General features: G+C 46.9%; 5 protein-coding genes, 2 long non-coding RNA genes and 2 pseudogenes across 9 annotated transcripts; 4 read left to right on the top strand and 5 right to left on the bottom strand.

Moving 5' to 3' along the window:
* The first annotated feature begins 13987 nt into the window (after positions 1-13987).
* KLHL7 (kelch like family member 7) lies at positions 13988-72996 on the top strand. 2 transcript variants are annotated; one of them, XM_004582448.4, is made up of 11 exons: positions 13988-14409; positions 30635-30737; positions 32291-32384; positions 32653-32777; positions 40026-40201; positions 43788-43962; positions 52002-52144; positions 64084-64324; positions 67052-67253; positions 69486-69583; positions 71607-72996. In XM_004582448.4, exons 1-11 carry the CDS (start codon positions 14290-14292, stop codon positions 71888-71890), a joined length of 1761 nt encoding a protein of 586 aa, XP_004582505.2. In that variant the 5' UTR covers positions 13988-14289; the 3' UTR covers positions 71891-72996. The 2 variants fall into 2 exon arrangements, with proteins under 2 accessions (XP_004582505.2, XP_058533956.1); XM_058677973.1 differs by lacking the exon at positions 13988-14409 and adding an exon at positions 14475-14695.
* LOC131482724 (uncharacterized) lies at positions 49812-55306 on the bottom strand. Its single transcript, XR_009247244.1, has 2 exons — positions 55258-55306; positions 49812-50073 (listed from the first exon to the last, which is right to left on the bottom strand). It is a non-coding gene; the product is annotated as an uncharacterized LOC131482724 (long non-coding RNA).
* Positions 60485-61431, bottom strand: LOC118758163 (poly(rC)-binding protein 2-like; annotated as a pseudogene).
* Positions 72997-76131: 3135 nt separating the features above from the next.
* NUP42 (nucleoporin 42) lies at positions 76132-92725 on the top strand. The gene is made up of 7 exons (XM_004582447.4): positions 76132-76358; positions 78866-79094; positions 81772-81866; positions 86183-86259; positions 87674-87760; positions 91385-91469; positions 92040-92725. The coding sequence occupies exons 1-7, from the start codon at positions 76142-76144 to the stop codon at positions 92603-92605; spliced, it is 1356 nt and encodes a 451-aa protein (XP_004582504.2). The 5' UTR covers positions 76132-76141; the 3' UTR covers positions 92606-92725.
* A 13836-nt stretch (positions 92726-106561) lies between these two features.
* On the bottom strand, positions 106562-107847 carry LOC131482801 (uncharacterized). The gene is made up of 2 exons (XR_009247304.1): positions 107679-107847; positions 106562-106920 (listed from the first exon to the last, which is right to left on the bottom strand). It is a non-coding gene; the product is annotated as an uncharacterized LOC131482801 (long non-coding RNA).
* Positions 107848-108622: 775 nt separating this feature from the next.
* Positions 108623-109285, bottom strand: LOC101531082 (FGFR1 oncogene partner 2 homolog; annotated as a pseudogene).
* A 23301-nt stretch (positions 109286-132586) lies between these two features.
* On the top strand, positions 132587-156559 carry GPNMB (glycoprotein nmb). Its single transcript, XM_004582560.4, has 11 exons — positions 132587-132716; positions 137529-137681; positions 138350-138493; positions 140731-140904; positions 144393-144551; positions 144878-145201; positions 150273-150371; positions 151374-151470; positions 152730-152944; positions 155853-155946; positions 156397-156559. Exons 1-11 carry the CDS (start codon positions 132647-132649, stop codon positions 156548-156550), a joined length of 1683 nt encoding a protein of 560 aa, XP_004582617.2. The 5' UTR covers positions 132587-132646; the 3' UTR covers positions 156551-156559.
* Positions 156560-163781: 7222 nt separating this feature from the next.
* MALSU1 (mitochondrial assembly of ribosomal large subunit 1) lies at positions 163782-173017 on the top strand. Its single transcript, XM_004582559.3, has 5 exons — positions 163782-164007; positions 164540-164718; positions 169305-169386; positions 170372-170551; positions 172941-173017. The coding sequence occupies exons 1-5, from the start codon at positions 163791-163793 to the stop codon at positions 173000-173002; spliced, it is 720 nt and encodes a 239-aa protein (XP_004582616.2). The 5' UTR covers positions 163782-163790; the 3' UTR covers positions 173003-173017.
* Positions 173018-173924: 907 nt separating this feature from the next.
* On the bottom strand, positions 173925-281208 carry IGF2BP3 (insulin like growth factor 2 mRNA binding protein 3). 2 transcript variants are annotated; one of them, XM_004582444.2, is made up of 15 exons: positions 280770-281208; positions 279959-280019; positions 230490-230538; positions 208823-208874; positions 208668-208731; positions 199207-199488; positions 194471-194605; positions 193205-193327; positions 189773-189908; positions 188460-188585; positions 178279-178395; positions 177673-177747; positions 175002-175133; positions 174402-174515; positions 173925-174061 (listed from the first exon to the last, which is right to left on the bottom strand). In XM_004582444.2, the coding sequence occupies exons 1-15, from the start codon at positions 280942-280944 to the stop codon at positions 173963-173965; spliced, it is 1740 nt and encodes a 579-aa protein (XP_004582501.1). In that variant the 5' UTR covers positions 280945-281208; the 3' UTR covers positions 173925-173962. The 2 variants fall into 2 exon arrangements, with proteins under 2 accessions (XP_004582501.1, XP_058534181.1); XM_058678198.1 differs by having other exon boundaries at positions 178279-178392.
* Positions 281209-286906: the final 5698 nt, after the last annotated feature.

Below are 286906 nucleotides of genomic sequence, written 5' to 3'. Positions count from 1 at the left end.
GGGCTTGGGCTTCTGCCACCCATGTGGGGCAGACCCAGAGAGAGTTAATGACTTCCAGCTTCATCCTGGCCCAACTCTGCTATTGTGGGCACGTGGGGAGTGAACCAGTAAATCAAAGATCTTTCTTACCCTCTTTGTCTCCTTTTATGAACTTCTGTGGTTTAGAACTATATGATGTTAGAAGAATAAGTATGCTTGGCATTTTAGTTGGAAAACAAAGAACCGCCGCCCTCCCGGGCATGACTGTGTGCCTTTACTTTATCAGCATGTGGGCTGAAGGTTATCAGTCTGTCATTTTGTAATCACACTTGAAAAAAAAGTTGACCCCTTGCATGATACTTTCAATGTCAAATGTATGAGTTACATCACAAGTCCCTCGTTGTGACAAATATTTTTTAGTCTTTTTTCCTAATTGTAATTTTTTAAATAAATAAATACAATATATAAATAATTGCAATATTCAGAGGAAAAAATTAGCTCTGGGGAGAACTGAACTGCTCAGTCTGGAATCTCCAGCCAGGTCCAATTCTTCCGGCTTCTTCATGTTTCATAAAGTTCTCATCAGATCTAGATAAGAGGTAAGAATAAACAGACACATAGGAATTCTAGGCACAATGAGTTTCCACCCCTCCCATTAATACTCGCAGTAACGCACGGCAGATCTTTTACCGACTTCCTTGGTTCTAGGTTCTCACAACAATACCTCAAGACAAGCATTCTATCTCTGTTTTCCAGTTTGGGACATGTCAGATGCAGAGAGGTCTGGCAGCTACGCCTTGGGTTACACAGCCAGCAAGAGGCGGCAGCCAGGATGGAACTGTTCTGGGTCTATGTGTCTTACCTTTGATTCCAGGTTCTTGTCCCCACAGATATGAATACAAAGCAGAGGAGCGATCACTACAGTGCACCCCAGTGGGAACAGGATGTATTTAAAAGACAGTAAATCTACATATATACACTCACACGTGAATGTGTGTGGGCTGCATCCCAGGGAGAGATACTCAATCGTGAATGGGCCAGGGAGTTGTTTTTAAGAACAGATCAGAAGGAGACCTGAAAAGAATCTGCAGGCACGATCAAGAGCTAAAGAAAGGGTCCTCCCATGTACGGGTCTTGTTTATGAGATGGGGTGGAGCCTTAATTGAATATGCAAAGAGGGTGGAGTTTAGCATGCATGAAGGTCTTATGGGGATTTCACAGCACCTACAAGTGGAGTTTAGTTTCCACATGGCCATCATGGCATCTCCTCTTTGCTGGTCCTAGATGAGACACAGGTGCATCATGAGAAAGTGGGTGCTTTAAATTGACAAGTAAAGGGACAGAATTACAATGCAGGGCTGGCAAAAACCCCAACTCATGATCTCATATCTGACTCTCTACCCGTTTCTTTTATATCAGAATCAGCTCATTTTCATCCTGGACTACACAACTTTGTGCCTTCACAAATAAAATTTTTTAGAAAGTTTATCAAGTACTGCCTAGAATCAGGGATGGATTCAAATTTTATAAAGCCTCAAGGGCTACTTGGACTTTTCTAAGAAAACAAGACTATTATTATTATTATTATTTTTATTATTTTTATTTACAAACTTCGTAAAAGCAGATAGACCCAGCAGCATTCTGAGGGTGTTCGCTCTGAGTTGGAAGAAACGGCAAGGGACACTCCAGCTTTATCAACATCATTGAGTCTGTTCTGCTGGAGATTCGAGGTCTAATCATTTTTGCCAGCTAAGACAGCGAGAGAAGACGCTGTTGGGATGTTACAGGATACCTCCTCTGCTACAGGAATCTTAGCTGGGCTAACCAGGGCTTTCAATACATGAGGGTTCCCTTGCTGGGGAGTTGAACTGGCCTCTCTCCAGTTCAAATTCAAATTAATTACAATTGTCTGATGGACTTGGGTGGTGGTCTAACCACCAATTTTGTAAGGCAACAAAAATGAAGTACCAAGACCCCCTACATAAGATCATTTACCATGAAGATGGGGAAAGAAAGCTAAGAGATCAGCCAGTGAAAGTGAACCTTGAATCTGGATGCAATAATGAGTCTTCCCTAACTGCTAACACCCCAATCAAAGGTAAGCTCAGGGCCCAGGGACTTGCCTACTCAATGTGGTAGGGCTGGGCCATTTGTGGTATTGATATCATTTGACTACAAATTACACATCCTGCAGTCTTGGGTGAGAGCAGTAATACACTTTAGTGGTGATAATTAGGGCAGGTGACTCACCTTGAGCCCCAGCTGTTTGCCCTCTTGGACAATCCCAAGTTTCAGCCTGGCCTGGTCAGGGCACCTCTTCCAGCTGCTCAGGTTTCCAATGGCTGCATCCCAGGTGACTTAGCACTGAAATAAGAGCACATTCTGGAATTATGGGCTCAGGGCAGTCCGTGGAGGTCTCTGGTCTCAAGGGAGCACACTGAGCCTGGGCTTTGCTAAGACACACGTGACAGCTGGAAGGACAGACTCTTGGACAGCACTCAAAAGCCCCAGGTTAGGGAAGGGCATCTCCAAAGGTAGAACTTGGTACAGTCACACCAGCCCTGGTAACTCAGATGGTGAACAGAAGTGTGACTGGGGAGGGTCTTATGAGGACAAGTTTTCCGGGTTCCTGGATACATTTCTGTATCACCTGGTTCCTTTTCCTCCCTGAGCTGCAATTCAGGGTCTGCTTTTTCTTGTCTGTTTCCCTTCCCGCGGGACCTCATCCTGTATTTTCAATGATGATGCACTGGATGGTTTTAAGTACATAATCTTGAACTCGGTATGTTCTAATTCTGCCTCGGCTATATATGCTGACAAATCAATATGGAGAAAAAAAAATCCAAAAGAAAATTGAACAAAGATGAGCAGGAAATTCACACAAGAATAAAAATAGAAATGGTCAATGAACAAATATTAAAAACAAGATCTAATGAAGAATATATATTTTTTAAAGATTTATTTCTTTTTATTGGAAAGGCAGATATACAGGGAGGAGGAGAGACAGAGAGGAAGATCTTCCAACCAATGATTCAGTCCCCAAGTGACACAATGGCTGGAGCTGAGCCAATCGGAAGCCAAGAGCTTCTTCCAGATCTTCCACGAGGGTGCAGGATCCCAAGCCTTTGGACTGTCCTCAACTGCTTTCCCAGGCCACAGGCAGGGAGCTGGATGGGAAGCAGGGCTGCCAGGATTAGAACCGGCACCCATATGGGATCTTGGTGCATTCAAGGCAAGGACTTTAACCGCTATGCTATCACACCGGGCCCAAGAATATTTTATTTTTATTTTTATTTTTTTTAAAGATTTATTTTATTTTTATTACAAAGTCAGATATACTGAGAGGAGGAGAGATAGAGAGGAAGTGGAGCTGCCGGGATTAGAACCAGCGGCCATATGGGATCAAGGTGAGGACCTTAGCCACTAGGCCATGCTGCCGAGCCCCCAAGAATATTTTAAACAACACTGAAAATGTATTTTTTTTAAACTGTTGTGATTAAGATTTCCAAAACCCAGAGTTCCACTGCCAACATCCAGTTGTGAAATTCTTTCTTAAAAGATGATTCTTTTGGTGTTTTCAAGCTTATCACCAGCTTAAATCTGTTATATTTCTAGATGCCTTTAAAAAGTCCTGGGGAAAGGAGCGTAGTTGGCCTAGCATTTAAGGAGTGCCGGGCCTGGCAGCATGGCCTAGCGGCTAAAGTCCTCGCCTTGAATACCCCGGGATCCCATAGGGGCGCCGGTTCTAATCCCGGCTGCTCCACTTCCCATCCAGCTCCCTGCTTGTGGCCTGGGAAGGCAGTCCAGGACGGCCCAAAGCTTTGGGACCCTGCACCCGCGTGGGAGACCCGGAAGAGGTTCCTAGTTCCCGGCATCGGATCGGCGCGCACCGGCCCGTTGCGGCTCACTTGGGGAGTGAAACATCGGATGGAAGATCTTCCTCTCTGTCTCTCCTCCTCTCCGTATATCTGGCTTTCCAATAATAATAAAAATCCTAAAAAAAAAAAAAAAAAAGGAGTGCCTAGGTTTCAAACAGATCCCTAAAGGGTTTGGAGATGACAGGTGACAGGATCCCTGCCACCCATGTGGGAGACCCAGACTGACCCAGCACCCAGCTTCAGCCTGGCCCAGTCCTGGCATTTGAGACCCAAAAGATTATACCAAAGCCGAAAAGTTTCTGTCACCTAATGATGTTGTAGCCCTTGTAGCACAACACATTGCATACTTGGGATGATGACCCAAGCTTTGGGTCAATCCTCCACAGCCTCCCAAGTCATAAGCAGGGAGCTGGATTGGAAGTGAAGCAGCCAGGACATGAACCAGCACCCATGTGGGATCCTGGCATGTGCAAGGTGAGGATTTAGCCACTGAGCCATCATGCCAGGCCCTAGCATGTACTGTTTTTACTTCTTAAAAAAGCAATTACTGTAAAACAGTATCCTGCAAGATGACAGCAGTGGCTGCAAACATCTCGTGTTTTCTGTGCCTGCTGACTCCCTCATAAGGTCACATGAAGCAGTGGACCTACATGCCCGGAAGGCTTGTATAAGTGTACTCTGTGATGAATGTATGTATACTCAGTAATTCTTGCACGATGCCAGGATCGCTGAGGAACTCATTTCTCTAAGTGCAGCCTGCTGTTTAGCGACATGTGACTAAACATGATCGTGAGCCATGTGGACAAAAATTGCAGATCAGGGCCATTACATGGGCTTCTTTTAGTGCTTGAACACTCATGGACAATTTGTTAACAACGATTAAGAATTCGGCTTTGTCAAATTCAGCATGGTTGGGAAATTTCCAAGCATTTTATTTTGAGATAACCTAATAGAAACCTTGACACTACTTACTATTTGTCTTAATGATACTGAGATAGAAAAAGCAGACCAGCCTTCTGTTTGCCACTAACAGATGCCACACTGAGTGTGAATGATTTATTGTTGGGAGGGAAACCAGATTACATTTTGCAAGAAGCATTCATTCTTATCCAAGGTATTCTTCTGAATCACATTAGCCTTCTTTTGTCTTTTCTCAGAGTCATTTTTGGGACATTACATGTAACAGACGTGTGGAAGCAGGTGAAATAGGCTAAATGGAAAACATAGTCTCATGGATATGGTAGAAAACATTATGCATTATCCTTGGGTTTCTGCAGAATAAAGAGAACATTCACTTTCTGTCACCCCAGCGGAAGAAGGAATAATGATCATTTGTTTTCACCCAGAAGGGAAACATTGTCAAATGGTATGTATTGATTTTGGTGTCACATAATGTTAAGGGATTCAGCACAAAGTTCTGGAAACCGTGTATGTGAACCACCTCACTGCCAAGGTCACCAGCTATCAGAGCTTACACACATGGGGAACAAGAGTACAAGCGGGAAGAAAGTGTCATTATGTGAGCAGCGGGGAGGGCACTCCCCATCACTCACACAGGGCCCTGGTAGACAAGAATGGAAAAACCCTTCCCCTGCCAGCCTTCCCCAAACCAGGAATGGCTGCAGTCAACATCAGAAGTCAGAACTTCGCCTGACTCACAGATCCCATTACAGGGCTGGAGGAGGCTCCAGACCCTGCCAGGGCAACCAACAATTCCACAGCATGGGAAAGGAAACAGAGTGGCCCAGGCCCCACCCACTGACAACAAATGTCATCAATAATGAAATAATGTAAGATATGTATGTATGTATGTATGTATGTATGTATATACATACTATTCTTGAGAAAGTAAGGAAAAGGTTGATTCTTGATCAGAGGGAAGAAAGAGAAGAGAAGGTTAGTAAGTACTGGATCACGCAGGTGGGGATTGATGAAACCATGATAGACATAAATGCAAACCAAAACTAATGAGGAAAAAAAACCTTACAGGAGATAGATCCCACATGCTAGTTCATTTCCCAAATGCCTACAACAGCTGGGGCTGGGCTGAGCTGGGCCAAAATTAAGAGCCCAGAACTCAAATTCAGTTCTCCTCTGTGGGTTGCCGGGGCTTGACTGCCCGAACCACCATCCCCCACCTCCCAGGATACGCAGTGGCAGGAGGCAGGAATTGCAAGCCAAGCTAGAACTCTGACACAGGATGTGTGCATCCTACACAATGTCTTAATCGCTGCACCAAGTGCCTGTCCCTTTTCTGTTTTTAAATGTAGGTGTTTGAGCTGAGAAGGTCCCAAGACACTTAATTGCACCTAGTGAAATGGTGCACATGTGTGTATGTGTGTGTGTCCTGGTTCTCTGGAGGACCCTAATACATCCTAGGTGTCTTTCTAAGTGTTTAGGTCGGCCTTTTGCTAACCCCATCTGATAATGCTGCCTCTGTCAGCTATAATATTAAGCTGTCACTTAACTGTAGTTGTCAAATTCCCTGCTGGCAGGAATGTCTGCACAAAGTAAGCTCAGAATCGGGTCAAGTCATGACAAGCCCTGAAGATGAATCTTTTTTTTTTTTTTAAGATTTATTCATTTTTTTTTTTTTTTTATTACAGACAGATATACACAAAGGAGGAGAGACAGAGAGGAAGATCTTCCATCCAATGATTCACTCCCCAAGTGAGCCACAACGGGCAGGTGCGCCGATCCGAAGCCGGGAACCTGGAACCTCTTCCAGGTCTCCCACGCGGGTGCAGGGTCCCAGTGCATTGGGCCGTCCTCGACTGCTTTCCCAGGCCACAAGCAGGGAGCTGGATGGGAAGTAGAGCCGCCAGGATTAGAACTGGCGCCCATATGGGACCCTGGGGCTTTCAAGGCGAGGACTTTAGCCGCTAGGCCACGCTGCCAGGCCCGAAGATGAATCTTTTAAACACATTTTCAAACAATTCAAATACTGACAGTTCTTTGAGGTGCTCTTAACCCTTAGTCCCCACCCTCCAAATGGCTGCTAGGCTGGTCTCCACAGTCACAATAGTTGCGATGCTGTTGACTTTCAAGGTTATCGTAATCTGGGAAGGGAGAGAAGATATCAAGAAAAGTAAAACATCATAACCCTCAGTGTTCTTACAGACACTAAGCCACTTTCTTAAGACTCCTCAAATCATCTCCCTGTTATGGTCTGGGAAAGCAGTAGAGGATTTAGCTCAAGTCCGTGGGTCCCTGCACCCATGGGGAAGACCTGGAAGCAGCTCCTGGCTCCTGCCTTTGTATCAGCTCAGCTCCAGCCATGTGGTCACTTGGGGAGTGAATCAGCAGATGGAAGATCTCTCTCTTTTTCTCTCAATATATCTGCCTTTCCAATAAAAATAAATTTACAAATTAAAAAAATAGACTTCTTAGGTTTTTGCAAGACTTTTTGTTAATTGCCAGCATTCTGAAAAGGCTGATCTTGATAATTCCTCATGTTCTTGTTGGCAAGAGTGCCATTCTGGAAGTTAAGGTCACATTTGTAACCCAGGAACTACAATATTAAATATCTACATATCAACACAGTTTTTCATTTTTGACTAGAGGTCTCTGAGAACCAAATCTTCTGCTTACATTTTTACATATGCAATGACTAAATGAATTCTCCACAGACCAACATCTGACTTGGTCAGGCAAACTTCTTTCTCCTCCATGTTTCCATACTTTCCAGTGCTGGACACTGTAAGATATACTGTAATAAAGTCTTTGGTCCCGTATCTTTGCATTATAAGACAGGTGTAATGCAGTGGGCCTGGAGACCATTCCCACATTAGGAGGGATGAAAACAGCTTAACTGTATGGAAGCAACTGTGATCTACAAAAATACATCCCACTAAACACCAATAAAGTACATTCTCAACTAAGTTTGTCCTTCATTTCAAAAACTACCCATGGTCATTCAATATCACGTGATATATCCCACTAAACACCAACAAAGTATATTCCCAATCAGGTTCCTAATTTCAAAAAATACCCATGGCCATTCTGTATCACCTGATGGTAGAAGAAGTATGATGGAGAGGCAATCACTGTAGAATGAGGTAACAGACTAACCTATTGTAGCTAAAATATCTTACATTTGTTATTTTTACAAATCCAGACAACCATGTGAATGCATTAAAGCTCATGTGAATGATTAAACTATAAACTTAGATTTTTTTTTAAAAATGTGTTTTTTTTAAGAGAGTGTATGCTAATTGGTCAACTACTCCAGCCAAGCATTGATAGCAAATATCTGGGCAAATGAAGATTCTAGGGTGGACTGTGTCAGCAAATCAACCTTGTAAGGATTTCCTCATCCTTGGATTGGCGAGATTGACAGCATTTCAAAAGTACTGAAACCACCTAAGCAGAGCTCTTGGAGCATGCTCCACACCAGGGGCCCTGGGATGACACTGGGTGGCTGTTCCCCATTCCCTGGTACTGAAGTAATTGGAAGGCTGGGTGTGGCTTCTCCTGTTATCTCCCTCCTTTCCCCAGGATACAGAAAGAAGAAATAGAAACACAAGTTATGGTATTCATTCTGTGTGTGGACAGAAGTGTGACTAATTCCTGGCAAATGGCACGGGTTGAGTTGACACTTCAAAAGACCATAGCAGCAATCTGTGCAGTGATGAACCACACTAAGCCTCCATATGCAGTGTTGTACCAGCAACCCAAAAGAGAGTTGATTCTAATCCTGGCTGCTCCACTTCCCATCCAGCTCTCTGCTTGTGGCCTGGGAAAGCAGGAGAGGATGGCCTAAGGCCTTGGGACCCTGTACCCACATGGGAGACCCAGAAGCAGCTCCTGGCTCCCAGCTTCAGATCAGCTCAGTTCTGGCCATTGCAGCCATTCAGGATGTGAAAAAGCAGACAGAAGATCTCTCTCTCTCTCTCTCTTTTTTTTTTTTTGCTGACTCCCCAAGAGGCTGCAATGGCCGGAGCTGCTCCGATCTGAATGAAGCCAGAAGCTAGGAGCCTCCTCCAGGTCTCCACTTATTTCTCTCTTTTCCTGTAACTCTTTCAAGTTAAATAAATAAATCTTTAAACACACACACACACACAACAAATTTGCATAGGTTCAAGGAATAGGTACAGCAAATCTTCAAAACACTTAATATGCAAATATATTTTGGACTTTCTCCTAGAAGGGCACATTTTATATATTTTTTGAGGGTGCTGCCAAGGTTTTCTCTCACCAGTGTGAGTCTGGTGAGAGTGTGTACTCACACGAGACAGGCAAAGTGGATCCATTAACACCCAAGTGCCCGAGTCAACAGAAAGCTGGGCCCCACGGAAAGCTTGTCCTTCAGGGTCCAGGGAAGCTCCCCCGGCTTATGGAGTTTTGTTCGCACTTGCTTCTTCTCCCATGGCAGCTGAGGGACTGTTTGGGGTTTTATACCTGGGTACCCCTGGGATTGCTGAGACTAAGCACCACAGTGCATCCTGTTTGGGAAGAATGAGGTCATAACCTAGATTTGCCTAAGCATCATCGCTTCCCTATGTCAGGATGTTTCATTTGGCAGCAATTCTTAGAACTACAAAATGGAGGAGGTAAAGTTAGTTTGGCCAAGTCCACCCAGCAATCCACCCTTCTACAGGTGTGTTCCCAGAGAACCAGTTCAAGCAGAGAGGAGGGGAAGCGACAAGGATTGAGTCACAGACCAGTATTCCAAGGTGGGAATATTTGGCAATGCTGGATTAAATAATAGCTACTACGAACTCAGCAATATCATACTTTTTACTGTGAGCTTTTCAAGAGACAGATTTTCACTTTTTTGTTGGTGTTATTTATGCATTCATTTATTTGAAAGACAAAATGAGAGAAAGAGAAGGGGAGAGAGGGAGGGAGGGAGAGAGAGAGAATCATTCATCCATTGGTTCATTCCCCAATGACTACAACAGCCAAGGCTGGATTAGGCTGAAGCCAGAAGCCAAGAACTCCTCCAGGTTTCCCACATGGGTAGCAGGGATGCAAGTATTTGAAGCATCCTCTGCTGACTTCGCAGGTACCTTAGCAGAAAGCTTCATTGAAACAGAGCAATGAGAACTCGAACCAGTGTTATGATACGGGACACCAGCATCACTAGCAGCAGCTTAGTTTGCCGTACCAGCCCTAACACTGAAGGCTTTGTGCTGGAGCTACCATAAATGTTGTAAGCCTGAACCCGGCAGCACGCGGAAAGTTCTGTTTTTATAGACAAGAGAATTACAGAATTAGAGAAATTAAGGAATTTTTGTTCAAGATTTTTTTGAACATTTATTTTATTTTTATTGGAAAGGCAGATATGCAGAGACAAGGAGACACAGAAAGATCTTCCATCTGCTAGTTCACTCCCCAAGTGGCTGCAATGGCCGTAACTGAGCCGATCTGAAGCCAGGAGCCAGGAGCTTCTTTCGGGTCTCCCATGTGGGTGCAGAGACCCAAGGCCTTGGACCATCCTCGACTGCTTTCCCAAGCCACAAGCAGGGAGCTGGAAGGAAAGTGGAGCAGCCAGGACACGAACTGGTACCCATATGGGATCCTGGCAGATGCAAGCTGAGGATTTAGCCACTAGGCTATTACACTGGGCTTGAAATTAAGGAATCTGCTCCAAGTGGCACAACAGTAGTTAGGTCATTAGACTATGCATCCAGGCAAAACCTTCTATTTTCTCTGTGCTATATAACCTTTGTGCTCTATCATTTTTAATTTGATTTATTTTATTTGAAAGGTACAGAGATAGAGGCAAAGAGGAGAGGGAGAGAGGAAAAGAGAGAGACAAAGATTCTCCATCTGCTGGTTTACTCCCCATATGACTGCAACAACCAAGGCTGGAGACAGGCCCAAGCCAGGAGCCTGGAACTTAATCCAGCCTCCGACATGGATATCCGAGAGCCAAGTATTTGAACAACCATCTACTGTCTCTCAGGAGTTAGCAGAAAATTGGATCAAGAGTAGAGCAGCTGGCACGAAGGTATTCCATGCCTTCTCTTAACCACTACCCCAGGCCCCTCCATGGTCTCCTGAGCTTTGCACTCTGTGGCTCTTCCACGAACTTCAATGTTTCATATTCTGCAAGGACTTCAAGGGACTTATTATGAAATTACTGTTCCAATGCCAAGGTACTTCTGTAGGATGCTATGGTTTCTTTTTGTCTTGGTACAGACCAGCCCTCCATCCCATTACTTATATTTTTTTACCATTGAATCATGGATTCATTAGCAGGGGTACAGGCTTAAATACAGGTCCTTGTTTTCTGGAAGAGGAAGAATTTCAAACATGAGACAGAGCAGAAGGAACCTAGTTAACAGAGTTCAATTTAGGGATATGCCCATCAGAATGGACTGAGAGAGAGCGTACCCAGTTTTCATTCAGACTGGCGTCTGTACAGATACAAACTACCTCCGTTTCTCCTTCTTCTTGCTCCCAGCTACTCCCGGACCAAGGGCTACATGGGGATGAAATGGGTGAAAATCCTCCCAAGGTTCTTCTGCTCAGACTGGGTAGCTTGCCTTGCATAGACAGAGGGTGAGGGGGGAGGAAGCCAAGGGCTAACTGGGGAAGCTGAGACAAGCAATGAGAAAACTCTTCTCCTGGTCCAGTGTCTTGCTTTTGTCTTTGCCTCCTTTATCCTCACCCTAGAGGAGTGGAGACAGAGAAGGTTAGAGACAAGAGACAGAGGTCAATGGGAGAAATGGAGGCAAAAGACAGGCAAGGATTGACTGGCGAAACTGAGAAAAAGAAATTTCAGTTTTAACAGATCAGATGGTACATAAGCCCACCCCCCTGCCAAAATCTGAAAGCCTAATTGTTAAACTGATAAATTACCTGTCAAGTAATTTTAACTTTGGGGCCAGTTTGGTGGAGCAGTGTATTTAAGCTGCTGCTTGCAATGCCAGCATCCCGTACAAGCATTGGTTCAGACTCAAGTTCTGGTTGCTCCACTTCTCATCTAGATCCCTGACACCCATGTGGAGACCCTGAAGAAGCTCCAGGCCCTTGGGACTGAACCAGTGAAAGCAAGCTATCTCTCTCTCCCTCCCTCTGTGTGTCTCTTCAAAATAGATAAATCTTTCACATGATAGTCCATGGCAAAATCTTCACTTGCATGTGCTGAGATCCTATATGGGTGCCAGTTCTAATCCCGGCTGCTCCACTTCCCAACCAGCTCCCTGCTGGTGGCCTGGGAAAGCAGTCGAGGACGGCCCAAGGCCTTGGGATCCTGTACCCACCTGAGAAACCTAGAGAGTTTCCTGGCTCCTGGCTTTGGATCGGCTTAGCTCCAGCCATTGCAGCCACTAGGGGGAGTGAACCAGGAGATGGAAGATCTTTGTTCCTCTTTGTTTCACTGCATCTGCCTTTCCAACAAAAATAAATACATAAATACATAAATAAGTAAATAAATAAATCTGAAGTAAAAAGAAAATCCAATCCTTTAATAGTGTAAATTGCTTTGCATGAAATACGCCTCCATATAGTTCTAATAGGTCTGGGTATAAAACAAAGGAGATATGTAGAAAGCTTTCAGAATGCAAAGTAACAGTTTCAAATAATCCTATGTAAGTATACTGCAGCAGTGTTAGGAAGACAGAAGCTGGCCTGTGTGTGCTAAAGGGGCCTTGGAAAACAACAGACCTGCAGAAAGAACTTCAGCAGCCTGGGATACGTGACTCAGAAACAATCTGAATGTTTTACACTACAAAGCCCTGCTCATACCCAGTAACTTCCTAGGCAGTCCCTGCCTTACCCTCCCCCCGCCCCACCCCCGCCAAAGCCCCCCAGGAGAATGCTCTCTGCCTAACCTAAAGGAGCTATCCGGTCTGATAATACTGGGTAACAAAATCATGGGAGACAATTCACCAATTTCACACCCAAGGAAAACCCTTTGTCTGGGGGAAGTGGGGCGGGGAGGGGCGGAGAAATGGCAGGCAGGCAGGCAGGGACTTTATCCCTTTATAAGCCACAGTCTAAGTGCCGACAGGGCCCTCAGCTCTCAGTTCTTTCCCAAGATGCCAGTCTGGCCTGTCAGGTGTTACCAAAGGTTGTAACCTTGCATCTCCCAGTCTGAATAACTGGGTATGCTCTCTCAGATCCATCTGTTCTCACAGAAGCCCTACACCATTAAGTCTGGAACTCTTCTGTTACTGGAAGAGAACACTCTATCCCAAGCCTGTCCATTAGAAATAGGGTCAAAGTGGCCTACTGTGCACCTGTTTTTGTGCTCACCCATATGCTGATGGCTGTTGGAAGAGTGCTGGGTGAGAGCCCATATGAATGTGAAGCCGGTACTTGCTAGACACCAGGGCTTTTGTTTCCAGGAAGCTGGCGGTCACACACTCATGGGTCCACGTGATGGTCCAGCTATCTCCCCTAACAAAGAATGTTACAAAATTCGTTTCCATGACTGAGTCCCATGCTTTGCAGAAGCCAGAATGGAAAATTTCTGGACCTGACGAGGATTGCAGCTGATTGGTTGGTTCTGTGTTATTCAAAGGCAAAGTAACACAGAGGTCTTCCATCGCTTGTTCACTGACCCAATGGCCACAACAACCAGGGATGGGCCAGGCCAAAGCCAGGGGCTTCATTCAGGAAGTCCAAGCATGTGGGCCATCCTCCTGTGCTTTCTCGGGTACATTAGAAGGGAACCGAATCGGAAGTGAAGCAGCCGGGACTCGAACGGGCACCCATCTGGCAACTTAACTAGCGGCACAACAATACTGGCCCTGGATCTCAGTTTTGGATGGAGGACGCCAGCCTGATAGAATCTACTAGAACCTGTAGGCTCCTGCTTCATCAACACAAAGCGACACAGCCCGTGCTTGGTGTAGCAAGTCTTCAGCTCGCAGGAAGTGACCTCGTTGCACCGTTTAACCACCACTAACTGAGCCTTGCTCGGATACTGCAGTTCCCACACAGCTGGGAGACGCTGCCGTGTGACAACCACCTCTTCTACATCCGCGAGACCGTTCGGTCTCAGACAGACCGGAGAGCGGGCATCATTTGACTCAGTTCCATCGAAGCTTCCACCCAGCGAGCCGGTAGGCCTTACACAGCTGCCCCGAGACCTCAGGCTGCCCCTGCGCGCGTCGCGCGGCTGTGACGCACTAGGCCCCGCCCGTCCCCAGCCCCGCCCCCACACCTACCCCCGGTGCCCGAGCGCAGTGCGCAGGCTCCTCAGGCGGGTTAGTGGGGGCTCCGGCTGGTGGGTTGCAGCGGAGAGGCCACCGAGCGGGCCGGCGCTCCTCCTTCACAGAGCGCTGGAGAAGCGGGGAGCTGAGCGGGCCTTGTCATTCTAACAGAGGCTGAACCGGCATCGCCTGCTCGCGAGCTGGGTGCAGCCGCGGCCGCAGGGCTGCCCTCTGGGGGAGTGTTGACCCTACTCGCCCGGCGAGGCCAGCCAGCCAGCCAGCCTGGGCCCTGACCCTCTCCACCCTCAGCGCTCTGAGGGACCATGGCAACCTCGGGAGTGGAGAAGAGCAGCAAGAAAAAGACGGAGAAAAAACTGGCGGCTCGGGAAGAAGCCAAATTGTTGGCGGGCTTCATGGGCGTCATGAACAACATGAGAAAACAGGTGCCGCCCCCGTGGGAGGAGGGGAGGGTCCTGGTGCGCTGGGAGGCGGCCTGGGCGCAGGGCTGGTGGCGTCACGGCGCGCCCTCCGTTCTCCGGTGTGGGGGTCCGGCAGTGGTAGGTGTCTCGCAGCCCCAAGCCCACCCCGCATCCCTATCGCACGCGAGGTCTCCTGCAGGGCAGCGCATGGGGAGGAGGACAGCACCCCCACACACGCACGCACACCGCATCCCTGCGACGTGGCCCAGGTGGGGCTCGTGGAAAGCCGGTGCTCCCGTGTTGATTTAGGGTAAGTTCACGGTCCTGGGTGAGCCCTCCGCGCTCCCCGTCCCCTTGGCTCGGAGCGGCGCTTTGTTGTGTCTCGGGTGTGCGGTGCACGCGTGGAGGTCGGCGGAAGGTGGTGAGCCCAGGGAGGGGGAGGTGGGCTTTGCTTAGTCCTAGGCGAGGCACCTGGCTCCTGTTGGGTCTTAAAGACAGAATGTGTGACTTGGAAAGGAGGAGGTTGGTCGGCACGTTTCGGGATTTTTTGTTCTTGTGTTTTGCTGGAGAGGACAAAGCACACGCGTGAGCGGCTAGGAAACATAGGAAACCTTGCTTGGCTGAGCGAAGGAGTTCGGTTGACGGGAGGCATGCTGGGATTGGAATTAGAAGCTTTCAACACGTTGACTGCAGCAGCGATCTGGTCTTTGTTCATGGGCTCCGGGACCAGGGCAGTAGACCCCAGTGGAAATATCTTCCTGGTCTTTGCGGTCAAGTTGTCCCAAAGGCTGATTCCATTGTTTTGTGGTCCTGAATTTGTGGTCCCGGCCGTGCTCTTTCGCGTTCCATCTAATTGCGTTTGCGATTCAGCTAGCTTCTAATTTTGCCCGTGTAGTTTGACAGCGTGGGCTTGTAATGGTATAGTCCGATGCAGCTGACCCTGCTAGAACCTGTTTGAGGGCTTCTGACGGTCCCCTCCACTCCGCCCACGCATCTGTGTTTTCATTCCTGGATTAGGTTTTTGTAAAGCCTTATCTCAACCTTTAATTGGAAAGTTGCAGAATCAAATGTTTACCGAAGGAGGAAGAAACGGGCGCTGCGCGTTTAACTCTGCACGTGGATTTGTTTGACTGCCTTTTATGTTGACATCTGTGTGCGGAGTTAGTTACTGGAAGACCAGCGTTGTGTTACTTAGTAGCAAGGGGAACATGGATACATGAAAAGCCACCAGGGAGCTTCCCCACAACGCTGACTGACCTTAAGTGCTGCGTTTTTCTTTTGTGATTGGCTTTGCATGTGGCTCCAACCGTTCTCCCCTAGACCTTTAGCCGCTTTGTAGAAACCTGCATCTTTTTTTTGTTTAATCACAAGCGTAGTTTCACTTTGCTGTGCATTCACGTTGTACTTATGCTGTCTCTGTGCTGGGTCACATCTCAACACAAGGGAAGACTTCCCCCAGAACCACTGACAGGCGCAGTTAGTGAAAACTTGGGGAAGCAAAAGCTGGTCTGAGCTGCAGGAGGGATGATGGAGTGAGGACCCATTTTATCGGTGTTCTTGTCCTTTAGTAAATAGTTTTGTGAGATGACCAGTTGGTTCCCTGTATGACTTCACTACTCTTGGGATCAGGAGGAGTGTTTAGATGAGAGACCGTGTCCATCCCTGCAAAAATTTGAGAACACTCTGAAATTAACACACCTCAGTTTCAGTCCCTGTTCTACCATGAATTTGTTTTGTGGTCTTAGAGAACGTAATTTAGGTCACTTTCTCTCTGTATAGCCATATTTTCTGTTTACTGGCGCTGCAACAAAATCTCTGAGGTTTAGCAATTTCTAAATAAATGATCTTTATTTAGCTAACAGCTGTGGGGTTGGGTGTGTTTCACAGGGAAGAGAGGAAGGCAAGAAGCTCCCCTTCCCAAGGAGGAGACTTGCTTCAGGCCCCTGCCTCACAGCGTGAAAGAATTCCTGAAGGAGATGAGGACAAAAGACTTATTTGAAGAAAGGAAAGTGCACCTTCAGGTGGGCATGTAGGCAGCCATCTGCTAGTTTGCTTCTGAAGAGGCTACGGTGGCTGGGGCTGAACCTGTACAATCCCAAGAGCCCAGAGCGTCTTCCAGGTCTCTCACATAGGTGCCCGGTCCTCCACTGCTTTCCCAGGCCACAATCAGGGAACTGGATGGGAAGCCGGGTGGCCAGGACACAAACTGGCACCATATGGGATCCCAGTACTTGCAGGGTGAGGGTTTAGCCATTGAGCCATTGTGCCCCGTGCCCTTTTATAGGATGGGTGATGCCCAAGGTAGCACCTGAGAGAGTATTTTAAATAAAGGAGGCAGAGTTTGGAGTGTATCTTCTTTTTTTTTTTTTTATCAAGATTTATTCATTTTATTACAGCCAGATATACGCAGAGGAGGAGAGACAGAGAGGAAGATCTTCCGTCCGATGATTCACTCCCCAAGTGAGCCGCAACGGGCCGGTGCGCGCCGATCCGAAGCCGGGAACCTGGAACCTGGAACCTCTTCCGGGTCTCCCACGCGGGTGCAGAGTCCCAAGGCTTTGGGCCGTCCTCAGCTGCTTTCCCAGGCCACAAGCAGGGAGCTGGATGGGAAGTGGAGCTGCCAGGATTAGAACCGGCGCCCATATGGGCTTTCAAGGCGAGGACTTTAGCCGCTAGGCCACACTGCCAGGCCCAGGAGTGTATCTTCTTCCCTCCCCTCCTTGTGGGATACTGCTGGACAAAGGGCTTTCTAGGTATGAAATTCCTCCTGAGACTTTATTACAGTGTCACACCAAATAGCCTTCCTGGCATCAGGGCTGGGGTAGTCTCCAGCTTGGGAACAGCCCACCACCACCACCCTTCAAAGTTACCAAAGGTCGAACTTTTGGAGTGTAAATACCAAGCAACATAATTCCATGTGTGTAAGGCAGCTGCTTTCCTTCCTGCAGGAAAGTTTCCCTAAGGAAGCAGTAGTTGAGAAATAAGTAAAGAGTAGGTGTTAACTAGGCAAAGAAAAGAGAGAGGAAAGGGCCTGTCAGGTAGAGGGACCAACACATACCAAGGCTCTGAGTGGAGACCTGTGCTGTAGAATGGTGACTACAAGGGAGTGATTGAAGGCCAGTGTAAGGAAGAGCACAGAAGAAGGGGAGCTGGTGAGAGATGACATTGGTGAAGAGGCTGGGGACTTGCCCATGCATTGCGTAATGAGTCAAGTTTGGCTGGGGTGAGTGAACAAACAAATGCAAGATCTCTCCCTCTCTGACACTCTACCTTTTGAATGAACTCCCCCAATTGTTCACATTAGCCAGGTCTGGACCAGGTCAAAATCAGGATCTAGGACCTCCATCCCCATTTCCTATGTGGGTGGCAGGAGTCCAAGTAATTGGGCCATCTTTCTCCGTCTTCCCAGGCACATCAGCAGGAAGCTGAATTAGAAGCAGAGCAGCAGAAGAGGTGCTCCAATATGGGATGTCCCAAGTGGTGGCTTGGCTTGCTATACCACAACACAAGCCCTTGCCCCAAAATGTTGTTTAGTGTTCTTGCACACATACATGTTGGGGTGGGGTCCAGATGGTGGTTACTTTCTTTTTCTGTTTTTTGTTTGTTTGTTTGCTTATTTATTTTTTTCTTTTGAAAAGGATGCATTTTTTTTCTCTTTTAACAGACTTAAGAACTCAGAGTGGTTGCTTGGCAGACCAATCAGGAAGTTATTGTGGTGCAGCAAGACATGAAGGTCTTGCACGGAGATGGTGACTGTGATGAACAGTGATAATAGTGAAGAAAAGATGATAGATTTAGAACATTTAGGAGGCAAAAGCAACAGGACATGATGGTGACAACTACCTCCATGGCTGTGATGAGTAATCTAGATGGCCCACTAAGGCAATTTAAAAGAGGACCTCAACTAATGTTGTCTGGTTTTGTTGCTGTGGTGATGCTGGCAGTTGCTTGGGTGTTGAAGGACCCAATACAGCATGTAGCTAATGGCCTCTAGGTTTATAGAATGCAGAACTAAATGGATTATGGCACTGTTCATGTACAGAGGGAGTTCTGGAAAAGGAGCAAGACATGGAGGAGAAGTTTGTAATTGGACTTTTAGCTATGTGCACTTTATGATGCCAGTGGGAAAATATGTGATTAATTAGCAGATCAGCAAGAGTTGTGGGATGAAATAGGAAATTTGTGAATTACCTGCCTAAAGAAGATAACTAAGCTGAAAACATGGAGAATCAGGCAGGCATTGTGGCATAGTGAGTTAAGTTGCTGCCTACAGTGTTAGCATCTCATGTGTGCTGGTTCAACTCCTGGCTACTCCATTTATAATCCAGCTCATTCCTAATGTGCCTGGGAAAGCAGTGGGGATGGGCTCAGTGCTTTGGCTCTGCATCCCTGTAGGAAACCAGAAGAAACACCTGGCTTCCACCTGGCCCAGCCCCCTGCGCTTGTGGCCATTTGGGAAGTAAACCAGCAGATGGCAGTTCTCTTTCAATCTGTTACTCTACCTTTCAAATTTAAAAGTAAATAATTAAGAAATGCACATATACACAGAGAATCAAGAGTCTAGAATAAAGGCCAGGAAAGGAATCTGCAAATGAGATGAAAAGAAGAAAAGGAGACATATTTTGAAAATCAGAGAATTTATTTCAGTAGGAGGATCACAGATCTTGAAGATGATGAGAATTCAATGAAGGATCAGAAAAGAATTCTAAAAAGATTTAGCAACACAAGGTTGTGTTGCTGTAGTGAGTTATTTTGATGGAGAAGCAGATGGGAGTTGACAGGAGAGAATAAGAAAGTCAAATGAAGGTTGCTTGGGTTTATTTGTTTAAGTGGGAGAGATACATGTTTAACAACTATTGGGGTGAATTTCACTTACAGAGGTTAACTCTTTAAGAAACACAATGAGTAATTCCTGAGTTGACACCCTAAGTATCTTAGGTAGAGGAAGGGGAGATAAGATCGGTAATTAGCATGACTGGAATTAGAGTAAAGTTTCTGCCCAGAATCCTCCATTTTCTCCGAAAGAATAAGAGATGGCATCATTCAGTGAAATGGAAGAAGGTTAAATTGGAGGTTGAGTAAAGTGATCTTTGTGAAGAAGAGACATGGTATGATGGCTAACTGTGCTTCTGGAAACTGTTTTGTGGTTGTCATGAATTTATAATGAATACTTATCTTTCTCCTGGCCGTCAAACCCCTGCCTGATCTGACCCCAGCCTACTTCTCCAATCAGATTCCATACTACTCTTCTCTCAAGCATTTCACTCCAGACATCTGTCTTCCTTTCAGAACCTAAAATATCATAGCAATGCTGGAAGTATTCTCTCCTTCCTCCTAATGCTTACATGTCGCCTCGTCCATGAGTGTCTTGGAGTATAGAAGGCCCTCCATTTAATGCTCTTGGGCATTCTGTTCATTTCCCTCATGCACTTATCTCTCTGTAAATGTTGAAATCACTTTTTAGTTTAATGATTTAATGATTGTCTAAGTTCCATGGTGGCAAGAACTGTGTATTAGTGCTATGTTGCCAACATTTACTATATAGGTACTCAATTATTTGGTTTTTTTTTTTTTTAAGATTTATTTTTATTGGAAAAGCATGTCAGATTTTTGAAGGAGAGAAGGAACAGAGAAAAAGATCTTCTATTCATTGGTTCACTCCCCAAATGGTCACCACGGCCAGAGCTGAGCTGACCCAAAGCAAACAGCCAGGAGCCTCCTCCAGATCTCCTACAGGTGCAGGGTCCCAAGGCTTTGGGTCATCCTTCACTGCTTTCCCAGGCCACAAGCAGGGAGCTGGATGGAAAGTGGAGCAGCTGGGACATGAACTAGCACCTGAATGGGATGCTGGTGTTTGCAGGGTGAGGATTTAGCCACTGAGCCAACGCACCAGGCCCTCAATTATTTGTTAAATAGATAGTTGTGGGATCAGTACTCAGTGCTGAAGATGCCAGTTAAGACACCATGTCCCCTATCAGAGGTCCTGGGTTTGAGACCCGGCTGCCACTCCCAACCCCAGCTTTCTTCTAATGTGTGCTATGGTGGCTGCAGTAACTGGGTTGCTGCCATCCCCATGGCAGTCCTGGATTGAGTTAGCTCCTGCCTTTGTACCAGCTTAGAGGAGCCCCAACTGTTGGCATTTGGAGACTGAATTGGTGGTTAGGAACTTGATTGCTCTTTCTCTTTTTCCAAGTCGTTCAAATACATAAAACTTTAAATAAATAATTAGATAGGTGGATATGTAGGTAGAACAAAGAAAAAAGTGCACAGTGGGTGCAGCTCCAAGCAACAGCAAACATTTTGAAGCATAGGACATATGCACTGGAGAATAAGGAGTAAAAAGAAGACAGCCAGAAATATCATCATTGAGACCAAGATGTCAGTTACCAAGAGGAGGAGACAGTAGGAGTACCAAATATAGGGAGGCCAAAAAAGATTATGTACCAGCTAGATTTGAAAACTTATGATGTCGGGATGGGGAGGGAGACAGATTTTAAGAGGATGAAGGAAGGACCAAGTGCAAAGAGAGGGACCTACCTCCTGTGCTCCTGCTGTTTTGCAGACAGGGTTAATGTTCTTCCTCTTAAAATACAACAATGTCGGGCCCGGCGGTGTGGCCTAGCGGCTAAAGTCCTCGCCTTGAAAGCCCCGGGATCCCATATGGACGCCGGTTCTAATCCTGGCAGCTCCACTTCCCATCCAGCTCCCTGCTTGTGGCCTGGGAAAGCAGCTGAGGACGGCCCAATGCATTGGGACCCTGCACCCGTGTGGGAGACCTGGAAGAGGTTCCAGGTTCCCGGCTTCGGATCGGCGCGCACCGGCCCGTTGCGGCTCACTTGGGGAGTGAATCATTGGATGGAAGATCTTCCTCTCTGTCTCTCCTCCTCTCTGTATATCCGGCTGTAATAAAATGAATAAATCTTTAAAAAAAAAATACAACAATGTCCAGGGCATGAAGCTGTGGTGGCACTTATCACTTGTTGACTGAGCGAATACAGTGGCACTTCAGCATTTGCAGGGGAGACATGATTACATCATAACTGCCTCTAAGAAGAAGAGACACAGTCAAGATGTGGGAATTGCAAGAATCAGGGCAGTTCCAAAGGCATCACTGGCGTTTTTCTAGGACACTACCTTCATTGCAGCTCATTTGTGACCGCTCCAAGTGTGCTTCTCTGTCCGAGTTCCAAATGCTGGGGAGAAAGGATCTGATACACCTAATAATGATGAAATATCACTCCTTGGGATCAGTTCTCTGTGGGCCATTGCATGTCAGGATCATGAAGGATTCGTGTGTGGAGGCCATTTGTTGAGCAAGGAGAAATTGTTAACAAGCAGCTGCTCCAATTAGTGTGTGCTGTGGAGATTCTTATCATTGAAATAACTGAGACATTGGCTATTTTAATACATAATATAATTTAGTTACATCCTCATTGAACGGCAGTTGATTTAGCTAATATTTAAGAGAGATACTCCTAAGAATATACCATCTAGGGCCCAGAGGCATGGCCTAGCGGCTAAAGTCCTCGCCTTGAATGCCCCGGGATCCCATATGGACGCCGGTTCTAATCCTGGCAGCTCCACTTCCCATCCAGCTCCCTGCTTGTGGCCTGGGAAAGCAGTCGAGGACAGCCCAAAGCTTTGGGACCCTGCACCTGCGTGGGAGACCTGGAAGAGGTTCCTGGTTCCCGGCATCGGATTGGCGCGCACCGCCGGCCCGTTGCGGCTCACTTGGGGAGTGAGTCATCGGACGGAAGATCTTCCTCTCTGTCTCTCCTCCTCTCTGTATATCTGACTTTGCAATAAAATAAATAAATCTTTAAAAAAAAAAAAAGAATATACCATCTATACTAAATACCACAAATTCTGCACATGAGGATAATGTCCCGAAAAGTGGTCAGAATTGGATTAGTTTTCCTCACATCTTTGTAAAGTTGTAATTAAATTTAATCACATGTTAGTGTTATACTGTATTAATATGAAAAAATGTTTAAAATGATTCTGTGTCTTTTCAGCTTCTTTTAGTGTTGTTGTTTGGGGCACTCATTACCTTGAAAGTCAACATGCTAGAGTGGACGTAACATGGACCTTGAAATCAAATAGACCTGGGTTTCAATCCTGGCTTTGTCTTCTCACTAATTGAGTGACAGTGGACCATGTCACACCTTCCTCAGCCTTATGTGTTCTTGGCAGCCCAACAGTAATCATAACACGATACCTGCCTTCCTTACTGAGTTAGAATAAGCGAGATAAAGGATGTGCAAAATCTTGATAAACTGTTCAGCCCATACAACTGTGGACTGGGTTTCTGGTTACAAGCAGTAGAAACCTACTCTGTCTTAAATAAAAATGATTTGATAATAAGGTATCTAGAGCTTATAGCGTTGGCCACAGGCTGAGGGATGAGCAGTCATGGCAAGATGAGGGGTCCTGCAAAAGCTGGACAACGAGAACCATGAGATCAAGGTTCAGTGCAGGAGTAGTCTTCACCACCTTCCGTCAGTCAGGATTCAAAATTGTGGAAGTAGGTTTCTGACTGACCGGCATGTAGACCTCTTTATGGATCTTGCTTTTGGCAGGAATGAATAGAAGAAATAAATAGAAGAAGTAACCAAATCTTTGTTTCCCTCATATTGAAAATCGGGCTTTCCACTGCATGAGGCAGTGTTTGCAGAAATGGAAACTGTGAGTTCCAGGTTCATGCTGGTTAGTTGTATACCATTTGCATATAGCATATATCATGCTGTCCAGTACAAATGTGTGTGCTCTTACTCCTGTGTGTCTTTTCAAGTCATCATCATTAAGTGTCCCTGCCCCCCCCCCCCCCCCCCCGCCGTCTTTTTACTCACTGTATCTAAATACAAGTTCAGGACCATTTGCTGATATCCAGTCCTCCTTTCTGTAGTCACTTCCAGATCCTTGGGGACTAAATAAAAGTAGATTCTTGATATGAGTGTGGATGGGAAATAAAAAGAGGGAAAACCAGTTAAAATTTAGCCAAGTAAAACTACCTTGATTTTTCAAATCTGTTCCTTGGTGTTATTTATCATGTGGTATTTATGACTTCTTCCTTCAGCTCCAACCTTTGCAGCCACCTGGGGAGTGAACCAGCGGATGCAAGATGTTTGTCTCTCCTTCTCTCTGTATATCTGCCTTTCAAAGAAAAATGAAATAAATAAAATGTTTAAAAAAATGAGACTAAAATGTCTGGTCACACAACCTTCTTTTTCAGTTCTATGGAAATATATTTTGTACCATTTGGTCAAATGGTTCATCTTTCTGGTCCCTGAAATCTAAACTGGCAGAACCGCTTGCAAAAAGACTAATTGCTGAGATCAGAAACAATATTTTTAAGTGAGTTTGTGGGTGGCGTGGGGGAGATTTATTTTTTTGAAAGGCAGAGAGAGGGAGGGAACTCCATCTTCCATGTACTGGTTCATTCCCCAAATGGCTGCTATGCCAGGCCAAAACTAGAAGCCTGGAATTCCGTCTGTGTCTTGCATGTGGATGGCAGGCCCTTGCCACTTTCCCAGGCACAGTAGCAGGGAGAAGGTGTGACCTGAGCAGGTGCTCACATGGGATAACAGTGTTGCAAGCTGTGGCTTAAACCACCACGCCACAATGCTAGCTCCTGTAAGTGAATTATTAGACGTAATTAGTGAAGGGAGCCTCTTCCTCCTCTTGGTTGATAAGACAACTAATCCTACTTACAGAGAAATTATGTTTATGAGTTATATGAGATTATATGGTTTAAGAACAGATCTTACTGCTTAAAGAAGTTTGAAAAAAAAAATGTAATATCAGTGGCCTTTCCCGAGAAAAATAGCAAGTATGTAAGCAGGGAGGGGTGCTTGTTTGTGTTTCCATGTGGCTTTAAGCCTGAGGGAATTAGACAAAGAAGAATTTGTGACCATCATTCTAAAGGAAAATGAAGTACTTTGAGCTGTTCTCCGCTCCCTCATGCAGGTGTCATTCTGCCGCTGGTGAAGTTACTCTTTGGAAAGCAAGGACTCGGTCTGCTAAAGCAGGACGGGCAAGGTGTGCCTAGTGGTGAACTCCATAAGCTAGATTCGGGCTCAGTGCCCCCTCCCCGCCCCTGAGGACATATGCATATGCATATTCTGAGATTTAGATGATCAGGATGTGCAGAGGTGTTGAAAAGGCCTGCCTGAATTCTCAAGCAGAGTTTCATTTTCCACCTTGGTTTTGCTAGAGAAAGACTGCACGTGGGTGTGTGTTATGGTCCTCTGGCTGTTGATCCCTACAGAAACTCTCCAAGATGAGAATTGCAGAGCTCTGGATGGTTGCATCCCAAGCCCCCAGCTGGAGCTAGCTGGGCTAAGCAGCTTTGTGATTTCCAAGTGAGCCTTGTCTTGGGTTTTCTGTTTGCTTAGCAGCACAGGGAATGCCTTGTTCTCTCTTCACTGCTGATGCGGCTGCGCTCCTGTATCAATAACTACTCTGTGTCTCCTGCACGGAGCCGCCACTACTCAGGAGGTTATTTAGATTTTTATGCCACAAGGCTTTGAAATGAGTAGATACTGCATTAATGCCAGCCGTAACATGATGGACTAGAAGTTCACTTCCATTTCCTGCCTTGAATTTTCCTAAGCCAAGTTGTTGTTTGAAGCTCTCCAGACATCTGCTTACAACACCCATCTAATTCTATACTGTTGACATGACATCCCCTAAATGTGACTCTTATGAACTCTTTTATTACTAACTTCCCACATCTGTGTTCTCTCTGAATTAAGATGAAAAGCAATTGAATTCCAAAATCTGCTCTGCCTGGTGTGTTACACTGCGCAAAGTCATCATCCAGAAAACATCTGCTGATGTCTTTGGGTACAGTTAGGTTGGCATAGATACCGTCTGGGCTGTCTTCTCTCAAATCTTCTTCCAACATGGAGTCAGTAATTTTAGCACCTCCAAAGCAGAATTTCTCCCCTTTCTGGTTGCACATCTTTTCAGTACGTCAGTGTTTCTAAGACTCTTGAAAATAGTGCAACCTCATCTCCAATCCTGATGCTTGTTTTGCTAACACACATCCTCCTCTTACGCCTTCCTTACAGGATTTCCCATGCTGGGAGATAAGAGGCTCCTGTGTTCAGGACTGATGCAGTTATTGCCAGTTTTCACCGGGGAATTTCGGTTAAAGGGCAGTTCATCATCTCACTCAGGCCGGGGACTGTGAGTGGATCATTTGGCTTCCCTCTAGTGTGATCTTTAGATCTTAGGTCCCCTTTAGAATTGTGTTCCATCATAGCATGTACCACTCTTTTTTTTTTTTAAAGATTTATTCATTTTATTACAGCCAGATATACACAGAGGAGGAGAGACAGAGAGGAAGATCTTCCATCCGATGATTCACTCCCCAAGTGAGCCGCAACGGGCCGGTGCGCGCCGATCCGAAGCCGGGAACCTGGAACCTGGAACCTCTTTCGGGTCTCCCACACGGGTGCAGGGTCCCAATGCATTGGGCCGTCCTCAACTGCTTTCCCAGGCCACAAGCAGGGAGCTGGATGGGAAGTGGAGCTGCCAGGATTAGAACCGGCGCCCATATGGGATCCCGGGGCTTTCAAGGCGAGGACTTTAGCCGCTAGGCCACGCCGCCAGGCCCAGCATGTACCACTCTTGTCTCACCATCACCTAAAATTGCAAGCAATGCTAGTCTTATTACTTTTCCCTTCTCCATTTTACCTGAACATACTGTAATCTATTATTTTTGCCTCTGCTTTTAAGCTTTTAGATTTTTTTAAGAAGTTTTCTTTAGCTTTAAGAGGAATCCTACAAAATTCTTACTAGAATAGATTCTTTCTTAGAAAATTGCCTCAGTCTATTCCTGAATTCTTACTACCCTTCCCTCACTCCTTTGATGCGTATAAGGCTTTTGGTGAATAAATAAGGGGGAGGAACCCCTCTTATTTTCTTAAAGGAAAGTTGTGCCAAAGGGGTTTGACTTGTCATGGTCCTTTTAAGAAAAGAAATGCTCCATTTTCTGTAGCTTAATTTTAATTTCTTCCTTTGTTTCTCTTTGACTTTCCTGGTTATCTTATTGTATATGTTGAAGTCTGTCTGTTCTTGTTTTCCTTTGCTTTTCTAAACAAATACAATTCCTAGAGAGACATTTTTAATTTTTCTTAAGCCTTTGGATTTATTATTGACTTTTTGATAGCATTATTTGAAAGGCAAAGTTAAAAAGAGGGAATGACGGATCTTTCATCCACTGGTTTATTCCTCAGATGTCCTCAGTGGCCAGAGCTGGGACAGCCAAAGCCAGGAGGCAAGAACTTCATCCGGCTCTCCCATGTGGTGCTGGGCCATCTGCTGCAGCACTCCCAGGATTACCAGCAGAGAGCTGGATCGGAAGTTGAACAACCAGGACTCAAATCAGTGCCCATGTAGGATGCAGGCATTGCCTCAGCAGCTGAATGTGCTGCCTCACAATGCCAGCTCCTTATTGACTGTGATCGAGGCCTTTCTAGAGACACAACCCAGGATGATTCGTCCCTGTATAATAAGGGCTCCATGTCTGTGTATCTTTTCAGTGATTTACATCCACCACCCAAATAGAGATAAACTTCAGCTTGCTGTGGGATTTACAGCCAGGGCCAACTTGAAATCTCACTGAGAGTGACTGACTGCAAAACATTTTGCACAAGCCACATAAATCCAAAGGTTAATCATTCCTTCATCCCCTCATTGGATAAAACAGATTTTGGGCAGTTAAACGCATGCATCCTATTACTGGAAGCACATGTTGTTAAAAGGCAAAACCTTAGGGCTGTAGTAGGCTAAGCTTCCCATATGGGTGCCAGTTCATGTCCCAGCCGTTTCATTTCTGGTATAACTCCCTGCTAATGCGCCTGGGAAAGTATCACAGGATGGCCCAGTTCCTTGGGCCCCTGCAGCCACGTGGGAATGCTGGAAGAAGCTCCTAGCTTTGGATTGACCCAATTCTGGCCATTGTGGCCATTTGGGAAGTAAATCAGCAGATTTAAGGGGTGTGTGTGTGTGTGTGTGTGTGTGTGTCTTCCTTGAGTCAGCAGATGGAAGATATGTGTTTGTGTGTGTGTGTGTGTGTGTGTGTCTGTCTGCCTCTCCTTGAGACAACAAATAAATAAACTGTTCTTAAAAAAGAAAAAAAAAGTAAAAGATCCTTGCAGAGCAGATGCCTGAAATGTCTACCTGTTTTGAGATGAGCCTTTCCTGGGCTTGCCAGTCCTACAGCTGCCTTTGTCTGTCTTCCTGTGTAATGGCCAACAGTGGCAGCACATATAGATTTGAGGGTTTTTTCTTCACTACTAATTCTGACGAGTTGAGAAGTAAACACTCAAGCAGGTGAGTTAGTGGTGAAGACAAACTAGACAAAGCTGTTACTTTGGCCTAAGTGTAAAGCTAGGCTTCCTGTCTCTCTCCATTAAACTGAGTTTAGCAGCACTCCCTCTGCGCCTTTCTTTTCCACCTTTCTGTAGGTTGGGGCTGAGCAGCTGAGGGACAGGAAGTGTCCTACCCTGCCAGAGGGCAAGGTTCTACCTGGGGCTGACTTAGGGAAGAAGAAGGCTCGGTATGGCTGATGGCCCCTGCTGCGCTGTTGTCAGATGGACAAAGAACGGAAACTTCCTCCCCAGAGGGAGAGGAATCTAATGCTTTCCCTAAATTATAACCTTATCCCAATAACTTTTTTTTTTCAAATATACCATCTTTTGCCACATTTTTGAAGCTAGTATGATCTCTCTCTTGATCTCTCGCGCTCTCTTTGAAGCGCTTTTGGGTTTAGAGTACAGAATTTCCATTTGTCTCCTCACCCCTGGTACTGTTTACCCTTTTGCAGTAGTGTGGTACATTTGGTACACTTGATGAGAGTGCTGTTACATTGTTACTACCTGAAGGCCATCATTTACATTACAGTTCTTCCATTGCCATGTGCATTCTGTGAGTTTTGACAGATGTGTGAAATGTAGCCTTAGTTACAAGGTCATACAGAATTGCCTCACAGCCCTAATAGGGTCTACCCTGTCACCTCATTTTTGTCTTAATGCTTATTATTTTATGTATTGATATAAATGTCTTAATGCTTAATTATTTTACTACTATGATTTGAGATGTTTTTTCCTCATGTTTATTTCTGAATTATTATTTACACTCAGCCAAGCTATTTGATTTGTTCATGCTTGTGTCTGGCCACCTTACTGATTTTTCTTGTTAGTTTTACAAGTGTTAAATTGATTTCTCTTATATTTTCTTACTGGTTTGACCAACATTTCTGAAACAGTGTTGGATAACAGTAGTGATGAGGACATGTATGTCTAATTTCAGACTTGAAGAAGCGCGCTTCCCCTGTGTCTCCATCACCTGCATTTGCGGTCGACTTCTGACAAATGACCTTCAGTATACGTAGACACATCCTCTGGATTTATTGCAGTTTTGGGAATTTCTGTGAAAGTTTTCTTTTTTAGCCTGTCAGTAAGATGAGTTAACACTAGTAAAATCGTTGTTCTTAAATCCTCCTTGCATCCCTAGCCTACTATTTAATTAATACCCTTCTGGATTCAAATAGAAAATATTTGACAAATGTTTTGTTAACATCATTTAAAATGACACAAAAAGTGACCAAAATAACAGTCAGCATTTAAACTAGTGGTTAAAAAGAGGGGAAAAAATAGAAGCATAGTAAGTAATATAATAGAAGATGGTATATATCAAATAAAACATGTTTTGCTAATAAATATGAAGGATTTCACTAACTCCTACTAAAAACTGTCTTTGGTATAGAGCACCTCAGAATAAATCATCCAAAACAGTGCTGTTTATAAGAGACTAAAGTTAGCTGTCAGTTGTTGTTACTCTTTTAGCTTTCTCACTTAGGACACACTAGCTCTTAAGTTCTCTCATTTTACCCAAGTCTCTCTTTTCCCTTTCCCGTCTCTGATGTACCTCTTCCTCAGCTAGCTGGTAGCAGACAAGATCCCTATCAGCTTGTTGCAGTACAGTCAAATAAATGTGTTTGCATATAAAGAACTCTTCCATCATTCCCAACATTAATATCCAGCTGCTCTAGAAACTCGGTTGTCACACAAAGATCTTTCTGTCTGTAACTTCTTTCAGTGCCTGGAAATCCACTCTGCATGTAAATGCCCTGTTCCTAGAACTTTTTTTTTTTTTTTTTAAGCCACATTTCAGTTTAGCCCTACATTTTCTAGAAGGTCCCATTTGTAGCCAAAGATTGCATCCCTGTGAGAACTTGGCAATCAAATGTAACCTGGTTTGCTTGCTACTCTGTCTTTTTCTCAATCTTTGCTGTTTCTCTTTTTCCCTTCCTCCCTTAGCTAAGTGAAACTTTAAAAACAGTTTTATTTGGTAAAGAGATGATTTTTTTTTCCCTTTGAACTTCATCTATTAGGGATTGCAGTAAAACTTATGATATTTCTTTAATATTCCATTCCCCCCACACGCATGTGTAATTACTGGGCCTTCCATTCTGGCCTTGGTCAGAAATCACACTTTGAAGCTGGCAACCTTTCAGCTCCTGTCAGAAGTGCATTTAGGAGAAGTTGTGCTTAGGGAATCTTTGCTGAAGGGAGTACATTCAGTTCATCTGCTCTGTTTATCCTGCATTGCTTCTGTGTCAGGTTAGATCTAACGCTGCTTTCTTTACTTTCTTGGACAATGGGGTGTGTGCACTGGATTTTGTCAAGGATGGGTGACTGGGGGACCTTAATGTAAAAATGGATTGCTGAGTTTGAAAACACTGCCCAGGACATTGGCATAATGTTATTTAATCTCCCCAGGAAAGCACACTATGGGAAGTATCTTTGACTTTATGTCAGGAAAAAAAGGAAGAAATAAAAGAAGAAATGATTTCCAAAAAGATTTGTAGATATCTTCATTTTTGATTATCAGAAACTTTATCTTTTGACTTTGGGAAACTCAGTGCCAAACTTTGGTGTTGTGTGGAAGCATCTGTCAAAGTCCCTGCTAATTACGTGGGGTCTCTAAAAAAGTTGACAGAAAGTGGCTATTATGAAACAACCGTGCATTAATTTTTTTCAAAATATCTCTTTTAATTGCCCTTGTCCACAGACATTTCAAAATACCTTCCTGTGTTGTATCAACTGTGCTAAAAATTTTTTTTAAAAAAGGAGCAGGGGCTGGGTTTAAATGGAAAATGGAAAGAAAGCCTATTTCACGCATTGGTCTTGTTAAGCTGGTCCCAGTGAGCCCCTTATAACTGTTTCTCTTCTGATAGAAAACTCTGTGTGATGTGATCCTCATGGTCCAGGAGAGGAAGATTCCTGCCCATCGTGTTGTCCTGGCCGCAGCCAGCCACTTCTTTAACTTAATGTTCACAAGTGAGTGTCTCAAGGCAAAATGGGCCTTTATTTTTTCTGTCAGAATGAGGTGCAGTTAGATTTAAAGCCCTTCAGGACTGAAGGCCAATAGGACAGCAATGAGCTTGAAAAGTGGTCCCATGGTGATTGACCAAAGGAAAAGAGAGCTCGGGGGTGGAGACCCAGCCTGTGCTTGAACACCCGGTGTCCTTGCCTCTTCCTCTTCTTCCTCCTCTTCCTCCTCCCTCCCACTCCTCCCTTCCCCCCCCTCCTCCCTTTTCCTGTTTTCTTTTTTTTTTGTTTTTTTGAGATTGATTTATTTATTTGAAAGGCAGAGTTACAGAGCAAGGAGGAGAGGCAGAGAGAAATCTTCTGTCTACTGGTTCACTGCCCAAATGACTGCAACAGCCAGTACTGGGCAAGCCAGGAGCTTCATCTAGGTCTCCCACTTGGGACCCAGGTACTTGCTTGGGCCGTCTTCTGCTGCTTTTCCAGACTCATAACAGGAAGCTGGATGGGAAGTGGAATAGCCAGGACTTGAACCTGCACCTGTATGGGGTGTTGATGCAGCAGGCAGCACCCTAACTTGCTGCATCAATATCCCCAACGGTTTTCGTCTCGAACTCAGATAGAAATATAAGAAGCAGGGGGCCCAGTGCGGTAGCCTAATGGCTAAAGTCCTTGCCTTGCATGGGCCAGGATCCCATATGGGCCCCGGTTTGTGTCCCAGCTGTTCCAGTTTCCATCCAGTTCCCTGCTTGTGACTTGGGATAGCAGTGGAGGATGGCCCAAAGCCTTGGGACTCTGTACCAACACAGGAGACCTTGAAGAAGCTCCTGGCTCCTGGCTTTGGATTGGCTCAGCTCTGGCTGTTGTGACCACCTGGGCAGTGAACCAGCAGATAGAGGATCTTTCATATCTGTCTTTCCTTCTCTGTGTAAATCTGACTTTCCAATAAAAATAAATAAACATCTAGAAAAAATAGAAGAAGCAGATAAATCACATGACATTTTGCCTAGCAAGTCAAATTTTAAACAGTTGAAAAATCAGATACAGAATATTGGATTCAAAGTCTAAGTCTGAAATCCAGGGTTTTGTAGTTGATGCTGCTTTGTGAGCTTAACATGGTCGTGTGATATTTCTGCCTCAAGTGTTCTCTCTGGTAATCTAGCTACCTGCAAGGGCTTTTAGGAAGAACTATATGGGGTTTCCAAGTTAAACATAAGATGTATGTAAATGGAAATGTCCTTAAATTCCTGTTACATTGTAGGCGTTTGCTTATGGCAGTATGAAAAGAGTGCTGGTAAAATATTTTAGGAATTGGGCAAAACTGAGTGTAGTTTTGGGTCTTTGCTTTACTTGGGCTTCTCTAAAGAACACTAATTCATTAATTTCTTGAATTTAATGTGCACCTCTAGTTTAGAGAGTTAGTTTGCATTGATTACAGAAATGGTGGGCTGGCTGGTGTACTGTCATATCGCGAGAGCTGGGGCACTGTCATACCCTGTCGTCCTCGGTTGTAGTACTGTCAGCGACAGCACTGACACTGTTCATGTCTCTTGTGTTCATTTTAGCGAACATGCTTGAATCTAAGTCCTTTGAAGTGGAACTCAAAGACGCTGAACCAGACATTATTGAACAACTCGTGGAGTTTGCTTATACTGCTAGGTGAGTGAAGAAGGGTCCTTCATGTTTCTGAGGAGCAGTGCTGGGATCTACCACAGCGAAGCCTTGCTGTGACAAATTGGCTCACTCCAAATTCCTCCAAATGGGAAGCTGCAAGGATAAAGGAGTTGGAATCACCTACCAAATTCAAGTACCAGAACACTTCTTTTTTTTTTTTTTTTTTGCTTAACTTCGGTAGTAGGATACGTTCTGCATACCATTATTTAGATGATAAGAAATTGTGAGGCAGTAACACCTGTTTTGTTTGCAGAATTTCTGTGAATAGCAACAATGTTCAGTCCTTGCTAGATGCGGCAAACCAGTACCAGATTGAACCTGTGAAGAAAATGTGTGTTGATTTTTTGAAGGAACAAGTTGATGCTTCAAATTGTCTTGGTAAGAAAAATCCACAATTTGTATTTTAATAAAAGAAAAAAATTGTGAATAATATCTGTTCATTTTAAAGGCACTGCCTGGTAGAATGTTTCCTAGTAATAGAATTTAAGAGGAACTTGGGGAAATACATATTTATCTGACAACCACAAGCTCATGAAATATTATAGCAACACTTTCCAATGCACAAAATGTCTTTTATAATGCGCTTTCATGTATCCAGAATGAGGAATGAGAATTACATCTGGTGGTATCTGATAAGATAAATGTGAATGAGTTTACTTAAACATTTATGATGTGCTAAGTCTGTCAGTTTGCCTGAGGTCACCCAGCTAGTAAGGGAAGAATCTGAGACTTAAATTCAAGTATTCTTTTTTTTTTTTTAAGATTTATTTATTTTTATTGGAAAGTCAGATTTACACAGAGAAGGAGAGACAAAATGATCTTTGTGTGCTGGTTCACTCTCCCAGGTGACCACAGCAGCCATAGCAGAACCGATCTGAGCCAGGAGCCTCCTCTGGGTCTCCCACATAGGTGCAGGGTCCCAAAGCTTTGAGCCATCCTCTGCTGCTTTCCCAAGTCACAAGCAGGGAGCTGGATGGGAAGTAGAGCAGCTGGAATATGAACGAGCACCCATATGAGCATGCAAGGCGAGGACTTTAGCTACTAGGCTACTGTGCCTGGCCCAAATTCAAGTATTGTAATCCTTAACTACTGTACCAGACTGCCTTGCCACACTGATAAATTTGCTAACTTTTATATACTAGAAAACGTGAACAGCATAGATCATAAAATGTTAATTGAGCAACTCTGCCACATTATTTTAAGCTGTAAATGAAGTATTCGGAGGAGGGCATTGTGGTACAACAGGTTAAACTGTCACTTGATACTTCCTATTTCAGCATGCTGAGTCGAGTCCCAGATGTTCTGTGCCCAACTGTAGGATACTGGATCAGAAGCAGAGGAGTTAGGGACGCAACCTCGCACCCATATGGGATGCTGACATTGTAGAAAGAGGCTTTTAACTCACTATGCCCAGCACTGGACCCATAAATAAATCTGTTTTAGCATAAATATTTTGTGGAGCCCAGTGCAGTAACCTAGTGAACCAGCAGACAGAAGATCTTTCTGTCTCTCCTTATCTTTGTAAATCTGACTTTCCAATAAAAATAAATAAATCTTCAATATCTTTTAAAAAAAGATAAATATTTTGTATTTGACAGAGAAGCAGAGAAAATCAGAAATTTTCAAAATCTGGAATGCTTTTCACTGAGAGAGAATCCTGAGTGATACATGAATGCACAAATCTTTGTGTGAAAAAAAAAATGTTTTTTTTGAAAGGTGGAGTGACAGAAATAGAAGGAGGGCTCTTCAATCTGCTGGTTCACTCCCAAATGCCTTCAATAGCCAGGGCTGGGCCAGACCAAAGCCAGGAGCCTGGAGCTCCGTTTGGGTCTCCCTCGTGCTTTCAGGACCCCAAGTACTTGAGCTATCACCTACTGCCAGTGTATCAACAGAGAGCTGGCTCGGATGCAGAGAGGCAGAGGTTCCATCCTAGGCACCCCAGTACACGATGCACATTTCCCAGGCTACAGCTTAACCTGCCGTGCTACAACGCCCAGCCCCAGGTCTTAGAAAGCAATTTTACCTACCCTTGGCATGAGTCCTCCGAAAGAAAGTAAACAGGGTGTGATTGTAAGAAAAGCAGGAAGGAAAGAGAAGTGGAATTGCCCAGGGTAGAGGCCTCGTGTTCCTGTGTATGCTAAGATTTCACCTGGCAGAGGGGGGAGGGAACAGTGTGGATAGCAAGAAAGGAGATGCTGGGCTGAAAGGCTCCCAGAGGTGGTTGGGACCTTTCCTAAGACCCTCTCTCTCTTCTTCTAGGCCACCCTTTTTCTGGATCCTTCAGCATTCCTTCCAGCACATTCCCCCCACTATGCACAGGCAGATCTTGGAAGGTGAAGGGAAAGAAAGCAGAATAGATCTCAAGGGAGGATCAAGTCCAGGTGAAGGGGCTAAAAATAAGGCTTGGCCTACTACCCAGAAAAGGAATTAAACTAGAGGGAGACTGGTATGCCAGTGAACACACTGATGAAAGCTTTAAGCCATAACTCAAGAGAGGGAGATCCCTATATTAGGAAATGAACAACCAGCCTTTAGCCCCATTGATGTAATAGAGACACTCCAGCATTAATCCCTCTAACTCTCTAGGCCATAGTTTGAGATTCCATTTATCCATACAATTCATATTGCTAAAACTTCAGTTTATTTCCCTGTAATATAAGTATAAACTCACACAATGTGTTTTTTAGAAGGGAACGGTGCAAAGTTCACAATTGGTAATGTGAAGGAAAAAAAGAATTGTATTCCAAGGCATTACTCGTTTAGGGTGTTGCAAGGAAATAATGTATCATCACCTGCATTCCTTCTGAGAAAAACCTCGGAGGAAGTTCCAGCCAGGAAGAGGTGAGGAGCTCAAGTTATACATGCACTGGCTAGATTTCTTAGCTATAATGAAACTAAGATGACTTCTGTTAATTTCAACAAAATTAGATTTTTTTTTTATTGATTTGAGAAGCAGAGAAAAGATAATCAGAACCTATCCTTCTTCTGGTTCCTCCCCAAATGTCGACAACAGTTAAGGCTGGGTGAGCTCACGGCAAGGAGCTGGGAATGCAATCCTAGTCGGCCTTGTGCATGTCAGGGACCAGCTTGAGCTAGGACCTACCAGCTCCCAGTGCCGCGTGAACAGAAAGCTGCAGACAGGTGCCAAAGCTAGGAGTCAAACCCAGGTGCCTTAGAAATAAGGTTGAAGACTGATGTGCCCAGGATTATATATTAAAAAAAAAAAAAAAATCAGACCTAAAAAAAAAGTTTCAGGGTTTAAACCACACAAATTTCTTTAGATAAGTATCACAGAGTGCTTTGCCCAGTGATCAGAGAACACAGTTGTTTGCAGACACTTGTGCAGCATTCACAAACGCTGCTTGTCAGTTGCAGACACTAAGGAGCTTCTGCAAGAGACACAGGCTCACCCCGCAATCCACGCTCCATGCAGCAATTAGACCAACCGCAGAGGGAGGGACACGCCTTCTCCCACAGCATTGCGGACACTTGGAAATCCAACCAAAGAATTATTTCGGAAAACACTTTTTTTTTTTTTTTTAAAGATTTTTATTCATTTTATTACAGCCAGATATACAGAGAGGAGGAGAGACAGAGAGGAAGATCTTCCGTCCGAGGATTCACTCCCCAAGTGAGCCGCAACAGCCGGTGCGCGCAGATCCGATGCCGGGAACCAGGAACCTCTTCCAGGTCTCCCACATGGGTGCAGGGTCCCAAAGCTTTGGGCCGTTCTCGACTGCTTTCCCAGGCCACAAGCAGGGAGCTGGATGGGAAGTGGAGCTGCCGGGATTAGAACCGGCGCCCATATGGGATCCCGGGGCTTTCAAGGCGAGGACTTTAGCTGCTAGGCCACGCCGCCTGGCCCCGGAAAACACTTTTAAAGAGATAGTAAAAGGAACCCAAAGTTCAGATTCCCACATCCCATGTTGGAGTGCTTGGGTTTGGTGTCCAGCTCTTGACCTTGGCTTCCTGCTAGTGTGGACCCTGGGCTGGCAACAAGTGTGGACTCAAGCAGTGGACTTCTGCCAGCCACGTGCGATTTGTAGGTTGCATTGCCAATTCCCAAGCTTTGACTTAGCACCATCTTGACTGTTACAGGAATTTAGGGGCTGAACTGGTGGATGAGCAGTCTCTGTCTCTTTAATAAATAAATTGTTTTTAAAAGAACTAATAGATTATAACAAAAGTACATGTCAAAATGAGGAGTTTTCAGGAAATTCCTGGAAAATGCTTATTTATAAAAAAAATAAGTTCAGGTATCATTTCTCTTGCAGAAAATTAAGCCTAGAGTTTCATTTTTTCTCCAGATTTTTTTGAAGTGCCCTTGGAAGCATGCACTAAGTCAAAACCTTTGAAATGTAGCAAAAGTATTTCTTAGGAGAAAATTGGTAGTCTTTAAAATGCTTTTAAGTTAACTGATTTCACTTTTTCTTTTCTTGGCTTAAATATTCTACTCAGAGAAGCAGGGGAAAAGTTTCAATACCTAATCAGAGTAGAAGAAAATCTTTTCTTGAAGAATTAATTAATGAAGTAGGAAGATAGCTAATAACTTGGCCAATAAAGCAGAACATATTATTTCAAAGTGTAGTATAACGTAGCAAAAAATCTGACCAAAAAGTCAAAAAGCATCTAGCATTAAAACTATCATGATAAAACCAAAGTTGTCTTAAAAGCAGAAAAATCTGAAACCAAGAGCTTTGAGCAACTGAAAAGGCAGAGATCTGTTTCCTGTTAATCCTCTGTCTGATGGCCTGATGGGCTGAGACTCAGGCTTCCAGTGCCCAGGTTAGTGCCTGTGTGCCTTAAGTTGTTGTAAATCAACAGAGTGCTGTCAACATAATGTCGACACTAGACGAGGGGCCTGTGTGTTCATGTACTGTGCAAAGCTTTGGTTTTACATAGAAACGTTGAGATCGTTTTTGAAAGCTCTGGGTAGCCAGGGGTTAAAGTACACTGTATTTTCACTGAAAGCATTTGCTGCCCTGGTGCAGGGGGTGACAGCGTAGGAGCTTGACCTGAGGTGTACAGGGAGGCTGTGCTCCCTAAAAGTGTTCTCCGAAATAAAGTTCCTGGACCCAACACAGGAGCCTAGTGGCTGAAGTCCTCGCCTTGCACACACCGAGATCCGTTATGGGCACCAGTTCCTGTCCCACTTTCCGTCCAACTCCCTGCTTGTGGCCTTGGAGGGCAGTAGAGGATGGCTCAAGGCCATGGGACCCTGCACCCACGTGGGAGACCTGGAAGAAGCTCTTGGCTCCTGGATTCAAAAGGGTTAGGCTTGGGCCATTAAAGCCACTTGATGAGTGAGTCATCAGATGAAAGATTTTCCTCTCTCTTCTCTGTATATCTGACTTTCCAATAAAAAAAAAATCTTGGGCCCGGCGGCGTGGCCTAGCGGCTAAAGTCCTCTCCTTGAAAGCCCCAGGATCCCATATGGGCGCCAGTTCTAATCCCGGCAGCTCCACTTCCCATCCAGCTCCCTGCTTGTGGCCTGGGAAAGCAGTCGAGAACGGCCCAAAGCTTTGGGACCCTGCACCCGTGTGGGAGACCCAGAAGAGGTTCCAGGTTCCCGGCATCGGATCGACGCGCACCAGCCGTTGCAGCTCACTTGGGGAGTGAATCATCGGACGGAAGATCTTCCTCTCTGTCTCTCCTCCTCTCTGTATATCTGACTGTAATAAAATAAATAAATCTTTAAAAAAAAAAATCTTAAAAAAAAAGAAAATTAATTAGTTAAGTAATAATAGCGGTAATACTTTGTGACCATGTGGGATTTAATTCAGAAATGCCACAATGTTTCAGTGATTTTAGTGTCAAAAAATCCAGAAAGCATAATTTGCTGTCAGGCTATAGGAGAAAAATATAGTTAAAACCATGGCAACAAATAGCACTGTTTGTGATCTGTGTTGATATATATATTTTTAAATTTATTGGAAAGGCAAATTTACAGAGAAAAAGAGATCTTCGATTTGCTGGTTCACTCCCCAGTGGTCTCAACAGCCAATCTGAAGCCAGGAGTCGGGAGTTTTTCCTGGATCTTTCACATGGGTGTAGGAATGTAGCTGGATGTGAAGTGGGGTCTCCAGGATACGAATTTGCACCTGTATGGGAGCCTGGCACATTCAAGGTGAGGATTTAGACACTGAGCTATTGTGCTGAACCCTATGGCTTATATTTTTAAAAAGTTAAGCAAAGTAGAGGGCCCAGCACAGTAGCATAGCAGCTAAAGTCCTAACCTTGAGCACGCCGGGATCCCATATTAGCACCGGTTCTAATTTCAGCAGCTCCACTTCCCATCCGGCTCCCTGCTTGTATCCTGGGAAAGCAGTCAAGGATGGCTCAAAGCCTTGGGATCCTGCACCCATGTGGGAGACCTGGAGGAAGCTCCTTGCTCCTGGCTTTGGATTGGCTCAGCTTCGACCATTGCGGCCGCTTGGATAGTGAACTGTTGGACAGAAGATCTTCCTCTCTGTCTCTCTTCTTCTCTGTATGTCTGCCTTTGCAACAAAAATAAATCCTTAAAAGAAAAACTTTTAAGCAATATAGAAATATTTTTGTTGAAGAGCTGATGTCCGTAGCCGTAGCACAAGTGCCCACAGGTGACAAGCTCTTCACTTAGAGCACCCAGCGTTCTGCAGTGCTGGCAGCACGTGTTGTAAAGGGCAGAAGGCTGCACAGGCTGGCCAGTTTGGATAGCAGGCACCAGTCAGGAGGACCTTTGTGGTAGAAATATGAGAGCATCAAATCCTACTACCTGAAGACAACGTGAACTTGAAACATGAGAAGTCAAGCAGGATTCAATGGAGGAAGCTCAGCTTAAGACTGAGAAAGGCCTGCTGCTGCATGCATGGTCACATGCAGAAACAATCAGTAGTTAGATGTAGCAAAGGTTGCAAACTTTTTCTGTACCAGGACAAACAGTAATGTTTCAGTCTTTGTGGGCCACATGTAGTACAAGTATCTCCTTAACCTCCCCTGTCCTTTCTCTACTCCCATTCCTTTTTTCCCCCTCCCTCCTTTACTCCTTTTTCCCCTACAAACCTTTAAAAGTGTAAAACCATTGCTAACTGCTGACCTACAAGAGAGGCTGGAGTTAGCCCATGAACGCAGGCTTGTGATAAAGGGTAGAAATGACCAGTGGAGTCAAACTTCCTCCAAAGCAAAATAAAATAAAATAAAATAAATCTGGGAAATGCATGGGACTTATGTGAGAGAATTGTATATTCAAATTGAAGATCATAGAAAATCCAAAAACTATCATAAATAAACATTTCTGCATAAGTGCTGCAAAGATCAACCATCCCCTGAGTTTAGTACAGTCCTAGTTAAAATTCATATCAGAATTGTTTAAGTAAAAAAGCTTAAACTTATCTTTAAATGTATTTGCAAGAGAAAAACATCTAATAGTGAACATCAGAGCAAAACATTGAAGAGGGCCTGTTCTACAAAAATCAAAATCCACCAAACGTAAAACATGCATACAAAGGTAGCTCAGTGGAACTGCACGGGACCCAGATTTGTGGAACTCATTCAGTCTTACCTTGCTCAAGTCATGCTGCTTTGTCTTCAGTGTGTGTGTGGTTTTGCTGCAAGTGATTCTTTCTGCTGTTCTCTTCTTGTGTGCAGGTATAAGCGTGCTAGCAGAGTGTCTGGACTGTCCGGAGTTGAAAGCCACCGCAGATGACTTTATCCATCAGCACTTTACTGAAGTTTACAAAACTGATGAATTTCTCCAACTTGATGTCAAGCGTGTAACCCATCTTCTGAACCAGGACACTCTGACTGTGAGGGCAGAGGATCAGGTGACCAGCTGTCTCCTCACGTTTTTCTCAGTGAAACACACCTTTGGTTTCTTATACCTCTTCTAGAGATACATGTCCAGGAAAAAATCAAGTCAGGAGGGGGTGTGTTCTTTTCATTATACCTTGTCAATAAGATCTGCTTTTTAAGAAAAGTCAGTCTTGGCTGCTTGTAAAGACTGGCTGTCAAGAGACAGGCCTGGTAGAGAGAATAGTATCATGTATCACAGTGGGCAAGAATCACACTCCCTCTCCTCCTTCCAAAGATGTCCACATCCTAACCCCTGGAACCTGAAAATAGGTCACCATAAGTGACAGGTGGGGCTTGACAGGTGTGATTTAAGCTAAGGATCTTGAGACGAGGAGGCTTTCTACATGAGTACCATGTGGTGATGAAGTTCCTTGAATGTGGAGGAATGGTGCTGTGTATGAAGAGCCCGAAGACATACAGTGTAGGCAGGTGCTCAGCCTCAGAAAAGGCAAGGAAACAGCTTCTTCTAGGCCGCCCTGCCAATGTCTTGGTTTAACCCAGTGTGACCCAGTATGTACTCAACCCCCAAAACTGTCAGGTAAGCCACTAAAGGTTGGAGGGGTTAGCAGAGAAAGTCTTGGGGGCTGATCACAGTGGGGATTGTTGACAGGGAGGCTTGTCTTGTGTTTTTAGTTTCACATCTGTCTCTGTTAAGTCACTAGCTTTTGTTGTTTTTGTTTTATGTGTGTGTGTATAAAGATTTATTTTATTTTTTAATTGGAAAGTTAGATATACAGAGAGGAAGATCTTCCGTCCACTGGTTCATTTCCCAAGTGGCTGCACTGGCTGGAACTGAGCTAATCAGAAGCCAGCAGTCAGGAACGTCTTTGGTGTCTCACACGTGTGTGCAGGGTCCCAAGGCTTTGGGCTGTCCTCCACTGCTTTCCCAGGCTACAAGCAGGGAGCTGGATGAGAAGTGGAGCAGCCAGGACGTGAACTGGCACTCATATGAGATGCTGGCACTTGCAGGTGGAGGATTAGCCATTTGAGCCATGCACTGTTCCCTAGCCACTGTTTTTGTGTAATTTGTTAGAGCAGGAATAGGACAAGTAAATAGGCAATATATGATCACATGCTTTCAGTAATTTTTGTTGTAAAGATGAAAGGTTTGCACTAAATCATATTCTTTTACCATTTAGAATGACCCACACCCTGGAGAGTCTTACTAGGCAAAAAATCTAGAACAGTCAAAACCCAGCCCAATAATGAAAATTAGCTGACTTATATTCAGTTTGAAAAGCAAAGAAAAAATAACTTCAGCCTGGATACAGCTGGCATATACTATGCTGGATCATCAAGGTTAACCTCTTCAGTGCTGAGTGATGCTGATGGCAGGTACACTTGACATAAAATGACAGGATGTCTCTGTGGTTGTCTTTTTTTTTTTTTTTTTTTTTTTTTTTTTACAATTTATTTCTATTGGAAACATGTACAGAGAGGAGGAGAGATAGAGAGGAGGATTTTCTATCCGATGGATCTTCTGCCTGATGATTCACTCCCCAAATGGCCGCAATAGCCGGAATTGAGCAGATCAAAAGCCAGGAGCCAGGAGCCTGTTCCGGGTCTCCCATGCGGGTGCAGGTTCCCAAACTTTGGACCATTATCGACTGCTTTCCCAGGCCACAGGCAGGGAGCTGGATGGGAAGTGGGGAGGCCAGGGCATGAACTGGCGCCCCAATGGGATCCTGGGAATATGCAAAGTGAAGAGTTTAACCACTAAGCTACCATGCTGGGCCCTGTGGTTGTCCTTTTAAGAAACCATAATTCTAGCCTAATGAGTAAAATGTCAGGCCAGCTCAACTTCTGTAAAATGTCTGGCCAGAACTCAGAACTTGTTAGGTCATCAAAAATGAAGAGAAGGTGAGCCTGGCATAATGATTAGATGTCTTGCACACTCCTGGTTTTCTATGGAAGCTAATTCATATCCTGGCTGCTCCACTTCCCATCCAGCTCCCTGCTTGTGGCCTGGGAAAGCAGTCAAGGACGGCCTAAAACCTTGGTACCTTGCACCCACGTGGGAGACCCAAAAGCAGCTCCTGCCATTAGGCTTCTGGCTCCAGGCTTTAGATCGGCTCAGCTTTGACCGTTGCAGCCAGTTAAGCTGTGAACCAGCGGAAAGAAGATCTTTCTATCTCCTTTTCTCCATAACTTTGCCTTTCCAATAAAACTAAATAAATCTTAAAAAAAAGGGGGGAGAAGGTTAAGAAACTGTCACTGTCTAACAAAACTTAATGTGATTCAGTATCTACATGTAAGGTGGAATATACTTTATGAGGTCATGAGTCAGAAAAATAACCATAGGTTGTAAAGTAAAAAAACATTAACTTTACTGCCTGGTGCCATGGCCTAGGGGCTGAAGTTCTTGCCTTGCATGTGCCAGGATCCCATATGGGCCCCGTTCATGTTCCAGCTGCTCTACTTCCCATCCAACTCCCTGATTGTGGTCTGGGAAAGCAAAAGAGGATGACCCAAAGCCTTGGGATCCTGCACATGCTTGGGAGACCTGGAGGGAGTTCCTGGCGCCTCGCTCTGGATCGGCTCAGCTCCAGCCATTGTGGCCACTTGGGGAGTAGACCATTAGACAGAAGATCTTTGTCTGTCTCTGCTTCTCTCTGTAAATCTGACTTTCCAATAAAAAGAAAATGAATGAATTGAAGAAAAATACAGATAAAAAAGAAATATTAACTTTAGTTAATGTGTGTTATTGGTTTAATATTTGTGGAAAACAGTTCGTGCTAATGTAACTTCTTCGCAGCTGATTGCAAAGTATGTTAGAATTTGGAGTGCCACCTTGAACTTTATCTTTTGAGAAAAGAACGACTTCCACAAAAACTCATCGGGAATTCAGAAATTGGGCCTCGTTAACACCACCACTGAATTAGCCATATGTGTATGTGACAGAGAAATAGTACTTATTTTCAATGTTTAATTATTTGTAAATTAATTATGCTAAGAAACTTCAGCTTGTTCAATGCAGTTAAATTAAAACTGGTATTCTGGGGAGAAAAACTGAGGTAATGTGACTATCCTATTGTTTAAGTTTAGAATTTTTACATTAAAGTTTCTGGAAAGTAGGTAAGTCTGTTCACAATCAGCCATATAATATTGAAATAAAATCATAGGTGAACCTTCCCCTCTTGATATGGAAGGCCCTTTGGAAAACTATCCTGTTTCCGGATCTAAGCAAGCACGTGCTGAAACTAATTGACCAAGAGATTTTTTGCCCCACTACTCTGTATGTCATGTCTCTTTCTAGAAAAACAGGTATATTTTGCTTTAACTAATCTTGAATTCAGTATCCACCCTATTGTTACATTATGTAGTTAGTAGTAGTACTAGTTAGTTCCTAAAAACTTATCACCTAGAGCAGTGTATAAATTGTTGTGAAGTATAAGGATATAAAAGCAAAGTATAAGGAATAAAAGCAAACATCTGAATATAATACTGGACCTATGTGGCTGTCTCCTGCAACTCTTCCTCCTCCTCTGAGTGCAGACAGAAGTCGCTGGGAATGTTGCTTCCATCTGAAATCCCCATTGTGCTGTTTTTCCCCCTTAGGTGTACGATGCTGCAGTCAGGTGGCTGAAATACGACGAACCCAACCGCCAGCCTTTCATGGTGGATATCCTTGCTAAAGTCAGGTTCCCTCTTATATCCAAGAATTTCTTAAGTAAAACAGTACAAGCTGAACCACTGATTCAAGACAATCCCGAATGCCTTAAGATGGTGATAAGTAAGTTGCCTTCATACCTGTTTATGACCTGATCACATAACCAGTTTTTCATGCGCTTGTAATGCATTACAATGGATGAAACTGAGTACCTGGAGCAAAATATTGGAGACTTGGCTCTTGCAGTTCTTGGAGTTCTCAGCTGTGCCCATGGAGGAGCCTTAGCCTCAGAGCTTCTTTTATGTAGCCCTGAGAGAAAGCAACAATTCCATAAGCTTTTCCCCTTTTGTATGTGGAAGCTTTCATACATTTTATTCCCACTGTGTCCTTTCCATGTATACTTGGCCACATAGTATAATTTGGACAAGTCAGCTGTTTTTGTTTCTGTGTGTTTTTAATTTCATGCTTTATGTTTCAGTATCATCACTTTAAAGCAGTCATGATACTGTCTTGGAGTTTTGGAAGTTGTCTTAAGTTGTCTGTATTTTCTGTATTTGGATTTTCATTTTTTTTTTCCTTCAATGTCTCATTTCCTCTCTTAATCATGTGAGAGTTATCTCCAGACTCAAATTATGTTCCGTGTGTGACTGGACTTGATATTGGGCTGACCTATAGGGTAATCAGAGTAGCTAGCTGTTTTTTCATTGAGGTCTCCCAAATGCCAGTATCTGTAGATGTTTCTTAGTGAAGAATAAGCTAGGTACAGGTGTTTGGGAGTGGGGTAAGGGATATTTTGCAGCTCAATGCCAGTTATTCTGTCCCATGCCCTTCTCTGTGGTTGTCTAACTCTGGGTCAGTTTCTGCAAAGACCAGTCAGTCCTCCGGTGTCCTACAGTTCTGAACGTGCCATGGGTATCTGACTGCAGCAGGTGGAGGCCGCCTGGGATTTCACCTGTTGTTGACTCAGAATTTAGAGCTCTCTTGTTTTCCTCCCCAACTCCACCTCCTGGGACACTTGCTGTCTCCAGCCGTGAGCCTCTCCAAGGATTGTAGGGCAATCTTACTTTTGATTGTTTGCATAATAAACACATTAATCAGAACTTCCATCTGCTACCTGTTTTTGGTAATTGGACTTTGGGGTTACAGTTCTTTACAGTTTTCAAAGCTATACTTTGTGTTCATTTCTTATTTCTTTGGGGTGGTTTTCAAGAGAAAAGAAAGTTCTTTCAATGCTTTGTCCAACTTCATGTTATTTTTTTTTTTAAGATTTTTATTATTATTGGAAAGCTGGATATACAGAGAGGAGGAGAGACAGAGAGGAAGGTCTTCCGTCCGGTGTTTCACTCCCCAAGTGAGCCACAACAGGCCGGCGGTGCGCGCCAATCAGATGCCGGGAACCAGGAACCTCTTCTGGGTCTCCCACGCGGGAGCAGGGTCCCAAAGCTTTGGGCTGTCCTCGACTGCTTTCCCAGGCCACAAGCAGGGAGCTGGATGGGAAGTGGAGCTGCCGAGATTAGAACCGGCACCCATATGGGATCCTGGGGCTTTCAAGGTGAGGACTTTAGCCGCTAGGCCATGCCACCGGGCCCTTCATGTTATTTTTATATCATATATAGAAACCAGTCTTTCCATTTATGTCTGGCCGGAAACGTCTTCCTTAGGTCAAGATAATTTTAATGACCTAAAGCTTCCGCATGTACATTTTGGATCTTTTTCTTTTCTTCTTGACCGTTGAGCATTATTTCCTCCTGAAACATATTTTGTGTGAAACTAAATTTCCATTATGTATATGTACGCACAATTAGTTTGTCTTCTTTTTCATTCTAATATCTTTTAGCCATTGTAATATTTCATTTGATTGCTGTGTGTCTCTGGCAATGTGTAACTACTTCTTACAAATTCTGCATTGGTAAATTTTAGTTGCTTTTATTGTTGCTTGACCATACCAGTACCAGAAGTCTCTGGTGGCCAAATGTTTGCTGTTTGTTTGTCTTGTTGTCTTATTCTGGGTGACTTAATCCCTTTTGTGTACTGTAATTTTGAATTATGTGCTTTTTTTTGCTTGGTGTTAATCCAGAAGAATGTGAGGAGCTTTGGCTGTGTTTCTGTGGATCTTCTCTGTTCTGGTTAAGAGAATAATGTTTTCTTTTGCCGTGTTCTCTAGGGTATAACAATGTTCTTGCCTTGTGGTTTCCAAGAGTTACCGGAAGTCTAAAATCAGTTCTGAGACCTGTATGAGGGCAGGACCCTCAGTGTTGGAAGACTTTACCTTTACCTGAAGTTGAAACAGTGATGTCACTGTTTTTCCGTTTACTAAGCAGTTGCTATTCTTAGCCTGTCCTTTAACTAAGAATCTAGCCACCAGTCCAAACCATCCAGTTTCTGGCAGAGATCTCTGCTCCCACGCATGTCTTGAACAGGTCCAAGACCTCATCTTCTCTGCCTCTCCCAACACTTGTCACAAGGTCTAAAAGGCCTTGAGAAAACAGCAATAGGGTCTCTTGATGGACACATCTGGTGTCCACTCCCTGTTCATTGTTGCACCTCTGATCTCTTGGAGTCTTAGCTATGCATTGAAAGGGGTATTTGTTTTATTCTTTCCAGCATTTATAGTAATTTTGTAGCACCAAGATGATAGCAGTAGCAGTAATCTGATATTTTCTATAAGTTTAGATTGCTATTTGCATGCACTATATTATAATGACTTTGGTACCCTGAGCTAAGTGTGTTCCAGCTAGCCCTCACAGGCTCATAAACACCCATTCACCTTAATTAAACCAAAAAGCACTGGACGGTTATCCGTAAGTGAGGTAGCATTGCAGACTTCAGTTTATATGTGATGAGCAGGCAGGTCTCAGAGAGCGTGGAACCTGCTTTGAATCCTTCAGTCGTTTCTGACACAGCATTTCAATGATTTATTTAAGAGGGACCTAGTTTCAGGTAAAAGTTACGGAAATAAAAAAGTGAATATCCAAGCTCACGCCTAGGACATCCATCTGAAGAGCAGCGAGTGTTCTCATTGTTAGACCACTCACTTGCTCCTTGGCTTGGAAGTCACACTGCTGCTGCTGCCTAGTAACTGTGTGGCTCTAGGTAAGCTGACCCAGTGTTGTCCCCATTTTGGAAAAATAATTATGACACAGGGATACTTCAAAAGGGTAGCTTAAGAAAACAACTGAATTAAGAGAGAATTTGTTTTGGCAACGAAATGAATTGAAGTAATACCAATTTCCATGGAGTGTTTAGAAAACTTCTCAGATTGCTTTACAATGAAATGCTTTATGGTTACCTAAAATTATTTTACATGAACATGTAAAATTATTTTTCGTAAGTTTCAAAAGCATAGAAGAGTATATGTTGTATCTATTGTTGAATGAAAAGGAAATTTTAGAGAAGAAAAGACTTCTTAGAAGCGTTTGAACCCAATTGAGGTTGTGAAGGGAAAAAGAAATCAAGAGCCTGTGGGAGAAGCAGGCAGATAGTGAAGTAATTGTACTAGAAAGGGTGTCGGTCACGGACACATCGTTATACACACTTGAATTTAAAGGATGGAAGAGGAAAACAGGACGACTCTCTTGAAACAAAGGCCTGAAAACCAGTGTGTGATTAGTGCTAAGGTGTACAGCAGAGGGCAGGCATTTATCCTGCTGGTGAAGATGCCAGTTAGGACACCAGCATCCCTTATCAAAGTACCACTGTTAACCCTGTTCCTGATGCCAGCTTCCTGCTAGGGCAGCTCCTGGGGGTGCAGTGGTAATGGCTCATGGAATCGGGTTTCTACCGCCCACCCATGTCAGACGCTTCAATTTTGTTCATGGCTCCCAAGGCTGGCCCTGACCAGTCCCAGTTGGAGGTGGACATTTGAATAGGTACTTGCTCTCTTTCTCTCTCAAAAAGAAAAAAATTAAATTTTTAAAGAACTAGAAAAAAGTGGACATGTGGCACAGCAGGTTGAGCCACCACTTGGGATACCTGTATCCCAGATCACAGTGCCTAGTTTCATATCATGCCTCTGCCTCCCATCCAGCTTCCTGGATAGTGCATTTGGGAGCCTGTCCAAGTCCTTGGGGCCTGCCGCCCATGTGAGAGATCCCGTGGGAGTCCCTGGCTGTTAGTTTCAGCCTGGCCCAATCCTAGCTATTGCAGGCCTTTAGGGAATAAACCTGTCTGTCGCTCTTCCTTTCATAAACAGCACTATTTAAGAAGTTTTTGAGAAATCTAAAAAGAAGTACTAGAGCATAAATGGTCAATAGAGTATCTTTAAAACCAGAGGGATGGAAGGGAAAAACAATACAAAACTCAGGACCCAAACAGAAAGTGTTGTGTTGTTAGATTTGGACCTTTTATTATTATTATTATTTCCATCCATATTAACGCAAGGTTTTTGGTACGCCTCCATTCCCATGCTGTGTGTTGTTTGCCTTAGAGTTTCAGTAGGGAGAGAACTCCATTTCTTCACATGGGATGCCAAGCTCTTGGAGGCAACTAGCCAGTCTCAGAGACTGGTGTTTAGTTTTCATGTGGATTCTGAATTTCAGAAATAGGAAGCAGGATTATTGCAGATTCTCAACCAAGTATAGGGTTTAGGCTCTGAAGTTTTGTCATTTAAAGTTTGATTTATAAGGCTTGTTTCATCTTTTCCCCCTCTTTTTTTTTCCTTCTTCACATAAAGAACAGTGAATGGCTCTAACTCCCTGACTAAGCCCAAGCAGCTGAGACTTGCAAGCGTTGAGGCCCTGGCAATACTAAATGGGGGAAAGAAGGCCACCAGCACCCCTGCTTCAGATCTTCAGCTGTCTTCTGCCACCCGCCTTACATTGCCTTTTCAGAGCAGAAGAAAAACGGAAAAGATGATTGAAAAATAGAATAAAACTAAGCTAAAGAATTGACATCTCAAGAACGAGTCACAAAAGTGAGAAGTACACACTCAGTCAAAGCCACCACAAGGGGCTACACCAAATTCTTACTCAGAATCTACCAGTGAAAACATCCAACTCTACCGTGACTAGCTAGCTGCCAATGGCCTGGGGAACGATGAGCTCCTCAGGAAAGGTGGCAGATTGTCCCCAGTGCACTCCTTGGAGAGAAAAAAAATAACCCATCAGCAAAGGCAGCCGTGCACTGCTGTTGCTTCCTGCAAGGGCAGCTCTGGTGGCTCGTCAGGCTGTCCCTCCAGTTCCCTCCCAGCTCTCCTGCCTCTTCTCCTGCTAGGAGCCTACACAGCCCACCTTCTGCCTGTGGGGAACCCTTCTGGAGCAGGGGCTGTCCAACCTTACAGCTTCTGATTCAGGAGGTCTGGGGCTCCTGTCCAACATTATCCATCCCCCCCCCACACACATTTCCAACGCAGTTTGATGCTACTGATAGTGGGATCTAAATCCAGCCTTGAGATAACTGTAAAGGATTGCAAAAGACGATGTAGAAACCACAGGCATCCCTGAAACCTGAAGTACTTCCTGTCGGTCCTTCGCAGAAGTTGGCGAACCCCTGACCTAGAGCGTGTGCCACAGCCTGGAACCCAATGCTGATAGGGAAGGGGATGCTAAACATTGTTAGTGGTTCATGCAAGCTAGTCTCTAAACATGGTTTCTCTCTGTATCCCTTTTATCAAGGTCCAACGTAGCCCATATTCAAAAGTGCTTTCTTTAGCTGTGCTAATGGTCTTTTGGGGGGGTCAGGCATACTGTGCATCATGCACAGGTCAAAAAAGTTGAAAAAAATGCATAGTGAAAAGTGTGTCTGTGGCCCAGCGCCCTTGTGCCACAGGCACTGTCATTGTCCTATATGTGCTTCTGCGGGTGTGCTTCGGACTTCATGCAGTCATGTGCTCCCGTACACATGTATGAATTGTATATGGAAAATGGACACATGCACAGAAATACACATTTTAACACACTGATATTACACTCTGTGTGTTTAATAGCTCACCTTTTTTCGTGCCACATTATTTCTGGGAGTCCATTACACGTGTATGTATATATTGTTCTTTTCATTCTTCTTCGCAGCCACATGTCCTGCTCTGTTTTATACATATGCCGCAGTTTTCAAGCCACTTCCCCAACAGTAAATGTAGGTTGGTAACCTCTAGAAAAAGGGAATTCCTGCATGCAAGAATGTGTACATTTGAGATTTTTGTGGCTCGCTCTGTGTTGCCCTCCAGGTGAGCTCATCCACATCTCCTCTACACACAGCCTGGGTACACCCTGTGTTTCAGTCAGTTTGATTTTGGCCATTCTGAGAAGAGGAAAAAAAAAAAAAAAAAGATGGTTTTAATCGATGTTTCTAACCAGAGCATTTTAACATCTCTTTATGTTTCAAGTGGTTTGTAGTTCTGCAAACTCGGACACACCTCAACTAATTTTCTGATAAGTTGCTGTTTTTAATCTTATTTGATTGAGCACATTTTTACAGTCTCATAAATGTTTCCCAAGTTTGTCATTGACTTTTTTTTCTTTGCCATGCAACAATTAGATTGAAACCGATTTTTATACAGTTAGGCCTGAGCATTATTTTAAGGTTATTTATTTGAAAGACTTAGAGAGGAGAAAGATGTTTCAGCCATTGGTTCACTTCCCATATGGCTGCAATGACTGGAGTTAGGTTAAGCTGAAGCCAGGAGCCTGGAATTATTCAAGTTTCCCACGTGGTACAAGGCCCCAATCACTTGGGCCATGTTCCACTGTTTTCCCAGGTTCATCAACAGGGAACTGAGCAGAAATGGATGAGCTGGGATGTGAACCCTTCCCACTAGGGGGTACTGGCATTGTAAGCGGCATTCTGTGCCATAACAGAAGCCCTTTCCTAAACATTTTTTATGATTGTATTTTAAGCCATTTATGAGATTTTTTGTATATTAAATTTTTACTGATTTAGAACTGATGTGTTGGTTCAATTGGTAATCCTCCATCTCCAAGCTCTGGCATCCCATGTGGGCGCCAGTTTGTGTCTTAAAGCTCCACTTCCCATCCAGCTCCCTGCTTGTAGCCTAAGAAAGCAGCAGAGGATGGCCCAGGTCCAGGGACCCTACACCTGCCTGGGGGACCCAGAAGAAGCTCCTGGCTCCTGGATTTGGATTGACTCTACTCATTGCAACCATTTGTGGAATGAATCAAGAAATGGAAGATCTTTGTCTCGCCTCTCTGTAAATCTGCTTTCCTAATAAAAAGAAATAAAGTGGTCCGGTTTGGTTTTTTACTGATTTAAAATTTAGAGTAAAATGAGATGGGATACAGAGCTTTTCCCCCCAGACCTGGCATGGTAGCCTAAAGGCTAAAGTCCTCACCTTGCATGCCCTGCTTTCTATATAGGCATCAGTTTATATCCCAGCTGCTCCACTTCCCATCCAACTCCGTGCATGTGGACTGGGAAGGCAGTTGAGGGCGGCCCAAAACCCCCAAAGCCTTAGGACCCTGCACCCACATGGAACACCTAGAAGAAGCTCCTGGCTCCTGGCTTCAGATCAGCTCAGCTCAGGCCATTGCGGCCACTTGGGGAGTGAGCCAGTGGACGGAAGATCTTTCTGTCTCTCTCCTCTCTAATTCTAACTTTCTGATAAAAAATAAATTGTTTTTTTTTTTTAAAAAAAAAAGCTTTTCCTCCATCTCATCTTAAATCATTAGAAGATAGATCTTTCCATTGATTTGAAATAACATATTTAAACAGTTTTCAATTAAGTAAGCTGTGACAAAATTAAGGAATTCCTGAAAGAAAAGGGTCATGCTGAATCACAGCTCTCAACTCTTACAGTACCAGCGCAGGGCAACCTGTAGCGGTGAGTCTCAATTCTGATGTAATGGATCTGTGGCAGGGCCCCAGATAGCAGGAAGTAGTTCCAGAATTTCCCTGGGGATTCCTAAAGTGTATTAAGATTGAGATCTGGGGCTCAGGGTTCCTCTTGTTTCAGCTGCTGCTGTGAGAGCTGGGTGATGGCCTGGTATTTAGCAAGGAGAAGGGGCCATCTTGGAGTGATGGTGATTGTGGAGTGATGAGGATAATGAATCGGTTGTGACTCAGCATTCCACATCTCTCCTGCTCTGCCCCCTCATCTTCCTTGTGTGTTGTAGAAGGAACAACATCACTATTGCTGTGTCTGGGTATTTCCTTTTCAGAGCCTGCCTGGAAGTGCCTGCCTTTCTTGAAGAGTTACCCTGTATCTTTTCCAGGTGGAATGAGGTACCACCTCCTGTCTCCAGAGGATCGAGAGGAACTGGTGGACGGAACAAGGCCAAGGAGAAAGAAACACGACTACCGCATAGCCCTCTTTGGAGGTTCCCAACCACAGTCTTGTAGATATTTTAATCCAAAGGTAACTCCTCCTCCTCCTCCTTCGGTTTTGAAAGCACTAAGGAGACACATGCCTACCCTAAGTAGCAGCAACTCATGTCTTTACAGTTGCTGGTTTATTATGTTCTTTCACATGCCCGTGGTTATCATCTTCATTTACAGAAAAGGAAATTGAGGCTCAGATTTCAGATGTTTCCATCATTTCCCTGGAGCATAACCATAGTTACACAGTAGCCATATCAAAGACAAGGGAAAGCTAGTTCTTATCATCTCTGTTAGCAACTTACATTCATTACAAATCCTTTATCATGAGCCATTTTCAGTGAAAAAAATCTGCTTCCAGTGCTAATGTGTTTTCTTTAGTTAATAATCATATTTTAATGTAAAATAATATTTAGGCATTGTAGAAAATTTAGAAAACCTAGGAAATCACAAAGGAAAAATAGTTACTTCTGATCCAACCATCTAGCGACAGTGGCCAGCGCTGGCATGCTTCCCTACAGTATGTGTGTTGCCAGTTGGATCTGCAGAAGCTGCATAAAGTTCCACTCACATTCCCACTCCTTGTTTGTTAGACCTGTGTGGTTTGACAGTGGAAGAACTAGTCTGTTGTTATTACTGTCCTACATGTATTGCTGGGACAGAACAAGTACCACAGTACTGAAAGGTGACCCCCTCCCGGACTCAGCTGTCCATAACTGATGCCCAATCCAAGCACATAAAATGAGCCCTTTCCTAGTTTTGTAAATGAGCACATGTCTGGTTGCTGCCCATGAGACCAGAGGATTCTGTTGACGTCAGAGTTCTTATCTGATACTGTCTCTCTCTGAAGTGGGTCCTTGGATGCATTCCAACTAATGTGTCATGAGACGGTGGTGTCAAAGACGGCAGAAGTCAGAAAGTGCTAAATATCAATTCCTGTGAGGGCAGAGCAGTGTCAACAGTGGACAGCTCCAATTGTAATTATTGTGAGGTAACTGTTTCCTTCAAAGCATGATGACAAACCAAGGACTTAGGATGGGTCAGTATTGCTATCGAAGCGGTCAGTGCTCAGTAGTCAGCAGCCACCTTGGCCAGAAGGAGGAAAGGTTCACTAGTTTCTGTAGCTGCCAGAGCAGGTGGCCTCTGGCAGGGCCACCGTGGTCACTCATAAAGCCCTTTGAGCCAGGATCACACTCGCTAGGAAGGGAAGATACAGACCCAGGCCTGTCCACGGACACTGTTGAAGTGATGAGCATTCTGAGAATTCCTGCAGGAGGTGGATGCGGTGACTCAGTGGATGAAGCTGCCATTTTGGATGCCTACATTCCAAATCACAGTTCCAATTGGAGTACCAGCTACTCTGCTTCTGATGATGCGTCCTGGGAGCAGTAAACTATGGCTCAAGTCCCTGGACTTGTGCCACTCACATGGGAGATATGGATGGAGTCCTTGGTTCCTGGCTCAGCTCAACCCAGCCTTAGCTGCCTTGGGCAAATGGGGAGTGACCCAGCAGATGGAGGTTCTCTTGCTCTCTCTCTCTCTGCCTTTCATATAGACGAAAAGAAATAAGCAAACTTTTTTTTTAAAAGAGTTCACATGAGACACAAATTTGTCCTTTCTGGAGCTTCGCCTAATTGTCTTTTCTCAAACCCTGTCAGCGGTCTTCCAGTCTTGCTCATTTCGGATCAGCATCCATCAGGGAAGTCCTTAGTGACACCCAGGAACTGACCAGATCTGATCTTACTAAGACCTTCCCTCCTGAGGATACGAAAGGCAGGAGAATGAACTGCCTGAAATTCCGCCAAATCAGAACCTGTTGCTTCCTATTATCTTTTTTTTTTTTTTTTTTTTTTTTTTTAAGATTTATTTTATTTTTATTTCAAAGTCAGATATACTGAGAGGAGAGATAGAGAGGAAGTGGAGCTGCCGGGATTAGAACCAGCGGCCATATGGGATCAAGGCGAGCACCTTAGCCACTAGGCCACGCTGCCAAGCCCTGCTTCCTATTATCTTTGAGTACAGTTCCCGAAAGGGTTTTAATGCTTTAGCAGGTCATCGGGGTGTGTATGATCAAAACTGAAGCAAGCTCAGGTCTCTCAGGTCCACCAACTGATGCATGAGGAGCAGCCCAATGAAAGCACATCCCTGGCTGATGGAGAAGGGCTGCTGGCTAAGAGGGATCAGCTTCTCTGGGCGTTCTGTGCCTTTGAAACTTCCATAAGTGCAGTTTTAGAAGTTGAAGGCAGGCTGTGTTTGTAATCAGGTAGGTTAGCTCAAGCTGTTCCAGAGAGGTTAGTGACATGATTACCTGGTTCCTCTTGGTGTCAGACACTGGCTGTACATAGAACTTGCAGCCAGCCACAAACCATCTACCCAACGAAAGGAGATCAGCCTTGCTCCAGAATCTCAGGGGGTATACCCTGTGATCATCGTAGGGAACCCCAGGATCACAAGATAGCCTGAACGTCCAAGCAGTACTCTTAGAGTATAAAAAGCCGTCTCCTACCATAGATTTTACTTGCAATTAATGGCATTTTGGTTTACCCCGTAGAGGTACAGGATATGTCCCCTGTCTAGTATGTAGGCAACGACTCCCAGGGGTTAAGTAACATGTTGTAGATTAGGACTTGGCTAACTGCCTTTATGAAGGGCCAGAGTAAGTATTTTCAGCTTTGCAGGCCATGTGTTCTTTGCTGTGACGATTGAGCTTGAAACAGCCATCCAAAACCAAATGCTTGTGCCTCTGTTCCCATAAAACTTTATATACAAAACAGGTGGTGGGCTGGTTTTGACCTTTAGACTATAGACTCTGGATCTCTGTGAGCTTTGCAGTGATCAACACTGTATTCTAGTCTCACAAATCTGCCATCGTAACCACATGCCTAGCATAGCTCCTTCCCATTTCCTGTTCTCCAGAGCTGGTCAGCCGTGTAGGCATCCACCAGGGATTTAGATGATTGGGAAGGACTCATCGTCCAGGACACCTGCACCTTACAAAATGGAAAAGAGTCAAGAGGTCATTACATTCAGACCAGCTGACAAGAATTCTGTCTGATGGTCTGGATAGACAGTAATAGAATAGACATTAGCCCAAGGGTTAGCCATCCACCAAGTTAGTGATTGTATTGATCTGGTCCAGTGAGAAGACCATACCTGGCTCTGCTGATTAAAGACCATCGGGATCACCTGTCTCGGCAGTTGTTTTAATGGAGAAGACCCAGTTGCCCACACGCAAAACACTTCCCCAAGATGAAGGATCAGTTCTCTTCATTAACTGCCATCATATCTGGATAGTCCTTATTAGACTGCTCTCGGCTCTGACATCCACTTCTAAGCCATTCTGCCGTCTCTGTAATACATGCTGATTTTTTTTCTTTTTAGACTAACGATACATGGCTTCATTTCTCAGTAGAAAGCTTGGTCACAGATACTACAAGAAAGCATCTATGAGCATATTGCCCTCAGAATGCTTGAATGGTTGGTACACATGTTTCGCATCAGGTGAGGGTAAACATCTTGAAATTTAGTGGCTATTTGTGTTTTCTAATTTTTCAGGATCCTTTCATATCAAAAATTGAAAAATTAGAAACTTCTAAGCAGCAATAAATCAGAGCATTTTAAATTGCAATTCTACAAACAGCAACTTTCAGATTTTTTTGATATTGTTCTTACACTTATTTAACTTGAAAGTCAGAGGTATAGGACAGGGGTGGACACATGGGTGACGGAGAGAGATCTTCTATCCACTGGTTCACTTCTCAAATGGCCAGAACTGGGCCGATCTGAAGCCAGGAGCCAGGAACATCTTCTCAGTCTCCCACGTGGGTTCAGGGGCCCAAGGACTTGAGCCATCCTTTCCTGCTTTCCCAGTCCACAAGCAGGGAACTGGATGAGGAAGTGGAGTAAACCAGCACCATTATGGGATGCTGACACTACAGGTAGAGGATTAACAAGTATGCCATCACACCAGCCCCTGCTTTTCAGGTTTTAATAATAGTTGTATCCTATTTCCCACAGCCTGTGGTGTTGATTTTGACAGTTAAGCAATTTCTACTAAGTTTTTGTAGAAAAGATTTTATTATTGATAATTTAAGATAAAGGAGATTGCTATTTTGGAGTACAGTTGGGCAAAAAGAATTCTGTTTTCATTTAAGAAGCAGAGTATTTCTAGAACGTGGGATGGCTCCTAGCACTTTATTTTTAGCCTATAATTCTAACACTTTGATTTATTTTTTTTTATTGGACAGTTTAAAAGAGCTGAATATTCTACACAAGCCTGGAAGTGAGACTGTAACTCCAGAATTCCTATATGACGCTTTGCTTTGCTCATATGAATGTCCCATTTTTAACTGCTCTCAACCACATGTTTTCAGATATCCCAAATAATTGAGGGATTAATTTCTGGCAAAAAATCCTCATTCTATCAGTGTTTCTTACTCTTTGAAGTTAATGCTGCTACAACCCAATTACAGTATGTGCATAGTGAGTGTTTCCCTATACCAGCTCTTGCCCTCCTGTTTACTATAAAAATTTACTATTCCTTGTACATTATACTTTATTGTAAGTTGGGCGGTTCTTTTATCTGTTAAAATCACTGGGAAGCTGATTTTATCCTGAATATCTTAGATCTCCCATCATGAATGTTTTATAATTCAAGATCATTTATAAGTACCCTATTGAAGTTGTTTTATTTTATAGTTCTTGAATTTAATATGTTTGGGAATGTTAAAATGGGTTTCATTATCATCAAATAGTAGGTTCTACACTAAGCAAAACTGTTGAGCATTTTCAGTGAATGGATCCCCTTCAAAGAGCATTTAATCATTACTATCAAACTGAATTAAGTCAATATCCCTATAAGCTATTTATTGTCCTTAGATATTCTTTGGATATCATTATTGGCAGGAGACAAATATTTTTATTAATTGATAACTAAAAAACTCTAGTAAAGAAGAATCTTAACCCTTAGGAACATTAATAGGAAAGGAAGGGCTGAGGGCTATATTAAGTTGAAATGTATTTATATATATATGTGTGCGTGTATGTGTACATATAGATATATATATATATATAGCCTGTGGAGCCTCCCTTACCCCATTCTGAACCTATTTTTAAACCTTCAAGTGCCTAATGATTACTGAGAGTTCTCTATATTCATTGATGTGCTTCTCACAGCATTGGTATTCTCATATTGTAGCATGGTGATGTCTTATGATGTTGATGCCTAATAAAAGTTGACTCAGTTGACCAGTGCTATTTGGAGTCCTCTGGCTGTCAAAATGACAGGCTGAGAGTTTACAGCTTTGTCAGGCTTCTGACCCATTCTTTCCTAGAGAAACCAGAGACTGCAGTAAAGGGAAGGCCCTGACAAAAGCAAGCGAGTACTCCGGCTGCCAAGATGGAGGCCCAAGCCTACACATGACCAGGGTGGAAGGCGATGTCCTGCTGTCTGTCACAGGCCATCGGGATGAGGAGGGCTAGCTGGAGAGCATGTTCACACGTGGCACTCTGAAGTACTGCCTGGCCCATGAGACTGCTCAGCTTCAGAGTTGACAAATGAAGATAATTGAGCCAGTATAACTTTATAAAGCATTTCTCAGGATGTTTTGCTGGTTTTACAGGACCAGGCCTAAATATATAAGGGTCCTAGAAGTGTTGTCTTTAATTTGGAACACATTTGCCTTTTGGAAATATTTGTCTATTGAAAGAATCACAAAAATTTAATCTCAAAGTAGCATAGCCATATTCCCTTTCTTTAAAAGATTATTTACTTGAAAGGAAGAGTGAGAGAAAAGGTGTCAAGGTCTTCCATCTGCTGATTCCTTCCCCAGACAGCCACAACAGCCAAGGCTGGTCCAGAACAAACCAGGACATAAGAACCTCATCTGGGTCTCCCAAGTGGGTGGCAGGGACCCAAGTTCTTGAGTTTTCCTCTACTGCTTTCCCACACACGTTAGCAGGGCACTGAATCAGAAGCTGAGGCCCTGAGAGTCCAAAATAGAATGCTGGCATTGGAAGTGGCCTAACCCATTGTGCGACAACACCAGCCCCTACCACCTCCCTCTTCAGTGGGTGCTTGTTAAGCAGGAGATTATTCCTTAAAAAATGGAAAATTTTTAGAAAATATTTATTTTTATTGCAAAGTCAGAGAGGAAGAGGGATAGAGAGAAGAGGGACAGAGAGGAAAATCTTCGGTCAATTGATTCACTCCTCAAGTGACTGCAATGCCAATGCTGCGCCAATCCAAAGCCAGGAGCCAGGAGCTTCCTCCAGGTCTCCCACACGGGTGCAGGATACCAAGGCTTTGGACTGTTTTTGACTGCTTTCCCAGACCACAAGCAGGGACCTGGATGGGAAGCAGGGCCGCTGGGATTAGAACCAGTGCCTAAATAGGATCCCAGCGCATTCAAGGCGAGGACTTTAGATGCTAGGTCACCGCACCGGGCCCGGGAAGTTTTTTAATTGGTGTATTTGGTTAATCTTAAAATTTTGCCAGTTGGTAAACTTTTAAATTTTTAGAGTAAAAGTTGGTAGTAATTCATTTTGTGTGTGTGTGTGTTTGAAAGTAGAGCAACAGAGGAAAGAGAGCTCTTCTGTGTGCTGTTTGCTATGTGTGCAGAAGCAAGAGCAGGCTGAGGCCAGAATCTAGGAACTCCTTCTGCATATGCCACATGGTAGGCAGAAGCCCAAGCAGTGTCTTTGCCAACTGTGCCACAACACCCACCCCCACTGCGTGATGATTTCAAAGGACTATAGAAGGGAAAATGATGTTTAAAGTGTAAGACTTCTAAGAGTATGTCAGGTGCTGTTTACCATCAGCACAGGATGTTTGTGCCTTCATGTAAAAGCATGGGGTCTGTCACAATGATCAGAAGCGTCCATACCACAGGAATAAAATACCTGAAACAGCAGTCAACCAGTGTGGGGCGGGGTAGAGGGGCGGGGCGCCCGAGGGGCTCAGGCCTCACCCCTGACTGGGAGCCCCAGTGACTGACAAGGCTTGTTCCAAAATCAACCTCACTGCCTCTATGGCCTCTCCCTGGTACAGCACCCCAAAATTCTCTCGGCCTCAGAGATGGTTTTTCTTTGTGCTGTCACTGCATCTGAAGTAAACTCTCAGTGAAAACATGAGCACCCCTGCAGGGATGGTATCAGATACCTTCCCCTTGGGCCACAGCCAACTCTAATTATTGCGGATCAGTTCCCTGTGCTAGGTTTGGAGAGTGTGCAAACAGCTGCAGGTGTTTGATTAAGGGCAGTAACTGGGAGATGAGGAAACAGGAATGGAAACCAGTGTTGGTGTTTGCAAGGCCTCCAGCTCTTGAGCATTGCCAGGGGTGGGTGGGTGAGGCTGTGGCTGAGGGCACTGTGTCCTGTCACCTCACACGTACAGGCTGCCTTTGGTGTGGGCTCCTAGGCTGAGCCATCGTCTCAGGAGGCTCTGTGGGCTCGGAAGTCCTGAGTCAAACTCACTGCATTCCTGATTGCCAGGAAGCTGGAAATGGGACTGCAGCCAGCACTTGAACTCGGACACTCTGGACATCCAGGCGGCACCGTGGCCACTTCTGCAAGCACCCTTCTAGAGAAGGGCAGTTTAATTGAATGCAACCTAATTCAGCTTTACACTTCTTAAATCAGATGTATGCAGAAGAACCAAAGGTGTAGGACTTGGTGGAGGGAGGGTTTTTGTTTGTTTCTTTTTGGTTTTCTTTAAAAGAAAGCAGCTGTAGAAAAAGCATTTCAAGCATTGGTGTTTGACATGAAGCAAGTTAGTTAGCCTCTCTAAAACTTACCACCAGAATGGAACTAGTTCTGTCCTCAGGGTTAGGCCCAATTCTCATACTCCCTGGAGCTGACAGCCCTGATTTGTGGTCCTGTCCATTTTCCCCAGCTCTCCTTGCTTCCTCATTTATACACACTATCTCCTCGGTAGTGTAACCAGTTACAGGGAACAGGCATCCCGTAATCTCCATTCGGTTTTGGACTGGTGAAGTGAGGCTTATCAGGATGTCTGCCTTATGGGGAGTCGGGGGAGAGAGAGAGAGAGAGAGACCCTTATCCTAGAATTAATTTAAAATTAAATAGGAAAATAATGTCCTTGAGAATATCTGCAAAATTTATGAAAAGCTCCTGATGTTACAGAACTGTGATTATTAATTACTTTTAACATTTCTGTGACAAGCAAAATATTTCATAAGCCAAAAAAAAAGCATAGGGAGAAATTTATGAAACTAAATACGGATCTCAGAATCAACAGCTGAGCTGGAAAGGAATTATAATTTAAAAAGTCAAGAGTAAATGACAGAGTATTGTAGAAATTAAAAATTTATGAACTGATTAAATTCTGGAAGCGCTGCATGTTAGAAACTAAACAGATGGATCATGGGTGGTGAGCAGCAGAGGGATTCTGGGTGAACGTAGCTGTCCCCAGGCCGCCCATCTCTGAAGAAAGCCCGACGTTGACTAGGTATTGAGCCGGGCCAGTGCTGACTGCACATCCAATGATGATGGCCTGGCTATCAGCAGGTGCTTCTGTCGGGTTTGTAGTTTTGATCTGCTGTCCAGACATCACACAGATCCCATAGACCTTGGCATCCTTACTCTCGATCATGCAGCCAATCAAACTGTTTGGAATGGTGAGTTCATGAGAAGTCGTCTGAGCAGATGGCACCCAGTGCTGCCTAGTAGTCCTTCATCTCGAAACAGCTGGGTTCCACACCACTGAATCCGGTGTTGCCATACGACATGGGGAAATGATCCCGTTGCATTGTCAGCTGTTACAACATGGCCAAGTCTGGCTGTTTAATATAGTGCACCATCTGGCAGTGGCATGGACCTGACCACCTACAAAGATGACCAGAGAAATGCATGGTTTGGATCTGCTTGGATCGATTCGCACTGTTGTGGGGTGCCAGCAGTAGTGATGGCCTGCTCCATCGAGTTGGAATGCATATCTCCTCCTCCTTGCACCTGAGCCCCTGCCTATTCTCATATTTCCTTGATCTCATAACCACCTTTTCCAGTGAGGGAACCACACTGGCTGGTAGGAACCACCAATCTCAGGGTCACCTGAGGCCTGCTGGACACTGTGCTTTTGGTCCTAGAGCTGCTAATATCCTCTTTTGGTTTGCTGGTGATCATAGCAAAGGCTTTGAAGATGAGATCGGTGGGTCCAGCCCAAGTGATCACTTAGAACAGTTCCCTCTGAGATGTTGGCTAGTAGCACCGTGACTAACAGATTCTCCTTCCTTTCTGATGGTTCTGTGCACTTCCTTGCCAAAAGGTGCGAGTGACATTTAATCCGCCTTTGATCACACTAATGCCCATGTCGAGCAGTGTTCTTGGAAGCTGGACTTTGAGTGGTCAGTCTGTGGTCGCTGGTGTGCGTGAAAGGCAAAATTTACTGACACAAGGCCACTGAGGAGTGAAGCAACAGGCAGCAAAGGAAAGGGCAGGAAGGCAGGGGCTGAGGAGTGCGGAACATCAGGGGCAGTTAAGGGAGGAGGAGGATGGTGGACAGAGACCTCTGTGGCAGGGATGGAGCTCTGGCTGCTGGCTCTGCTGGCATGACCCAACTGATTTTCTAATCATGAATATCAAAAAATTGGGTTGTGCACATGGTAAGATTTGAATTTGCAGGCTTAACGTTGTTTACTAACAAAATGGCATTAATAATCCTGGCAGATAGGAATTGTTAAGCAGATTGAAAGTATGTAAGCAAACCATGTGACTTTACCTCTGATATAAGCCTCATTTCCTGCCGGAGACCAGCTCCGGCTGACTTGAGAGCTTGCAAAGGATGCGTGGTTCAGTGAGAAAGACAAGGAGATGTGGACCACTATGGCATGATGCTCACAATGGACAACTCAGAAAAGTTGCCTTCTTTATCTATACAGAAAATCATCACAAGCTTTTGCACAACATCCACTTGTTTCATTTTTACTTCATTTTTAAATGATTACAAAAACAATCCTAAAAAAACATTATTGTTATTTTACCTTAGAGAAAATATTTTTAGCAAGCTATCGCTCATTCAAACCTGCAGTGACCTGACTGAAGCCAGAACTCCATGGTTGGCAGCACATGCAGTTATATAGTAACAGGTGGTTTACTTATATACAAAATCAGTTTTCACTAAATCTAAACTAAAATACCAAGAATACCAGATTAAAAGGAAAGCCTATGAATGAGAGAAATTTATAAAGGTATATATCATATTCTTTACTAAATCTTATAATCAGTCATGCTAATTACCATCACCTTCACCTAGTATTGATTCAATTGTTTTTTGTTTTCTTGTTAAAGGGCAGTGAAAAGGATCAAGGTAACTCAGCCTCTCTACAGAGAGCCTTTACAAGAAACTTCTTTTTAAACTGTTTTCTTTCCCTAAATATAAGTGCCAATATAAGGTAGAAGTTTTAAGCCATTTTTCTCTGGTGGGGGGGTGTTCAGATTTGTCTCCCTTTAGAAGATGTCCCATTTACTCTGCTTTCTGTGGTGAGAAACCAAAATGTGTCATTTCATGTATTGTAACAGTTCGAGGCTGCTCGGTAAACAAACTCTTTGTACCTCCATGATTGCCATTTGTTCCAAGATATTATCAAGCCATTTCTTAAGGAAAATATTACTTATATTAAGGCAAGCTCCAGGACAAAGGTGGACACGTAACAGGATGTTTGAGGACAATGTGGGCTCCATTGTACTATTGAATGCTTCAGCTGTGTGTCATTGCCTTACATTGCTGAAGATGCTTTTACCATAACATGATTGATCAGTTTGAGGTGTTATATCAGATATAGGAATCATTTCACATTTGCAGAAAAGCAACACCCTCAGGGGAATTCTGTGAATCATCAGAGAGGTGATTGAGTGTCCGTACAATGGGGTGAGGCAGCAATGAGGTGATTAGAGACGTTCTGCCGGGCCTTGCCATGCAGCTAGAAAACTCACAGCCTTGCTAACCGAGGAGCTGTGCTCATCACACCCTCGCTCCATCTGTCCCAACTGCATGGCTTCCTGCAATTTTCTGTCTTTCATTTGAGGTGCACAGTTTCTCTTACATTCTGTGACATGCTCACCTAGTCTAGCAAACATGGGAAACACAGGTACCAGCCCGGTTTTCCCATAGGGAACTCAACATTAGAATCATATCCTGCTTGTTCTTTGCTTGGTGACATTGGGATTTCCTGAATCCCTGTGTCAGCCTGATTGTTTTCAGAGAGCAGCAGAAATGCTACAGCTTCCTTTGTCAAAAAAAAAAAAAAAAAAAAAGGCAGGAGTTCGGCATGCCATGTGATGGGAGCCTTCCCCTACATACACCCATGCTGGCAAACCTTGTGTGTAAGCAGTGGTGCTGGGGACAGCCCTTGGCACGAGCTACACAACAGGTGCTCCTTGCTGATTATTGAGAAAGGTGAGCATCCAGACCACACAGAACAGACTTGGTGAGTGTTTCATAATATCAATCACAGGGTTTAAGAGTCTGACTTACTACTTTGGCTCAACTGAATGATCATAAGAAAGTAATCTGTCACAGAGACAGACAACATACCTTCTGCCTTCAGATGGCGACAGGATGCTGGCAGCTTGAGCTAGTTATCTATTGATTAAAAAAAAATACATAAATATATCTGGCAGAGAAAGCCTAGCAATATATTTGAAAAAAGGCTTTTATAAAGGGACAAAGTGATTTGCTTTAGAAATTTCTTGTATATTTTCTTCAACAGCAAAAGGAAGATAGCAATGGTGATCTGTTGAAATGAATTTGAGGAAAAAAGCCCAAAGCAGTCAGCTTCCTCTTGCCCTCAGCCCCAACTGGCGTACCTTTTAGGGGGATGAACTTGGGATCTTAATCTCAAACCAAACATGTAACTGTGTCAAGCCAAGATCATTGTATCTTCTGTTGGCTTGACTATTTCTTTGTTCCTTTTGTTTGTGTTTTTTCCCTTACCAAGAGCTTCCCAACCTTTCCTGTTACAGGACTATAGCTGGACGGACATCCGCTGCCCCTTTGAAAAACGGAGAGACGCAGCGTGCGTGTTTTGGGACAATGTGGTGTACATTCTGGGAGGCTCTCAGCTTTTCCCCATAAAGCGAATGGACTGCTACAACGTGGTCAAGGACAGCTGGTATTCCAAACTTGGACCTCCGACCCCGCGAGACAGCCTGGCTGCCTGTGCCGCAGAAGGCAAGATTTACACGTCAGGAGGTTCTGAAGTAGGTAAGGACTTCCCAAGTTAGTTCAGTTCATGCAAAATATTTAAAAGAGAAACACTGTGGATGACATATTTAAATAAGCATCGGCGTTGTTTGTAAGGATACTTTCATGTCTGTCACGTTTCGGAGCCTAAATATTTACCTTATTCCTTTATAAATCGTTAATTAACAAAGATTTCAGCTCCCTAGATTACACTCACTGTTAGTTTTGTTCAGTACGATGAAGTTGACACCATCTGAATTTTATCTCTTGGTTACTTTTTTGGATATGTGACATCCATAAAAATGATCTTGAGTTGCTTTGAAGTTTTTGAAAAAAATGAATATTTCTAATAGGTTACCTCAACATTTCTATTTATTTGTTTGAGAGGCCAACGGACTGTTAAAAAACATTCCCTTCCACTGATTCATTCCCCAAACACCCACAGGGGCTGCCACCTGAGGGGGAGGTGGGAAACTGGAGCCAGGAAATCTTTCCTGGTCTCCCTTGTGGATGACAGGGACCCAGTCACTTGTGCCATCACCCCTGCCTCCAACATCTGCATTAGAAGGAAGCCAAGTCAAGAGCCAGAGCCTCAAAGTATCCCAGACCCTTCAGGGTGATGGGTGTCCAAACCACCAGGCCACATGCCCCCACACCTAGGGGTTTGATCTAATCACTGACCAGGTCAGAGTGTGGGTATAAAAACTTTTCTCACTGGTTAATAGTTTGTTAGTGTCTACTACTGATTTTTTTCCTGAATAAAATAATTTTCTAAATGAATATCCTTATACATATTGTGTGTATGTGTGTGTCTTAGTCTTAGAAGAGGATCCAAGTTATTCAGTTCTCTGGTCATTTTTATAGGTGGTTATTGTCAAAAAAATTTTTATTTATTTTACTTGAAAGTTACAATGACAGAAAGAGGAAGAGAGAGATCTTCCATCTGCTGGCTCACTACCCGAATGGCCACCATTGCCAGATCTGAGCTGGACTAAAGCCAGGAGCCAAGAGCTTCTTTGGGGTCTTCCACATGAGTGCAGGGTCCCATGGCGGCTTTCCCAGGCCACCAGCAGGTAACTAAATATAAATTTGGCACATGTATGGTATGCTGACACCATAGTCTGAGGATTAGCTCACTGTGCCACCATGCTGGTCCCTGATGCCATTGTTTTAATTATGTTAAATTAGACTAGAAAGGAGAGAAAAAAGTTCTAATGTCTTTGCTCAGGAAGGAGGAAACACTCTGAATCTTTAGTAATATAATTTCTAAAAACATGATGAAACATAAAAACATGATGAACATAAAAGTTACATCCTTATCCTCAAAACACACGACCAGAATACAACAGAAACCTTGGCCGGTATTGAATCACAGCACTGCCTGTGATGCCTGTGGCCGAAGGACTTGGGCTCCTGCCACCCACATAGGAGATGAGGATAGAGCTCCGGCTCCTGGCTTTAGCCTGACCTAGAACCTGGCTGCTATGGCCTTTTAGGGAGTGGACCAGCTGATAAGAGATCCATTCTCATCCTCCCCCTTCCCCATTTCTATGTCATTCTGTCTTTATTCGTCTTAGATAAATGCACACACACACTTCAGTGATGTCTTTTCCATGTAGACAGAATGGACCAAGAAGCAGGCATTGTGGTGTGGTAGCTTAAGCTTCCCCTTGGGATGCCCACATCCTGTACTGGGGCGCCTGGGACCTCTGCTTCCGTTCCAGCTTTCTGCTATTGCAGACCCTGCAGTTCATCCAGTGACAGCTCGAGAACATGATTGCTTGTCACACAAGGCAGAGTCACAGATGGAGTCTCTGGTGCCTGGAGAGTAAACTAGTGGATGGAAAATCTATCTGTCCTTCTGACTCCCTCCCTCCCTCTCCCTGTCCTTCTCTTCCTCCTCCTCTCCCTCCTCTACTTTCAACTAAACCCTAGACAAATAAATAAGCTTTGAAAAATAAGCTTCCAGGCTTACTGTCACAATCACTAAGAGTAGTCATAGAGTCAAGTCTTGTCAGGGGTGCCATGGTATTATGAAATAAGAAATAAAGCTTAGAATACTCTCAGATTGTGGTTTTCCTATTTTAAGGTAGGAATTTACCATCTGTGTTTTTCTATTCTATTCACATTTGTAGTGTTGGGCTTGACAAATCGTGATGCTTCTTAATGTTTCTGTTTGAAATCACGGCAATTTCTTTTTCTAACGTTTAATGACCCATAAATAAGTCTTTTCAACAGAACCTTTTCTTTATGTTTTCCAAGATGTATACAAAGCTTACTAGTTTTGTCTGTTCCTGCCTATATGTGGATAGTGGTGTTGGTAGAGTAGAAACACGACCCTAACTTTCTCCTTCCCCTAAAAGGATTTGAGGGGCCGGCATGTAGTACAGAAGATAACTCCTTCACCCGCAGTGCTGGCATCCTCTCTGGGCACTGGTTCAAGTCTGGGATACTCCACTTCTGACCCAGCTTCCTGCTGGTGCACTGGGAAAAGCAGCAGAGGATGGTCCAAGTCCTTGGCCCCTGCACTCACATGGAAGACCAGGAGGAAACTCCTGGCTCCTGTCTTTGGCCAGGCTATTAGCGCCATTTGGGGAGTAAACCAATGGGTGTTAGATCTCTCTTCTTCTCTCTCTGTAGCTCTTTAAATAAATATAATTTTTATAATAGCACTCAAGTATACAATCAGTTCGCTCCAAACCTGCACATACCCAACACTAAGTGTGATGAGACTTCTTTCCTTTATAGGAAACTCAGCTCTGTACCTGTTTGAGTGCTATGATACACGAACAGAAAGCTGGCATACCAAGCCCAGCATGCTGACCCAGCGCTGCAGCCATGGGATGGTGGAAGCCAACGGCCTCATCTATGTGTGTGGAGGCAGCTTAGGGAACAACGTCTCTGGGCGAGTTCTGAATTCCTGCGAAGTCTATGACCCTGCCACCGAAACGTGCGTGTTCATTCAGACCTCTTATTTCAGTTATTCTGTATGACATATGATGGAAAGAACTCAGCAGAATGAGATGGCTTTTATATAACAATGTTGTTATTATCATTAATTATTATTATTAAATCAACTGGGAAGCAAATAACTTATTAAAAAGGCAAAATGCTAGGCCTGGCATGATAGCCTTATAGCTAAATCCTTGCCTTGCATGTGCCAATATCCTATATGGGTGCCAGTTCGTGTCCAGGCTGCTCCACTTCCCTTCCAGCTCCCTGCTTGTGACCTGGGAAAACAGTCAAGAATGGCCCACCCATGTGGGAGATCCAGAAGAAGCTCCTGGCTCCTGGCTGCTGGTTTCAATTAACTCAGCTCTGGCCATTATGGACATTTGAAGGGTGAACCAATAGAAGATCTTTCTCTCCTCTGTAGATCTGCCTTTCCAATAAAAATAAATAGTAAAAACAAATAGGCAAAATGCTGGATGAGCATTTGTCATGGTATTAGGATGCAGCTTGGAATCCATGTATGGGAATTCCACATGCCCTGTTGGAGTACCTGGTGTGTCCTGCCTCCTCCATTTCTAACACACCGCCCTGCTAATGCACACCACACCACATTGATTTCCCCTCTAGAACACCCCTTGAGGCAGCAGATGGTGGGTTCCCATGGGAGACCCTGATGGATGTCCAGGCTCTGGGCTTCGGCCTAACCCAGGCTTGGCTGCTGCAGGCATTTAAAGACTGAATAGAAGATGGAAGATACCTTCTACTGGCCTCTCCCAGTGAAAGATGTAAAAAGGCAAAATGCCTGAAGAAAGATATGACTAGCCAGTTTTCAGATCTTGTACTTCGTGATGGAACCTATCCACTGTGTCCAAAGGAAGTGAGCTAACCATTGAATAACAGGGATGGTAGTAAGCACAGTTACATTCAAGCTGTTTAGTAAATACAACGGGTAATGCCCTAATGTTTCCTTTTGCTCCTATGTCTGGACTGTTCATTGTTCCTCCTGTCCCAGAACAAGTCATTAGATAAATATGTTCAATTTGAGTGTTATGCCAGCATTGCTCTAAGACTCTTCAAGGTTTATATTATTTAAGAAATATGATGCCATCTGTTGCTGCTTTGTTAATTAAGAGACGGAAGTTTATGAACTCTGACTACTTATGTACATTTTCCTGTTTGTACTTCCTCTTTCTCTTTAAAACACTAAAGATTCCTTTCTTAAATAACAGTGTACATTACGCCATGCGGAGGCTGGACTTGAGAAAGGATTCCTGCCTGGCTTTGGCCTGGCGCAGGCAGCCCTGACAATTGCGGGCATTTGAGGAATGAACTAATAGAAGATCTCTGTCTTTCTGCCTTTCAAATAAAATGGGGAGAAAATTCTTTTTCAAGTTTTTAGTGAATTAGTCTGTTTCTCAGAAGTAAAATTTTTAAAAGTACTTGGTGTCTGGGTCCGGCGCAGTGGCCTAGTGGCTAAAGTCTTCACCTTGCACGTGCCGGGAACCCATATGAGCACCGGTTCTAATCCCAGAAGCCCCACTTCCCATCCAGCTCCCTGCTTTTGGCCTGGGGAGGCAGTAAAGGACGGCCCAAAGCTTTGGGACCCCGCACCCACGTGGGAGACCTGGAAGAGGCTCCAGGCTCCAGACTCCTGGCTTCGGATTGGTGCAACTCTGGTTGTTGCAGCCACTTAGGGAGTGAATCAGCAGATGGAGGATCTTCCTCTCTTTCTTTCCTCCTCTCTGTATATCTCACTTTCCAATTGAAAAAAAATAGTGTCCATTTTTAAATGGACATGAGAATGTCAAGTGCTACTGATTTGCTAATAGCCTGAACTCCATTCTGTTTGTGTTTTTCTTACACTTAAACATAAATACTGCATGTGACAAATTTATATTCTCTGTCTTCCCCTTCTTTTTTGTCGCCATCTTAAAGCTTATTTTAAGCAAAAGTAAATTATTTTCTCCCAAACACAGGTTAATAGTAGTTACTATTTATTTTCTCCCATTGATGTTGAAAATAATAAAATCCCTACTTACTGACTCCACGAATAAATCACCCATATAATCACTGTTAGTGTTCTAGCCTTGAAGACATTTTGTGTGGCCAGATGGATGTGCACCTGTGGGAGCCGCATTTAGGTGCAGTTGGGAGAGGAGACCTTGCCTGTAGGTGCACAAGTTCTTTCCCTGCCTGGGAGCGCTACACTAATAAGAGCTTGTTTTTTCAGATGGACAGAGCTGTGTCCAATGATTGAGGCCAGGAAGAACCACGGGCTGGTTTTTGTCAAAGACAAGATATTTGCTGTGGGCGGTCAGAACGGCTTAGGTATGTGATGCTAATTCACTGTTCCACTCTTTGGTGCATTCACTGGCCCCTCCTAAAGTTACTGAAATAGCTATTAAAAGCTGGATACAGGCACATGCTATTGCACACATATGTATGCTTTTCTCACCTCCAAGAACTAGCATGTCAGCATTTCATGAAATATAGCAGGGGGTTAAACTTGCCCCGTCTATAAGTGCCACCAGATGCCCTGGGGATGGCTTCATACCAGCCTCCCAACTATCGAGCAATACACATCTGGACTATAAAAACTTTTTTTTTTTTAACATTTTATTTTGTTTTATGGTATAGTTCCATAGGCTCTGGAGTTGGCTGTGCCCTTCCCCAAGGTCCCTCCCCTCGTCCTTCATTAATTTCCTCTCTAGTTTTAAAATTGATGGCCTTCATGAAGTCGTGTTGTTCAAGTGTTTCCCGACAATGTAGGCATGGACGCTGTCAAGGAGTCCATCATCTTACTGTTAGGATGTGTTCAGTTCTTTCACTGGGAGTCCATCTCTGGTCTGTGTGCATAGAGACATACAGCACTTTGTCTCCATATCTGAACGTCTCAGTCCCCACTACACTTCCATTCTGTATCCCCTAACTTACAGAACCAGTGAGCACAGTCCATAACAGGGTGAAAATAAATTTTCATCAACATGAAGTTAACAACCATGCTGCAAAAACAAAAATGCATCACAAGAGAGGTGAAAATGGGAACCGAAAACCTTCTTGTAGGAATAGATGCCAATGCATGATCCTTGTGGGGCTGGAGGAATTAAAATTTGGAACTAGACCTTCATTACTCATGAGATGTGGCAATACAGTGTTAAAATGGACATTTACAGTCTCAAGTGTTTATAAGCAATTCATCTCTTATGGATGATCAATTAATGAATCACAAGGACTTATTGGGAGAGATACAGATAACTAGAAGTGCAAAAAGGAAAGATTCACCGCAAGAATAATTAGATTTAACTCTACAAAACTGCACATTGAAGCAAACAAGAGCCATTGCAAAAGATGAGCAAAACCACCCCTAGCCATATTAAAAAAAAAACTTCTTAAACTTGTTATCAGCACCACGCTCTAACCAACTGAGCTAACCAGCCACAATCAAACTTGCTAGGTAGAAACTTTAAAGATTCACGTCCAAGTCTCAAATGACAAAGCATTTAATTATTTTTTGAGCAGAGAATGAAAATTTAAAAATACTAATTTTTAATGACAAAATTGGACCTTTTTTATTTTTTGAATAATGATGGGCTACAGAACCTGCTTGTTTTAAATTCTTGGGGATCTGAACTGAACCTAGAGATATTCACAAATTGCATTTTAATCAGTAGGTTTAAGCTCTTCTGAAGTGTTAAAAAAAAATGTACCTTCCTTCTATATTCCTAGCTAAAGCTATTTTTCCATGAACCGCTAAAATATAGAAAGGAAAAGGACCTTTATATAATAAGCATTGAATGCTTTGCTTTTTGATTTTTTTCCAGGATAGGACATCTTTGTCAGAGGAAAAGGGCAATTTATAATTCTAAAAAACTAAAGTTAGATTTCTGTTATCGAGTATGACGGGGTTGGGTGGTACAGCAAGGTGGCATAGTAAGTAAAGCCTCAGCCTGTAGTGCCAGCATCCCATATGAGCACCAGAGGGTGTCCTGGCTGCTCCACTTCTCATCCAGCTCCCTGCTTGTAGCCTGGGAAAGAAGTCGAGAATGGCCCAAAGCCTTGGGACCCTACACCCATGTTCCTGACTCCTGCCTTAAGATCAGCCTAGCTCTGGCTGTTGCAAGCATTTGGGGAGTAAACCAGCAGATGGAAGATCTCTCTTTCCCTCTCTAACTCTGACTTTCAAATAAAAATAAAATCTTTAAAAAATTGAAATGGTGTATATGTACACATATATTGTAAAATTATTCCAAAATATTCATGTTAAAGAAGTCACAACTCTGAAGAGCTCTCCAAGACTTGCATAGATTTTCATGCTCATCTTGCTGTTTTTTGCTATCTTACTCTTTTCAAGGTGGTCTCGACAACGTGGAATACTACGATATTAAATTGAACGAGTGGAAGATGGTCTCCCCCATGCCCTGGAAGGGCGTGACGGTGAAGTGTGCAGCTGTCGGCTCTGTAGTTTACGTCTTGGCCGGTTTTCAAGGTGTTGGCCGGTTAGGACACATCCTTGAATACAACACCGAAACAGACAAATGGGTCGCCAACTCCAAAGTGCGTGCTTTTCCAGTCACAAGTTGCTTAATTTGTGTCGTTGATACCTGTGGCGCAAATGAAGAGACCCTTGAAACATGACAGCTGAGTGGGCCCCAAGAGTCTGCAAACACTGAGAACACAGGGTTAACCCATGCTCTGTCCCTAGGGTTTGGTTGCAAAGTTGTGGCTTGATATTTAGTTTAAAGTGAAAGCCCTATAAAATTGATTATTCTTTTACACGGATCTCCTCACCGAATTCAAAGACCATGTTTTAGCTGACCAAATAGCTAAGAACATATCTAGCAAGAAAACTTGAAAAGCTACATTAATTTGGTGGAAATACCAAATTTCTCGAATGAATTTCACATTTGTGACTACGATGACGCCAGAGTGAGGACGTGGCACACTGGCAAAGTAGTCTCGCATTGACTGCAATTCTGTTTTCATACATGATGCAAGTGCTCTGTAGTTAGATCTGTCTCTTTGTGTTTAGTCAAGATCTGAGAGTATGAAATTTCATCCGAGTTGGGCAACCCTGATGGAGCCACTTAGTCTCATGTATCTTCACTCAGTTGTCTTCATTTGTTTCTTTTAGTGCCAAATGTATTCCATCTTGCAAGGAAGTCTTACAAGAATAAGTCATACATTTGCACAGAAGTTCATGAACAATGTTTTTGGGAGTTTAACTGTGTGCCCAACCCCTTGTCAAATATATTTAATCCCATTAAATATATTCCATCTTTTTACCTTGATGGTTAGCCTAGCACCGTCATTATTTATGTCACTGTTTTCATGCAGTGGTTCACAAAAATTCCTGCCTCTTGAGTTCTCACTGTTAAATGCCATCATAGTATGATCAACTAAGATAAGACTATTTATAGCAATTGTGTAGATCATTAGGAAAGCCTCGTACCACATCGTTGACTTTAAACTATGAATTGCAAAGATACATGGTCTTTCTTTTTTCCTTAGCCAGACACATCTGCTATTTGACCCAGTTGTCTGGGAAAGCTTCATAATAATTTAAAATTTGCATATTCAATTCATTACTTCTTTACGGTCAGTAGAGCCTTTACTGCCTCAGTTACACATTTCTTTGCTTGCAACGTTTTGCCCTTCTCACTATGGAATGAGCCATGTAAAGCTGTTACCCTCTATGTTTTTATCTGATAATATTAAATATTTTTTAACTTAAAATAGGTGGCTCAGTGTTACTCATTTTAACCTTTAGATATGTTAAGTGATGTTTTTTTTTTTTTTTAATCATAAAACAGCATTTCTATTTTACTTTGCATGATTTTCTTTTTTTTTTTTTATGATACTGTTCCATAGGCTCTGGGATTTCTATCCACCTTCTTAGTCTACTCCCCCAGCATTGATTTACCTTCTAGTATTTCAGTGGGTATCCCTCATGAACAGTCATAAGCGCATCATTCTGCTATTGAAATGTTTCCCAACATTGTAGGCATAGACAGTGGCAGAGTCCAGCAGCCTACTGTCAGAATATATTTAGCAGTTTCACTAGGAGTGCATCTTTGGATGCAGAGACTTACTGCACTGTGTCTCCACATCTGGACAAGTCAGTCTCCACTACACTTCTATTACACATCCCCTTAAATACAGAGCCAGAAAACACAGGGAGAAAAACAGGAAATTTACATCAACATGAAGTTAAACAACATGCTACAGAATGATCAATGCATCGCCAAAGTGATGAAAAAGAAAATCAAAGCCATGTACAAACTGATGCTACTGTATGACTAGGTGGGAGTTTAATATTCAACCCTCTATGGCCCACAAACACTTCGACAACCACTAATCAACTTTCTGCCTCTACATTTGCTGTTCTGAACAGCTTAATTTTGACACTTGATCATTGCATTCTACTGAAAAATTGTCAATAAATATTTTTGGTGGGTAGAGTATCAGTTCATTATAATATGATCACTGCATAATATGATAATCTCATATCATGGAATGATATGGAATCTGCAACAACACTTTATGTTTTCTACACTAACCTGTCTTTTTAGGCTGTATCAACTGACTAGAAAACACAGTAGTAAATACAGGTTTTATATGGGCTATAATTAAGGGTTTATTTTTTTTTCTTTAGTAATTAGTATCATAATTCCTAACTAGTGGGGGTTCTTCTTCTGCTGGGAAGATAATGAGCACACTAAATTGACAGGCACACATTTTCTATTATGTTTTCTCCAAAAACTTCCTATCCTGTAAAATGACCCTTTACATGAGATGTTTGAATATGTTAATTTGATGATACAGAGATTCAGTTTATATTTTTTGAAAACTACACTTCCAATAAGAGTTTATCATCTTTTAAAAAAATCATTGCTGTAACAAACCAATCAGATTGTGACATGGTGCGAGTTGGGACCAACACAGTGGTATACCAAGGTAAGGCAAATTGGCTTCAAAAGCAAATTTATTCAAGCATCTAAGGTGTTCTCCTGACTGTATCTTCCCATTCCTCTGTTTAGCTTATTCCCACCAACCATACTGAATTGCCATGAGCACCTGCTGACTATTGTTTTGCATAGCCTGCTGTCTGTTTCCCATGATATCTTCTCCAAACACATTCTAGTCTCTAACATGCACTGTACTCCGTGTGTGTCTATCCTCTAGTTTTTTTGTTCACTTTGCTTTTTCCTGTTTGAGGCATCTATCCTCAAATACCCAGTCCTTAGTCATGTATTTAAATTCAAAATGGACATTAAAAATTGGCAACAAGAGTGAACTGAGGGTTCAGTGCAGTGGCCTAGCAGCTAAAGTCATTACCTTGCACGTGCCAGGATCCCATATGGGCGCCGGTTCTAATCCCGGCCACCCCGCTTCCCATCCAGCTCCCTGCTTGTGGCCTGGGAAAGCAGTCGAAGACAGCCCAAAGCCTTGGGATCCTGCATCTGCATGGAAGACCTAGAAAAGGCTCTAGGCTCCTGGCTTTGGATTGGCTCAGCTCTGGCCACTGTGGCCACTTAGGGAGTGACTCATTGGATGGAAGATCTTCCTGTCTCTACCGCTCTCTGTATATCTGTCTTTCCAATATTAAAAAAAAAATCTTTACAAATAAAAGAATGAACTGAGTAATCATAGGATGACAGCTATTTAGGTGTTTTTTCTGGACTGTTTCATAATCCCCTTCACACCCCCCCAAATCTTCAACCTCCCACCCCTTGGGGGTATAGGGAGGGCAAGTTGGGAAGAAGGGGGCTGTAAGCCTGGCTGCAGGGTCTCTGGGGCTCAGGCTGAAGAGATGTAATTCACAATCCTTGAGCCTGGGGTCGTGGCACAGCCAGTTAAGCTGTCTCGTGATGTCGGCATCCCATATGAGCGTGTCAGAGTCCAGGATGCTGTGCTTCTGCCCCAGCTCCCTCTAATGTCCCTGGGAAGACACTAGAGGATGACTCAGTACTTGGCCCCTGCCATCCATGTGGGAGACAAATGGGCTTCCTGGCTCCTGATTTCAACCCGACCTAGACCAAGCTTTTTGCAGCTTTTTGGGGACTGGACCAGCTGACAGATTTATTTTCTGTTTTGATAGAATATTTCTGCCTCTCCCAATCTGTCACTCTGCCTTTTGAGACAGAGAGGAAGATCTTCCATCCGATGATTCACTCCCCAAGTGAGCCGCAACGGGCTGGTGCGCGCCGATCCGAAGCCAGGAACCAGGAACCTCTTCCGTGTCTCCCACGCGGGTGCAGGGTCCCAAAGCATTGGGCTGTCCTCAACTGCTTTCCCAGGCCACAAGCAGGGAGCTGGATGGGAAGTGGAGCTGCCGGGATTAGAACCGGCGCCCATATGGGATCCCGGGGCGTTCAAGGCGAGGACTTTAGCCGCTAGGCCACGCCGCCGGGCCCTAAATAAATCTTTAAACATATAACCAGAGAGCTGGATGGGGAGTGAGAAGCTGGAACATGAACCGGCATCCAAATAGGATCCCGGCGCTTGGAGGGGGAGGATTAGTCGATTGCGCCATTGTACCGCCTCCCCTCCATCTTTTTTTTTTTTTTTTAAACTTTCATAGCCAGTTACAAAGGAAGAGAACGACCTGGTCCCTCCAGCTGCCACTAACGTTCCTCTAGAGAATTTGCTGAAGCTATGCACTCGGCTGCCTTGCTCCCGTCTCGTTTGGGGCCTACACCTCCGCGGGAGTCAGAGGTCCTACCCGTAGCACCAAACGCACCACCTGCTCTCCCTGGTAAAGATGTTCAATCAAGCTTCTCGCCTCCGCAGGCCACACCCAGCACGACGGGCCCATTCTTACACCCGATTGGCTAGTCTCCACGCCTTTCATCGCGTGCCCCTCCGCGCTCCGCCGGGCGCGAGCCGATGACGACACAGTGGCAGGGCGCCTGTGGCTGCTCGTGGGCCGCGGTGGTGAGCGGCTCACCTTGGTGGACCCTGCTCGGCCATGCCGTCGCGATGACCGTCTGTCAGTTCTTCCTTCAGGGCCGGTGCCGCTTTGGAGAACGGTGCTGGAATGAACACCCCGGGGCCCGGGGGGCGGGGGGCGGAGGACGGCAGCAACTCCAGCAGCCGCCTTCAGGTAAGGCACCTTCTCGGCCTCCTCCTGGTCCTCCTCCCCGTCCTCCCTCCAGACTGCACCCCGAGGGCCTGTGGGGAACGCGGGCGTCCATCCTGGGGATGGGAGGGAACAGTCCGAGGGGCTCCTGACCCGCGCGTGTCGGGATCGGGACCTGGCCACGCCATGGTGTCCGCTGGGAGACTTTGGCCCTGGAAACCCGGTGAGTGTTTAGTGTCAGGACTGCCTGGTGGGTGTGCGTGGATGGGGTGGGGGTTGACTCCGTCGCTGCCCTGGCTTAGTTAACCCTTAAGTGTAGCCCCCCTTGTCATATGTGTGTGTGTGTGTGTGTGTGTGTGTGTGTGTATTTATTTATTTAACTGATTTTCTCGTTTGTAAACAGAGCCTAGGAGAAGTCGTCTTTGCTTATCTAATTAGCCATAGACGTGTTAGCTGCAGGAAAAGGCGCTTGCTCATAAAATTTGGCGTTCAGTTGGGAAGCTGAGAAGGGAAGGTTACTCCAGAGGACAGGATGGGATGGGGAGGAGGGAGCGCACTAACCTGCACCTTCCCCGGGTGAGCTTTAGTCGACGGCCATGTGTGTGTGTGTGTGTGTGCGCGCGCGCCAACACACACACACACACACACACACACACACACGTTGTCTCCTCTGCTGTGAAAACTTTAACGGTGGTGGTCTTACGGGATGACCTCCTGCCTGATCTCCCAGAAACCACCAGTCCCCATACATCCTCCACAGAGGGGGTCTGGTTGAACTATTCCACATCAGACACTTAGGGAGTGTTGCTTGCAGGGACAGTGGAACAGGGTACCTGATGTTGCGATGATCCTTGTCCTGACCCCACCCCCACCCCACCGTGGAGGCATGAGGAAAGTGTCAAGGCACTGTCAGGTCAGTGTTATCTATCGCCAGGGACAGACCAGTGTGTGTTTGGGATTTACACAGTGAAGGGTGCAAGCAAGCTGCAGGTGAGCATGTGGGTGCTTTGAGGGGTATCATCCCGCAAGGGATTTGGAAACTGTTAACCACTATTAGAGGGCTTTGGTCCCGCAGGCGCCAGTCTCTGCCTACTTACATCATTATTAGCTAGTTTGGACTTGGGTGGTGAGCTTGTGCAACTGGTCAAACCTCCCGTCTCCCATGTTATGTTTAATGGTGTGTTTCCTAACTGTCAGATACGAGGGAAATGACATCTCTTGTGAAGAAATAGAATTGAAGGCATAGGATCTGTGACAGTGTCAGCACAGAAAGTCCTGTTGGCTAATTTTGAAGTTTTTAAAAAAGACTTATTGGAGATCACAGCACAATAAAAAAAAAAAGAGTTATTTGAAAGGTGGAGTTTTATAGAGGGAAGCAGAGGCACAGAGAGATCCTCTATCCACTGGTTCACTCCCCAAATGGCCACAATGGCCATAAGTGAGCTGATCAGAAGCCAGGAGCTGCTACTGTGTCTACTATATGGGTGCAAGGACCCAAACACTTGGGCCATCCTTCCCAGGCCATAACCAGAGAGCTAGATGGGAACTAGAATAGCTGGGACTCGAACCAGTGCCCCAGGTGGAGGATTAGCATACTTACACCATGGTGTCAGCACCATATTTTGAAATTTGTAAGCATCAGTATTAATTCAAAGAACCTCAGTGCATTGGGCTCCTGTATAAATTACCTCTGTAATCTCTCTGAAATTGATTTCTGGTGCTTTTCCAAGAAGCAAGACCAAGACATATGTTTTTTAAAATATGATGATATAATGTTTTTTCGGTTTTTTTTAAAGATTTGTTTTTATTGGAAAGGCCAGTTTACAGAGAGGAGGAGAGACAGAGGGAAAGATCTTGCATCTTCTGATTCTCTCCCCAAGTGACCGCAACAGCTAGAGCTGAAGGCAGGAGCCAGGAGCCAGGAGCTTCTGGGTCTCCCACGCAGGTGCAGGGCCCCAAACTTTGGGCCATCCTGCACTGCTTTCCCAGACCACAAGCAGGGAGCTGGATGGGAAGTGGAGCAGCTGGGATACAAATTGGTAGACTTATGGGATCCTAGTGCAGGCAAGGTGAGGACTTTAACCACTAGGCTATGGCGTGCCAGGCCCAATGGTAGAATCTTAATTGTTTTTTTTTTTTTTTTTTTCCTAATTTTTTGCTCTTTTTCCAGCATTTTATCAGGCCTTATGGGAGCAAAGGGTGATAAAAACAGTTTTTTATCCATAAAAAGTTTGTAATGTAGATTGTAAACGCTATGTGTACTCTGCGGTCAAGCATTTGCTTATTTAATAGATTTATGTCGACTAAACTTAATCTTGTAACTGCTTTTCTGTGGATTTTCAGTCTTCTTATCAAATAAAACTTACAAAAGATACTTTGTGATTTGTTGCTACTGTACCTTGCCTTATAAATTGGCCATGAAGTAATCGTGACTTACAGTGAGTGGAACCAAATCTTTGCCATAGTGCAAATTGTAGAGGTTTGAAAAGAGGAGTAGCCGGTACGGTTGTTAATCGCATTGTCTGCTATAGGCGGCAACAGACGCGGGTGGAATCCGCCAAGCCAGAGGTACTCCAGTGTCATCCAGCCATCCAGCTTTTCCAGGTCGGCGCCCTGGGGAGGCAGCAGAGACCAGGAGCGAGCCGCCTTTGGTTCCTTCGATTCTGGCACTGCCACGGTCAGGGACAGGGGCTTTGGGCTGTCTCAGAACTCCTTTGCTTCGCTTGACACCCACGGACAGGAAGATGAAAAGAAACTTCTGTAAGTGAGACCCCTGGGCAAAGTTAGTGCTCACTTGCTCATTGATTTCCAACGTACCTACAGTGCTTTCTTGAAAAAGGAAATAATCCACTGTTTAACAGTGAACAGGATGGGAGGTTCTGGGTCACGTGGCAGCACAGTGCCCTCGTGGGGCTGCACGTGCTTGTCCCACTTCCTGCTGATCACACTAGATTGTGAATATTTCTTCACCGTTAGTCCTGTTGAAGTTCATGGTGAAGAATGAGTTCTGTGTAAAATAGTGGTAGTTCAGAACAACTTGTGGCCTTGGTGGTCTCTGAGTTGTTGAAATACGCATCATGACCAGGTTGTACATGAGTTTCAAAATGTTTTGTATTAAAATAAGTATCTTCCCAGTATATTTTTTTTAAAGATTTATTTATTTTTACTGAAAAGTCAGGTATATAGAAAAAGAAGGAGAGGCAGAGAGAAATATCTTCTTCCGATGATTCACTCCCCAAGTGAGCGCAATGGCCAGAGCTGAGCCAATCTAAAGCCAGGAGCCAGGAACTCTTCTGGGTCTCCCATGCGGGTACAGGGTCCCAAGGCTTTGGTCCTTCCTTGGCTGCTTTCCCAGGCCACAAGCAGGGACCTGGATTCAGGAAGCGGGACTGCTGGGATAGGAACCGGTGCCCATATGGGATCCTGGTGCGTGCAAGGCGAGGACTTCAGTTGCTCGGCTACTGCACTGCGCCTGCTTCATAAACTTTTTGAACTATCCTCCTGTATCCCATTGTTGTAAAATTTTGGCTTTGATTATACTGTTCAAGCCAATTTCATTTGATTGCCTTCGTGACATTTCTTAGCTGCAGTGTATAAGGTTTGGTTGGAACCACACAGTGCTTGGCTTTTTGTAACATTTCCTAGCTCCCAGGAAATGTAACTGAAATCTGTTGGCTAGTGTTTTAACTTCCTGTAACTGGACTAGTTTGGCAGTAAACCTTTTGAACCAATGAGTAAAAGCAGGGCAAAAGAACAAGCTAGTCCTTGCTTCCTATATTTGTTGCAGTCCTAAATTTAATAGTTTTCTGTGAGTTCTGATTTTGTTAGTTGCCACATTCTGGGTGAGGGGAGAGAGACTTTTAATTTAAAAGCTCTCTGTGGCTTTTCCTCAGAATGACTTCTGACGTAGATCTATTGCCATTTTGCACAATGAAAAGATTAAACAAAGTGATGTCTGAAGAGCTGTATTCACTTTGAAAATTTACTGATTCTGGGCACGGAGCAGTGGCTCAATGACTAAATCCTTACCTTGCATGTGCTGGGATCCCAAATGGCTGCCTGTTCATGTCCCGGCTACTCACTTCACATTTAGCTTCCCACTTTCGGCTTAGGGAAGCAGTAGAGGACGGCCCAAAGCCTTGGGACCCTGCATCCACATGGGAGACCCAGAAGAAGTTCCTGGCTCCTGGCTTTGGATCAGTTCAACTCCAGCTATTGGGGCCACTTGGGGAGTGAACCAACAGATGCAAGATCTTTCTCTCCTTCTCTCCATAAACTCTGATCTGTCTTTCTCAATAAAAATAAATCTTTGTCAAAAAAATTTATGATTTCATATTTCTTCTTTTGTTTCTAATTAGATACTAATTGATGATGATAAGTAACAAAGAAAGACAAATTAATGTTATGTATTTTATTATTTTTAGCACTTTAAAAGGTGTTGTCTGTGATAGTTAAATATATTTCTTAATAGTGCAGTGTTTTTCCCATAATACAATGTAATTAATGAATTAAAAATAATAAATAAATTTTTAAAAATAGTGCAGTGTTTTGGAAAAACCAAAGTACTAACATCTTGGGCTGGTGTTGTGGGACTACATGTTAAAGCCTCTGGTTATGACACCAGCATCCCATATGGGCACTGGCTTATGTTTGAGCTGCTTCACTTTAATTCAGCTCCCTGCCAATGTGCCTGGGAAAGCAACAGGAGATGGCCAAAGTGCTTGGGTTCCGGCACCTCGTGGGAGACGGGCTCCTGTTTTCAGCCTAGCTCAGCCCCGGCTGTTGCACCCATTTGGGCAATGAACCAGCAAATGGAAGATCTTTCTATTTCTCTCTCTGCAACTCTGCTTTCATACAAATAAAAATAAATCTTTTTTAAAAAGTACAAGCTACTGACATTATAAACAATTTAGCTACAAAATATGGTTTTTATTTTTTTTTCATTTGTATATATTTTTATTGTATTTGAAAGGCAGAGAGAGACAGAGGTTTCTGTCAGCCTGTCCATTCCCCAGGTGCAGCAGCGGGGGCTAGACTAGACCAAACGTAGGAGCTCAGAATCGACTCAGAGTCTCAGTGGATTAGGTGGGCGGGACCTAAGGACAGGAGTCACCATGTGCTACCTCCCACTGTGCGCATCAGCAGGAAGCTGGATTGGAAGTAGGTACAGCTCAGGCCAGGCCCTCCTCTGTGGGATGTGGCCAAGCCACCAGAACAAGCCTTTAACTACTGTGCCACATGCTCCGCCCCTGGAGATCCTGGATCTATACAAACTGCTTGAAAGAACATTCTTCAGAAAATACAGTGCAATAAATCTAAAATTGTGTGCTTAGTAAGACTTAACATTTCAGTCACTGGAAATTGTGCATGTGGGAATGTTGGCAAGCTATGAAAAAGATCTTGTACTCTTTTATTTTTTTTTTTTTCTTTTTTCCAGGGAAGGAATTATAAAAGATATGATGGTTTGGAAGTCGTCAGGACAGTGGATGTTTTCTGTTTATTCACCAGTAAAAAGGAAATCCAATATTTCAGGTAACTGAGAAATTAGATATTATAAAAATATGTTGTAAAACTGTTACTTTCTGAAATTAAGACTATGCCCAAAAAAAGAAATCAATCACAAGCTTAGCTGCCATTAGCAGACTTTGGATATATAGCCTTCCTTTCAAATATGTCCTTCCTCTTTTGTCCATGCTCCCTAAGCCCCTATGCCCTTCAGATTTTTCCAGGCCCACTCAGTTCACTGAAGAAGCAACAGGTGCACGGCTGATGACGACTCATAATCAGTGCCCAGTGGACTGGACTGCCACTGGGTCTCGGCCCTGCGTGCCTAATCACTGTGCATTCGTGTCACAACACTCCTTCACCTAACAAACATGTACTGAATTTCTTTTTTGCTAGGGCATAAAGATGTGCAAGCTCCCTCCCTTGCCAAGCTTCTGTTCTTGAGGGAGAAATTCAAGAGGTAATTTCACATAGTGCTATTTCTATAAGGAAAGTAACATGTTAAGACTGTAACCCATTGAAGTATTAGTACTTAATTAGTACTAAAACATTCGGTCTTTATCAGTTTAGCTTTAAGCTTACCTACCAGCCCAAAGTAGTGATTCTCAAATACAGCATCTGGATTGTCAGGGAAAATATAGGACGTCCTGTTACATTTAAACTTCCCCTACACAGAATAATATGTATATGTACGCTCCAGAATGTTTGGGACATACATAGACTAAAAAAGTATTTGCTGTATGTGTGAAACTCAAATTTAACTGGGTATCCTTTTAGAGGGTAGATTATGGGGAGTGTTTGTTTCTGAATCTGGCGACCCTACCCTGAGAACCCTTGAGGGGCTAGATGAGTTCAGAACAGTTTTCACTATTGTGTTCAGTATTGTTGACCAAAGCACTGGTAGATAGAAACCTGTCAGATTTCATCATGAACCAAGGGAGAAACATCAGACTACATGCGGTGTATATTTTTTAGTAGTCAGAGCAAAACATGTTAAGTGCTTTTTGAACTCCATGATGTCCTTGAGGAAGGCTAATAAGTGATTGATGGTAAATCTGGACCCAGGACTGTGGAACTTTAAAAACAATTCTCTGTGTCACCAGAGGGAGGCACACTGTGTCCAGTGTGCAAGTGTCAAGGCGGTTCTCAGGTAGACACCAGTGACTGTTAGCTGAGCTAGCAGCTTTCCTTTCCTGATGCTTGTTTGTAACGATGACAGCTGTGGTAATTCAGACTTGGCTAGTTGGCAAGCATGTGCTTAGAAAATGAAGTGAGCCAGTGCCTTCAGAGAAACAACTGACAGTGGCTAATGCCAGAAACATAATGCAAGCTTTTCAAGCAAAACTGGATCCATCAAGAACTCTTCTATCACTCTGAGCATGAGAATTCCTCAGTTCTTGAATGAGGTGAGCAGATGTGACTCTTTGGGTACTAACGACATGCGCCAACATTCCTAAGTTCTGCTTAGCTCAATGCATTTCCCCAGTGACCCCTGCGAGATGTTTCAGACTTCGGCCAGGCTGAAAATCCACTCTATTTACAAGATAAACAGTGAATTTTATTTTTTATTTGAAAAGCAGAATTACAGAGAGATGTAATGAATGTGGGGGCCCAAGGACTAGGACCATTCTTCATTGCTTTCTCAGACCATAAGCAGGGAGCTGGATCAGAAGTGGAGCAGCCAAGACACAAACTATAGGATAGGACTGGCACTGCAGATGGAAGCTTAAGATGCTACACCACAGCCCCAGCCCCAAACCAGTGGATTTTAATATAAGAGTATTAAGAGTCTTAATATGGTTTGAGTCCATGTAGGGGGACAATGTGACCCTAGAAGGTCAGTGAGCACAGGATTACAGTTGATTGGATAATATTTGCATGAAAACAATCAAATGGCTACCTTTTGTATACTTGATTGGATATCATTTGTATGAGAACAGTTGAGTGGACAGCATGTGAAGAACACTTGGTGGGATATACAAAACAAAGGAGTTCCAAACAAAAGTATAGAAACAGTTCATGGGTTTTGTTGATGAGCTCAATACTTCCTCCCTTATCCCACATGACCTCAGTGTATAAAGTCTGATGCCACTAATCAACTTTGGCTTTGACCATCAGTCAGGGTCCATGCGTGTTATTATCGGCTCCGTGCACCAAGTCCATCACTGCGGGACAGCGACAAGTCCATTTTATAGCTAACCCTTAAAAAACTATCACTTGTCGAGTTTTGCTGTAGTGTCGGAGAATACCCATAGTTATCCAGGAAGGTACTCTATGGCTTCCTTCTCCAGCTGCATGTCTGAGTCCAGATTTTCTTCATACACTCCAGCCAAAACAGCACCTGGCAACAGTGAAAGCAGAGGCGTGTTTAGGATTCCAGCTGTCCTCTGTTAGCCGAACAGTGCCATTCATCTCACCAAATATTTTTGTTTTGGAAAATGGGTTTTTCATTTAGGTGGATGTGAATTGATTTCTTTTAAATGAATTAGCAAATATTTTCCAGATTCCTCAGTTTATCTAATGAAAACCTAGAGCTTTGGGGTCTTTGTGGATTTTCTTCTTGGTGGTTTTTAAGAATATGATGGATCTTGAGGCCAAAGTCTTGAGTGCCATTGTCCTTGGGCATCTGTTGTTTAGAGTAAGCTGGTTTGCTGTGCAGGTGGAGTGATGCCGTGTTTGTACTACCCTTGCAAGTTGGGGAAATAGATTGTTTCTCAGCCTTTTGACTAATATTGAGTGAAGAATCGAGAAAGTGGAACCAAACTACTGATCGTGTTCTATGCTTCAGAGGCAGAACCCTGGCCGAGCGTGGCTGGGAGCTATGGAAAGTGCCATGGGAGGCAGTGTGCGTTTAGATGCAGTGGTCAGCCGTTCCTGCAAGGTGGTCTTGGGGCTGAGTCCTGCACTGGGACGGTAGTGGCTGTAGGAAGATTTGGAGAGGACATCCCAGTGCAGTCGGGGAGGAGGCCCTGGGCAGGAACCAAAGTGGCCATGTTTGAGGACTGCTGAGGCCTGGGTCACTGAAGGAGGAGTCAGCAAGGCAGGTGGGAACAGGGCCTGGGGTACCGGAGGAAGCCAGGGACCAGACCTCAATGGGCCTCGTGGTACTGGCAGGCAGCCGTGCAGTACCTTAGGCAGCAGAGAGGTAAGGTGTTAGAGAAACCCTGTCCAGACTTTGTGTAAACAAAAATGATACTCTGGCAGCATACATACACAAATATGTAAATATAAATTCAGGACCATAATCTAGCTTTTTATCTCTGAAATGAACATCCTTATACATAACACTCTATGTATATAATTATTTTCAGAGGCTAAGTCCTAGAATTAAAGTGACAAGTCAGAGAATGTGAACAGTTTAAGAAGGTTTAGCTTTTTTCCCCCTTGGAAATCAAAGTTGCAAAGAGAGGGGTGGGGAGTGAGAGGTCTTCCATGTGCTGGTTTCACTCCCCACATGGCCACAACTGCCAGTGCTGAGCCAGTGTAAAGGCAGGAGCTTCTTCCAGGTCTTCCACGTGGATGCAGGATCTCAAGGACTTGAGCCATCCTCTGCTGCTTTCCCAGGCGGTTAACAGGGAGCTGCATCAGAAGTAGAGCAGCCTGAACTTGAACTTCTGTCACCACAGGTGGAAGATGCACCTGCTAGGCCACCATGCTAGTCCCTAGAGAGTATGCGCTTATTGAGACTGGTGAAGTTCATTGACAGCTTTCCCCCAGAAAAACTGTTCCATTCCCTCAACGGCAATTTAAGAAACTATTTATTCCCCATATTTCTGAATAACAATAAATATGTGTTTTTTCATTTTTGCTAGTCTGATAAACAGTGCATTTGATTTCTCTTTTAAGTTGCATTTTGAATTTGACTATTTCGCTTATTTACTCTGTTTATTTTGGCAAATTGCCTGTTCATTCTTGTCCACTATCATTTGCTTTTCTTACTGATTGTTGAGAGCTGTTTACACATTGACCCTGGCTCTTAGGTTACAAGTATGGTTTTCTGAGTTTACTGTTTGTCATTTCATTTTGCTAATTGTGGATTCTGACGCTGTTTCTAGACAGAAGTGTGAATGTATATGTTTCCAAATATTTTTCCTTATTATTTCTGCTTCATTTATCTTGAGAAAATTCTCCCTCACTCAAAAGATCAAATAACCCAGTTTGTTTTGTTTTAATTCTATAATTGACTAATCCTTAGGTAGATGATAGGCTTTGAGATTTTTCTTATGCTTAATGAAAATTTTCTAATAATCAGCATTAGCATATTTTCTTGTCTAATGCCTCTAGCTTTACTATCCAAATTATTAAAATTGATCTTAAAGATTCCAATTGGTTCCTCACTTCAGGTTTTACAGACATATCACCAGAGGAGTTGAGGCTTGAATACCATAACTTCTTAACCAGCAATAACTTACAGAGTTATGTAAGTCTGTTTCTTCTTCATCATCTCCCTCAACAGCAGATGAGCTGTGAGTTACTTTGTCTGTAGTGGCTTGCTTGTGTTTTGGCAGAGTTGCTGAGGTGTAGATTTTTGCTTTTGTTTTTCTTAGAACAAGGCTAAGTTAATTCCTTTGAAAACTGTTAATTATGTAGAATGATGTTATATTTTGTCTGTAGTGACTAGGAATATCATTTTCAAATCCTTTCATCATTTGACAGACATGATTAAGGATTCTGTTATGAGCAGCTCCCCTGATGAATCAAAAAAAAAATGCTAACTAAGATGCAGTCTATCATGTACAGATAAACATCATCACATCAGATATTGAAAAATAAATAAATAAAAACATAGTCTTGAGCAAGTTGGATTTCCTAAAGGACACAGTATGAGTTTGTGCTTTTTTATTGTCTGGCCATGGTCATGCATTCAGCTAGTACTCATGTTGGACTCCCGTCCGAGGATAGCCCATTCTGCTGCCGAGAACTTAGGTGCGTGGCCAGGTGCTGTGAGGGGTGGACGGACAGGGCAGGGGAGCAGCCTTAGGCAGGTGCTGTGAGGGGTGGACAGACAGGGCAGGGGAGCAGCCTTAGGCAGGTGCTGTGAGGGGTGGACAGATAGGGCAGGGGAGCAGCCTTAGGCAGGTGCTATGAGGGGTGGACGGACAGGGGCAGGGGAGCAGCCTTAGGCAGGTACCATGAGGGGTGGACGGACAGGGCAGGGGAGCAGCCTTAGGCAGGTGCTGTGAGGGGTGGACAGACAGGGCAGGGGAGCAGCCTTAGGCAGGTGCTGTGAGGGGTGGACGGACAGGGCAGGGGAGCAGCCTTAGGCAGGTACTATGAGGGGTGGACGGACAGGGCAGGGGGGCAGCCTTAGGCAGGTGCTGTGAGGGGTGGACGGACAGGGCAGGGGAGCAGCCTTAGGCAGGTACTATGAGGGGTGGACGGACAGGGCAGGGGAGCAGCCTTAGGCAGGTGCTGTGAGGGGTGGACGGACAGGGCAGGGGAGCAGCCTTAGGCAGGTGCTGTGAGGGGTGGACGGACAGGGCAGGGGAGCAGCCTTAGGCAGGTACTATGAGGGGTGGACGGACAGGGCAGGGGAGCAGCCTTAGGCAGGTGCTGTGAGGGGTGGACGGACAGGGCAGGGGAGCAGCCTTAGGCAGGTGCTGTGAGGGGTGGACGGACAGGGCAGCGGAGCAGCCTTAGGCAGGTACCATGAGGGGTGGACGGACAGGGCAGCGGAGCACACTGGAATAGCTGCGGCAGGGCAGGCCAGTGCAGGTTGTGCAAGTTACCCACCTGAGAACTGTTAGAGAAACTTGCCCAGATTTTGATGTTATTGAAGAAATGAACCGATACACCAAGTACTGAATCATTATTTTTCTGTCTTCTCTCTTCAGCTAAATTCTGTGCAACAATTAGTTAATCAGTGGAGCAAGAGGGTAGAAGAACTGAAAACTATCAATGCCTCGACCAAAGCAGCCCTGGTGAGTAGTGGGCGTTTCTGCAGGGATGGGGCTTGCCTGTTGGCTTTGGGGCAGAGGATACTTGTTGGGTTTGGGGAGCAAATCAGACGTTGTATGTCAAGAATTATAACACACACATTCCCAAGATCGTGCCCTTGAGCATCAGGGGCGTGGAGTTTGCTCTCAGAGAGGAAGCAGAGATGATCGTGCTTCTTCAAAACAATTTTTAGGGTCGGATTTCAAATTCTATTAGTACTAGTCTTAAAAATTGGAAACTGTTTCATAGATTCAAGTGTTTAAGGTTATCTGTGTTTTGAAGACAAGTTATTATTGAAAAGGAACAGCAATGCACATTCAGATTAGGGTGTCTGTGTGACTGAAGGATGCTCCGTGTAGTAGGTTCCTTGGGGCCCGCTGAAATGCCATTAGAGGATTACAGAGTCTTCAGAAAATTCATGCAAATAGGAATTTTGAGAAAAAAAACCACAACTGTGCATGCACCAAAACCACTGTTTCTGTTACTGCCGTTTTCCACAGCCTTCTAAGGCTCCCTGCGTTCTCACTGGTCTCCACAGGGCCATGGCCCGGACTGGAGCATGTTGCCTCTTCTGTTTAACAACTTTACATTTCTAATTTTAGTCATTCCAATTCCTCCGACAGTTTCATGATTCTGCTCTAAAAGACCCAGGAGTAGCTTCTGCCTCCCGTAGCGGCTGGCAGATGGGCCCAGCGTCCTGCAGCTTCCAGAAACAAGTGCTTCCTGACCAACTCTGGTGCTCCTTTCTGTCACCTTCAGTTGTAGCTGTGCCATGGGGCTCTAGTGAGGCGTCTGGAAGTAGTCTGTCCCCAGATGAGAGGTGGCCGTGGCCAAGCACAGATGGGGCTGCTGCAGAGGGAACAACTGACTCCCCAGGGCATCTGCTCCTAGCTCATGTCCTGGGGTCCCTCCATAGGTGAGGAGCTGGGACAGCCCACCCACAGTGGGCATGACACGTACGCTGACCCATGCCTTCCTCACCTGAGTGTGGACTGCTGTGTGGATAGCCTGTCTGCCTGGTCCTGAAGGGTCAACAAGGAGAAAAACCAAACCAAAAAGAAAGTGTACAACGGCGTGCTTCCGTTTCTGTGGAACTCCAGAAAAGACAAATGTCAGCTGTGATGACAACAGGAGAGTGCTGGCTGGAGCTAAGGTAGTTGGCTGGGAGGGGACAGTTTTAGGAGTCTTTAGGGGTGACAGAAATATTCTCATGTTGATTGTGGTAGTTTGTTAAAACTCACTGAAATAGATCCATAAAAAGGGTACATTGTGCTGTGTTTATACCTCATAAGTAGAGTTAATTTTACTGTTGCTCTTGGGGCTTCCAAATGAGAGGTGCAGTGTCTGTTTAGTGTGACCAGGGCAGGCTTCCTGGAGGAAGGAGTCAGGAAGAAGCTCCTAGAGAGGGGACTGGGGTTTCAGCGATGCAAAACATCCTTAAAGCAGGGAATGGCGAGACCAAGGGAAAAAGAAATATGCAATGAACTTTTCTGGTAACTTTTTGATAATATTGATGTAGTCAAGCATTAAATTTCATCCCCTAGAGGTCTCTCTCTTGTCTAGATTTCTTAGTAAATTTAATTCTTCCCTTAAACATAGATACCAACATAGACTATTAATGATCTTTTCCTGAGGGCTGGTGGTATAGTGCAGCGGGTTAAGCCATCACATGCAAACCAGAGTGCCAGTTTGAGGCCCAGCTGCTCTGCTTCCCACCCATCTGCTGCTGATGCGCCTGGGAAGGCAGCACAGACAGTGCAGTTCCTTGGGCTGCCAGTGGGATACCAGGTGAAAGGCTGGCCCAGCCATTGTTCTTGCCACCATTTGTTTGGGGAGTGTGAGTAGTCAACAGTGGAAGATCTATCTCTTCCAGCCTCCCGTCTTTCTGTTTTTCTGTCTTCAAATAAGTAAATAATATGTGTGTGTGTGTGTGTGTCTGTCTGTCCCTCCCCATCCTTCAGGGGAGCAGGAGTCTAACCTAGCAGCTAAATTGCCTGACTGGGCCCCGCCTCCCAGCCCTGCCTTTGATTCCAGCTCTGACTCTGGATTCCAGCTTCCTGCCTGTGCAAACCCGGGGAGGCAACAATTATAGCTCAGGTAATCAGTCGGCCTCCTGTTACCCAGAGAGACCTGGGTTGCATTTTCTGCACCTTGTCTCAGCTCTAGACCAACCCAGGCATTGCAGGCTTTTGAGGACTGAACCGATGAATGTGAGCTCCCACTGTCTCCCAGATAAACTTAAAATAAATCAGTAAGTAAATAAGAATAAGATAGTTTCGTGATTATATGTGCTCATTGTAAAAAATTAGAAAATATTTTTTTAAGCATAGCTAAGAACCTGGTGTGATAGCGTAGTGGCTTAAGTCTTTGCCTTGCACATGCCGGGATCCCATATGGGTGCCAGTTTGTTTCCTGGCTGCTCCACTTCCCATCCAGCTCCCTGCTTGTGGCCTGGGAAAGCAGTCGAGGACGGCCCAAAGCCTTGGGACCCTGCAGCACCCGTGTGGGCAATCCAGAGGAAGCTCCAAGCTCCTGGCTTCAGATCGGCTCAGCTCCGGCTGTTGCGGTCACTTGGAGAGTGAATCAGCAGACAGGAGATCTTCCTTTCTGTTCCTCCTCTTTGCATATCTGACTTTCCAGTTAGGATAAATAAATCTTTAAAAAAAAAAAAGCATGCCAAAAATCATTCAGGGATCAGCACTGTGGTATAGTATGTTAAGCTGCCAGCTGCTGGGCCTTCCATTCAGCTTCCTGTTAATGTTTAGCCTGGGAAAGCAGGGGAAGGTGACTAGTCACTGAGCCCCTACCACCATGTAGAAGGCCTAGATGGAGTTCCAGATTCCTGGTTTCGGCCTTGCCGGCCTGGCGTTCTGGGAGTGACTGGCCGATGGAAGGTAGATCTCTTTCTCTCTGTCTCACTCCCTCGCCATCGCCCTTATGTTTCTCTCCATGTGTGTGTGTCTGTCTCTCCCTCTCTGTCTTTCAAATAAATAATTCTTAGAAATGAATCATTTATCAGAAGAGCACCATTAACTTATTGATTTGCATTTTTCTAAGCATATTTATATCATTAGTAGCTAAAATTACACTATTTATTCAGTTGTAGCTGCCCTTTTCAACTTCACATTATGGGCATTTAACTTCACACTAACCCATCTGGTCATCTCCACACGTTTTTCTGAGAGAGCCGGAGACAGACCAACAGGCTCCTGTCTGCTGATTGACTCCCCACACCCCTGCAGTGGGCCAGGCTGAGCCAGACTGCAGCTGGGAGCTGGGAACTCCATCCAGGTCTCCCGCATGGCTGGCACCTGTCACCTCCCAGGGTTCAGGAAGCTGGAATCTACTAGCAGGGTGGGTGTCAGACCCAGGCATTTCCACATGGGATTAAGGCACCCCAGCCAGCAAGCTAACCACTAGGCTGAACATCTAGCCCATAACTTCAAGTGTTCTTTATTAAAGATTTATCTGTAAACTCTGAAAGGCAGAGGTACAGAGGGGAGGAGAGACACTTTCATGCAGTGAATCACTGAGCTGAGCTGCTCAGTGTGGAGGAAGGTACTGGAGTTCCTCCGCAAGCCCTTTCTGCCTTGTGTGCTTTTTCACAGCTCTCTGATGCGAAGGATAGAATGAGTGAAGCAGCACCGGCACTGGGCTTTGGCAGGAGCCAGACAGCGACTTTCGGGGCACCTGGTAAGTGACAAGATGCACAGCTTCACTGATTTAGAAAAGCAGCCTCGAGGGCTTCCAGTTCCAAAGCCTGGATGACGTCTGGGAAGCCAGCATGTTGAAGAGCTGGCTGCTTCATCCAGCAGCTGTGAGGGAGGCCCACAATGGACAGGGGTCTGAGAGATCCTGCGGCCCACGCTTTAGATACAGTGCAGGAATGATCTCAGAGTTTCACGGGAGTCCATAGCTATGGTAGTGGCACTATGGTGGTGGGAGCTTTCTCATTGCTGGGTACACTGGCATGGCACTGTCGTATGACAGCTCCTGTGAGATGGGGTGGCATCTTCCTCTTTAGGGTGACAAGCTGCAAATGGAAACCCCATGGCTAGTCCCTGAGCTTTTCCCTGGGGTTGGGGTCAGTCTTGGTGGGCATGAGACAGTGTAGCAAAAGACACAGGGCTGAGGAGTGTGGTGGGGTCACTTTCCAGTCAGCTGCTCCGCCTGCAAGCACCAAGCATGGCAGAAATGAAGCCGGAAGGAAGTGGTGTCTCCATGTTTTCCAACTGTAATAAGTGTTTCCCCTGTGTTTTGTAGGTTTCCCCGTGAAAAGCAGCAGTGATAATGCTCAGGTCTTTAACTTTAAGCTCAGCTCTGGATTTGGCACCACCCCCTCGGGAGGCCCTGCAGTGTTTGGGGGTCCTCCAGCCTTTGGGGTGGGCCCTGCCGCCGGCGCTGCTTCCACACCCTCCTTTGGGTTTGGGAAGCCTGAAGTCACATCCGCTGCTGCCTTCTCTTTTAAAAGCCCTGCAACTTCCAACTTGCAGTCACCAGGTTTTTCGGGATTTGCAGCGTCCTCAGCGGCAGGCCCTGGCGGAGTCCCCGGAGCCCCAGCCTTTGGTAGCGGCGTGTCTGCGGCTGGTTTCGGTCAGGTGGGCTCGCAGTCGCACGCTGCCTTTTCCAAGCCATCCAGCAACAGCTTTGGAAGCAGCAGCACCTCCTTCTCGCTCCCAGTCTCAAATGCCACTGTGGCCACAGACAATGCGCTGTTCACACCCAAGGACCAACTCACCGCAGAAGAACTGGAGCAGTTCCAGTCTAGGAAGTTTACTTTGGGAAAAATCCCGCTGAAGCCGCCACCCCTGGAGCTTCTAAATATTTAAAAGGTGCAATTGCATACAGACAAGAATGTCTTCAGTTATTTTGAGTGGTTCACATAAACACACATACATGTATGTTAGACATACGCATATGAACAGGGAATAGATAAACTCACCGATAACTTCAGGAGAGTTGAATTTTAACTTTTCTAAAAGTATTTAAGTAAATCAACAAACATACTTGGCAAGGAAGGGAATTTTTGTACTATAATTATGAATAAAACTGAAAAACTATGAAATGAATAAAGTACTTGTCTGCTGTATACCATGTGGCAGTCTCACCCTTTCAAATGTGTTTTTGTTTCTCAGGGAAGGTGATGATTGTTAGGGAAACACTCAGATGTTTAGCTCACTTGTAGACTGTGCATCAGTAGCAGGACTTCATGTGAAGCAGTCAGACAGCAGTAGCCGTTTTTAATCTCAGGAGTGATGACAGCAGGCATTTTTCAGACCTAGGGAGAATTCACCCTTCATTATTTCATTCCCCTCTCAAGGACCGCCATTCACATGAGCTTTCTTCCATAGCTTTGGGCTGACTTTGAACTTGGCTTAGTTCTCACGCTATTGCTCACAGTAGTCACCAGATGGCAGGCTTGTGAGAGGAACAGAATGAATGAGCAGTATGTGTGTGGTGGGGTCCGCTCTCCGGCTGCTGTGCCCGGGGTTTCTGCTAGGATTCCGAGACAGGTTTAGGTCTCCCTGCGTGCTCAAGCCAGGCCTGGATGCCGAGTCGAGGCTCGGGTGCCACAGTTCCTGTGCTTGCCAGGGCAGTTACCTGCCATGGGTCTGGTATTGTGCTGGTTTATTGAAGCAAAACGTCATACCCAGTAGGGGATAGCCCATCCAGCCTCAGCAGATCCAAGTCCCCCCGGCACACTTCTTGAAGAACTGTCCAGGAACTCCCGTGTGTGGGATAGGACCCACAGCTGGGATATTTTTGCTTTTTGTTGCTGTGGTTTCTTTTTAATAAATGCTTAATAATGGCAAACAACCCATTGTCTGTCAGTGTGAACAGATATATTGTGGTATGTCCCTAAAATAAAAGAGGGATTAGAGATAAAGCAGTGTGGATCAGTATTAATCATGTTGAGTGGAAGGAGTCAGACCTCCTCACCAAAAAGAAATGTAACACATAATCTGTAGAAAGTTACTTGGTGATTTCCTGGAAGACTGGGGTGGGGAGGACCTGGGGCTTCCTAAAGAAATCAGAGGGAACTGTGGGCATGATGGTCAGGTTCACCGTCTTCATTGCAAATGACTTCATGAATAGATACATATGTCAAAACTCATTAAATTGTATGCTTTAAATATATTGTGCCTAAAGCCTACCTCAATAAAACTATATAACAATGAACTAAATTTAAATAGTGTGTGGAAAAGGGTGAAGAGTTCCTTAACACATAGTCTAGTAATTCCACTTGTGGGTTAAACCAAAGGAACGGAAAGCAAGGAAAGATGTGTGTTGCCGCCCTGCAGCGACACTAAAATGAATTTCAAGGGCCTGGGAAAACAGGAACCGCCACCGCAACCGGCACACACACACACCGAACAACACACACACAAACGAACGAACGAATACGAGAAGGCAAACGAAAGCACAGGCGAACCAAAAGACTTATTGCCGAAAGCGGGCTGCTTATATATCGTTCTCCACCAATCACTTCTGCCCGTGGGTCACGGGGTGCTATCTGATAGGTCAGCAATCGCAGCGAGGGGGCATTAGCCTATCCTTGTGACTTCCTGCCTGCCTACTGGCAGGACAAATCCCGCCTCCTGGCACTCAGCCAGCCGCCATCTTGCGGCCCCAAACATACATGTGAGGTCGGCTGCTCCCCACAGATATGCACGCCCGTGTCTTCGAAACAGCCGAGTAGAGTCAGGTGAGCTGAGCCGGGAAATACTGCGAGCATCCGCTGACTTCATCCTGGGCTAGCATCACAGATCTAGAGGAGGGTGCGAAATTGAGAGAAGCTGTAGCTGGTAGGCAGCCAAGAGACCTTGGCCATGGCCTTGACAGGGTTTTAAGACTTGCTTATGCCCTAGATTTTTGGAACTGTTGCTGGACTGTTGGGTTCTGAAACAAAAAGTGCATTCCTGATGATTTAGGGTTGGCTTCCAAAGCAAGTTTTCATTGGGCATTGTGACCTGAGCAGGGTTTTGGAAGATGTGGGTGTTGAGACTTTCCCATTGTTCTTGTGTGAAGCTGGTTCTACTGTAGCTTGCATTTGGTTGGTGCATTTGTGTGTGAAGAGTTCACTGGGGCCTTGGTCCTTTAACAGAACAGCACTAAAGCAGCCTTGGGTCATCCTCTACCACTTTCTCAGGCCATAAGCAGGGAGCTGGGCCGCTGGGATTGAACCGGTGCCCATATGGGATCCTGACCACATGCTAGGTGAGGATTTCAGCCACTAGGCTACTGTCCCGGGCCCTATTAATTAATTAGTTTGAAAGGCAAGAAAAAGAGGAAAGGGACAAAGATCTTCTACTTGCTGGTTCACTCCCCAGGGGGCCACAGTAGCCACAGCTGGACTAAACTGAATCCAGGAGCTAGAAGCTTCTTGCAAATCTCCCATAGCGGTTGGCAAAGGCACAAACACTTGGCACCATCCTCCACTGCTTTCCCCAGGCCATTAGCAGGAAACTGGATCAGAAGCAGAGCAGCTGGGACACGATCTGGAGCCCAGATGGGGTCCCTGAATCGTGGGTGGCAGCTTTACCCACTATGCCACAATGCTGGCCCTGTGTTTCTAGCACTTCTTACATTCTAAAGCTGTTCCCCTACCTGCTGTTCAGTTCCTGCTAGGATTTCTACCCAGCTAGCTGGGCCCAGCACAGTGGCCTAGCAGCTAAAGTTCTCACTTTTAATGCGCCGGAATTCCATATGGGTGCCGGTTCTAATCCCGGCAGCCCTACTTACCATCCAGCTCTCTGCTTGTGGCCTGGGAAAGCAGTCGAGGATGGCCCAGGTCCTTGGGACCCTGCACCTGAGTGGAAGACCTGGAAGAAGTTCCTGGCTCCTGGCTTTGGATTGGCACAGCACCGCCCGTTGCGGTCACTTGGGGAGTGAATCATCGGATGGAAGAGCTTCCTCTCTGTTGCTTCTCCTCTCTGTATATCTGACTTTGTAATAAAAATAAAATAAATCTTAAAAAAAAAAGACTTCTACCCAGCTAGGCCTGTTCCTTCCTTCTTGGACAGCAATTTTCTTCCAGTGTGCATCTTCTGGCTTCTCCCACATCACCTCTTGCCTGCCATCAAGAACCTCATTCCCCACTAGATGACAAAGCAACTGGGTAGGCAGATCTAGGCCTATCCAACCAGAAAACCCAACATCCTACAAGGTCAATTCCAATCCCTCAGAGTTTTTCTATTTTTACTTTTTTTTTTTTGAGTTGGAGGGTCTCTTGTGGGCTAAGGAATTAATTAGTGCTGGTTGGAATGGTCAGGAACAGGAACTGGGCCTGTGGCTAAAAACACCTAGACTAATTGGACTCAGCTGTATCCAATATCCTGCTAAATGAGGATGGCGGGGTGGGGGGGAGTATATAAGGAGAGGTGAAGGGGCAATAAAGGGAGACTTCGCAGAGACTTCGACCATCAGTGGTCTCCTGTGGTTGCTTCATCCCCAGACCCTCTCCCTGTCCACGTTACTGGCTCTGCTGCCAGAGCAGTCTCTCCCATCCAGAAAGTCCAAGGGTGAAAGATCTAGAACTGGAAGGATAGTGGCCTCACAGCCATAGAGACCCTCTCTGACTTCCGCTTGGCCACCTTACCACAAGACATCCTTCCCGAAAGATGCCTCATGACCCAAAAATGGTGGCAGAAGTTCCAAACCATTTTGCATATTCACCTTCCGGCCAAATGGAAAGAGAACATCTCTGAGCGGCCTCAAGGCCACTTGCTGCCTTCTCTGCTGGTCCCACTGACAGTGCTACAGCTGCTGCAGAGCAGGCAGAAGAGAGCCAGGGAAAGGCAATCCCTAAGCGGTGGGTGTGGCTGCTGAGGGTTTTTGTAGGACCTCAGGGTTGAATGACAGCAAGTCACAGACTGACCCATCCCAAAAGAAGGTAGGGACTGGAAAAGTAGGGTCTGCTCTGAAAGGAGCAGAGCTGAGTGACTGGAGAGAGAGACTGCTCCATAGCACAGAAAGACGAGGAGGCCTTCTAGAGTCTTCTGATGCGACACTGTGTCGGATTCCCCGTGACTTTTGTTTGTTTACTTGGGTAATCACTGTTGAATGTTTCACCCCCTCCCCACTAGTCAGCACTTAGTCCCATGAGTTTCCTGTAAATCTGACCACAGTTTGGCCCAAAGCCCAGCTCAGACCTCAGATATTATTCATTACCTCTTGAATGCAGGGGGATTCCTCAAGGACCAAGGGGAGGCTTCCATTGTTGATGGGGTCAGCTAGCTTTGGTGGGGTTCAGGCTACAAAACTATCAACTCTGATTCCGCAAGAGTCCATGACAATTAACACATTGACACATTCTGGGTCAATGTACCCTGTGAAGCTCATGTCTGCCACCAGCATACTGCTTTTGCAATTCATGTGTGTCATTATAAGATCAAGAGTTTGTGCTGAGTTTGATCAAGACTTTGGCCACCAGAGTTGGTTGATCTGTTCACTTGTCAACAGGCTCTTCTGATTATTATCAGTAACATTGCTGTGAAGATCCATGAGCGTGTTTGGTGTGGGCCCAGCTTTCTATCTCTATCCTGTAGACTCGCAGAAGTGGGACAGATCATATAACTAGTGCATGCCTTTTAAAAACAGGTTTTTTTATATTTTTTGAAAGGTAGATTGACAGAGAGAGACACAGGTTTTCCATCTGCTGATTGACTCCCCAGATAGCTGCAACAGCCAAGGATGGGCCATGCTGAGGCTGGGACCAGGAATGCCAGCAGATCTCACAGGTGGGTGGCAGGCGTCCAAGCATTTGGGCTAACTCCTGCTGCCTCTGCATTAGCAAGGAGCTGGATCAGGAATAGCGAGGACTCTGTCCAAGTCAATCCAGTCAAGTATGCCCTTGACCCCAAGGTTTAAACCATTCCACCAAAATGCTTGCTTCTGGTTAGCGTGTGCTCAACAATGAAGTGTCCAGATACAGCAAAAAAAAAAACAAAAAAAAACAAAAAAAAAACCCTGTGACATTCAGTTAAATGTGAGTTTCAGATAAGCAGTGGAAAGCTTTCAAGTAGTATTTTGGATGTACAAATACTAGAAAATTATTTGTGGTTTATCTGAAATTTACATTTAGCTGGACGTCTTGTATTTTTTTTAATCTGACAACCATGCTGTATTATCTTCAGAAAAATTTTAAATCTCCAAATTTGATGACACCTGGTCCCATCAAATTTTACTTGATAATCACTCTAGCTTGTATGAAGAAGTTTCAACAAATAGAGAAACTACATCTTTGAAGGTGAACGCCCCCGGGCGGCGCAGGTGAGCCGCTGGAACTCCACTTCCTGGCATGCCGCCCACCACCGCAGAGCAACTGTGGAGCCCCAAGACAGTGAACAGGTGGGAGAGCGCCCCCCACAAGCTTGCAGGAACCCCTCGCGCTGCGCCCCGGCTCACCCCCTGGCCGCACACACGTGGTCGTCTGGGCGGTTTTCCCACGCCTGCGGAGCAGACGCCTTCCTGCCTGCCCTCCATGTCCGCGCTCCCGCAGCTCTTTCTTCATCGGCTTTGTTGGGCGCGTGACTGCTGAGTTGTGCTTTTTCTGATTTTAAGGAAATTTTGGTCCCACCACCACGGGGTCACATCGTGCTGTCGGTCTGGAGAGACAACCGTGGAGACTTCGGGGCTCAGCCGCATCTGGATCCGCCTCTCAAACACAAAACCCTTCAATTTTATTATTACGATTATTATTTTAAAGCTAAGTCAGCCCCTTGAGGATTAGTCTTAAAAAAAAAAAAAAGATTTAGGGGCCCTGAGCAATAGCGTAGTGGCTAAATTCTCACCTTTCATGCTCCAGAACCCCATAAGGGCACCCATTGGAAGGCAATAGAAGATGGCCCAAAGCCTTGGGACCCTGCACCCATATGGAAGACCCGGAGGAGGCACCTTTAAAAATACAAAAAAAAAAAAAAAAAAAAAAAAAAAAGATTTATTTATTGGAAAGGCAGGGTTACAGAGAGAAGGAGAGAGACAGAGAAAAAACAGAGTGAAACAGAGAGAAAGATCTTCCATCTGCTTTCCCAAGTGCCCACAATAGTTGGAGCTGAGCTGATTTTTAAGCCAGAAACCTCCTCTGGGTCTCCCACATGGGTGCAGGGTCCCAAGGCTTTGGGTTGCCCTCTACTGCTTTCCCAGGCCACAAGCAGGGAGCCTCATGGGAAGTGGAGCTGCCGGGAATCCAACAGGTCTCAGATGAGACACTTCATCCCAGTTAGCAGCTTAACCCACTGGGCCCACAGTGCTGCCAGAAGCTTCAGTTAATACAGCCCTTGTGTGGGCAGTGCCCCAATCCTGGCACATGTGGCACCTCCCAGAAGGCTGTTCTGTCTGCTCGTGCCATCTAATTAAGCCATGGTCATTTTGGTTATGGTCATCATACCCCTCGGGTCAAGCCTCAGTTTTGAAGCTCTGGAACGTAGCTTTGCCACCACCCACATGACCAGCTAGTCCTGCTCTACATTCCCTGCCTCATTTTGTTGCTGATAAAACAGCTTTTTCTTGACCTTGCAGAACATTTATTTCTGCATCTTTTTTCTCTTGATTTCTCTCCCTGGTTACACCACGCCCCCCAAACGCCAGCAACTCACTTTCCAGCTGCCAGACACACTATCCTCTGCGTCCACATCAAGCATGGTGTAAAAACCAGCATGGTGTAAAAACCGCTCGGAAACCTCCCTGTCCCTTGTGATAAGTCCCTTCTTCATCCCATCAGGATGCTCAGATGCATGGGAGTCCCGAGTGTAAAACCTGCAGCCCACTTAGGGATCCCGCTTTCCTCTGGCCTCAGCATTTGTTGATGTTTTTCCTGGCCCCTGGGGAAACACAGAGGCCAGGTACTATTCCTGAGATACAGAACACGAAACCACTTGCCGACATTGTTTCCAGAGGACTGCATGAGCTCTGCCCTGTTCACGCGAGGATGTATGTGTTTTAAAGGATTCATTTCATTAGAAGAAACCAAGAAACCCAGGGGTAGTTTGAAGGGTATAGGCTCTACCTTGTGATTATTGGGTTTTTCAAAACCTCGTATTTTTTTTTCCAGGTTTGTCTACATTAGCTCAGTATAGTCACCCATGTATATATTACATTTAAGAAGGAGGGCCTGATGTTGTGGCATGGGTGGAGCTGCTGCTAAAGTTACTGCTCCACTTCCAGCCTAGCTTCCTAATCCAGCTCCCTGCTGATGTTCCTGGGAAAGCAACAGCAGATATCCCCAGTACTTGGGTTCCGGCACCCCCTGGGAAATCCGGAGGAAGCTCCAAACTTGTGGCTTTTGTCTGGCCTAGCCTCAGCCATCAAGACCATGTGGGAGTGAACCAGTAGATGGAAGACCTTTCTCTCTCTCTGTACTCTGACTTTCAAATAAATAAATGAATCTTAAAAAAAAAAAAAAGGAAATGAAAAGGAAAGTTATTCAACATGGAATAAAATTTCAAAGTAAATTACTTATGCTTGAAACAGGAGAAAACCCAGCTGGTCTACTTTGATTAATGAAGGTGGAATCCATGTACAAGGGCAAGCTGGATTGAAGAACTGGTTTTGGTCACTTCCAGTTTTTATTATTATTGTTATTATTATTATTTATTTTTGACAATCTTTACATGGTTAATTAGGGCACAAAGGTTCAAGGGCTACAGGAAAGTGGATAAGGCTATTATTTCCACATTCTCTTTTTGTCTGTATCTGGGGTAAAGGGGGAGATAAAAGGAAAAGCCCCACCCAGACTCCCACCTATCCCACCCAGGTCCCTGATGTGGGGCATGCTCCGAGGGTCTTGCTCAAGTGGTTTTGATAGTTCAGCAGTTATGAATTGCTGCCAATCTCACCAGGTCACTTCCGTTTATGGTATTCAGTGAAGTCCCAGTCTATAGTAATGTGTGGATATTCCAAGGCTCACCACAGCCAACAACCTGATCCAGGATCAGGGTTCCCTTTCAGTGTGTTCCAGAGGGTGGTACACCTGCTACCGGGGTGACACATGGTAACTCCAGCCACTGTTCTCTCATTTTAGTAGGTAAATATGTCTTTCTCTCTCTCTCTCTCTCTCTCTCTCTCTCTCTCTCTCTCTCTCTCTCTCTCTCTCTCATTTCTTCCTTCTCTCCTTGCTCTGTCTTTCCTGAAAGCATCGTGGCACCTTGGAGTCGAGGAATGCAATACCTGTGCCTCATCCCTCTTTCTTCCCGCTGTATATCAGAGCCAGCTCACTTTCAGGCTGGCTTCCTGGGGAGCTGGGGCAGCAAAGCCAAGCAGCTGCAGTTAGACATTGGGAAGGACACTGGGCACTTATCCAGAGGCCAGCAGCTGGCCTGGCATTGTCTTACTTTGAGAAAGAGGAAGAGAGGTGCCATGATCTCCTATCCAGGGCCCTGAGCAGCTGACTTGATGTCACAGGGCTCCTCAGCCTGGCGGTGTTTCAACACTGGGCTCAGGCCCCTGCGGCACATATCCCGTGACTCCTTGGGACTTGCCCCAGTGCCTCTCCTGCCAGAATTCTCTTGTGAGCGATACTGTGTGTGTGTGTCTGAGCAGTCCCTGAAATATATTTAATTTTTAATTGAGATTTTACAGGAAGAACATGCTTAATCTTACAGGTTTTGATTAATTTTTACTAATTGATGATATTGTACACTAGTGGATAAAAAAAGAAAAGAAAAGCAGGAGCAATAAGACGGAGAGGGGAGCTGAAGCTGAGGGCATAACTCAAATGTGTACTGTGCGGGCTCCAGGCTGGCTGCTGGTGGCAGAATCAGCCCTCGGCTGTTTAACAGCCAGATAACAAAGGCAACAGGGAACTGTAAGGCTCACAGGCTCCCTGGCATCTTTTCTTTTTCTTTTAATCTGAAAGGGAAAGCCAACCCAGTGCCAAGGCTAACCAATTAACTGCAACTGCTGAGGTCAGAGGGAAGCTTCTGGCATCGTGTAAGGTCCTTGGCAGTGACCCTGGAGCAGACAGCAGTGGCTTCCCAGGGCTGTTGCCTATGGTGTCTGCCCTCCCTTGAGGGCTTTAGGCCACCATGGGCATTGCAGGTTTGTTCTATGGGGAACCTTTTAGGGGATGCATCTCAGCTGATCGCATATGGGTCCTGCAGGGTGTGCAGGAGGGAGTGCAGAGCCATCTCGAAGCATATCCTTGTCTGTCAGTGAGTTGAGGAAACAGCTGTTTTAGGCTGCCCCTTTCAGAAGCAGGATTGCAGCTGGCCGAACATACAATGCACAGTCCAGGAGAGGGCCCAGTGTACAATGAAAATGCAGGATCTGTTTTTCAGAACACAAGAATTTCAAGATGGTGGCACGTCTCAGGTCCTCTCCAAGGCTGGGGTTCTGTGGGACTGCACATAGCACCCATCGCTGAAAGCATCCCTGTTGCCTGGACAGAACTGTTATCCTCATGGGAAATGAAGACCTTGGAGAGGACTGGGCTGAAAGTGAAGGTCAACTCCAACAGCACACGCTGCAGGAGTATGGAAATACAGTTCCCCCAAGATCTGAAGACAAATCCCAAACCACGAGCTCTGGCGTGGAAGAACTATTAGTTTCTTTTTAATTTTTCATGACAAGTTGCTTTTTGAATCCATGCCTCATGTTTCACAGCTAACAGTTGGGCACAGTTCATTAAATCACTGCTTGTGGTACTGATATTCTGTATCAGACTTCTGGTTTGAACCCCAGCTGCTCCGCTTCTGACCTAACCCCCTGCTAATGCAACTGGGAAAGCAGCAGGTGCCCCTGCCACCTGAGTTGGAGATCAGGATGGAGTTCCTCGCTCAGCTTTGGCCTACCGGAGACCTGACTGCTGTAGTTATTTAGGGGAGTAAGGCAGCAGATAGAGGAGGGGGTCTCTCTCATTTTCTCATCTGTCTCTGATATTCTGCCTTTTAAATAATCCTTTTTTTAAATAAAGACCTAAAGCAATCAATAAACAAATGCCCACCATAAAGAATAACCTCAAAGTCCAGTCATGACTCTAGTGTTTTGGAAAGAAAAACTTTTTCAGGTGATTTCTACAGGAAGGATTGGAGGCAGGGGACATGGCATGCTTTCCACATTCTCTGGAGTGCGCTCATTGTGTGTAAAAAGCAGGAGAAGGTGGGTTTCTGAGTGGCGAGAGGGCTGTGATGGGAGGATCCTATAGCATCCAATGCTGCTCTGTGTCCTCAGACCTGGTAGACCCCCTGGGCCAGGCCACAGATCCAGCTGTACAGCCTGAGCCCCAAGTCACCAGGCCCACAGCTCAGAAAGCTTATGTTTGGGGGCACCAAAGAAGAAATTGACTTGTTTATTAAATATATATATATATATGAAAGATTTATTTATTTTTATTGCAAAATCAGATATACAGAGAGGAGAGACACAGAGGAAGATGTTCTGTCCAATGATTCACTCCCCAAGTGAGCCGCAACGGCTGATGCTGAGCCAATCTGAATCCGGGAACCTGGAACCTCTTCCAGGTCTCCCACGTGGGTGCAGGGTCCCAATGCTTTGGGCTGTTTTTGACTGCTTTCCCAGGCCACAAGCAGGGAGCTGGATGGGAAGCTGGGCTGCCGGGATTAGAACCGGCACCCACATGGGATCCTGGCATGTGCAAGGCGAGGACTTTAGCCGGTAGGCTAAATATTTTTAAAACTCATTCACCTATTTTCATTTTATTTGGTTAAGCGGAGTGACAGAAATCTTCCATCTGCTGCTTGACTCCCTGAATGCCTACAACATCCAATGCTAAGGCACGCTAAAGCGGGGAGCCCAGAAGTCAATTCAAGGCTCCCATGCTGGTGACAGGGGGCCCAACTACTGAGCCATCCTCTGCTACCTTCCAGGGTGTGCAGTAACAGGAAGCTGAATTGGAAGCAGAAAAGCTTCAATTGGTTTTCAAATTGAGTTCTCTGAAATGGAATATGGGCATCTCAAGTGGTGTCTTACCTTCTGTCCCAAACAGCCACCCTATTAAAAGTTTTTTTGGGGGGCCCAGCAGTGTGGCCTAGTGGCTAAAGTCCTCGCTTTGAAAGCCCTGGGATCCCATATGGGCGCCGGTTCTAATCCCGGCAGCCCAGCTTCCCATCCAGCTCCCTGCTTGTGGCTTGGGAAAGCAGTCGAGGACGGCCCAATGCCTTGGGACCCTGCACCCGTGTGGGAGACCTGGAAGAGGTTCCAGGTTCCCGGCTTCGGATTGGCACAGCACCGGTCCGTTGCGGCTCACTTGGGGAGTGAATCATTGGACGGAAGATCTTCCTCTCTGTCTCTCCTCTCTGTATATCTGACTTTGTAATAAAAATAAATAAATCTTTAAAAAAAAGTTATTTGTTTTAAATATTTATTTTCAATAGAAAGGCATATTTAAAGAGAGAAGGAGAGACAAAGATTTTCCATCTGCTGGTTCACTCCCCAAGTGGCTACAATGGACGGAGCAGAGCTGATCCAAATCCAGGAGCCTCCTCCAGGTCTCCTGCCTGGGTGCAGAGTCCATGGGTGCTTTGGGCCATCCTGGACTGCTTTTCCAGGCCACAAGCAGGGAGCTGGATGGGAAGTGGAGCAACCAGGTCACAAACCAATGCCTATATGGGATGCTGGCACTTGGGAGGTGGAGGATTAGCCAGTTGAACCATTGTGCCAGTCCCCAAAAATATAGATACATGTTAAGTCAAGGACTACTCTTGGAGTTTGGAATAAAACCAACAGAAAACCAGATACTAATCCCTGATCTTGTGGAATTTACATACTGCTTGTGAAAGAATTTTCAAGATTATTAGATTTGATTCATTTATTTTTTTATTATATTTTTGACAATCTTTACATAGTTAATTAGGGTAAAAAAGGTTCAAGGGCTATAGGAAAGTGGGTAAGACTATTATTCCCATATTGTTTCCTTCATGTTTAAAGGGGGGTATTAAGGGAGAAGGCCCACCCAATTTCCCACCCTCCCAAGGTCCCGGATGCAGGGCATGCTCCAAGGTTCTTACTCAAGTGGTTTTGATAGTTCACCAGTTATGAATCACTGCCAATCTTGCCACTCCAAGCATGATGAGGTCTTTGAGGAATCCACTGATTGACATAGTCCATCATAGAGTCTCCGTTTGCCCCGTATTTCGCAGCCAACATATATCTGAGATGGTTGATTGACCTGTTCTGTCCTCTGTCTTTTCTTTTTTTTTTTTAAAAGATTTATTCATTTTATTACTGCCAGATATACACAGAGGAGGAGAGACAGAGAGGGAAGATCTTCCGTCCGATGATTCACTCCCCATGTGAGCCGCAACGGGCCCGATGCGCGCCGATCCGAAGCCGGGAACCTGGAACCTCTTCCAGGTCTCCCACACGCGGGTGCAGGGTCCCAATGCATTGGGCCATCCTCGTCTGCTTTCCCAGGCCACAAGCAGGGAGCTGGATGGGAAGCTGGGCTGCCAGGATTAGAACCGGCGCCCATATGGGATCCCGGGGCTTTCAAAGCGAGGACTTTAGCCGCTAGGCCACGCCGCCGGGCCCTCTGTCTTTTCTTGGTTAGGGTTCTGAGTCCAGCATTTCGACTGGGTGATCTCCAAAGAAACTTTGTCTGAGGTGTTCTCAGACCAGATTCTTGTATGTACTAGCAAGCACAGGGCCCGGCACAGTCCATCACCCTGATCAACTGGTGGTTGCGATTGCTAGGTTGGTTCTGTTTTCAGCCCCGACTTCCACTGGAACCAATGGGTGTTGCAGTCCAGCCTGGTTCTGCCTAGCACATACTTGGCCCTCACATAAACCGGTAAGAGCTGCAGCCTAGTTGGAGCAACCCACAATAACCCCCACCAGGCCCGTCCCTGTCCTAGTTCCCGTGCTCGCCAGTATGTACAGCAGACTAATCCAGTCTGTTCCACATCCCATTCAGCTCTCATACATGTCAATGGACATTGAATTCTAGTTCAACCCAACTAGCACCACTATCCAGCCCACACACATGCTGGTGTGTGCCACTCTGTCTAGCCATCCCTGCCCCAGTCCTGGTTTGCCTGCTCTCCAGTGGGAGTGGTGACCCAAGAGGGAGGTGCCCACTATTTCCCTCCTAGGCCACTCCCACTCCCGGATCATGCACTTTCCAGATGGTTCTGTACTTTAACTTGACAGATCAGCCACCGGTACTAGCATCTGCTATCTGATGCTGCAGCAAAGCCCAACCAACCCTCACCCATTCTGCTTTATGTTTGCACCAGTAGGGACAGTCAACCAAGCCTGGCTCTTCCCTGATCTGGCTTGCATGAGGCCCTCAGGTGTTTTAGCCCTGCCCGGTCTGGTCTGCCCCCATCCCAACTCATGCTCTCCAGTGGGCGAGGTGTTCCAGTAGGGTGGCCCTCCACATTCTCCCTACCAGCTTTACCCCCTCCATCCCTGGTCCCTACTAGCACTGCGTCCCAGTCTGGCATGGCCCGCCTCACCTTGGCGTTTGCTAGTGGGTGCTGTAGCCTGGCCCAGCCCGGCCCACCCCCAATAACAGCTGACCTTGGCTGTACTGTTTTACATGGTGATTTTGATAGTTCAGTTGCCTTAAAGTCCTCTGGTGTAAGAATACAAGTCAGTTGTTTTGGTTTCACTCACAAAATCAGACAACTTTCATCACTGGCAGTTTTAGAATGTTCTTATTTACCTCCCAAAATAACCTCATCCATTAGCAATTTCTCTGCGATTATCCCACCCAAGGCACTCACTGATCTATTTTTTTTTTTATCTATAAGGGTTTGTCTATTCTGAACTTTTCATATAAATTGAATCATAAAATTGTGGTCATTTATGTTTCACTCAGCACAATATTTTTATGATTATTTATTTATTTGAAACAGTTACAAAAAGAGGGAAACACACAGAGAGATCTTTCACCCACTGGATCACTTCCCCAGATGTCCACAATGGCCAGGACTGGGCCAGGCCAAAGGCAGGAGCCAGGAGATTCATTCAGGTGTCACACGTGGGTGGCAGGGGTCCAAGCACTTGGGCCATCTTCTGCTGCTTTTCCAGGTCATTAGCAGGAAGGTGGATTGGAAGAGGAGCAGCCAGGATGCTGTTTATGTCACTTTGCAACAACACCAGCCCCAGCATCATATTCTCCAGGCTCAACTAAATTGTAGTATAGCTCAATTGAGATGCATTTTGAAGGAAAATATAACAGGACCTGTTAAAAAATTATGTGGATTATTAGAGTCAGAAAAGAATAAAAACTAGTGTTTAATTTCAAAATGCATATCATACTTAAGTAACATAGTAATCGGTTATCCAAATGGGGGAAAAATAGGCATCAAACATGACTTTACACAGAAGTTAGCTTTACATGAGCCAAATACTTGCATGAGACCAAATATGAAAGCTAAAATCATTATGAAAATTCCTGGGTGGAATTCCTAATGTATTAAGTGTATTAAGGGTACAATAGGTCCTGGCAAAATATAGAATAGGGGTCCCAGTGTAGCTTTTCTGCCTGTGGGAGCGAAAAGAAGGAAGATTGGATATTCCATCATCACAACATTGAAAGAAAAAGATAAAATGCCAAGGCCGTTGCATGTGGACAATAAAAACAGCTAAGCCTGTAAATTACTGAAACAAACACAGCAAGTTTATTACAGGGTTTTAGTAATTCACATTTCTGAATCCATATTTCCTCCACTTTCAACTGAAATATTTTAAGAAAACTCTTGAAGATCCTAAGATCAGATGGAGCTTAAAAATTGATACAGAATTTTGACTTTCTATATCTCAAGAATAATTACTGTTGAAATAAGGGTGCTATGAGTCAGAGGAATTTTCAGTTAACTGAAATTACTGTATTTGTCTGCTTATCATACAACTCTGTTGGCTAAGTGAATTATATAATATTCTCTGAAATCAACCAGAGAAAAATCTCATCTTTGTTACATACTTAGAACCAAAACTTACTCTTTCCAAGGAGTCGTTTAGCCTACTAAATGTTTATTACACGATCTTCTTTCTTAGAAAGTAGTATTTCTTCTCTTTCATTCCTGAAATGATATTTCATATACTTAAGTAAATGTGGGACAACAGGTGAATATCAGGACAAATTAAATCGCCTCTTAAGGTGCATGTAAGACATTCCTAAATCCTTTAAACTGGGCTTTTCTTTGATAAAATTAAAATTTTTTTAAGATTTATTTTATTTTTATTGGAAAGTCAGGCATACAGAGAGGAGGAGGAGAGACAGAGAGGAAGATCTTCCATCCGATGATTCACTCTCCAAGTGAGCCGCAATGGCCGGTGCTGTGCCAATCCGAAGCCGGGAACCAGGAACTTCTTCCAGGTCTCCCACACGGGTGCAGTGTCCCAAAGCTTTGGGCCATCCTCGACTGCTTTCCCAAGCTACAAGCAGGGAGCTGGATGGGAAGTAGGGCTGCTGGGATTAGAACTGGCGCCCATATGGGATCCTGGCACGTTAAAGGCGAGGACTTTAACTGCTAGGCCACAGTGCAGAGCCCGATAAAATTAAAATTAATGGGAGAAATAGACAATAATTAAAGCTGAAGTCTTGTGGTTGATAAGCTATTTAACTTTTGACACCAAACAGGAAGATAAACTTTAGAAAGAGGTCTTACACTTCTAGAACTATGGCAGAAGTATATCTATTTTCCATGGGGAGAATTCTGTGGATTCCCACTTCCGGAGAATATTCCGGTTTATCAAAGTGCATCCAGAAAGCAATGTGGAAAGGTCCTGATACACTCAGCACGCGGGGAAACTGCCTCCTTGCAGGTCACAGGCTCAGTTCTTACTCTCCATTTGGTTTCTGGATGAGGTCATGGCCATAACTGCATGTGTTGGTTGCTCTCAGGCGGTTAACTGAACATGTTGTAGACAAAGGGCTCTGCTCAGTGGTTCACGGGTGCATAGGCAGGTCCTGGCAAACAGGGGTCACTGTTGGTCACCAGCGCTGAGAGCGATGTACTTTTCTGATGCGTCGTCTTTCCTCGGGTTCAAAAACAATTCTCGAATTATTTGAAGGATAAGGCCTTTGCTTTCTTGTTCCAAGTTAAAGTATTCGTTCCTGTTCTTTGCAGCCCTGTTGTTCATCAGTCTCAGTAATTTTCCTCCTCACCGCGGCCATTTCAGTTATCTGGTCCACACGTGCTTGTAACTGCTAGGAGTGTTGTTCTTTTAATTTCGTTATTATTCCGGATCATCTTTTTTGGTAGCCTTTAGCAACCTAAACATTTGTTCTCGATACTAGCTCACGAGAAGAAGTTCCAAGGAGGCTGTTCTTCCAGAGATGTTCGCGATTCTTTGTTCTCTTGATGCAGTTCTCTGATTGGTCTGTTTCTCCGCTGCATTCCCATTACTAATGCGGAGCGGGGCGATGCCTTGCAACTTCATTAAGTTCATGAACTTCTTCCTGATACTGCTTCATTGCTTCCACTGACTTGTTGAGGGCCGTGGTCTGCTCGATGAATGACTCTGCTGTGTCATCGTGATCTCTCAACCTTTCAACAAGAGCTTTTAGCATCAGTAAGCACCTTCTCAACTGTGCAACTCATCTCTACAGGGAGACTCGGCTCTCAACTCCTCGCAGCCGTCTGCCGTGGAGACTGGGACTCAAAGTCACGGCCAACCCAGGACCTATCATACACCCTCCTCAAGGGCCAAGACTCCACGCCTGGGGTCGGTCTCTTTGCCGAGGGAGCCGGGCAGGACCACCCACGGAGATGACGTCGGGCAGCCACAGCGACTCGCCCGATCACTGGCCAGAGCAAACCTTCACCTACGGCCAGGTCATAACATTCTTGATCACAGTCATCTAACTCAAAATTGAGAATTTACAGTGAGTGCTACAACATTTGGGCACTTTACTCCTCAAATCATGAGTGACACCTAATTAGACCTTTTTTTTTTAATATATAAAATCAGGTACATGTCAGAAAAGTCATTTGTATTGGATATCATGTCACTCAACAACCCCATTTTTTCCCATGAGTAAAAAGCTCATGTCCGCAGACCCCTCCCCCCGACCCCGTCCTTCTTCACGGTCTTGCTATTTCCCAGTCCCTGCCCACCCCCGCCCCACCCCCACGTGCGCCTGCTCAGAACATTCGTGGCACCTACCTCCCCGGGCCGGAGGGGACGCCCATCTCTGAGGAGAAAGCTCAGAGAACCGCCCGCCTTCCACACGTTCCGTGGCCGGAAGTGGCGGTGGCTCCCGACGTCGTCTTCCCCACGCTCATGGCAGTCATGTGATCCGACGCCCAACGGCTCCGGCTTCCCGCCTTGCCGTCTTGGTCGTCTTGGTCGTCTCAGAGATGCCGCCACCGTGCACGTGCAGGTGACGACGATGCCGGTCGGTTCCGTGTCCCTGGAGGACCGGCAGGGGTGGCCCGCGAGGACCTGGGCCTCCCGCCAGAGAATCCCATCTGGGCAGCCCCCGCCGTCCACGGCAGAGTTCTCATTTGTCCAGTGGACGTAGCCAGACGAGGGAACAGCACGGGCAGTAGCTGCCGCCTTGCTGCTCTTTGCCGTGGTGGTCGCAGGTCCAGACCACAAGCTGGTGTTTGGTTTTCTGGATGGGCAGTGACACCATGCCGTTGGCACGTTGCTGGCATGGGCCCGATGAGGAGGAGGAAGATAATGATGATCGTCGCTGTTCATCTCTACAAAGATCAGGACGATCCGATGGTTGGAAAAGCTGGTCAGAGCCAATCCCCGCAGCAGGCAGTCCAAGGCCATTTTGGTCAGGTCCAGGACCTGGAGGGTGGTGCCCAGGACCGACCTGAGTCGGTTCCTGGCCTTGCTGGTCGAGTTGAAGCTGAGGTAACATTTTCCGTTCTCCCGAGGACATTCTTTTTCGGACGAGTTACTGTTTTCCAAGGGCGAGTTCACTGCATCCATATAAATCTCTGGCTGGTTTGGGGTGGCGGGTCACAGGACCCGGCAGGTCTTCGGAGAAACCGTCGGGTGGAATTTCCTCGGCAGCTCGGATTCTCACAGCATTCTGTGAGATTCCCGCTTCTTCTCCCCACCTATTTATGTACTCTTCCACCGAGTCCACGCCCACTGCAGTTCTGGTTGGCTCTTTCCCAGAAGATAGACAGGTCCCTAGACCGCCTCTTGCATCCGATTGGCTCCTTGTGGACTTGAAATTTTAATATTGGCTGCCCCACCTGGAGTTCTGGACTCTGCGCGTTCTGGGTTTGCTCCAGAGTTTGTGTCACAGCATGGACACGTGAAAATCAACAGTGTCAGTACAAGGGTGTGAAGCTGAAAAAAAAATTCTGTTCTTTTTTTTTCAAATCATTTATAAAACATTTCAGATTGGGTTTTGTTAATCCATCTCCATTCCTTCAAGAAATTCCCTTTGAAAATGATTGGTGTTGATCAGCTTGAGGCTGTTCAATTCGACCCTCAATTCCAGTCGCTGCTCTCAGACGGATTCTATTGTTTGTAAGCAATAAGGTTGACAGGTGTTTAACTCCAGGATAATGCTGAAAATGCGGGACAGTCACTTCCCAGAAGCGGGCTGTGGTAACGCCTTCTCCAGAGAAAATGGCACCGTTTAGCCCACCAAGTCTTTTATATGCATTTTGCTCCCCAATGGTGATGTTCCATTTGCGGGGGGGGGGGGGGGGAGGGAGGGGATCTAATTTGCTTTCATTTTGACTTAGTGTTTCTCTTGCTTTAATTTCCTGATGATGGAATATCCAATCTTCCTCCTCATCCCATAATAATATGCCTATTCAAGTCCTGGCTCTACTTCCAATTGCAGCTTCCTGCTAACGTACACCTGGGAAGGTGTGGCTCAGTGGTTGGATCCCTGCCACCGTATAGGAGGATTGGATGGAGTTCCTGACTCTGGTGCCTTCAGCCTGCTCCAGCCCTGGCTGTTGTGCAATTTGGGGAGTGAACCAACTGAAGATAGTGCTCTCTTTCTCTCTCTCTCTCTCTCTCTCTCTCTCTCTCTTTCTCTTTCTCTTTCTCTCTTTCTGTGTCCCAACCCTTTTAAATAAAATGCACATTTTAAAAGGCCCTTTAAATGTACCATTGACTCTACAAGAATGTGAAGAAAAACTTTACAAGCTCAAAACAAGACAGGTAGAAATATATGCATGCCTGTGAGTGCTGGATATGGTGGCTGTCCAGGGAATATTTGCTTATCAAAGGAGACCTCACCAAATTCAAATATCCTGTAACTTCAGTTTTCATAAACAAGTCCCAGGGAGCCCGGCGGCATGGCCTAGCGGCTAAAGTCCTCACCTTCAACCCGCCGGGATCCCATATGGGAGCCGGTTCTAATCCCGGCAGCTCCACTTCCCATCCAGCTCCCTGCTTGTGGCCTGGGAAAGCAGTCGAGGATGACCCAATGCATTGGGACCCTGCACCCGCGTGGGAGACCCGGAAGAGGTTCCTGGATCCTGGTTCCTGGCTTCGGATCAGCGCAGCACCGGCCGTTGCCGCTCACTTGGAGAGTGAATCATTGGATGGAAGATCTTCCTCTCTGTCTCTCCTCTCTGTATATCTGACTTTGTGATAAAAAATAAATAAATCTTTGAAAAAAAAAAGAATCTTGACTGAATTTTTAACTGTATTACTGCAACAAGGTGGAGGAATCCACCATGGGGGGAGGGCATGGGGATGGGTTGGGGGAATCCCAGAGCCTATGAGACCATGCAATGTAATAAATAATAAATAAATAAATAAAAATATGCCACAATAGTTTCCCATGAGGAAGCAGGTAGTTAGCTTAAATGGCCAAGACAGCCATGTCCCATTAGCCGTACCCAGACTCAATTCCTGACTCTGACTGCAGCTTCCTGCCAGTGCGGATCCTGGGATACAGGGTGGATCAAGTAATTGGGTTCCTGTCAACTATGTGGGAGACCTAGATTATGATCCTGGTTTCCAGCTTTGGCCCCGACTAGAGTGATCGTCTGGGGAGTGAACAATCACATGGAATAAATGGATCTTTCTCTAGCTTTCAAAAACAAAACTTGGCTTTAAAAAAAATCTGTTCTTAAATAAGAATTGATATGTGAGATGAAGGGTGAGCAAAGAATATAGTATAGGAAAATCTAGGGGAATGTAAAGGGAAAAATGTGTGTGTGTGTGTGTGTGTGTGTGTGTTTTTAAGATTTGCTTTATTAGTTTAAAGAACTAAGTTACAGAGACAGAAAGAGGTCTTCCATTCACAAATGACCACAACAGGCAGAGCTGAGCTGACCCCAAGCCAGAAGCCGGGAGCTTTTACCAGGTGTCCCAGGTGGGCGCAGGTGCCCAAGCACTTGGGCCATCTTCTGCTGCATCCCCAGGCACGTTAGCTGGGAGCTGGATCAGAAGTGCAACATCCAGTATTTGAACCAGCACTCATAGGGGATGCTGGTGCAGTGGTTTAATCAGGTGTGCCATAACACAAGCTCCAAAATGATTCTTTTAAGAAAGAGGAGGAAAAGAAAGAGAAGAAGGTAGAGGAAAACAGTAGAAAAAGAGATGAAGAGAGGAAGGGAATCTTTGCTACTGGGTGTGACGCAAGAATTACCCAGATAGAATAACAGCATCCAAAAGGCACACCATTTTTTTTCCAAGTATAAAGTCCAGCTGTTTATTGTCCAGATGGGTTGAACAGTCTCTTGGGGAGACCATTTCTGGTCCGTTATTAGAGCTGGCAGAATATCATCCCATTCAACCAAGAGTCCCGACATAACATCAACAGCAATTTGCAACATTATGGAATTGACATGGTTGTGAGTAACCAGTGAGGCACACCATTTTTTAAATGAATAAATTGGTAAATTGGACTTTCTCAATATTTCAAACATTTTGCTTTTGAGATATTCAATCAAGCAAACAAAAAGGCAAACCACAAAAGGATAAAAATACTTAGAACACATTTGGTATAAAAACTTTACAACAAGATGAACAAGCAGTTTCATGAAAGGATTTTTTTTAATGACCAGGGGTGGGTGTTGGACACATCCCCTTATCAGTGTACCCAGGTTTGAGTTCTAGCTCAGTTCTCTGTTCCACCTTTCTGCGAATGCTCACTCGGAGAAAACATGGTTAGAATCTCTGTCATCACCCTGAGAGACTTCTGCCTGGCCCGGCCCTGGCTGACATTGGGAAGTGAGCCAGTGATTGGGAGACTTCCCTTTACTTACATGCCTGTCTGCCTTTGTCTCTCTGCCTTTCAAATAAATGTTTAAAATAATAGAGGTAACCAATTAATATAAGAGAAGATTCCAATACTGTCTATCATCAGGGAAATTAACTTTTTAAAATTTGTTTTTGATATTGTTTATGTAGTTGAGAGGGATGCATGCCTATGTGGACCTCTGATTATTGTGGGGAGGGTCAGGCATGGAGCAACAAGCGTGGAACATGTTTCAGTCTTTTTTTTTTCTCCTGAGTTCACGGGGAAGATGGAGAGAGGGCCACTCCTTGCCATCAAACATCAGCACCCAGTGATGGAGATGGTCCTTGGTGATGCCCTAGAGGCCCCAATGTGGGGCGGAGTGTTCCAAGGATGTTGCTTGAGTAGTTTTGATAACCCTGAAACGTCAGTTTAATTACTGCAGGACTGAGAAAATCTTTCAAAGGTCTACTGATGGACAAAGTCCACCTTAGTGCATCCACAGACTTAGGAACATGCTGCAAAGCTTGGCCAGGAGAATTGTCCAAACTGTTCTGCTTTCCATCCTCTGATAAGGAACTTAACGTCCTGGATGAACTGGCTATCATGTCCCCCATGTGCATTGAGACATACTGTCCATTGCACAGTCATCAGCAACTGAGATGGCTCAGTCCCAATACATGCACTCCCCTACATGCCCACAGTAGCCATATCTAGGCTGGTCCAAAGCCAGGAACCAGGAGCTTCTTCCAAGTCTCCCATGTGGGTGCAGGGGCCCAAGCAGTTGAGTCATCTGCTGCTGCTTTCCCAGGCCATTAGCAGGGAGCTTTGGTTGGAAGTGGAGCACCTATTAATGCTTCAGGTAGTGGCTTAATGTACCGCACCAAATTGCTGGCCCAAAAGAAATGCATCTTTTAAAATTATTATTAAAGATTTATTTGTTTTTATTGGAAAGGCAGATAAACAGAGAGGAGGAGAGACAGAGAGGAAGATCTTCCATCCTATGATTCACTCCCCAAGCTGCTACAATGGCTGGAGCTGAGCCAATCCATAGCCAGGAGCCAGGAGCTTCTTCCAGGTCTCCCACATGGGTGCAGGGTCCCAAAACTTTGGGCCATCCTTGACTGCATTCCCAGGCCACAGGCAGGGAGCTGGATGGGAAGCGGGGCTGCCAGGATTAGAGCCAGAGCCCATATGGGATCCCGGCGTGTCAAGATGAGGACTTTAACAACTATGCTATCATGCTGGGCCCTAGAAATGCATCTTTTAAAAGAAAGCATACTTTGATGCAAAAAAAAAAAATGGAAATCCATATATGTAAGAGATCTTCAGCAAGTTTGTGGAAGGTACATATTGTGAAAAAAAACCTTGCAAGCATTTCAAAAATTTGCACTTTATAAAAAAAAAGAAACAAAAGGATATCTGGGCCAGCATTGCTGTATAGTTGGTGAAACTGCCATCTACAATGCTGGCATTCAATTTGGATTGCCATTCCCTGGCTGCTCCACTTTTGATCCAGCTCCCTGCTAATGACCTGGGAAAGCAGCAGAGGACGGCCCAGGAGTTTGAACCCCTACACCCATATAGGAGATCTGGAAGAAGTTCCTGGCAATCCGAAGTGATTTGGATGGTGTAACTGGAGAAGAAACTATTTTTAATGTTTATTTACTTATTTTATCCCCTTGCAAGATGGAGAAAGGTCTTCTATCTACTGGTTCACTCCCCAAAAGTTCACAGCAGGCAGGGCTGGGCCAGGTCAAAGCCAGAACTCCATTCAGTTCTCCCGCCTGGGTGACAGAGCCATCATCAGGATGCATTAGTAGGAAGCTGGATTGGAAACGGAAGAACCAGGACTCAGAGGAGCATTCTTTGATAAATAGAGAGCGGAAACCCAGGTACTTAAGCCATCGTCACTGCCTCCAGCGGTCTATATTAGCAGGAGGACCTAGGAGCGGAAGGGGGTATCCCAAGCACCTTGACAGATACCCACCTCTGAGTTGTTTTGTTTTATTTTTTAAGTTTAATTTATTTGCAGCCAACACAATGGCTCAACTGGCTAATCCTCTGCCTTCAAACACCAGTATGGGCACCAGTTCATGTCCCAGCTGCTCCACTTCTGATCTAGCTTCCTGCTTGTGGCTTGGGAAAGCAGTAGAGGATGGCCCAAAGCCTTGGGACCCTGCTCCTGTGTGCGAAACCCAGAAGAAGCTCCTGGCTCTTGACTATGGATCAACTTAGCTCTGGCCATTGACACCAGTTAGGGAATGATCTAGCAGGTGAAAAATCTTTTTCTCTGTCTCTCCTTTTTCTGCAAATTGGCCTTTCCAATGAAAATAAATCTTTAAAAATTTGTTTATTCAGAAGGCAGAGTTACAGAGAGAATGTGATAGATTTTGCACCCACTGGGTCACTCCCCAAGTGGCTGCAATGGCCAGGGCTGGGCCAAGGAGGTTGAAGCTACCTCTAGGTCTCCCACATGGGTACAGGAGCCTAAGGACTTGAGTCTTTCTGCTGCTTTCCTAAAACGCATTTGCAGGAAGTTGGATCAGTTGGATTCATTTCTTGAGAAATAAAAAACACTGGAAAAAAAATTCCCAGAGTATGTAAGACTTGAAAAAACACTATGTATTATCTGCTCTAGAACTGAATGTTTCATGTCTTTCAGAAGCACTAGCTCTCTGCTGCCCTTTGAAACACCCAGAGCATACATTACGGGGTGCAGAGGCTAAGGCTGCCCTTGATCCTGCTGACAACTTTAGAGGCAAAGCCTAGAACTGGGCGGTGGGGGCTCAAACTCCAGCTCCCGTGCTCATGAGCTGTGTGATCTAGAGTGAACTACTTCATCACTCTGTGCTCCAGTCCTGTTGGCCATAAAAATCCAACTGCCCTCATGGTGGGAGGGTGAGGGTGAGGATGAACGTGTGTTCAATTCTTGTTTCACTTTAAAGAATTTCCATGGGGGACCAGGACAATAAACAAAGCAAGATATACTGAAAGTGAAAAACCTCCTGGCTTCCAGGGAAGAGTTGTCTGTCCTTTATAGAAATCAAGTGGTTCTCTCTGATTGGTGCCTTTCTGAGAAATCAAACCTAGATTTAACTAATCAAGGCAGGAGCAGAATAACAGCCAATCAAAAGGCAGGGATTAGATGGAGAATCAAGATGGCAGAATAGGGTAAGGACATGTTTAAATGGATGGATAAACATTTAATCAGGATGAAGCAGAGAAGACATAATCCAGGAAATAGGAAAGGACAGAGCAACAGCAGAGGGGTACCTGGAGACTGACAGACACAGGAAAGCAGTGAAAATAATGGTGTGGTTGCAGCGGCATTCAACTAACGAGCGATATGAACTCCACCAGCAGCCAGAACTACACCAGCAACCAGGTGCGAAGGGACTTTCACTGGGAGCTTGGGAGGTGAACCCAGACAAAGAACTGTCCGTCTTGCTGGTCCGTTTGATTTGACCAAGAGCAGAGACAGAGTAGCAGATCCCAGACGGGCAGTGCAAGAACAGAGTGGATTTCACAGTCTGGTCATCCTCCTAGAGCTGAATTGGGCGCCATTTTGCATAAGGAGGCAAAGGCAAGGGAAAGGACTGAGCATTCACTGAGCTGGGAGTGAACTCATTTCTGACTCAGTGAACTGCAGCAACGTGGCATTCTACAGGTTCCACCCAAGACAGATCTGGGTAGCCCTCAGACCTGACAGCCAGCAGATCAAGAACTGTAGTAGGGGTATGCCAGGCGCCATTTTGCACACTGTGGCAATAGCTTTAGGACTGCAGGGGACAACAATGAACTGCGCATGTGCTGAGCTCACGAGAACTCACTGAGCTCATTGCATTGCACTGGTCCCGCAGGAAAATAATGGCGACTGTGGCGTCGTATGGGTCAAAATAGGTCCGTGTGGCACCCAGACCTAACATCCAACAGGTTCGGACAAGATTAGTGCCACCAACAACCTAATTATATAGGATACCTGTGTCTCTCTAATCCTGGGACCTGCTCCAACCACAAGTGGGAGAAAGATTGCAGAGACAACAGTGCAGCCTCAGCACGATATCACAGGAGGTGGAGAGTGGTGAGACAAGAGCTGGGGCTGTGGAGACCACAGTGGAAATCTGACATAAGAACCCAGACCTGGAACTCGCTGGAGGTTGTGGCACAAGTGGCTGCAAGCTAAAAGTTGTGTACCAACTGCAATAAGTAAAATCGCATTGTAGACCTGTGGGTGACACAGCTTAGAAACCTACCCCAAGGAGACGACTCTGATAACCAGAAGTACAATGATCAAGAGCAAAAGAAGAGACAAAGGCACAATGAATATTACTGAAGACTCCCCTGCAAAGGAGCAAAACCCTATGCGAACTCAGAGTTAACTGAGGAAGACATAGAGAAAATGGGGGACACAGAATCCACAAGACTCATTTTAAAGATTCTGATCAAAAATGAGAAGCTCATGCAAGAGTTCAAAGAATTTAAAGAAGCAATAAAGCAAATCAAGGCTGGTATATCAGAAATTAAGAACACAGTAGAGCAAATTAAAAAGTACAGTGGAGAGTCTCCAAAATAGAATGAAGTAAGCAGAAGAAAGAATCTCAGAATTGGAAGATATTTCCTGTCATCAGGGCTGGATCAGGCCAAAAAAAGTATTCAAGAATTGAAAGACACTATTTAGAGGCCAAATATAAGAGTTATGGGAGTCCCAGAAGGTGCAGAAAGAGAAGCTGAGTTTGCAAATGTATTTAATGAAATATTAAAGGAAAATTATCGCTTCTCGGCCTTTTGGCTAAGATCAAGTGAAATATTAAAGGAAAATTTCCCTAATCTGGAGAAAGAATTGGGAAACAAGATCCAAGAGGGGCACAGAACTCCCAACAGGCTTGATCAAAAGCGATCTTCACCAAGACACATGATTATCAAGCTCTCTTCAATTGAACATAAGGAACAGATCCTTAAATGTGTACGTGAAAAAAAATCAATTGACATATAAAGGAATGCCTATTAAGCTTTCAGGAGACCTCTTACAGGAAACTCTACAGGCAAGAAGAGAATGGAGTGACATATTCCAGATTCTAAAAGAAAAAAATTGTCGGCCTAGGATAACATATCCAGCAAAGCTTTCTTTTGTCTTTGAAAATGAAATAAAATTCTTCCACAGTAAAGAAAAGCTAAAAGAATTTGCCTCTTCCAAACCTGCCCTACAAAGGATACTTCAAGATGTTCTCTTAACAGAGAAGAGGAACAGCACCTACCAAAACCAAAGGCAAATGGGAAGAACATGCCAGTAAAATGACAACAGAAGACTAAACCAATGAACAACCCATTCCTAAAATGACAGGACCAAAGTACCACCCATACATGTTAAACTCTGAATGTAAATGGCTTAAGCTCAATCAAACGTCATAGATTAGTAGACTGGAGTAAAAAACAAAACCCATCTGCTTATTGTCTGGACGAGACACGCTTCACCAACAAAGATCAGTGGAAACTATATCGCATGGGTTTTGTTGTTTTCTGTTGGTTTCATCTCTTCAAAACACTTTCTTCTGACTAAATCATTCAATGACTCGTAGATCATGCAGTAGCATCATTTTCTTCAAGAAGGTTCTTGATTTTCATTTCTTCAGCTACACGTTAGTCATTTAATAGCATGTTATTTAACTTCTTGGTGTTGTTAATTTCTTTTTTCTCCCTGATGTTGGTTTTGCTTTGTGGCTCTTCATTTAAGGGGATGTATAGTAGCTGTGTAATGGAGACTGTCATATCTAGTAACATGTCATTTAACTTCATGGCATTGTAAATTTCTATTTTTCTTTCTGTTGTTGATTTTGTATTATGACTTTTTATTTAAGGGGATATATAGTAGCTGTGAAATGGAGACTAACATCCAGATGTGAAGATGCAGTGTAGTATGCATTTCTGCTTCCAGACAAAGATGGACTTAGAATGAAACTGTTTACTGTATCTTGACAGTGGATGCTGGACTCTGCCATTTTCCATGCCCGCAATGATGGACATATGACTGTTTTTGAAGAACTGTATGTTAGTAATGATATAGAGGAACTAGGTGGGGGGGCAGGAAATTGGGGCGGGGATAAGGGAATATGGAACTGTATCATAAAATGATAATAATAATAATAAAATGTAAAAAAAAAAGACAGGGATTACAATTCTTACTTTAAGAAAAACTAAGTGCAGTTAACTGTCCCAACTGACCCTTAGCCTGTCTCATGTTGCCGTTTTCCATCTCTTTCCCTGTGAGCGTTTAAAACACAGTGATTGCCACCCAGCGTGTGCACAGTTCCTTTCCTTGTCACGGTCTTGGTTGTCATCCTGTGGGATGACAGTTCACACTTTCTGGCTGGCCTTTACAGCCTTGCCAAAAGTGTGTCCCTCCACGTGCTGCCTCTGGAGTAGGCAATTAGCCCTGGGAGTGGGAATGTTAAGCTGCCACCTTAGACAGCCACCATCCATTTTGGGGTGCCTGGGTTCAAGTTCTGGTTCTGTACCTGCTTGGCTGCACCCTGGGGGGCAAGAGTGATGGCTCTAGGAGTTGATTCCCTCCCTGCCACCTACCAATTGAGTTCTTAGTTCCTGGCATCAGAGACCAACCCACTGCCAGTCATTGCAGGCATTTGGGTATGTGTGTGGAGGGGGTGAGCCAGCAGATGAAAGCCTTCTCTCTGCCTCTCAAATCTTCTTGCGCTCATGTCCCTGACTCCTGCCCTCACATGGCAGAGAACTGGAGCATTTTTCACTAACCTAGTGGTCCACTACTCCTGGCTCACATCTCTTCTCTCCACTCTCCTGATTTCAAGGTGGACAAATCAACCATTGGGTGGTTTCCTAAGAGGAAGTGACGTTGCTGTGGGTGATCAGCCTGAGTGAAGACTGTTGAGTTCACTTTATTTGGCCATTGTTCACTTTCCGAAGCCTTCCAACCCTTCGTTCTGTTTCCCCACAGCTGCTAAAGGGGGTGATGGGGTTGGGGGAGCATGAGTCTGACAGCCCTCAGCACCTGCTACTCTGAGCAGAAACAGTTTGCTCTCCTGTCTACTGCTCAGGGTCCCAGGATATGCGTGTTTGCATTCAGATACCTAGGTTGCCTCCAACTGTCCTCTACAACAAAGACAAGGTTTCTCCAATAAAAAAGGGATGGGGATGTTATAGGGGTATGGTTTAGCATTTAGGACATCCTATCAGAGTGTCTGAGTTCGATTCTCAGCTCTAGCTCTTGAGTTCCTTCTTATTCAGATCATGGGAGGCAGTGGTGATGGTTAAAGTGATTGGCTCTTTGCCATACATGCAAGAGAGCTGGACTAGGTTCTCATTTACCTCCTTGAGCCTGGCCCAGTCTCAGCTGTTTTGGGTAGGAGTAACTAGAGGCTGGCGGTTCTCCCTCTCACCCCTGCACCGCAAGCCTATGTGTGTGTGTGAGATAGATCTTACAAAAAGAAAAAAGGTAAACTTTGGAATATCTTGCTACTACATGGATCAACATCAAACTTCATTGCCACAAAACATGACATACATAAAGAACTCTAGGCTGATTAAATATCAAATCATGAAAAATAAAACAAGGATTTTTGAGAGTGTCCTATATTCATAGCTTATAATGGAAGCCTTCCTTTTCAGGCTCCTCCCGTGCCTGGAACAGGAAATTGGCAAAAACTGTAACTGCAAGCCACACCCAGCCTGCTAAGAAAAGTCTTCATATTTTTAGTTGATTGAGAAACAAGTGAAAGAAGAAGTTTTGTAACACGTGAATATCATAGGAAATACAACTTTCAGTGTCCATTGGTGAAGTCTTATGAGAACACGGCCATATTCATTCATTTGTAAATGACTGCATTGCTAATCATTGTGGCTGAGTTCGATGTGGGGATAGGCAAGCAGTTAGGTTAGGGTCATGAGCTGGAAGCCACACCTCCCCGTTTCATGTGACACTCTGTCAGTGAATGACCCCTTCCCAGGAGGTACTTCCCTATACCTGGGATCTAGGGGGAAGCGGGTGGTGGCAGGGCAGTCTCAGGTTGCCACACAGCTTTCTAAGCTCATAAAAAGCCTGGCAACTGGGAGATCTATCTGTCCCCTGTTTTGTCTTTCTCATGCTTCCCTCCAGGCCCACACTAACCCTACTCATGGCCCACTGTGTCTATGATTTCCTCATGTTTTATTGAAACCTCATCCCCTTGTCAGCCCTATCTGAACATGTACTTAAAATGCTCTTGAAGTCAGAGCCAAGAACCTAGAAAAGAGATATGAGACCCTACCGTGCCCACAAGAAGTTCACATGGCTGGAAATATTTATTTATTCTTTGGCTTCTTCCAGAAAAGAGAGAGAGAGAGAGAGAGAATGAAAGAAAGGAAGAGAGAGAAAGAAAGAAACAGAAACAGGATAAGGTGAGATGAGATGAGATGAGATGAGATGAGATGAGATGAGATAAGAAAAGAAAAGAAACTTGCTGAGCTGGGCTGTGTGCCCCTTGGGGACAGTCATCACATCCGTTGGGTGTTTTATTTCTAGGACTGCTTAGCACAGGGCTCTGCTGGCAGCTGTCAAACTCAGCCATGTCACATCAGAGTCCTGGCCCACATCTCTTCTCTCCACCCTCTTGGTTTCAAGGTGGCCAAATCAACCCTTGGATGGTTTCCTGAAGTGACTCTGTCCAACGTCAGAGGGTCTGCAGGACCCCTTGACACCCCTCTGGCTATCACAATGAGGGGGCATCCGCTAGGAGGCTCATTGGGGGCTGTCTTGCTTGGAAGAAGGAGCTGTATCCGCTCAAGTTCTTTGCACTTGAGAAAACCAATCAAGGGTTGCTTTGTTCTTCTCTAGCCATCCCTGAAGTGGGTAATACTCTTTTTTTTTTAAAGATTTTTTTTTTTTTTTATTACAAAGTCAGATATACAGAGAGGAGGAGAGACAGAGAGGAAGATCTTCCATCCGATGACTCACTCCCCAAGTGAGCACAATGGCCGGTGCTGCGTCGATCCAATGCTGGGAACCAGAAGCATCTTCCGGGTCTCCCACGTGGGTGCAGGGTCCCAAAGCTTTGGGCCGTCCTCGACTGCTTTCCCAGGCCACAAGCAGAGAGCTGGGTGGGAAGTGGAGCGGCCTGGATTAGAACCGGCGCCCATATGGGATCCCAGCACATTCAAGGCGAGGACTTTAGCTGCTAGGCCACACCGCCAGACCCATGGGTAATACTCTTAAAAGGCTATTTTCTTTGGGACTGATGCAATGACTCTAGTGGTTAATCCTGCAAGCGGTGGCATCATATATGGCACCAGTCCCTGTCCTAACTTCTCCACTTGCTATCTGGCTCCCTGCTTGTGCTCTGGCAAAGCAGCAGAGGATGGCTGAAGTCCCGCATGAGATACCCAGAGAAAGCTCCCAGCTTTGGAGCAACTCAGCTCTGGCTGTTACAGCTATTTGGGGGAGTGAACCAATGGACAGAAGATCTTTCTGTCTGTGTCTTTCCTTTTTTTTTTTTTTTTTTTTTTTTTTGTAAATCTGTTTTTCCAATAAAAATGAATAAATCTTTTTTAAAAAATAGACAGTTTTCCAGATAGCTTTGATGGTTTTCAAACTGTAGAAAACATACAACTTAATGGAGTGCCTTTTTCAAGTTCTGCTTGGCCTTTCTAAATTGTTATTTCCTTATGTATTTATTTTTCTTTGAAAGTCAAAGAGCGAGCAAGCAAGAGAGAGAAAGAAAATCTCCCATCAGCTGGTTCGATCCCCGAGTGCCCACTGAAACCAGCAGCTGGGAACTCAATCCAGGTCTCGTAGGTGGATGGCAGGGCTTCCAGAGTCTGTATTATTAGCACGGGGCTGGAATGGGGGCATGGGGTAAGGGGAGGGCTAGAACTCCAATCCCAAAGCTCCATTTTGAGGTGCAGGCATCCCAAGCAACACCTTACCCCCTGTGTCATAGGTCTTCCCCACTTGGCCTTTGTTAATGAAACTGAATATCCTGCAGTCAGGGTCCTTCTGCTGCTTGGCAGAGTTAAGGAGGCACCACAGGCAAGAGACTGAACAGTGACTTGGGAAGTCAGAGATCTTTGATTTATAATTAACAATTCATTAGGACCTGCCAAAGCAATGTGTGGCAATGGGGACATGAGACCTCAAACAGTACTATCATATGGTTTAATAGCCCAAGTGAGCACTGAGTACAGAACAGAAGATGGGGAACATGAACACACAGGCCCAGGGGACCTAGGAGGGGGTGCAGCATGTAACACCGCCGCCAGCGGGGAGTCAGGCTGGGGCTGGCATGCCCAGACACTTGGCCCCTGTCACTCCCATGCTCAGCCGTCACGTGCACGCTCGGGAACCTGGCAGGCTGCCCATAGCAGCTGAGCACAGGAAAGTGCAAGCAAGAACGTGAATATGAGCTCTGAAAGTAAAAATTCAAAATGCCTGCTGGTGACCAAGCACCCCGTTGGATACTTTTTTGCACATTTTTTTTCACCATGTTAGCTGCTCTCCTCGCGTGGTACCTGAGTTCCTTAGCCATGGTGTGCTGCTAAGGGGAAACAAAGGCTATCTCAGTTCTTATCTCACACAACAAAAGAAGGCCCATGCAAACAAATCGGGGGGGACAAGGCAAGATTTATTAAAGACAGAGACTTCCTGCTGTAGGCAGCAGGAGGGGGCTCTAAGAGAATTAAGTCTTATTCCAGTTCTTACCAGACTTAAATGATGCGCTTACAGTTTATATAATTGGATACCCTAAAACTGGTATTTGTCATCTCTACAGAAAGTGAGTGTGTTTTTTTAAAAGTGTATTTGCAAATAAAGGTAGAAAATTTTGTTTGTTTGTTTCTTAAGTTCCATTTTTTGGGTTTGGCATTGTGGCATAGCAACTAAAATATGGCCTGCAATACTAGCATCATGCATGATGTAGGTTCATGTCCCTGCTGCTCCAGTTCTAATCCAACTCCCTGCTAATGCACCTGGGAAGACAGTGGAGGATGGTCCCAGGTCTTGGGCTCCGGCACCCATGTGAAAGACCCAGATAAAGTTCCTGGCTCCTGGTTTCTGGCTTTGGCCTGGCCCAGCACCTCTTTTCCTCTTTGCGCCCATCTAAGAAGTAAACCAGCTAATGGAACATCTGTATCTCTCCCTCTCTGTGAAATTCTGACTTTCAAACAATTTTTTAAGGCTACTACCTTGAACCACAATCCAAACACACTCCTCCCAGAAATTCAGATGTAGCCAAAGGGGCTTCAGACACGGCACTGTTGCCTTTGCAACATCTCTCTCTTTTTCTTTCTCTTTCTTTCTTTCTTTCTTTCTTTCTTTCTTTCTTTCTTTCTTTCTTTCTTTCTTTCTTTCTTTCTTTCTCTCTCTCTCTCTCTCTTTCTTTCTTTCTTTCTTTCTTTCTTCTTTCCTTCCTTTTTTTCTTTCTTTCCTTCTTTCTTTCTTTCTCTCTCTCTCTCTTTCTTTCTTTCTTTCTTTCTCCTGGCTTTGGCCTGGCCCAGCTCTACCTGTTGGGGCCATTTTGGGAGTGAACCAGTGAGTACACCATCTCTCTGTCTCTCCCCTTCTGTAACTACCTTTCAAACACATTAAAAACAATTTTTTTTTAATTTTCTGAGACTTTTTAAAAAGGCTTTATTTTTTTATTAGAAAGTCACATTTACAGAAATGAGAGATAGAAAGAAAGATCTATCCACCTGGTTCATTCCCCAAATAGTTGCAGTGGCTGGAGCTGAGCCTATCCGAAGCTAGGAGCCAGGAGCCAGGAACTTCTAGGTTTCCCACACAGGCGCAGAGTTCCAGGGCTTTGGGCCCATCCTCTACTGCTTTCCCAGGCCACAAGCAGGGAGCTGGAAGGGAAGTGGAGCAGCTGGGACACAAACTGACACCCATATGGAATGCTGGCACATGCAAAGCAAGGACTTTAGCTACTAAGCTACTGTACCAGGCCCAAGATTCATTTATTTTTTATTGGAAAGACAGATTTACAGAGAAGAGACACAGAAAAGTATTCCATCTGCTGGTTCACTCCCCAAGTGGCCGCAACAGCCAGAGCCGAGCCAACCCAATGCTAAGGTGTCTCACACAGGTGCAGGGCCATCTTCCATTGCTGTCTCAGGCTATAAGCAGGGAGCTGGATGGGAAGTGGAGCAGCTGGGACATGAACTGGCGCCCATATGGGATGCCAGTGCATGCAAGGTGAGGATTTAACCATGAGTCATTGCACCAGACCCCTTTCAAATCATTTTTACGTCTTTAATTTTTTTTTTTTAAAGACAAAATAGAGAATGTGATCTGGACTGAATCCTGAAATAGAGAGAAAATTATTATAAAGCATGTTATTAGGATAATTGGCAAAATTTGCGTATAAGCCAGGAATTAGATTTTTTGAGAATTACACTGTATAGATGGTCTGCAATTCACAATGCTTTCCTTTAGAATAGTTTGATTTTTTGCGTGTGTGCTGAAGTATTAGCACTGGGCAGAAACATGACCTTGAACTGCACATCCTGCTCTCTTCCCAGTCAAGTGCTGTACAGTCTGATCCCCTCCAGCAGCACTGTGTGCTGCCCAGCTCGGGAGCCAGTGCCTTCTCCAACTAGAATGCTTTCCATTTTCAATGGAGTTACTAAGATGCTACTCCATTGCAGTTAGAGGAATATCTGTATTTATGTGAAGCAAATGTCCTTGAAAATACCATCCAAGGCTAGCCAGGAAGAACCTCCTCCTGTGATGCCAGCATCTTGTATAAGCCATTGTTCCAGTCCAGGTTGTTCCACTTTTGATGCAACTTGCTGCTAATATACCTTGAAAAGCAGCAAATGTCCTTGGGTCCCTGTATACACGTGACAGACTCAGAGGAAGCTTTGGACCGGCTTTCTGTAAATCTCTGCCTTTCAAATAAATAACTAAATCTTAAAAAAGAAAATAGCAGGGCCCAGTGCAGTAGCCTAGTGGTTAAAGTCCTTGCCTTGCACATGCCGGGATCCCATAGGGTACGGGTGCCGGTTCCTATCCCGGTTGCTACACTTCCCATCCAGCTTCCTGCTTGTGGCCTGGGAAAGCAGTCAAAAACAGCCCAAAGCATTGGGACCCTGAACCCAAATGGGAGACCTAGAAGAAGCTCCTGGCTCCTGGCTTCTAATCGGTGCAGCTTTGGCCATTGCAGTTGCTTAGGGAATGAATCATCAGATGGAAGATCTTCCTCCATGTCTGCTTCTCTCTGTATATCTGACTTTCTGATAAAAATAAAATAAGGAAACTTTTTTAAAGATAACAGCTGAAGAGATAAGAGTAAAGAAGCATGATGTCTAACATAAACAGATCCTTAAAAAGCACAGAAAAGGGGCTGATATTGCATCAGTTACAATGCTGGCATCGCACATGAAAGCACCAGTTTGAGTGCCAGGTGTTTTGCGTCTGATCTAGCTCCCTGCTAATGCACGTGGCAAGGCAGTAGAAGACGGCCCACATACATGGGTCCCTGTCACTCGCATGGGAAAACAGAATACAGTCCCTATTTCCTGGCTTCAACCTATCCCAGACCTGGCTAGAGTGGCCATTTAGGGGGTGAACCAGTGGGTGGAAGGTCTCTATTTCCGTCTCCCTGCCACTATATTCTACTACTGTTTGTTTCAAATAGACAAAAATTTTAAAGATTTATTTATCTAAAAGAGAGACAGAGAGAGAGGAGAGAGAGGGAGGGGCAGCTTTCATTTGCTAATGGCCACAGTAGCCAGATCTGGGCTAGGCCAAAGTCAAGAGCTTCTTCCAGGTCTCCCACTTGGGTGCAGGGGCCTGAGGACTCAGGCCGTCCTCCACTGACTTCCTAGGTACATTAGCATGTAGCCGCACAGGAGGTGGAGCAGCCAGGACTCAAATCAGTGCCCACAGGGAATGCTACAACATTATTCCTCTTAGACAAATTAAAAAAGAAAAAAAACCACTAAGGAATGGCCTATGGGTGTACCTATGCACACACCACACCTGGATGTTCAAGTTATATATTGTGCAAAATGTTCTAATTTTTAAATCTGAGTCAGAATCTGTGAGAGTGCTGAGAGCTCTGTACTAGTTTCCTTGTGAATGTTCAGTAGGATTTCAAAACCAAATGTAGGTTTTTAAAAAGTTCCAAGTCTGTCATGTCCACTTCTGCAACCAGCAGCCTTGAGAAATGTCCGCCTTGGCAAATCCTTGAAGCTCCTTCTTGAGCAAGGCACTGATGAGTCAGCGGAGATCAAAACGTTTTACAGCCAAGTTTTACACGAACCATTCGTCCTTTGAAAACCGTGCTGGAGACGAACAGGCGGTGTGGGGAGCAATCATAAACTGGATTATGGCTCCGCGTTCCCTCCCCTCGCTCTTCGCACCTGGGAAACTGGCCAGAGGGGAGCTACTGGATGCGCCTGAAAAGGTTCTCCACCTTCTACTCCCTTTCTGTAAAAGCCAGGCAGGGCCATCCTGCCCTGTGCATAGCTCCCACACCTGCTCCTCCTCCCACCCCCATCCATCCTCTGTGTTCTCTGCGCTGTGGCTTCCAGAACTTGCTTTGCTTCTGGCAGCCTAAGATGCAACCCCTCGGAATGGTTTCCATGTCCCTTGGGGGGAAGTGCACTGTCCAACAGTGTAGCCACTGCTGCCTGTGACCAGAGAACACCTGGAATGTGCTGGTGTAAACCAATAGGCACTGTATGTGCAAAACTCCCACAGCGTTTCAGACTGTGAGCAAAACGGAGTGTGAAGCGTCTCAGAGATATCGGTTACCCAGTGAACCAGTAATGCATTGGGTTGCACCAAGCACAGTGTTAGAGTCACCTCAGCTGTATCTTGTTGCTGCTTAGCATGTGGCCACCAGGAAGTTTTGTATGACACGTGGGACTTCAAGCACCATCCACCTGCACCTGAACAGCCGCTCCCTTTGGGTCCTGGATGTGCACTTGACAGGGTTCTGTCTGGGTGTCTGTTTGCACTTCCTCACCTGCCCAGGAACTCCTGCTGGCCTGTGGTTCCACCGAGCTGGGGCCATGCTCTCTTTTGCATCCTCTCCTCCTAGGTTGGTACCCGGTGAAGGATGTTTCAAGCTTGTCATTGGCTACAATGAATGAGACTGGGACAAGAAGCCAGGGGCTTTACCTAGGTCTCCCACACGGGTTGCAGGGATATATGTACTTGGGCTATGCTCTCTCTGCTGCTTTCCTGGTCATATTTGGGAGCTGGATTGGAAGTGGAGCAGCCCCAAACCTCACTCACATGGGATGCCAGTTTAACCTGCTGTACCACAAGGCCAGACCTCCCAAGGGGCAACTTAACCACTGTGCCAACCCCTTGCTTCTCACTCCTTTATTCCACCATTCCTTCTTTGTTCATTTCATCCCCTCATCTGGAACACTCTCCCAAGGGCTCTTTCTGGCTTCCCCAGGGTCACCCACAGTTTAAGACCTAAATCAAGCCGTGCTTCTACAGACCCCTCTTCCCAGCACTCCTACCTACTTAATGCTGCACACTGGCAATGTTAGGAGCTAGTTGGCCTTGAAACATCCATTATGTGTCTATTTGACAGGGTGAGAAGACCAGTTATAAAAAATTCAGCAGGTAATAGGGTGAGGAGGGAGACCAGCCCTCTCGTGTATAACAAGAGCAGCCATTCTGGAAACACATGGAGGCAGGTGATGGGCACATAGGACTTCACCCTGTTATCCTTGGGGTTTGATGCTTGGAAGTTCCCATGGCATCAGAAACTGAATGTGTCTCACACTGCTCCTGCCCAGCTCTCCTAAGAGCAGCCTCATCCACTTGTGGGACTTTTGCCATTCAAGTCTTGGTGGGTAGTAGTCACCATAGCAACACCCACCTCCACTAGGACATGCTGACTTAAATTCTACCCAGAGAGGTTGTTGTTGTTTTTAATTCAATTGGCAAAACAAACCTGATTTAGATGTGAGGATCCATGGTGCAGTTTTTAGTCTCCCAGCCTTTCTTCCACAGGTGTCATCCCTCTCTCTCTCTCCCGGGCTTATCCCTGAAGGCCAGTGAATGAGCACAACGAATGGCTTGCTCCAGTGTTCTGGATAATCCATAGCTACAAACCTAGTAGCCAGGGCTGGAGCTGTGATGTAGCATGTTAAACCACTACCTGCAACAGCAGCATCCTATATGGGGTCACAGTTTGAGTCCCAGTAGCTCCGCTTCTAATCCAGCTCCCTGCTAATACACCTGGGAAAGCATCTGAGGATGGTATATGTCCTTGGGCTCCTGTACCCTTTCAAATAAAAGTTTTAAAAATAAAGGAAACTGAGTGTGCATGGGATGCCTCCTGAGTGGCTCCCTCCCCTCCCCACACGAGAGAGATGCTGCCTGCTTCCGGCTCTGCGGCACCAAAGGCAGCGAGCAAGCAAACACCTTCCCCATTGCTCTGCACCTGCACAGATGCCACAACTTGCCCTCTGACTGCTCTAAGTCACAGAAAATGTCCTAAAAACAAAGCTAGGGAATTGAGACAGGCTTCTGGAGAAGCAGGCAAGGCACTACTTGGGAAAGGTGTAACCCACGTCTGCTTCTGGTTCCAGCTTCCCGCTAAAGTGCACCGGGAGGCGGACAATGGCGGCTGAAGTCCTGGGGTCCCTGCCACCCATGTGGAGGACCCAGATGGAGCAGCTCTGGAGCTCAGCCTGGCTTAGCCCAGCAGTTGTGGGCATCTGGGGAGTGAACAGAGGGTACAAGAGGTCTCTCCTTTCTGTCTCAGACTCCATCTCGACTATTTCTCTACCTTTCAAATAAAGTAAGTGCATAAAGGTATTTAAATACCAACTGAGGATTAAAGATTATGAAACACCTACATTTTTCTAGACCCAATGACCTTTCTTTTTAAACTTTTTTTTGTTGTTTATTTAAGGGCCGGCACAATACCTTAGTGGCTAAATCCTTGCCTTATACACCTGGGATCCCACATCAGCACTGGTTTGTGTCCTGGCTGCTCCACTTCCCATCCAGCTCCCTGCCTGCGGCCTGGGAAAGCAGTAGTGGACGGCCAAAGCCTTGGGACCTTGTACCCGTGTGGGAGACCTGGAGGAAGTTCCTGGCTCCTGATTCGGATCAGCCCAGCTCTGGCCGTTGCAGCCACTTGAGGAGTGGACAAGCAGTTAGATCATTGTCTCTCCTTCTTTCTGTATATCTGCTTTACCAATTAAAAAAAATAGATCTGGGCCCGGCAGCGTGGCCTAGCGGCTAAAGTCCTCGCCTTGAACGCCCCGGGATCCCATATGGGCGCCGGTTCTAATCCCTGCAGCTCCACTTCCCATCCAGCTCCCTGCTTGTGGCCTGGGAAAGCAGTCGAGGATGGCCCAATGCTTTGGGACCCTGCACCCTCGTGGGAGACCCAGAAGAGGTTCCAGGTTCCTGGCTTCGGATCGGCGTGCACCGGCCGTTGTGGCTCACTTGGGGAGTGAATCATTGGATGGAAGATCTTCCTCTCTGTCTCTCCTCCTCTCTGTATATCTGACTTTGTAATAAAAATAAATCTTCAAAAAAAATGCATGTTGTAAGAAAACTGCATGAATTTAATGCTTTCCCATCACAATAAACTTAGTGATCTTGATGCCATTTTCCCAGACATACTCTACCGTGCGCTTGTATTTCCATTGTCTATTTCTTCATCTGCACCGGCATACCGCCTCGTCTCAATTGTGGATCATGTGTTCCATTTCCTGTTTTTCATTATTTGTTTGCAAGGCTGTGAAAGGGAACCCCCAAGAGCTGTGAGAAGCCAGAGGCTGGGAAGTGGGTCACTTCTGCTCTGGGGTTGCAGTGTCACAGGCGACTGTGTCCTCCCTAGAATCAACACTCCCAGCTAGGAAGCCCGATGTCCTGACAACAGCCAGTGGCTCTGCCATGGAGAAAACCGCCTCGCATTGTCCCATTCCCTGCATAGCCCATAACCAGGAGCGGTTTGACTGCATGAAACCTGTGTTCTGTGCAAGCCTGTCTTCACACGTCCCATTTGCTTGTCACAGCAAGAAGTCAACCCACAGCATGTTGTCGGCAATGGGTGTGATGTGCCACGGCACAAAAATAGTTGGCCATCAGTGACCAAAAGATTATGCAGATCATTCTGCAAGTTAAACATCATGACATAAATATGCATCCATCCCCTCCCCACCAAAAAAGTGCTTTTGAGTAAACATCTCCCCTAACAGAGACCCATAGGGCTATTTCTAGCACAATCTGACCCGGGTGTGTGTGTGTTTATCACCTTTGAAGGTAGCCCATGATTCCAGCTTATTAGAGACACCTTTGCCTCCTCTTGGGCTTCAGGCTGGGAGGAAACAAGGCTTTTGCCAGTCCTGAGGGAATGGGATATCCAACTGATAGAAAAAGAGACACCACTGTGACAACTCTACATCTGTAAGTCACACACCAATGTGCCTTGGGGGCTAGAAATGTGATTAGTTGCTGAATGTCCCCTGGAAGAGGAGTCCCCTGAATAGGAGTAAAGGCAGGCTCACCCCCTTGGAAGAGTACGTATCAGTCAGTGGATCCAGAGGCCAAGAGCTAGTGAGTCATAAGCACATGAGTTGTAAGAGGTTGAACTCCAGAGAACAGATCAGGCAGTGCAGCTTAATCCCATCACATGATCCGCCCCCAGGCCCTGGGCTCACCCAGAATAAAGAGTGGGTGCAGCGGGGCTGGGGAAGACGCTGCTGCTGCCTGCATGCACACACACATACACACAGGTGCAAGAGTGGGGCCACAGCAGTTCGGGGTGGAGACTGGCTTGCCTGGGAGTTCAATATGGAATCGCTCTACTACTTCCTGGGCTTTCTGCTGCTGGCTGCCGGATCACCACTCACCACAGCCACCCGTGAGTAACATCAGCTTCTCTGCGTTTAACCCATTCCCTCTGGCCATTGGCCCAACGGAGAGCTGCAGCTCCCATGGCCTGGCTCCTGTCCTCTTCAGCCAGCCCAGGGAATGCTGAAACTGCAGCAAAATGCACTCCCTGCCCCTCCACCCTCTATCCCTTCTTTGCAAAGTAAAACTATTCAGCTTTGCCAGTGGAGTTCAGTCACCACCCACTTAGTTGGCTTATTGCATTCAAGTTGTAGAGCACTTTTTGGCCTGTTTGTTCTCCAAATGCCAACCAAAGCCAGGAGCCAGGAACCCATGGCAGCATCCTAACCTCTTAAATGGCCACCTGTTGCCTTCCAGGCTGCGCACTAACAGGAAGCTGGAGTGAGGAGGTGAAGCCAAGACTAGAACCCAAACACTCCATGGTGGGATGAGGGTACCCCAACAGGCGCCTTAACCATTCAGGCCAAATCTGAGCCGGCCTAACCCAGCCTCTGTCCTGCATCCCACCTTGAGAAATCCTAGTTGTCAGAGAAGGAGACAGCCAGCCTCTGGCCAGAGAACAGAGCACCTCCACCGATTCATCTTTGGCGGCTATCCAACAGGTTTGGCATTGCATGAAACAGACTCCCAGCTGGTGGGTGGGCTAGCTCCTAAGCCCAACCCAGAAACTCCACCAGTCCTGGGAGGGGGAGGGGTGGATGCTGCCTCTGGGCCACCTGAGTGCCCGACCTGGGTTGCACACCAGGGAGCTGGGGGAGGCTTCTTGTCCCCTGCCAGAGGGTGGACGACAACCCCCTGCAGGTGGGATGCGAGTGCAGGTGGAGAAGAGGCAAGCCAACAGCAGGCACCCCTCCCCTGGCTCAGATGCTCTGGGGGGTCTCGACTTGCAGACAGCTCCAGGGACGGAGCCTGATTCTCTCGTCACACCAAGTGGGTGCTGAGTATTAAGGGCTGAGTACCCACCCTAGCTACCATGAGTACTGAGAGCCACAACCTCGCTCGCACCAGCTCACGCATCCCCACCCTGCAGGAACAGGGATCCGTGCAGGTTTGTTGGGGCATGTGGAGGAGACAAGCCTGCAAGCCCAGGCCCCTCTGGGCCGGAAGAACTCACCTCAAGCTGACAACTCCTTTGCCTGCCTGCTGGCCCAAACACATGTGTTCTGCCACCTGGCAGTGGCTAAAGGAGGCTAAATCCCCCTGGGACTGAATCTGTCCCAGGTTCCACATTCACACAGAGAGGGCAAGGAACTCTGCCCTGCCACACAGCCCTTAGAGATGAGGAGGCTGCCTATGGCACCAGCGTCCTTCCTAGTCTGTGGTGGAACTATCACCCCTACCCCGCTGGCTTGCCTTGGGTCTCTGGGTTTTCGTTGCCCCATTTACAAAACCGGGTAAAAGCGTTCTTAGAAAGTCAGCTTAGAAGAAGGTCCCGGGCCTGGGAGTGTTTCTGGAAAGGTGGGCCTGCACCCCCTCCCCCAGGATCGTGACCCACCCCTGGGAGGCTGCTCCCTAGGAAGGTGGGATGGGCAGGGTGGGATGAGCTTCTCTCACCGGGTCAGCCTGATAGGAGGGGTGTCCAGCACCCCAGGACAGGCACTGACATCAGCACTCTACTGGAGGGTTAGACAGAAGTCAGACCAAAGTCTCCAGCTTCCTCAAACTTAGCATGTCATGACAGCAAGCAGACCCGTGAGGGCTCCGCTGTGCCCCTTCAAGGCCACCAAACCGTGCTCCTTTGTCACAGTCCCATCACTCCCGGAATGCTGTAAAAATGCCATCAGACAGTGTGTTGCCTTCTAGGATTGGCATAAATCACTGGGAGAGTCCGGGAAGCTATTTTGTCTGCAGTTTATTTATCACTGGGTAGGGTTGCGCGGGATGGGTGTAACTAACCATGGCTTGGCTAACCATTCACCTGCTGAAGGATGTGGGGCTTATGCCCATTTAGGCTGTTGTGGATAAAGTTGCCAGGAACACTCCCATAAACATTTATGTGTGTGCACAAGTTCCCAGAATACATGGGAAAGGATACCATGGCTTAGGTGAAGGACCAATGTGTGTGTATTGTTTTCTATGACAACTAGCCAGAGTGGTTGCACTGTGTCGTTCCCTTCAGCCAGGGACAACTGATTCTAGTTCCTCTGAACCTTTGCCTGTGTTCTGCATGGTCATCACTTTTTACTGTAATCGTACCGACAGGAGCATGCTGCTACTTCTTCGGCTTTTAATGTGCATCCCCCTGTTGTCTACTGATGTTCTACATCTTCTCATGGGCTGATTTCTGTCATTCGTACATCATCTCTGGGGACATGCCTGCTCCTGCCTAGAACCCAGTTTCTAATTGAGTTGCCTTTTTTTTTTTTTAACATTAAGTTTTGAAAATGCTGTATTGATTCTGCATCTTGATCCTTTGTTGGAAATGTGGCTTGCGAATCATTCCTCCCAGTCTGAGCTGGACTTCTCAGCCTCTCCACATGGAATTTCTCAGAGCGGAGGTGTTTTTATGCTTCAGGGGCTGGGTGTGCAGCACAGTGGTTAGGATGCCGTTTGGGAGGTCTGTGTTCCACACTGGAGTTCAGTGTGATTTCAGTCCCAACTCTACTACTGACTCCAGTTTCTTGTGGGCACTGTGGGAGGTGGTGGCCCAAGCACCTGGGTCCCTGCTAACCAGACGGGAAGCCAAGACAGAGTTCTAGGCTGCTGGCTTCAGCCTGGCCCAGCCCCAGCTGTTGTGGGCATTTGGAGTGTGACCCACTGCATGGGAGATGTTCTCTCTCTCTCTTTCCCTCTCTCTCCTTCTCTCTCTGTGTGTTTGCCTTCCAAAATAAATGCATTGTTAAGAACCTGTACATTTGCATAAGGTACAACTTTCATTTTTTCCTTGGATGAATGTTTTTAGTGTCAAGTCTAAAAATTGCTGCCCAGCCCTCCAACTGAAGATTTCACCCCGGGTTTTTCTTTCTCTGTCTCTCCTCCAGGGCTTGCCATTTCCCCTGCACTGTTCTGCCTGTGTTGGATTGGGTTTGCAACATTGTTAACAAGCCAGGAGGGTGGACTTGGCCAGTTTCTTTCTGGCTTCCTCTTTGTCTTCCTTTGCCCCATGGCAATTCTCCTTTGGCTTTTGCATTTCCCCTTGACTTATGACATTTAAAATCCGAGGAGACATCTGTGTTTTGGTTACAGTTCTGGAAACACTTACTTTCAGGATCTGAGACAGAGAAGGATGCTGTGCAACAGTAGAAATAATTAGTCTGGGAAGTCCAAACAGTGGCTCTTCTCTTTCCACTCAGTGAGAGATGAGCCTGGTGGGGAGGAGTTGGGACTAAGCATGCAGTTTTTTCATGTAACTCAAGTGTATTCCCGGTTACAAACATATTGATAAACTCAAGCTTCCTGGCCTCAGTCTTTGGCCCCAAACAGGAACAATCCCACAAACTCACAGGACAGTTCGTTCTTGTCTGATATGAGGGCCTGAGCCTAGCCAGCCTGGTTAGTGGCAGAGCCACAGCTCGGAAGCAGGTGTTCTGAGTCCTGGTGCAATGCTCTGTCCCAGTTCAGTTGTTTTCCAGTAGGGAGGAAACCTCAAGCAGCATCTTCCTCCTCATGCAGTTAAGAGGAATAGAAGAGGGACTGGTACGGTGGCTAAACAAGCTAATCCTCCACCTGCAAGTGCCAGTAATTCATAGGGGCACCAGTTTGTGTCAAAGCTGGTCTACTTCACACCCAGCTTGCTGCCTGTGGCTTGGTAAAACAGCAAAGGATAGCCCAAGTACACCCATGTGGGTGATCCAGAAGAAGCTCCTGGCTCTTGGCTTCAGATCAGCTCAGCTCCGCTGTTGTAGCCATCTGGGAAGTGGACCAACAGATGAAGATCTTTCTCTATATGTCTCTCCTTCTCTCTGTATATCTGCCTTTCCAATAAAAATAAAATAAATCTGGCCTGGCGCGGCAGCCTAGCGGCTAAAGTCCTCACCTTGAATGCACCAGGATCCCATATGGGCTCTGGTCCTAATCCTAGTGGCCCTGCTTCCCATCCAGCTTCTTGCTTGTGTCCTGGGAAAGCAGTCGAAGATGGCCCAAAGCTTTGGGACCATGCATCTGTGTGGGAGATCTGGGAAAAGCTCCTGGCTCCTGGCTTCAGAATGACTTAGCTCTGGCCATTGCGGCCACTTGGAGAGTAAACAATTGGACAGAAGGTCTTCCTCTCTGTCTCTCCTCCTCTCTGTATATCTGCCTTTCCAATAAAAATAAGTAAATCTTTAAAACATAAAATGCATCATAAAAATAGAATAAAAGGAATTCATGAAGCAAAGCATCCATATGGCTTCTCTGAGCACTCGTCAAAACCATCCAGGAATGAAGAGCAGAAGATGGGATTTTCTGTCCTCTAAGAGTTAATGGTTGGACCAAGACACAAGGCCGTATAAACTGATGAGAGTACACGTCAGCGGAGTGGGAGATTAAAGGCTGCCACCACGTAGGAGATTCAGCTGGAGTTCCTGGGCCTGACTTCATTCAGCTGGGCCCAGTCCTAATGATTGTGAATCAGAACATACAAGGTTTTTGTCTGTCTCTCCTCTCCCAGTCACCTCTGCTTTCGCCTCTAGCTCTTCCTCTGTCACTCTTCCTTTCATACAATTAAATAAAACTAATCTTTAAAAAAAGTTTAAAACCCTCTATATCCAATATTGGCATATTAGATGTATTACATATGTACTTTCCAACCATATGAAATGAAATTTTCTTTAACTATGGTTGAACAAGTACTAAGTGAGAAATGAAATCAACGAAATGATGTGTTTGTCAAATATTGATGTAGGATTTCGTGATGTACTGAGCAGTGACAAACCCCGTGGCATTCTGAGCAAGCGCACCCCATTACATGGCTGGTCGTCCGACGAAAACAGCTGGAACGCAAAGCTCTACCCAGTGTGGAAGAGAGGGGACCTGAGGTGGAGGAACTCCTGGAAGGGTGAGCTCAAAGACTGCACTGCCACGACCCTCTTTTCCTGTCTCACTGAACCCTGTGGACTCTAGAACCTTCCAGATCAAGGGCTCAGGTTGTGATCAGGAGGGTCAAGGCTGTCGTAAGGAAGTTGGTTGGCCCCTGTGGCTGGCCGTGTGTGCTTCATCCCAACTGATACGTGTCTAAACTGCAAAAAGCACAATTTATTCTTTTAGGAATTTCCAAGTTGGTAGCTCTTGGGGAAATTTTGGAGGGAAAGAAGGTGTAGCCTTCTATGTGGTTAAGCACAGCAAGTGGAAGTGGTCACGGTCAGAAGACCTGTGACCCCGAAGACATTTATGAGCATATCCAAGGTGTGGTTTATCAGGAGAAAATAAAATGCTGAGCTTCCCGTTGTGACACATGGACGAGTTCCCCAGCCAGTCCAATTTAGAAGACATTTTTTTAGTGATCTTAAGTAAATGTTTTTTCTGTGAATATAGAATTCATCCTCTGATTCAAGATTTTTTTTTAATTCATCTTCTCTGAAAGCTGAAGTTAGGAATCCAGCAAATCAAAGACATTAATCAGGTTCTCTGGTCTCATAGATTTCCCTGGCCTCTCTGTGTGTGAGCGTGTGGGTAAAGGTGAGCAAAGATGTTGGTCACCGAGTGTCCCCTTCTCCTCTGCCCTAGGCGGCCACCTGCAGGCGGCCCTGACCAGCGACTCCCCGGCGCTGGTGGGCTCCACGCTGACGTTTGTGGTGAACCTGGTTTTCCCCAGATGCCAAAAGGAAGACGCCAACGGTGACATCGTCTATGAGAAGAACTGCAGGAATGGTGAGAAGACAGCAGTTCCCTTAACCTCGGGCCTCCCAGCTGCTTTTCAGAGGCCACCTTGCCACCCCCAGCTTTCCCTGAGCATCTGGTGATGGGCAGGCCGTGCTTCCGTGGCTCTCAACTGGGGGTTCTATGACCTGGATGCTGTTTTGGCTACTCGAAGAACAGCCAGTTGGGAAGATGTCCGCTGGTCAATTCAATATCTGCTGACAACTATTTTTTTCTAAGCAAAGGCTACCTGACTAGCGCCAATGCTAAGATGGCATGTTCAGGTTCTGCTTTGCCTGTGATCAGAGATAAGCTCTGTGTGTCTGTGTCAACGGGCACAGCTGAACACAAACCTATAAAAGCTACCTTGTTAGAATTGTTCATCCTCAAAAGAATGGAGCTTGTTCCTTAGACTGTTCGGTCAATGGAAAAGCTGTTTCATAATCCTTTTGTTACTCAAAGCTGACTTTTTCAGAACTTTAATGAAACTGTCAATATGCTCATTTCTTATTAATGTTCATCTTCCTAGAAGAGAATGTTCAGTTCTGTATGGGAAGGGGAAGAGTTAACTGTTTAACACATGTTGAGTGTTTAAGATTTTTTTTTCCTCCTCTTCTTTTCTTTAATTGATTTCCAGGGGTTGGAAGTTCAAATCAGTTCCATTCATGGTTGCTCTGTTTCCCATCCAGTTCCCTGCTCGTGGCCTTGAACGCAGCTGAGGAAAGCCCAAGTCCTTGGAACCCTACACCCATGTGGGAGACCCGGGGGAAGTCCCTGGCTCCTGGTTTTGGTAGGCTCAGCTCTGGCTGTTGCACCATTTGGGGAATGAACCAGCAGATACAAGATCTTTCTCCCTGTCTCTCTTTGTAACTCTGACTTTCAGATAAAATAAATCTTTTCTAAAATGATTTTTTTAAGATGCAGAGTTATACAGAGAGAAGGATGTGTGTGTGTGTGTGTGTGTGTGTGTGTGTGTGTGCTGAGTTGGTCCAAAGTCAGGAGCTAGAAGTTTTCTCTGGTTCTCCCATGAGTATACAAGAGTCCAAGAACTTGAGCCATGCTTTGCTGCTTTCCCAGGCCATTATCAGGCAGCTGGATCAGAAATGAGGTAGCTGGGATCCATACTCGTGCCCATACAGGATGTCAGCACCACAGGCAGAGCTTAGCTTACTACAACATGGAGTCAGCCCCCAAAACTGTTTTTTATGATAGTCTCAAGTGACAAGTATTCTGAGCACTTTGATATGCAAAAACACCATATGTATATGTATATGTGTGTGTGTGTGTGTGTGTGTGTATATATATATATAAATTTATAAAAGCAATAGAGATATTTGAGGATAGAAAGGATCCAGCCTAGGACAGCAAGACCCCAGGTAAGTCTGAAATGTGTGCCTGTACCAGAAAGCAAGGAGGGACTCAAAGTCAGTGTCAGCTTCAAGGAGCAAGTGTTGGCCACACTGGGGGACTGTTCAATCAGGAAATGGATTAGCATCTGTCACGTACTGATGAGTAGAAAGGCCTCCTCAAACATGTTGGTGACCCAAAGAAGTAAAACATGGAGGAACAATTCCAGATGGAAGGATACTGACCATGGACTATTGAACATAGATGACATGTCACATAAATGTTAAAGCAAAGATGCATGAAACACCCAAATATGTTCCACCTGGATTCAACCACTACAGCACTTCACCATACTTTCATATTGATAGATGATGGATAGATGCTGTTTAGCGGAACATGCCAAGAAAGAAGTGGCCACATGGAATACATCAACCTGGACTAGCCTGTGGGAGGACTGCAAGGGGGGTGTGTAGGGAAATACCTTCATCCTACCGAACTGACAACCATGTCTTTGGGAATAGAGTCTTGAGGTTAAATAAGTGTAGGGGGAAAAAAGTAATCATCTACAGATATAGTATGTTGAAATGGAAAGATAAAGCCTGCTGTCTGGTCTGAACAAGGTGATGATTCAGAAGGCCTGTGGGAAAGCAGACCAGGCATGGGTGTTCGGGCACTGCAGGTGAAGCATCCCTCAGGACCCTGGCACCCCATTTCCAAGTGCCAAGGGTGGAAGTCTCAGCTCCACCTCCTGCTCACACACACACAGGTGGGACCCCGTCACCCATCTGCATGCTGACTTGTTGGAGTTCTGCTCACCCAGCAACTCTGCAGCAGGAGAAGGAGCAAATGTGGCGTTCCAAGCCCAGGTGACAACACTAGTTTGTTTCTCTCCCTCTCTTTAGACACCGGCTCATCCACTGACCAGTATGTCTACAGCTGGACGGCCTGGTCAGAGGACAGCGACACGGGCAACAGCAGCGGCCACAGCCACCACAATGTGTTCCCCGACGGGAAACCCTTCCCTCACCCCCACGGCCGGAAGAGGGGAAACTTCGTCTACGTCTTCCACACGCTAGGTGGGCCATCTTCCCCACCCTGTAAATCTCTCTCCTTCTCTTTCCTTCTCATGGAGGTGAGCATCATCAACATGGAGCGCTCAACATGGACAGAAGGAGGGAGAGAAAAGTAAAACTCTGGGCCAGGGTGTGTGGTCCAGCTGTGAGATGTTGCTTGGGGTACCCACACCTTATATCAGAGTGCTCAGGGTTCAAATCTGGGCCCCATTGCCTGTCCCAGCTTCCTGCTTCCCTGGGAGGAAGCAGTGATGGTGACCCCGCCATCCATGGCTTTGGCCTGGCCCAACCCTGGCTATTGCAGTATTTGGGGTGTGAACCAGTAGATGGAAGATCTTTGTCTCTCTTAAGTAAATAAACACAAATGAAGTGTGATTGACACTTCAGAGGTGCGCATTCATCTTTAGGTGTTTTCTGTACTGACATCTCTCAAGCTCTGCGTGCACATTCATTTGTGCTTGCTATCAGGAGTGTCTGCCTGACCGCAGCATAAAGAGATTAAAAGGTGCTCCCACACATTATTTCAGTGGTTGCACTGTATTCCACTGTGTAGACATAGAATGATCTAACTGCCACTCTTCCCTGACATAGCCTTCCTTCTTTTTTTGAAAAGCATTTATTTATTTTTATTGGAAAGGCAGATTTACAAAGAGAAGGAGACACACAGAGAGAAGATCTTCCATCCACAGGTTCAATCACCAAATGGCTGCAATGGCTGGAGCTGAGCTGATCTGAAGCCAGGATCCAGGAACTTCCTCCAGCTCTCCCACATGGGTCCAGGGTCCCAAGGCTTTGGGCCATCCTGTACTGCTTTCCCAGGCCACCATCAGGGAGCTGGATGGGAAGCAGCCAAGACACGAGCTGGTGCCCATTTGGGATGCCAGTGCTTGAGGTGGAGGATTAGCTAATTGAGCCACCACACCACCCTCCGTCCCCACTGCTTTTACTTTTTTAACCGTGATATTCACGTTACTTTGTGATTGGTCAAAAGGTTATTTTGAGGAGCAGCAGTTTGAGGGTATTAGCCAAGCTGCTTCATTCTTCTTATAAGCGTTACCAGGTGCTACTTGGAACTGAGGCTGTAAGGAACTGCTACCAGTCAAACCACCTCCAGAGTGTGAGAAAGCTCTGGCTGCTTCAGGTGGCTTCCTCACAGCTCTGAAAAAGGCAGTAATGATGTGCCTGTGGCACAAAGTACAACACACAGCAGGTATTCTGACATCGCCTTTAGTCCTTGGAAGCTGCTGTTGCGCTCAGTTACCACGTGGTCCCTTGGATCCTTTCCTGGAGCAGCTCATGTCTGCCAGCACTCCAGATTCACTTAGTCCAGTTCAGTTCGCACTAGCTTCACCAGGTCAGGACCCCAGCCTGGGGCTCTGCTGGCTTCTCCCCAAGACTGCCACCTGCAGCTGAGCACTCACAGGTGTTCCAGCAGTCGGGCGTGTTCTTGTCTCTCTGTACTGAGACTACTGAGTTCCTCAGAGCATCACTTGGGCCCTGCAAGATCCCTGCTCTGCCTCACCCATGCCCCTCGGGGAAAGCAGAGCCACGGTCACACCTCCCCAACTCTGGGCAAACCTCATGGGTGTGGCCATGTGACATGCCACCCCACATGATCAGCACCCTGCTAGGGTCCTTGGTTTTTGCCAGATCATGCCAGCCTCCACCATTAGATTAGGCAAGGCTGTGAGCCCTGCAGAAGTGCTCACATGGGTCAGCCCCAGGCAGCTAGAGCCAGGAGGGCTGGAACAAGCAAACTGGTGACTCCAAGGTATCCTACAAATGTGTTTGTGGAGTCTGCTGTTCCCTTTTGCTTCTAGCTTATTCTATGTCCCTTTTATCATCAATCGTATTTTTACAGGCAAGGTTTCTAGAAAATGGAGGATTCTAGTCCCCCTTTTTTAAGATTTATTTATTTTTTATTACGAAGTCAGATATGCAGAGAGGAGAGACAGAGAGGAAGATCTTCCATCCAGTGATTCACTCCCCAAGTGAGTGCAATGGCCGGTGCTGTGCCGATCCGAAGCCGGGAACCTGGAACCTCTTCCAGGTCTCCCACGCGGGTGCAGGGTCCCAAAGCATTGGGCCGTCCTCAACTGCTTTCCCAGGCCACAAGCAGGGAGCTGGATGGGAAGTGGAGCTGCCGGGATTAGAACCGGCGCCCATATAGGATCCCGGCATGTTCAAGGCGAGGACTTTAGCCGCTAGGCCATGGCGCCTGGCCCAGATTCTAGTCCCTTTATAAAAACTGCTTAATGGTATAGTTTGAAATCATACTATTATAAAAACAAGAAATCATACTATTAGAAAAATGAAGTCGATTTTTGGATAAATAATTGTTCCCTTGGATACCTCACCATTGTATCAAATGTGTCTTCTGTGGAGCTGGTGTTGTGGTGTAGTGGGTTAGGCCAACTTCTGCAAAGCCAGCACCCTAACTACTCCAGTTCTGTTCCATCTCCTTGCCAGTGTACCTGGAAAGTCAGCAGAAGATGGCCTAGGTGCGTGGGCCCCTCACCAACATGGGAGAAGCTCCTGGCTCCAGGCTCTGGGCTAGCCCAACCTCAGCCATTGCAGCCAGTGTTGCAGGCATCCGGAAAGTGAATGAGCAGATGGAAGATCTCTCTCTCTCTCTCTGTCTGCCACTCTGCTTTTCAAATAAATTAGTAAATTTTTAAAATGTACTCCACCCTAATTGGAGGTTTACGTGAGCGTGCTTCCCTGTCAACTATGTAAATCATATTAAAAATAAAATTTTTTAAATTTTAAAAATTAATTATCTAGGGGCCATGAATGTATACTTCAGTGTCAAACCACTCAACTTACAGAAGGAGCTTTATGTGTAGTAGACGAAAGGCCAACCTCCCTGGAGCTCTCCCTTGTCACACCTGCCATGTCCTTACTGTCACTTTTTATGCTTTTAGTCATTAACAGTCAACTGTAGCCCCCAAATTGCTAACATTTATCTGTACCTTTGAGAGAGAGAGAGAGTGCATTCACATTACTTTGTTCTGTAGCAACAAGGACAGTCCCTCAATAGTTAAAAAAGAAAAAACAGATGTAAAAGATCAGCTTGTTTTCCTGCTAAAACTTTTGCGATCCAGGCATGGTTTTTGCATCATGTGCATTTTTTCATGAACTTTTGTATATTGTTATGATTTTTTTTGTACATTTGTTATGTTATTGTAATTTGACGTTAATGTCTTGCTGTGCCTCATTTGTAAGTTAAATTGTGTCCTGGGTGTGTCTGAACTAGGAAAAACCATAGCACACACCCACTACGGCATCTGACTCCAGGCATCGGCCAGAGCTCTTGGCCAGGAAGGCCTCCTGTGCCGGACTGGAACCCTGGTTCTGCTGTATGTGCAACTGGCCCCGTCTCCCCTGCCGAAGCAGCACTTTATGCCCAGTTCCAGCCCAACGCCCCAGTCCTATACAGACCACAGACCGTTGGGTGCAGCCAATTACCCAATGTTGCCTTTCTCTCCAAGGTCAATATTTCCAGAAGCTGGGCCGCTGTTCTGTGAGACTCTCGCTGAACACAACCAACGTGACCCTCGGCTCTCAGCTCATGGCAGTGACTGTCTACCGGAGACATGGCCGAGCGTTCTTCCCTGTCGCCCAGGTTAAAGACGTGTATGTGGTGACAGGTGGGTGCTCTGGCTCCTGGGTCCCCAAGGATGAGCCGCTTGGTCCTGTTGACATCGGAGGGTTCAGGAAGCGCCAGCTCCCAGCATCCTGCACCCCCGCTGGAGCCTCAGTGTTGAACCATATTCCCCTCCAGCTGTGCTTTCCGGAGTAGCTTGAGAAAAACATGCCGGTGGGAAGGGAAAATAATAGTAATAATAACAATGAGTTATCCCCTAACTTTAGATTATTTTTTTTTTAACTCTAAGAGCACCATTGAAATTTTCCACTTCAGATCAAGCAATCACAGACCGTTTCTTTCTTCCCTTGGGTTGGTGGTTCAATTTAGATCACATTCCAGTCCTTGTGACCATGTCCCAGAAAAACGACCGAAACGTGTCCGACCACACCTTCCTCAAGGACGTCCCCATCACATTCGACGTCTTCCTTCATGACCCCAGCCACTTCCTCAATGAGTCCAGCGTCAGCTACAAGTGGAGCTTCGGGGATAACACCGGCTTGGTCCTCTCCAGCAACCATAGCTTGAACCACACGTACATGCTCAACGGCACATTCAGCCTCAACCTCACCGTGGAGGCCACAGCGCCTGGCCCTTGCCCTCCGTTCGTGCCCACACCTCCAGCCACGTCCCCAGTGCCCTGCCCTTCTCCAGGTAGGTCCTTCTGCAGGGGGATCCTCGAGGGGATGCTTTAACTGCTGCCCAAACACCATGCAGGTGGTGCGGCTAACTTCCAACTTCAAACGAGTGTGCCAAGTCTCCGTAAGAAGACTTAATTGTTTTTTGGAAAGACTGAATTAGAGACAAAGAGAGACCTTCCATCAACTGGTTCACTCCCCAAATGACCACAATGGTTGCAGCTGGGCTGGTCCGAAGCCAGGAGCCTTTTCTGGGTTTCCCACATGGGTGCAGGGACCCAAGAACTTGGGACCATCCTCTACTGCTTTCCCAGGCTGCAAGCAGGGAGCTGGATGGGAAGTGGAGCAACCAGGACATGAACCAGTGCCCATATGGCATCTCAGCACCCCACTGAGTAGATTTCAAAAGCCATTGGAAGCTTTTAGAACAAAGAAGAAAGGAGAATATATTTACAGTCACTTTGCAAACAGAGTTTGAGGGATGATTCATAGAAAGTTTTTCTTTTTAGAAATTTTTATTTTCATTGTCTCTGCAAGGCAGAAGAACAGGCAGGCAGAGGCAGATCCTCCATCTGCTGGGTCACTGCCCCAAAGGCCCACAGCAGGCAGGATAGGCCAAACCAAAGCCCCAAGCTTGGTCAGTCAAGGTTGGCCAGTCCAGGTTGGCCACCCCTGCTGCCTGCCGGGGTGTGCAATTGAAACCTAAGGTCCAAAGCAGAGCCAGGGTTGAAGCAGGCATTGCAAAAGTGGGAAGCAAGCATCCCCCGCACTGAATGTCCCTCTGTGGGGAGCTCTGTGAGCCTGCTGACTGGCACCAGCTCTCACCATGCCCACAGACACTGCCTGCCCACACCCACCCCCGTCTGTTCTGTGTATTTTCCATGCTTCAGCGCTGCGAGAAGGCACACTAGCCCCTGGAATGGGCCAGGACCCCTCCCTCATCCTTACTCCACCCTTTCTCGCACCACACCCTTGTTAGTCCCGGCCATGCCCACGCCCATCGCATCCTCAACCCAGTGCCCCACATGACCCTAGTCAATTCCAAAGCCGCAACCCCAACAGAATCTCAGAGCTGGACTGTCTGTCTTTTTAAATTGCTCTGGATGCCAAACCTGATTAATGAAATACCTCCCTCCCAGCAGTGGTCTACCTGCCACCCCACCCTTCCCCAGCAGGCCAGGCGGGCCTGTCTTGGCATCCCCAGGATGCACCCATGCAGCTATGGGCTGACATTCTCTCCTTGGTCACAAGAGGGAGCCAAACTCCAGCCCTCGGGAGGACACCATTGGGCTCCTAGGAATTCTTGCAGTTATTTTTCAGTAATTACTGAAACTTGTTAGCTGTAAATAACACTGTTCCCATAAAGAATGTGTTAGTGATAAAGTAGTTAAGGATGATCTCTCCTTGAATCCAGAAATGTCTAAATTAAGACAACGTGTGCCATTATGGCTGATTTTGATAAACTCTTTTCTGAAATGTCTTGGATGAAAAATAATGCATGCTCCAAGCAATAGAGATGTCTGGAGTGAGTTTCCTGTTCAGAACGAAGCTGTATCAGTTACTGGCAGTGTGTCTGTGCTTTTACATTCTATATAAGTACCTTGGCCCTGTTGTTTTGGGGATTTTGGTGCGTGCGTTCATACTGCACTTGTTACTCTACAGCTTGCCTCCCCCACCACAGACACACTTAGCAAACATCATATGTATCTCTCATCCTATACCATGGCCCCAGAGTGTCCCACAAATGGATATACTTCCATGTGTTTCCCCATTCTCTGATTGATGGATGAATAGATTCCTCCTAATCCCAACCCCAGGTCCAAGAGTATGAGACCATTTTCACTTTTTTTTCCCCTCGGGCTGTTCCATCATAGAACTTTATTTCAGTATTTCTTTATCTACAAGTGTAGATGATTGTCTTACTACGCACACAATAATCTACAAATGTCTTCAGCATTGAGAAATTTTTCAACGGGGGCAGGCCTTTGGCCTCGTAGCTAGGATATCCAAGTCCTGTATCTGGAGCCCCGGGTTCAATTCCTGACTCTGACTTGTGACCCTAGGAGAGGCTGTGGATGGTTCGAGTAGCTGGGTTCCTACCACCCACAGGGAAGGCTGGGACTCCCACCTTGTGGCCTTCACCTGGCCCAACCCTGGCTGCTACAGATCTTCCTCTCTTCATCTATTCCCTCTGTTTTCTCTGCCTTTCAAATACATAAAATAAGGTGGGGGTTTTTTTAAGAGTTTTTTTTTTTTTCTAGAGAGCTTGCCTGGCTACCCAGACCAGATTACCAGACTTGAGTTAGTGAGCATGACATTACTATTAATTTTTTTTTAACCAAAGTCCTGTTCTCTCTGCTTTGGTCAGTGGCTTCACAATTAAGCACAGATGAAAACAGAGACCAAGTGCAGCTGCAAGGGTGAGACAGAAGCAGGCGGCGGGGGCAGCCAGGTGCCTGTGTGCTATTTGTAAGTCACAGACGTCTCCTTCCTCAGCTGGCGGTGCTGGTGTAAGTCCGGTATCCAGTTACTGATTGTATACATGACACACGCTTGAGGAGACCACAGATGGTTCATGGAAGGGCCAGCGTCATGGTGTAAAACTCCAACTGCCATGTGGAGGGCTGGCATCTCCTGTCCCAGCACTGGTTGGAGTCCTGGCTGTTGCACATTTCTGATCTAGCTTCTTGCTCATGTGGACCTGGGATGCACTATCAGATGACCTGAGGCCCTGCCACCCTCAGGGGAGATCTGGACGGAGTGCCAGGCTCCCGGCTTCAGCTAAGCCCAGCCCTGGATGTTGTGGCCACTGGAGAGAGAATTAGCAGGTGGAAGATCTCTCTCTCTCTCTTTGTCTCTCTCTTTGCCACTGTGCCTTTCAAAGGAATACATAAATCTCTTTTTAAAAATTCATGGAAAACTCTCTCTTAAACCATGGACCAAATGGAAATAAAAGGTGTTTTTTGTTTTTTGTTTTTTTTTTTTTTGCTGCAATAAATAAATAAAGTTCATGGACAGAGGAATTAAAAGTATGGAAAGATTTGGGTGCAGAAATGTTTACTCATAACACATGGGAAAAGCCTGGTGCATACATTTCATGTTTAATTTTACACCCAGATTAACTCGTACTTCTAACCTCACTGCCCCATGAACCTTTAGTAGTACCCTTCCTTGTCATGTCACAACACATGCAGAACTTCTGAATTCTCCTAGAGACTCCAGCCTGCCTACATCCTTCTGTGGGTGCCTGGGACAGCAATGTGCAAGTCAGGATGCTCGGTCCTTTCCCCATCTGTCTTTTAAAGGGTTCATCCTCCCCCACCCCCCAGGGGCCTTTTAACCAGTCAACCAGTCAACCATTCACAATGCCTGAAAGACTCCTTATGCGACTTGTAGGCATTCTACTCAAGGCAGAATCAGTGATTTTGATTATCTGATAAGTCTTTTTCTTTGTTTTTTTGTTTGTTTAAAGATTTACTTGATTCATTTGAAAGAGTTCCAGGGAGTGAAAGGGATGAACAGAAAGAGAAACAGAGAGAGAGAGAGAGAGAGAGAGAGAGAGAGAGAGAGAGAGCTCTGTCTGCTGGCTTCATGGGCCAATGCTGGTGCCCATGTGGAATGCCAGTGTCACAGCTGGCAGCTTTACCCACTATGCCATGACGCTAGCCCCAACATTTTTTTTTTCCAGAAAAGGGTTATGAGTTCCTGCTCTAAATGGACTGCTCAGATCTGTCAGCCGAGAATTTCACAAGAATGAACTTGGTCATTTTCTGGAGAGGAAACAGTGACCTTAACTGCCTCCCTCCCCTGCCCCCCTACACTTTTGCTGTGGAGCACACCAGTTAATCTTGGAATAGCCTGAGCCAGTGTTCTTCCATCACAGCCAAAGATTCCCAGTGACACTCAGGGACATTCCCAAGAGCCTGCCCAGCCACATTTCCCACGTGTGTTGTGTGGTGTGTTTAGTCTAGGAAAGGCCTGAGAAACCCCCTCTGGGCACTGCAGTCACATGGCAGGTTCAGCCTGGCTGCCTGCTGTTAATTTGGTGCAGAAGTCTGAGCCAAGCATGTAGAGATTCATACAGATGGACCCACATGAAAAGTTGAAGCTCTATCAAAACACATGACGTAGGCAGCATTGCAGCACAATAGAGTAAGCCACCACCTCAATGTAGGCTTCCCATACAAGCACGGGCTCAAGTCCCAGCTGCTCCACTTCTTTCTTTTTTTAAGATTTATTTATTTTACTGAAAAGGCAGATATACAGAGAGGAGGGGCAGAGAGAAAGATCTTCCATCTGATGATTCACCCCCTAAGTGGTCACAATGGCTGGAGCTACGCCAATCCAAAGCCAGGAGCCAGGGACCTCCTTTAGGTCTCCCACGTGGGTGCAGGGTCCTAAGGCTTTGGGCTGTCCTCCACTGCTTTCCCAAGCCACAAGCAGGGAGCTGGATGGGAAGTGGAGCTGCCAGGATTAGAACTGGTGCCCATATGGGATCCTGGGGCCTGCAAGGTGAGGACTTTAATCACTACGCTATCGCGCTGGGCCCTAGCTGCTCCACTTCTAATGCAACTCCCTGTTAATGCATCTAGGAAAGCAGCAGAAGATGGGCCCTGCCACCCGCAGGGAGGCCGGGTGGAGTTCCAGGCTCCTGTCTTTAGCTTGACACAACCCAGGCTGTTGCAACCATTTGGGGAGTGAACCAACTAATAAATGATTCTTTCTTGTTTTGTCTCTGGCTTTCAAATAAACAAAACAAATCCCTTTTTAAAATATGCCTGGTACAACAATCATGATGAAATCAGGCAGGCCAGAGGAAATGAAACCATGTGAGGGTAGTTCACAAAGTTCATGAAAGTGTGTACCATGCAAAAATGATGCATAGATTTCATAGATTTTTTTTTGGCACCAAGATAACTTTATCTTTTAATTCTATTTCCATAAAGTTTTAAAAAGTCTATTCATACTTTAATTTGCACAGCAAGCACTCTAGGCTCACATTCTCATGTGTAGAGTTTGGATCACAACCTGTACACCTGTTGCAAGCTCACCAGCTACTCTCAGATCTAATTATTCATTCTCTCCAGGACCTGCTAATGCCAACTGCTTGGAGCTGAGTGAGAATCCTGTTGGAAGCTGCCAGATTAACAGATATGGCTACTTTAGAGCTACCCTCACAATTGTGGGTAAGGCTGAGGGCCAGGGTATTGGGGGGTGGATGTTCACTCAGGTCCACCTGTGCGTGAGTTGGGACCCTCATAGCTTCCCAGCTGCCCACCCTGGACGTCCTTAGAGAGCCTGACGGAAAGAAGCCCCTCTGGGAAGCCTGCCCTGGACTACCACTGTCCCAGCAAGCTGCATGACTAGGAGGTGAAGGACAGCTAGCCATGAGTTCCCCCAAGTTCACACTCTTCCACCATGTCATACCTCTAGTGTGTAAAAGGCAGTGAGCAGATGCCCACACATGCACAGCTGGGCATTCTGGGCAGGGCCAGCTGAGAAGGCAGCTGTATGCCTGGGCTGAGGCCCCTCGCTCTGGAGAAGCTGACCAAGCCCTCAGGAGCATGGGTTGATGGGGGTGGCTGCACCTGCCCTTGGGGTGAGGGATGCAGGGAAGGTTCCTCTTTTCCTCAACACCTGCCAGAGAGGGTGTAGCTTTCTAACAGAGACACAGACTCTGTAGATGAAAATCCAGATTGGACTTGACAGCAGCCCAGTCTGACTTTGAGAATGTCGCATGGATGCATGGGTGTGTATCCCAGCTGCTGGAACTGATGCCTGGGTCCCATGCCTTCTGTGCAGCCAGAAGGCGCTGGGCTCTGACTGGGTTAGGAGGGCGTCTGAGTCCCCTGCAGCTTTGGTGACGGAGTGCTCCAGCTTGGGAGGCATCTAAACAGTTCATGCATGCTTCTCACAGCTCTGCAGGCGAAGTTCAAAACCAAGGCTCTGGTAGACATGGTGTAGGCCAAGAGCCTGCCTCCCTGGAGTGGGAGAGGCAAGGGCATTGATCCCAGCACCTAGCACAGGCCCTGTTCCCTCCCTCCCCATAATGCTATCTCCTGGGAATGAGGGTGGGGTGTTCAGATTTCAGCTTACAAATTTCGGATGTCGGGGGACCCAAACATTGCTCCCATGTCATCACTGTGGTCACATCCTCTGTGTTTTTCTCTGCTGCTTGTTCTGTTAAGAGGGAATCCTGGAGGTGAACATTGTCCGGATCGAGGAGGTCCCTGCTCCCCAGCCCGGCAGCTCGCTGGTGGATTTGGTTGTGAGCTGCCAGGGAACGTGAGTATAGCCACCCTGCAAGCTGATTGCAGGAACCCCGGACCGAAGAGGGAGGACCCAGGACTCTGGGAGGCACAGCCCAGCACACACTTCCTCACTAGAGCTGGAAACTGGTCAGGACTTCAGCTGTGGGTTAAGGAGGATGTGTGTGACAAGTGGGTACAGGCCAGGAGGCTGGCTCAGGCTGTCTGGAGCTCAGGCCAGGACACTGGCTCAGGGCTGACCTGGTCTCCCTGGCACTCCTGGTGGACAGGAAGCCTGTGTGGGACTGTCATGCACACGTGAATAGTAATGCCTTATTTGCTTCTCTTTCTATGACTTGCAAAGCTGTTTCTAATAAGTTATATGATTTATTATAATTTGGTCACAACTCTTTATAACAAGCTGAATAAAAATAAATATATGGATATGTATCAAATAGCTGCTTGAATAGACATTAACTAATAGTTCCAATTAACTATACACTAAAAATCAGTTATACATAGATACAAATTCATAAAATATATGTCTACCTGTGGGGTGAGGGGAGCAGCAGCCCCGAGGCCGGGTAGGACCCTGCCTCCTCCTGCTGCATGTAGATGGAGCTCAGAACCCAACCTGTCGAAGAGCTGACATCATGTGGCAGGTCAGGGCGAGGTGGTCTGAAGAAGGAGGGGACTGTACTCAGTTTTGTGAAGAAATGTCATGATTTCTCGTGTTTAAAGTTCTTGTTAAGTATGAGCATCCTGGGCTGGCATAATGGTTCAATTGGCTAATCCTCTGCCTGCAAGCACCGGGATCCCACATGGGCACCAGTTTGTGTCCCAGTTGCTCTACTTCCCATCCAGCTCCCTGCTTGTGGCTTGGGAAAGCAGTAGAGGACGGCCCAGAGCCTTGGGACCCTGAATCCATGTGGGAGATCTAGAAGAAGCTCCTGACTTCAGATTGGCTCAGCTCCAGCCATATGGCCCTTTAGGAAGTAAACCAGTGGATGGAAAAACTTTCTCTCTGCTTCTCCTTCCCTCTGTAAATCTGCATTTTTAAAACCAGTGTCAATGCTGCAGGCTGGATTCCCAGCTCCAGCTCCTGACTCCAGCTTCCTGCCAGTGCAGACCCCGGAGGCTCAAGCAGCGGGGCTCCTCCACCCTCACGGGAGATGTGGATTGAGTTACGGCTGGTTGTGTGTATTTGCAGGGGAGTGAATCAGTGGATAGAAGCTAACCTTACCTTTCTTTCCCACCCTCGTTTGTGTCTTCTCGCCCACCGTCTCCCCACCACAGCTTCCCCACTGAGGTCTGCACCATCATTTCTGACCCCACCTGCCAGAGTGCTGGGAGCTCTTGGTGTGACACCGTGGACATCAACGAGGGTGAGGGGTGCCTGCTGACCGTGAGGAGGAACTTCAGCGGTTCAGGGAGGTACTGTGTGAACCTCACCCTGGGCGATGACACCAGCTTGGCCCTCACCAGTACCTTCCTCTCTGTCTCCAGGAGAGGTGAGGCTTCTTTTGTGGTTCTACAAACATTGCCGGTTGCAGGTGCGCGTCCCATGCTTAAATTTATGGAAGACTTCACAGTCAGTGTCTGACTTTATTTCTGTGTAGAATGCACTAAATTCCTGTCCATGAGGATTTGAGAACTGCCGCTAAAATCCGGCAAGAAATCTCCTGAGGGGGATGCTGATCAAAGAGGGACTCAGGAAAATAGTGGCCAGAGAAAAGGCTTTGGGTGGGAAAAGTCAACCTTGACCATGGGCTGGCAGGAAGGGATCTGACCACTGCGTGCTCCAACGGGCTAGTATTTCAGCAGAAAAGTGTAAAACCTAATACCAAAAAAACAGCAGAGTAGAGACTCCTCAGGGATCCTGGGCGTCCACCTGGACACGGACATGAAGCAGGATGAGACGCTGCTAGCGAGAGCCCTCTTTCCCTCCAGAATTCGATCCAGCACCTCTCCTCCCTGATATATATATATATTTTTAAAGGTTTGTTTATTTGGAAGCGGAATGACAGAGACATACAGTGAGAGAGAGATCGCCCCTTGGCAGGTTCACTCCCCACTGGCCATAACAGCCAGGGCTGAGCCAGGCTGCAGCCATGAGCTCCGTGGGGGTGTCACAGGTAGATGGCAGGGGTCCACGACACGGGTCAGCACTCCCACATGGTATGGGGTGTCCCAAGCAGGGAGTTAGCCCATTGTACTCGCCCCTACTCCCCTCCTCAGCATCCTTATTTAGATCTTCACTTTAAAAAAAATCCAGCTGCTAGCCCTCCTGCTGCTTGGAGCGGTAAAATCTGAACAAAGTGACTAAAGGATTTCATTTAGAAATTTGCATATACTGGTGGCATTGGATTTCCCTGAATCCAAAATTAGGACTCTTCCTAATTACTCCAACTGGATTTTTGTCCTGACTGATCCTTTGGTAAGATCCTCCACATCTTCCTTCCAAGATGGGCTGCCCGGTTGGGATGGGGAAGCCAGGTTACATGGTGTGCACCCCACAGGGGGCGTCCTGCCCCTGACACGGCATGCTGCCAGCTACAACCCCATAACTAACTCATCGCAATCATTTGGACCTGGAGCCCCTCTTGTGCAGAAAAATATACTGAAACATTTGCTGATCCATGAATCATAGTCAAGAGAATCCTGCTTCTTGCAGGGTTAGGGGTCAGCTGGTGACAGCAGGGGAGAGGAAGAAGGCAGCCAGGAGGTACCTCTGTGTCCTGCGCATCTGAGCTGCTTCCCGACCGTTCCCGGCACTGCTGGGATCACTTCCCTATGTGGCCACCGCCCCAAGGTTTTCTTTTTTTTTTTTTTTAAAGATTTATTCATTTTATTACAGCCAGATATACACAGAGGAGGAGAGACAGAGAGGGAAGATCTTCCGTCCGATGATTCACTCCCCATGTGAGCCGCAACGGGCCCGATGCGCGCCGATCCGATGCCGGGAACCTGGAACCTCTTTCGGGTCCTCCCACGCGGGTGCAGGGTCCCAAAGCTTTGGGCCGTCCTCAACTGCTTTCCCAGGCCACAAGCAGGGAGCTGGATGGGAAGTGGAGCTGCCGGGATTAGAACCAGCGCCCATATGGGATCCCGGGGCTTTCAAGGCGAGGACTTTAGCGGCTAGGCCACGCCAGGCCCACCCCAAGGTTTTCGAAAATCACTCACAGAATCGTAACTCATGCCATCAACTCTTGCTCCTCAGAGTTTGCAAACTGCTGATCTCTGGAAACTGATGTTTTGCTTTTCTTTATAAAGTGAGAAATCAATTTAGGTGTCACCCAAGTCATTCTCAAAAACCACAATCAAGCTGGAGGGGTGGCGCAGGTGCCACCATGAAGGACCCCCCCACACACACACACCCAGGTGCCTGGTTCTAGCCCCATCAGCTCCCAGGTGGGAGGCCTGGATGGAGTTGGCAGTGCGTGGATCTGGCTGGGTGCAGCCTCAGCAGCTGCCAGTATTTAGGTCGTTGTCTCTCTCCTTCTGTCTGCCTTTCAAATAAATGAATCATTTCTTCTTTTTTAATGGAGAAGATGACACACACACACACACACACACACGCACACACACAGAAAAAGCAGAGGAAGGAATCTTTTTAATCCAGTGAGAACTGCCCTTGGATAGCTGGGATTTCAAAGGGAGAATTTCAGACTTGTTGATTAATTAAAGGCAAACCCTTAAGCTTTATTGAATTCACTGGTTGATCCCATTGGTTGTCCACGAAGGACTCAGTCAGGCAATTCTCTCGGTGCTTAATACTTGCGGTGTCTACCCGGAGCCCAAAACAGTTCTGAGCCTCGAGTGTAGTGCAGACAACTCCAGCGCAGAGCGGCTGGGCTTTTCCTGGCTGAACAGCAAAGCAGGGGCACCTGACTGGCTGAACAGCAAACCAAGGAGCTGCAGCTGAGCAGTTGGCCCAGTCTGGGGGCTGCCTGTTAAACGTGGCTCCTCTGTTGGCTTTCAGTTTGCTAGTGGGCTAAGGTTGAGGATGGTTGTTTTAGCACGAGCAATAATGGAGAACATGAACTGGGGCCAAATGGGTTCTGTAGTGCGGAGGGTGCTTGGGAAGGCGCCTGGCCTGAGCCACCGCACGTAGACCCCTGCGGGAAGCCGTGGACACCCGGGCTTGCAGCCCACCGAGCAGGGCGCCGCGCCATTGGCGCAGACGGTGCGTGATTGGAAGGTGAGGATGGATGGACGCCAGCAGGCCACTGAGGGGTCCTTGCAGGGGACACAGGGCTGCGGGCTGGGCCTGAGGGTTGATGGAAGAGAGGGTTTCGGTACTGGCCCAGTTGCAGGCATTAGGGACAAGCTGGGGTGTGGTCGGGTGTCCACGGCGCACTCACGGGGCCTGAGGATGGAAGCTGCAGCTGACCGGCACTTCCCTCTGTGCTTGTGCAGACTCAGCGTGGCCCCTGCAAGCAGTGGACGGCATCCTGATCGCCGCTGGCTGCCTGGTCCTGTGCCTGGCTGCTTTCTCCGTGCACCTGTACAGGTAAGGCCCTGCTTCTAATTCCGTGTCCTTAGTTAAGTAGCTTGTTCAGGCACCTGATAATGGTGGTGATGTTGAGTTTGCCTTTAAACCTTGTTTTGTGTGTGTGTATGTTGGCTGGGGGTGGGGAGGGTCGTTTTTGAATGATGAATTCCAAACGGCCCGTTATTTTTGCTGCAGTTTTTTTTTAATCTCCCCAATGCTACCTGCTGTCAGCCATAGAGTTGTGCCTACCTAATCTTCCAACGGAAGTAAGCATGAAGAAGGGAAATGTTGCAGGGGTTTGTTGTTTATTTGTTTTTTGCTAACAGAGCTGTCTTACAAGCCACAGCTTAGGTTATATGGAATTTAACCATTTGCACCTGGCTTGAAACATTATGGAAAGTAATGTATTTCAGCTGAATCTTTCACTTTTTTTAAAAAAAAAATAACTGTCTCGCACACTGTTTTCAGAAAACACAAGGAATACAAACCAATAGGAAGTCACGCCGGGGGCACGGAGGAGGGCAAGGGCCTGAATGCCTTCCTCGGCCACGCCAAGGCCGTGTCACTCCCAGGAAACCAGGAGAAGGATCCACTGCTCCAAACCCTTCCACAAGCTCTCTAAGTCGGCCCCTCACTCTCTCCCGCCACTTGTACAAAGAGTGTAGCTCCACTTTTTTTTTAAACTAAATATTCTTGTAAAATACAGAGGGTGGTGTGTGGAGGGGAGATGGGGTTTGTTGTATGGGGGGAACACCATGGTGTGTGAACTGGGGCTTGCGTCTTGGTAGTGAAACGGCTTAGCAGCCCTCTATATCTCACACCTGTCTTCCTTGCAAGATCTTGGGCCGTGAGTAGGATAGCTATACTGGAGGGCTACTCCTTGCAGTCTGACCCGGGGAGGAAGAAGGGCAGGCTGGACACTGCTAGCCTTCTGGGGAACAAGGCCTACCCTGGAGTCCTGTTTTGGGGACCCTGCTCTGTCCACACTGAGCGCTGTTGGGGGTGGAACGTGCTTGGGTTCCTGACAGCCACATCAGGGCCAGGCCTCAATGCCATGTACATGCTTGCTGTCCTCAGTGGAAGGGAGGGACCACTAATGGGATAAAGAGATGTCAGCCCTGTGTTGGGTAGCAACTGGCACCGCCCAGCTGAGCGAAGGGAGAGTTTTCATGCCTTCGTTTTCCCCCAGGGACTTCTGGTTAGCACTTTCTGGGCCTCAGAGCTGACACTCTTGTGTGTACATATCTAGATTTCTGCACATTGAAATCACGTATTAGGATTTCCTAAGAGGGAAGACCCTGGGTTTCCTGCCTGTTTCTCTTACTTAAACGATGTAAGGATTGCACCTCCACTTGTCACTAAAACCACTTGCCCTATGTCACACTTAGCATTCTTTTCCTCTCCTTTCTGAAAAATAAAGTGTGAGAAGAGGCAAGACGTTGGTACTATGTTAATTTTTCCAACTTACAATTTACGATTTGTGGTGAGTAAACACCTGTTTAAGGCCACCCTGTGGAGCCTTGATCATCTCAGGAATTTTCTATTTGAAAATACATTGAAGACTTTGATGTATGTAGTGAAGCCATTCCAAAGAAAAGATTCTCTGTAAGCAATTTACCCTGGCCCCTCTGAATAGTACCTTGTCAGCGAGCAAGACATGGGAAGGAGTGAGGAGAATTCCCGGCTTAGGTTAGTCGACTGTGTCAAGCCTGGAGGTGAATGTGTTAGGCTTTGAGGACCATACCATCTATCACAGATGCTCAGCCCTGCCATTGCAGTCAGAAAACAACCAAACATGTTACATCAGAGCCAGGTCACATACCAGTCAAAATGTATTTGTAAAAATACATGTGTTGGGGGAGGTGTGGCATAGCAAGCTGATTCTCTGCCCCATGGCGCCAACATCTGAAATGAGTGCCAGTTCGTGTCCAGGCTGCTCTACTTCCAATTCAGCTCCCTGCTTACGAACTGGGAAGCAGAGGAGGATGGCCCAAGTCCATGGAACCATGCACCCATATGGAAGACCTGGAAGAGGCTCCTGGCTCCTGGCTTTGAATAGGTTCAGTTCTGGCTGTTGTGACCACTTGGGGAGTGAACCAGTGATGGAAGACCTCAACACCCCTTTTCTCTCTGTAAACATCAACCTTTCAAATAAAAAATAAATTTAAAAAATGGGGGGTAGATGTTTGGCTTACAGTTAATACCCTGGATTAGATGCCTGTGCCCTGAATTGGAGTGCAGGTGTCTAATTGGAGTTCAAGTCCCACCTTCCACTCCTGCCTCCAGCACCAATGGTTCAAGGAATTGGTTTCCTGCCTTCCACATGCCACACCTGCTCGAGCCTGTGGCTTCTGCCTACAACTTTGACCCAGCCCTGGCAGGCCACAGGCAAATGTGGGTGTGAACCAGCAGAGTGTAACTCGGTCTCTCTGCTTTTCAATAAAATAGAGAAAAACTCAAAAGAGTTGCTTGGTTCAGGTTACAGAGTTTGCGTGTTCTGCAAGAATAGAGACTAAATAGTCATGGAAACCAAGTACAGATTTGAGGATGCACACCAGATCCTGGCTCGGAAAGGGGCTACGAAAAATATTTTTGGAATGACAGAGGGAATATGAACACAAGTGTAATCCCACATGGTTCACTCCCCCAAGTGGCCGCAATAGCCAGAGCTGAGCAAATCTGAAGCCAGGAGCCAAGACCCTCCTCTGGATCTCCCACATGGGTACGGGGTCCCAAAGCTTTGGGTCATATTCTACTGCTTTCACAGGCCACAAGCAGGGAGCTGGAATGGAAGTGGAGCAGTTGGGGTACAAACTGGCACCCATATAAGATGCAAGGCAACGACTTTAGTCACTAGACTATTGTGCGGAGCCCAGCTGCTCCACTTTTGATCCTGCTCCTTGCTAATACAGCTGAGAGGGCAACAGGATGGCCCAAGTGCATGGTCTCCTGGCACCCATGTAGGAGACTTGGAAGAAGCACCTGGCTTCAGGTGGCCGAACCCTAGTTATTGCGGCCACTGGATGAATGAACCAGCAAATGGAAGAACCTCTCTTTTTCTATATCTCAGCCTTTCAAAAAATAAGTGTTTTTTAAAAATAAAGCATGGGGCCCAGCGCGATAGCGTAGTGGTTAAGGTCCTCGCCTTGCATGCCTAGGATCCCATATGGGAGCCGGTTCTCACCCCGGCAGCTCCACTTCCCATCCAGCTCCCTGCTTGTGGCCTGGGGAAGCAGTGGAGGACAGCCCAAAGCCTTGGGACCCTGCAGCAGTGTGGGAGACCCAGAAGAAGCTCCTGGCTCCTGGGTTCGGATTGGCTCATCTCCAGCCATTGCGGCCGCTTGGGGAGTGACTCATCGGATGGAAGATCTTCCTCTCTGTCTCTCCTCCTCTCTGTATATCTGACTTTCCAATAAAAATAAATAAATCTTTAAAAAAATAAAGTATGAAGCACAGGAAGCCCTTTTGCACACAGCCTCATGATGCACACTTATGTGAGTCCCAAGATCAGAAGCAGCAGGGAGAGCCCGTCTCGTGGGTGTTACTACCAGGATGCCAGAAGGGCAGCACCTAAAGCAGAGAAGCAATTGGGAGTCGCTACAGAAATCACCTGGAGGTTCGTTCAAACACAGTGGCTGAGCCTCACCCCAGGGTTCTAATGCACGCAGTGTCCGGGGGTCAAGTTCTGAGTTGGCTGGTGATCCTGTTACTGCTGGTTGTTGGACCCAGGTTTGAGGATTGGGCTGGAGAGCAGCTCTTCCCATCTGCTACCCACAGAGGGCAGCAGAGAGCAGCAACCACGGAGCTTGGTCCAAAATTCAATTTCAGTGGAACAGAAGAACTGAGAGCTGAAGTGGTGAATTAATTTGAATTATGTACTGCACATGATCCTGGCAACAAGATGTTCCACTTCCGTTGAGCCACAGACTATGACATGGGGGAAATAACCTAAAAGATGGAGGGTTGTCATGATGAAGTCTTGCTGAGAAGCAAAATTTCCCCCAAAAGCCTATGATGTGTAGATGATAAATCACTCTGGGAATTTCTTTTTTTTTTTTTTAGATTTATTCATTTTTTTAAAAGATTTTATTATTATTGGAAAGCCGGATATACAGAGAGGAGGAGAGACAGAGAGGAAGATCTTCAATCCGATGGTTCACTCCCCAAGTGAGCCGCAACAGGCCGGTACGCGCCAATCCGATGCCGGGAACCAGGAGCTTCTTCTGGGTCTCCCACGCGGGTGCAGGGTCCCAAAGCTTTGGGCCGTCCTTGACTGCTTTCCCAGGCCACAAGCAGGGAGCTGGATGGGAAGTGGAGCTGCTGGGATTAGAACCGGCGCCCATGTGGGATCCTGGGGCGTTCAAGGCGAAGACTTTAGCCGCTAGGCCACGCCGCTGGGCCCGATTTATTCATTTCTATTACAGCCAGATATACACAGAGGAGGAGAGACAGAGAGGAAGATCCTCCGTCCAATGATTCACTCTCCAAGTGAGCCGCAACGGGCCGATGCTGCGCCGATCCGAAGCCGGGAACCTGGAACCTCCTCCGGGTCTCCCACGCAGGTGCAGTGTCCCAATGCATTGGACCGTCCTCAACTGCTTTCCCAGGCCACAAGCAGGGAGCTGGATGGGAAGTGGAGCTGCCGGGATTAGAACCGGCGTCCATATGGGATCCCAGGGCTTTCAAGGCGAGGACTTTAGCCGCTGGGCCCGGGAATTTCTTTTTAGAACTTGTTGTAAATGAATTTTAAGCACTCGTGACTCGTTCATAAATGTGGGTGGCCTTTTGCTGAACCTTCAGTTTCACAGCTAAGAAGATGGAGCATTCAGTCCATTAAATACATCCAGAACACACAGTAAGAAATTAGTCTCCCAGGGACTGAAACTGACCCCTTTCTAATGGGGTCCGTGGCAGAGAACCGTCCCATAAGGGTTTTTCTTTTAAAGCATGTTCCCAGTGTATCTGAAATAGATACCCTGTCTATGCAAGGATCACCCCGGACTCTCGGTCAACTGCTCCTGATCACTCAGCCATTTACCAAGCACCAAGAAGTCCTCTGCTCTGGTCTAAAAGCACAGTGTGACAAAACAGATGGGGACCGTGCTTTTGTGGAGCTTGAATTCCAACACATTGCCCCGTGTCACTGCCCGTGTTCACTGTCATGATGGTGCCAACCCCTGACCCAGAGGCCAGCACGGCAAGCCTCCGTGGAGTCCACAAGGGTGACTCCTCATCTACTTAAACACGAACAGCCATTCCTTTTAAAATGATTTGTGTATTTGAGAGACAGAAACCTCTGATCCACTGGTTCACTCTCCAAAGGCCTGCAGCCACTGGGCTTGGGCCAGGCAGAAGTTAAGGACCAGAAACTCCGTCCCAGCTTCCTGTGTGGGTGACTGGGATTCCAGCCTTTGGCTGCCACCTGCTGCGTCTCAGGTGTTCATCAGCAGGAAGCTGGGGTGGAGAGCAGAGCGGGAGGCCGAGTCCAGGCCCCTGGGGCAGAATGTAGTCTTCTAGGTGGCACCTCAACCACCAGACCCAACACTGCCCCCTGCTGTTCCTTTTGTCCTCAACATTCTGAAATGTAGGGCCCAGCGTAGTAGCCTAGTGGGTAAGGGGAGAGGAGTGAATCCCAGGTCTTCAGTGACCACTACATGCAGGCTGTGTATGAACAGAACCTGCTACCCCAGACTCAGGAGAGGGATACGCCCCTGGGTCTGCGGCTATGGAGGCGACAAACGCCTGCTGGGGTCAGAGCTACTGCCTGTGATGCTGATTTGAGTCCTGGCTGCTCCGCTTCTAACCCAGCTCTCCACTAACCTGTCTAGTAAAGCAGCAGAGAGCAGTCTAATTCTTTAGCCCCCGCACCCACATGGGAGACCCGAAAGAGGCTCCTGGCTCCTAGCTTTGGACCAGCGCAACTCTGGTAGTTGCAGCCACTTGGGAAGTGAGCCAGAGGATGAAAGATCCCTCTCTCTGTGTAACTAATTGAAATTAATTAATTTAAATATTTAAAAAATTTATTTTTGCCTGAAAGTCAGATTTTACAGAAAGAGGAAGAGAGACATAGAGAAGTGATCTTCCACATTCGGGTTCACTCTCCCAAATGGCCTCAATGACCAAAGCTGAGCTAATGTGAAGCTGAGAGCCAGGAGCTTCTTCCTGATCTCCCACGTGGGTGCAGAGGTCCAAGGCTTTGAGCCATCCTCCACTGCTTTTCCAGATCATAAACAGAGTTGGAGTGGAAGTGAAGTAGCCAGCTGGGAACTGACAGCCACAGGGAATCCAGCACCACAGGTGGAGGATTAGTTTGCACCACACCAGCCCCTAAATGAATACATTTTTAAAAGAGCCTACCTGGATGGTAGGCCTAAGCAATCCCATGGGACCACGTGGGCGTTCAGAGACCGAGCTTCCAAGTAGCATGGCTGGAGGCTGCCCCATCCTGCAGATAGGACCTGCATGCCAGTCCCATAGGCCCGCTGCCGAAACAGGGGCGACACCGCTGCCTGGACCAGCAGCTCTTGGACGCCCTCCAGCGGCCGCTTCCCGAAGAAACCCACCTGCAGCCATCCCCACACAAAGGAACTTGCTGGCAGCAGGTAAGGAGACCACAGGGAGTCAGTCCTTTCCAACGCCCACTTCTGGGAGCTGGAGTCGCAAACCAAACCCAGTCCTCGCCTTGAAAGCGCCGGGATCCCATATGGGCGCCGGTTCTAATCCCAGCAGCTCCACTTCCCATCCAGCTCCCTGCTTGTGCCTGGGAAAGCAGACGAGGACGGCCCAAAGCTTTGGGACCCTGCACCCACGTGGGAGACCCGGAAGAGGTTCCAGGTTCCCGGCTTCAGATCGGCACAGCACCGGCCGTTGCGGATCACTTGAGGAATGAATCATCGGACGGAAGATCTTCCTCTCTGTCTCTCCTCCTCTGTGTATCTGACTTTGTAATGAAAATGAATAAATCTTAAAAAAAAAAAAAAAAAAAAGAAAGAGAAAAAGAAGGTGCTTGGGATACCCACATCTCACTGGAGTGTCTGGGTTTGGTTTGCGACTCCAGCTCCCTGCTAGCGCACATCCTGGGAGGCAGTGATGACAACTCAGGTTGGGTCCTGACATCCATGCGGGATACTGGAACTGAGGTTGCAACTCCCAGCCTTGCTCTGCCACAGCCTCAGCCGATGTGGGCACTTGGAGGAAACCAGCAGTTAGGAGATGTCTGGCTTTCTGCCTTTCAGAATTTTTTTCCTTCCAGAAGTGGTCTCTCACTTCTCAAATTCCCACCCAGTTATCTACATTCTGTCGTCCCGGGTTGAGCCAGTGTGTGCTCACCGTGCAATGCTAAATGGACGTTTCTCGTCAGTGAGTGGCAAGCCTTATAAACCAGCCTTACGCTGCACCTGATTGTTTCTGTCAAGGCAATTCCTCAGTTGCAAATGTGGGTTCAGGATGGTGGGGGTGTGGTGGGGGACAGGGCTGGGAACATGGCACCCACGGTAGAAGCAACCAGAAGGATCTGGAAGGCAGAGGAAACCTATCTTTTGTTTAAAAGGACCTTGAAGCAGCAGGAACCAGTGTGCGGGGTGGTTCACACAGGTGCGTCCTGACGCCATGGTCATCAACAGAGCACCTTCTGTTGTAGGAGCTGAAAACAAACGGACACGACTGCCCTCGCGAAGGTTACATTTAGAGAACGGAACGCGCCGAGCGGTGCAGGACACTGCCAGGTCACCGTGCGCTCCTGAGCCCCAAGGAACAGAGCAGGAGCAATTGCGCCTCGCGGGCCCCGCCCACACGGTGACGTGCAATCCCCCGGCCGCGCCTTGAAGCCCCGCCCCGTGACGTCGCGTGGACGCGCGGCGGCCATGGTCCCGGGCTGCCGAGTGGCGCGGCTGCTCGGGCGGCTCGTGGGGCACGGGGCGCTGGGACTCCGGGCCGAACGCCGGCTGGGGCTGCCGGCGGCGGGGCGGCTGCCTCCGGCTCCGGCGCTCGGCCGGGTCTGGCCGCCCGTGGGCCTGGGGCGCGGCCTGCACGGTGGCCCCCGGCTGGAGGAGGGCACGGCCGACGAGGGCCGCCCGGCAGGTACGGGCTGTGGAGGAGAACCGGGGAGGTGGGCGCCTGGGGTCTCAGGCCGCTGGGAGGTCCCCGCACCTCGCCCTTGGGGGTCCCGGGGTCTCGGGGGTTCCCCCTTGGGGGATGGAGCCCAGGTAGCTCCTCTGGGGAGCGCACATCCCTGGGAAGCAGTCTTAGGGAGCGTACTCAGGGAGAGAGGGCGTTCAAGGTGAGAATCACTTAACGAAGCTGGGCTGGGGTGGTGCCAGGTTCCCCTGAAGTCGGCCACCGCCAATGGAGCCCTCGAAGCTTATGACTGAGACGCGGTTGGATACGGCCCCCCACTGGGTGCCACCGTGTTCTTTCATTTATTGTTGTTGGGGAACGTGGCCAATGTCACTGGCCGTGTCCAGCGCCAGTGAGTCCCCGCAGGTGTTTGGGAACGGTGCAGGGTGAGCAGCATTCCCGCGGGGCAGGTGCGGCTGTGCTGGCTGAGGGGCGGGTTCTCCCTGCTGTGCGCCTGCCGGCCTGGCTGCCTGACACCACTGTGTGCGCATTTCAGACCGTGCTACTCCCAGGTTTGACATCGACACGCTGGTTTCGCTTCTGAGGGAGGAAAACGCCAGAGACATCTGTGTGATCAGGATCCCTCCGGAAATGAAATACGCAGACTATTTTGTGATTGGCAGCGGCACCTCCACGCGGCACCTGCACGCCATGGCCCACTACCTCGTGAAGATGGTAAGACTCGGGCGTCCTGCGCGTTTCCCCTTGCATCATGAGCGGGGTGGCACAGTGGCAGTTTGCCCCGCAGGAGCCTGTGGGTTGCAGAAGAAAGCCAGCAGTCCATCACTTGCATAAATTTTGTATGTTTTTATGAAAAGCATGAGGCTCAATAGCCAGCCCTTGAAAGGCAGAGTTAGGGAGAGACAGATCTTCCCTCTGCTGGTTCACTCCCCAAGTGGCCACAGCTGGGCTGGCCTGGAGCTTGGAACTTCCTCTGGTAGTGCAGGAGCCCAGGTGCTTGGGCCATCCTCTGCTGCCCTTCCAGGCACAGCAGCAGGGATCAGAAGTGGAGCAGTGGGGACGCCAACTGGCCCATGAGATTTCAGCTTTGCAGGCGGCAGCCTAACCCACAGTGCTGGCCCCCACTGATTTGTGTCTGTTGTGGCCACAAAATATGTCCAGAGTAACTGGCAGGCGAGCAGACAGTCTATCCAGAGCAGCACCGTCTGATGTGGTAGCCACCCACCCACCACGTGTGGCTTTTTAATTATAGTCACAGTGGGGCATGAGCCAGCAGACTGTAGTCTAATTCATCTGATCAAGTACATAGACAGACGTTGTTGGGGATGGACAGACCCTGGCCGTGGAGCCTGCTATGGAGTTTTTTTTTTTTTTTTAAAGATTTATTTATTTTTATTACAAAGTCAGATATACACAGAGGAGCAGAGACAGAGAGGAAGATCTTCCGTCCGATGATTCACTCCCCAAGTGAGCCGCAACGGCCGGTGCTGTGCCGATCCGAAGCCGGGAACCAGGAACCTCTTCCAGGTCTCCCACACGGGTGCAGGGTCCCAAGGCTTTGGGCCGTCCTCAACTGCTTTCCCAGGCCACAAGCAGGGAGCTGGATGGGAAGTGGAGCTGCCGGGATTAGAACTGGTGCCCATATGAGTTCCCAGGGCGTTCAAGGTGAGGACTTTAGCCGCTAGGCCATGCCGCCGGGCACCTGCTATGGAGTTTTTTAAGATTTTTAAATTTATTTTTATTGCAAAATCATATATACAGAGAGGAGAGACAGAGAGGAAGATCTTCCATCCAATGAGTCACTCCCCAAGTGGCTGCAACAGCTGGTGCTGCACCAATCCTAAGCCAGGAGCTTCCTCCAGGTCTCCCATGCAGGTGCAGGTCCCAAGGCTTTGACCGCCCTCGACTGCTTTCCCAGGCAAGGAGCGGGGAGCTGGATGGGAAGCAGGGCTGCAGGGACTAGAACTGGCGCCCGTATGGGATCCTGGCATGTGTGAGGTGAGGACTTCAGTAGCTAGGCCACCGCGCCAGGCCCCGCCGGCTGTTACTAATGCGAACAGGTGCACTGATTGAGGTCCTAGGAAAGAGTTTGCTGTGTTCTGCTGGTGTGGTGTGTGATGGTGACTGGTGCTTCCTGTGACCAGAGACCACGCCCCCTGTGTAAGGAGCTGCAGCTGAACCTGCTCAGCTGGGATGTGGCTGAGGGCTTCTGTGTCAGGTAACTCTTCAGGGCCATAGTGGTCTTTTACTGGAGGCGTTGCTTTTCCTGTCAGGCTAAGGTTAGTCTCACAGAATAACTTAGAAGTATTGCCTCGCTTTTGTTTTTGGAAATTGACAAGCAAAGGTAGTGTTTAAATATTTGGTGGAATTGACCCACAAAGCCACCTAATGGTGCAGGACTTTTTGTTGTTGTTAAGTTGAATAGATTGATGCAGTCACTTCACTAGCTCTAGGCCTGTTTGGACTTTATCATATGTATAGTGTTTTTAGCATTTGCCTATTTCCTCTCAATTATCCAATTTATTGACATCTTCCATAGTATGTTTATAAATTTTTATTTTACGAAAGTCAGTAATGTCTTACCCTTTTAAGATTTATCATTTGGGCCCGGCGGCGTGGCCTTGCAGCTGAAGTCCTTGCCTTGAACGCCCCGGGATCCCATATGGGCACCGGTTCTAATCCCGGCAACTTCATCCAGCTCCCTGCTTGTGGCCTGGGAAAGTGGTCAAGGACGGCCCAATGCTTTGGGAACCAGCACCCACGTGGGAGACCTGGAAGAGGTTCCTGGCTCCTGGCTCCACAGCACCGGCCGTTGCGGCTCACTTGGGGAGTGAATCATCGGACTGAAGATCATCTTCTCTCTTTCTTCCTCTCTGTATCTGACTTTGTAATAAAAATAAATCTTAAAAAAAATTTATCATTTATTACTAAAAAGGCAGATCAGTTTTATGAAGAGGACAGATCTTGCATCCACTGGTACACTCCCCAAATGGCCACAGCTGAAGCAATACGAAGCCAGGAGCCAGAAAATCTTCCAGGTCTCCCAGGTGGGTGCAGGGTCCCAAGGCTTTGGGCCGTCCTCCACTGCTTTCCCAGGCCACAAGCAGGGAGCTGGATGGGAAGTAGAGCAGCTGGGACACCAATCAGCACCCATATGGGATCCTAGCACTTTGCAAGGTGAGGATTTAGCTATTGAGCCATGGCAGCAAGCCCTCATGCCTCTTTTTGAAAACACACACACACCAGTCTTTTGTTATTTCCTTCCTTCAGCCAGTTTTGAGTTTAATATTTATTACCTTTACAGTGTTGGGGCCTTTATTTTAAATGTAAGCACTTACACCTGTACATTTCTCTTAGCACAGCTTCTGCTGTATCCTGTTAAGTTTTTATAATGATTAAATAAATCTAAAATCTTTCACTGGAAGGGTAAGTTTAGAGAGGACAGATTTCCCATATGATGGTTCACTCCCCAAATAGCCATAACAGTTGGAGCTGAGCTGATCCAAGGCCAAGGAGCTTCCTCGAGGTCCCCGCGGGTGCAGGGCCCGAGAACTTGAACCATCCTCTGCTTTCCCAGGCCACAGGCAGGGAGTTTGTCTCTAAATATTTTGTTTCCTTGTGTGATCTGAGTGTGCTTATCTAATTTCCAAAATATTTTTATATAATTTCCAGTATTAACTTGTGTTGATTTCTAGTTTTATTTTAATGTCATCAGAAAACATGCATTTAATTAAGTCTTTTGTGGTGTATTGTCCTAGAGAAGGTTCCACATGCACTTGAGAAAAATGTGTATTTTTTTTTTAAGATTTATTTATTTTATTACAAAGTCAGATATACAGAGAGGAGGAGAGACAGAGAGAAAGATCTTCCGTCCAATGATTCACTCCCCAAGTGAGCACAACGCCGTGCTGCGCCGATCCAAAGCTGAGAACCAGGAACCTCTTCCGGGTCTCCCACGCTGCTGCAGGGTCCCAATGCATTGGGCCGTCCTCGACTGCTTTCCTAGGCCACAAGCAGGGAGCTGGATGGGAAGTGGAGCTGCTGGGATTAGAACCGGCGCCCATATGGGATCCCGGGGCATTCAAGGTGAGGACTTTAGCCACTAGGCCACGCCGCCGGGCCCAGAAAAAATGTGTATTGTTGACTGCAATGTTCGATCAAGGTCTGCTGAATATCTGGCCTAAGGGTCGTTGTTCTGTCCAGCCCTGGGTGCATATGTGACTTATCTAGCAAGTTGTTCCTTTGATCCTAATGTCTTGGCCTTACAGTTTGTTTTGTCTTGCCTGATATTAGTGTATGTTGGTTTTCACGGATGTTGTGAACAGACATGGGATGATGAAGGCCTTTCTATTGCTGTGAAGCTAGATAGACTAAAAACAGTACTGACAAGACCTGGCTTAAAGCAGGAAGGAGATGGCTGCAGTCTGTGAGAGCGAGGTAAGCACAAGTACTCCTTCTTAGAAGTATTTGAGTAAAGGCGCAGCGCAGTAGCCTAGTGGCTAAAGTCCTCACTTTGCATGCACCAGGATCCCGTATGGATGCTAGTTCTAACCCTGGCTGCTCCACTTACCTGCCAGCTCCCTGCGTGTGGCCTGGGAAGGCAGTAGGTGGCCAAAGCCTTGGGACCCTGCATCCACATAGAGAACCTGGAAGAACTCCTGGCTTTGGATCGGCTCAGCTGCTGCCATTATGGCCACTTGGGGAACAAACCAGCAGATAGGTGGTCTTTCCAATGAAAAAAATTGCACACAAAAAAGTATTTGAGGGCCCGGCGGCGTGGCCTAGCGGCTAAAGTCCTCGCCTTGAACGCCCCGGGATCCGATATGGGCACCAGTTCTAATCCCGGCAGCTCCACTTCCCATCCAGCTCCCTGCTTGTGGCCTGGGGAAGCAGTCGAGGACGGCCCAAAGCATTGGGACACTGCACCCGCGTGGGAGACCTGGAAGAGGTTCCTGGTCCCCGCATCGGATCGGCACAGCACCGGCCCGTTGCGGCTCACTTGGGGAGTGAAACATCGGATGGAAGATCTTCCTCTCTGTCTCTCCTCCTGTCTGTATATCCGGCTTTCCAATAACAATAAAATCTTTTTTTTTTTTTAAAGTATTTGAGTAAGAGGAGTTGATAGAAAAGTATGAGGAGAAAATTGAGGGGGGACATGGTATCCCTGTTAGCAGTCACAGCCCAGGGTATTGCTGTACAGAATCTTCTCGCATTTGGACCAGAAAAAGGCTGCTAAAACCTCAAGAGCAGAGATCCCGCCATACCCTCTTCCTTTAACATATCTTTCTTTGTTTTTTCAGTACAAATACCTGAAATGCCAAAGTGAGCCCCATGTTAAAATCGAAGGGAAAGACACGGATGACTGGCTCTGTGTGGATTTTGGTAAGTTAGTACAGCAATATTTTATTGATAAATATTATTGTCAGTTGTACAGATTATGTGCATTTAAAATCATTGAAATTTGTTTAAAAATACTACAGGTAATGTACTCCTGGGTAAGACATAATTTACATATGTATACATAAACTACTGCCTACGCATCTATGCGGCTAGTTAGACGGCTGCCGCGTTTGTCCTTGGCCATATTAGATCATGGTAAGTCACTCCAGGCTCAGGAAGGACAGAGGCAGAAAGCTGGGATTATGAAATGGAAGAACAGGCTTGGCTAGTAAGGTGTGCTTAGTGCAAAGCATCTCCCAAGGGGAAAACCTCTAACCATAGAGCAGCAATCGAGGGTCCCAGATTTCATCCCACTTGCAGGCTGTCAGGTTCTGCTGACACAGAGCAGTTACTGCTCATAGCAGTAGCCAGCTCCATCAACTCTGCATGGGTCTGAGCCAGGACACCTGCCTACAGTCACCTGTAACTTCAGGACACCTGAACTCTGAGCTTAGCCTCTAACTGGAAGGAAGCAGGCCTGCAAGGGACACTTTGCTGCTTTGTAGGATGTCTGGGTGTACCGTCCCCCAACCCCAACTGTGACAGTCAAAATGGCTCCTAGCCCCAGTTTACACTGTTGTGCACTGAGAGCCACAGCTGTACACAAAGCTGCTCTCAGCTCCGACAGTGTCTTTCTGCGGGTCCATGCACTGAGCAGATGCCCTGGAAACTGCAGTGAGTCCAGATGCGAGGCAGTCAGTCAGTGCTTTGTTGGCAAACGTAACTTAGTCCTCGGATTCAGGGGAATGACCGTCTGTTACCTACCGCCATCGTACACCTCCTGCGTGGTGGGTACCCCAGAAGGACATTTCGCTGCTGTGGCTTCTCGGGGCGAGGCGATCATCACTGCTCTCATTACAACAAGGGTAGGAAGTGACAAGGTGGAACCGAACTGTTTCCTCATTGTGACTCTTCTCTGTACTGACAGGCAGTATGGTGATTCACTTGATGCTTCCAGAAACCAGAGAAACCTATGAACTAGAGAAGCTATGGACACTGCGCTCCTACGATGACCAGTTAGCTCAGATAGCCCCAGAAAGCATACCCGAAGACTTCATTCTTGGAATAGAAGAGAACACTTTATCCCTCACTCCCATGGAGTTGAAAGGTGAATAAAGTCATGAACTATTCAAGTCCTTTTAGATTTGGTCAAGTCATTTTTGCCTCCCCCCACCCACCCCTGGGTGACTGGCAGGTGGGGAGACTGTAGGTAAGAGAATAGTTAACTAAGCACTAGTACATTCCCACCAGAACAGTTAGCCCTGGCAGCCCAGCATCCTGTCCTGGAGTTAGCCCTGGTCTCTGCTTAGACCTTACTAATCTTGCTTACATGTAAATTTACAACACAGAAGGCACAGGTATTTTTTTTTTTTTTTAGATTTACTTATTTGTATTGCAAAGTCAGATATACAGAGAGGCAGAGACAGAGAAGAAGATCTTCTGTCTGATGATTCACTCCCCAAGTGATTGCAGTGGCTGGAACTGAGCCAATCAGAAGCCAGGAGCCAGGAACTTCCTCCAGGTCCCCCATGTGGGTGCGGGGTCACAAGGCTTTGGGCCATCCCTGGCTGCTTTCCCAGGCCACAAGCAGGGAGCTGGATGGGAAGTGGAGCGGCCGGGACATGAACCGGCGCCTATATGGGATCATGGGATCCTGGCACGTTCAAGGCGAGGACTTTAGCCACTAAGCCACCGCGCTAGGCCCGGCACAGGCATTTTAAAAACATGCCCATTGGGCTCACTGCAATGGTTCAACCGACTAATCCTCTCCCTTCAAGCATTGGAATCCCATATGACCGCTGATTTGTGTCCTCCCAGCTACTTCACTTCCCATCCAGCTCCCTGCTTGTGGCCTGGGAGGGCAGTGGAGGATGGCCTTGGGACTCTGCACCTGCGTGGGAGACCTGGAAGAAGCTCCTGGCTTTGGATTGGCTCAGCTCCAGCCATTGAAAGACCTTTCTGTCACTCTTCCTCTCTGTAAATCTGCCTTTCCAATACAAATTAAGACCTAAAAAATAAATAAATAACAGCTTATCAGTACCCTACTGATCCAATTTTTTCTTTTGAGGTGATAACCAGCAATAAGTAACAGGCTATTTTAGCAGGAGACTTCTTAACCTTCTAGGACAAAGTATTAGGGAAAATAACTAAATTTGTATTAATTTACCCTGAATTGCAAAAAAAAAAAAAGACACAACAAAACAACACCTTGAGTAGGCATCAGTGACTATTCAGAGGTTGAAGTGGTGTAATGAAAAGTTTACCAGATTCAGAACTTTCCACATGTATAATCACCAAACATAACACACACTACCAGCAGGCTGTACCTAAGGATGAAGAACTTTATTTTGCATCAAGGATCTGGAAAATGAAGCTGCATTTGGGGCACATTTTGAGAAATGATCCATGTACAAAATTCAATCACAGAATTACTTCTTGGCTATTTCCACATCCTGCAAATCACCAACGCTTACGTGAAAGTAAGAGAATTTGCCACACTAACAGGCTAGAAGTGAAATATGGCAGAATTTAAACCAGCACCGATCTGTATTTTTTTAAATCAAATACTGAAGAAAAGCTCTAGCCTTGAACGTCTCATTTAAAATTCAACCAGGAAGCCAGTCTATGATTTTTTAAGCAATTTTCATTCATTATATGAAAAATTATGAATGCAAGGTAAATTCAGTGACAAAAAAAGGGCACTTTTGGGCTAATACTACAAAATAAACTGGTTTTTTGCAGATATTTAGGAAAACATTTCACATAATTTTCCAAGTGTCTAACTGATACGTTGATCTTCAGAAAATAGTCTGTTAGAAATTCATCTCGAGTATGAACGAGGCAAATGATTTCTAAAGCATTCCATATGCCCATCAGACCAGTCTAGCATGGCTGTGATCACCTCAGGAACAAGAGCAAAACAATTCTGAGAGCAGTGTGGCCCTGGGGCACACCCACACCCACCTCGGGCTTGGCCATCACAATTCTGAGAGCAGTGTGGCCCTGGGGCACACCCACACCCACCTCGGGCTTGGCCATCACAATTCTGAGAGCAGTGTGGCCCTGGGGCACACCCACACCCACACCCACGTCGGGCTTGGCCATCAAGTTAAGGAATGGGCAGATAAGTTCACTCTCAAAGAACCGATGTTTTCACAGTCATTCAAATTACATTCCAAAATCTGTTTTCTTACATTCTCTACCATTTGACTTATTTTCAAATAACTTGCAGAGTATACAGAAATCCTGCTACATTTTATGTAATATTTAGGTGGACTGTCATTTTATAAATCGTAGCTTGAAAATCTCCAAAGTAGCTTAGTGAGGCTTGCCACAGTGCCAGTGCCCATGGGGCAGCTGTAATCTTTTGCTTCCTGTAACCACTGTCCCACCAGTCTGACTACTCCCTTGGTCTTCACCCAGCAGTTACTTTGCAGTCTGCTCGGGTGGAGACCAGCTGGTCCGAAGTGCACTGGGTAAACTAAGCATCCTTTCAGGACGTGCTGAGCCTTTCCTGCCAGTCAGCGGAAGGTCCTGCTTCCCTTCCCCGGCCCCGTGAAGGCCCGCACGGTGAAGAGCACAAAGCGTGCATGCGTTCAGTCATGTCGCTAACCAACCCTCAGGTCTCCTCAAGCCACCCCAAAGCCACCTGCCGCCACCTCATGAGTGCCACCCACAAACCCTCCCAGCTCTAAGTGAAAGAAGAAACGTGTTGCTGCTCCCCAGATACAGGCACTGCTCCCCATCTTTGAACACGTACTGGATTTTCCAACTAATAACTGTCCAAAGCCTCAAAAAACAAAAACCTAAGATTAATTATCCAGCTTTACTGTCATCAGCAAGAAGTCAGTCTTTTTCTCAGTTATTTTCCTGTTAGCTGTTAAGTTTATTTCATAAAAAAATGATCGGACTTGTATCCTTCTGAAGTATATAAAATTTTCAGGAAAAAAAAAAAAACGCTTTTGCTTTTTTGCTTTTCTTGTATTACTGGATACCTGAGGTAGTTGAGTAAAAAAATGCACATTTAATGCCCCTGCCAACACCATTCAGCACTTCCCTTATGTTACTCATGTTAGTGTCAGATAAAAATAAAACCGAGAACAATTCTTTCGATGCTAATGGCTTAACCTTTTAGTTTCTGTGATTATTCCGATTCAATTTTAGCAGTTGGATTTAGGAGCAATCTATTTTTAAAGTCTGATGAGTTTAGCAAGTAGGCTGATTTCCGGCATTCTCAGGGAGCACACGGAGAAACCGAGGCTGGCTGTTAACGTGTGAGACTACGACACAGGGAAGTGCGGAGCTCTCCTCTCCCACCCCCCCCATTTATTTTTTTAAAGCTGGGTGTCACATATTTCAGAGAGCATCAAGTATACATTCTCACAGAGACAGGAGTTCACAAGTTGCCTGGTCCTCAGAAACAACTGGCTGGGTACAGACTTGTGCGTGGAGTCTGGAGAGGGGTCGGCGGTCTGTCTTTGGTCTGGCGTCTGCCTCTGCGGGGCTGGGGCCTGAGCCGTCACTTCCGCCGTGACTGCGATGGTCCGCTCTGCAGAGCCTTTTGTTGTTGGTGCTGCTTTACCTGAGTCAGAATTTCCTGAATTTTTCTCTGGGCAACCTGCAGAAGGACAGAACTTTGAAAACTGGACCTGATCAAAAGTCACTACAAGTTTCACTCGTCCCATGTCAGTAACTTCACATAGCATCCGTTTTCACATGGAGGACACACTACCAAAGGCTTGCTACTGCACTGAAGTCACCTGCTGTGAGGGAGTGCAACAGTGTAAAGCATCAGATAACTGGCAACATTGGTATGGGGTGGAAGAGCCCAAGAAGACAGTTGCTTCCATTTGCTTATCACAGCACAGCCCATCAGATAACTGGCAACATTGGTATGGGGTGGAAGTGCCCAAGAAGACAGTTGCTTCCATTTGCTTATCACAGCACAGCCCACTTGCCTGGCAAGCGTAGAAGTGACCGGTTATTTTGACAACAACTTGGTCATTCTCATCAGGTGTCTGGTCACGAGGTACAACGACTTCCGCACTTGACAAATTCTGGAGCTCATTCACCTACAAGACATGAAGAGAAATGATGCCAAATGGACGTTTTAGAAAGCCTCCGATTCCCTATGCTTACTGCATACCAGACATCGGAAGCTTTGTGTCACACACTTACCATTCTGACAGTGTTGTCTTCACTGGGGATCACTAAAGCAAAGGCTCCCCAAAAGAAAGAGGTCTGCCCAGAGTCTTAAAGCGAAAGGCACACCAGGGTTGGAACTCTCAAATGTCTTACCCCTTAAATGAATGGTTTGTCTCAGTGACTTCAACATTTTAAATACCTTTGAAAATGGCTTAGCCTTGTATTAGAGAAGAAGCCCCTGACTCATTTTGTAGCTAAAGAGGAGCGAGCGGTTTCACTTCGGGAGGTGACTGAAGCCCAAGCTATAGCGACAGGAGGAGGCGCAGTGCCCCTCGCAGGTGGTGTACGTTGATGCAGAGTGGTCCCAGGACCTCTGCCGTGCCCCTCCGCACAGGTCTGGCTGTGATACTTGCCGTTTTGCCTCCTTTTCCGATCACCCTGCCGGCAGCAAAGGACGGCACTCGGATGTGAGCTTCAAGCTTTACCTCCTCCTTAGGGCTGACGAAGTTCTCTTCTTTAATCTTGCCATAAATTCTTCCCTGAGCCTGCAGACAACAACACAGCCCACCAGTGTCATGCATGTAGGAGGCGTGCGAAGTAATACCCGTCCAAGATGGCCTGACCCCGGCCAGGCTCGCCTGTCGCAGGGTCTGTATGCTGTGTGTGACATCACTGGAGAGTGAGCTTGGGGGGTCCTGGAATGGCAACCACGAACTCCAACACATCTTAGGTGAGGCAAATGCATGGCAGGACAGAAAGGGCAGGCACATGCCCCTAACCAAATCGCCAGAGGCAGTTAGCAGTCAGACTAACATCTGTGGGGGCGAATGGCCATTGCAGTGGAATCCTGAAAGGTAAAACCTCTCTTGCTGGCTACAAGAATGAACCATCAGCAACCATGCCCAATGACAAAAATCCAAACTCTTGTCTAAAGGAGCCAAGAGGAAGCCTGCTGAGGGGTGGTCACCGGGGGAGGCTTACTTGCTCCCCACAAAGAGCCAGTTGGAGTCTCCTTCACATTTGGTCCACCTTCCTGCTAACACGCCTGGGAGACAGGGATGTCAAGTGCCTACAGCCTCGGCTTCCACATGGAGTTCTAGGCTCCTAGGCTGGGCCTTGCCCTTTCCTATGGACATTTAGGGAGGGAATCAGCAGGTGGGAGGTAACTGTCACCCGGCCTTTCAAGTAGATTTTATTTAAGAAAAATTTTTTTCATCTTAGCCAGGTGGTTTCTGCTTTGAACAAAAAGACAACAAAGTCTAGTCCACACACATTACTGGTGTTTACAGTCCAAACATCCCAATACCTAGTGCACAGAAATAAGGTATGGGTAAGAAACTAAGAAACGCAAACAAAATTCTTGAGAAATATGGCTTCGGGGACCCACTATGCCTTTAATCTCTGAAAGAAACCATCCCTTGAAACATGTGCTGAGAATCAGTCATTATGGTAACTGTAAAACACAGCTATTAGTTGTTCTAGGAAGGCAATTTTGAATTTCCCACCTTGCAGGCATTCTCAATAACAGGATAACAACTTCAGTCAGAGTGTTTTTTGTTTTTGTTTTTTAAATAAAGATCAGTGTTGAGATGAAATGGACCCTTCCTGAGGTCTACCCCTGAAGAACACTGGCCATGCAGGCAGGTGCAGGCAGTGGTTTCCAGGATCTTGGAACATGGCCGCCCCGAGGTTGCCGCCAGAGAGCATACACACTGCGCTTCACCCACCCGGGAGCCGCGTCTGCCTGCCACACTGCCTTCTCCCATTACCCCTGCAAAGGCAGCTCAACTGACTGGCGTTTCAGTGACTGAGGGGAAAAGAAACTGATGCTCTACAAAATGGGGTGGGGAGGGATGGAGGCATGGGCAGCAGCCATGGTAACTGATGGAGGCCTCAGGGTGCGTAGTTGAGCTGTCAGACAGCTGCAAGGTGAGGAGGAGTCATACACCCAGGGGTCACTTTTATCTAAGACAAGACATCCACACTGAGCTTGATGGTTGAAATCCTAGAAAACATGAAGTGCACACAGCAGGGCCTGAGAGACTTGCCGAATCAGCCACACCACCACCAGCACAGCCACACTGGGTGGCTGCTGTGTGAGCATGCAGCCGATGCAAACCTTTCAGCTGCCCACACCTGTAGGGACTGGTCCCCATGCTATATTTCTTTGAAAGGCAGTGCAACAGAGAGAGGAGAGATCATCCAACTGCTGGTTTATTCCACAACAGCCAGGCCTGGGCCGGGATGAAGTCTTGATACCCACACGAGTGGCAGGGAACCAGGCCCTTGACCGCACCTTCTGCCAAGGTCTCAGTCACATGAGCAGGAATCAACCAAAAGCAGTATGGCGGGATCCTGGACTGCAAACTCTGAGAGGGGATGCCGGTGGCTTAGCCCAGTGTGCTACAGCAATACCCTTTATTAGTTTTAATTGATGGGACTTAATTTCCCAAGTGTTTTTTATTTATTTGGGAAACAGGCCCCTCCCTTGACTGGTTCATTCCTCAAAACCCAGCAATGACTCCAAGGCCATGCTAGACTGCGTCCTACATGTGGGGCAGGGAGCCAGTCACTTGAGCCTCACTCACTGCCTCCCAGGCTGTTCATCAGCAGGAAGTTGGATCCAAAGTAGAGGAGCTGGGAGTCAGAGGGCACTGGGGTCGGGGGTACATGGGTAAGGGCTGCCAGCTAGTCCCAGACTTCCCAATGGGGTACTTCGATGCTGCATTCAGAAACCCAAGTGACAGTGGGGGGATCCTGGAACGTTTCCAAGGCATAGTCAGGCCGCTTTCAATTTCAGCCTGAAGGTCTCACCTTCATGCACAGTAACAGGACATCTGGGTAAGTTTACCTTTGAGAGAGAGAGCCGAGTCCTCCTACAACCACCAGGGCAATCCTCAAACGGAAAGGTTTTTCTTTTGAACTGTAACTTGGGGTGTGGGACTACCATACTCTTAGGTCAAATTTCCATGGATCCTTTCTACTTACTAGACTTACTTCAGGGAGATGCTGAGTTAGAGTCCCTGAGAGAAACCACAGTCCCCTGTACCCTCTCGTGGCCCGTGCGGAGCTGAGAGCATATACCTTGAACTGTGCCTCTGGGGGTCCCGTGATGATCACCATCCGCACCTTAGCGTCTGGGGCCTCGGCAGGCGCGATCTGTAGGGAACCCATTGAAAAGCGTTAGGATATGGGAACAGCTGAGTGCAGGCTGAGTTTAGCTGTGCTGGCGTTTCCCCTGATCAGATGCTCAAGAACAGGGTCTACAGGCTGATTGGTACGTGTACCGTGTCCCTGTGAATAGGTTCCGCACAAGCAAACACTCACAGGCCACGGTTTATGCAGCACCGTGCATGGTCCCTGCTGTGGCAGGCCTCTTAGGCCAACCATAACATGATGCAGCCTTCTGCAGCTGGCAGCTGCATAGCTGACAACACACACACACACACTATGTGGTCCCTGGCTGTCCCTTCAGCCTCAGTGGGCCAGGAGCAACACCCTGAAGCAGCTGACGGGGCCACTTGGGCCAACCCAGCCCTGGGGAAGGTGTGCTGGGATGAACCAGGCCACCTCACTGCCCTGGCCACTCACATAGGTTAAGCCACAGCTTATGCAGCCATACCTGGCAACCACCATGTGACAAGAAGAGCCATGCTGGCAGAATGTGTACAGGGAGTTGGTGAGCAATACCTTTATGGAGGCTCCCGCGAAGCGAGAAAGCTGTTTGATGTGCTGGCCCTGTTTGCCGATTATGGCGCCCACCGAGAGTGCTGGGATGAACAGATGCACTGTCTCCGTCTCCGACTGCTGGGACAAGAGAAAACCAGCATATGCTTATCTGCCACATACCCCACTTCTTGCTATGGCAGCCCTCGGGACAGACACATCCTCCCACAGCAGCCACGTTTTCTGCACTACAGAAAATGACCACAAGTTTATCTAGCAGGTCCAGAAGATGTTGTATCTTCATTCTGAAAGCATCTGTATGAATATTTCACTTTTCCATTTTCTTTAAATCTAAAATGTCACAATAGATCAAAAAGACATGGAAACATTTAAGCCTGCTAGGGTGGGAACCAAGACTCTCCTAATTTTCTGATTGCGTCAATGGCATTCTGGGATCCACGCCAATAGACGTGGCTGCATCCCAAGATTCCAGCTCCACACCTTGCCCAGGGAGGTTTCACTTCTTAAACATGCCTTCACAGTGAGCCATTCACCAAGAGATACACTTATGAATCTCATTACGTGCGAACGGATCTCATGGGAGCTCCACACTGCTATGCAATGCCTCTCACTAGGGCCCCGGGCTTGACACCTGCTCCCACGTTGCCCCTCATGCCTTCTGCCTCTGCCTTCCCTTCATGCTTCACACACGCCCACACCAGATGCCTCCAGGTGCTTTCATCTGCACACCTCCTGGTCTTCCCCACCCTGTCCTTCAGTCACTGCTCTGGGCTGGAGCACAGCTTAACTCAAGACGACGACCAGTTCTCACTGCCTGTTCAAGGTGTGATGCTGATTTTGGTGAATTAACGAGATGTAAAATAAACAGCACAGATATTTGTGCAATTTACACGTTGGTTTACATTCCAGTAAACAGAAAAACAGTCCCAAGGGTATGTTCATTCCAAGAATGCATTCCCAGAGATATTTTAAGATAAGCCACAACTGAATAAACTAAACTAAGGCATAATCTGCTTTTCGAAACACTGCATACACCTGATATGCTGGTAATGTTTCTGGAGACTTTAGGAGATATTTCCCATGATCACTTGGTAAGAAACACTTCACAGGGTTCTCTCTTGAATGTTCTCATTCTTATTTGTAGCATTTGATGAATTCAGTAGAACCGGCTTTGGGATTTGTATTGTGTGTGGAAACAAAGTATGCCACTTGGTCCTTGTCCAACAATGACATCACTGCTCAAAGCTTCCAGTAGCAGGAATGCTTCCATCTCGCAGGTGTCAATGAGCACAGGCCTGACAGCAGGGTTAGGCCCATTCAGAAGGGACAGCCCTCACGCAATCACACACCGGGCTCTGCTCAGACCACACACGGTTCCGGTTCAGACACAGCCTCTGAGGACTATACTTCACAGGCGGGAGGGGTGCACAGACATCACAGCAAGACCACTTTCCAAACTCCTGCCCTAGTGAGGTGCCCGGTGGGCCGACCCAGCTGAGAGGGCACTGGCACAGATGAGAGGCTGGGAGAGGTCCAGCAGGCTGCCTAGTCACGTGCTGGCTGGACACCCAGCCAAGATCCAAATTTGGGCCTCTCTAGGTCTTAAGCCAGATCCTCAGAACAATCCCAGTATGTGTCCTTTTCTCCACCAGAACAGCTGTGCTTTGATGCATACCTAGAGCTGCCAGAAACGCACACAGGGCTCTTAAGAAAGCTGCCCAATGGAACTCCCTCCCGAGGAGGGGCTGCTTTCCCTAGCCTGTCACTCTACCCTTGACTGGCCTTGGTATGACTTCCTGAGTCACAGGAAATGTCTTATGTGATGCTGGCAGAAGCTTTAAACTTCGATCAGCATGCTGAAAACGGCATGCAAAGATGGCCCATTAAAACGGCCCTTATTTGAAAGGATGGGGATGACTAAAAATTGGGAATGACACTATTCAGACAAGGAATGGAGAGCAACAGGCTGGGCTGTGTCATCCGAACACTGTGTCTGACACACTTAGTGACTCAGAGGTCAACTCGGCAGTTAATGATCTCTGTTCAAGATTCCTTCCCAATCCATATAATAATGCCCTGCACAAATACTTACAGAAATCTATACAACAGAACTGCCAGGTCAAAGAGTATAAACACTGAACACTGGGACCAGCACAGTGGCACTGTATATTAATCTTCTACCTGCAGTGCCGGCATCCTATACAGGTACCCATTTGAGTCCCAGTTGTTCCAGCTCCAATCCGGCTCCCCTGCCGATGGCCTGGGAATGAAGTCCCTGAGCCCTGAATCCATGTGGGAGGCCTGGAAAAAGCTCCTGGCTTTGGACCAGCCCAGCTCTGGCCATTGTGGTCATTTGGGGCTTGATCGACAAATGAAAAATCTCTTTCCCTCTCTAACTCTTTCAAGTAAAATAAATCAACCCCCCCCCCTTTTTTTAAAAGATTTATTTATTTTTATTGGAAAGTCAGATCTACAGAGAGAAGGAGAAACAGATCTTCTGTCCACTGGTTCACTCCCCAAGTGTCCTTTAACAGCCAGAGATGAGCTGATCTGAAGCCAGGGGCCAGGAGCCTCCTCCTGCTCTCCCATGCAGGTGCAGGGTCCCAAGGCTTTGGGCCATCCTTGATTGCTTTTCCAGGCCTCAAGCAGGATGGGAAGTGGAGCAGCTGGGATACAAATCAGCACTCATATGAGATCCTAGCTCATGCAAGGAGAGGACTTTAGCCACTAGGCTACTGTGCCGGGCCTGATCAGTTTTATTTTTTATTTTTTTTTTTAAATTCATTTATTTTTTATTGCAAAATCAGATAAATAGAGGAGGAGAGACAGAGAGGCAGATCTTCCATCCGATGATTCACTCCCCAGGTGATGGCCAGAACTGAGCCAGTCAGGAGCCTCCTCTGGGTCTCCCACGTGGGTGCAAGGTCTCAAGGCTTTGGGCTGTCCTCCACTGCTTTCCCAGTTCACAAGCAGAGAGCTGGGTGGGATGCAGGGCCACCTGGATTAGAACCGGCATCTATATGGGATCCCAGCACATTCAAGATGAGGACTTTAGCCACTAAGCCACTACACCGAGCTCCAGTTTTATTTCTGAAAAGTAAGGCTAGACTCTAGATACTCTGTCACTACAAAAACCCTGTGTCCTGCTAAACAATTGCCTGGCTGGTTCGATTGCAATAAAGACCTTGGTAATGGTCAGAGAAAATCTTACATGCAACCTGCCCACAGTGCCCCTCGCTGTTTCACCAGGACTGTGTAATTGTTTCCTAGGACCTACTCCAGCCAGAATTTTATGCTGCTCACAAAACACAGATAAATCCAGAAAGACAAAAGAAAGGCAGAAGCAATATGACCACGGGGCCTCAATAGTCAACAAGAACCCCAAACTGCTGCCTCTACACAAATTTGGTGCTAAGTTTCCAAGGAGCCAATAATAATAAACATAAAACTGTTATATGATTCATCTGTTCCTGCTTTTAAAAGATTCATTTATGTAGGCCTGGTGTGATAGCCTAGTGGATAAATCTTTGTTTTGCATGCACCAGCATCCCATATAGGCACTGGGTCGTGTCCCAGTTGCTTCAAATCCCATCCAGCTCCCTGTTTGTGCTTGGGAAAGCAGTGGAGGACAGCCCAAAGTCTTGGGACCCCGCACCCACGTGGGAGACCCGGAGGAGCTCCTGGCTCAGTCAGCTCCAGCTGTTGTGGCCACTTGGGGAACGAATCAGTGGATGAAACATCTTTCTATATTTCCTTCTCTTTGTAAATCTCACTTTCCAAAAATCAATCAATTTACTCATTTTACTTGAAAGTAGAAGTTAGACAGGAGGAGACTCAGGTCTTCCATCCACAGGTTCACTCCCCAAATGGCAAGCACCGGGGCTGGGTTGGTGTACAGTCAGGAGCCAGGAGCTTCTTCTAGGTCTCCCAGGTGGGTACAGGGGTCTCAGAGACCTGGGCCTTATTTAGCTACTTTCCCAGGCCATTAGCAGGGACCCAGATAGAAGTGCAGTAGCCCAGAGTCAACGTGAGCACAAATGGGATGCCTATGCTGCAGGTGGAAGATTAGCTCACTATGCCATGGCTCCAGCTCCAGCTTATCACCCACCCCTGCCCCTGCCAAAATATCAGCTTTCACTTGAAAGTTTCACAGAGAGAAGGAGAGATGGTAAAACAGATCTTTCATCTGCTAGATCACTTCCCTAAAGGCTGCAACAGCTGAAGCCAGAAACATCTTAAGCCATGAGCCTGGAGCTTCCCTCAGGTTTCCTAGATGGGTGCAGGGGCCCCAGGAACTTGGGTCGTCTATTGCTGCTTTCCCAAGTACAGCAGCAGGAAGTTGAACTGGTGAAGCAGCCAAGACTCAAACTGGTGCCCATTTGGGATGCTGGCACTGCTGGCAGAGATTTAAGCCACTATTCCATGGTGCCAGCCCATGATTTATCTGTTCTCTAAGAGGAAAACTATTCATGAGCTTCTAACACTGACCCCAGAGGACACCGTTGTCACAGCTGCCAGCTTAAAAGCAGCTGTGGGGTCGCAGTAGCTCAAAAGCTCAGGCCCCCGCTGAGCTGTATTGGTCTGGGGGCATAGGAGGCAAGGATTCCAGATACCCAGGGCAGAAGCTACGAGGACTTGGCCCTCAGGCAGCCTGGCCACAGGCTGTCAGAGTTTCTGTTCTGTTGATTTGGAGGAAGTGGAGGAAATGAGAGGAAATAATTCCAGTGTACAGTTAAGGATACATTTCAGAAAAATTTCAGAAACAAAATGTAACAAGACAACAGAATCAAAAGAGTTTTCCAAACTTTTAGAAGCAAAGTGAGTTGGCCTGCGTCGAGGCAGGGTACTCTAGGGACAAACACTCCTGGCAACAGCACCTTCAGGACAAGCTGCCTCATCCGGGGCTTGCGACTGGAGTACAACATTCCCAGCAGCAACTGTTCTTCTCTGCTTCAATTTCATATCTGTGCACTGTCTGCCTGACTGTAGAGCATTCTTACAGGAAAACCTCCCAAGGAAGATCAACTGTGTGACAGCCATGTAGTTGGCCATCTGCTGTCACTCATTATCACAGGGGATCCACCTGTTCGGGGTGTCACCCTACTCACACAACCAAGTGGTCGGGGCAATGGCGGCCATCTTCCACCTGTGAGCAGTGACTGCCAAGCTCTGGTGGGAGAGACCCTTCAGCAGGCTAACCTTATCCTCATGCGCCTCGCCCCCAGCACCCTGCCCTGCTGTCCCTCCTCAACTCCAGTGCAGAAAAACTCTTCAGGGGAGGAGGCCAATCACAGGATGCAAGCAGCTTCTCAGTGGATTTTGGTCAGATGCCTACAGGGCAAACTGCCTTTGGACTTCCTGGCAGACTGGATGCTATGGCTTGCAACAAAGTTGTTCAACTCAAAAGTTTGCCTAACTGGTAAAGCCTTCCAGTGAGAAGTTCCTCATCATCCATCGTGAAGAGCTTTGAGAGCCAACAGTAAAGGTTAAGGGTATTTACTCTGTGGAGAACAAGCATCTAAGACATCACAAAGCAAGGACCAAGCCATGCATGCAGCCCAGCCAACCAGCGTTGCCTCGGGCAGCTGGAAGGGCGCCAGGGCTTCTCTCGCTTGTAAAATAGGCACTCCTGTGGGGTTGTGTTGTTTTTTAATGGATTTTGGTCTGGAACAGAAACTAAGTTTATTCAATTCCATGACCTGAACAAAGTACTGGAGTCTTTTTTGTTTTTCAAAAAGAGAGAGAGACAAAGTTTCTGGGTCTAACTAAGTGGCCAGGGCACTGTCTGCACGTGCTGTTTACACGGAAGCTGTGGACCAACAAAAGTGGTCTCCCACAGTGCAGAAGCGAGGGCTGAAACTGCACACAGGCACTGTTCCATCTAAACTTTTCTTGCCCAGCACCTGAACCTGGATCGTATGCGACACAGTATTCAATGGTTTCTTGCCTCTTTCACGGAGCAGTGTTCAGGCTCTGCTGTCATCCCAGGGGCTTCTGGGAAGACTCCAAAGGGGCTATCAAAATGATCATGACAACAGCCCTCGCTGCCAGCCCCGGTGCCAGCGGCCAAGCCAGTCGGCCAAGGCGATGGGGGCTGTGCCAATCTCAGCCCTCGCTCTGTGGTTGCTGCCAGGTTCCTCTTCCCTACCGTGTGAGCATTTCTGAACACAGCATTTCCTGTCATTGATCAACACCGGAGAGCCAGCCAAGAAGAAGTGCCCAGGCCAGCTGGTGGGCAGGAACTGGAGAATTTTTTGTCTGGCGGAAGAACCAACTGTTTTGAACCTGGCATGTTCCGGGAAAGAGAATACGGTGGAAGTTAGAGAAAGACAGTGGACAGAGTTCTGGAATGAAACAGAAGCAAGAGATTTGCCCAAAGACAAGATGCAGCATTCTGTGAGCACGGGGCAATGCACACGAGAAACCTGAGTGCAGAAGTGAACTCTAGCAGGAGGAAGCAGTGCACCCAGAGTCAGTTACCTTCAACGCTTCGCCACCAAGCCATACTGACCTTTAAGATGAAGGCAGTATTTGAAGCCACAGAACAGCGAGGATGTGCCTGCTGGGTAATCACATTTCTGAGGCAACAATAAAGCAACAGCACACATCGCGCCAGCAGGTTTAAGACAGCAAATACCTGTCCACCCTGTCTTTTTTAGAGCGGGATTACAAAAATAACATCACAGCACAACACACCCACAGTAGTATGTTCTTCAGCAAGAAGTGTGAAGTCGCAAGAAGCAATAGCAAAGAAATAGACAAAACTTTGGAAAACATAACTACCACCTTAAAGGACTATTTTTTTTTTTTTCTAATAACTGGTGACCTGAGGCTCTGCATGGTAGCCTAGAGGATAAAGTCCTTGCCTTGCATGCGCCAGGATCCCATATGGGCACTGATTCTAATCCCAGTAGCCCCACTTCCCATTCAGCTCCCTGGCTTGTGGTCTGGAAAAGCAGGTAAGGACAGCCCAAAGCCTTGGGATCCTGCACCTGCATGGGAGACCCAAAACCAGCTCCTGGCTTCGGATTGGCTCACCTCTGGCTGTTGTGGTCACTTGGGGAGTGAATCATCAGATAGATTTTCCTCTGTCTCTCCTCCTCTCTGTAAATCTGACTTTCCAAGTAAAATGAATCTTTAAAAAAAAATTGGCGACCTGGACCACAGGACACATTAAACACAGGAGTTCCCTCCGACTGTGGGGACATATTCTAAGACCCCCAGTGAACGCCAGATTCTAGACACACATATGCCTGGGGTAAAAGTGAGTCTACCAATCATTCACAGTAAGACACCAACACAAAAAGTTCATGGAGACATGATTAGATGAGCAGCGAAGACTCACACATCCCAATTCTAGCTTCCTGGCTGGGTCCCTGCCGTCCTTGGGGGACAGACTGAGTTGCAGTCCCTGGCTATGGCCTGGCTCAACCCTGCCTGTGGTGTGAAAAGACATAGGTGTGCTGTCATTCAAAAACATATACATATATTTTAAGAGTTATTTATTTTTTTGCTGGAAAGTGAGATTTACAGAGGGGAGAAGCAAAAACAAAGATCTTTCATCGACTGGTTCATTCCCCAAGTGGTCACAACAGCCAGAGCCTAGCTGATCCAAAGCCAGGACCTTCTTCTTTGTCTCCCAAGTGGGTGCAGTGTCCCAAGGCTTTGGGCTGTCCTCTATTGCCTTCCAAGGCCACAAGCAGGGAGGTGGAACGTTAACTGTTGCCCTTATGGGGCAAGGGATGCCATGCTTCTCTCATGTACTACTGAGTCCTTACCCAGCACAAGCGAGGAGGGTGTATTACCACAGACAGCCCACTGATCTCCACCCTCTGGTCTCACTCTTCAGGGCCAGTAGCCAGACAGCCACCATCGGCTTCCTGACATCAGACTAGGAACTGTCCCTGTCCCAAACCCCCCAGCAGCTTGTGGGCTGACCCCAAATCTTACAGAGCCAGATAGACCTAACCTGAAGGGTGACCCAACTGACCACTGGCCATGGTGGAAAGGGGGTATGGCTACTGTGACACTTTTTTTTTTAAAGGAGTCTACAGTGACAAGACAACTAAAAGCAATACTCGGGCCATGTTACCTATGCAGGACACTAGGATGAACTGCCTGCTTTCTGGCTTCAACCTGGCCCAGCTCCAACTTTTGGGGCATTTGGGGAGGGAACCAGTGGAAGAAAGGTATCTTTGCCTTTGAAGCAGGACAAACATGAAAAAATGAGCAGTTTTTTTTTTTTAAGGTAAGTTTATTTGGGGGCCAAAATTTTTTTTCATTATTTTTTTTCTGTGAAAATTTTTCCTGTTTTCTAAAAAGGTCAATTTTGTAAGGCTGAATGACAGCAAGAGACGACAAGAGGAGGTGCAGGGTGTGTGTGTGGGGGGTGCAGCTAGAGGAACTTTCTCTCACTGATTCACTCCCCAAATGCCCACACCACATAGGTCACATCAGGCAGAAGGCAGGAGCCAAGAAATCTCCCAGGCTCATGGCAAAGAACTTGCCAAGACCAGGAAACTGGCTCGAAAGCAGAGTAGCCAGGACACCCGATCAGTTCTCTAGGGTGGGATGCGGGTGTCCCAAGCAGTCACATAAGTTTGCTATGCTACAATGCGTTCCCCTTCTGTAATTTTTACGTATCATTTCCATTTTATTTTAAAAGGGAGGGGGGCAGAAGGAAGGCAAAGAAGAGATGGAGGGTTGGTTTACTGCCAAATATCTCAGGCGGCCAGAGCACCCGATCACAATGTGATTCTCCTGGGCAGGGGCCCAAGCACCTGAGCCACTACTTGCTACCTTCCAGACATCTGTGATTGACAGCACAGCTGGGATCACACCAGTAACTGCAACAACAGGATTTCCTCCCTGAACATTTTCAAGCCCCCTCACACAGACCATCCATCTGCCCTTCTTAGCATCTCAGCCCTTCAGGGAAACCCAGGTGTGAAGTGACGACGCAGGGAAACGTCCACTTGAGTTCTGCCAGGCACACGGGCTGCTGAGACCGTCTGTGTGCTACTCCTTGAAGAACTAAGTAGTCGGTGGCTTGCACTGTGGTGCAGCACGTTAAGCCACCACCTGCAACGCCAGCATCCTTTAGAGTCCCAGCGGCTATGCTTCTGATCCAGCTCTCTATTAATGCGCTTGTGGCAAACTGCAGAGGACGGTCTGTGTGCCTGGGACCCTGCCACTACAGGTGAGACCAGATGGAGCCCCTGGTTCTCGACTTGAGCCTGGCTCAGGCCTGGATGCTCCACTCACTTGGGGAGCGAAACACCAGATGGGAAGTCTGTAATTTTGCGATGGGCAATCCCTTCCCTGCCCGTGCAGCAAGGCCAGCGGCTGCTCAGAGCCCTGCCCTGCTGCAGTCTTGCAGCCTGTGTAGGCAGAGGCTGTGTCTCCCTCTCACTGGTTTTTAATTACACTTATTTATTGTAGTTCCCATGGACCAGGAGAAGCCAAGAGCACTACTCCTGTGAGATCTTCCATAGGTTTCTGAGAGTATGTGCACATCACCAGCCTGTCCTCCTCTGAAAACAGCTACTTGTTGAACTGACATATAAACACAAATTCTTAATATGATGTCACATCTATTAAAACGTGAATTCTCCTAACACAGGAACCCAATAGACACAACCATACCAGGAAATCAGGAAAGCACTAAGTCTCTGACTACGGTATTTAAAGAACAGTTCCCTAGCATTCGCCTTTGGGAACATGTGCTGCTGGTGCCAGACGGTGCTTTGCCAAGCCTGTGATGCCCAGGGGTGTACTACTGCAATCAGCAGCAGCAGCGAGGGGCAGGTGACAGTCCAGGAACCTGAGGGCACATGGTAAATAGACCTGCCCAGAAAGAAAGCTGGGCTATTAGGGCAGTCAGAAGAAAGACAAGCTAGCTGTGGGCTTCTCTCATACCAAGTCTTCCTGTGTCCCCAACACACATTGCGGTGCCTGTCTGAGCTCACTTCTGACAGAGGTGTGGGGCTGGAACAAACCCACCAGAGGGCACAGCACAAAATAAGTTCATACACTCTCTCAAGCTTCCATTTAGGTTCACCTTCCCCTAAACTGCTTGGATCACTCAATCCTATAGGAACTGGAAACGCTAGCTCCCCAGAGCCTTGTGGGGATCCACATGGCCTGTCACACCAGGCAGGGCAGGCAGGATGATGGGCTCTTACCTCCAGTGGTGGGTATGGTGGCGCCATGGCTGAGGGGGGCCCAGAGGTGGGAGGCGGCATCCCTGGCGTGGGTGGGAACAGACCCAAGGCGTTCAGATTCAGTCCAGGAATCAAGTGCGCTTGAAGCTGCAATGGGAAAACGGATCCGTCCACTGGGCCGACAGGATACCTGGGACCCCACTGGGCCTGCACCACACTCAGTCACCTGGGGTTGGGACTGCAGCTTCCCTTCCCCCAGGGTTAGCTGTGCCCACTGGGGACACAGTCCGAGACTGAAGAGAAAAACAAAATTCATTCAGGAAAAGTTAAGCAGGGCTGCAGAACCAGCTGAGCAGAGACACTTGCTTTTGCGGCTACCAGGTGACACACCCTCTACCTGGAAGGCTGAGACACACCTCTCCTTGAGTTCTCTACTGCATGACAGGCGGGCTGAAAAGTGTTCTAAACCACCTAGTTTGAGATTTAAAACAGAGGCTGGCACCACAGCACAATGAATTAAGTCAGAGTGCTGCACCACTTCCGATCCAGCTTCCTGCAAATGCACGTGAGAAGCCAGCGGAGGATGGTCCAAGTGCCTGGGCCCCCGCACCCACCGGGCTATCCAAACAGTTTCAGGTGCCTGACCTAGCCCTGGCTGTTGTGGTCATTTGGAGAGTGAACTAGCAGATTCTATTCTTCATGCTCTCTTATTCTTTCAAATGTATTCAGCATTCTTAAAAGGAAAAAAATTAAAATGGGTCTCCATCCCATCCGCTAAAGAATGTCAGCCATTTCTTGTCCAGCCCTGCATGCACTCTTGTCATGTGAAATTCTTCACGTCCAAATTTGCCATAAATACAGTTAAGATTCAATTTTGTGTTGCTGGAAACAACTGCACATGCTCCATGTCTACTGTAGTCCTAACAAGGACAGACTTCAGACCCAATTCACAGACGAGGAAGTGAAGGCACAGAGAGACTGAGCAGACTCAGGCTAGAGCTGCAACTTGCAGGTGAATGAAGATTCAAATCCAGCTCAGGTGCCTCTGCAGCCCACCTTCTGTCTGTACTGAACTCCTTCCCTAACATTCTCAGGGAGTCACCAAGCTTTTGCAGGCAGGTACTAGACTCACCCTACACATACAAAAGCTAAAGCTTCAAGACAGAATAACCTCCAGAGAGGGCCCAGTCTTAAGTCTTTCCTACTATCCCAAGGGTATTTGCAAAGGTGTTAAAAATCAAATAATACCACTCAATAAATCAGCACAGCATACTTACAACCAGCTCTTAGCCCTCATGCAAACAGGCACAACCCTCCCATCTTAGAAAACTAACGTTCATGGAGGCCACGTCATTCTCGTAGGACTCTCTGATCTTCCTCATGATCTCTTCCTCAGCTTTGGCACACGTCTCAATGCTGCCCTTAACTGTGATGGTGCGCTCTGGGTTGTACAGTGTCAGCTCCTGCAATCTGTGGATTGAGAAAGGGTGGAGACCACAGGAGGAGGATGGTTAGCAACAATTCAGCCACGGACACAACGGAAAGCAGCTGTGGAGGCTGGCAGCATGTGCCAAAGTCAGTGCTCAAACATGACGGGAGAGGAGGAAGGCCTGCGGCACATGGAGCCAAGCATTACAAAGCCTCAGGAAAAGAAAGGACTTGTCTTCCATGTTCTGATGACTATTACTGGCTACACAGAGTTCCACCAAGCCCACGTTTTAGACATAGCTGGCTTCCTGACCACTTCAAAGTTTTCCTGATTCACCAGCGAACTGAAAAGGAGTGACTGGAAGGAGGTACAACTTCAGCAAAATCCAACAGCCAAAAGTATACAGCCTTTGACTAGCCTGTGCCTTTCACAGCGTGTGCTGACCAACTGTTGTCTGAAGGGGCATTGTAGGCCAATGCATCTTCTGGCTACCCCAAGCATGCAACCAGTTCCAAAAGGCAAACCAGAACTCACCTATCTCAAGTGGGCTTTGGCCACTAGAGGAAGTAACAGAACCCTATCCATTCTGAAGAAATGCTTAACCTGTTGCCAGTCCTCAGACAACACTGAAGTGAGTGGCAATCCTCAGCAGCACCCTGCCTGGTCTAGGTCATGCCACAGACGGTAGACTGTGCCCAAACAGCGCCCAGCCTAAGCTAGAGAGACCAACTGGAGCCATGCCCCCACCCCGGGGGAAACACACTGCAAGCAGCCATGTCACTGCACATCCCTGGGGTTAACAGCCTCATTCTCAAGACTAGCCATGTGTGGGGTAAATACGATCTTATGCTATAACTTTCCCTTTATTCTTGGGAAAAGTTTAAGTAGACAATGAGGACAATATTCTGTCTTAGACTATTTACAGGATGCAGTGCTAACGTCCAGTCTTAATCCAGACCCATCAAGCATTCTGTACAAATTTTATTTGTACAATGGGTATAGCTACAGCAGTATTTAAGATCTGTTTTAGAGACCAACATGTTTCAACTGGCAAATCTTACGCAAACACTGTCATCCATATGGATATCAGTTCGTGTCCTGGGTGCTCCACTTCCCATCAAGGCCCTTGCTTGTGGCCTGGGAAAGCAGAGGAGGATAGCCCAAAGCTTTGGGACACCATACCCATGTGGGAGACCTGGAAGAAGCCCTAGATTTTGGATTGGCTCAGTTCTGTCTGTTATGGCCATTTGGGGAATGAACCGGTGGAGAGAAGATGAAAGATTTGCTGTTTCTGGGTCTCCTTCTTTCTGTAAATCTGCCTTTCCAATAATAAATAAATAAATCTTTTTCAAAAGTTAAAATCTATTTTTAAACCTTTCCAATGGGGCAGGCTTTATGGCACAGCAGGCTAAACTGCCACTTCCATCCAAAGTCTGGGTCCCATATCAGTGTGTTACTTCAAGTCCTGGCTGCTCCAGCTCTGATCTAGCTCCCTGCTACTACACCTGGGAAAACAGCAGAAGCTGGCCCAGTTTTTTTGGCCCATCTCTCAGGTGGGAGACCTGGATACTGCTCTTGAATAAAGCCATTTGGGGAGTAAACAAGCAATCTCTGTCTCTGTCTTTCAAATTAGTAATTTTTAAAACACTCTCCCCTTTAGGCGCAATTCAAGACAATGTGACGTTACTTACCACTCTACAGGGTTTTTTCCACTTTCCCCTTCTTTACAAACAGAACTGTCTCTCTTCCTTATCACCTCCTCTGAAACTCCTTACTACACAGACATTTTGCACCTCGGTCTGTCCATACCACTGATTCCTAATTCTTCTGGCCTTCTCCACTCTTGAGGATCCTCTGATGGGAACTGATGATAGTCACCCCCAGGAAAACTTTCCTCTGTGCTTCCAGAGCTTCCACGGGTTCCAGGCAAGGGAATGTGCCCGTCTGCACTGGCACCACCCCACCTCCCAGATCATGTCTGTCTATGCCCCCAGATACACAGCCTTCACACAGCAGCTCATAGCACAGTGGTTCAGAGTGGCTTTTGTTGGAACAGTTGGTAAGTTTTTATCCTCTTAAGCACAGAATTCAAGACAGCGACTTCAAAAAGTTCATGAGAAAGTTTCTGTCGGTAAAGGACGATGATGTGGTCTAGCAGGCTAAGCCAGCCCTTATGACACCACCATCCCTATGGGTGCTGGTGTGAGTCCCAGCTGCTCCACTTCAGATCCATCTCCCTGCTAAAGGTTCAGGAAAAACTGTGTAAGACAGCGCAAGTGTTTGGGCCCCTGCCACCCATGTGGGAGACCCAAATGAAGTTCCTAACTCCTGGTTTGACTCTGTCCCAGCCCTGGCCATTGCAGTGGTCTGAGGAGTGAACCAGAGGATGAAAGAGATTTTCTCTGTAACTCTGACTTTCATAAGTAAATACATCTGTAAAAAATTTATTTTTGACAGGGTAAAATGATATTGATGTGGAAACAATGGTATTACCCACTTTCACCCTGTAGCCCTTGACACTATGTTCCCTAATCAACTAAGTAAGATTATTAAAAAATAATTAAAAAAAAAATACAGACATAGTCCCAAGCTCAAGCTTGGAGCCTGCGGGTCACCAGTGAGTTAGAGATATTCAAAATCACAGTGTTGAAAGCCCTACTTTTTGATAAGCAAAAAATACGTAAACAATGATGTGCGCTATCCCTGTGATTTTTCCCAATAAAATGAACAATTTGAAGATCCTCAGAAAAAAAAAAATTATTTTTGTATAAAACATTTTTTAAAATCTTGCACAGTATTCTGATAGTATGCACTGCCTATGGATCTCAGGATAACGACAGTATAACTTTCTAAGGCCATGGCATGTAAGACACTGCAGCTGTTGAACCGTTCACCCCAGGAGGCGGCAGCTAACATGTCTTAAGGACCCTCAAGGCTCCTGTGGTTGAGGATCTCCTAGCGACAGCCAGCATCGAGATGGCAGCAAGAGGACGAGATACTGAAGAACTACCCAAGCTATGCCATCCCTGAACTCCTGACCCCTAGACCGCAGGAAACAATTAATGTTCACCATCATCCTGAGCTGTCACCTGGTGGGCAAATGGGCTTAAAAGGTCAGAAAAGCAGGTAGAGGTTCAATAGGAAGTTATCAGTGTAAGGCTATAGTTGCTTGTATCCTCTGTGAGGGTAAGTGCTCTCAACATGGATTTGAAACCCAGAGCCGGAAGCAAACAGAGCTGGACAGTGAGGGGTAGTCGAGGTGATGCTTACAAACAGGAACAGCATGTCAGCTGGGAGAGGGTGAGCGGATGTAAAAGTACAGCATGCTGACACTCACGGAGAGATGGTGATTTTTGTGTCTGTATCCTGCTCAATCTTCTTAAGGTTTCTTCCTTCTTTACCGATGAGACGGCCTACAAAGTTATTATGGGCTAAAATCTTCAAGGGGATCTCTTCTGTGCTGTAAACAAACAGAAAGGTATGGTTATTTAAAAAAAAAAAAAGAAAACGACTGAGGTAAAAACACAATCTCCCCTCATTTAAACATGTACTACTTCTGTACCATATGGGGATCACTCTGCCACAAGCAGCTCAAAACAGCCTACACTCTAGCAGCACATGCACAGAAGGGATATAAGACACTGGGAAGTGTGTAGACACAGGTTATCTTTCAATACAGATGTGCTTTTCACATCAGGAACCATCGAACATTCAATGATGAATTTTTGGACTCAAATCCATATTCCTAAACCCCTCATACCAAACACAAGGCGGAAATGTCAAAGAGTAAAATCCTAGTATGTACATTAAAATACAGACTTGGAGATCCAGGCTCTCAGAAAGAAATGGGTTATATCTCAGCAGCACAGAGAGGAGAGCAGGAAGGGGGCTTGCAATTGTCATTCTGGACCTTTTTGAATATCCAAGTCATATCCACATCACTGTCTCCACACCACCAAGGTTGCCAGACTTTGGGCTTCTCTATGCTGAAGGATAATGACCTCCTTACAACACAGACTCCGTTTTCCAGCACAGTCCCTATCTCTAACCATGGGAAGATCACAAAGCGAGGGCCGAGGACCAGGTGCCCAGTGTGACTCCTTATTCCAGATTCTGTTTTAGGGCAGTACAGTTCTGCCACTGAAGGTGGCAGGGGAACCAGCCTCAGTCCAACACCCTGTGCAAGACCTATGCAGAGCTGTAGCCTGTGGCACCCATGTGTGAGTCACTCCTGCTTTCATCTGGGTACAGGTCTCCAATCTTCCCTGTATCCTCAGGTCAGGCTGCCCAAAGTCAGGGGCCAGGACCAGAAGGGAGTCCCATGGAGTTTGATTCGAGGCTGTGGAGCCCACGCTTTGGGTAAATGCCCATATATTTTCCAGTTGTAGGTGAGCTTCCTATATGCCCCAGATGCTTCTTCCACAGCTGTACCTCAATGCTGTCACCTCCTGTCGCACATCCAGTGGCAACATTTGCACATGCACAAGACAGGAGATGTGCAGCCGCCCAGTGGCACCCCCGACCCCTCGCACTGTGTCCCAGACCCCGGGGACACCAGCCCACGAGCACACAGCTCCTCCCCAGGTGAGGGCTCCCGACTCACAATTTTGTGTCCTGAGCTTCCTTGTGCATGATCTCCAGGATGGACCTGCAGGCCGCGGACGTGCCTTCAGGTGTGGAGAGGATTGTGATGGACTTCTCGGCAGCCCCCGCATTCTCCTTGCGGTGCACATCGATTCTGGGGGTGTGGGGCAGAAGGGAAGCCAGAACTGTGAGCACCCACTCACAGCACCATCTGTCTGCACCCCCGCGCCCCTGTTGGCAGGACTCCTGAGCAGCCACCAACAGCGACGCCGCAGAGGCAGGCTTTCACACTGCCCCTTCACTCCTGCCAGCAGTCTGAGCTAACAGCTTCCTGTCAGATGCCATGCGATGAGCACCTTGTGTCCAGCAACATGGGTTCTGACAGAAGCTTTCCTCTGCTCTAGAACAACTGAGGACTGGAGTGCCGCTGAGAGTAGGGACAGGACCCCAGCCCCAGGTCAGCCATGACTAGTGACTCCACAGGTGTGGCTGCCAGGTGCCCAGGAACTGTCTTCACTTATCTGCTGTCCCATGGCCAGGCCCTTCCTACGTTCTATGTTCTTGACACAAGAAAGCTTGCGATAGTGACAACAACAAAACTCACAAAGATGGCAATTTTGTGAACTAAAGCAAAAAGCCGGGAAATGCTACTCATACAATTCTAACAAGACGTCATTTTCTTCCAGACCTGTGGATGTTTCCACATCGAATGAAACATCTGGTGGGAAGGTGGGCCATGGGGTACATGCACTTCTGGTGGCAGCAGAGAGCAGGCTGGTAGGCCTAGCCCGTCAGAGACAAGAATTCCTATAGCACCGCCTACAGACACGAGCAGAGTCTCATCTGAGTTGAGGCGCTGTTGTTTGGCCTTAACTCCGGACTCTCGAGCCTGGATTCTTTGTGGGGCATGAGTTGCCCTGCATGGAAGTATGTCCAAAAGCATCTCTGGTCCTTCAGCTGGCTGTGACACCATGAGAGTCCCCAGACACAGTCCGCCATCCTTGGGCTGGAACTGTCCTTGGTGGAGAGCCACCGGCACAAGAATGTTGGCTCTGCTGTTCACACTACACTAGTGACTGAAAACAATACAGAGGAGCTTAAAAATGCCTGTCAAAGAGCAGTGTGTCCACATCACACTGCCGATTTTTTAAATGTGGTGAAATTACAGGTGCTCAGAGGCCCTTGACCTTACGTGAAACAAATGATCTCCACACCATGACAGCTTTTACAAAAGTCACGTGTGTCAGCAGAGAGGAGGAACCCAATCTAATAATGGCCACTGTGTAGGGTGCACTGCATGGACCTTGATGTTTCTGTACTCTTAGAAATAAATACACCAAGTAAGTTGGCTGCTCCTTCAGCAGCCCAAAAGCATCAATCATCCAAACTATGTGTGTTGGTTAAGTCAAGTACCCAGAGCATCCCTCTGGCTAAATGCTGTGAGATAAGGGGCAAGGCAAATCATGTTGTGAGAACAATCATTTCATCGTGTCAATAAAATCCAGGTCTACAGTTCACGTTCCTGAGGGAGCTGCTCAAACCTGAAGATATAACTATGCAAAATCTGTAGATAAAGACAATGTAAAAATGAAAAAACAAGAGATATCTAGAAACAGCTTATCAAAAAACTGTGTCTTTGGGGGGAGGGGGCACTGTTGTGGAGCAGCCAGTTAAGTTGTTCTCTGCAATGCCAGCAGCCCAGGAGCACCTCAGTTCAAGGCCAAGCCATTCCATGCCCATCCAGCTTCCTACTGATTTGCCTGGAGTAAGAAGCAGCAGATGGCTCAAGCACTTGAGCTACTGCCAATCACGTGAGAGAAATCAGAGTTCCTGGTTTGGCTCTGGCCCACTTCTAGCCATGTGACCATCTTGGGAGCGAACCAGCAGACAGAAGATTTCTCTTTCAAATAAGATAAATTTTTAAAAATTAGCATCTCAGACAACAATGCGCCAATTTGAGGAATCTTCTTGGCAGCCACCAGCTTCTGGGAATACAATGGGCCAGTCCTCCGAGCTGTGCACAGGACAGGAAACTCCGAATCCCTCTGGGAGCAAGGCCAACTGCTGTGGCCCTCCGAGACCACTCCAGGAACAGAGTTCTGAGAAAGCCTAGCTTCAGGGACAAGAGTTAACAAACCCTCCCCCGAGAGGGTTTTACAAATCCATCACTGGTGTCATTCCCTCCTGTTCAGCAAGGAGATGAGCTGCTGGAGAAGGAGGGAGGGACAGCTCATGGGCTGCCCGACAAGGAAGGCCAAGCACACAGGCAGCTCCTCCAGGTCACAGTGGGTCCAGCAAGGAGCAGCCCTGACTGCAATTCTCTGCTGATAGAGGGAAGGAGGGTGGAGCTCAGGACAGCATCACTAACTGCTCCCAGGTGAGCAGCACCTGCAGGATCGGATGTCACCATACGGGAAACGGGCACATAACCTACTACACAAGACAGGAGGCAGCTGGTTCGACACGGGCATGCTGCCTGGAATGAGTGCAAAATCCACTTATGCCTGCTGGAGTGAACACATGAGCAAGGCATAGCGCTGCAGGCCTACAAAAGAAGACTACACAGACTACTTGGGTCACACAGAGTGAATCTGTCCCCACTCAATGCCAAAGGCCAAGTCACACACCCACAGTGTGCACACGCTCATTTCTTACACCCACAGTGTGCAGGAAGAGAGGCTAAAAGAGGCAACTGCTGTGCCTGGTGGCACTTGACAGAGCTGGGGGCAGGGAGAAGTTCATCCTTAAGCTGTTCTGGGTCAAAATATCCAAATGCTGACCAACAGTATGGTTTAGAAAACAAAACCACTAACATGTAACACTGTACTGGCACTTCCAATGTGAGGAACTATATAGGAACCGGCTTCAAAAAGTTATAAGAGGGAGGGTCCAGAAGGATGGCTCAATGGCTAAATCTTTGCTTTGCACATTCCAGGATCCCATACGGGTGCCAATTCATGTCCCATTTGCTACGCTTCCCATCCAACTCCATGCTTGTGGCCAGGGAAAGCAGCAGAGGATAGACCAAAGCCTTGACACCCTGCACTGTGTGGAGAAATGGAAGAAGTTTTTGGCTCCTGACTTCAGATTGGCTCCGCTCTGACCATTGCAGTCCCTTGGGGAGTGAACCAGTGGACAGAAGATCTTTCTCTCTGTACCTCCTTCTCTCTGTAAATCTGCCTTTCCAATAAAAACAAACAAATCTTAAAAAAAAAAAAAAAAGTTATCAGCAGGGCCAGTGCTGTGACGTAGCAAATAAAGCTGTCACCTCCAGTGCCAGAACACCAAGTTCTGGCTTGAGTCGTAGCTGCCCCACTTCTGATCCAGCCCCCTGTTAATCTGTCCGGGAAAGTATGGGAAGATGGATTAAGCACTTGGATCCCTGCACCCACACAGGAGACCTGCAAGAAGCTCCTAGTACCTGGCTTCACACAAGCCCAGCTCTGGACACTGAGGCCATTTGGGAACTGAACTAGCAGGTGGATAATCTCTATTTCTTCCTCTGAATTTCAAATAAATAAAAACTTTTTATTTTTAATGTAACGAGTAGACAATGGAATTAAAAGGTTATTTTGGTGCAAAGAGAATTGGAATCCATGCATGGTTGGGGACAAGTTTCATGGAACATACACATTACAGAAAAACTGCACATGGATTTTAAAAACGTTCTCCATGAGGGGCTGGTATTATGGGCCAGTCGGTTAAGCTGTCACTCGGATCACCTGCATCTCAATCAGAATGTCTGAATGAAGTTCTGGCTTCCTGTTAATGTACATGGGAGAGAAAAGACAATGGCCCAAGTACTAGGAACCAGCCATCCAGGTGGGATATTCAGAAGCAGCTCTGGACTTGGGCCAGGTGCAATAGCCTAGAGGCTAAAGTCCTCGCCTTGCATGTACTGGGATCCCATATGGGCGCCGCTTCTAATCCCAGCTGTCCAGCTTCCCATCCAGCTCCCTGACTGTGGGCCGGGAAAGCAGTCGAGAACGGCCCAAAGCCTTGGGACCCTGCACCCACAGGGGAGACCCATTGGAGACTCTTGATCGGTTCAGTTCTGGCCATTGCGGCCACTTGGGGAGTGACTCAATGGATGGGAGATTTTCTTCTCTGTCTCTCCTCCTCTCTGTATATCTGACTTTTCAATAAAAATATAATAAATCTTTAAAAAAAAAAAAAAGCAGCAGTTCTGGACTCCTGCTTCTGGACCCGCCCAGTCGTCTGAGTGACACATGCTTGCAGCTGCATGTTCTGTCCACCTGCCTCCTCTTATTTAAAACACACAGAAACAAAACAAAAAGTCTGCATGAAGGTAAACGTTGAACTCCACTTTTCAAGAGCTTCTCCAAATTGCCTTTCTATCCACAGAGGGCTTCCAACACAATTCAGAGTCCTCACCCTCCTAGGACTAATCTGAGAGCTCACCACTGGGGCTTTGGGAGTAAACAATTTCTGACTTCCATGCCTAGGAAGGTGGCTTCAAACTTCCAGTCCTTTAAAACCTGCCAATCAAAGATACCCGACATTGTCCTATGAAAATGGCTGTTCTGACTGCACAGCTTTACTCACAGGATCAAGTTGCACCACCCAGTGAGTGATTCTTACTGACAAAACCGCTTGCATGCTGAGGTTATGGATGAAGGATGGAGCCCAGAGGGCCTGTGAAGTGGGAGGTGTGGGGTGGAAGACAATCTGGAAGCTGTCTTTGGGTGTATCTGCTGCTCTCTCACTGACCAGGCGCACAGGCGTCAAACTCACTTGGACTGTGTCTGCTTGGTGATGTTCCGGATGGTGGCGCCCTCCTTCCCTATGATAGCTCCGACAAACTGGGTGGGCACCAGCAGGCGCAAAGGCAGGTCGCAGGGCTTCTGTTTGGCTGGTGATCCCGGCGAGCCCTGTCTGGACGAACCCCGCTGCCCAAGCCCCCGGCGGCCTCGTGGCTGCTGCAACAGGTTCTGTGGGGCGGCCATCTCATCAGGGATGTAGGCGACTTTCAAGGTGAAGTTCTCCAGCTGGAACCCGTTCAGTTTGTCCAGGGCTCTGGAATGCGACAGAGCAGGAGGAGGGAAGAGAAGCTGAGCCGTTTGACAAACCTCCTAGCAAAGTGAACACCCAGCCCCTCCACTCAGGGTTACTGGCTCTGAAACTTCTCAACAAAGTCCCTCCCCTAGCAGTAAATACAGCCCTTCCAGCCAAACACCCCGCTTTTCCTTCAAGGCCCACTCAGAGGCAAGTGGTGATGGGGGGTAGAGGGGAGAGGCAGGTAAATGGAATATATTTTCCATTTACAAAGAAATAATAAAATAAAAATTTGTTCCACTGGGATCAGGTAAGCCTACACCTGTAGTGCCAGCATCCCACATGGGATGCCAGTTCATGCCCTGGCTACTCCACTTTCTATCTAGTTCCCTGCATTACTGTGTGGAAAGCAGTGGAGAATGACCCATGTGCCGGTCCCCTGTATCCACGCATGAGACCAGGACAAAACCTCTGGCTTTGGCATGGACAGCCCTGGTTGCTCTGGGAGTAAAGCAGTGGATAAAATACCTTGGTCTCTTTCTCTAATTCTGCCTTTTAAATGAATCAATCCTTTTAAAACCCTCATCACATTGTGTCATAGTCTTGATTGTGTTTAACCCAGGAGGTCAGGAACAGCTTAGAAACAGTCCCAATAGCAGGAGCCAAGTGAAGCGGCTGTCCTATCCAGGCTATGGTCTTTCCAAAGCACAACAGAAAATACATTAGAAGTATACAGAACCCTCACTGTATACACAGGCTCCTCCAGGATAAGACAAACAATAAGTTAATACAGACGTGAAACAACAGAAATGCTTCTGTGAGTGTGTAAAACATCCAGGACCTGACCAGCAGTTCTCTAACCCACTCAGGTCAGACCATCTCTCAGGGCAGTCAGTCCCCAAGAAGTCAGTGGCCCTGAGCCTTGTGGAGTTCATGACGAGATCCAGGGCAGAAAGGACGGGGTGGCAAAGAATCAAACCAGGAGGAGGGCATTTGTTTTCTAACCACCCGTTACAGTACCGATCTTCTGGGGGACAGTTTTGCTGCCTATCCTACTTCCTCAGCTTCATTACAATATATGTTAGGGGGGCTCGGCGGCGTGGCCTAGTGGCTAAGGTCCTCGCCTTGATCCCATATGGCCGCTGGTTCTAATCCCGGCAGCTCCACTTCCTCTCTATCTCTCCTCCTCTCAGTATATCTGACTTTGTAATCAAAATAAAATAAATCTTAAAAAATAAATTAAAATAAAATATAATACACACACACACACACACACACACACACACACACATATATATGTGTTACGGAAAGTATCCAAGACCTTCACTAGGCAGTCAATGATTTTTCACAAGGTACCTATGCTAAGAGCTAGGACTAGGACATGCCAGTGTCCCCAGACCAGGATGTACCAGTGCCCCCCAAGTTTCCTGGTGGCCATCAATCACACTTCCCCTAAATTAGTAACTCTGTGGATTTATGTCACCTATTTGAAAAGTACACCTAAGGACACATTCTGTGTAATCTCTGCTGGCTGACACCTTTTCTCTCTCCTCCAACTCATCCAAATGGTATCTGCCTTTAATTAGATGGGTCTCAGAAGTGGGCAGCACTCAAGGTGGACTCTAATGTTAATGGCAGGAGAGCAGGAGGCCGGTGACAGCTACCTGCACAGGCAACACGCTTCCGGGCTTCCTTGTATCTGTTCAACACCAGAGCCAGCGCCCACTAACAGGTCTGTGGCACCACCAGCTGGCTTACAGACTGTCGGCGCCAAGGTCAACCAGTTGGGCACATACAGCCAGCAAAGCAGCCCTTTTGCCTGGGGTGCACCATCAACCCGCATCCTCTCACTGGTTGCACTGTAGTACCAAGCAACCTTCCCTGGAGGACACTTCTGATGCAGCCAGACTCCAGCTCATGAGGGAGAATGGAGAAAACTGCAGTGAGATGAACCACAGAAGGGCCTCAGCGTACCAGAGCACTGGCAACACAACACAGCACTGCTACAGCTGGAAACAACTTTCTCCCAACTACCAGGCAGATAATTTAGAAATATATGCATATTTTACATAAACTCATATTTATTTATATTTAACATTCATAGAAATTTTTATATATTATACATAAATTTGAAAGAGTTGGGGGGAGGAGAGAGAGTATGAGAATCCTGCATTTGCTGGCTCACTCCCCAAATTCCAAACGGTTGCAATGGTTGAAGCTAGGCTAATTCTAAGCCATGAGCCTAGAGCTTCTTTCAGGAATCCCATGTGGGTGCAGAGACCCAAGGACTTGGGCCATCCTCCACAACCTCCCCAGGCCATAGGCAAGGAGCAGTCAGATGGGAAGTGGAACAGCCAGGACTTGAATCAGCACACACATTGGATGCCAGCACTGCACACAGATATGTAGCCTGCTACACCATGACTCCACTCCCATCCATCAGGTAGTAACATTAACCCAGAAGATGAGGGTGAGGAACTCAAATCCTTGAAGTCAAAGATACGAGGTTGCTGAGATGGAGTCCTGCAACACTGGCTCATGAGTAACTGCAGTGGCAATTGGTGGGGCCTGAATGCTGAACCTCCTCGGCACCCACACGTCTGCACACATCACAAAGTCAGAGGGACATAAGAAGTTGTTTCTGGTTCAACTTCAAGAGAAAGCCTTGTCTTTAGCCCCTAAAAATCATAAGCTGCTAACTGTACCCTGATTTGAAATCAATAACAAAGCACCATGATACGCATCCATCATTTCTAGACTCCCTCAGCTGCTGAGCAGGTGCAGTTTCAAATACAAAAGAATTATACACCGAAGAGAGAAGTTGTCTGCACGTGGTTACTTACAGTGTGGAAGAACAAATGTGGCATCAGTTTTGTGGTTATACCTCTTTCCCATCCCAAGTTGTCACTTTACTAATCAAACTTTCTATTGTTTGAGTAGTTAAAATTAACGAGACTAGAGAGTGGTGTAAACAAAGATGATGATGCTTATTTACTTCTGTTCCCATTCAGTCTTTTTGGGTACAACTTTAAAACAAACTTCGAGTTGTACTTTTAAAGATTTCCAAATGAACCTGACAATTACGAAAATGGCCAAATAATGAAAATGGCCAACTTGTCACTTGGTACAGGTAGAAAGACACTATCTGGGATGTTTGCATCCATGTCAGAGTGCCTGGGTTTCTTGCTCAGCTCTGATTCTGACCCAGCTTCCTGCCAGTGCACAACCTGGAGGCAGTAGGTGATGGCTCAAGTACATGGTCCCAGTCACCCATGTGGGAAACCCCGATGGAGATCCAAACTTCTGGCCTTTACCTGGCACAGTGAACCAACAGACGGAAGATCTCTCGCCCTCTCCCCCTTTCAAAGAAGTCTTAAAAATTAAAATTTTGGGAAGGCATTGTGGTGTACTGGGTAGAGCGGTAACCTCTGTCACCAGCATACCATATGGATGCTGGTTCACGTTCCGACTACTCCACTTCTGACCCAACTCCGTGCAAATGCTCCTGGGAAAGCAATGGAAGATAGCTCAAGTCCTTGGGCCTAGCACCTGCATGGGAGAACATTAAGAAGCTCCTGGCTTTGGTATGGGCCAGCCCTGGCTGCTGTAGCCCGTTGAGGAGTGAACCAGTAGATGGAAGGTAACTCTGCCTTTCAAAAAAATAATACTTTTTTAAAAAATTAAAATTTAACCTTTAAAAAAAAATAGTCAACAACTTGGTAATGATATGACAAACTTCGACACCCTCCTAACCCCCGGTACACAATATCCACTTTCTCCAACAGGGAAAAATCTAGGCAGGAAAATGAGATCAGGCATCTGATAGCCAGTAACACCTTCACCACCCCCAACTCAGGTACTCACCATGGTGTTCCCACTTAGACACTACTGTCCTTATCGGGAAACTGATTTTCAGTTCTTCACTGTGATTGGGGGAGGAAGGTAGGGAAGAGGAAAATAGGTCCCAGAACCAAGAAGGGTCTGAGAGGATGGAGGTGGAAGGCAGGTGTAGAGCAGCAGCCAGCACTGCATGCTGCCATTCTCAGGTTCCACGATTCCATCCTCTCAGCTCTGCAATGCCCTGTTTGCCTCACAGTCCTGCACTCCTTAGCACTCACTCCAGTGAGCTCCTGCAGCAACAAATCCCAGATGGGCAAAATACAAATGCAGCCAGAAGCCTCTCTATCACCACAGATCTGCCACGTACTTCCCACATGGTCACTCACCACAGCCACCTCTGCTACCAGACCTGCCCTCTTCATGTGGACAAACAGGTGGGCAGGGGTGCAGTCCCCTCTCTGAACGGCTAACTGGGAGTGCGGCGTACGCTGCCCTGTGTCTGCCTTCACCCCGTGGTCTGTGTCAGGCTCCTCAGGAACTTCAGGCATAGACCATACATTGTCTTCCCAAAGCACCTATGACAGAACCTCACACAAGGGGCCCCACAGTTTGTGGAAACACATATTTTTAAGAATTGCCATTTCTAGTGCATCAAAATGCACGTCTTTTGACTTCATTTTCCAGGAATTTTTGGGATACATTGCTCTTTGCTTCCCTTCCCTTCTTTTCTTGAAGGAATGTGTACGAAAGGCTGCATCACTTCCAACCCAGCACGCTGCCAATCCACCTAAGAAAAGCAGCAGAAGATGGCCAAGTGCTTTGGTCCCTGCACCCACCTAGAACCTAGAAGAAGCTACAAGCTTTGACCTGGTCCAGTTCTGGCCATTGCAGCCATGCGGGTAGTGAGTCAGTGGTTGGAAATATTTGCATGCTCTCTAACTCTGCCTTTTAAATAAATGAGAAAATAAAGAAGGATACTAGACAAAAGTAAGGCTAAGAACTCAGTGTCTATACTTTCATTTCCTTGTCGCACAGGACAAATCCTCCCACACAAAGGACAAGGGTAAGCCAGACTTCAACCTGTCTGGATCCAAAAGAAAAAAGGCAGCTGCATCAGACTCCTATATTGAAGGACCTTAACCTTTTACTACTCTTATTGGTTTCATGATTTCAGCAATTTAGCAGCTTGAGATCTTCGCTTCAATCAAAATGCTGCAAGTTATTTCCTATCCCATGTGTGCTGTGACCCTCTGATCTTTCTTAGCCACAAGGTGGCAGGAATTTCCACATAATACTGTGTCTTAGAGACAGCTGTGCCTGAGGAGGTCTTTGTGGAATCAAAAGTAAGAGAAAGAGACCACAGAATGCATCTCTGAACTAGGTCCCTGTCTTCCCAGACCCAGAAGAACAAGGTATTTCAGCAACAACGAGGCATACTGGGGAAATGCCTAACAACAGATTTCTGAGCTCTGATAGTCAAAGTTTTAGAGGCACCAGCCTAGTTTCCAGCAGTCTCCTGAGTGAAGGACTGACTTATTCCTACTTCAGAGATGGCAGCAGAGTCCATCCAATGCAACTGGGCCCTGAAACAATCCCCTCCATCTCGCAGTTCTATGCTCACCTGCACAGGCCCATGTCCAGGCAGCAGGAACTGGGAGAAGAGAGGTTGGCTGAGCAGACCCATGCAGTCAGCCCTCAGCCCTAAGATGTGAGCTCTGGGTGGTCACAAAAAGATGTGGACAAGTGAAACAACTTCAGAGCAGGCAGCAGGTGGTCATGGAGAAGAACCTGCTGGGCTCAGTGGGCCGAGTCTTGGAGGAAGTAGCCTGCTCCACTTCAAGGTACCCCCAAAACAAAAGGTAACGAATAGGTTGAACCAGGGTCACTTCCTGGAGGCCCATGTGCCATGCCTTTAGGTAAAGTTAGCTTCTCCAAGTATGTCCAAATAAGCACACATATGCTTAAGAGACTGATTTATTTTGCAAGGCAGAGCTACAGAGAGGAGTAGATTTTCCATTCACTTGTTCATCTCCCAAATGGCTGCAACAGCCATAGTTGGGCCAGGCCAAACCAGGAATTTGGAACTTCATCCAGGTTTCCTACATGGGGGTGTGGGAGTCCAAGGACTTGGGTCATCTTTCAATTTCTGACCCAAGCTCATCAGCAGGGACCTGAATCAGCCAGGACTCAAACTGGTGTTCACATGGGATGCTAATGTTGCAGGTGACAGCATGACTTGCTGAGCCACATAGTTGGCCTATTTGTGTCTTTCCAACACTCATTTTGTAGCTGAGGAAAACTCAAAGCTCAGAGTAGACAGGTTGCACATCAGGGCGGCCAGATTCACCACCATCTCCACCACCTCCACTGAGATTAGTTACCCTTCTTCCCTAACACGAAATTTGTAGCCTATTTGCTTAGTTTTCTAATTTACCTGCTTTACATAACTTGTAACAACCATTCTACCTTGACACTGCACTTGGTCCAGGATCAGCAATGCTCTTAAGTCTATAACAATCACTGTGGGAAGGTTGTTTTTCTTTTGTTTTTTGGACATTACTGCGATTTTCAGCACTGCTTTTGTCTTCACTGTTTCGACCTCTCATGGCTGTATATCTAATGACTTATGTTTACTAAAGATTAGGGCCCTAATGGCAATTCCCTGGTTGGTACTAAACTTTATCTTGTCCCCCTCAAAGCTAGCCAGGCTGTGTCTCCCACATGCAGTCCCTCATTTTATTAAACTGAGTATTTGTCCCTTTTATCAAGCCTCACATGAGTTTTCAAAAAAAGCAATTAGGACAGGCCTCTGACAATTTCCAAACACCCTTAAGTTCATCATTCCTCACTTTCTATCAGTAAAGACTTATATCTATTATGTATTTAGTATAGACTACAAAATCACGGAAATCACTGCTTTCTCACTACTCCCATTTTCACACCCTAATTTCAGGGTATAGGAGATTAAAATGTCTTATTTTTCCTCTTTCTGTGATATGGGTGAAAAAAATGTGCAGCATGGGCCCAGCGGCAGCGTGGCCTAGTGGCTAAAGTCCTCGCCTTGAACGCCCTGGGATCCCATATGGGCACCGGTTCTAATCCCGGCAGCTCCACTTCCCATCCAGCTCCCTGCTTGTGGCCTGGGAAAGCAGTCGAGGACAGCCCAAAGCTTTGGGACCCTGCAGCAGCGTGGGAGACCAGGAACAGCTCCTGGCTCCTGGCCTCAGATCGGCGCGCACCGGCCGTTGCGGCTCACTTGGGGAGTGAATCATCAGACAGAAGATCTTGCTCTCTGTCTCTCCTCCTCTCTGTATATCTGACTTTGTAATAAAAATAAATAAATCTTAAAAAAAAAAATGTGTTGCATGAATATAATTTTTTTAAGATTTTTTTTATTTTTATTACAAAGTCAGATATACAGAGAGGCGGAGAGATGGAGAGGAAGTGGAGCTGCCGGGATTAGAACCAGCGACCATATGGGATCCCTGCGCATTCAAGGTGAGGACCTTAGCCACCAGGCCATGCCGCCGGGCCCATGAATATAATTTTTTAAGATTTATTTTTTATTTCAAAGTCAGATATACAGAGAGGAGGAAAGAGAGAGAGGAAGTTCTTCCATCCACTGACTCACTCCCCAAGCGGCCACAATGGCTGGAGCTTAGCTGATCTAAAGGCAGGAGCCCAAAGACTCCTTTGGGTCTCCCACGCAGGTGCAGGGTACCAAGGCCCTGGGCTGTCTTCAATGCCTTTCCAGGCCACAACCAGGGAGCTGGATGGGAAGCAGGGCCGCCAGGATTAGCAACAGTGCCCATACGGGATGCCGGTGCACATAAGACAAGGACTTTAGCTGCTAGGTTACCACACAGGGCCCAAATCTGTTTTACAACTCATACCACAGTTTCTATAATGACCAAGATCTCCTATAACCTGGTAAAACAAAACAAAACAAAAATTTAATGGGGCAGGAACTTGGCCCAGTGGTTAATACACTGATGGTGATGTCTGCTTCCTACATCCTAGCTACCTGGTTTGGTCCCCAGCTGTGGCTCCCGACTCCAGCTTCCTGACAATGCTGGCAGGCTGAGCTACAAGAGAACATTGCCAATTTAAGAATGAAGTTCCGGGTCCTGGCGTCGTGGTACAGTAAACTAATCCTCTGTCTGCCAGTGCCAGCATCCTATACAGACACCAGCTTATGCCCCAGCTATTCCACTTCCCATGCAGCTTTCTGCTTATGACCTGGGAAAGCTGTAGAGTATGGCTCAAGTCTTGGGGCTCCTGAATGCATGTGGGAGACCAGCAAGCAGGTGCTGGCTCCTGGCTTCAGATCGACTCAGCTCTGGACATTATGGCCATTTGAGGGGAGTGGGTAAATCAGAGGATGGTAGCTCTGTTTCCTCTGTAAATCTGCCTTTCAAAAAAAGTGAATTTTGTGAATAAATAAAGTTCTGTGTGTGCCAAGTCAATGTCCTTCTCTTTTTCCAGTTGTGCTGTTTCTTCCACAGTGCCATGCAGTGTGGGCACCCCATTTGTATTGCCAACTTTTGCAGCTTGCTTTGCCGGAGGGCTCAGGGTCAGCCAGTATGGTATATCTCTTCAATTTCCCACACAGATCACAGTCTGTTCTGGCCCCCCCGGTGCCTGGACTGGTCAGGCTTGGCACTTGCTGCTGGTGGAGTCAGCTGCCACTCCACTGACCTCCTGGCCTGAGAACTGTTCAGAGCAGTGTTTATGGGATCCCCGTTCTCGCTCCCCAAAGCATGGCTTCTTGGAGCCTACACACTCATCTCTTCTTCGGAGAAGCCATTTCATCTATGACCAAACCTGTCTATGCATGGCAGTGTACTTAAGTCCTCAGTCTAAGAGCAAATGACAGGGGCCCAATGTTTGCAAACCCCTTTATGATAGCAGCAATCCTAAGAGAAATCAGCTAGCAGCAAGACTTAACATTCAGCACTGTTGGTGGGTGAATGCAGGATCAACTTACCAGCTTTGGATGGAATAGTAGTAATGTACATGTCATTCCAGTAAAATGGGATAGTGGGGGAGACTTTATGTAATCTGGTAACACCAGCTAGGTCCGGAGCTCTTTTACACAGTGGGTACAATTAACTTCATGCCAGATCACTATAAAGCTGGCACCCGAGACACAAAAAATGAAATAAAACTTTAACCCACACAGAGTCTTACTAGACATTCAAACTTAGAAGGAAAGGCTCAGCTGCAGAGTCCAAATTTGCAAAATGAACCGTCTTCTGGCTGCTCACCAGCCCTTCTCCAATTTAGGAATCCACAAAAGCCCAAGTTACTGTTCTTGATCTAGTTATTAACGTAGAGACAAGAAGAGTCAAGCGGCTTACTGTCTAGCTTGGTCCTTACTGGAATAGGTTACATTTACGACCGCGGTTTCCGAGTCAGTGTTCACTAGAGGAAGAGAAAAATGGAGAGAATCAAGTTAGTTTGCTTTCTACCTCCTTCCTTTCCCCAATTTGAAAGCAATGCAGAAGACAGGTACCTTGCTCACAGCTCTCCACCACTCCATACTGGACTAGTAAACTATCCAGCACCTATCAGGTGGGGGAGAGAAAATTAAACATTTTTCAGTTTCCCAAGTTATGAACAGGGCAGGAACATGTTTTACAACTAAGTCATTACAATGAAAAAGAGAAGGGAGTAGGTTGGAAGAAAGGAAGCCGGGGGCTCTGGGCTGCAGGAAGAACCTTGGAACATATGGCTGGCTCCTCCGTGCCACCCATCCCTGGAGCCCCGGCTTTCATCTCCTCTCCTGGCTGAACCAAGAACCAGCAGCAGCGGCTGCACACAGCATTCAGAGCCACAGCTGGCTGGCTCAGGAAGTGCAGGAGGAAGAGCAGCTTCTTACACAAACACCACGACAGCACCTTCCTCCTCATCTGCTAGGACACGCAGCCACATCCCAACTGAAGAAACCCAAGCTTTGTTTGGAACTTGTTCCTACACTTGATCTTGGCCAAAAGGCCAAGAAGCGATGGAACATGTTCCGTTCCAAAGAACTTCCTGCATCCTTGGATGGGTCAGTAGAATAAGCTGATTCAGGGCAGGCCAGCAAGAAATGGATGACAGCTTTTGAGTCTGCCTGGAGACCTGAAGTGAGGACAAACGTCAATGGTTATCAACACGCAGATGGCAGGAGGCACACAGCAGGTCGGCAGGTCTAAGTCTGTACCCGGCTTGGAAAACAGACACTTTGCGCTGGTGTGCACTGTCATTCCTGTCGTCACATGACTGCATAGTGAGTGCATGCTAAAGGCGAGGCTATGAAAACAGTATCTAGGAGTTTATTATAACGCACAGGTGTGTATCTCATCACTGTAAAGCAAAGTCAGCTGTCCTTCAACTTGTCCTAGAACTGGGACAAACTTTCCTTGAAAACCAAAATAACCTTCTATGGATTTATGGCAACAGCTAACTCATCATCCTGATTGCAAAATTTGAAGGGTTGTCCTTTAAAAACATTTTCTGGGGCCCGGCAGCGTGGCTTAGCAGCTGAAGTCCTCGACCGGTTCTAATCCCAGCAGCTCCACTTCCCATCCAGCTCCCTGCTTGTGGCCTGGGAAAGCAGACCAGGACGGCCCAAAGCTTTCGGACCCTGCACCCGCGTGGGAGACCTGGAAAGAAGTTCCTGGCTCCTAGCTTCGAATCGGCGCAGCACCGGCCGTTGCGGTCACTTGGGGAGTGAATCATCGGACGGAAGAGCTTCCTCTCTGTCTCTCCTCCTCTCTGTATGTATCTAACTTTGTAGTAAAAATAAACAAATCTTAAAAAAGAATTAAAAAATAAAAACATTTTCTGGCCCAGGCCACAGTAAGCTACTAAGAAACACAACCAGTAAGTTAGAGAATTTCCTCTTAGATGTTGTGTAATTTCTCTAGGAGGCTTCATCTTCTTTGGTATGTTGAAGGCTTTTGTCTACTAGGTCCGTTTGGAGTCTTTACAAGGTGTGTCTACGGATGTGCTTCACCTTTTAAATGAGGTAATATCTACTTGTGGAAGCAAGGCTTTCATGGCTAAGTCTTGATCCGGTAAACCATTTGAATGCCAGCAGTGGTGCATTAACACTCGTCTCTAATTACTGCTAGCATTAAATCATAAGGCTTAGTGTTTTTCTTCTGAGCACTTCACCTGTCTCACCTGCTGGTGGTTATGCCTCATGACAAGTGCTCTGATGACTGTTCTAGCCCCAGCACCAAGCACAGGCACAGGACACTCCGGTACCTCTTACTTTCCAGGAAGACAGCCTGGTGTCCTCCTAAATCTCTTGCCTGTTTTAGGGTTGAGTCCTAAGGACACAAAAAGACCCAAACTCAAAGCCTCACCTAACATCACCCAAAGAGATGTGGTGACGTAGTCAGTAAATCTGCTGTCAGCAACTTAGTCATCCCATATGGACATTGGTTCATTTCTTGGCTACTCCACTTCTAATCCAGCTCCATGCTAATTCACCTGGGAAAGTAGTGGAAGCTGGTCCAGTTGCCTGGGCCCCTGCTACCCCAAAGTGAGACACAAAACAAATTCTTGGTTGCGACTTGGCCCAGCCCAGGCATTACTGCAGCCATTGGTAGATGAAACAGTAGATGGAAGATCTCTGTCTCCCTTCCTCCACTGGCTTTCCCTGTAACTCCTCAAAGTAAATGAATCTTTTATAAATGCACAACATGTATTCTTCACAACGTAAAAGCTCTGCTTTTTTTTTAAAGATTTATTCATTTTATTACAAAGTCAGATATACAGAGAAAAGAGACAGAGAGAAAGATCTTCTGTCCGATGATTCACTCCCCAAGTGAGCTGCAGTGGGCCGGTGCTGCTCCGATCCAAAGCCAGGAGCCAGGAACCTCTTCCAGGTCTCCCACGCGGGTGCAGGGTCCCAGTGCTCTGGGCAGTCCTCGACTGCTTTCCCATGCCACAAGCAGGGAGCTGGATGGGAAGTGGAGCTGCTGGGATTAGAACCGGCGCCCATATGGGATCCCGGGGCATTCAAGGTGAGGACTTTAGCCGCTAGGCCACGCCGCCGGGCCCCAAAGCTCTACTTCTAAAGAACAACCTGGAAGGTGGCCATGATGGCTCAAGTGCTTGAGGCCCTGCCACCCACATGGGAGATTCTGACAGTTCCAGACCCTGACCTGTACATTGGACCAGCCTAAAGACAGCAGCATCTGGGAGGTGAACTAACAGATGGATGACCTCTATCTCTGGCTTTCAAATAAAATCCTTTATAAGTATATATAAAAGATTTAATTTAGGATACAATGCAATGACCCAATAGTTAATCCTCACCTTGCAAGCACTGGGATCTCACACGGTCACTGGTTTGTGTCCTGACTGTTCCACTTCCCATCCAGCTCCCTGATTGTGGCCTGCGAAAGCAGCACAGGATGGCCCAAAGCCTTGGGGCCCTGCACATGCTTGGGAGACCCAGAAGAAGCTCCTGGCTCCTGACTGGCTCACCTCCAGCCCTTGAGGTTTGGGGGTTTCTCTCTGTCTCTCTTTCTCTCTGTAAATCTGATCTGCCTTTCCAATAAAAATAAATTTGTTTTAATTTTTTATTGGAAAGGCAGATTTACAAAAGCAGAGCAGAGACAGAGAAAGGTCTTCCATCCATTCATCCCCAGGTGGCCATGAAGGTTAGGCTGTGAATCACTGAGGCCTAAGCCAGGAGCCAGGTGGTTTTTCCAGGTCTTCCACATGGTTTAGGGACCCAAGCACTTGGATGATCCTTCACTGCTTTCCAGGCCATTAGCAGTAAGCTGTATCAGAAGCAGAGCAGCTGAGACTAGAACCAGAGCCCAAATGGGATGCCAGCACCACATTCCTGAAGTTCAATGTGCTATGCCACAACACAGACACCAGAAGGTTGTAGTTGTAACTCATCTACCCTAGCCACAAGTGTCTCTTTCAGGAATTCTTGTTTGAAAGGCAAAACAACACACACCCAATGTATATATTCAACATTTCCACAACTCTCTAACCAGAATCTCTATTCTTAATTTTTATTAGAAAGGCAGATTTACAGAGAGGAGAGACAGAGAGATCTTCCACCTGCTGGTTGATTCCCCAAACGGCTGTAATGGCTGCAGCTGGGCTGCAACCTACTGGCTTCAACCTGTGCAGACTGGGATACTGCAATCACTTAGGGAATGTTTGGTCTCTCCCTGCCCTTCAGCTGTCTGTCACTTCCAAATAATATTAATAAAGTAATGATTCCCACAAGAACTAGCCTTTCAGATGCATTTTAGTTATTCTTATTGCACAGGACCTTATATCACTGGGAATACTTAAGAGAAGGGAAAAGAGAAAGCCCAGAACCATTCCAGTCACCTGCTAAAGAAACACAAACCCCTATCCAATAGCAAGCACAGTCAGGAATACCAGACCATGACGAGCGACCACTCAGCCCGCCGCATAAGAAACCTGCACCCCATGTCCGAGGACTGGGTTTCATGCCCAGCTCTGGCCCCGACTCCAGCCTCCTGCTGATGAAGACTTTCAGAGGCAACAGGGGTTGTGGCTAAGAGAACTGGGTCCCTCCACCCACATGCCAAAACCAGACTTCCTTCTCAGCTCCCAGCTTCAAGCTCAGTCCAGTACTGGCCAAGGCAAGCAGCCAAGAGTAAAGCAGCAAACAGGTGTTTACTCACTCTCTGTCACTGTCTCTAGAACTTAATCAAAACAGATCAAAAACACCATGAAAATATATTATTTGGTCAAAGTCATTTTAGAGTGGGAGAAAAAAACTTGGAAAAACACAATTGTGCCAATTGCCAAGGGGCAAAGGACATCAAAAGGCCCAAATGAATCACAATTACAAACTGCTAATGCCAATGTGCAGTACTGAAAGGAGGCATTGAAAGACGCCTTGGACTTGGCAGGCAGGAGAGTTACTTGATACAAAGTTTCTAGAAAGCAATTTCACAAACAGAAAGGAAACTCAAACATTTCTAACCTTTGACTCACTAATTTCATTTCTGTTTAATCACCACTACAGACAGCAACAGACCAAGGGAACACAGCTCGCTAACGGCTCCCCATTCTCCCCCAATTCCACTTCCGACTGATGCCGAGCCTGGTAAGTAGTAGGTGACAGCTCAAATATCTGGGTTCCTGCCACCCATGTAGGAGCCTTGGCCTAGTTCCCAGTTCCCAGCTCTGGCCCATAAGGGGCCACTGCAGCCATTTGGGAAGTGAACCAATAAGAACTCTGTTCACCTGTCTCTGTATTTCTAACAAAATCTACACATACTGCTGTGGCAGACTGCGTAAAGCTGCCATATGCAGTGCTGGCATCCAATACAGGCACCAGTTCGAGGCCCAGTGGCTATACTTCCAATCCAACTCCCTGCTAATGTGCCTGGGAGGGCAGCATAGGATGGCCAAGTCCCTGTACCCCTGAATTCATGTGGGAAAGTCCAAAGAGGTTCCTGGCTCCAGGTTTTAACCTGGTGCTGCCTTGGCTACTGTGGACATTTGGGGAGTGAACTAGCAGGTGAACTCTCTCCTTCTCTCTTTGCTACTTTGACTTTCACGCAAATAAACAAAACTTAATAAACAGACTAAGAAACAGTCTTGATTAACACTCAAATAATTCAATTAAACTCTGAAAGGATAAAAGTATAAAGCCAAGGGCCAATGTTGCAGCACAAAGGATTAAACTACTGATGGCAATGCCAGAGTTCTAGGCTGTCCCGTTTCCAATCTAGCTTCCTGCTGACATACCTGGGGAAGGAAGCAGCAGCAGTTAGCCTCAGTGCTTGGCTTCCTGCCACACACAGACTGGAATCCCTGGCTCCTGGCTTTGGCCTGGCCCACACTTGGCTGTTATGACTACTTGGAAACTGAATCGATGGATGGAACATTTCTCTCTCCCTGTCATCCTGCCTTTCAAATAAATTGTGAAGCCTTTTTCCTTCCAAGAACTCTCTCAAGGAAGTAAAAAGGCAATCCACAGAAAATACGTGCAAACTGATTCTGTGGGTGAGGGACTTGGGCCTAGGATTCATGACAGCTACACAAGACAGCTCATTTTTGAAATGCGTAAAGGATTTAAATAGACTTCCCCAGCAGCAATTAAAAAAAAATGAGCAAATGTCTGCAAGAATGTTCAACACAGTTAGTCCTTAAGATGATGTCAATAAAAACCACAGTGACACTCTCCACTCATGCCAGGGTGATGGTTATAATAAAACATATAGCAGGGGCAAACATGGTGGTGCAGCAAACTTATCTACCTGCTAACACTGGCACCCCATGTGGGCGCTGGTTTGTGTTCCAGCTGCTCCAATTCCAATCCAGCTCCTGCTTAATGGCCTGGGAAAGCAGTGAGGGATGGTTCAAATCCTTGGGACCCTGTACCTGTGGGGGAATCCTGGAAAAGGCTCCTGGCCCCTAGCTTCAGATCAGCTCAGCTCTGGCTGTTGTAGCCATTTGGGGAGTGAAAGAAAGGATGAAAAGCTGACCTCTCTGTCTCCTTCTCTTTGTAAAATTTTCCTTTCAAATATAAATTATAAAAAATAAGTAAGACAGCCCCCACGTCACCTACTGATAAATGGATCCACAGTACCTGGGGGAATACTACTTAGCATCCGGGGATGAAAAAGATCGAGACACGCCTGTACATTGGACAAACCATGCACAGTGGAAGCAGCCAGATGCAGAGACACAGGTCAGATGATTCCACATGCACAAAAGAAGTTGAACCCAAAGGGACAGAAAGTACAGGAAAAATTTCTGGGGTCGAAGAGGAGGCTGCAGAAGAGACACCAGTGACCCTGAATGGCTGGCTACTTCTGAGGATAATGAAAATATTCTGGAACTGGCAGTGATGGTTTCTGATCTTGTAAATATACCAAAAGCCACAAAATCACATGTTTCAAAGAGGATATATTTTATGGTGTGTGAATTATAGTTCAATTGTAAAAATAGAAAAATGCTTAGAACACAGCAGGATATAAAATTATATATGCACCACGACACAACTATGCTGAAGAATGCATTTAGCTATGAGTCATCTAACAGCATTGCCATTGGGAGAAAGACTTTTTCTTCTTTCCTTGTCACTTTCCAAGTTTTCTATCATGAACATGTAATTTCACCATCAAGGGAAAAAAAGAAACATCAAATCTAAATTATATTGGCCTTTACGTTTGTTTTCATAAATAAGAAACACCAATGAAATAGATACTTTTCCTCTGTTCTTAAGACCCTCCCTGGAGAGTACTGGAAAAACAAATGAACATGGGCAGAGCCAAATGCTCGGGTTATTTGGCTTGGTGGGGCTGGGAGTGAGGCTTCTCCTATCATCCCTGGCATACCACTAAGAAAAGGCCACAGAGGTGGACAGGAGTGAACAAGGGACAAAAGGGAAGGGGAAACCCTCTCCCTGTTGGCATTTGTTTCCACGGACATGTAACTCCAAAGAAATCAAGTTTTCAAAAGCAGCCCCTATCAATGTCCTGAGAAGTCTCTTCTCCTGAAATGTATTGGTGAGATAGAAGGGTCTAGAAGCAAAGCAAGATTTCCTGCACCCATCATTTTTCTGTCTGATACTATATAATCAAGATATAAAGAAGCGGGGGCTGTTGTGGCACAGTAAATTAAGCCATTGTCCCCACAATACCAGCATCCCATATGAGTGACAGTTCAAGTTTCACCTGCTCCGTTTTCAATCGAGCTCCCTGATAATGTGCCGTTTTAAGTCTCATATGCTCCATTTCTGACCCAGCTCCCTGTTCATGTGACTTGGAAAGCAGCAGAGCATGGTCTAAGCACCTAGGCCCCACATACACACAGGAAACCCAGAGGAAACTTCTGGCTTTATTGCCAAGCTGTGACCATTATATTAGCCTTTTAGGGAGTGACATGGTGGATGCAAAAACTCAGACTCCCTCTCCGTACTCCGCCTTTCAGAGAGACGGGGTAAAGGCTGTACATACAGCCTATGCATATTCTACTATGTTCTCTCTACTCTGAAACTGCTTAGTTAAACCCTTGAACACAAGCTTTGACTTGAAAGCTGTATTGAGGTTTTCACCCAGATTCAGCCCTTGAATTGTAACAGGACCATGCTGCACAGCATGCAGAGACGAGTCCCACGCCAATCGGGACAGCATCTAGTATGATAAACAAGTGAACTGCCCATCTAATTTCAAGGTTTTAATAAGCAACAGAGACTCAACAATCACCAAGGAGCGGCTATCATCACTAGAACACAGTTTAGTTAACTGCAAACTTTTCAGAAGTCAGGCCTATACAGTTGATCTCTTAGAGTCTCTTAAGAACCAAGTTCTGAGCCCGGCTGTGTGGTCTAGCGTCTAAAGTCCTTGCCTTGAACGCCCCGGGATCCCATATGGGCACCGGTTCTAATCCCGGCAGCTCCACTTCCCATCCAGCTCCCTGCTTGTGGCCTGGAAAAGCAGACGAGGACCGCCCAAAGCTTTCGGACCCTGCACCCCGTGGGAGACCTGGAAAGAAGTTCCTGGCTTCTGGCTTTGGATCGGCGCAGCATCAGCCGTTGCAGCTCACTTGGGGAGTGAATCATCAGACAGAAGATCTTCCTCTCTGTCTCTCCTCCTCTCTGTATATCTGACTTTGTAATAAAAATAAATAAATCTTAAAAAAAAAAGAACCTGGGCCCGGCAGCGTGGCCTAGCGGCTAAAGTCCTCGCCTTGAACGTGCCCCGGGATCCCATATGGGCGCCGGTTCTAATCCCGGCAGCTCCACTTCCCATCCAGCTCCCTGCTTGTGGCCTGGGAAAGCAGTCGAGGACTGCCCAGAGCATTGGGACACTGCACCCGCGTGGGAGACCCAGAAGAGGTTCCAGGTTCCTGGCTTCAGATCGGCGCGCACCGGCCGTTGCGGCTCACTTGGGGAGTGACTCATTGGACGGAAGATCTTCCTCGCTCTCTCTCCTCCTCTGTGTATATCTGGCTATAATAAAATGAATAAATCTTTAAAAAAAAGAAAAAAAGAACCAAGTTCTTGTGTTTAAGAATAAATAAAATAGGGCCTGGTGGCGTGGCCTAGTGGCTAAGGTCCTCGCCTTGACCGTTCCAGGATGCCATATGGTCGCCGATTCTAATCCCAGCAGCTCCACTTCTTCTCTATCTCTCCTCCTCTCTGTATATCTGACTTTGTAATAAAAATAAAATTTAAAAAAAAAGAATAAATAAAATAAATAAGATTTATTTACCCATGCAGGGTGCAGGATCTTGAGGCTTTAGGCCGTTCTCTGCTGCTTTCCCAGGCTAGAAACAGGGATACAGATGGGAGTAGGGCAGTCAGGACACGAACGCCACAGTGCATGCAAGGTGAGAACTTTAGCCACTATGCTATTGCACTGGGCCCTCTTGCACTTTAAAAAAAAAATGTTTCAGGGGCCTGATGGTGTCATCATCAAACTTCAGTTCTCTTACCGGTGCTGTTTCTACAACTCTTATGTTACCTTTGGTTAAAAACTAATAACTCTGCCAATCAGTGATACCTGACAAGCATAAAGACCAAACTCCCAAAACCCTTAACAAACCAATTTTCCACACAATAAAAATATCTGAGTGAAGCCTCATGGCAAAAACACTGAACCCATTCGTTATTTTGACCAGTAAGACCTCAATACTAATTATCCACTCACACACACATGAACACTGACGGTGGTTCACACCAATGGTTAGGCCTGCTGGCTCCCTGGGAATTGTGCTTTCACGTTTTCTGCAATAAGCAAGTATTTTATTTACAAAAACCAAAGTAAGTGTCAGTTCATGTTGGTGTCATGGATAAGCTAGTTTCTTCACTTCCTGGTTCTCAGTCACTACAGGTGTATCATGGGAGGTGTGACTGCCAACTTCATGGGGAGACGTGGTCCAGGCTTCACAGGCAGACACTGATGACCTCCTCAGCTCTCTGAAGGGTCAGCCACTGACACTCATTCTCTGGGATCGAGTAACGTGATGTCACCCACCCCCAGGAGTGGCCTTCTAGAAGTTCCTGCCCTGAGGAAGGACCACCTGCCCTCTCACCTCACAGTGGATCACTCTGTCCAGTTCTTCACCTCAGCTGCAGCCAACCCAGCTAAGTCACACATCTCAGGCTTTACAGCTTCCCAACATCCATATTGTTCAACTTAATAGTTAGTAATTCTGTGTGACACTTAATGATTAACACCTGCTGTCAGCTGTGATCAGTCACATTCCCAAGTCCAAAGGAACTCAGGCATGGAGTCATCCATTCGTAGAAAAAGTACTGAGAGGAGTTCAGATTCAGTGTCAATGGGCACAGTTAAAATCCAATAAGACGACTGTGCCCAATATAGGACTTGACCCTTAGAAATCATGCCCCAGGGTGGGGGATGAGAAGGCCAGGAAGGCTGGTGGCAGGGCACGGGGAAGGGCACCTCAGGGGTCCCTGTGCTGTCTTCACACAGGAGGGCTTTTATGTGTGACCAGCGGAGCAGAGGGAGAAACGGCTGGGCAACTGCAGGATCATCTAGCCGCAACAGCTGGCTCGGTGCAAGAACGACTATGGGGCCACATTCAGGCTCAGTGGACAGTCTCCCCAAGGGGTCAAACCGGCACCGTGGAAGAGAATGGACTCTCAAGAGGCCACCAAGTCATCACTAAGTGAACACCAACCAAAGTGCTGCAGATTTTCTGGTAAACTGAAGAAATGATAAATCCTGCACATATGCATGCCAGTATTTTTCGTATCTTTGTATAGGCTGTTTCATTTGTTGAAAAATTAAAAGACCCAAATCAATCAGAATCACAGGTTTCTAAAAGCATGATGCAACAGGTTAAGCCTGTGACGCCAGCATCCCATATGAATGCCAATCTTGGCTGCTCCCGCTAAGGCACCTGAGAAAGCACTGGAAGATGGCCCACGTGCCTGGGTACCCGCCACCCCCACAGGAGACCCAGATGGAGTTTCCAGGCTCCTGGCTTCAAGGTGGCCCAGCTCCAGTCATCATAGCCACTTGGAAAGTAAGCCATCAGCTAGAATACCAATCTCTCCCCTCCCTTCTCCCTGTGTCTCTCCATACATGCCTTTCAAATCAATGAATACATCTTTAAAATGAACCACTACCATCAGATTCTGTGCCAAGGTGTCTCTGCTACAGAAAAAAAAAAAATCTGCCCAACTAAATTTTCCAAAAAGAGGGGCAAGTTAGAATGCACACAATATCGTTAAAAAAGAAAAAAAAAAAAAACCTAGGGAAAACAGTACAAAGTCAGCGGTAAAATCAATACTCCATCCAGTTCTACAAGATAACCCAGAAATGCAGCGGCAGACCACGCCAATCCACGCCGAGCACACCGGGAAGCAGAGTGAGCTCAGAGTGTCCCTTGAAGCCAAGAGAAGCACTGGCTCAGGTGCAAGGTCCTTACTGTAACAACAGCCAGGATCAAGTCCCTATCACACAGAAACACTGCCAAGACTGGCCAAAGGCTGGCCCATGCTTACTTTATCAAGAAAGGAACTCACAGGATGAAGTCATGTCTTTTTACAAGAACTCATGCAGATTCTGTGAAATCAGAACTATTTGTTCAGCTGGGGAAGAGTTTAAGCAGTGTTCAAACATCCTGGAATGCAGCACGCTCAGAGCTGGCAGGCACCAGCAGAACGACGCTGGCACAGGGCGGGGTGTGGTCTGCTGGGTAACATCATCTCCCTTGTGACTCACTGCTCCAACACTGTTATCTGAGGTTTCCCATTGGAAAAGGTGCTATGATAGAAACCTGAATTGAAAGATTAACCATTATTAGAAATCATAACACAAAGGGCCTGAACTTTGTGAAAGTTAAAATAAGTGCCAAATGAACATTAAAAACAAAACAAACAAAAAAGATTGCCTTAAAGATCATTTTCCAGGCACGGCGTGGTAGCCTAGTGGCTAAAGTCCTCGCCTTGAAAGCGCCAGGATCCTATGTGGACACTGGTTCTAATCCCGGCTGCTCCACTTCCCATCCAGCTCCCTGCTTGTGGTCTGGGAAAGCAGTGGAGGACGGCCCAAAGCCTTGGAACCCTGCACCTGTGTGGGAGACCTGGAGGAAGTTCCTGGCTCCTGGCTTTGGATCGGCGCAGACTGGCTGTTGTGGTCACTTGGGGAGTGAATCATCAGACATTAAGATCTTCCTCTCGGTCTATCCTCCTCTCTGTATATCTGACTTTGCAATAAATAAATTTTTTAAAAACTAAAAAATTAAAAAGATCATTTTTCCAAACACCCATTTCTGCTTGCTGAGGGGCCAGCACAGTCTACACCAAGACTGCCATTTGTCTACATACACAAAATGCTATTTAAAACAACGGACCCCCCAAAAACCCTTCAGTAATTGTTTTTTGCATCATTAAAACCCAACAGCAGCAACAAATTTACATTCTGTTTTTTTATGCCTACCCTGCCCAAGGGATCCTCTATATGCAGAATTCCAGAGAACTGTTCTAAAAATAACAGCAGTAACCAACTACAAAGACACAAAGCTCCCACCCGTGCCACACTCCAAGACAGGATTCTGAGCAGCAGGCACTTTTTGGGGATTTCTGAAAGGGGAAGACACGGCTTCTGTCCCCAGAACTTAAGAAGTCGTGTGTCTTTGAGGGGGGTGGGGCGGAGCAGGCACATCGGGAAGCAACTGAAGTCACAGGTGCCAGAGCTACCAGAGGACCACCCATGGGGGAAGAACGGGGGGGGGGGGGGGCCCTCACCAGGTGTGGCAAGAAACAAGGGCTCAGGCCCAGTACAGTAGTCTTTCGCGTAAAATTCTCGCCTTGCGCATGCTAGGATCCCACATGGGCTCGCCTTGCACATGCCAGGATCCCATATGGGCGCCAGTTCTAATCCCAGTGGCCTCACTTCCCATCTAGCTCCCTGCTTGTGGCCTGGGAAAGCAGTCAAGCATGGCCCAAAGCCTTGGGATCCTGCACCCACGTGGGAGACCCGGAGGAGTCTCCTGGCTTCGGGTTGGCTCAGCTCTAGCCGTCGCACTCACTTGGGGAGTGAACCATCGTATGGAAGATCTTCCTCTCCGTCTCTCTCTCTGTATATCCTCCTTTCCAATAAAAAAATAAATAAATCTTAAAAAAAAAATAATGCATGCCTCCCACCCCACTTCCCAATCCTGTCAAACAAACGGGAGGGCTACAGAATGAAAGCAGAAGAGAGTGGTGCTGACCTCTGAACCTGGGTATATGAGGTCACACTAGGTAGGCCTGAGGATGGCCACAAACATGGGTGCACAAAGTCATTTGCCCTAAGGAGGGTATCTTCATGCTCAATCAGCACAATTCAGGTGACACACAGAGAACAGGCTTGCAGATATGTGATTTGGGGGCGGGTGTTGTGGTGACAGGCGGCTGCTCCACTTCCCATCCAACTTCCTGCTGATGCAGTTGGGAAACCAGCACATGGAGACCTGGCTCCTGGCTGCAGCATGCCCCAGCTGTTGTGGCCACCTGGGGCATGGACCCATGGATGCAAGTTCTCTGTCTCACTTTTCTGTCATTTTTCCTTTCAAATAAATAAAAAATGAGCATTCATTTACAGAAATCCTCACAATTCCCTGCCCAATAATGAACCTCACGCACGTGTACCTAGATAAGCCTCAAACATGTATCTAGACGAGTCAGTCCAAATCCCAAAGGCACAGGAGTGAAGGAAAAGGGGAGGGAGAATTACAAATGTGACATTAAACATAAAATAAATTAAAAAATAGATAAATCACCAATAGCCCCCCCCCCCCATTACGTCTATCTGCCAGAATAAGCAATGAAATTATTTCAATCTCCCTCTTGCTCACACATCGTGTGCAAGGGTTGGGGTTGTGGACACATCCACTAAATTAGACCCAGAGATCATCCAGCAAGACAAGCACAGAAGTCTTTGTTCGGGCTGACCAGCAAGCTCTACTCTCAATTCAACTAGTGTTTACTGAGCACCTTGCTTTGCTGACCAGGCAGGAACTAAAGCCGGAGAAAGCCTGAGAAGACAGTACTGCACAGACAATGGAAATTTGGGAAAGAACACAGTACATGATGATGCAAAGTGAGGGTCTGCCCCATGACTCATCGAGCCAGGCCCTCCAACACAGCTTCTAGAAAGGAAGGTGGGGACCCAGCAGAGTAGCCTAGTGGCTAAATTCCTCACTTTGCATGCACTGGGATCCCATATGAACACTGGTTTGTATCCCGGCTGCTCCACTTCCCATCCAGCTCCCTGCTTGTGGCCTGGGAAAGCAGACGAGGAAAGCCCAAAGCCTTGGGACCCTGCACCCATGTGGGAGACCTGGAGGAAGCTCCTGGCTCCTGGCTCCTGGCTTCAGATCAGCTCAGCTCCAGCCTTGTGGCCACTTGGGGAGTGAATAAGTGAATGAACATCTTCCATTTTGTCTCCTCTCTGTAGAGCTGACTGTTCAATAAAAATAAATAAATCTTAAAAAAAAAATAAAGAAAAGAAGGTGGCAGCTGGACAGGCAGGGAGCCCAGGGGTTAGGACACATCTCTGAATCCCCGCCTCCAGCTCCAGCCCAGTCCCAGGACAGCAGCTCATTCCCCGCCCCGCCCCACATTAAACTACAAAAATGCAAAAGCAGAATCCAGGGTGATGCTCACACATAGTACTCACATCACAGAGACATAAGAGGAGCTGTGGCAGGGACCTGGAGGGAAAGCCAAGCAGGAGCACAGGTGCTGTTAAGAGAGGCCAAGGGTTCAGTGCCAAGAGGGGCTGGTTCCTGTGTTCCGAGGAGCTGGGCTGCCTCCTGAATTAGGCCAATTCTAGTCCTCAGGGCAAGAACCATCTAAGGCAACTTCTTACCCAAACAGACTTATCTATTCTTACTAATTAAAAAGGCAGAGTGACCCAGAGGGACAGACCCAGGGAAGACCCAGGGAACGCTATCCTCCATCGGTTCTCTCCCCAGATGCCCAATGGATCAGAGCTAGCTAGACCAGGCCAAAGCTGAGTCCAGAAGCGGATCAGGTTCTCCCACACTGTGTGGCAGGTGCCTGAGCCCTCACCAAGAACCGAGCGGACATCAACGTCATGCTCTCACACATCCAAACTGGCAGCCAGAGCAACAGCATTCCTCTGTAAGCCACCCAAGCTCAGGTGTTCTTTTACAGCACAGAGGACGTGTGCTGAAGCTCATGATACCAGCCTCTCCGGATTTAAGAAAAAAAAAATGAGGGGCTGGCAAAAGAACACAACAGGCTAATCATCTGCCTTGTAGTGCCAGCATCCCATATGGTCGCCAGTTCATGTCCCCACTGCTCCACTTCTGATCCAGGTCCCTGTTTATGAACCTGGGAAAGCAGCAAAGGAAAGCCCAAGGCCTTAGGATCCTGTACCCTGGTCAGAGACCTGGAAGCAGCTCCTGGCTCTTGCTTTCAGATCAGTTCAGCTCCTGTCACTGTGAACTATTAGGAAGTGAACCAACAGATGCAAAATCTTCTGTCTCTTCTTTTCTCCCTGTAAAAGCTGCCTTTCAAATGAAAAACATAAATCTTAAAAAATTTTTCAGGGCCCGACGTGGTAGCTTTGCGGCTAAATCCTTGCCTTGTAACCACTGGGATCCCATATGGGTGCCTGTTCATGTCTCAGCTGCTCAACTTTCCATCCAGCTCCCTGCTGTGGTCTGGACAAGCAGTGTAGGATGGCTCAAGTCCTTGGGACCCTGCACCCACGTGGGAGACCCGGCAGAGGCCCCTGGCTTCAGATTGGCTCAGCTCCAGCCGTTGTGGCCACTTGAGGAATGAACCAGAAGATGGGAGACCCCCACACACACTTCTCCTTTCTCTTTAAACTCTGCTTTTCAAATAAAAACAGGTTTCAAAAAAAATTCTTCCTACAGATTTCAAAGGTACTTCAAGCTCACAAAATAGCACTGGAAAGATCTTTAAAGAGTAAAAACTGCTATAACTTTGTTCTAAAGAAAAAACACAACAAAACAACATTTTACACAGCAATTCCCACTGTGTTCCTTGGGTCTGCCATTGTGGTATCCTGGGTACTTGCGTTCCACATTGAGACACAACTGGAGGTGCCCAGGAATGGCCCAGGGACACCTTGGTTGTGGAGGGACCCTCGCTACTCCACGGTTTTGCCCAGGAGACAGTTTCACCTCCTGCAATTCCCACCTGACAACACAACTACAAGGAACAGATGTTTCGCTGTAGAAAGCTCTGCAGAGCTTCTTCCTAGGATGCTCATCTTCCCACTCAAGCAAACCCAGGCGAAGCCAGACCTCCAGGGGGCAGCACCAACACTAAAGACACTTCAAAAAAAAAAAGACAAAAACAAAAACAAAAAACCAAAACAAAACAAAAAAAACACTTCTGGATTTTCTACAGACTCTGGTTTTGCACATGAGCTTCCCTTAAGTACTTTCCACATACTCTGAACTTTGCCTTGGACAACACAGTCACTGCAGTCACAGGTAGTGCCCCGACCAAGCTCTGTCTCACGCCAGCATACTAAAAGGTAGTTCAGACAGGTCCCCAGACTGTCAACTCCACAAACACCGTTCTACTTTCCACACGGATGCCATCATGGCAACCTTATAAGCAAGCTCTCCACTCTGCAGCCACATCATGCACATGGTTAAAGGGCCTTAGCTTCACAGTCTAATACACACACTGTATTAGAAACTGTTCTTTTGGAGAGTTAACAGTTATCACACGTTTTTGCCTTCCACCAACAGGAAAGCACTGTACAGGGGCCAACGTTGTGGCACAATGGGTTAAGTAGCCACTTACAACAACAGCAGCCTCTGGTTCAATTCCTGGCTACTTGGTTTCCAGTTCATCTCCCTGCTAATCCTCCTGGGAAGATGGCAAATTATAGCTCAAGTACTTGGATCCCTTTCACCTTTGTGGGAGATCTGCATGGAGTTCCTGACTTCTACCCAGACCTGCCCCAGCCACCACAGCCATTCAGAGAGTGAAATAACAGATGTTGTCCTCTGTTTCAATCCTCCCACCATCCTGCCCACTATGCCTTTCAACTAAGTCTTTGTAAGTAAATGAGCACTGCACAAACTTATAAAACAAAGCCCACTTGAGAAATTCAGTAAGGTTAAAAAAAAAAAAAAAAAAAAACATAGGGCCTAGCGGCATGGCCTAACGGCTAAAGTCCTCACCTTGAACGCACCAGGATCCCATATGGGCGCCGGTTCTAATCCCGGCAGCTCCACTTCCCATCTAGCTCCCTGCTTGTGGCCTGGGAAAGCAGTTGAGGACGGCCCAATGCTTTGGGACCCTGCACCCGCGCGTGGGAGACCTGGAAGAGGTTCCTGGTTCCTGGCTTCAGATCGGCGCGCACCAGCCCGTTGCGGCTCACTTGGGGAGTGAAACATCGGATGGAAGAGCTTCCTCTCTGTCTCTCCTCCTCTCTGTATATCCAGCTTTCCAATAATAATAAAATCTTAAAAAAAAAAAAAAAATCATCCAAGCAGCTCAGGGCTCACCCAAGGAGCAACCCTCTCAAGTCCTCATGGTGGCAGCGGCCTTAGGCCTGTGTCTGCAAAAAAGCCCTTCCAGCTCTGCTGACACCAGATCTGCTCATCCAAGACTGCAGCCAGGGAGGTGGGTACCAAACAACCGTCTCCGCCTTCCCTCCGGTCTGCAGACCTGGGGGAAAGCCAGTCTGCTTCCTTCTCCAGCAGCGGGACCTTCCAAGAGTTGGCTTCCTCCTGTCTCCAACCCCACAAATGTTTCAGGACTGGAGTTTTGAACCAGGGCAGCATCTGGAAGTGTTTCATCACTGTCCACAAGGGAACCTCTGCCTGACAACCACAACACGCCACACATACTGCTGGGGCCATCCTGGGGGAAGCCCCTGCTCACCTGGGGCGGAGTGTGGTAACTCTAAGCATGAAGCTGAGACAGCAGTGTGCACCTCACAGGCCAGTCCCGGTCTCACACATCACCATCCCATCGTCACTGCACAGAGGTCATGGGAGCTCCAATTTGGTCCCTTTTGCCACTCCCCCTTGTCCCTATCCAGCAGGGGGACACCAGCCCTCCCTGCTCAAGAGACCAGAGCCTCAGCTACTCAGCACTGAGCTTCCAGCATCTGACAATCTCCACCTCTTCTGATCTCCTGGCCCCCAGAGCCATGCCAGGTCCCTGTAGTCACCACCCTTGGGTTCCCTTCCTCAGCACTCCGGCGCGTATGCTTCTCCATAAGGAAACAACCTGATGAGGGGGTGGTGTAGCGGCACAGCATACCAAGTCCCCACCTGTGGTGCTGGCATCCTATATGGGTACTGGTTCCAGTCCCAACTCTTCCACTTCTGACCCAGCTTTCTGTTAATTACCTGGGGAAGCAGCAGAGTTTGGCCCCAGTGCTTGGGTCTCTGTGCCCACTTAAGAGAACCAGAGGAAGCTCTGGGTTCCTGGCACTGGGGAGTGAGCCAGCACATAGAAAGACTGTCCTCCTCTGTGACTTGGTCTTTAAATAAAGAACAAGTAACAACAACAAACAAGGTGAAGCAGCAGGAGGAAAAGGAGGGGAAGGAAGAAAAGGAAGGGGAGGAGGAGACAGAAGAGATGGAAGAGCAGGAAGAGGAGGAGAAGGAAGGGAAGAAGAAACTGCCTACTCAAAGACCTAGAGGCTTACGTGGTCACCGCTCCAACTGACTGGGATGAGACACGCACTGGAACTTAAAGTTGAAAGACACCCAGTGTGTTCTGTGCATTTATATATAGCAAGTACTGCCATAAGGGCTGCAGCATGCACAACCCTAGCTGGTGCTTAAAGCATCCCAATGAAGTTATCTACCAAATAACTCATGTCAGAGATGAGGAAAATGGGGAAGGGCGCTTTGGTACAGCAGATAAGGATGCTACTTGCAAGACCAGTATTCCCTATGGGCACTAGTTCAAGTCCCAGCTACTCCACTTCCAATCCAGCTCCCTGCTAATGCACCTGGGAAAGTCCCCCTTGCGCCCCTGCACCCATGTGGGAAACCCAGAGGAAACTCCAGACTCCTGTCTTCAGCCTAGCTTAGTGGATCAAACCTGTGTGCTTCTCTTTGTCTCTCAAATAAACAGAAAGTAGTTGTGTTGGTACAGAATTCCAAATCTGATCCCAAAGTCAGCCATGAAGCTTTCCCTCAGGACCCCAGCACCCTCTCAGGGCTGTTCTTACTGTTGATAAACAACCTTCCACAGGCATGAGCTCACTTTTCTGTTACCCTCGTGTCCTGCTCTGTGACCAGTTCCCTTCACACTATCTGTGCTGCCGCCTGCTAAGTCAAACAGCACCCTCCGTCTCAGCAACATGCCTCATTCTGGACCTAACTGCTCCACCGCAGCCTTCCCAAGCCCGGCCCAACATCTCCTGCATTGCTGAGAAACTCCACAGTAGATGGAAACAGAATCTGGATGAATCCTACTGTAGACAAGGACACTTCAGCTGGGGAGCTTGTTGAGCGGCCCAGTGTAGTTCTGCCACTGCAGAGACCCTGAGACAAGTCAGCAGATTCAACCTCTAATCCTCCCATTGGAGTAAAACCTGTGACTCGAGTGCAGTCACCAGGGGCTGGTCACCAAAAAGCTCTGGCACAAGCAGAACAGCAGCAACACACAGTATGTATCAACCAAGACCCAAAGTGCTCCTCCCAAACAGAAATCATGGTCAACGTTCAAGAACACACCCAGGAGCTCCCCCAACTCTTACCAGACCCTTGATAAGCAAGTCTGAGTTGGTTGCTGTATCAAACAAAGATTTTTTACAGGGGGTCAAAGTCTGGTCCCAAGGTGTACAATTCAGCCTGTCTTCTTGCCACAACTTTTTTATCCTGGGTGTCAATACCCACTGGTTTGAAAATGGAGAAAGTGTCACCAAGTTGGTGTTACCACAAAAACCATGGGGAGAGTCAAACGAAACATGAAAGTTGAGAAAAAGTTAGATATGACTAAGTCTTTTTTACTGGTCACATTGGATTTTACTAAGAATGAGGTCAAATGCAATGAAACAACTGTGTAACAGACCACATTCCAAGAGATGCTCTGAAGAAATTGTAAGGAAACTTCAAGAGTGGGCATTTGGCCCCATGGTTAAGAGGCACCTGCATCCACAGCATGGTGTCTGTGTTCAAGTCCCGGCCCTACAACCAACTCCAGCATCCTGCTCATTGGGATCCTGGGAGGTAATGGCGATAGTTCCATGACCAGATTCTAGTCCCCCACAGGGGAGATCAGAATTGCCTTCTCGGCTCCCAGCCTTGACCTCAGCAGAGGCCTTGATGCTGTGAGCATTTGAGAAGCAAACTAGCAGACGGGGGCTCCATCTTTTAAACAGGTTTTGGCTTGTGTCATCCACTGGTTCACCCCCCACACGGCCCTATTGGCCAGGGCTCAGTCAGCAACCCCATCCAAGTCTCCCATGTGGGTGCAGCGGCCCAAGCCCTTGGGTCACCTTGTAGTACTCTTCTAGGCAAGTTGGCAGAGAGCTGGCTCAGAAGTGGAGGAGCCAGAATTTGAACTGGTGCCCATAAGGGATGACAGCACTAAAAGTGGTGGCTTAACCTACTTCATCACTAAGCCAGCTCCTCAAATAAATGTTTAAAAGTTAAAATAAGTTAAAGAAAATTCTACCACTAACCTGTAACAAACACACTAACACTATAAGTTTGCTTACTTAAAATTGGTTGCTACTATTTGACTTTTTTTTTGCTGAAAACTGTATTAGGCTAGATTTAATTCCTGTACAGAATATTAGCACTGTTTATCAATTAATAGTTAACAGATCAACTTTTGAAACAGAAGTTTAGCAAAACACAAGCCTCATCAAGTCAACAGTGTTCATTTCAAAATAACAAGCTCAGGTGGCTGGCCCTGTCATGCACCCAAGGCCTGGGACATCGAGCATCCCCCAGTATGCCAACTGTGCCCCAACTGTTCCATTTCCTACCCAGCTCTCTGTTAATGCCCTGGAAAAGGCAGTAGAGGGCTGGTCCACATATATGGGCCCCTGATATCAATGCGGGAAACTCAGAAGATGATCTTGACTTTAGATCAGTCTAACCATTGCAATCATTTGAGAAATGAACCAGTGGATGAAAAATCTGACCCTCCTTCTCTCACTGCAAATCTTTCAAATAAACAAAGCTTAAAAACAAACCAGGAATATCAGTATGGCAACACCTGACTTGAGAACCCACTTTGCAAGCTATTGAATTCACTAAGCCAAATGTTCACCTAAAACAGGAAAATGTGCAAAGTTTAATCCTGTAAGCCACTACTTCCATCCACCAAGCACATTTTAATATATAATAAGAAAAACAGCGAGCACATCCCAAAGACACAGTTCCTTCCGGAAAATGGTAAATGCAACCGCACTGCTCTGCAGGTAAGAGCTGAGTCCAACATGCCGCACACAAACCACCTGTCACCACCATTCCAGGGACCATGAGCAACAAGGCTGGAGGCCAACACTTCCCAAAGCAGGATCCCTTCAACCTAGAAACCACACTCTCTGTGTGGACAGAGCATCTTTCAAGACCTCCTCAAATGCCCTTTCAGAAGGCTAACCTGAAACTTCTACACCAGAAACACACCAATGGTGATGCTGACACACTGCCTCCTGCAGGCCAGGCCTGGAGAATGTTCTGGTTCCATTACCTGAACTGTCCCTGTCTTTCTCTTCCACCACAGAGGGAGCCTCATTGCCCTACTGTGCAAACTGCTTACTCACACTACACTTCTGCTTTACACACAAACACTCCAGTGCTTCCCCCCCAATCCCTGCCTGAGCCAACTAGACACAGAGTCACCGTGTAAAAACAGGGAAAAAAAACGTCAAAGCAGAGGCAGAAGTGTTTGTGTTTTAAACAATTGGCCAGAAAATTTCATATTTATGCGGAATTGGCAAACTCACCAGAAAGGACTCAGCTCGAGGCTGGCTCAGGATGGGGCTGGAGCGAGTAAGATCACCCAGTGATTTAAGAATCTCTCCCAGCTTTTCAGTGTTTCAAGAGCAGGGTTTTAGGAGGATATACTGTTCCCTTACCAAGAAAATCCCAAAGCAGACACAGGTATGAGAGGGATTTCGTGTTGTAGCACTCCCAGGAGGTGATGCAAGGAGGAAAATCTTGCACAATGTCACAGCAACAGGTTTAGCTAAGTAGTTAAGTTTAAAGTCAAAAATTCTTACCTCCCACTGTAAGTGAGGCGGGATATTTCGTATCTGAAGTTTCCGAATCCTGCAGAAGAATCAGAATTAGTTTTTAAGGGAAAAACACACACACATACACACACACACACACACGCATAACACAGTCAATGCCAACATGGAAAATTAGAGATTACTTGCAATACTAACTTTACATTTATTACAAACCAACATATCATAACAAAAGAATACAGCAGGGCCCAGTGTGCAGTAGGCTAGTGGCTAAAGACCTTGCCTTGCATACGCCAGGATACGATACAGGCGCCACTTCATGTCCCGGCTGTTCCACTTCTTCCAACTCCCCGTTTGTGGCCTGGGAAAGCAGTGCAGGATGGCCCAAAGCCTTGGGACCCTGCACCCACATGGAAGACCCGGAAAAAGCTCCTGGCTCCTGGCTTCAGATCAGCTCAGCTCCAGATATTGTGGCTACATGGGGAGTGAATTAGCATAACAAAGATTTTTCTCTCTGTATCTCCTTTTCTCTGGATATTGGCATTTCTAATTAAGAAAATAATCTTTAAAAAAATACAGCCCATGAAGAAAAAAGAAAATCATTAGATGCACACTGAGACTGTTTGAAGATCTGACATGATTGGATTGTCATGACACATTTTAAATGCCACTTAAACTACCAGACAGAATGTTTGAAAGCCGTATCTGATGACTGTATTTGAAGTTCAGATCCCTGTGCCTCAAATGAAATGGTCCAGGACACAAATACCACCTTGGTCCAGATGTTCTCTGAGATCACAGCCAAGGGATCCACAGAGGGAATTCTGGTCAGTACTAGTTGGGATCAGAGTAAGGAATATCCCTAGTGTTTTACTGCCTCCGACGTGAAACTTAACACTTTCTTCAATGTTGTCAGTCAACCACAGACAGAACCTCTAACTGACGTCAATATAAATCACTTTGCATGGCACACTACATGGCTGCTGAACTTCAAATCCCATCTCCACTCATTACTGTGAGTCTGCTGTGTGGCTAGCACTTGCTAGAAGCACACGTGGGTTTAGAAATTTTTTCAACTGTATTTCAAAATAACTCGTTTCTGTTATAATCCTCTGCATTTTAGGCATCTTAAAATAACCTTTAAAAAAAAAAAAGGTTCGATGGGTTTCAAACTGACAAAGAAAACACCACACAGAAAACAGTGTGGAACAGCGAGTTTCAGCTCTGACCAGCAACACCAGCATCCTCACTGCAGTGTCAGTCTGAGCCCTGGCCACTGTGCTTCTGACCAAAGCAGCAGTTTATGTCCCAAGGACTTGGGCCCCTGACATCCATGTGGGAGACCTGCATGGCATCCCCGGTTCTTGGTTTTGGCCTGGCCCGAACCAAGTTGCAGGCTTTTTGGAGAAGTGAACCCGTAGGTGGAAGATTTCTGATTCTGTTGTTCCTATTCCTGCTGCTCTCTACCTTATAAATGAATAAATCCTTTTGAAACGTACATATGAATATACACTTGATACTTCAAAAACTTCATGGAAAATAGGCTAGTTCTCCACCTGCAGCACTAGCATCCTATACGGGTGTTAGTTCGTACCCTGGCTGCTCCACTTCCCATCCAGCTCCCTGCTTGTGGCCTGGGAAAGCAGTGGAGGATGGCCCAAAGCCTTGGGACCCTGCACCTCCATGGGAGACACAGAAGAAGCGCCTGGCTTCAGATCGGCTCAGCCTTGGCCATTGCAGCCATTTGTGGAGTGAACCAGTGGATGGAAAAATCTCTCACTGCCTATCTCTCTACATTTGCTTTATAAATTAAATTTAAAAAAAAGATAAATCTTTAAAAAAATGGAAATCACCCATTAGCTTTTTCACAGCACATGTTTTCCATGAACCTTCTGAACACCCCTGAGATACGCAAGGGGAGGGAGAGGCACAATACTGTACATTAATTAGGCGAGGCTCAACCAAGATGCGCAGCCCAGTTATTCACATCAAAAACCCAGCCACCTACCAGCAACAGTAAACCAGCAATGAAGCTTGACATCAAGAGGACAACTCAATCACTTGACTTTTATACTAGAACAGCATGACTCTCTTTCCAGGCAACAGAGAATAACCCTGAAATCCTACAGCAAAAGACCCGCTCAGAATTAGGCTTACAATCCATTTTTGCTCTTTATTTCCCCCCACCCCCAAAAAAGAGAACAAATGACACAGCTGTCAAGTCTCCTACATTCACCAAGCAGACTGTGTGTTTGTAATCACAAGAGAAGGAAAGGGACAAATGCTTTTATATTTTTATGACAATAAAATAAAGCATGATCACCAGAGACACACACCAAAGAGATGGTGAGATATAATCGATTTAACAGGGAAAACTTGTGGGCCCAACACAATGACTCAATTGGCTAATCCTCCCCTTGAAAACACTAGGGTTCCTTATCAGTACCGGTTCGTGTCCCTGCTGCTCCACATCCCATCCAGCTCCCTGCTTGTGGCCTGGGAAAGCAGTGGAGGATGGCCCAAAGCCTTGGGACCCTGCACCCTTGGGCAGACCTGGCTTCCTTGGATCAGCTCAGGTTCATCATTGTGGTGATTCGCAGAGAGAGCCAGCAGATGGAAAAGCTTTCTTTCTGTCTCCCTTTCTATAAATCTTCCTTTCCAATAAGTTTTTTAAAAAGAGGAGAAACTTGTAATCATCCCCTTCTTAAAACTGATAGATCAAATGTTAGTTTGGGATGCATTTAAAAATAACTCATGGGGGTTGGCACAGTGGTATAGTAGGCTAAGTCTACCTGCGGCACTGACATCCCATATAGGCACTGCATTTGGATCCCAGCAACTCCACTTCTGGTCCTGCTGGCAGGTCCATAACATCTCCCCATCTGTCCTCTCTGTACCTGCCTTTCAAATGAGATCAATAACGGGAACAAAAAACAAAGGCCTGGCACAGTAGCTCAGTGACTAAAGTCCTTGCTTTGCATGTGCTGGGATCCCACATGGGCGCTGGTTCATATCTGGGAAAGCAATCAAGGATGGCCCAAAGCCGTGGGACCCTGCACCTGCATGGGAGAGCGGAAGTGACTCCTGGCTTTGAATCGGTTCATCTCGGGTTGTTGCAGCCATTTGGAGAGTGAGTCCGTAGATGCAAGATCTTTCTCTTTGTTGTTCCTTCTCTCTGTAAATTTGACTTTTCAATAAAAAATATAAATATATATATATTTAAAAAATCTACCCATCGGCAAGCACTAATCAGTTTTAATTAAGCACCTGACATGGTATGGCTCGGCACCACAGGGTTCAATCCCAAGATTTACCCTCACTGGATGGTTTCCCAAAACTGCACAGGTAAATTCACACCTGAAATCTTAAGACAATTAGCAAGTTGCTATTCACATTACAAGAATGAATATCCATTTCACAGAACTCCCAAAATACTCTTCAATATTCTCTTTTGGATAGGAAAAGTCATCCCATGCATGTTTTCTCATGGACTTTCGACACCCATTCGTTTATCAGAAGTTATCTGAGTCACTGTTTCCCTTAAATGGCTTTCCAGTTTCCCCTATCTGATTCTCTCAAGTTTCATTCCAGACAAACATCAGAATCACATTCAGTAAAGTGTTCTGACATCTAGATTGGCTCTTTCCTATCTACTCAGTAACTAATCTAACTAATCTTAAACTTTTATGCAGTGTCATGTCACCTGCTGACACTGTGTTCAATCTTATCAGCACTAGAGCCACAAGGCTCAGCACAAGGAACCTAAAGCATGAACCATAATCGCACAACACAGAAACACAAACTAATCCACCCACTCCACTGGATGTATCAATTAAAACCCTATTACCTATGGGCTGGCCAAGCAGGTTAAGCCACGGCTTACAATGCCATCATCCCACAGTGGGGTGCCAGTTTGAGCCCCAGCTGCTACTTCCAATGAAGTTTCCTCCTAATGCACCTAGGAAAACAGTGGAAGATGTCCCAAGTACTTGAGTCCCTGCCACCTACAAGGCTGGAGTTCCTCGCCTCTGGCTTCAACCCAACCCAGCTCCAGTAGCTGCAATCATTTAGGAAATGGGGGAAAAAAAAAAGAAAGTCACACATGTAGCAACTTATGCTTTCTCTCATTTTCTGCCTTCCCAACAAAATAAATCTTGAAGCCAACACTGGGATAGAAGTTGTGACTCATCCAGTTAGGCTGTCACCTGCAATGCTGGCATCCCCTGAGAGCACTGGCTCAGACCCTGCTGTTCCACCTCCAATGCAGCGCCCTACCAATGCTCCTGAGAAGGCAGAGGATAACCTCAACATCCACCCCTGGGACCCAGATGTAGTAGGTAGCTGTTAACTTCAGTATCGTCCAGCCCCTGCTGTGGCAGTGATTTGGGGAGTACACCAGCCAATGTCTAACTCTCTTTCAAATAAGCAAATGCTTTTAAAAAGAAACCAGCATTAGCTGCTTCCATCTAAGCTTTTAGCATTTCATCTTTGGGTTTGATTCTAAATCCTTCAGAGTCAAGGAGACAGGGCATTCATGGACTTAGCATTTAAAGTAGCAGGGCTGACACTGTAGTGCAAAGGGTTATAGTGCTGTGAGGCCAGCATTCATGCAGGTGGTGACCCAGCTCTCTGTGATGTGTCTGGGAAAGCAGCAGAAGGTGGCCAGAGTGTCTGGGCCCCTTCCACTCAACTCTGGTAATCTGAGGGCGTTCCAAGCTCCTGGCTTCAGTCGGTAGTTACTGTCACTTGGGGATTGAACCAACAGCTGGAAAAATCTCACTCCCTCCTGTCACTGCCATTCAAACACCTGAATGAATGAATGAGAAAACAGAGAAAGAGTGCAAATCTGTATCCCACATTAGAGTGCCCAGGTTCAACACCCTGGCTTCAGTGCCCAATTCTAGTTTCGCACCAATGTGGACCCTGGGAGGCAGCAGGAATGGTTCAACTCTCTATGCAGTTTTGGGAACTTGACTGATCAATCTCCCCAATTCTCCCACTACCTATCAACAGAAGAAAACAAGAGACTGCCTACTGTGCTTACTAGTCACCATTAAAATCGCATAGTTATTTATCAAAAGCAGGCGTCACTGCAAGATAGAGGACTCATGTAACTCCAGAAAGCATCTTCTAGAGCCTTACTATTTGATACAACTGGGTGAAGCTGATTCTACTGAAATGTTTAAAGTGACACCTAAGTAAAAACACCCCAAAAATAAGCCTCCATCAGCCACTGCCAGCTTCAAATACCATGTCTGGTCATCTGAGCTTGTCTTTTCTGCACCCAGATCTGTGGCAAGTCCCACACATACATTATACTGAACACAACCACAACACAACATTGCCACTCCTAAAAGTTATCAGGTAGGTATCCACACTGTCCTAATTACTATCTTCGTACAGTTTGCTTGCATCAAAATCCCAATGAAAGTTCATTTATGTAGATCAGTGCTGAGTCTCATAGATGTACTTAATACAAAAATGACCCCATTTTGTTTCCTTGCCCTGTGCCTGGCAGCTGTCATAAATCCTGTACAATGACTATTTGTGTCATTACATTGGATATCTAGTGATCAACACTCTTTATATTAGAGAATAAAGCATAATTACAATAAGACCCTTGGAGCCGACTACATGCTCTTCCTCTACTCCCATTCCCACTCAGAAAGTAATTATCAAGGATCAATTTTTTTAAAAAAGAATAACTTATTTAAAAGACAGTTATACAGACAGTGAGAGATAGGAGGCAAGATTTTCCACAGGCAGCGTCTCAGAATCAGTGAAAACACAACAGAAAATGCTCCACAATGGGGATCTTGGGATGACATTGGGTGGCAGTTCCCCATCCCCCGGGGAACCTGGCATTTGGAAAGCTGGGCGTGGTTTCTCCTCTTGTATCCCCCTCTCCCCCATATACAGGAAGGAAAAAAAATCATCAATAAAAAAATAAATTAAATACTTATTTTTATTGAAGGTCATATTTAGAAGAGGAGACAGAAAAATCTTCCATCCACTGGTTCACTCCAAGTGGCTGCAACAGTCAGAAACGAATTGGTCCACAGCCAGGAGCCAGGAGCTTCTTCTGGGTCTCCCACATGGGTGCAGGGTTCCAAGGCTTTGGGTCATCCTCCACTGTTTTCCCAAGCCATAAGTGGGAAGCTGGACGGGAAGTGGAGCAGCCAGGATACAACCTGCCATCCATATGGAATCCTGGCACATGTAAGGTGAGGATTTAGCCACTAAGTTTTTATGTCAGGCTCACAACACTGACATTTTAAACATCAGTTTCGGGGCAGGTATCAGTTCAGATACTCTGCTTCTGAACCAGCTTCCTGCAAAGGCTCCTGGGAAGGCCATGGATGACAACTGCAGTCGCTGGATTCTGTCTCCTACACGGGAGACGCGATGGTGCTCCTGGCTCTGGTTTCAGCCTGTTCCAAGCCCTGGTTCTTGAGGCCATGTGGGCAATGAACCAGTGGAGTCAAGGCCTGTGTCTCGTCCTCTTTGTTATTCTACCTTTGAAACAAAGGAAATTCTCAGAGAAAAAAAATTCCATGTTTTTAAATTTTAGGTACAGTGACAAAGAGAGAGCATGTCTATCTGCTGGATAATCTCCAGAATGCCCACCATAGCCAAACGTAGCCCATAGCAAGCATCCCATGAGATGGGAACACAGCACAGGTCTCTCCTGTGGGTGGCAGAAACTCATGTATGTGAGTTATTGCCAGCTGCCTCCCAGGGTCCGGAATGTACACAAGCAAGAAGCAGAAATCAGAAGTGAAACTAAAACTTAAATTCAGGCACTCCACTAAAGGATGTCAGTATTCCAAACGAGTTCTAAATTGCTGTGCTAAACACCTATCATGCAGCATCTACCCTTTTAATTCATTATATTCAGCCTCATTTCATCTACAGTTCAACCATACCAATACAGTAAACCATACAGTTTAATCATACCAAATAACTTCAGAAAACAGTAAATCCCAAAGACTAAAAGATACCCTGAACTTCAGCAAAGTCTGACTTTACCCCTGATCTTTAAAAAGAAACAATAATCACTACTTCAATACCATAACTCAAACCTGGGATTAAGTGAGGGGCAGATGTTGTAGCATAGCATATGTCATCTGGGGCACCTGCCTCCATAGCAAGTGTTCGATTGGCAGGTCTGAGTCCCAGCCATGCCACTTGCTGCTAGTGCAAGTCAAAAGGCAGCAGATGATGGTTCTGGGGGGCAATCCCCACCATGCACATGGCAGACACAGATGGCATTCTAGGCTCCTGGTTTAGTCTGGCCCAGGCCAGCTTGCAGGCATGTGAAGAGTGAACGAACCAGTAGATGGGAAACTAATTTCCTTCTGTGTCTGTCCCACTTTCAAATAAATAACTTTAAAAAGATATTTATTTATTTATTCACTTATTTTTTATATTGGAAAGACAGACTTATTAAGAAAAGGAGAAAGTTCTTCCATCTGCTGATTCACTCTCCAAATGGCTACAATGACCAGAGCTCAGCTGATCCAAAGCCAGGAGGTTAATCTGGGTCTCCTAAACAGGTGCAAGAGCCCAAGGTTTTGGGTCATCATCTGCTGCTTTCCCAGGCCACAAGCAGGGAGCTGGATGGGAAGTGGAGTAGCCAGGACATGAACCGTTGCCAGACAGACTGACAGTGCTTGGAGGTGAAAGATTAGCCAGCTGAACCACTGCACCAGCCCCCAACTAAATAAACTTTAAAAAAAAAAATGTTTAAAAGTAGATGTTCTCATTCCAGGAAAGGAAGATGAAACTTCAGCTACTTCCTCCCCAGACCACACATCTATCACACACCCACACCTTAGCTCCCTACGAAACCTGTCACTTCAAGTCCCAGTGCAAGCCACAATCCGCACTTGACCTGCAACCTTCTACGCACACAGCTGCTGATCCTGAAAGTAAGCTTCATCTTCCTTGTTACCCCTTTTCCTCCTACAAACCAAGCCCGACTTCTAAGATGCTTCTCTCTGCCTCACTTGCATGTGCCAAGGACCAGGACACAAGGTTCATGTCCAGACAGGCCATTTTCAAACAAAGTGAAAGCTGGGTACACTCAGAGCCCAGAGTGAGACCTCTCCTCCAGTAAGCCACTTGGTGGTGCTGTGTAATGACTGCAGTCACGGGAGCTGTGTGGAATTAACTGCTGGAAGAGGCGCGCCTGTCCAGCCTGGCTATGAAAAATTCAGTAGTTACACTGTAATTCAACTTCGCTTGCAAAATTCAGCCTTTTAAAAACCCTTGATTCTCCAGCAGGGCACACACACCTGGGGAAATCACCAGTCCCACATCCCAAGTCCTCTGTGTCAACTTCGCTTCACCAAGCCTTGTAACTCGAGGAGTCTCTTTCTTCTTCTGGTCCTTCCCCTTCCCCTAGGTAACATTGTTACACGCTGTGAGACTTAGCTGTAAATTTGTAAACAGGGAAAACCAGGAAGAACTAGGGGTCCAGATAAAAGGAATTCAACAGATTACAAGAAGAAAAATCTCATGGGTGACACTAAACCGTGAAAGAGTATTTAATGAGGACACAGGTTCAATAATACTATGCACTGAAATTCTATAAACACATTTCAAAAATAGAACATAGAAAATAATCTCCTTTAAAATGTTGTATCACAATAAAAAGATATCCCCATGCAGGAGAGGTGGAGTAAGGTATTCTCTCTCTCTCTCTCTCTCACACACACACACACCCTAACATCAACAGAATCAAGGAAGAAAAATATCACTAAAACACTGAGTATGATGAGCTAGGCTTGGTAGAATCACATGCAACTTTCAGTATGAGTCTTTTGAGTTATAAAATAAACTTCAGTGATAAGGAAAGGAAAGGATAATTACGCCCAGCACGTAGCATCGTAACAGCAGAATCATCATTTCAGGAGACATCAATTCAGCTCCAATTAGCTCTCACACACACTGCCTTTTCTCCACCCTACTCCAAAGAAATGAGTTGGAGAGAGGACAGTACACATTTTTTGGTCAGTCTTAACAGTGTTAGTGAAAACAGAAAGGAAGGACTAATCCAATAGGCAGACACGGAAGCCCGCCCACCTGACTGACGGGGGCAGCGGTGCTCTGAAGCAAAATATACACAGATTCCTGAGAAGCTCATGGAAATGCAATTCAAAGAGACGCTAGTTTGGGGATACGAGTCATGAAATTCACACATTAACTTTTTATATATTTTTTTAAAGAATTTTTTATTTTTACTGCAAAGTCAGATATACAGAGAGAAAGAGACACAGAGAGGAAGATTTTCCATCCGATGACTCATTCCCTCCAAGAGACTGCGACAGCCAGAGCTGAGCTGATCTGAAGTCAGGAGCCAGGAGCTCGTCTGGATCTCCCCTGTGGGTGCAGGGTGCTAAGGCTTTGGGCCGTCCTCAACTGCTTTCCCCGGTCATAAGCAGGGAGCTGGATGGAAGCGGGGCTGCTGGGATTAGAACCAGCACCCGTATGGGATCCCGTTGCGTTCAAGGCGAGGACGTTAGCCACTAGGCCATCGTGCTGGGCCCCTAGTTTTTATTTTAATGTTATGTACATAGCTGAGAGGGATGCATGCCCATGTGAGCCTTCAATTAGGGTGGAGCGGGTCAGGTATGGAGGAAAGCGGGTGGGACAAATGTTTCAGTTTTTTTTTTTCCTCCCATGTCCAAAGAGGAGATGGTTATTTGATGAGACCCTAGAGAGCCCACCCCCATCTATTACCTTTAAAAAAAATATTTATCTGAAAGGCATAGTTAGAGATCAATGTTTCACTGGCTGGTTCACATCCCAAATGGCCACAACAGCCAAGGCTGTGCCAGGCAGAGGCCCGGAGTCTGAACTTCATCCAGGTCTCCCATTTGACAGGCAAGGGCCCAAACACATGGGCGTTCTTCCACTGATTTCTCAGGTGCATTACCGGAAACTGGAGCAAAATGAAGAAGCCTGGACTCAAACAAATGCCCATAAGGGATGCTAGTATTGCAGGCAGCAGCTTATTCCTCTATGCCACAACACTGATCCCAGTTTTTTCATAATATACACTTTTCCTGGACTCTAACGATTCCCCATGTTTGGGTGGCACAGCAACATCATGGGTAAACCTATGACCTGCAATGCCAGCATCCTATGGGCACCGGTTGGACACTTCAGATCCAGCTCCCTGCTAATGACCTGGGAAAGCAAGCAAAGATGACCCAAGTGTCTGGGCCCCTGCACCCATATGGGGGAAGCTCCAGGCTGCAGTTTGGCCTAGCCCTAGTTATTGCAGCCACTTGAGGAAAGAATGAAACAGCAGACACAAGATTCTTTCTCTAATCCTGTCTTTCAAATAAACACATCTTTAGGGGTCCAACACCTTGCATGTGCCAGAATCCTACATGGGCATTGGTTTATGCCCGTGTGGCCCGCTTCCCATCCAGCTCCCTGCTTGTGGCCCGAGAAAGCAGTCAAGGACAGCCCAATGCATTGGGACCCTGCACCCACATGGGAGACCCGGAAGAAGTTCCTGGCTCCTGGCTTCGGATCTGCTCAGCTCTGGCCGTTGGAGTCACTTGGGGAGTGAATCATCGGACAGAAGATCTTCCTCTCTGTCTCTCCTACTCTCTGTGTACCCAACTTTCCACTAAAAATAAATCTTTACAACACACACATCTTTAAACAACTCAAATACATGTTTAAAAGAACACCGTCTTCTCATTCCCATCACTCTGCCTCTCAGATAGGTAAACAAATCACTAAGTCGTCAATATGGAGCAAAGCTTCTTAAACACCACAGTTTTAGGCGGCAATCGTAGGCGATTCTTCCTCATTCTCCCCCTCCCTCCCCCTTCCCCTGTATCCCTCCATGGAACCACCACCTATGTTTTAGTCCCCTACATAGAACACAGAGGGATTTTATCTTCTGAAGTTGCATACCTTCTCTTCATCTATACAGGACACAGTCCAAAGGCCCTAAGTGTGTGGACAGAACACTGAGGCTGGGGTAGGCAGAGGCTGAGCCAGGCTGTGCGTTCTGCCACCACCGTGTGGATCCCAGAGGCACACACCGCCAGAGCTCACACCTTCCCTTGGCATGTAGGCAGGGCAAGCAGACACTCTGAAAGCCATGAATTCGGTGAACAGGGCACAAGCTGAGCCCTGACCCACCAACAATGTCTGCAGTCCTCACACTAAGATTTTATCAGAAAACATGCCTTTAGGTGAAAAACAAATCACCACCAGTACTTTAGCCATGGAAACACACACAACTAAGCATCAGAGAGTTGCTATTTAAATAAAAGGCCTGCTGCCTGGATGACTCACAAGTGTAGCTCTTCCAAAAGCCTAGCATTATTAATAAACACAGCCAACTGCACATATCTTCCTTGGAAATTAGGACAGTAACAGGAGGATTAAGGAACTGGAGACAGAACCTCTACTATGCTTGAGTCATACTGAAAATTAATCACCCCCATATTTTTCTGCATTTAAAACTGATTTTAGAAATACCATTGCATTTCTTCCCAGCAAGATTCAACATGTTTTAATTATTTTAAAAGCTGTACATCTAAAACTGCTATCTAGGTATAAAATATAAATTGTTAGAACGATTTAAAACATGCAGAATTTGGGGTAGCACTGTAGTATATGAGGTAAAGCGACCACATGTGGTGCCGACATCCCACACGGGCGCAGGTTTGAGTCCCAAATACCCAGTTTTCATCCAGCTCATTACTAACATACTGGAAAAGCAGCAGCAGACCGCCCAGTCCCAGCTACTGTGACCATTTGGGAAGTGAGTCAGCAGATGGAAGCTCTCTGGCCAACGAGGCCTTTCAAGTACATAAGTGTTTAACAAAAATGCAAATTTCCTCAATTATACATGTTGAAAGATTAATACTCAGACATATTGGATTATTTTAATTCTAAATCTAGATTTAGGCTAAACTAAATCTTATTTCAACAGGAAACCTAGAAAATAATCCAGAAACAATTTTTTAATGGAATTGTATCTTTCATGTAAAAGCCACAGCACTAACGTAAACCATGTGCAGGAACAAGTGTTTTCAGAGAAGTCCCAGCACCGCCATGTCTAGAATGCAGGGGCCGCTTCCACACTGCGGACGCCACAGCACTGCTGGGTAGGGATGGTCCTTACACACGGCAGTTCTTCGTTGCCTTTTTTTAAAAATAGTATTTACTTACCTATTTTCAAGGTAGAATTACAGAAAGACAGAAGTGAGAGGAGGAGGAACAGGGGATAAGAGGAAAAATCTCCCATTCGGTAATTCACTCCCTACATGGTTAAACACGGAGACTGGGCAAGCAGCCTAGAAGTCCATCTGAGTAGGTCCAGCTGGCAGCAGGGGCCCATGTGCTGGGGCCACTCTGTTGCACTCAAGTGTGTCAGCAGGAATTTGGACCAGTGGTAGAGCAGCTGGAATTCAAACTTGCACCCTTATGTGACAATGGCATCACCAGTGGCAGCTGAACCCACAACACCACAACACCAACCTGTAGATTTGGGTTTTTTTAGTGCAACAGCTGCAGCCGAACTTCATCAAGCTACACCATCTCATCACCCCTGAACTCTGCAAAATTCTCACTACACTCTGCAGGTTTCCGAGGAACAGCTACGTACTCCGCATGCTTTATGTTTATAATTTTAATGTATTGTATAATCAAGCAAAATAAAATAAGCAAATAATTGTAATGGTTCACACAATAAAACCATTTGAAAATTCTGAGTTTCGGGCCCAGCATGGTAGCCTAGTGGCTAAAGTCCTCGCCTTTCATGTGTCGGCATCCCATATGAGCTCTGGTTCTAACCCTGGTGGTCCCACTTCCCATCCAGCTCCCTACTTGAGGCCTGGGAAAGCAGTTGAGGAAGGCCCAAAGCCTTGGGACCCTGCAACCATGTGGGAGACCCGGGAGATGCTCCTGGCTCTGGTTTCTGATCCGCTCAGCTCCGGTCGTCGTAGCTATTTGGGGAGTGAACCAGTGGACAGAGGATCTTTCTGTTTTTCTCTCTCTCTAGATATGACTTTCCAATACAAATAAATAAATCTTAAAAAAAAAAAAAAGGAAGAAAGAAAATCCTGAGTTTCACGCAACCGAGGAACTCTTCCACATCAAGAAAGCAAAGGTGGTAGACAGGCTGGGTCCAAAAGGCCCTGCTTGGCACTGCCTGCTAAGCAACTAAGACCTTTCCCTTCTTCCAAGATACAATCATTCCAGACTTTGTAGCTAACACTTCTTCCAGCAGACACCATGATACAAATGCAAGGCTACCTTATGAGGCCCTGACAACAGCAAAATATTCCTGCTTAATAAGTTCTTCTGCCTTTTACTGAGGTCAAACAAGTATGTTTATAATGCTAACCCACGGAAAAACAGACACATACACGCACAAAATCCTCACAGAAAACATGCCAAACTTAAATGCAACATACAAACTCATCTGTATCAGTATTTTCCCAAAGTTGGACTTATCCACACTTATCATTATATGTTCAACAAAAATCAAAGGAAAACATTAAAATTAAGTCCAATTCCGATGTGCAACTATACAAAGAAAATCATCATCTCTGAAGGCAATCAAGTTTCTAGACCTGTGACATCCTCTGAGGACAGACACACACAAGGAAGACACCAGGAGGGTAGAACACCGTGGCTCAGCTACGTGGTTCCCAATGAACCGCCTGGAACCTGGAAGAACCAAGGGTATGGGTCCCTGCCCACACATGGAGACCCAGATGGACCTCCGGGCTCTGGGCTTCAATCTCGCTCAGCACTGGCTGCTGTGGGCATTTGTGAAGTGAATGAGAGAATGGATGATCTGTTATCAGTCTCCACCTTTCAAGTAAAATTAACTCTTTCATTTTTTGTAAATGTAAAAAGACACCACAAGGACACTTTCAGTAAAAACACTGACTCTGGAAAACTTTCCAAAATGAACACTTAAGGTTTTTCTTTTTAAAAACCAAACAATAGAGCCCGGCGGCATGGTCTAGAGGCTAAAGTCCTCGCCTTGAAAGCCCCAGGATCCCACATGGGCACCGGTTCTAATCCCAGCAGCTCCACTTCCCATCCAGCTCCCTGCTTGTGGCCTGGGAAAGTAGTCGAGGACTGCCCAGAGCATTGGGACACTGCACCCGCATGGGAGACCCAGAAGAGGTTCCAGGTTCCCGGCATCGGATCGGCGCGCATCGGCCCGTTGTGGCTCACTTGGGGAGTCAATAATCGGACGGAAGATCTTCCTCTCTGTCTCTCCTCCTCTGCGTATATCTGGCTGTAATAAAATGAATAAATCTTTAAAAAAAAATAAATAAAAAAATAAAAACCAAACAATAATTCTAATAAGAAAAGACAGGAACACAGGCATTTTAAAACAAAATGAAAAGCTTAACACATACCAACCAAACACAATGTAGGAAATTTATCTATACCCAAATTCAAACAAACTGCAAAAATTCCAATTAATCAAGTAAGAAAAAATTGGGACACTTGTATTAATAAAATAATGTTTTGGGAGATAATGCTTTTTTTTTAAAGATTTCTTTATTTTTATTGGAAAGGCAGATCAGATTTGCAGAGAGGAGAGACAGAAAAGATCTTCTATCCAGTGGTTCACATCACAGATGGGCACAACAGCCAGGGCTGAGCTAAGATGATCCAAAGCCAGGAGTCATGAGTTTCTTCTGAGTCTCTCACATGGGTGAAGAAGCCCGATGACTTGGCACATCTTCTGCCACCACTTTCCCAGGCACACTAGCAGAGAGCTGGATGGGAAGTGGAGCAGCCAGGACTTGAATGGGTTTCCATGAGATGCCAGCACAGAAGCCAAAAGTTTAACCTATTAAACCACAGCTCTGCCCCCAGCTGGTGAATCCTGAAGCTGGGTGCACAAGGATTTATTATAATACCACCTCCAATATTGCACTTTTGGAAACTTTACCTGTTCTTCTTTTAGAAGTTTAAGTTGGCACAGATGTTGTGACACAATAAAATAGGTGCCATGTGCCAGGCCAGCATTTCATACTGGAGGTCTTACAGCTCTGCTTTCAATCCATATTCCTGCTAAGGCTCATGGGAAAGTATTAGATGGCCGAAGTGCTTGGATCCCCATCACCCATACAGGAGAAACTGACGAACCTCCAGGCTTCAGCCTGGACCAGCTCCGCATGTTGTGGCCATCTGGCTGAACCAGCAGATGAAAGATTCAACTCTCTCCTCTTCCCCACCACTGTCTTTCACATACTTTTTTTTGTATTTATTTTTATTGCATAGTCAGATATACAGAGAGGAGAGAGAGAAGATCATCTTTCATCTAATGATTCATTCCCCAAGTGGCTGCAATGGCCAGAGCTAAGCCAATTCGAAGCCAGAAGCCAGGAGACTCCTCTGGGTCGCCCACGTGGGTGCAGGGTCCCAAAGCTTTGGGACATCCTCAACTGCTTTCCCAGGACACAAGCAGGGAGCTGGATGAGAAGCAGGGTTGCCAGGATTAGAACTGGCGCCCAAATGGGATTCTGACGTGTTCAAGATGAGGACTTTAGCCACTAGGCTACCATGCTGGGCCCTCACATACTACTTTTTAAAATATTTTTAAGGGGCTAGCGTTGTGGCATTCAACTTAACCCTCCACCTGCAGTGCTGGCATCCCATGTAGGTGCCAGTTTATGTCCTGGCTGCTCCATTTTCAATCCAGCTCCCTGCTTGTGGACTGGGAAAGCACTGGAGGATAGCTCAAGTCCATGAACACCTGCATCCACGTGGGGGACCTAGAGGAAGCTCTTGGCTCCTGGTTTCAGATTGGCTCAGCTCCAGCTGTGTGTTCATTTGGGAGTGGGCCAGTGAATGGAAGACTGTGTGTGTGTGTGTGTGTGTGTGTGTGTGTCCCCTTCTCTGTATAAATCTGCCTTCCAAACAAAAATAAAATACATCTTTAAAAAATACTATTTTCCCAAATGGCAAACTGTTAAAATCAAGTGGATGTGCTAATTCTTGCAGTGTTTATTTTTTTTTAAAGATCTATTTACTTTTATTGAAAATGCAGAGTTACAGAGAGAAGGAGAGACAGAAAGATCTTCTATCCACTGGCCCACACCCCAAGAGCCAAGCCAAAATGATCCGAAGCCAGGAGTTTCTTCTGGGTCTCTCAGACAAGGGCAGCGTCCCAAAGTCATTCTGCACTGCTTGCCCAGGCCAAAAGCACGGAGCTGAATGGTTAAGTGGAGTGGCTGGGACATGAACCAGTGCCCGCATGGGATCCTTGTGTATGCAAGGTGAAGATTCAGCTACTGAGCCATTGCACTGGGGCCTCATGGTTCTTTCTCTATTTAACAAATTAGAAACAAGCTAAAAGATTTTGCTTGCAATAACTACAGTGTTACTACAAACAGAGCGTACTCATAAAAATATTATTTTATAACCTAAGCATACGTATTCAACAGATTATCCTACTGTTCACTTGAATCCTAGGGTGTGCATCTGGCTGAATAGTTATGACACCTGAGAGGCAGCAGGAGAGGGTTCAATTGCTTGCTCTCGGGTCCCCACAGAGAATACCTAGACTGAGTTCCTGGCTCCCAGTCCGGCACAGCCCAGCCCTGGATGTTGTATGCACTTGGGAAGTGAACCAGGACAAAAGCACTTGCTCGACTTTTATTGTCTCTCTCCTCAATAAATAAGAATAGGGAAGGGGAACCCTGACAGTCCTCAGTTCTACAAGGATAATTCTGTACAATTGGCATGCGTGCCAACCCTAACACAAACCAGAAGTCCTATGGATGAAGCTGCATCCTCCAGTCAGCAGAAAGTTAGCATCATCCAGAGGAACTATTTCTAGATTAATCCTGCTAACAACTACAATCTATCAATGCAATTTAAACTCCTGCCAACATCAAGTATGAAAATAAGATTATTTTTTTCAGTGACTTCTAATGAGTGAAACTGTACAAGAACATGAAATACATTTTCACTGTTCCTTCCTAACAAACAAGGCAGCTGAACAAGAAGACTACTGCTTCGGGCCTGGCGCGGTGGCCTAGTGGCTAAAGTCCTCGCCTTGCATGCTGGTTCTGGTTGTGGCTGCTCCACTTCCCATCCAGCTCCCTGCTTGTGGTCTGGGAAAGCAGTTGAGAATGGCCCAAAGCCTACGGATCCTGCACCCACATTGGAGACTGGGAGGAGGTTCCTGGCTCCTGGCTTTGGATCGACTTAGCTCCAGCCATTGTGGTCACTTGGGGAGTGAACCATCGGACGGAAGATCTCTCTCTCTGTCTCCCCTCCTCTCTGCATATCTGACTTTGCAATAAAAATAAATAAATCTTAGGAAAAAAAAAAAAAAGACTGCTGCTTCACAGGTCAGGAAAACAATCCAAAGAGATTTTGTTAACCAAAATGTCAGCAAGTTGGGCTTAGATTCCACCTTCCAAGTCCCAACATCCACGCTCAGTCCACCTCTATTTCAGATGCTTATTGGCTTCCGTGACAGAAAGAACCACCTAAATCTTCATGAAAAGTGTACTCGTAGCAGCATATATCCAACTTCCTGGTGGAAACACCAGAAATCACCTAATTCACATCTACACTTCACAGGGAAGGCCAAAGGAGGTCACATCAACACAGGGTGCAAGCATTCTTCCAGAAATTCATGGAAAATGCAATTTAAAGTGTGGTGCTTTCAGGGACCATCTTTTTGCATAATGCAAAAGGGTGTGTTATAAAAATGTTATGTGTGCATTTTTTAAAACTGTACCAAAACAAATTCATACTTTTAATTCCAGTTTTCTGCAAACCTCATTAAGTAACCACAGATCGTTTCAAGACACACACACACACACAGCCTCCTACACCAGCTAAGATGGAACATGATGAAGACAAATAACCATGCTGACAATCAAAGATCCAACACACGTGTTTCAAGGCATTCCCCGCTTCTGCTGCAAAGTCATTTCAAAGGCTCCACATGCTTGTAATTGCTTGGCAGCATTTGGTTTTTACTTGAGTAAGTTTATAAGACCTAGTTGTGACATATTGTTTTTTCCTTTAAAATTTTAATAAGTATGTCACACTTCTAATTAGATTACAAGTTGAGAAATGATGACAAATGTATTTGAAAAGCAGAGATACAGAGAGAGGGAAAGACTGAGATCTTCTATCCACTGGTTCACTCCCCAAATGCTGCAACAGCCAAGGATCGGCCAAGACAAAGCCAGAGGCTTCATGTAGGTCTCTCATGTGGGCATATGAACCTAAAAGTAATCGGGCCATCTTCCACTGCTTTCCCATACACATTAGCAGAGAACTGGATCATAATTGGAGCAGCTAAGACTTGAATCAGCACCCACATGGAATGCTGATGTTGCAGGTGGCAGCTTAATTCACTATGCCACAATACAGCTCTTAGACTCCTAATAGCCGGCACAGGAAAGCTACTTAATTAACTCAAAGATCTAGATGCTGGAAAAGTCAATGGCTCTACTTTCCACCATCAGATTTAAGAAAATGTTAAATAATATCCAATTGGGTTCAACTGCAATGGTGACATGCTGGGACACCAGTGCTGGGCACAGAGGTTGAAGCCAGCTCCAGTTGCGGCAGCTCCACTTCCAACCAAGTTCCCTGCTGATGCACTGAAAAAGCAGCTGAGGATGGTCCAAGTGCTTGGGATCCTACATCCATTTTGGAGACCTGGATGGAGTTCCTGGCCCAGAAAAAGCAATTGTGGCCAACTGGGGAGTGAACCAGTGGAACGAATATTTTATTGGAAAGGCTAAGTTACATAATCAATTAAGCTAAGCTTGCTATCATGATAACCTACGGCATGTTGTCTTTCTCATAACTAATGTGACAGCAGGCAAAAATACACTGCCCAGGCCTTTAAAGACCCCAAAACCATACAAGACAACAGTGTTTGCAAGTTGAAAACTCCAGGCCTCCTTCTGTGTCTACTTATGTCATTGGGCAAATGCTGAACAGCAGTGATGACCCAGGAGGAGTAAGTGGTGAGCACCGAGCATCCAGCAGCCTGTGTACAAATGGCCATTGCACAACACTCACCCTCCACAGTGCCCAGGACACATCCACCTGCCCTCAGGCCTCCTCCGGAGCACAGGGCTGAGAATTTACAACTCTTTCTTTCCAACTGTAGGGAGTTTCTGAGAGCTTGACAATTTAGCCGGGGAAAAGGGATCATAAACTAAATCTGTCATTAACGCTCTGGACAGGGCATTAAACTTTAGTGGCCTGGGCTTTAGATTTTCACAGCCTGTAAAAAAGTTGAAATAAGCGTTTTGCAAATGCATGAGCTGTACAAACATACGGAAAGGCCAGACGCTTTAATCCATTCTCCAACAAACCACAAGGGCTACCAGGACAGGGGAGCACAACCAGGATCCGGGGACCCCCACGGCCAGACATCCATCCACCTGCCCAGCCACCTTTATTTTCACTCAGTTTAGCGGCTGCAGAAGCACCTCAATCTAAAACTTCCCATCCCCTATTGCCCACATTTGCACATCACCTGTTTCCCCAACTGAACTTGAAGTCAGTGTGGAGAACCACGTCGGAGGCGTGTGGAATCCTAGATCCTTCTCCAGAGACGCATCTGCTGAGGGACATCATTTTCATAGTCAGTCACCTCTATGTTTAGAACCTCAGTTATTCTGAGAACAGGAAAGGCTTTAAATACAGAAAGTGGTAAATCAAGCAGCCGCAAGGGGTCCACGAACAGAAGCAGCAACAGGAAAAGTATTCTACGTACTCCCTGGTCCACCTTTCCAAGGGCGTGACAGAAGACTGAAGCAGCAGCATCAGCAGCATCAGCCAGATGTACACGCCTCCAGTGAGTCACACTTCCTCCAACTCTGCAGATTACAAACCCAGAGACATGCACTGCCCTGCAAATTCCAACCACAGACTCAGCCTGGCCAGGCACTTGAACGGCAAATTTTGACAACAGAAATGCTAAAGCTCTATTATTCACATAAATTCATTTTAATTGAAATGTTGATTTTTCTCCTCTGAATTATAAGCTAATAGTTTTCTATTCCCTTAGCACCTGGGCAATCTGAGCTCAGTTGGCAGAACTTAACATGAAAGGCAAGAAAGAAGAAAAACTTAAAACACTGAGACCTCTTTAAAATGCAATCCCAACTTGCAGATTATCACCTACTGTGTCCTAAATTTCACTTTAGTTTGGGAATACAGAATATTCCATTTTGGTGTTCTCTTCATTTTCAGAACAACAAGAAATAATATATGAATACATTCAGAGTTTGCTGAGACCAATATCCATATTTTAGGGAGCTGTAATGCTTCAAATATAAAAATTCAAATGTCCAATGAAGATACTGTTATTTTATTAAAATATCCCATTTAGAAATTTAAAGTAATACTAGGTAAACCAAATAAAATTTGTCATAAAATCATGTAAGTAGAAACTATTTTTTTTTCAAAAAAATGGAAGCAATTTAAAAAATTAAATAGTTATGCAATCATTTTAAAATGTTTTAACAAAAAAGTTTTAACAAGCATTAACATGTAAATCTAAAAGGACCAAAAAAAAAGTGTATCAAATCAATATAGTTAAACAGTATAGTGATTTTTAAAATCAGCCTACTACAGCTCAAACTACAACAGCTAAGATAAGAATCAACCCAGATATTCATCAGTTGATGACGGGCTAAAGAAAATGTGGTATAAACACACTATGGAGGGCCTGGCATGGAAGCCTAGTGGCTGAAGTCCTCATCTTGCATGTGCCGGGATCCCATATGGCTGCCAGTTCATGTCCTGGCTACTTCTCTTCCCATCCAGCTCCCTGCTTGAGTCCTGGGACAGCAGTCGAAGATGGCCCAAAGCCTGGGGACCCTGCACCCACATAGGAAACCTGGAGGAAGCTCCTGGCTCCTGGCTTCAGATGGACTCAGCTGCGGTTGTTGAGGCCACTTGGGGAGTGAGCCAGCGGATGGAAGATCTTTCTCTATGTAAATGTGACTTTTCAATAAAAAATATTTTTTAAATATACACTATGGAATACTGTTCAGACAAAAAGAAAGAAATCCTGTCTCTTGCAACAACATAAAAAGGGATGCATCTGCAAAGCAGTAAGCTTAGCTGGATAAGTCAATCTGAACAAGACAAATATCCTGTGCTTTCTCTGCTGAGTGGTGGCTAACAGAGAACACCACAAGGGCAGGCATGAAACGGTCACTTCGGGATACGACTGTCGCTTCCAGCCTGTATTCATACTCCAGCAGCACTGTGCTCTTGTAGTTGTGTTATTTTCTCACTCGTTGAATAGGATTAGTGACAAATACAGAGTGGATTAAAATGATGTGCTTGCACATAGTGTGGGAGAGAGGGAAGACAGGCTCAGGAGCCAGGGGGCGGGGAGCAAAGTGTGACTGTCTTCTTGGGACTGCACCTACAAACACTCCAAATCTCTTCTCCTCGTGCTAATTGAAAAATAAATAAATAAAAGCTTGAGGCAGGCGACCAGGCATTGCAGTGTTATATCTGCTTGTGGCACTGATATCCCATGTGGGTACAAGCTACAGTTCGATCCAGCTCCCTGCTATTAGTCTGGGCAACCACTGGAGGGATGGCCCAGGTGCATAGGACCCTAACACATATATGGGAGACCTGGAAGAGGTTCTTGGCTTTGCACCCGTGCAATTGCAGCCACTGCAGTCATTTGGGGAGTGAAATCAGCAGATGGAAGCTCTCTCGTTACTCTGCCTTTTAAAGTTAAAACATTTTAAAGCCTAACATTTAAAGATATACATCTAATATAATCTACATTGGGTTACTAACTAGAATTCCATTGTGACACTTCATTACAAACTATATAGCTTTGAGCTATTAAAAATCCGTAAGCTTAGAATCACTTAAACATTTTAGAATGCCATGTAGAACAACAGCAGAATCTATTTTTTTTAAGATTTATTTTATTTTTGGGCCTGGTGCAGTGGCCTAGCGGCTAAAGTCCTTGCCTTGAATGCACCGGGATCCCATATGGGCTCCAGTTCTAATCCCAGCGGCTTCCCATCCAGCTCCCTGCTGTGGCCTGGAGAGGCAGCTGAGGATGACCCAAAGCTTTGGGACCCTGCACCCACGTGGGAGACCCGAAAGAGGCTCTGGGCTCCTGGCTTTGGATCGGCTCAGCTCCAGCCATTGTGGCCACGTGGGGAGTGAATCAACGCACAGAAGATTTTCCTCTGTCTCTCCTCCTATCTGTACAAGACTTGCTAATAAAAATAAAATAAATCTTAAAAAAAAAAAAAAAACAAAAACAAGAAAACTAGACTTGACCACTGAGTAAATTCCAGTTCACATACTATGTTATGCACATGTATTTAAAAGAACTGCTGTGAAGTTTTCAGAGATTTTGGGGTGGGAGTAGTTATTTAATAACGTTTTCCGTTGAATAATGTACATTTACTTCTTTCTTAACTGATGATGAGGATAAACCACATGCTAGCACTTTCTGAAAAACAGAATCATCTTTAACAAGTACTAACACTGAAGCCTGCAGTATTCCTATCCTACTAATTGCAGGACTTCAGGATAGGTGATAATGCATTACCAACCCACATGAGCAAATACACACTAAGACCCTAATCTTTAAAATTGCTTGTTAAACAAAAACAGAATGGTGGCCTAGTGCCTAAGTCCTTGCCTTGAACGCGCCAGGATCCCATATGGGTGCCAGTTCTAATCCCGGCAGCTCCGCTTCCCATCCAGCTCCCTGCTTGTGGCCTGGGAAGGCAGTCAAGGACCACCCAAAGCCTCGGGACCCTGCACCTGCGTGGGAGACCTGGAAGAGGTTCCTGGCTCCTGGCTTCGGATCAGCATAGCATCGGCAGTTGTGGTCACTTGGGGACAGAAGTTTTTCCTGTCTCTCCTCCTCTCTGTATATCTGACTTTGCAATAAAAATAAATAAATCTTTAAAACAAACAAAAACAGAACTTAACAGAGGGTATGAACAAGACTGCAAATACCACACGAGGAATTGTCATATCCCCTTCTGCATGCCATTTCGTGTGGTAACCACCAAAGACATTCATATTACATAAAACAAAACCAGTAGGGTACAGCACTAAGATTTTTTCCTAAAAAGCAGGCATTCTAAAAAGCCCAGACACACATAAAATCCTTCCCAAAGGAACACAGGAAATGTCACAGTGGTTACATTTGCAGAAGAGGATCATTTTTGTCACTTTTATGTTTTAGATTTTTGCCTTGTCAACTATTTATTTTAAAATTTTTCTAGCCATCTTAATTTTTTTAAGCACTCTGACTTCCGTAAGTGCTTTTGCTTACTGCAGCACTCAGGTAAGTAGATCTAGACTTGTTTCCTCATTCACCAGGAGACCTAAGGTAGGAACAGAGAAGACACACATCAGCATGCTTTGCTGACTCCACTGAAGCAATGCACGACACATTTCATCGACTCTACACCTACTCTGTCACTAGTGCATCCAAATTCAACAGGCTGGGGGAGAAATCCATCACTAGAACTAAAATACAGAATGGTGTACAACAAAAATGCAGCACAGGAACAATTACTGCAAGTGACAGACTCCATGCATAATGGTGATTATGTCTCCAAGTACAGAACGCAGTGCCTGAATGCAACACAATGCGCCAGCTAACACGAAGAACGACCAGCTATGCTCCAGTTTTAGGAGTCAAATACATTCGACTGATTGTGCGTAGGCAATAATACAAAGCCGCTCACAGAAGGGCCAACGCAAGCAGAAGCCCCCTGGCTGCTGCGGGTCTCAGACTATTGCCAGGTTCCCACCCACACTGAATCACCACTATCCACAGACCACCACGCCAAAACACGTCTTAAACACTGACAGTCTGAGCCACAAAATGATAATAACATGGTAGCACCTATGAAATCAGAATCCATGAGTCTACATCAACCTAAGTTAGCAGGGGAGAAAGAAAAGCAAGTCCAGCTTAGGCAGAAGCAGAAATAAGCAGAAGCAGAAAGTCATCATCTGACAGCCAGGGCTGCAGGCCTCAGACAAGAGCAGGGTGGGTGACTGGCACGGTAGCTAAGATCCTCTTGGAATACTCTAATGCCTCGTCAGGCTGAAGTCCCAGGTCCACGTTCAAGTTCAACTTCCCATGAACGTGCACATTCACATGAAAGAGACAAGTCAAAGTAGTTGGGTTCTTGCCACCCGTGTGGGAGATAAGAATCCCTGGGGAGTAAACCAGCAAGCGGAAAAATCTGTCTCTCTCTACCTTTCAAATGAAGCTAAAATATTTTTTAATGTAAGGGCCTGGCAGGGTAGCCTAGTGGCTAAAATCCTCGCCTTGCATGTACTGGGATCCTATATGGGCGCCGGTTCGTATGCTGGATGCTCCACTTCCCTTCCAGCTCCCCGCCTGTGCCCTGGGAAAGCAGCCAAGGATGGCCCAAAATCTTGGGACCCTGTACCCATGTGGGGGACCCAGAAGTTCCTAGCTCTGGACAGCTTGGCTCTAGCCATTGTGACCATTTGGGGAGTAAACCAGCAAATGGAAGATCTGTCTCTCTGGAAACCTCACTTCACAATAAAAAGAAATAAAATTTAAAGTATATATATTTTTGAGTTTAAAAAAAGAATTATCGGGCCCAGCAGCATGGCCTAGCGGCTAAAGTCCTCACCTTGAACGCCCCGGGATCCCATATGGGCGCTGGATCTAATCTCGGCAGCTCCACTTCCCATCCAGCTCCCTGCTTGTGGCCTGGGAAAGCAGTCAAGGACGGCCCAATGCCTTTGGACACTGCACCCACGTGGGAGACCCGGAAGAGGTTCCTGGTTCCCGGCTTCAGATTGGCGCAGCACCGGCCGTTGCGGTCACTTGGGGAGTGAATCATCAGACAGATGATCTTCTTCTCTGTCTCTCCTCCTCTCTTTGTATCTGACTTTGTAATAAAATAAATAAATCTTTAATAAATAAATAAAATAAAAAAAGAATTATCAATAGAAGCTAAACTTGAAATATTATGAGAAACACTACCTCAAAACATCTTGCCCTGAGGTTACCACTGCAAAGGGGAAACAGCGTGTTTGCCGTGGGAGTCTGGTGGACACGACGTTATCAAAGCTACTGTCACTAATGGTTCCCCCTCATGCTGGCAGCCAAGGCGCACAGGGGCCAACAGTGCTCCTAGGGTATCCCATCCAAAACAATGTGGTGCCAAGCAGGGCCACACCAGACAAACCCATGTTGGACATTCCACCAAGGAACTATCTCATCCTCCAAACATGAAGATTACCAAAGATGAACACGCAAACAACTGTCCCAGATCAAAATGTACCAGGAGGCAAAACTGCATGTGGTATGAACGGCTGGAATGGATCCAGGCCCAAAAGGAGGCATAGGAGCAGGACACCTGGCAGAGCCTGACTGACACTTCTAGTCGAACACCACTGTATCAGTGCTCATTCTGTTTATGTTGGTAACTGTCCTGTGTCCATGTTAGAGAATGACCTTATTTGTGGAAATGTGAGCTGAAATATTTACAGGTATCAGGTAATGTGTATATGCCATCTTATCTCAAATGTCCCACAAAAATTGAAAATACAGTTAAACTTTAACATTTGCAGAAACTGAATGAAGGGTACGGACAACTTACACTGCATCTGTAATTTTCCAGGAAACTGAAAATTAAGTTTTAAGCCCTCCCTTTAATGTACTGTCCCTATAATCTTCCTATGTATATATGCACGTGGGTATGGTTTATTTGAAAGGCACAGTTACAGAGTGAGGGGGAGACACACTGAGAAAGATCTTCCAGTAGCTAGTTCACTCACTAAGTGGCAAAAACAGCAGAGCTGGGCCAGGCTCAAGGCAGGAGCTTCATCTGGGTCTCCCATGTGGACGCAGGGGCCCAAGCACTTGGGCCATCTTCCACTGCTTTCCCACATTCATTATCAGCAGGCAGCTGGATCAGAAATAGAGCAGCCAGGAATTGAACTGGAATTCATACTGCGTGCCAGCATTGCAGGTAGCAGCTTAATTCACTGTGCCACAATGCTGGAGCAGGAAATGGCAAGCCATGAAAGGCCCACAAAATCATTTGATCTCGACCTGTCCCAAGGCAACCACAGGCTTAATTCAAAATTCAGTAAATCTGCAGCAGGCTAATTTTTCAGTTGGTATTTTTGTGTGGCCAGTGAATGATGGTAAAAGAATCCGAAAGGCCCTTAGCAGACAAAAGGTCTCCCAGACCTGAGAGGACAGAAGACCCAGAAAGCCTGCGCATGCTCAGTCTCCAACTCCTCACCCTAGATCCATACTTTCAAACGCAGCACTCGAGGTTCCAGCCCCAGCATCCCAGGTGGCTCCTTCCCTCTTCCGAGTGTTCCTCCATCTACTGTCCACCCACTGTGCTATCTCCTTGTGTCACATCAGAACTCACGATCGATGCCCTGAGCCCCTGAACTTCCTACAACCTTGCTGAGCATGGCCAGTCTAAGGTTCAACCTCCCCAGCGCTTCAGCCAGACAGGACTGGGGCAGCCTTTGTTCCGGACACCCCTCCCTCACTGCAGTCAGCCTCTTCCTACCAGTTCTGTGAAGGATTCCAATTTTTTGTTGTTACCACACAGTTACAACTGTCTGCTAACATGCCCCCCTAATGCCACCCCACACTCCATGGACTGTTCCCAATGGAGCAGCCCTAGTTTTCTGGTTCGGACTTCTATGAGAAACCTACCCGTCGCTTCTCCTCATAGGAGCCTGCGGGTTGCCCTCCCACCTGGCAGGGCTCCATAAGCTTGTCTCCCACAGCAGCCTCTGCTCTAGCCCTGAGACACCCTGACCTCCTGGAAAAGCCATGAGCACACCCTGTGTGCAGCCCACCTGGCCTGGCCATCTCCCTCTGCCCGGGTTGCACCTCCCCTAGGCATTGCACCTGCTTCATGTCTCCGTTCACACAGCACTTTGCTGAAAGGCCTTCTCAGACATTCCAAAGAGCAGCCAAATCCAACGGTCTTTACCAGCAGTCCCCAGCACTCTTTGACTTTTCGCTACAGCCTTTGGCAGACTTCATATTTTTTTTTCCCTCCACCACTTCTCTCTCGTCAGTGCCATGAAACTGCAGTAAAACCTAAGGGCCAGCACTACGGCGCAGTGGGTTAATCAGATATCTACAATGTTCCACTTCCCATGCCAGGACAGGATGCACTTACCATTCAGCTTCCTGCTAATGTGCCTGGGAGGGCAGCAGATGACGGCCCAAGTACTTATGCCCAATCACCTAAATAGAAGACCTGGATGGAGTTAAGGCCTCCTGAATTCAGCCTGGCCCAGATCCCTGGCTGTCGTAGCCATAGGGGGATTGAAGCAGCAACTGGTTGTGTTCCCTACCTTTCAAATAAATAATTTTCCAAAAAAAAAAAAAATGTACTGGGTTTGGTCGCGACAAAACCAGTACACATTATGGAATGCCAGGGCGTGGTTGCCTGTACTGGATTTGACTGCAGCACCCAACCAGCACATGTGAGATCCAGGAAGGGAGGGGCAGAGCTGGCAGGGGGATTAAGGGGCTGGTCCCCTCGCCAGACAGCTACTCCCACTGGAGAGCTTGGGCTGGGATGGGGACAGACCAGACTAAGCAGGGCTACAACACCTGTGCGCCGCATGTGGACTAGATCAGGGAAAAGCCAGGCTGGGCTGATTGTTCCTACTGGTGCAAGCATAAATTAGAGTGGGTGAGGGTTGTTAGGGCTTAGCCACAGCATCAGATGGCAGAAGCTGGCACTGGAGGCTAATTCTGTCAAGTCAAACCACAGAACCACCCGAAGAGTGCATCAACCGGGATTGAGAGAGACCCGGGAGGGAAATAGTGGGTTCCCCCCTCCTGGGTTACTACTCCCACGGGAGGGCATGAAAACTAGGATGGGGGCTGGGATGGCTTGACAGAGAGGCACTCAACAACATCCGTGAGGGCTGGATGGTTGAGTTGGTTAGATGGAACTAAGCTTTAATACCCAGTGACAAGTACAAAGCCAAATGGGATGGGGGACAGACTGGTCCACTGCTACACATACTGACAAGCCAGGGTAGGGGGCGGGCCTGGTGGGGGTTATTGTGGGTCGCCCCGACTAGGCTGCAGCTCCCACTGGTTGCAGGGCCGAGTATGTGCTGGGCAGAACCAGACTGGACTGCAACACCCATTGGTTCCAGTGCAACTCGGGACTGAAAATAGAACAACCCAGCAATTGAAACCACCAGCTGATCAGGGTGATGGACTGTGCCGGGCCCTGTGCTTGCTAGAACATACAAGAATCTAGTCTGGGAATACCTCAAAGTTTCTTTGGAGATCTCCCCAATCGAACTGCTGGACTCAGAACTCTAACCAAGAAAAGACAGAAGACAGAACAGGTCAGTCATTCATATCAGCTATATGTTGGCAGCGATATATGGGGCAAACGGAGACTTTATGATGGACCATATCAATCATTGATGACCTCATCGAGCGAAACTGGCAGCGATTCATAACTGGAGAACTATTAAAACCACTTGAGCAAATATCTCAGAGCATGCCCCACATCCGGGACTTGGGGTGGGCGGGAAACCGGGTGGGAATTCTTCCTCAATATCCCCCTTTACCTCAGATACACGATGGAAACAATATGGACATAATAATATTACCCACTTCCCTATACCCCCTGAACCTTTTTTTTTGTTAACCATAATTAACTATGTAAAGACTGTCAACAACTATACAATAAAATAAAATAAATAAAATAAATAAAAGAATTTTAAAAAATGTAATATGAGCCACAAACGAGGAGCTACATCCATATTAAAGCTTCTACTGGCCACACTGGGGGTGGGGGGAGGGTAGGGAGGGAAAGGCAAAATGCACATAACTATTATTGAGAAACTGCATATTCCATTAAATTAGGCCTTTAAAACCTGGTGGGTATTTTACATTTACACCTCATCTCAGTCACACAACAGAACACACGGACAGCAGTCGCCCTTTTCTGACCCCAGGATTCATGAGAGTGGGATTTCTGTCTTCTGTTCGCTGCTATCTTGCTAGTACCTAAAGCAGCACTGAGCATGGAACAGGCACATAATTTGTTGGATGAGTCACTTAAAATCTACCCCAATTTCAGCAAAACCACCCTCTGAAAAAGAAATGTCAGTTGGGACTGGGGCAATGGCTCCCACTGGCTAACCCTCTGCTTGCAAGTGCAACATCCCATATGGTCCTCGGTTCGGTACCGGCTGCTCTACTTCCCATCCACCTCCAATTGTGGCATGGGAAAGCAGCAGAGGATGGTCGAAAGCCTTAGGATGCTGTAGCCGCATGGGAGACTCAGAAGCTCCTGGCTCATGACTTTGGATCAACTCAGCTCCAGTTGTAGCCATTTGCAGAGCGAACCAGCAGATGGTAGCTCCATCTCTCCTCTCTGTAAATCTGCCTTTCCAATTAAAAAAAAATGTGGGGGGAATCCCAGTGCCTATAAAACTGTCACATAATGCAATGTAATCAATAATAAAGAAAAGTAAAAAAAAAAAAAAGAAAGAAAGAAATGGTGGCAGGCTGCCAAGCTTTCTCATACCAGAAAGCATACAGAATGGGGGGAAGGCATCATTCTATTATAATTCCTAAAGGGAAAAAAGAAAGGAAAAAAAAAAGTATTGTCTAAGCAGAATACCTGCCCATCAACAGGAACAACTTTACCAGCTACCTTCTCAGTCCACTGCCACAAGGTTTCACTGATTAAAGCTGGAACTGCCTTTCTAGGAGCCAAATCTGAGCACAGCAACACAGCTGAGCCAGAAGCTCGCAGTCATGGCTGGGCAACTCCCTGTGGACTGGACAGGCCTGTCTGCGTTTACACACAGAGCTGGCTTCAGCTCGTAACCACACCCTGAGCGACACTTGTGTGAAACCAAAGCTGATCACCAGAGTTCTGAAGGCTTAAGGAGCTGTCTCAAACTCTGTTAGCACAAATGGGAGTAGTCCGAAAGGGCAAACCAGAAAATTCTTCATACCAACAGCCAGATACTGTCTTCTAAGCCCCAGCCAAACTCCATGCCAGGGGCCAGGGGTCAAAACAGAACAAATACTTGGGGAGGATGAGGGGTCAAGGGTCCAGGAACCAGAGCACTGAGCAAACTCACCAGTGAGCTGTACGTACCACTCCTGCTCACATTGTTTTCCAGCAACTAGAGAAATAAACTATTCTAAAAATGTGAAATGGACAAGAATCCTAGTCACCTCTAACAGTGAACCAGGGCCAAGGAAAGCTGACTGCCATGCCAAAGGCCCTGAGAGTCTAATTAGATTCAACATTTAGGGAAAATAGAAAGCATTGAGGGATGGGCCACACTGCCTAGCAGTTAAGCCACCTGAGACGCCACCACATCCTGTATCTGACCACATCACATAGTATCAGGGTGCCTAGGATTAAGTCCCATCTCTGCTTGGGTCCAGCTTCCCACTGATGCATACCCTGGAGAGAGCAGCTCATGGCTCAAGTCCTTGGGTTCCTGCAACCCACAATGGGAGCTGGATTGGAGTTATTCATTCAGGCCTGGTCTGGTCCAGTCCCAGCCACTGAAAGTGCTTGTGGAGAGTGAAACAACAGATCAAAAACACCTGTCACCCAAATCTTTCATGTAGGTGCTTAACACACCTCCACATTCAATCGGAGGGTCAGCCCTGGCTAGGGTTAACTTTGGTTTGACAGCAACACAGCTGACTTTGCTGATGTGCTTTTTAAAAGACATTTTTCTTGGAAAGTTACTTTTATTCATTTTTACTGGAAAGTCAGATTTACAGAGAGAAAGAGAGACAAAGATCTTCCATCTGCTGATTCACCAAGTGGCCACCTATAGCCAGAGCTGAGCCTATCTGAAGCCAGGAGCCTCTTCTGGTCTCCCAGGTGGGTGCAGGGTCCCAAGGCTTTGGGCCATCCTCTACTGCTTTCCCAGGCCACAAGCAGGGAGCTGGATATGAGTGAAGGAGCCAGGACACGAACCAGTGCCCATATGGGATCCTGGACCCTGGAGGTGGAGGATTAGCCAATTCAGACATTGCAGCAGGCTCTGTACATTTGTTTAAACATTTTTTAGTTCTTCATTCTAAATATTTTCTCTCATGCACCAAGATATTTTCTCTTTGCATTGAGTTTTGTTTTGTTTGTGAAGAATCTGGTGTGGGAAGAAGACAAATTGACTTGTGTAAAACTCCCTACAAGGCTCACACACCAGGGAGTTGCACACAATCCCACTTGTTCTTGCCATCTGTCGTGTTATGACATAAATACACACTCAAGGAGTATCTGACCCAAATAATTTCAACAAGAGCATTAGCACAGAGCAGCAAAACTCCCCCTCCACGGCCAGGAAATCCAAGTTCACTGCCCACCATCTTCAGGGTAACACTGACGTTAGCTCCTTTTTCACTGTGTCATTATTCACACTGAAGGGCAAACTGCTGGCTGGCCCTCAATACTCATTAAGAGGCTACAAACTGTACTAGTACTCACTTTATTCTTCATACTCATTATTATTAGAAAGGCAGACTCCAGAGAAAAGGAGAGACGGAGAAAGATCCGCCATCTGCTGATTCATTCCACAAGCAGACTCAACAGCCAGAGTTAATGATGAGGTGATCCAAAGCCTGAAGCCAGGAGCCAGGAGCCTCCTCCAGGTCTCCCATGTTGGGCCATCCTCCACTGCCCTCTCAGGCCATAAGCAGGGAACTAGGTGGAAGTGGAGCAGCAGGGACACAAACAGGTGCCCACATGGGATCCTGGGACACACAAAGCAAGGATTCAGTCACTGGGCCACTGCAACAGCCCCCTCAAAATACACAAGTTTTGTTTTATGATGTCCTTGAAGGAAATGTGTGTGGCCTTATAGCTGTGCCACTCAAGAGGACACCTGCATAGCGTATGGGAGGACCTGGGTTCATGTCCCATCTCTGTTCCCAGTTCCAACTTCCTGTGGATGCAGACCCTGGCAGGCAGCGGTGATGGCTCAAGTAGTGAGGGCTTTGCCACTCAAGAGGAAGACACAGAATTCCCAACTCCTAACTTCTGTCAGCCCCAGCCACCGACATGGCAGGCAGCTGCAGAATAAATCAGAGAATAGGTATCTCTGGGTTTGTCTTCTCTGCCTCTCAAATTACAAGAGGGAGGATGGGCAGGAGATGGGGAAAGAAGGGGAGGAGAGGAATGTCGTTTTGCTCATAGAATCCTATCTATATAGGCAGCACCATGGCACAGTGGGCTAAGCTTCCACCTGGGGCACTGTCATCCCACATGGGCACCAGTTTGAGTCCTGGCTGTTCCACTTCCCATTCCGTTCCCAGCGTATGGCTTAGGAAAGCAGCAGAAGATGGTTCAGGTCTTTGGGCCCCTGCACCCAACTGGGAGATCCAGAGGATACTCCTGTTTCCAAGCTTCAGATTGGCTCAGCTTCAGCCATTTCAGACAGATTTCTCTCACTCTGTCTCTCCTCTCTGTACAACTCTACTTTTCAAATAAAAAAAAAAAATCTTTGAAGCCTGTGCCATGGCTTAACAGGTTAATCTAATCTTCTGCGTGAAAGCCCTTAATGTCCTGGCTGCTCCACTTCCCATCCAGCTCCCTTTTTATGGAATGGGAGAGCATCAAATCCCAAGCCCAAAGCCTTGGGATTCTGCACCCACACGGGAGACCTGGAAGCAACTCCTGCTCTGGATCGGCTCAGATCTGCTGCAGCCATTTGGGGAGTGAACCACCAGATGGAAGACCTTCTCTGTCCTCTTCCTGTAAAATTTGCCTTTCAAGTAAAAATAGGACTTAAAATACATAAAATAAATCTCTTTAAAGATCTATAAATCACAATGAATCTGATAAATATTAGAAACCAAAATAAAAAACATAAATTTATGGGGGCTAGCATGGCATATAGAATAGAAAATCTCTACCTCTCCTTCTGGAATTCAACCTTTCCAATAAAATAAATCTTTTAAACAATAGATGAAACTGGGGCCTGGCGCAGTAGCTAAGTAGCTAAAGTCCTCGCCTTTCATATGCCCGGAGCCTATATGGGCACTAGGACCCCATGTGGATCTCAGTTCGTGTCCCAGCTGCTCCATTTCCCTTCCAGCTCCCTGCTTGTGGCCTATGAAAGTAGCAAAGGTTGGCCCAAAGTCTTTCGACCTGCACCACATGGGAGACGCAGGAAAAGCTCCTGGCTCCTGGCTGCTGGCTCCTGACTCCTGGTTTTGAACCAGCTCAGCTCTTGGGGAATGAATCAGTAGACAGTAGATCTTTCTGTCTCTCCTTTTCTCTGCAAATTTGCCTTTCAATGAAAATAAGTAACAACGTTAAAAACTAGATGAATATATGAGCTAGGAAGGAAGGCCTCACCCTGTGCCATTTCCTAACACTTTCTCTCTCCTCTTCCCTCTTTTTCCAGCAGCCAGGCACGGTGCCATATAAGTTAGGTTGCCACATGTGATATTTACATCCCATATTGGAGTGCTGATTTAAGTCCTGGCTACTTAACTTCCAATCTGCCTTCTTGCTAATGTGTCTGGGAAAGAACAAAAGTTGGCTCATACAGTTTAGGCCCTGCCATTCACAAAGGAGACCAGGCTGGGGCTTCAGGTGCTGGTCTGGCCCAGCCCTGGCTATTGCAACCAAGGGGGAAAGAATCAGGAGACGCAAGATCTGTCACTCTGCCTTTCAAATAAATAATTTATTTTTAAAAGCACATAACAGAGCACTTTGGAGGCCCCTGGTCTTTAACTCAAAATCCAAAGTTTTACTCAAGAACCTCTTGAGTAAAAGCCAAAAATCTCCCAGTAGCACCATCACTCCCCACTCTGCAGCTGGTAACCTTCTAGACATGTGCATCCTGAAGTTTTCCCTTAAATATCTGCTTTGCAAAATATCCCAGAACTTTTTCCATTTGTTCTCCCCCTGCCAATTCAGAGAGTCTGTATTGGTCCTTTCAAACACTATAAACACACCGCAGTATTCCTGGATAGAATGATACACTTTCTGCTTTTAGATGTATTCATTTGAAAGGCAAAATGAGAGAGATCTTTTACACACTGAATTATTCCCTCAAATGCTACCTACAGCAGGCACTAGATCAGGCCAAAAGTAGAAATTCCAGCTGAGTCTCCCAGATGGGAAACTAAAGTCAATCATTTGAGCCATCTTCTGCTGCTTTCCCAGGAACATTAGCAGCACACACAAAGGAAAAAGTAAGAGTCAAGATTCCAGTACTCCTCTTTGATATGGAATATAGGTACCACAACCAACAACATGCACTCCCAGTGCATTGATTTTATCTCTCTCTCTGATAGATACAGTTTTTGACAGGCAAGTCACAGAGAGAAAGAGACAATCTTCCATCTTCTGGCTCACTCCCCAAACAACTACAATGGGGAACTAGACCAGCCCAAGGACAGAAGCCAGGAGATTCTTCCAGATCTCCCATGTGAGTGTAAGCAACTAACGTGGGCCGTCCACTGCTTTCCCAGGTGCATGAGCAGGGAGCTGGAGCACAACTGGAGCAGCTGCAATATGAACTGGCACCCACTTGGGATGCTGGCACTGCAGGCAGCAGCTTTACCTGTTACACCACGGCACTGACCCAGTACATTTCTTTTGACAGATGAATAATTTATGCTGAATCTTCAAACCATTAAATACTGGGGAGGGGGGTCTTCTGCAGCTATTCCTTTCTGATTTCTTAAGATATCATATTTCAAACTGCTTACAATTTATTGAACATAAAGTTTGTTTTCAGCAAAAGGAAAAAAGGACCTCCAAGGGGTCCTCTTTTAAAATTTCACACAAGGGCAAGGCACGACAGCCTAGTGGTTAAAAGTCCTTGATTTGAATGCACCGGGATCCCATATGGGCGCCAGTTCCCACCCAGCTCCCTGCCTGTGGCCTGGGAAAGCAGTCGAGGACAGCCCAATGCCTTGAGACCCTGTACCTGTGTGGGAGACCCGGAAGAGCTCCTGGCTCCTGGCTTTGGATCAGTGCAGCACCAGTCGTTGCGGCCACTTGGGGAGTGAATCATTGGATGGAAGATATTTCTCCTTTTCTCTCCTCCTCTCTCTCTCTATATCTGACTTTGCAATAAAAATAAATAAATCTTAAAAAACAAAACTGGATCTTTCTTCTTATCTAGATTGAGCCGTCCTCATCTGCCCCTCTTATGCCCGGTCCATTTGTTCCACTGTGTCTAACTCTCTGAAATGAGTGGTTCTTTAACTCCTCATGTATTGCTCTCAAGATCACTTTCTAACTAAGCCCATTTTAGAGATTTTAAGACCCACAAATGTAAAGTAATTCTGAATTTCTGAATTCACTCACGGGTGGAAAGCTGTGAACCTCGCCTGTGTACCTCCGTACACAAGATATAAGCCATGGCACTGTGCACACCACGCCTTCTCTCCCATTGCCACAAGGCAAACGCACAACTCTGAAAACATCACTTTCAAGAGCCAGAGAATTAAGAAGTCCTTTACAAATGTCATCATTGCATTCCCAAGAGTCCTGAACAGTCAGTTTCATCACTTCCATTTTTAGTCTTTTTTTTTTTTAATAAGAAACTGGGGTCACATGGCACCAGCTCCTGTACCACCTGCTCCATCTCTGATCTAGCTCCCTGCTAATGTACCTGGGAGAGCAGTGGCAAGCAGCCAAGTGCTTGTGTCCCTGCATCGATGTGAGAGATCTGGAAGAAGTTCTTGGCTCTTAGCTTTAAAAACAGTGGACTGGGCCCAGCGGCTTGGTCTAGTGGCTAAAGTCCTCGCCTTGAACGCCCCGGGATCCCATACGGGTGCCGGTTCTAATCCCGGCCGCTCCACTTCCCATCCAGCTCCCTGCTTGTGGCCTGGGAAAGCAGTCAAGGACGGCCCAATGCATTGGCACCCTGCACCCACGTGGGAGACCCGGAAGAGGTTCCAGATTCCTGGCTTCGGATCGGCGTGCACCGGCCGTTGCGGCTCACTTGGGGAGTGAATCATCGGACGGAAGATCTTCCTCTCTGTCTCTACTCCTCTGTGTATTTCTGACTTTGTAATAAAACAAATAAATCTTTAAAAAAATCTTTAAAAAAAATAAAAACAGCGGACTGGCACAGTACCCTAGTGTCTAAAGTCCTTGTCTTGCATGTGCCAGGATCACATATGGGCACCAGTTAGTATCCCAGCTGCTCCACTTCCCATCCAGCTTCCTGTTTGTGGCCTAGGAAAGCAGTAAAGGAAGGCCCAAAGCTTTGGGGCCCTGCACCCACGTGGGAGATCCAGAAGAAGCTTCTGGCTTCAGATCAGCTCAGTTCTGGCCATTGCAGCAACTGGGAATTGAACCAACAGATAGAAGATCTTCCTATCTCTCCATTACTCTGTAAATCTGACTTTCCAATTTTAAAAAACTAAATCTTTAAAAGACATACCAAAAAAAAAAAAAAAAAAAAACCGTAAGAGAGCTACAGTTTAACCAGTTTGCCCAAGTTCAGAGAACCATATGCACTTCCCCAGTGAGAAGACACCACTGGCCCTCCCCGACCACATCACCCCACCCTGTGCTGAGCTATTGCCCTAACCTCAAAGAGTTAATAGCAGGTCTAAGTCTGCCTCATTTTCTCCAAAACTGGGTAATAAAAATCAACTACTACCAGGAGCTTTAGCTGTCACTGTTAATGATGGCCTTGGCCATAGATAATCTTAACCTAACATGGGCTCAAACTTACAACAGGGTACTTAGCCCTGTACCTCTTAATTACCCTAGCAGAGGGCATCCTCACCACAGCTCTCAACTCCATATGGTGGATTCTGGGGGCACAGCCATTCCCATTTACCATCAGAGGCAGAGCAGTGGGCAGATCCCAAAAGAAACCTGTGGTTCAAGTCTTCACAGCCATCCAAATCACTCACCACCTGCTAGATGGCATGAACCGCAGAAGGCTGAGGTGAGCACGTGGAAAATGACAGTGGCTCCAATAGACACCCTTCCAGGCCCTGCCCCAACACCATGTGGCCTCACACTGGAACCTCTTTAATCCCAAACAGCTTGCATCTCCTCCCCCACACTATGGGGCTTCACACTTACCTGGGCTCCGGCTGCCCCTTCAGCTTCCTCTATGCTGACTGACTGTAACTACCCTTGCTGTCTCTGGGTCCAGGCCAAGCCCAAGGCCCCACTGTGCTACCTGTAACATCCCATACATCCCACACAGCTTGCCATGGGTTGAAAATGTTCACTTGCAGCAGCGGCAGTCCACCATGAGGATTACTGCCCCACCACCCAGCAATTCAGACAGAACAAGATCAAAGTCACTGGCCTACTTGAAATTTTCAGCCCAGGTCTGAACCCACCATGCAACTAACTGTGAACACAGGCACTCAAACCACACTTGCAAAATTAAAACTTCTCATAAAGCTGTAAGGAGGAATTTATTCCTGAAATTCAACACAGAAATGGGTATTGGTGTGCATATCTGTGCACACATAGAAATGGAAATGAAAAATTTCAACCGGGTCTGGCACAATGGCTCAATGGCTAAATCCTCACCTTGCACATTCCCCGGATCCCACATGGGCACTGGTTCATGTCCCAGCTGCTCTACTTCCCATCTAGCTCTCCCTGCTTGCAGCCTGAGAAAGCAGTAGAGGATGGCCCAAAGCCTTGGGACCTTGTTTTATTTATTTTTTTTAAAGATTTATTTGCTTTATTACAAAGTCAGAAATACACAGAGGAGTAGAGACAGAGAGGAACATCTTCCGTCCGATGATTCACTCCCCAAGTGAGCCGCAACGGCCGGTGCACGCCGATCCAAAGCCAGGAACCTGGAACCTCTTCCGGGTCTCCCACGTGGGTGCAGGGTCCCAATGCATTGGGCCGTCCTTGACTGCTTTTCCAAGCCACAGGCAGGGAGCTGGATGGGAAGTGGAGCGGCCGGGATTAGAACCGGCGCCCACATGGGATCCCGGGGCGTTCAAGGCGAGGACTTTAGCCGCTAGGCCATGCCACTGGGCCCACCTTGGGAACTTGTACACACATGAGAGACCTGGGGAAGCTCCTGGCTCCTGGCTTTGAATTAGCTCAGTTCTGGCCGTTGCAGCCACTTCAGTGAACCAGCAGACAGAAGATCTGTATCTCCTTCTCTCTGTATATCTGCCTTGGATAAATCGTTTAAAAAAATAACCATCAAAACTAGAAATGAAGTGCTAAGCACGGGAGTATCCACACTGTCAAGTCACCAAAAACTTCATCTTCACAGCTGTTTCACTTTCCGCATGCCAAAAGGGCAAATGAAATGAGACAGATTTGTCCAAGTCTGCGTAACAGCTCTGGGGGTGGAATAAAGCTGCTCCTAGAATGACATAGTCATCCATTCTTAAACCCAGATTGGGGCCCTGCGGCGTGGCCTAGCGGCTAAAATCCTCACCTTGAACGCCCCGGGATCCCATATGGGCGCCGGTTCTAATCCCAGCAGCTCCACTTCCCATCCAGCTCCCTGCTTGTGGCCTGGGAAAGCAGTCGAAGACTGCCCAGAGCACTGGGACCCTGCACCCGCGTGGGAGACCCGGAAGAGGTTCCTGGCTCCTGGCTTTGGATCGGAGCAGCACCGGCCCACTGCAGCTCACTTGGGGAGTGAATCATCGGACAGAAGATCTTCTCTGTCTCTCCTCCTCTCTGTATATCCGATAAAATAAATAAATCTTAAAAAAAAAAAAAACAGATTGGAATCAAAGCACCTCACTCCACACTTCACTGAAAACAGCACTTGGGGAGTGGGTGTGCTCACTGGAGAGCCGAGTCTCACTCCTGACTCCAGCTCCTGACCCAGCTTCCTGCTAAGGCAGTCCCCGCAAGACTCTCAGTGACTGGGCTTCTGCTGCCCGTGCAGGAGACCTGGACTGTGAAATGTGGGGCCCAGCGCGATGGCTCAGTAGTAAACCCTCACCTTGAACACGCCAGGATCCTCTATGGGCACCAGTTCGTGTCCCAGCCACTCCACTTTCCATCCAGCTCCCAGCTTCCCCCTATTTAGGGAGTGAACCAGTAGATGCATAATCTCTCCTCTCTCTCTGTAACTTAGCTTTTCAATTAAGTAAATAAAAATATTTTTTAAAAAGAAAAGGCTATTACATGCTTACTGTAAATAACAAAACCCACCTCTCTCTCCAGTAAGATCTGTGCTTCCATCACCAGCACTGATCGCAGTCAGCTACATCTACCCAGCCCAACCTCTGCGTCTCAAGGGCAAAGAAAACAGCTGCTACTGGAGCAGCCACTGCCTAACACTGTGTTGGGGCCTCACACCTGGGCTGCAGGACCCCATGAAGTACCAGTTCCATTCCAAGCCACAGCCCCTCAACGTCTTTACCCGTCAACAATACCATGCATCTGGTTCAATGCAGCAAGGCTTCAAACCCTGACCTAAAGCCTCCATCCAACCTCCTTGCAGAAACTCTTCAGAGAAACAGAAAAACAGGGTTCCTAATCAAGGTTTCAGTATGATTTTCCCTTTCTACACTCCTCAATGAGATCTAACGTTAGAGAGACTTCCTTGTGCAAACCAGGGCCCTCCCAAACTCGATAAGGAGCTGGGCCAGAGAGGGGCCTCCCTGCGCCCCCATGGACTCCGCTCCATACACCCCTACCTCTTTTACGACCCAGGAGCCCATCCCCATGAGTCAGTCACTCTCCCCAGACAAAGCCCTTGAGCCTCCCTCCCCATGCCCTCTGTCCTACCTCTTATCTCCTTTGGTCCCCTTTCACCTCTGCAATTCATTCACAGGAAGGCGAAACTGCGAAAACATACCTCAAAGCCAAAAAGGATGCAAGGGTTGGCGTTGTGGTACAGTGCATTAAACCACCATCTGCAACGCTAGCTTCGAATCCTGTCTATTCTGCTTCTGGTCCAGCTTCCTGCTCATCACCTGGGAAGACAGCAACTGATGACAAGATGCCTGGACACCTGTCACAGAGGCAGGAGACCCAGATGGAGTTCCAGGCTCCTGGGTTCAGCCTGGCCAGCACTGATCACCGTGACTATTTGGGGAGCAAATCATCAGATAGAAGCTCATTCTGTCTCTGCCTCTTCATCTCCCGAACTCTGCCTTTAAAACCAATAGAGCAATCTTTATTCAAAAAAAAAAAAAAAAGAAAGAAAAAAGAAAGAAAAACCAGGTTACCTGAATGTCATTCCATGACCAACCCCAATTCTAAACTACCTCTATCTGTATTTTAGCTAAGAGAAGGCAAGCCAACCCTTCAAAGCAGCCCACTAAGACCTCACACGTACGGAGCAACAGAACATCCCTGCTCAGGCATGCAGGGCAGTCTGCCCCTGCCTACCGTGCCCAGGGCCTTGAGCAGGTGTCTTCCCCCAGGGCCTTAGGGAGAATCCTTCAGCAGAGCAACTACTGCCAATCTAGAATCTGCTGTTTCAGTTGTCTTCGTTTTTCCCTTTTTCAAAATAGCAAGTATCTAACATATTTTGAAAACACTTTCCTAATCAAAGAATTCACATACACAAAGAACAAAGTCTTGAAGAGAGTTCTTCAGACCAGCACGTGCAGGGCCCTGCGGCGTGGCCTAGCGGCTAAAGTCCTTGCCTTGAATGCACTGGGATCCCATATGGGTGCCGGTTCTAATCCCGGCAGCTCCACTTCCCATCCAGTTCCCTGCTTGTAGCCTGGGAAAGCAGTCAAGGACGGCCCAAAGCCTTGGGACCCTGCACCTGTGTGGGAGACAGGGAGGAAGTTCCTGGCTCCTGGCTTCGGATTGGCACAGACCAGCACGTGCAGACTGAACGCCACTCCCATTTGCTTATTAATCCCTGTAAAACCAGAACCTGGCCTTGGTGTTCCACACGGGGGATGACCCCTCCTCCTCTTTCTCCACAGACTTTCCTCACTCGCCTCTCTAAGTAACCAGTGCCTGCTCTCTGCTAGCAAAGCACCCTCACGGCCCCTTCACTGGGCTCTGTCCTCTTGAGCACAGGCTCCAACCTCTGTGATTTCACTCAGTCCTGAGACTTCAAATTCCACAAACTAAAACTCCCCCTGGGGTTTTTACTGCACTCCCTCTTTCCCATTACCCCAGACTGGTATGTACAAACGTCTTCAACTTCTTTAAGATTTATTTATTTTTATTGGAAAGACAGATATACACAGAAGAGAAACAAAGAAGAAGGATCTTCTATCCACTGGTTCATTCCCCAAACAGCTCCAACGGCCAGGGCTGAGCTAATCCAAAGCTAGGAGCTTCTTCCGAGTCTCCCATGTGGGTGCAGGGTCCCAAGGCTTTGGGACGGCCTCAACTGCTTTCCCAGGCCAAAAGCAGGAAGCTGGATGGGAAGTGGAGCAGCTGGGATACGAACCGCCATCCCTATGGGATCCTGGGAATGTGCAAGGTGAAGACTTCAGCTGCTAGGCTACCACACTGAGCTCTCCACTTCTTTATTTAAAGTTTAATAAGCATTCTGACATAGCAGGTAAAGTAGCTGCCTGAAATGCCTGCACCCTATATGCACAGCAGTTTGAGTCCTAGCTGCTCCACTTTCTTTTTTTTTTTAAAGATTTATTTATTTATTACAAAGTCAGATATACAGAGAGGAGGAGAGACAGAGAGGAAGATCTTCCGTCCGATGATTCACTCCCCAAGTGAACCACAACGGCCGGTGCTCGCCGATCCGAAGCCAGGAACCTGGAACCTCTTCCCTGTCTCCCACGTGGGTGCAGGGTCCCAAAGCTTTGGGCCGTCCTCGACTACTTTCCCAGGCCACAAGCAGGGAGCTGGATGGGAAGTGGAGCTGCCGGGATTAGAACTGGCGCCCATATGGGATCCCGGGGCGTTCAAGGTGAGGACTTTAGCCGCTAGGCCACGCCGCAGGGCCCCTGCTCCACTTTCAATCTAGCTCCCTGCTACCGTACCTGGGAAAGCAATGAAAGATGGCCCAAGTGTTTGGGCTCGAGCTCCCACGTGGGAGATCAAGATGAAGCTCCCGGCTCCTGACTTCAGCCTCCGGCCAGGTCTAAACCATAGCAGGCTGTAGCAGTGCATCACTGGATGAGAATGCTGTCCCTCCCTCTCTCTCAAATAAATGATTCTATTTAAAGGACAGATTCAACAGCGGAACACGGTTGCTTGTCTGACTCTCATCAGTGCAGATTCCAGAGAAAGAGACTCTGTGTTCTGGTGCACAGGACCAGTGGGTAGATGGCTGAGCAGCAGGCACACAGCATCATCTATACAGATCTTCTAGAGACTGGAGGACACGAGCAGTGGCTTCGGAATACTTGGAACATAAAACACCTGAGCAGCCAAGATCTGTGATGGACTAGGTGAAGGAGATCAGACGAGCAGAGGACAGGGTGACTCAGCCACAGCAAGTGGCTGGGAGACGATGCCATCTGTCAGAGCGGTGACTTCTGGGGAGGGAACCCCGGGTACCACTGGGAGCTGTGCCCTTCAGCATTTTGTTTCTCTTAAGACTTAAGGACATTTTTTAAAATTTTTTTGAAAGGACAATTACGTGAAAGGCATAGTTACGGAGCGGAGAGATAAGGAGCGCTTCCATGGGCTAGTTTATTCCCTAGATGGCTACAAAGGCCAAGACTGCGCCAGGCCAAAACCAGGCGCTTCACCCCAGTCTCCTTCATGGGAGCTGGGGCCATCCTTGCTGTTTTCCCAGGCACATTAGCAGAGCGAAAGTGGAAGCGGAACAGCTGGGACTCGAACTGGCTCCCATCAGGGATATAACTACTTGCACCATCTCAGCTGCATCCCAGTGTCTCCATTAATTCCAGGAAGCTGGGACTGCTGATAGAACTGGATCTTAGATCCATGTCGGGCACAGGCGTCCAGACTGCTAGCTCGGAACACCTGGTCATGGATTTAGCCTGTAAGAGAACTAGCAGGAGCTGGCACTGCAAGGCAGTTGGGCTGTCACCGCCTGTGAGGTCGGTATTCCATTGGAGCACAAGCTGGAGTCCTGGCTACTCCACTTCTGATCCTGCTCCCTGCTAACGAGCCTTGGAAAGCAGCACAAAGTGACCCCAAGTCCTTGGGCTACTGCTCTCCAGGTAGGAGGTTCAGGTGAAATTCCTGGTGGTCAACTTCAGCCTTGCCAAACCCTGGCCATTGCATTCATTCAGGGCATGGAGCAGAAGAGGAAAGCTCTAGGTCCCGGCGCTGTAGCCTAGCGGCTAACGTCCTCACCTTGAACGTGGCAGGATCCTATATAGGCACTGGTTCTAATCCCGGCAGCCCTGCTTCCCATCCAACTCCCTGCCTGTAGCCTACAAAAGCAGTTGAGGCCGGCTCAACACCTTGAGACCCTGCACTCACATGGGAGATCCAGAAGAGGCTCCGGACTCCTGGCTTCAGACCGGCCCAGTTCCGGCTGTTGCGGCCTCTTGGGGAGTGAACCATTGGACCGAAGATCTTCCTCTCTGTCTCTCCTCCTCTCTGTGTATCTGACTTTCCAATAAAAATATTTTTTTTAAAAAAAAAGAGGAAACCTAAAATAAAATAAAAAGAGGAAAACTGTCTCTGCCTCTTAAATAAATGAATAAAAGGGGCCTCGTGGCTTCCATTGTGCTTGGGGATAGTCAGTCCCTGTGAGTTCAGAATACTACTGAGGGAAGAGAGCCCAGCCAGTGGAGAACAGCCCCAAGGATAAGCACCTAAAGGCCAGTTCTTCCAGGGAAGCCTTCTTGGGTATCTTCTCCAGGTTCAGTGAGTGACCCAGGACAGAAGCAGCCTGCTAACAGCATCCTGAGAAAGAGTGAGGTGCTGCCCTGAGCCTCCACGCTTCGGGGCTGGTTTGGTGTGCAGCAGCAGTTAATGGAAACACCATGCTCATAACTGCCCGCACGACTCATGTCACATGCTCCATGCATTCAGTCCTCCCTGCTCTCCCAGCGCCACCAGAGTCCTCCAAGAACATGTAGGCAATCACTTCAAACATTTCCTATCAAGTTAAATGGTCTCAGGATAATTCCCTAAAATATGTACAGTTTATGTACTGAGTATTACTCTTCAGGGCAATAAAATTCACATGCTGTATTAATATTTATAACTGTTTATTTACCAATACTGAACTCTTGCCAAATAGCAATTTCAGACCCTGATAAATTACACCCTCAGTTTAATGGGGTACTCAAAACTACGCCTGCCACCCGCCTGCAAAGCAAAATCTTGGCAGCCCAAGCCAATTGGTAAAGAGCCGATTTACGGGGCAGAGAGCGGATCCCACTCCTCAGCCATCACTACCACACTGCCACCTCCTGCCCGTTGACTCCAGGAGCTTGAATCAGAGGCCAAAGCCTGGCTAAGAATAGCACAGCGAATCATCTTTCCGCCTCTTCTTCTTCCTCCCGGGCCCAAACGAACTGCCAGAGAGAGTGAGCAAGGCAATTCGGACCTTTTGAAAACAGTTACTCTAGAACAGCCATAGCCTGAGTGTTGCTTAGGACAGTAGCAATTGGGCCACTTTAACTCACAATCTTAATCCTCCATTGAGGGCCTCAGGGCTAGCACTGTGGTGAGTGAATGAAGCCACTACCAGAGGCAGGATCCACTTCTGATCTGGCTCCCTGCTACTGGTCTGGGAAAGCAGTGGACTTGGGGCCCTGCATTCATGTGGAAGATCTGGAAGAAGCTTCCAGCTTCCAAACAGCCCAGCTCTGGCTGCTGCAGCCGTTTGAGAAGTGAACCAACAGAAGATCTGTCTCTCCCTCTCTGTAACTCTTACGACTTTCAAATGAAATACATAAATCTTTAAAAGAGAAAATTTCAAAGCACAGCAAAGATAACTTCCCTCTTAATTTCTGCCCAAGACGTGCAAAAGGCAATGAGTTACCTCAAGACTCATGAAAACTCAAGTCAGGCTTTTACAGGGAAAACCCCAGATGTCTGTAATGGCTGAGGATGTTTTTTGAAGTCTTCACCAACGAATGGTTTCAAGCACAGTGGCAAAACCTCAGAACAAAATACACCCTTCATGGCGTATCAGAGCAGCCTGTGGCCTCACCAGAGAATGCTAGTGATCACACAAATCAAGAGGAAAGCTTCCAGAAACAGAACTCCAGACTCTCAATCTCCTCCCCCCGCCCAGCTCCAGGCACAATCCACACTTCTGAGTTCCAACGCACTACCATGCCCAGAAACTGCTCACTGGGATTCACAGAATTGGCAAAAATTCTACTAGGGGCAGGGTAGGCACTGGCTTAGCGGTGAAGTCAATCCAAGTTACAGTGCCTGTGTCCCATCCCTGGCTCCAGCCCTCCACCCCACCCCAGTTCCAGCTTCCTGCTGATGTACACCCTGGGAGACAGCAATTAAGGGCTCAAGCAGTGAGGTCTCTGCCACTCATGAGGGAGACCCTGACAGTTTCCAGTGCCTAGCTCCCCCACCCTGACAGCTGCCGGTGTTTGGGGAGTTCCTGGGTAGACAGATGGGAGAACTCACTGATATGGTCACACCATACTAGGGCCAAAGGAAGAAAAGCATTCCAAATCCTTTCTTAATGTATTGAGAATTTATTAAAACAAACTACAAACTTCTTCAGCTTCAACCAGTCAGGCATTGCTGATCTTAAAACTAACCATAGGGGGCCCGGCGGCGTGGCCTAGTGGCTAAAAGTCCTCACCTTGAACGCCCCGGGATCCCATACGGGCGCCAGTTCTAATCCCAGCAGCTCCACTTCCCATCCAACTAGTGCTAGTGGCCTGGGAAAGGAGTTGAGGACGGACCAATGCTTTGGGACCCTGCACCCGCGTGGGAGACCCGGAAGAGGTTCCTGGTTCCCGGTTTTGGATCGGCGAGCACCGGCCGTTGTGGTTCACTTGGGGAGTGAATCATCGGACGGAAGATGTTCCTCTCTGTCTCTCCTCCTCTGTATATCTGACTGTAATAAAATGAATAAATCTTTAAAAAAAAAAAAAAAACTAACCACAGGAAGTTTGTCCCCAGTTACAACCCTCACCAGTATGGAGAAAGCTTTCACCCATTCAGAAACTCAAGTCTCTGCAGGTGTGAGAAAGTCTCCAAGTCATCAGCCTCCCCTTGACTGCACTGATAAGGAGCGGCTAATCACACCTGTGCTAATCACACCTTTGACAGCAGAATCCTCCTCCACCCCCCAGGTTAGGAGTCCTGGGCCTGACGGATGGGCACACAGCTGGCCAGGCGTCACAGTACTTTATACTTAACAGCTACTGCAATGCAACACCACCTCCTCAATAACCTCTGTAGTGTGCTCACTTTAACCCCCAACCCTCAGACCTTCAGGATGCTCTATCCAATTTGTATGTTAAACTCAAGATTCTCATATGAAAAGTAATTTAAAAAGTTTATTTCCTTTTTTAAGGAAGCAAAATAAACATGGACCTTTAAGCTTGGGCAGGACTCACTGCAGGCTTCCAAAGTTGTCTTCAAAGTTGAAACAGTAACTGTAAAAGTTTTCTCTCCTTTATTTAAACCATTTCAGCTATCCATAATCCCAATCAACACTAACAACTGAATCATGAGGAAGTCCCATTGCAAACGGTAAACATCCGAAGATGAGAGAAATGATTCTCATAATTTTAAAAAGCCATGGAAATTGAACTAAAACCACCATCTTCTCAGTTGCCCAGCGTCAGCGAATTTCCCCTTCCCTCTCTCATGCCCCACAGCCCACAACACAACACCACATCAGTGCTATTTATAAAATCACACAGGAGGCAAACGCAAAGTCCACAAATTCACCAGCAGCTCTTCCAATCAAACTCAGCTACAGTCTTTCAAAGTTACAACTAAGTCCACACTCACCCAGACCTCCAGGGAAGCAGCTGGACAGACAGCAAGCCTATAGCTGGGGGGTGGGGGAGTGAAGAAGCCACTCCAAGCACTATCCTTTGTGTGCCCCTAGGGGCAGGCAGGGGTTCTCCAGAGTTGGGGGAGGCTGATACAATCTTCCCAACGGGGGAGGGGGGATTGTGTTTGAATGCAGAAAAGCCACATTCCTTCTACATTCCCCCAGGAGGCAAGTAATCTCTTAGGGAGCTAAACTTGGTCTCCAGAAAGCTCAACAATGTCCTTCCTGAAAGGGTCCCGCCCAGCTCCCCAGTTCCCTGGTAGTGGGAGCTAGACCAGCCTGCCATGCAGCCAAAGGCCTCCAGGGCCTGCTCCCCTGCTCCCAGGCTGCAAGTTCACTCACCCCTCTCCGGAGCAGCCGTCAGCAGGGGCACACTAGGCTCCCTACATGCCTTGCACAGCAGGTAGAAAGGTCATGGCTGAACCTGTGTGGGAGCCACAATGACCGCACTGAACGAAATGACTACCAAGCATACAGCATTCCACTCCCACGTCCCACAAGCTTCCTTAGCAGAGTGGTCTACAGCTCTCAAATTTCTCTCATGGCCATCAAGTACCGAACACTGGCCATCTGGACCCTTCTCTGCCCTCTTCCAGAGCCTGGGCAGGCAATGGAACAGCTAAGATAAGGAAAACTACACTGCGACTCAGAGGGTCGGAGGGTCAGTGAAAGCAAACGGTAATACCAATTTCCAGTGAATTTCCTGGAGCAGAGAGAGGACTGACTCTTTTTAAGATCTCTGAATAAAAGCAAAGGATTTACAGTCCTTGATAGTTCTCTCAAATTAATGCTTTAAAAAATGCCAATGTATTTTACCCCTTCAGGCTGCTAGTGACACAATGTAATGCTAGCGTAAAAACCAGCTTCAAAATGTCAAAATGTTTATAAACTTGAAAAACTTCCTCCCAGACACTTGCTGCCACTACTAACATGGCATCTTACATGCTTTCTCAAAGAGGAACTCCTGGCTGTAATAAAGTAACAGGGCTGGGCACAAATCTAAAACAAGCAGTGGGCATCACATGACACTTCCAAGTTAACTCCCCACACATGGGAAGAAACCCACAAGTTTGCAGAGCAAAAGCGAGCGGTGAAGCCACTCAGGTGCCTTTGCATGTAGGTTAACCAGTCTACCTGCAAACAAGACACTCCTTGTTTGCATTTCGGAAGGCTCCCCACCATTCAAACACCAGTACTTAAAAGATAACCATTTGCTTCCCTTCCTTTCCACAGCTGACCAAAGCTAAGACATAATGGCTAACTCTGAAATCAGAATTTGCAGAAGGTCTTTTTTATTTATTTTTTTTGAAGTGCCCAGTTCACACGACAGACCTTTAAATTTCTTTACACGGTGGCTATGACGTCTGTTTTTCAACTCCTGCTAGACTAGATCCACTGAGACACTTTTCAACACAAATGCAGTTATTTTAGCATTTTTTGTTGTTTACATTACATGAAATGACCCCTTCCAACATTTCCAAACAGAATTCAATCGAATCGGTCACTAAAACTCCTTTTGCCTCATTGTGTTAATGAAAAATTAAGCACATATTCAAGAGAAATCCGCACAAACACTAAACAACTCACTCCTACAGACAAGATTCATGAAGATGCGTTGCCCGGAAGACAGCTGTGAGCCACGGTGGGTGATCCTGCACGCAGCACCGCAGGAACAACCGCACAGCAAACGCCTCGCCCACGCTGAGCCAGACACATAGCCCGGCTTTCCATTCACTCCTGGCTACGTTGTTTGGCCCGGGTTAGGAGTGCAGGCGTGGGGGGGCGAGGGCGGCGGGCACCACAGGCCCACCCCGCAGGACCCGGAGAGGCCTGGGCTAGCCCCGACGCTACCCGCAGGGTCCCAGAGCCTGGATCCGGCCTGCTCTAGAAAACACAGCCTGTTTGCCCAAAAGCGTCAAAGCCTGAGAGTCAGCAGGCAGGCACACTACAAAGTGGCACGCACCACACACGCTGCTCAACAGCCCCGAACCCCCGTTTTCCCCACCCTGCTAGCTATCTGTGAGAAAAAAAAAATTAAAGCAAAAATAAATACCATGCACGGACCCAAGAAGACAGGGTGGGGGAGCGTCGGGACTCCGAGAGAGACAAAGGCTGGGGCGGCAGGGACCTGAGAGTCTGTGGGGACTGAAAGGCCCTGCTGGGCTGGGAAGCCCGGACCCCCAGCGTGGCCTGTGCACTGGCAGGGGCAGAAGCGTGCTCCGGGTGGGCAGAGTCGCCACACCTGGCCCCGGGGCGGGCCCGCCAGGTGCGTGTGGTCACCGGCGGTGGCTCACATCCCACACGGACCCGAGTTTGATTTCCTGCCGCTGCACCTGGACCTGCTCGGCCCAAAGCCCCTAAGCAGTCAGAGCCTCGCTAGGACCCCCTTGCATCACCGGCGGTGGCAGCACAATAAGCGAGCAGCTGGGGCCACCGGCGGCCCTTGGTCCCCGGTCCAGCAGGACCCCATCCCTCCCCTCCTCTGCCCACCCCTCTCCAAGCCCCCGTTCGCAGAAGGGAAGCTGCCGGTCCAACGACAGCGCAGGGCGGGATAGGTTTTCGGCTCCGTGGAGTCTCTGCTCCCAACAATGGGGTGGGAACAGAATAAAGCCGCTTACCTCTGCCTTTTGGGGACCGAGTGCTCAACTTCGATGGGTTTCCCGTGCAGTTCCGTTTTACCTGCGGGACACACGAGAGGTGCGTGAGGCGCCCTGCGGAGCTCAACGCCCCGAGAACCCCGCACCCTGGGCGGCGCCTCTGGCCGCCCCGAGGCCCCGGCGAGGCTCAAAGCCCGCGCCGCCGCCGCGCGCGCGTGGGCCGCGCGGGCCCCTCGGGAGCTAGGGGCCACTCAGCCAGCAGCCCAGCCCTGGGCCCTTCCTGCCTCCCAAGGGGACACCTTCCACCCCCACGTTGGACAAACTCGGGGGTGGGGGAGAAAGGGAGACCGAGAACGGCGAAGCGCGCCCGCAGCGGTGGGGCCGAGCCGGTCGAAGAGACCCCGAGAGGCGACGAGTGAGAGCAGCCTTTCCGCCCCAGAGGCCGCCCAAGCCCACCTGCCCCTTTGGGCGCGTCGGCTAGGGCGAGGCACCAGCCCCACAGCCCCCCTCGGCAACGGAGGCCGGCGGCGGCTAGCGCAGCGAGGAACGAGCAGAGAGCGAAGCCCGGAGGAAGGAAGGGCGAGCGAGCAGGCGTCCAGCGCGCGGCCCGAGCCGGGGCCTGGAGCACGCGCCTGGGCCCGCGCGGAGCTTTCTTGACAGCGCGTCCGCACTCTCCTCCACACCCCTGGCCCGCAAGAGACCCCCGGGTTAGGGCAGCGGGAGTCGTGCCAAGGACCACCCCCAGGCGCTCGGGCCTCGTCCCCAGCGGCCTGAAGAGAGACGGGGGTCCCGCAGAGACTCGGAGCGCGGCGCGGCCAGGGCCGGGGCCCACCTGAAAGCGCCTCGATGGCCTTGAGGGCCCAGCCCTCGTCCGGGCAGTCCACGAAGGCGTAGCCCGCTTTCACCAGGAAGGGGCCCGACACCGGGATCTTGGCGTCCTTGAAGATACTTTCCAGGTCCGAGGGCGCCGCGTCCTCGCCCAGGTTCCCGATGTACAGTTTGTTCATCGTGAAGGCGGCTGGTGGTGGTGGTGGGGAAGAGAAGGTGGCTCGAACGGAATTTTAAAAATAAAAAAAAAGACAGGAAACAAAACGGGCAAGAAAACGAAAAATTAAAAACCAGCACGGGGACGGTGGGATCCACCACTTTTCGTAGCGCAGATTCGCGCAGCGCGAGCGCCGAGCCCGGGGGCCGGGGCGGAAACCAGCGTTAAAGGCTCGTGGGTGCCCCTTTCTGGGTGTTTCCAAAAAAAAGAAAGAAAGAAAGAAAAGAAAAGGAAAAAAAAAGCAAAAGCCCGGCTCTGGCCCAGACGCATCCACGAGTCTTCCCAACTCCGGAGAGGAGGAGGAGGAGGAGGAGGAGGAGGAGGCGGGACCAGCCGGGAGGGGGAGGGGAGCGGACGGGAAGGGAGGGGAGAGGAGGGGCGGCACTCCTCGGCGCCCCCCCGCCCCAGGCCCCGGCCCCAGGCCCCGGCCCCAGCCCCGGCCCCGGCAGCGCCGCGAAAATAGCGCCCGGCGCGAGCGCGGCGCCGCCTCCCCGCCAAGCGCCCGCGGGGCGGCGGGCAGGAGGGAGGAGTGCGCGGGCGGCGGCGGAAAAATCTGCTCCGAGTGTCCGGCTTTTTTGAATGAGCCACGTGTTCCAGCTACAAATCAACGTCTCGTGAGGAATCCCAGCGCGTCAATTAGAGTGGGTTTCCGAGGAAGAGGAGGAGGAGGAAGAGAAAGGGAGAGAGAGGCGGTGGGGGCGGAGGGCGCCGCCGAGTTTGCACAGGGCTCCGGGGGTGGGGTGGGGCGAGCGCCCACGCAACAACCCGCGACAGTGCCTGGCCTGGGCGAAAGGAGAGGTGCTCCTTGGGCAATTCCTCGGCTCTTTTTAATTTTTCATTTGATTTATTCGATTTTTTTTTTTTTACAAATAGATGATTCACAACCAAAGCACAGCGCGCCCAGTCCCCAACTCCAGAGAGGTGCAGCCGTTCCCACCCCACCCCCCTCTAAGGGCGGCGGGGGACCGGACGCGGTGCGGGCGGCGCGCCCCACCCTGGGCGCCCCTCCACCCTCCGCCCGCCTGCCTGCCTGCGCCCCGGGAGCCGAGAGGGGCGGCCCGGCTGCCGGGGGGAGGGGCGCGGCGTCCGGGGCGGGCGTCTGCGCGACACCTCCTCCGCCTGCGCCCGCGGTGGCTCTGGACTCCGCCGATTGCCATTGGCTGCGCGGCTCAGAAAAGGCTCCGGGATAAATGAGGCCGGGGGCGGGCCCGGGGCCGGTGGGGGAGGGGCGCGCGGGGGCCGGGGTGGCTGAGCGGGGGGGGGGGGGGGGGAGCCGTCGGTGCCAGCAGGAGACCACCCTCCCCCACTCCTTGCTCCTAGCAGTTTCGGGAGCAGTTGGAGGGTGGTAGAGGGCCGGCAGGGAGGGCTGGTACTTTTATGGAAGTGATTTTAGTTGGGAGAACTTGTAAGTGGTGCACAGAAGACCGCTTAGGGGGTAGCCTCACTTTGCAAAGTGGCCCGAGCCTGTTTGCTCGCTGCGTCTCCGGGGCGCGCCTGTAGCCCAGCGAACCAAGGCAGTGGCCGCGGCCAGGAAGGAGCACAATGGTGGGCGTGGGGGAGGGTCTGAGCCCGGGGGAGCCTTGGTGGGGCAGCTGGGAGCTGCAGGCGAGGAGCCCCGACCGAAGACTGCAACCCGCCGAGGGCCTCTCAGGATGGTGAGCCCCCGCTCCAAAATCCTCCTCTGCCCCAGACACCTGGGATGGCTTTAGCACAGGTATTCCCTCTGAGCAGAGGGAGCAGACGCTCACGTTTCAAGTGACTGAACCTCCTATGTGATGAACAATCCATAGCATTCGCTTCTCTGTCACATACTGTGTAGCATTGTAAAGTGCTTTCCAATAAAACGTGAACGGTACTTTCTCCTTTGAAACTTTGGGGTTCTGGCACGATACACTGCTATTTACTTTTTGTCTCTTACAAGGAACTTTATCATTTCGCATTAAGTAACCGGAAGACGTCAGATCACCCATTTTAAAAGAAACTGTTTCTTCTAACAGGTTTTCCTTTTCCTGCCAAGCAAATCCAGCTTGACCAATGTAAAAACACTTTCCCACTTTCTTTCAGGTTTAATTAGGTTAATTTTTTTTTCTAGCTTGATGAGTTGGAGACCAACGTTCTAGTGTAATGATTATGAAGCTTCATCTGGAAAGAACATTTTAATGGTGAAATTTCTCAAAGTAGCTAATTGGGTTTTGCTCTGCAAAAAGCTTTTTTTGTTATTTTCGCCGTTTTTTTCTTTTAAAGAGATTCCTTCCACTTTGGGATGCAAAATGTGAAAATATAAACAATGCTGAATTCTTGAAGTATTTGCTGCTCGTGATAAAAAAAAAAACAGAAATGCTTTTAGTCCACTTAGTATTTGCTTTGATAAAGAACACGGCATCTCCTAGCTTGTTGGCCATTTCACTTTTAGCTGATTTTCTGTAAGAGCACATTTGGCTTAGGTGTTCAGCTTAGCTTCCACCAGCGGCTGCAAGGTGGCTTATACATTGCTGACTGCAGCGGCTCTTACTAAAACTGAGACCTAAGGAAATACCTCCTTCCAAAGCATGAGATAAGTGGTTTATTTTCTACAAACACTAGCCTATGCTTGTCTCTGACGACCACGCATATCTCCCAACATCTGGAATTTATAGCCAACGTTTGCAGTTGCATGCAGTAGCTTCATAGGGCGCTCGGGAAGGTAAGCTGGATGTCTGTAACCCACCGGGTACTTCATCCAGTAACCTCAAAAAAAGGAGGCGGATGGCATCCACCCCACTGCCAGTCTGACATCCGAGGGACAAAGTTCGATGCTCTCAGTGGCTTAGCAAAGAAAAAAAAAAAGATATAGATATATGTCGTAGACATTTTCTTTTTTACATTTAGCACTTCAAGTGCAGAAACCTCTTTGGTTGAATTTTCAAGGACGAATCTAAGTTGCAAGCAGCGTCTGCTTCCCAGTCTTTGCGATAAACCGCACACAAATGAACTGCATCTGGCCTTGCCAGGGGTTTCGTTCCTAAGCACTGGTGGTTTTTTAGGCAGAGCTAATTGCACGAAGATCACACGGGGACCCCACCAACACACCAACGCCACCCCCACTCTGCTCTTCGGACGGCTCCGTTCGCTAACCTGAGCACAAGGATGTTTTTCGCGGCCCGTGGAAAGCTGACGAGGCATTCGCCGGCGGGCGGTCCACGCGTCGGGAGGTGACCGCGGGCAGGGGCGCCCCGGACAGCTCCCGGGGCGCCGACCCGGCTCTACCCTCATTTTTATTAAAAAAAATTTTTTTTGTATGATTTCAAGCATTTCCACAAACAACGGGGAAGAAATGGTGCCCCGGGAGATGGAAGATGAAGGCTGCTTCCTTTTCCCTCAGGCTCCGCGGCGGGGAGGAGGGGGGTGGGCTCCCCTCGCGGCTCCGGCTGAGGAGGGTCGGGCCCTGGGGCCCCTGGCTCCGCCTCGGACTCCGAGGCTCGGGCGCGCGGCCGGGCAGCTGAAGGAGCCGTCGGGGCAGAAGGCGCGCCGCCGGGTCCTCCCCACCTCGGAGCCCCGCGGCCTCGCCAGCGTGCGAGCGCTCGGGGATGCCGAGAGTCGCCCGGCGGAGGCGGCCCTGAGGCGGGGCGGGGCCGCGCGGCCGCTCCTCAGGCCCCCGGCGCGCGGACCGAGTTGAGCAACGGGCGCCGGGAGGGGCGCTGCCCTCGCCCGATTGGCGAAGATCGAGAGCCAATCGCTGGCCGCCGCCGCCGCCGGAGCCGTTTGCTGGTGCTCGTTCATTGGCTGGCGCGCAGCCCGTGTATTTCCATCTTTCTGGCGCGAAAATAACCCTTTGCGCCCTCGTTGGGTTTTTGTGGTGGGGCAAGGGGGCGGGATTGGGTTCCTCCCCTTCTGGCGCTCTCTTTCCTGCCCTTTAGCTGCTCGCCCCCAGCGCCGACCTCGAGTTGGGGCCCTGGGAGCGGCGGTTGGGGGGTGATCCGCCCGGGCGCGCCGCCCCGACCGCGTGGCTGCCCTCGCCCCTCGCCGGCGCCCGCGCGGGCCTGGGTGGGCGCCATGCTCCGGCGTCCGGCTGCGGCTTCCTGCCCCTCTGCCCGCACGCTCTCATCTTAAGACCCGAGGCGGACGTTTCCCGAAGCTGGCGCTTCCTTAGGGTTTCTAGAGAAATCCACACGTTTTACCCCTTCCCCTTCCAGCTCCCTTTGGGGTACCCGAGATGGTTTTAAGGGAAACCAAACAATCCACCCCCCCTCAAAAAAAAAAAAAAAAGCAAACGAAAAATTCCGGTGAGACCGGCTGTTGCCGAGACCACGTCTCGTGGACGCTGCCCCCTAAGACCCAGGAAGCCGAGAGCGCGACCTTGAAGAATTCAGTTTTTCTAGCTGAAATGTGCTAATGTTACTGACGTGTGGTGTCGACGGTGAGAGAACCCAAACGCGAAGTTGGCTTGGAAAAGCACAGGACAAACGAAATAATCGTATTTAATTCGATTCACTGCAAAAGGCGAGCGGCCACGGTGGTGGATTGTAGGTACTGGTGTCTCCGGTGGTTTTGTCGTTTTCTTAAGCAATTTGCTATTGGTCTTCTCAAAAGTAAGTGACCGATCCTAACTCGGAACGTGACATACCAGAAGGAAGTATGTTTGTCTTCATTCCGTAACAGAGTGCCCGATCTGTGGGTATCTGGAGGAATGGAAAAAAATAAATAAATAAAGGATTTAACTTTCATGATCTGGTCACAGAAAAATGAGTTGTCCATTTTGGACAAAAGACTCGATTTAGTTTAAGAAAAAAAAACGGTGAAACGAAAAATCTCAGTATATATGAAAAATATGAGGGAATTGGCTTAAATCTGTGAATTCAAAAATTTTCTCCGTGTGTATTAACTCAGTTTACATCAGGTTCTTTTAAATTTCTTTTAGCTCTGGACTATCTAGTTCCAGTCTCTTAAAAAAAAAAAAAGGAAGAAAGAAAACTCAAGGTAGACTTATTTGAGAATCTGTTTTTAAAAGGTTTAAAAACCTGAGTTGCTGAGTAAAAACCATTGTTGTAAAATAGAAGCAGTGGTTACAGTTTTTGTATTCAACCACGCATTAAATTGATATTATATACATGAAACTGATATGATTAATAGATTTTGGTTTTGGAAGCTTGATGTACAACTTTTCTTCATAAATATCAGAGTAACTTGTAAATAGTTCAAGTTTAGAAGCTAACTGTATAGAATGCTAAAGATTGTAAATCTAATAATAACCCTGTAAGAAATGTGGTAAAGGCATGATTGTAAAAGATTCTTGCCTGGTATATATATTTTATAATTTTGATATTTTGAAAATGATATAATGGGAAAGTAGTCCATAATTTTTTTAGGCTACAACAACCTTGCAGTTGTAAAAACATTTCCTAAATTAGCCTGCACAATCCAAAACTATAATCATATTTTCACATATTCTCTCAAAATCAAAAGTGAATGGTGTTTTTATTTTTAAAGCTTTGTTCTAGCTGAAAGGGACTCATTTCTTACATTTTCAACTACTAAGTCAGGAGTGGACGTTTTTAACTTGTCTGGTACACTTGGTGTATAATTGTTGCTTTTATTGCAATTACATCTCAAGATACTGCTGCTTCACTTGGATAAAAACTTGAAAATGCAGAGAGGAGAGGATGAGCCCTTCCAGGGGGGAGAGCCTGGGGTTGCTGGGTGCTTGTGCTTAGAGACCAGCCACAGCACACAAAGAAAGGAGGCATTTGTCTGGGGGGGAGGGGTGTAAGGAGGTTGGGAAAAGTAGGGTATTCCAACTGCTTTTCTTGGTGGCAAGTCATTTATCCTGCAGGTTTCCCTGCTAAGGGGAGTAGGAAGGAGCCGGGAAGGGAGCCTGTATTGACTCAGGGAGTCAACTGGGACAGTAATCCAAGCATGAAATCCCACTGGAAAGAACAATAAGAAGC

This window comes from Ochotona princeps, chromosome 20, assembly GCF_030435755.1.
Source record: "Ochotona princeps isolate mOchPri1 chromosome 20, mOchPri1.hap1, whole genome shotgun sequence".
NCBI classification, from domain to species: domain Eukaryota; kingdom Metazoa; phylum Chordata; class Mammalia; order Lagomorpha; family Ochotonidae; genus Ochotona; species Ochotona princeps.
Note: the sequence above shows the minus strand (reverse complement) of the source record. Positions and strands in the feature narration are given on the sequence as shown.

Coding starts and splice junctions, on each gene's coding strand:
- NUP42 (XM_004582447.4), top strand. CDS start 76,142: ATGACGACACAGTGGCAGGGCGCCTGTGGCTGCTCGTGGGCCGCGGTG. Junction 81,867..86,182: donor AAGGAAATCCAATATTTCAG/GTAACTGAGAAA, acceptor TCCTCACTTCAG/GTTTTACAGACATATCACCA. Junction 87,761..91,384: donor CCTCGACCAAAGCAGCCCTG/GTGAGTAGTGGG, acceptor GCTTTTTCACAG/CTCTCTGATGCGAAGGATAG.
- IGF2BP3 (XM_004582444.2), bottom strand. CDS start 280,944: ATGAACAAACTGTACATCGGGAACCTGGGCGAGGACGCGGCGCCCTCG. Junction 189,909..193,204: donor ACAAAAATCACCATCTCTCC/GTGAGTGTCAGC, acceptor CTCAATCCACAG/ATTGCAGGAGCTGACACTGT. Junction 178,396..188,459: donor CACCATACCCACCACTGGAG/GTAAGAGCCCAT, acceptor CTCTTGTCCCAG/CAGTCGGAGACGGAGACAGT.
- KLHL7 (XM_004582448.4), top strand. CDS start 14,290: ATGGCAACCTCGGGAGTGGAGAAGAGCAGCAAGAAAAAGACGGAGAAA. Junction 14,410..30,634: donor TGAACAACATGAGAAAACAG/GTGCCGCCCCCG, acceptor CTCTTCTGATAG/AAAACTCTGTGTGATGTGAT. Junction 64,325..67,051: donor GTCAGGAGGTTCTGAAGTAG/GTAAGGACTTCC, acceptor TTTCCTTTATAG/GAAACTCAGCTCTGTACCTG.
- GPNMB (XM_004582560.4), top strand. CDS start 132,647: ATGGAATCGCTCTACTACTTCCTGGGCTTTCTGCTGCTGGCTGCCGGA. Junction 138,494..140,730: donor TGAGAAGAACTGCAGGAATG/GTGAGAAGACAG, acceptor CCCTCTCTTTAG/ACACCGGCTCATCCACTGAC. Junction 151,471..152,729: donor GTTGTGAGCTGCCAGGGAAC/GTGAGTATAGCC, acceptor TCCCCACCACAG/CTTCCCCACTGAGGTCTGCA.
- MALSU1 (XM_004582559.3), top strand. CDS start 163,791: ATGGTCCCGGGCTGCCGAGTGGCGCGGCTGCTCGGGCGGCTCGTGGGG. Junction 164,719..169,304: donor CCCACTACCTCGTGAAGATG/GTAAGACTCGGG, acceptor TTGTTTTTTCAG/TACAAATACCTGAAATGCCA. Junction 170,552..172,940: donor CACTCCCATGGAGTTGAAAG/GTGAATAAAGTC, acceptor GCATCCTTTCAG/GACGTGCTGAGCCTTTCCTG.